This window comes from Hyperoodon ampullatus (assembly GCF_949752795.1).
Source record: "Hyperoodon ampullatus genome assembly, chromosome: 10".
Lineage (NCBI taxonomy): Eukaryota > Metazoa > Chordata > Mammalia > Artiodactyla > Ziphiidae > Hyperoodon > Hyperoodon ampullatus.
In genome coordinates this window covers 77,765,834-78,030,289 of record NC_136923.1, presented here as the reverse complement: position 1 = coordinate 78,030,289, position 264,456 = coordinate 77,765,834, and the positions used below count along the sequence as shown (strand labels likewise).

The 264,456-nt window shown below is 38.3% G+C and overlaps 2 protein-coding genes across 2 annotated transcripts; both read right to left on the bottom strand.

The window, feature by feature from the left end:
- Positions 1-26,948: 26,948 nt before the first annotated feature.
- Positions 26,949-42,892, bottom strand: ADGRF4 (adhesion G protein-coupled receptor F4; the record flags this gene model as incomplete). The annotated part of the gene is given in 15 exon segments (XM_079712653.1): positions 26,949-26,996; positions 28,169-28,228; positions 28,655-28,696; positions 31,114-31,472; positions 31,475-31,540; positions 31,543-31,726; positions 31,730-31,762; positions 31,766-32,371; positions 32,375-32,491; positions 33,393-33,644; positions 34,846-34,997; positions 37,449-37,503; positions 38,348-38,456; positions 41,604-41,660; positions 42,844-42,892. Coding segments are annotated over 13 exon segments (2,061 nt in total). The 5' UTR covers positions 38,435-38,456; positions 41,604-41,660; positions 42,844-42,892.
- Positions 42,893-60,890: 17,998 nt separating this feature from the next.
- Positions 60,891-176,286, bottom strand: CD2AP (CD2 associated protein; the record flags this gene model as incomplete). Its single annotated transcript, XM_079712652.1, is given in 22 exon segments — positions 60,891-61,183; positions 67,198-67,261; positions 69,816-69,985; positions 71,081-71,182; positions 71,919-72,031; positions 78,717-78,859; positions 79,445-79,610; positions 89,064-89,126; positions 90,277-90,313; positions 91,735-91,839; positions 94,433-94,527; positions 94,924-95,002; positions 97,163-97,350; positions 114,942-115,062; positions 118,348-118,448; positions 125,805-125,958; positions 134,027-134,187; positions 169,439-169,466; positions 169,468-169,539; positions 169,541-169,579; positions 169,644-170,345; positions 176,104-176,286. Coding segments are annotated over 22 exon segments (2,928 nt in total). The 3' UTR covers positions 60,891-61,141.
- Positions 176,287-264,456: the final 88,170 nt, after the last annotated feature.

The following is a 264,456-nucleotide window of genomic DNA, read 5'->3' as shown; positions in this document are numbered from 1 at the left end:
AAATTCTCCCGTTCTCTCTCATGTCAATCAGAGGCATAAATAGGACAGCTTGTCAGCTAGTAGCAGTGGGTGTCAAGAACCTCTACATAATGATATCTGAACAATAGATATCATTTACAAATTTTATATAAACTGTTATTGCTGTTCATTACACATTTTCAATCCCATGCAGTTTATGCAAACATTTTTTTGCTTATTCCTGTTTCCTAGTTATATTCTTTATATTGACTGCAATCATGTAATAATGTATATCATGAATAATAAAAATAGAAAACGGGAATAATCAAGAAAAGTCTCTAAGCACATACATATAGATGTGGGTGTGTGCATCACAGAATTTATTTGATCAGATTCACATATCTATTTACTCTTACTTTAGACACAATTCTAGCAAGCTTAGTGACTTGGCTTCCCTGACTACAGAGTGTTGAAAAGAAGAGATTAAAAGTACAGAGGTAGTGGGAGTTCCCTGGCGGTCCAGTGGTTAGGACTTGGCACTTTCACTGCTGTGGCCCAGGTTGGGGAGCTAAGATCCCCGCAAGCCACGTGGTGTGACCAAAAAACCCCCAAAAACCCCCCCAAGACAGATATCAACCACAGCAGGCTTCCTGTGTACATAGTTAAAAAAAAATACAGAGGTAGCATAATTTCCTCAAAGTTCATACATGTTGTAACATAAGACAGAATTTCCTTCTTTTTTAAGGTTGAATAATATCCCCCTGTATGTATATACCACGTTCTCTTTACTCATTCATCCACTAATGGGCAGTTAGGTTGTTTCCACCTCTTGGTTGTTGTGAATAATGCTGCAATAAACATGGGAGTGCAAATACCTCTTTGAGATCCTACTGTAAATTCTTTTAGATAAATACTAAAAAGTGGGATTGCTGGATAATATAGTTTTAAGAACAAATATGGCGTGATCACTCTTATGAGGATCTAAAGTAGTCAAACTCAAAAAAAGCAGAAAGGACAATGGTGGTTGCCAGGGGCTGGGGGAGGGGAAAGTGAGAAGTTGCTGTTCAATGGATATAGACTGTCAATCATGTGAGATGAAAAGCTCTAGAGATTTTCTGTACAACAATGCACATAGTTAACAGTACTGCTCTGTACACTTAAAATATTGTTAAGAGGGTAATCTCATGTTATGTGTTTTTTACCACAATAAAAAAAAGTACGGAGGAAAACTAGAGATGCCAGGGATAAAAGCAAGAAGTGATTGCAAGAGCCACTTGGGAAGACAGCTTGGCAGTTTCTTACAAAACTAAAGATAGTCTTAGCATATGATCCAGCATTCACGCTTTTTGGTATTTACCCAAATGAGTTAAAACTTATGTCCACACAAAAGCCTGCACACAGATGTTTATAGCAGCTTCATTCACAAATGCTGAAACTTAGAAGCAGCCAAGATATTCCTCAGTAGGTGAATGGATAAATCCAGATAATGGAATATTACTCAGCGCTAAAAAGAAATGAGCTATCTAGCCATGAAAAGACATGGAGGACATTTAAATGCATATTACAGAGTGAAATAAGCCCTTCTTAAAGAAAAATACATACTGAATGATTCCAAATATAGGGCATTCTGGAAAAGACAAAGCTATGGAGATAGGAAAAAGATTAGCGGTGGTCAGGGGCTAGAGGGGAAGGAGGGGTGAGTAGGCAAAGCACAGAGGACTAAAACTATTCTGTAGAGTACTAAAATGGTGGATAGGTGTCATTATACATTTGTCAAAACCCATAGAATGTACAACAGCAAGAGTGAACCCTAATGTAAACTATGGGTTTTAGCTGTTGCTGATGTGTTAAGGTAGGTTCATCGATTTTAACAAATGGACCTCTCTGGTGAGGGATGTGAATAGTGCTGGAGGTTGGGCACATGTAGGGACAGAAGGTATATAAGAACTAACTCTGTGGGCTTCCCTGGTGGAGCAGTGGTTGAGAGTCCGCCTGCCGATGCAGGGGACACGGGTTCGTGCCCCGGTCCGGGAAGATCCCACATGCCGCGGAGTGGCTGGGCCTGTGAGCCATGGCCACTGAGCCTGCGTGTCCGGAGCCTGTGCTCTGCAACGGGAGAGGCCACAACAGTGAGAGGCCCACGTACCGCAAAAAAAAAAAAAAAAAAAAAAAAAGAACTAACTGTGATTTCTGCTCAATTTTGCTGTGAACCTGAAACTTCTGTAAAAAATAAAGTTTATGAATTAAAGAAAGAGGTGATTGCAGGCCACCAGCCAGCAAGGGAAAGTCAAATATATATATATATATATATATATATATATATATATATATATATATATATATACACACACATATATATATGTAAATATAAATATATATATGAAAATAAAGAATTCATTAAAAAATTAAAATCTAGAGGGCCAAGATAATCAGCTCTGCATATGGTGACAGCACTGGGGGGCATCAATGTTTTCTATCACAATGTAATAATGAATAATCAATATTCATAATTATGACCTTAGTCAATACACAAATATTTATTAAGCTTTTTCCAGGTGACAAACATTGAAGGGAGAGGAGATGTGGTTTATGATGATGTTGGCCATAGATGCTTATGTAACTCTGGGCTTTTCTTCTGGTAGGAGTAGAAAAATTAAGATGTGCAGTGCAGTCATGCACAAAAAGTTAGAAAATTCCAGTGCCATAAGTTAGGTGTATATGGAGCTTGGGAGCTCAGCCTGAAACAGAGACAGTCTGTCTCAAGTGTGGGAAGTTGAAGGGTAACTAAGATTGAAATTAAGTGTACTATAGTAATTATGAGCATAGCTTCTGGAGTTCTAATTCCTGGGCTCAAATCCCAGCTCCACTACTTGCTAGTTGTATGCCTTTGGGCAAGTTACTAAAGATTAAATGAGTGAAAACAGGCAAAGTGTTGAGAACAGTGCAAGAAAGGTTTGCTGTCAGAAATTAAATAGGAGAGGAATGAGTGGTAATGAGTCCAAAAGATGTGCAGAAAATGAGCAACGTGATCCATGTGGTCAGGCAATAATAAACAACTGCAGTATATATGTGCATCCACCCACCCATGTCAGTAGGCTAAAAATAAGTCTAAGAGTACAGGGGAAAGCTCACAAACTGAATGGTTAGAAACCAAATAGCAGTTGAGAGAATGTTCTTACAGACAAACACATGGGTTCAAGCACCAGGTGTGGCCGAGCCATCTTAAGACACTGAAACTCTCTAAATCTCATTTTTCCAGAAGCAAAATGGAGATGCAAATATAATGCTTATGTTAAAGAATTGTTGTGAAAAATAAATGAGATATGGCCTGTAACACACACTTCTTGACAAAATTATTAAGAATTTTCTGGCTAACTAAAGGAAGAAAACTTCTTTGATTGCAACCACTTTATTAAAAAGACTTTTGAACTATATTTATCTGCTTTCAAGTCTTCATAGACTTGTAACCCTCATGGCTTGTTGTCTAGCTAGAAGATGACCTTTGTCAAAGAGATGGTCTTTCTCTGCCTCTTCATATGCTGCCCTGCTTTCTGGAACACTTATCCTCTGTCCTCCAAGATCAGCTAAATGTCACCTCTATGTATCACTCCATTCTCACCATCACACTCCAATACAGAGAACCACTTATTCCTCAGTCACTTCAGTTCCCATATGTCCTTATACTGACCACTATTATACTGCCTATTATAGCACACATCTCATTGTACCTTAGTTAATCCCCTGTGCCCTTGCCGATCCCCTCTGTGTAATTCTTAAATACAGACTGTGTTTTGTTCATCATCCTTGTACACCTCACACCTTCATCTTGCCTGTCTCATTGTAAACATATCAAAATGTTTATTACATCCTCAACATGTTGTTTTGGAATGTTTACTACAAGGCAGGCTAGGTGAAGGTGTGAGTTATACAAAGATGATGAGGAAAGCACAGTCTTTGTATTTAAGAATTACACAGAGGGGATCGGCAAAATAGACACTTCTCCAAAGAAGACATACAGATGGTCAAGAGGCACATGAAAAGATGCTCAACATCACTAATTATAAGAGAAATACAAATCAAAACTACAGTGAGGTATCACCTCACACCAGTCAGAATGGCCATCATCAAAAAACCTACAAACAATAAATGCTGGAGAGGGTGTGGAGAAAAGGGAACCTTCTCACACTGTTGGAGGGAATGTAAATTGATACAGCCACTATGGAGAACAGTATGGAGGTTCCTTAAAAAACTAAAAATAGAACTACCGTATGATCCAGCAATCCCACTGCTGGGCATATACCCTCAGAAAACGATAATTCAAAAAGACACATGCATCCCAATATTCACTGCAGCACTATTTATAATAGCCAGGACATGGAAGCAACCTGAATGTCCATTGACAGATGAATGGATAAAGAAGATGTGGTACAGACATACAGTGGAATATTACTCAGCCATAAAAAGGAACAAAACTGGGTCATTTGTAGAGACATGGATGGACCTGGAGACTGTCATACAGAGTGAAGTAAGTCAGAAAGAGAAAAAAAAATATCGTATATTAGCTCATATATGTGGAATCTAGAAAAATGGTACAGATGAACCTATTTGCAAAGCAGAAATAGAGACATAGAACATAGAGAACAAATGTATGGACACCAAGGGGGGAAAGGAGGGGTGAGATGAGTTGGGAGATTGGGACTGACATATATCCATTACTATGTATACAATAGGTAACTAATGAGAACCTCCTGTACAGCACAGGGAACTCTACTCAGTGCTCTGTGGTGACCTAAATGGGAAGGAAATCCAAAAAAGGAGGATATATATATACATATAGCTGATTCACTTTGCTGTACAGCAGAAACTAACACAACATTGTAAAGCAACTATACCCCAATTTTAAAAAAAGCGCATAGTAAAACAGTAATTGGAACTGAACCTTTCATACTACGTAAAACACCAGGGTCTTTATTTCTATTTCACCCAATCTGTGAGTCTTCATTACTGACATCTACATATTGTATGTATATTAGAAATACATGGTCAGAATAAAAACTTCAAGGGCTGGATTGGTTAAGTTTCATTTAAAGAGTTTTACTCTGATTCATTTTTCTGATTCATCAAATGTGCAAAACTGGAAGTTAGCATTTGTTGTCCAACAGCATCTTTAATTTAAAATGCTTAGACCCCTGAGTTAACTATTAGCATGATGTCACGGAGGAAACATTTCTGGAAAGTAATATTACTCATTCTCATCACCGATCTGCATTTAAGGGTTGAAATCTGAAGCTCGTTATTATGTATGTGGGCAATCACCTTGGGAAGTATTGACTGCACTGTCCTCATTCATTCTCAAATAATTCTTTTTTCCTAAAGAAACTTATCAGGGTTTAGAGGGACTTTACACTAAAAACCTAAGATCACATTAGTGACAAATTCCAGTGTGCACATACATGCATGTGGGGTGTGTGTGTGTGTGTGTAGGGGGAGGATTTTCCCCTCAACACCAGCAGCAATTCTCCAGACACCAAAAGGGTGTCCTGCAATTCAACTCAAGTCTGACACTATCCATCTGGAGATGGCATCAGATTGCACAGGTCAAGGATAAGACTCTTTATCCTCCACCCACCACTACAAACACCAGCCAGCTGCAAGCCCAGGTTGTTATCTGTTTCTGATCAATAAGCTACAAACTGCAGGCTCTGGACCCCCTCCAGTTCAGAATGCCAACTGCAAGCCCAGGTTGTTACCTGTACTTCTGACCAACTGCCTATAAATTAAGATTCCAATTACCCCCCTTTCAGGTTGGATTAATTTGCTAGAGCAGCACTCAGAGCTCAGAGGAACATTTTACTTACTAAATCATGGAAGTGGAAGAGATGCATAGGGTAAGCTTGCCACTCTCCCCAAATCTCCACGTGGTCACCAAACCGAAGCTCTCCAAACCCTGTCCTTTTGGGGGATTTTTATGGAGCCTTCATTACACAGGCATGATTGATTGAATCATTGGCCACTGGCAAGTGATTCAACCTCTAGCCCATCTCCCCTACCCAGAGGTTGGGGGGTGGGACTGAAAGGACCAACCATCTAATCACAGGTTGGCTCCACTGGCAACTAGCCCCCATCCTTAGGTGTTTTCCCAAAGTCACTCATTAACGTAACAAAAGGCACTTTTATTGCTCTTACCACTTAGGAAATTCCAAGGGTTTTAGGAGTACTGTACCAGAAATGGGGAAAAAGACCAAATACATATTTCTTAGTATAAATCACAATATCACAAGTCACAACTATCATTTTAATGAGAGTCAAGTTAAATTAAGTGTCTGAGTCTTTTTTAACATCAGCTCTCCTGGTATCTTATTGGCAGTTTTTATTCTTTTGAAACTAAAATATAAATTATTAAAAAGACTATAATATATCCTTACTAAATTTTCTTTGTTTCTAGTTGTTATTCTAAACTATAAAGATCCTTTTTAAATCATTGTTTTGCAAGCTCAGTACCCTACCAAAAAAAGGGGTAACATAAATTCAACAGGAGGTGAATTATTTGTTAAACAATGGTACACCAACATCACGGAAATGCAATACTTCTCTTTAGCTTTAGATGAGTCGTACAGTATAACAGACTCTGCCCAATTAATATTTTGGGTATGTATTGTCTCAAAAGAGTTACCAATTACCTAAAAATATTGGAAATTCACAGCCTAAAAATTTGAACTGATGGCATAGATATTCTCAAATCTTTTATATCTGTCAAAGAAAAATTTCTACCAGATAGGAAAAAATTAGTTTTTTGCCACAGCAGATGGTGCTCTGGTTGCTTTAGATCAAAATCCATATTTATTAGACTTTAAACAAGATACTCATGCTTTCCTCATTACTTCATTCCAGTGTGTGATACATATTGAAAATATTTTTGCTCACCTTTCAGAAAGAGTCTCTATGAAAAGTGTCATGCATACAGTTATTAAAATTGTTATATGTATAAAATATATATATATATATTGCATATATATATGTGCAAATGCTAGAATTCATCACCAATTCATGGACTTCCTGAAAGAAATAATAAACAGTGAGTTTAATTATCTTGTGTTCTTTGCCAATGTTCATTGGCTGAATTGTGGAAGATTCTTACAAGTATTTATTGTATTGTTAACTCCAATTCAAGACTTTCTTGAAACAAAAGAAATGCCTTTCTAATATCCAATAATCAAAGAAAAACCTGAGGAGTTTGATTTATGTTTCCTCACTGGTATCAGACTGCATATGAACGAGCTAAATTTTCAAGTTCCAAGGAAAGAAAAAGCTTATTGTAACCTAGCTAGACAGGTAAGATAACTTATATTAACATCAAAACTTACAAGTTTTGTAATACTTATTTTTACACATTTTTCTAACATGAATCAACATAAAAAAGATTTTAATTGTAATTGACAATATTATATGAATTGGCTGCAAACACTACAGGAAAATTTGAACGATGCTTTCTTAACGTTGATAAATTTAAAATTGCTTTTCAACTTCAACAATATGCCCTTGAAATTGATATTAATAGTACTGAGTTGGCACAAAAATTAGTCAATTTATTAAACTTGAAAGACATATTTTTGAAAATTATATGCTTTTGCTTCAAAAGTTAGATCAAGTATTCTAAAACAGATAAAACAATTTTGTCAATGTGAATATAAATATTAAAGGAAAATGATTTTTTGGCACTGATCTAAGTATTGAAAACTTTCAAATTTAGTTGGAACAGTCTGGATATGTGAGTCTGTGTTTACTTTTTCAGTAGTAAATTTTATGAAATTTAAGTAGGGATCAAATAGAGCACTTGCATTGAGATGTGCTGTTAAGTATAAAACATACATCATATGTTAAAGGCTAAATTTTAAAAACTCATTAATAATTTTATGCTAATTACACATTGAAATAATATATGACTAAAATAAATATCACCTGCTCTTTTACTTTGTAATGAGGCTGCTAGAAAACTTAAAATGAGAATTACATATGTGGATAGCGTTATATTTCTATTGGGCTATGCTGATATTGAAGATAATTTGAACAGCAAGAATGATCAACATTCTAATTAACATGTATAGAATGCTGCATTTAACAACTGTGGAACACACATATTTTCATGTGCACATGGAATATTTACCAAAATTGATCACATGCTGGGCCCTAAAGGTAGTATCAATAATTTTCAAACAATTTAAATTATCAAAAGAATGTTCTAAAGCTTATGAGTACATTTGCCATACATTTATAATAGTGAAAACAGGAGAAATACAAATATCCAATGTTAATATAATACTCAAAGAAACAAAAATATCCCAGATGTACATATTATGTAGTCATTAAAATGGAAAGTATAAAGAACAAAAGCTACATGTGAGAAATAAATGTTGCATAAAAACGTAGAACTCAAAGAAATATACGTACTCACACACATGTAAAAGGTATGTATTTTAAAAATAAACATATGCAAAAGGAACTTCAGGGGTATTTTAGACACTATTTGCAGTAGAATTGTTAAAGACTATATTTTTAACATTTTTTAAACATGTTTTTTATTATCTTGGAAGAATGAGATCTTACTTAATGGTATTTCTGAAGTACAAAAAAAAAAAAAAAAAGTAAAGAATTGAAAGACCTATACCATGATGAATAGCACTATAATTTGAACTTTACAGTTAGATTTTTTTTAAGGCTCAACTTAATTGCTAATTTACACAGGTAGGATTTCTGAAATGATCATTCAGTATTTGCTTGCAAAAAAACAGAATTTTTACCACTGGAATCTAATAATGGGATTTGCTTTATAAGAAATCCATTAAGTAACTGTTATGATTCATAAAATGATAAAATATATTTTCTTTAATTTCTGGGCCAATTGGTGGAGAGTTGAAAGGGATTTTTTCTTCCTTTTTTATTTCTTTGTTTCTTTTTTAGAAAATAAAATAGGAGCTACTTTTAGAAAAAGAAAAATGAACCATTCCGGTTCATTTGGGTTCATTACATGCAGAAATAGGATAGGAAACAAGCCATTTTAGAAAATGACACTTTCCTTTATATTTGCACGTTCAGTACTTGTTTCACAAAGACCAAGAATGTGTGAATATTGTCCACCAGTTGGCTGATTTAGAAGAGCTGTACTCTACAAAGTCCCTAGTAGCCTAGACTTTTAATTGGACGCTAAAAAAAATAACCTTTGCAGTAATCAGGAAGTTCAGTATTATAAGTAAAAAGGATAATAAGCAAGGAGCCATCAAAAAGCTATATTTATTTAAAGAGCAAAGATTAAATTGGCTTACTATGGAGAGTAAAGTGAATTACAGTAAACTTCCCCAGATCACCTGGCTCCCATTAACGCATTGGAAGAGACTTTGAAGCAACAACCAAAGAACACTTTTCTTCTCTCCCTGTAACTTCAGAATGATGAAGATCACAGATTGCTCTATTTTCTAAATTCTCCTCTGTCTGGCCTTGCTTTTTTATCAATATTTTACCTAGCCTTATTTTTTAATTTATATTTTTATTTTGTTGTCTTCTTCCTTTAAGCTAACCTCAAATCCTTTGTGAAATAGCATGATCACTGGTGAAGAAAAAATTCAAAATAAATAGGTCAAATTATTGAATTTGCCTACGTGATTGTCAAGATCCTGTAACATAACTTATTAATGCTGCTTCTCACTAAACTCTTCTTCATTTTCTCTCTTCTTAACTTGTAATTTACAGTACAAATTAATGAATATGGTGATCTTCACTATAATGGTTGACGTCTCCTCCTGAATTCATTCATTCATATTTATTCACAAATGTAGGAGGCTTAGTTGAAAGCCATGAAGAGTACCGTCCTGGCCACTGGCCTCCTGTACTGGGAGGGTACCAGCGCTATGACCTCTGGGCTCTATGCATCCCTTATTGATTCTTCACTGCTCTTGGGGTCTGAGCATTAGGTGAGGAGGGGAGAGTCAGGCTGGAGCTCACTGAATAAGCAGTCATCACGTGTAGACTGGTGAGATTGGACACCTTATGTAGCAGAGTTAACAAAGAGTAGAACGAAGGTATGCTTACAGCACGTCACAAGATCAGCTGAACCAGATTTCCAGTGAAATAACAGAAAAAAAAAATCAAAGTGGAGACGAGACTCATTGATTTTGACTTTGAATCGGAAGATAATGACTGGAAATTAGTATTCTAATAAAGAATAGGGGAATGTCATATGAGTGCCTGAATAATTTTTAGATATCCCTGACTTGCACAACACCATCAAGAAAGTGATAAATAATAATAGTGTTTCTATTTATAAGATGGCAAGCTCAGTGCTGCCTGGCATGGTAAAAAGGTCTAAAGGGCAATTCTGAACATCTCTCTGCTAGTGACACGTACACAGTTTCACTAATTACTGTCTATTCTGCAGCCAAGACGTTTGTATATTTGTAATGAGGTGGATAGACCTAGAGTCTGTCATACAGAGTGAAGTAAGTCAGAAAGAGAAAGACAAATACCGTATGCTAACACATATATATGGAATTAAAAAAAAAAAAAAAAATGTCATGAAGAACCTAGGGGTAAAACGGGAATAAAGACACAGACCTACTAGAGAATGGACTTGAGGATATGGGGAAGGGGAAGGGTAAGCTGTGACAAAGGGAAAGAGAGGCATGGACATATATACACTACCAAACGTAAGGTAGATAGATAGTGGGAAGCAGCCGCAGAGCACAGGGAGATCAGCTCGGTGCTTTGTGACCGCCTGGAGGGGTGGGATGGGGAGGGTGGGAGGGAGGGAGATGCATGAGGGAGGGGATGTGGGAACAGATGTATATGTATGACTGATTCACTTTGTTATAAAGCAGAAACTAATAAAAAAATAATAATAATAAAAAAAAAAAAAAAAAAAAAAAAAAGACGTTTGTAGACTTCTCTTCTCGTGATTCCAGGCAGAGTATAGAAGCAAGGACATCTTTTTGCAGTGTGCTGTGCCTTTCTTTATGGCCTCAAGGTTGACTAAGTTTCAAAAGCCAACTTTTTAACCTCTCTTCAAAGGCATTTGTGAGTCTACAGTTAGAACAGTAATCTTGCATTCCTGAATCAGCAGATACCGGATCCACTTTATCATAGTGTCAATACTCTCATCTTTGCCTTCTTGGATTTCCATAAAACTTTGTATGAAGGCAAACAAATCAAGTGGACTGCTCCCTGAAGAAAGCCAAGCACATAAAAGTATTGATAACAGTGTCAAGTAAATTGACAAGATGCTCCAACATATGCTCATTCATTGAAAGGCACCAACACTTCTCTTACATCTTTGGTTATCATCTTCATAGTTAGTAACCTGGCTAAAAACTGTCATACTTGGGAGGAGATCAGAAGTTGCCTTTTAGTGCTCCAGACATATATACTGAACACTAGCTGGATTTTTTTCTAAAGTGTAATATAAATCCTTACACAAAGTAAAATACCAAAATTAATATAAATAGTATGAATTATATTAGCAAGAACAGCTTAATGCAAAGATGCATAATTATACCAAATCACAGACCCAGAAGATATAAAACAATAATTTCATCTGGTCCAAAATGCTAAAGATAATTATTCATGTTTTTTTTCTCTGAAACATGCTTACTAAAGTCATGGCCAACTATTAATTTTTGTCTTTAATACTTCAAAGGAAAAACATATTTTGAAGGAATAGGAGTGGATTGATTGTCCTTATAAGGCCTCTATAAGGTTTTCAAAGGATGCTCCATGGTTTATATACTTAGATGGACTTACACCTTCCCAGAAGTAGCTAAAGCCATGGAAAGGATTTATAAAACACTCTCTTGTTCCTGACACATGAAGTCCACTAAAATCTGCTTTCCTCTAACTAACACATATTTCTTCTTGAAGTTTAAATGTATAAAAATCCTGAAAGGTATATGATTTCTAAAGATAAATGGGCCAAAATATATATCAACTCTGGCAGCCACAGATGGTGCCACTGACACCCTTCTACAGAGAAGCAGCAAGCCTGGACACCCTCCCACAATTGTTTCTGTACTGTGCCAATATTGCTGACATGAAAATAGGCCACTTTTATAACAGTAATGATATTATAGAATTGGTAACTAACTTTTTATAGGCAGAAACTTGCTATACATTTTGGTATTGATATTGTTAGGGGTTTTTTCACCTTTATTGAGATATAACTGTATATAACATCGTGTAAGTTTAAGATGTACAACATGATGATTTGATACACACATCTTTAGTTTTTTTAACTGAAGATAATATAATCAAAAAGAAATAAACAACCAAAAAAAGGTAATGTAGATCTTTCACCTTCTAGCCATTTGACTTTGGAGAGGTTTCATGACCTCACTGAATCTCAGTTTCCTCATTAGGGACTTAAATACATTCCTTTATGTTTTATTTCTTCAACCATGCAAAAATCCTGATGAAAAGTTTTCTGAACTATCAGGACATGAAGACCAGTATACTCATTAGCAGTTCTGCAAACTGCATGTTGGAATAGTAAGTCAAATTTTGTTTTACCTTTTGTGTTAGACTGAATAATGGCTTCCCAAAGATGCCCATGTCCTAAAGCCAAGAACCTGAGAATATATTACCTTACATGGCAAAAGACATTTTGCAGATGTCATTAAGTTAAGGGTCTTGAGCTGGAAACAGTATCCTGGATTATCCAGGAAGAACCAATGTAATCACAAGGCTTCTTATAGAGGGAGGCAGGAGGATCATAGACAGAGAAGATATGCTGTTAGAAGCAGAGATCAAAGAGAAGAAAATGTGAAGATTCTTCACTCCTGGCTTTGAAGACGGAGGAAAGGAGCTAAGGAATGCAGGCAGTCTCTATATGCTTGAAAAGGCAAGGAAACAATCCTCCTGTAGAGCATCCAGAAGGAATACATCTCTGCTAACACCTTGATTTTAGGACTTCTGCCATCCAAACTGTAAGATAATACATTTGTGTTCTTCTAAACCACTAAGTTTGTGGCATTGTTACAGCAGCAATATATTTTTCAACACTAATTCCACTCAAATAATCTCACATTGGGTGATGCAGCATTCTACACAGCTGGTAGTTAAATTTTTTGGAAAGCAATTGGCAATATATGTCAACAGACTGAAAGTGTTCGCATAATTTGATCCAGCGGTACCTCTTCTAAGACTCTATTCCAAAGAAATAACCACAAATTTAGACAATGTTCATCCTGGTATTATTCATAATTACAAAACAAAATTTGAAATAGCATAAATGTCCAGTGATAAGGGTGTGGTTACATAAATTATGTAGCATGTGAATTATCTATGAAACATTACACAGCAATTTAAAATATATTCGAAGAAATGTTAATGACATAGGAAAATCATTATGGAATAATAAGAAAAATAGTAATAATACACAACTTACATGTGCAGTACATCCTCACTGCATTGTTTTAAAAATGTCTCTATTGGAGTAAAATGACAATCAATAGAAAATAAAGTAAAACTTAGAGAATGATTATTCTCTAGATGAGTAATTTAACTTTTCAAACTCATATCTTTGTATGTTTCCCAAATTTTCCATAATGAGCATGTATTACCTTTACAATTAGTAAAAAAAAAAAAAAATACACTATGTTGTTAACCCACACCGCAATTCGATATGGAAACAGATTACTAATGAGAAAGGGACCCTCTAACATATAAGAGGAAACAGTCACTCTAAAAGGAATCAAAGGGGTTCACTCCAACAATAAAACCAGGTCCCCAACATCTCTCTGGAAGGAGGGTACACATGCTTGATACCCCAGCTTCTGCAGCTGCTGCTTGATGGATGGGTCTCTGGACTGCCTGGCCCTGATAGCCAATGGGGCTGGTATTCACAAGTCCCACAGGACTGAAACATAGTAAGCAAACATAGTAAGTAAACATAGAAACAGTTCTTAATTGGTGCACATACAAGCACTTGCAGAGGCTATGCCCCTGGGGCTCAGCGTAATGGGAACAGGCAAAAACACAGATCTCTCAGTTTTTCCCTGAAAGGGGCTTGATTGCACACTTTACATGCTGCTGACTGAGAGTCCGACTTCTAATTAGCATACATCGAAGGGCTGGCTGTGATCCTCTCTGGAGCCCAGGGGAGCCAATGGGCACTTCCATCACCTTCTCCCTCCTGCTTGCTCCAACAATAAACCCAAGTTGCCAGTATCTCCCTAGAAGGAGCTTGTCTACACATCTAGCACAGCAACTTTTATGCTGCTGCCCCAGGACAGATCATCAAATCACCCAGCTCTAACAGCAAATAAGGCTTCCATTCATGAGTCCCACAAGACTATAACAAACAAAGAAGCAGTTTTTAAACAGGAGCAGAAGCACCCCCTGTGGCTATACACCTGGGTCGAGCAAGCAAGCAGCAAGCATAAATGCCCATCTCCCAGTTACTCCCTGAAAGGAACTCCCTGAAGCACAAGGAATACCAAATAAAATTAACATGAAGACCAAGACACATTATAATTAATTTGTCAAAAGTTAAAACAAAGAGAGATCTTAAAAGCAGCAAGAGAAAAACAATTTGTTACAAGAGAACCTCTATAAGACTATCATCAGATTTTTCAGCAGAAATTCTGCAGACTAGAAGGGGGTGGGATGATATATGAAAAGTGCTAAAAAGGAAAAAACTGCCAACCAAGAATAATCTACTTGACCAAAGATGTCCTTCAGAATTGAAGGAGAGAGAAAGAATTTTCCAGAAAAACAAAAGCTGAATGAGTTTATTACCATTAGACATGCCATACAAGAAATGTTAAAGGGATGTCTTCAAACTGAAACAAGACGATGCTTATTAATAACATGAAAACCTATGAAAGTATAAAACTCACTAGTAGAGACAAATATATAGTTAAATTTAGAACATCTAATATTGCAATGGTGGTACATTATACTTATAACTCTAGTATAAAAGTTAAAATAGAGAAGTACTAAAATTAACTATAACTACACTAATTTGTTAATGGCAATGCAATATTAAAAGATTTAAATTGTGACATCAAAAACAAAATGTGGAAGGGAGAGTATAAAAGCGTAGAGCATTTGTGTGCATTCAGTGTTAAGTTGTTATCAGCTTAAAATAAACTATTATAATTATAAGGTGTTTTATGTAAGTCTCATGGTGACCACAAAGCAAAACCTGTAGTAAGTACATAAAAAAGAAAGAGAAAGGAATCTAAGCACGTAACTACAGAAAATCATCGAATCACAAAGGAAGAGAGCAAGAGAGGAGCAAAGGAACAAAGGAATTATTCAATATAAAACAGCCAGAAAACAATTGACAAAATGGCAATAGTGAATTCATATCTATCAATAATTATTTTAAAGGTAAATGGACAAAATTTCCCAATCAAAAGTTAGAATGACTATGAGGATAATATACAAGACCCAATTATATGCTACAAAAGACTTGCTTCAGTTTTAAGGATACATGTAGGTTCAAAGTGAAGGGATGCAAATGGAAACCAACAAAGTAGAGATAGCTATATTTATATCAGACAAAGTAGACTTTAAGCCAAAAACTGTAACAGGAGACAAAGGAGGTCATTATATAATGATAAGGGGTCAATTCATCAACAGGATATAACAATTGTAAAACTTTATGCACCCAACATTGGAGCACCTCAATATATAAAGCAAACATTAACAGTTCTGAAGGGAGAAATAGACAGCAATACAATAATAATAGAGGACTTTAGCACCCACTTTCAACAATGGTTAGAACATCCAGACAGAAAAATTAGTTAAAAAAAAAATTGGACTTAAACTGCATGTTAGATCAGATTGCTTTCATAGGTATACACAGAACATTCCATCAACTGCAGCAGAATGTACATTCTTCTCAAGCACAAGTGGAGCATTCTCCAGGATAGGTCAAATATTAGTCTACAAAACAAGTATTAGTAAGTTTAAGAAGACTGGAATCATATGAAGCATCTTTTCTGATCACAATGATACAAAGATAAAGAAGACAATCACAATCACAAGAAGAAAACTGGAAAATTCCCAAATATGTGGAGATTAAATAACATGCTCCTGAACAACCAATGGGCCAAAGAATAAATCAAAAGAGAAATCAAAAAATATCTTGAGACAAATGAAAATGGAAACAAAACATACCAAAACTTATGCAATACAGCAAAAGTAGTTCTAAGAGAAAAGTTTAAAGTGACAAATGCCTACATTAAGAAAAAAGATCTCAACAACAAAAAAAGGAAGATCTCAAATAAACAACCTAACTTTACTAATAAAATAAAATGAAATAAAAGGAATCAAGGAATAATCATCTGCACATTAGGAATTACAACATATTTTCAAAATATAGTGATACCTAATCAGTCAGGGGAAATGGTATGTTTCACATATGTAATGTTTCCAAGTAATTGAAGCCGTTCATTTTATACCCTCGCTATTTCAGAGATCTTCATTTTTTATGGTGGAAATTTGTGGATCATGTATTATATAGTTCTACCCATCATTAGATTAGAAGTCAATATGCATGATTTGTAGGATAATTTGACATTAGGCACATCACTGGAGCCTTTTTTTTTTTTTTTTTTTGCGGTACGCGGGCCTCTCACTGTTATGGCCTTTCCCGTTGCGGAGCACAGGCTCCGGAAGCGCAGGCTCAGCAGCCATGGCTCACGGGCCCAGCCGCTCCGCGGCATGTGGGATCTTCCCAGACTGGGGCCCGAACCCATGTCCCCTGCATCAGCAGGCGGACTCTCAACCACTGCGCCACCAGGGAAGCCCCTACTGGAGCTTTTTGTATTTCTGATCCTTACCTATAAACTGGAAATAAAGATTTATACTCTCGCTGCACACAAGGTATTTGTGAGGGTCAAATGAGATATATATGTTAAAGCATCTTCAAAACTGGAAAGTACTGTACAAAAATAAGAAATGTTAGCTACTATATTCTAGGTGATTCAGGGCTATTGTCGTAAACATCAATATTTGTTGGATGCTGGAATAAGTGATACCTTGTGAATCGTCCAACTCCTCAGTGCTACATATTCCTCACTTTGTAGGGCAATATACCATGCTTTTGTGAGTTCTGGAGTCTTCCTTTTAGAGTCTAGGCTGTGATTATTAAATAAATATAAAAGGAGCAAAATATACACACACACATAGATATATGTATATATACACACACACACACCCTCTATTTTTGTTTATTATCAACGTTTTAATTATATTAAAAAGGCAGCAATTCTCCTTTTAAAGAATCAGTACTCTATTTTTTGTATAATTAAAACTTTGATCATAAACTGTAAAACTGCCTACCCTGTATCCTCTTGTCAGGGAAAAAATGTAGGTTCCGATTTATTGTCCTGTGAGACTTTTCTTCTTCCCTTGGCCACCCAAATTCAATTCTCTAGTACTTGTGTTTCTTCTGTACACATGGACTCAGTTCTAAGCTATGAGAGAAATAAAATGAATATTTTATTTGCACTTTCTGAGTCATTTTGATTCATACAGGTAAGAGTCAGGGTTTAAATTAGGCAATTTCGGGCTGGACAAGTTATGCTGTTTCTAAAATGAAACCTGGAGAATGGAGGCGTGACAATAGTGTAAAATGACTGATCATCAGCCACAATTAGACTTTCTCAATCGCCTGCCAAGTGCTTGACAGGCCTGGGCACAGGGCTGCATGGCCCCTGATAAAGACTTCCTTGACTTCTGGTAATCTTCCTCAGTTACTGAAAACTATTGATCCTGTTTCCACACATCTCAATGTTAATTGGCTTCTCCTCAAGCATCCCTAGGACACCACAGACCAACCTGACCTGTTAAATAAGCAGAGTTGATTCCTATTAATATTTTCTCTCATCTAAGTTAAAGAGTCAAGACACCACCAACTGAGACAACTTTTAATTTGTTCTTAAAATAGGACAAACGTTTCCAGATGACCCACACATATGAGTCCCTATTTCTGAGAGTGATTCAGCAGTATAATTGGAATCCAGAGAGATGGTGGTACAGGGCAAGACCTAGATGAAAAAAAGAAAAAAAATCATAGAAGAAACCAAATAGGCCATATGGGTTTTGAAATCAATCAATATAAATCCCTAATCTATCACTTTTTAGCTATCTGTGATTATCTATAAAAATGGAAATATAAAATACAGACACTAAATTCTCAATATCTGAATCTTAAGAATGCAGGAAAGAACTTCCATTATTGGCCATTGGCATTTCTGACTGCCATGTTTATATAATCTGCATAAAAACAGTAAGAATACATTTTAAAATCCAGAATGCCTATAGGAAAACAATACAAGGCAACAGAAATCAATCTCTGTTTTTGGCTTCTGATTTGCTGATACTTTATGAAAGTCAAACTCAAGAAGAATAACAGAAGATAAATTTCAACAATCTCCATCAAAGCCTATATCCCTCAGGACAGCGCTGGCTTTATGTATAATGATATTTTCCACGGTTTTCTTATTGAGTCAGCTTCGAGGGCAGACTGTGTTTCATTCCTTTGTTGCGTGTCCTGTAGCTCCTGAACAGAGCTAGGCCATAGTAAACAGCCAATATCAACTGAGAAGAAAGAACTCGGGATCCTATTTTTCTCAGTGTCACTGAATGCTTCCCTATGACAGTAATGTGAACTTTAGTACTTTGGCAAATATAACCAGTTCGCTTTGCCCTCTGCTTTTTGAACTTCATGCTTTACTGTTGTAGAAACAAGGGAATGTCTTCAGCCCTCATCATTACGGGTGAAGACAGGTGCAATTGACATCACACCTGCTTCTCCAGAAATCTTCCAGGACATCAGTAAGGGGTCCAGATGGAACCCACACCCTTGGGGTAATGCCTAGTCCCCAGTGGAGTAAGGAAGAACTGACACACTTGGTTTAAGAACGTACCTCCCTTAGCCTTCTACCTACCTATTCCCATCTTCGGAGGCAAAGAGAAGAGTGCTTAAGAATGCGGCCATCTTGGGCTTCCCTGGTGGTGCAGTGGTTGAGAGTCTGCCTGCCAATGCAGGGGACACAGGTTCGTGCCCCGGTCCGGGAAGATCCCACATGCCGCGGAGCGGCTGGGCCCGTGAGCCATGGCCGCTGAGCCTGCGAGTCTCGGAGCCTGTGCTCTGCAATGGGAGAAGCCACGACAGTGAGAGGCCCGTGTACTGCAAACAAAAAAAACAAAACAAAAAAGAATGTGGGAACCTTGAGGACACTAGAAAAAGTAAGGAAATGTATTCTTCCTTAGGCTTCCAAAAAGGGACCCCGTCCTGCTGACATTTGACTTTAGCTCCGTGGCATTCATTTGAGACTTCTGACTTCCAGAACTACAATATATAAAATTCTGTTGTTTTAAGCCACTAAATTTGTGGCAACTTGTTATAGTAGCCACAGATAACTGATATCCATGCCTATCAAGTCCAGCCCATCTTTCATCCCTACCCTGCCCTGCTGCTATCAGTGAGCATATTTCTTAATTTCTGCTTCGTGTGTATATGTTTTTAACAAATACATATATGTCTAATTTTTCTTTCTTGTTTATGCAAGAGATTCCTTACTATATACAATCTCTACCCCTGGCTTTTTTTTTTTTTTTACTTAACAGCTTACATTCTTGTTCCTTGTTACCCCTGCACAGGACTCCATGGTGAGAATGTTCCATAACTCATTCAACCAGTTTTTTTTTTGGTTTTCTTTTTGCGGTACACAGGCCTCTCACTGTTGTGGCCTCTCCCGTTGCGGAGCATAGGCTCCGGACGTGCAGGCTCAGCGGCCATGGCTCACGGGCCCAGCCGCTCCACAGCATGTGGGATCTTCCCAGACCGGGGCACGAACCCATGTCCCCTGCATCGGTAGGCAGACTCTCAACCACTGCGCCACCAGGGAAGCCCAACCAGTTCTTAATGGTCAACATTTGGGTGGATTCCAAACTTTGCTAATAAGAATAGAGCTTCAGTGAGTAACTTTATGAATATGGCGTCTATTATTTAGGGAGGTGCTTTATCACACTAGAGTCCTAGAAATATTTCCCTACAGGGAAAATAGTAAAAGCATGTGTCCTTTTGTTAAATAGTGCCAAATCCCCTCCATAGAGGTCACACTACTTTTCACTGCAACCAGCAATATACACTAGTACCTATTTCTTCACAGCCTCTCCAAAAACCTGTGTTGTCAAACATTTGTATTTTTGCCAATCTAATAGCTGGGAAATGGTTTCTTAGTGTGGTTTTTAATTTTCATTTCCCTTATTATGAGTGACAGTAAGCCTATTTTTCATATGTTTAAGGACTGTAAATGTTTTTATCTGTGAGCATTTTTATATCTTTATATAGTTAAAAATTTTTTTTCTTAATTTTTAAAAATTCTTTTATGTAAGGGAGTCTTGAACAGAGCTATCTTCTACTGCTTCAGTGAAGTGCCATTTTAAAAATAAACCACACCCTTTTTATCTTCTTCTGATTCTGTTATGCTCGCTTGTTTCAGTAGGGACTTTTGTTCAACTGATTCCTTTTTTCCTTTACTTTCAGGTCTCCAAGAGACTTTTCTCCCTCTATAGATCTCTCTCTCCCCAGAGCCAGGGCTTTCCCAAGACCGTCGTCTCTGCTCCAGCACACCTCATAGGCCCTTGCCTTGACTGATACCCAAAGGACCAGTTCTCTGTTTCACTGGGCTTCAGGCTGATCCCCATCCTTTTGGGGTTAAGTCCTAGTTGATGTGATCTGTGCCCTTCGGCTACTGGGATCCCACCGCTCTCCTCTGTCTTCTGTGCAAATCGCTCCTCACTGTTTACCCTAAGGCAGGCTCTGGAGGACACTTTGATAGACTTGAATGAATATTTCCTTACTGATAGGTAAACTGAGGTTTGCAGTACTGTCTCTAAACATAATTGTTAGCTAGGGGTGATTATATTTGGTCTCCTTGTTGATCTGTATGATTTGGGAGAGACTGTATGAAGACATTCATGTTTACGTCAGTGCTTACAAGATCCTGGTATGTATTAAGCTCTAAGTAAATGTTAGCAGTTATCATTAATTTTATTAACTAGAGGGTACATGGACATTGAAGAATAAGTATTGGAAAAATTAGATTGCTGTGGGCAAAAACTCATAAAACTGGATGTCTGCCTAATACCACAGTGTCCAAGAAGGGGTTATAGATCAGGGTTTCTCAACCTTAGTACTCTTGACATTTGGGGCCAGATTATTCTTTGTTCTGGGGGCTGGCCTGTACTACTCACTAGATGCCAGAAGAAACCCATTCCTGCAAGTCATGACGATCAAAATGTTTCTAAGTCATTGCAAATGTCCCTCAGAGACAAAGTTACCCTCCAGTTGAGAATCATTTCTACAAATTGAATAAATACCTGAATGTAAGGGAATATCTTTGTGACCAGGGGTACAAAAGAATTTCTTTAAACAAAACTTCAAAAACAAAAACATAAAGCAAAACATTGATGAATTTCATTACCTCACTCAGGTTACTTTGTTGACAATTGGACTGAAATGGGACAAGAACCAAATCAGAAGAACTGATTAGGTAGTTCTTTAACTGAGGTGCCCAAGGTCACACAGCAGGGGACCAGAATTCAGATCTGTGTTGTCTTATTTTATACACATGTTCTTTACCTCTACTTGCTATGTTTCTGGAGAGTTAACGTAAGAAAGGTTGTAGGCTGGTGAAAGGCCTAAGAGAATTAAGTTAGCTCAGGCCCCTGTCAACTTCCCTCGAAATAGGTAATGAGATTAAGTTGAGCCTCTAGACTCAGAGGTTTTTTTTTTTGTTTTGCGGTACGCGGGCCTCTCACTGTTGTAGCCTCTCCCGTTGCGGAGCACAGGCTCCGGACGCGCAGGCCCAGCGGCCATGGCTCACGGGCCCAGCCACTCCGCGGCATGTGGGATCTTCCCAGACCGGGGCACGAACCCGTGTCCCCTGCATCGGCAGGCAGACTCTCAACCACTGCGCCACCAGGGAAGCCCGACTCAGAGGTATTTTAAAGTTACAAATAATGTGGACGGAAATATGGATGGAAAAATCTGAGCACAATGTGGTCACATTTTTATGCCAAGAGGAAGTGACCCGTGGCTGATGAGAGAATTGGACTTCCTCAATGACCAGCAGAAAATCAGGTTAGAGAATGAGAAAGTTGAAGCTGTGCTTTTGTAGTTGAGTCATATAACAACAGCAAGAGAGAGGCAGCTCTTGGGACCATCTGAACAGGACCCACTATCTGAGATGCGGCCCCTGTTCAAATGCCATAGCAACCAACCTGCCCCTCCAGTGTCCAGGGACTTCTGTGGAGCCTCAGCCAGAGAACTACATGAACTGTGGAGGGTGGCCTTGCCATCCTTTTTTCTATACTGTGCATGCTTCATTACCTTGCCAATTTTTTTTATTGTAGTAAAATCCACATAGCATAAAATATATCATCTTAACCTTTTTAAGTATACAGTTCGGTAAGGTTAAGCATATTTACATTGTTGTGAAACAACAATGCTTTCATCTTGCAGCTGAACCTCTATGCCCATTAAATAACAACTCGCCTTTCCCCTTCCCCAGCCCCTGAGAGCCATCTCTCTACTTTCTATTTCTATGAATTTTACTACTTTAAATACCTCATATAAGTGGAATCATACAGTGTTCGATTTTTGCAACTGGTTTACTTCATTTAGCATAATGTCCTCAAGATTCATCCATGTTTTCACATGTGACAGGATTTCCTTCCATTTCAAGGCTGTATAGTATTCCTTTGTGTGTATCTATCACATTTTGCTTACCCATTTATCTATCAATGAATATCTGGGTTGTTTCCATCTCTTGGCTACTGTGAATACTACTGTTATAAACATGGGTGTACGAATATCTCTTTGAGATCCTGTTTTTGATTCTTTAGGATATATACCCAGAAGAGGGATTGCTGTTCATATGGAACTTTTATTTTTAATTTTTGATGAACCTTCATACTGTTTTCCATAGCCATTGCACCATTTTACAATTCCAGCAACAGTGCACAGGGTTCCAGTTTCTCCACATTCCCAGCAACATTTGTTACATTCTGTTTTCTTTTGATAGCAGCCATCCTAATGGGTGTGAGGTACCTTGCACTTTTGACTAGATCATGTATGTCCAGACAGGTTCAGATTTTCTCTGTAGAAAGGTCTAGCAGTGCTATCTGGTTAAAGCAATGCTACTATACTTAATATGAGGTTGGGAAATGTTACTTGTCCATAGTTAACATGGGGAGAGTAGAGGTACGATAAATTTGACGGGGTAAGGCTTGAATGCAGTGAAGGTTCCCCCAGCCACCTGTTGCACCATCCCTGGCTAATGATTCCTAGGCAGGTCTTACTGGTTACCTGTTTTCTATCATATGTCCGTGTAATAAAATGCTGTATTCCTGAATGTTTATTCGTGGAGTTCTTTTTCCACTGTATTATTTGGTAATCCCTATGAACAATTTCAACCTTTGTTTAGTCATTTGATCACAATTAGCCTCATGCCATGTTTGGAGGATAGTACTTCTCTTTTTAGGGACTAGCTAGAGGTTTATGTCATTTCAAGTCATTCGCTGTAAGATTTCAGCCACCAGGTGGCACTGAAGTGTTTAATTTATACAAATCAATCATTTTTCACTGTTGGTTTGCCAAGTTTTAAACTAATTTGCTTGTGAATTATTTATGATTATGTAGCTACAGCTACTCTATTAGCTTCCTATCAGTGCTGTAACAAATTACTATAGATTCATTGGCTTAAAACAATACAATATATTATCTTACAGTTCTGCCTGTCAGAGGTCCAAAGTGGGTCTCACTACATTCAAATCAAAGCATCAGCAGGGCTACATTCCTCCTGGAAGCTCTAAGGGAGAATTCGTTTCCTTGTCTTTTCCAGCTTTTAGAGCCTGCCTGTATCTTTTTAAATTTATTTATTTTTGGCTGCGTTGGGTCTTCGTTGCTGCACGTAGGCTTTCTCTAGTTGCGGCGAGCAGGGGATACTCTTCGTTATGGTGCGCGGGCTTCTCATTGCAGTGGCTTCTCTTGCTGCGGAGCACGGGCTCTAGGCGCGCGGGCTTCAGTAGTTGTGGCTCGCGGGCTTAGTTGCTCCACGGCATGTGGGATCTTCCCCGGACAAGGGCTCAAGCCTAAACTTGCAATGCCCTTTCTCCCCCTCCTCTAAGCTTGGTCTCTAGAATGACTCAGCGGCTCTGAATTTGCAGCTTTACTAGGAAAACCGTGTTGCTTCTCTCCGGGTATCTATTCTATCTGTCCCATTTCTCATTGTGGAATGAGGAGCTCTTTTAAGTGAATTTTAGGCATGAAGAAATAAGTGGAAGAGATTTCAGAGGAATGGAGAAGCCGTCCTGGTGACCCTGAAATCACACTGGGTAACACAAACTCTGCTGGGTCATATAAAGGTCCGCCCTTCATATGAACAGCAGAGGGCGCTGTGCAGCCGTGGCCTCGTATTAAGAATGCTGTTCCCCTCCCTCCCGTGCTTCCCAGGATGGGAATCCCCAGTTAGGATCTATACATGGAGAAAACTGCCCAGTTTTCTCACCTCTGCTCTCCTTCCATGGTTCCGGGACCTCCCTGTGCACCTGTCCCGACCTTGTTCCTAAAAATAATCTGACCTGAGGTCACTGGAACATGTGGAGTTTCCAACCACAAGGGCCCCAAATCTGGGCAAGTCCAATTCTGGTCTCCTGCCCCCTTTCTGGCTCTTGGAATTCGACCTCCCTCCCCAGACCCCGTCAGTCTAAGATTCTGTGTTCTGGTTTAAGGTCTGAAATACTGCCTGTGCTCTGTGGTTGACCCCTAGCCTGGGCCGTGACCCGGCCTTGTGCTTTCCAGACACTTGTGTCCTTGAGCTGTAATTCTGCTCTCAACCGTGTGGTTGGAGCCCTGCTTTCTGCTGAAAGACCTTCCCGGTGCTGCCAGCTCTCCATTCTGGACTTGGGAGGATCACTGATCATGAATTTCCAGTCCTGTCCTCTGAGTTTGTTGCACCCCCAACATGGTGCCAGCTGCTGCTTCTGAGACCTTCTGATTCCTCCTGGGTACCGATGTAAAAAGAGGAGGACCCCAATTACTGAGAAAATTCAACAGGGTCAGGGCCACCCGCGGAAGATATGCTGAAAGAATGCAATCCTCATCCGTCCCCCACTTCACAGGTTCAAAAGTAGAAGTTGAAAGTTGAAGAAATAGGTGGTGAGGATTTCTCTGGGGAGAGTTGTTAGTGTGTTTCCACCTCCTTCCTCCACTTCCTCCTGATACTGGTCAAACTTTGAGCACCCCCCTGATTCTAGTAAGTGGTGTAGTCCCTGATCTTGGCTTCTACTGGTTGTCACCAACTTTTCATACAGCCAACCAGGTATGCCCAGCTAGCTAGAGAGAAGACTTTAGCCACGCCTCTCTTCTCTAGAATGGGTAGACAGTATCCCCAGGATGAAGGGCCTCCTCCACCCAGCTTAGTCTAATAAGCTTCCCCAAACAGGTCAAATTAGAACATTAATGGAAAGATCAGCTTTACTAAATCATCTGAACTACCTCTCCTTAGTGACTAATCAAGAAATGCTATAGTGATGCTCCACCATGGAAGATCCCTGTGGAGTAGGAAATGGGCAGAAGTTGGGAGGGTTAATTTTTTAAAGTTCTACTATTTCCTCCGCTTTAATGTTCTAATATAAAAATCCAAACGTGAAGGTGATTAATTAAGAATAATATGCCAGGGCTTCCCTGGTGGCGCAGTGGTTGAGAGTCCGCCTGCCGATGCCAGGGCCACAGGTTCGTGCCCTGGTCCAGGAAGATCCCACATGCCGCGGAGCGGCTGGGCCCGTGAGCCATGGCCGCTGAGCCTGCGCGTCCGGAGCCTGTGCTCCGCAACGGGAGAGGCCACAACAGTGAGAGGCCCACGTACCGCAAAAAAAAAAAAAAAAAAAAAAAAAGAAAAATGAATGATATGCCAGTGTTTTCTTCTCTGTTTTCACAGCACCCCATACATGCTGGTCAATGTATATGACAGAGCCCCCTCTCCCTCCCCTCCCGCTTCCTGGGACCATGAGCCCATGTCCACAGCGCCACAGTATCAGGTTTATATAATCTGTAACCCAGGAGGTCCCTTAAAGTTTCTTCAAACTCAGAGCGTCTTTGATTCCATGACATTGTTTCAACCCTTTGCTTTGCCCCATTGCTCAATATATGGGCCATGACTCAGAAATGAGAGGAATGTAAAAGAGGATGTGCCTGTTGCCAGGTGGTGTTGAAACATAAAATCTGAGACTCATCTATATCCATGCAGAAAGGCCACAAAAGCTCTCCAAGACAAAAGTATACCAAGATTGATTGCCCTGCCCACATGCCCCTGCTACCTCTCAGGCTTCTGGCTGCCACTTTGTGACTTATTCTCCCCTTCACGGCTGCCTAATATTTGTTTTCCCCTGATTTCACCTGTGTAGAAGTATGTGTCAGAGGTTGGCTGTGAGTAGGCAGCTAATTTACCACAACCCCACACATACCCCCTTAAGAATGATTCTGAGCCCCAACTTCATTAGGGAGAGATGGACTTGTTGCTTTGTGATTCCAATCAATTGTCTTCCTTCTCAACAATGGGGCTCTTCTAAGTGTCAACACTCAGTGGCAAAATGGAATTAAGGTGTGTGTAAACAGCAAGATGTCTCCTGTATCAGAGCAGGTATGATGACAGCATCCTCTCACTGAGGACAGAAAGAAAAAGTACTCTTAAGATTTGGTCATGTAAACTGAGATGACGTAGGTTTTAAAGATGTGCGGATTTTCATCTAGGTGCTGGGCAATAAAGACGTTTCCATTCTCTGAAAGATATCCCCCTGTTTCCTTCCTACCTCCCTCCAGCATCACATAGTAGGCAATAGTGTGCTCCCAGGGGGCATTGAGGAGTTTGTCACAGCTTACAAGTGAAGCTTCTCCTTGAGTTTTTAATACTCACATCTTATCCTCAACAATTCATTAATTTAGATCCATACGTTGGGCTTAACGATGCATTCTAAATGGGGAAAAAATAACAGTGATGTCAATGATGAATGGCATTGACCAAAATGCACATAGATTTATATTTATGTCTGTGCCTGACTAGAGATAAACATGTAAAAATGGAAACATGAGGTACCCAAGTTGACACAGCTACACAGAATTAAATTTTCATATTTCACTGAATCTAACATTGTAAGCAACATCATTATTTTTACATTATTTTTACAAGGAAGAAAAGGAAAAAAATAACTTGCCAATTAAATCATGACTTGTCACTGACTGTACAAAACATTTCAATTTCAGAAATGTTCAGAGGTGAATAAAAAATGTCTATCATAGAGCTGATGAACTGTGGCATTAAAGTCAGACTCAGTACTAGCTGACCATAAATTCTGACTCTCAGTGTGTCCAGAAAGCTTTTTATTTGTTTATTTTAAAAGTAGCTCTTATTGAGAAACTGTTGGTTGAATAAATGACTTCTTTCTAATTAATATAACAATGATGGCAATTTCAGTTGGTGCTTGAAAAGACAGATAGCTAGGTCAAAAGTCATCTTCAAGATCTATAAATACACAAACACTTCAATTCAAGGCAGTGTGGCTCACTGGAAAAGCCCAAAGCAAGGAGAATGCTAATTCTCACAATCAGTTGGGTGGCTTTGGGCAAATCTCACAAGTACTCTGGGCCTTACTTTCCTTACCTATGGCATGACTAGGTTGGACTAAAATCTCATTTCTAACTCTTGTCTTATTTCCCAGCTTTAGCATTTTTTTAGAATTTAAGGTTCTGGGTTCATGTTGTCTCATCTCAATGGTCTAAATGTATTTAGTTGAAATGCAACCGGTATGGAAACTTTTCTTTCTTTCTCTTTTTTTTTTTTGGCTGCTCTGTGGGGCTTGCAGGATTTTAGTTCCCTGACCAGGGATTGAACCCAGGACCTGGGACTGAAAGCACCGAATCCTAACCACTGGACTGCCAGGGGATTCCCTGGAAACTTTTCTTGAGGTCTGTATTCCATTGACCTTAAGCTCTAGTAGGATAGTCCAAATTTCTTGAATGAAGGAAAGTATGCCCTCATGATTCTGTTTGCTAACAAATCCTGAACACTAAGCAATAATATGTCTCATCATGACTCTGCTGAGGACACTGATCCTCCAACATTGAGACTGAAAAGGAGAGGCTTACCTCTGCTGCCTTTGACAGCCCCTTCAGTGAAGACATCCTCATCCTCAAAGCATCTCTAATCTAAAGAAGCAATGACAGTGAAGAAATGACAACATCCCCAGGGCCCAGACCTGTGTCGTGAAACTCTGAGGCCAGCAACCCTGCTAGAAGCGGCACCAAATGGTTTAGCACAGTGCTTGGAAAATAATAAGACTTGGATAAAAGTTCAGGTTTAGTTACAACTGAATTTAGGATTAAGATTAAAATTCTGGTCATGGTTTCTATTCTTTGCACCAGCTATGTTCAAACATAGCCTCCAGTTGACTTGATAAAGAACAGGACATGAAAGAGTATAGTTCGTTCCTTTCCCCCTCAAAGCTGATGTCTTGAACTACCCCACAGACTCAACTCTTCCGGACTGTACTCTCCGATCAAAGCTGCTTCATCCACCTGCTCCCGTCAACTACATGGAGGTCATTTACAACGAGTGAAACAAACTCAAATTACCTTGTGATCAGTAACGGTTCCAAACAGCAAGATGAAGAACCCCTGTGGCAAAATTCAACGAAGTATGAGGGACAGTTGTGCAGACTGTATCCCAGCTGTTATTTTAATACCACTCTTCTAGATTCCTTCAAAGATACTTATCAGACATTAGAAACTTCAATTTCCACTGATTCCGATAAACATGCGTTAATGAGTATTTTCTTTGAGTGTATCACAAAGAGAGAGGACCACCTTCATGTTTGTGCATGAGAGTTATTGATATGTATTGAATGGCTTCAGATGTAGGATAGAGTTTGCAACCTTATTAAATCTCTTTACTTTCTTCCCCAATATTAAGATAGCTGTTCTTACTTATGATGACAGTAACATGTGACATAAAATCTTGTCATTTGAAGTCGCAATCAGGGAAGGTGTCTTGAGAAAAAGAAACGTATTCTAGTCTACTTTGGAAGAAATAGGCAGCTAGAGCCTCTGAGGTGGTGGAAGAAGTTTCTGCATAAAAGAAAGAGAAGGTTACAGAGACCTGTAAGGCCAGGGTCTCTTCAAGTTTAAATTATCTGGTCACCTATAAAGTCACAATAATTGACAGTCAGCCCTTTTATGTGGTGGGAGTTGAGGTCCAAGAAAAATCTGGATCCTGCCATGAGAGTGAAGGGAAGCCTGGTTTCTAAGGATGGTTTCATGAAGAAGAAACACTGATCAGAAGACTGAAATTTTTAAATGTGAGTCACAGGAAAAGCTTGCTTAGAAAAATGGAGTGTGTGTAACTAAAGGGGGTTTAGAATTTTTCTTTCCATCAAGAAAATAGAAAGAGAGGGGCTTCCCTGGTGGCACAGTGGTTGAGAGTCCGTCTGCCGATGCAGGGGACATGGGTTCGTGCCCCGGTCCGGGAGGATCCCACATGCCACGGAGCGGCTGGGCCCGTGAGCCATGGCCGCTGAGCCTGCGCGTCCGGAGCCTGTGCTCCGCAACGGGAGAGGCCACAACAGTGAGAGGCCCGTGTATCACCAAAAAAAAAAAAAAAAAGAAAATAGAAAGAGAAATGATCTGAAAAAGAAATGCAGGACAAAATTTCCTGGGGTTTAATTAAGTTGCAAAGTAAAAATAGGATGGGATCATTAGTAACCAGAGTAACTTCAAGAGTTGGGGAGATTTATGTGAGTCCAAGAGCTTTTGATTTCCTGCCCCCTGCCCCAAGAAATCCTTAAGTAAAAGGCTTCTCTTTAAAGCAATGCAAAGGAAAAAGTGAAATAAATATTCTCCATAGTTACTAAAGAATTATGAGTAAGATATATAATTGAACTGAGTTGGCATTTCTTTAAAGTTGGCTTTATTATTTTGTATCAAGTTTTGAAACAGAGTAGCAGTGACATGGAATACTTTGTGGCTTTATTTAAACAGTTATATTTGTTTTATTTAAAACAGTGGTCAAACTTTTTTTGAAAATATTTTTCTGCAAAGAAGCAGATAATAAATATTTTAGGCTTTACAAGCTCTACAGCCTCTGTAGCAACTGTCTCATCTTTGCCATTGTGACACTAAAGCAGCCATAGGCAAAATGTAAGCCAATGAATAACGCTGTATTTCGGTAAAACTATTTACAAAAACAGGCAGCAGGCCATAGTTTGCCAGCCCCTGATTTAAAACATTTTAAAAATATAAGTTTGTCAAATTTTCTATTACTCATGGATATGGAAAACAGCCTGACTAATGACAGCTTCCTGAAAATGGCTTAGTAGCCAAGATGAAGTGAAACAACTTTTCGATGGATAATCTTGTCAAACCAAGCATGTTAAGCAAGAAAAGAAAATAGAGATCATTTTAGGTCTATCCTTATCTTATAGAGGAGAAGTCTGAGGACCAGAGAAAGTGACATTCCTGGGATCAAGTAACATGTGTCAAGATCCATTTCTATGAATAACAACCTACATTTATTTCACAGAGAACAGCAGGGAAGAGGTATGAGGACCCCTGACTGGTTAACACACAAAGTGAGTGGCAAGGGCCATCCCTTCATACTGTGAAAAATGACTATTATTTTATGGAGCACCCAAACTACTTGAGAAACGATAAAAATTGTGCTTGTTTTGAGGTATAACATATTAAGTATAGCCTCACACATCCCTGACCAAAGACTGGTCCTCCATAAGTGAAGGTCAACTTCTTTTGACATTGAAACTTTAGAAGGGATACAGGTAAACCAGTGAGGAGAGGAAAAAGGAGATTCCTACCCAACCAGCCTGATCATCTAAATCCAACTGGGCAATCAATAGAGTGAGAGATGCCACAGATAAATGTCTCTAAGATATAGAAGGAAATGGGAGGAATATGCGGTGTTCTATATTTTTAAACCATAGCCATGTTTTATTGTAAAGCCAGAATAACAAATTATAAGATAATAATAATGTTTTATAAATAAAATATTCATTAATAAAATACATCTCTCTTCTGGAACTTACCTGGAAAGCATTGAGCAGGGCAAAGATTCTATGAAATATCAAGGAAGTGCCTTCTATGAGGGTAGCTATTCCAAAACCCCAGGTCAGTCCCAGCAATGGGGTGAGGATGGTGACATTTTTGCTGATCCTCATAATAATGGCCACACCCTGAGACCTGGAACTGCCAATAGAGGGCCTCTGAGTGTTGACAGCAACAACCAAAACCACAACAAGATTCACAGCCACAATAAGCAAGGCTGGGATGGCAGATGCTAAAAGGGCTTTGGTATTGTCCCAGTTAAGCCAACAGGCACCATGTCTCATGTAGCCTTTCCCTGGCACTGTGATAGCAACTGTGGTGACAGCAATGACCAACGGCCCCCATAGCCAATGGCAAAGCCAATGGCCATCATGCAGGACTTCATCATCCTCTGGAAAACGACCAATATCCATAAATGATGAGCAGTGCTTTGAAGAGCATCCAGAAAAACAGAGAGAGGTAGAAAAAGTGGCTGAAAAATGTCACCGCAACACACCAGTTGTAGTTCTGGGCCTTTTTGTTAAAGTTAGAGCCTAGGATGAACCACACATTGGTGGTCAGGAGAGACATAGCTATGTTCACAATGCATACATGTCACATGTATGATATCTCTGTCATGACCACTCGGGACTAAACTGTGACTTCAATGATCAGGCAAAAGATCAAGCTAAGGATGGAGACACTGAGCCCAGTGCAGGTGATATAGTCCAGGACCTTGTTGTCTACAGGTATGGGGGACATGAGAATGGAAAAAGACATCACCACATTGGTGTAGTTACACCAGCATTTCACTTTGCTGGCTGTATCCAATGTTGTTTCACAGACATTCTCATCCCACCTCCTTTTCCTGGAGTGCCAACCAACACACTGGGCCCTGGCATTCCGGGATTTATTGATCTTCTCAAAGGTGAATAAGATTTGCTTCAATCTTTCTGGTAAAATCACCGAAACGACCAGCCCATTTACCTGCCTGGGAAGACTGGTATTTTGCAAGTGGGCTTCTTTAAGAACAGCCCCCAAGGTGGGAAAAGCTATGCCGATGGTTTCGGATGCATTTGGTGGCAGCTTCCACAGCTCTCGCCTGGGAACTTCTATCATTCCTAGGATATCCTCCATTGTATTGCTCACGTTCATGGAGAAACTGAAACTTCTCTCTGAGGTATTGTGGTTGATGTGACGCCCTTTCGTCTGAATGAAGAGTTCATCCGCAATGTGCTCCGGTTCGTTCTGGATGCGGAATCACCTCCCAAACCAACTCACTGACTGCAACAAATCCGAGCTGGCATTTTTGTCAGGAATGAAAGCCCAATTTGGAATGACTGCTTTGTCGAGGATGTGGTTGGCCACTTTGCAGTAGCTCTGCAGTGGAGAAAAGTGGATATTATACTGGGGATTTACACAGTGTTGTACAAAGTTGATTTCTAAAGCCTGAAATATCTAAAGATCAAATGATTTGAAATTATTTGACATATTTCTCTTCAAATGCACTGTTTATTAGAATCTCATACTAGTAGGCCTGCAGAGAGGGGAGAAAAGTAAAAGAATTAAAAATAAAACAAAATAAAATAAGGTAAAATGAAATAAGATGAAATGAAATAAAGTAAATAAAATAAAATAAAACGAATCACAGATCAGAGTTACCTGCTTTATTATATGCCCAGGGCAGCATTTCCACACTGCAACTTGTATAACCCAAGTTTCCCATGAGATATTAATGACTATTTAAGAAGGAGATTGGAAGTAGATTCTATGGCAATCCAAGTTTGAGAAGTACAGCATACCATATCCTTATACCCCTCACTCTTATAAAGAGTGTCAAGGTTCATTAACACATGAAAAGCTCTAAAAAGTCATGCCATAAGGAGACCTACTTGGCTTTGTTTAACCCAGAGTTCCTATATCTGCTGTGCTACAGATCTCTCTTTTAAAAATGGAAGCTCTGCTAAGATTTCTCAGGACAATTACATTCTACAAGAATAAAATTTAGCAAACACTAGAGTAGGAACAGTCTTCCCCACAGCCATCACTATGTGATAGTTTCTTGAAAATAGTCAGTCTGTACAAAAACATGTATAAAAAATGTTCTAACTCTTGAAAATTTCCATAAACTGGGATAAATCAATATGCAAAACTGAACTGAACTGTTCTGATAGCTGCGGTTATCGTAGTTTTTACCCTGAAAATACATTTGAAACTATTAAAATGCAAGATTTTGAAAAAAAATATTGTCAGTTTTTAAAATGAAATTAACAAAGAATACCTTCATTTTCCCTTGGGTAACATTATCAGACAAGTGTGTAGAAATATTTTTTAGTAACTTCACTATAAGTGCAATATTTCCAGATGTGGCTTCTGATGATTTCACAACATCAATTATGCAGGCATAATCAAGTGAGCAGTTCCTTTGGATGACTTGAGCTACACTCTCAATTGGCTCTGGGGCTTGGTAGTCAACAATGTGCAGAAGTATAAATGGTGCTGCCATGGAAAAGCGTGATGCGTTATTTAAGTCCTGTTTAAAAAAAAATGTTTCATTCAAAAATGATTAAGTACCTAACGTGTCAGACTAAAGGAGTTAAAGGCACAAATAATCCACATGGGAAAAACAGACAGAGAAGTAAGTGGTCCTGAAGAGTGGTTTAGATGCTGAAAAGTATGGAGAAGGTAAGTGGGCTCACAAATGGACATGAGATTCCATCAGAATTCCCACAGAGATCAGGATGCTAATCTTTCTTTTTAGAATCTGCTTTCAGGACAGTGATTTTTAACTCAAGTATTATAACAAGACAGTTTTCTCCAGAGATATGGAGAAATCCTAGAAACAAAATTTGTCTAATTATTTTAATTTTTTTTTTAAAGAGGAGCCACATGGAACTTCAGAGGGGAGTGGTTTTTGGAGATTGGCAGTTAAACAAAGAATGCTAAGGCACTGTAATTTTTTGAAGTTTAGAGTTCACTAAATAGAAGAGGTTATTTGCTCATTTCCTCATATTTTTTACCTAGAATTTCCCAGAATATGACTTAGGATAGGCCAAAGCAATCGCTTACTTCATTTAACTCTCTTTTGAATGCCACTGTACTTGCAGGGACATCTATGTGATTACCTATGCTAAGTGACACTGCATTGATACTCCCTTTATAGAAACACTGTTGACATTTTAGGAGATGCAGAGATCAATGTGCTTCTACAGGATTGGGGGTGGGGTGCAGAAGGAAACAGTCACTAAGTGAAAGGATATAAGATAAAATATTTTAATTGAGAATTGTTGTACTCATTGGATTTCTATTCCTTCTGGGACACACGTCTCTCTCTTCTTTTGGTCAAGTGATTGAAAGTATTTGAAAAAGATATCAAACTTATTTTGATTCTAGACACATTTAGTTGCTTAACTGATTAGCATAAGAGGTATGCAAATCCACCTTTATAGCTAAAATTTTAATCTCTAAGTGTTTATCATTGTATAGATAAATTTCAGATCTTTTTTGAGAAAAGATTTTGAGAGGGAGAAATAGAGTAGGGAGAGGAGAGAGTAGCTGAGAGTTTGGGTGAGAAAGGAATAGACAAACTTGAATCTGCTCTGTAGAATTTCTCAAGTCCAGATCTGAGACTTATAGTCATGCTGAACAGAAAACATTAAAAATGTCTCTACCCCCTCCGGGGGATTGGTTCCTGTAGAATATGCAAATAAGATGCAAATATGCAAATTCATCACCATAAAGAGTGTTTCCACAGAAAGGCTTGTACATGTTTCAGTTGATTTTTGGCACTTGTTTCCATTACAGATAAATCCTATTTCTCCACAAAAGTGCTGAACACAAGGCTGACTGCAGTTGGAAGAAGTGGTGCAAGGTCCATGGCATTTTTCTTAAAAGGAGAAGAGAGAGAGAGAAGCCTAATTAGCATTTCTGCATGCTGACTGGGGCATCTAACTCATTCTGGGGCCTTGGGTCTTGCTTCCCAGGGGAGGTGACATTGAACTGGGTTCTTAACAACAAGAGCTGCCAGGCAGGTTGTGAAGCTGATGTCTAGGCAGAGTGAAGAGCATGTGGAAAGGAGGGATCACAGGTAAAGGCTGTATTATCATAAAGGCTGATTCAGAGCGTCTGAAGGGAGAGTGGCAAGAGATGAGGGTGGGGAAGAAAACATCTCAAGTCATGAAGGATCTTGGATCCTGTGCTAATATGGGGGTTACCAGAAAACATGATTGGATTTGTGTTTGAAAGATGATTAACCATAGCACGGAGCAGGTGTCAGTAAACTTTTCTGTAAAGGACCAGGTAAATAGAGTTGCCAGATAAAATACAGGTTAAGTGCCAGTTAACTATTAATTTTATTTTCCGATACAGCCAATTCCCATGATTTGCAGCAGTTAAATTCTATAAAGTCACTGCCACAAACACTGAATTAGCAAAAACATAACCATCGCTCCTAGGAGAAATCCAAGGTTAGGTTCCTGCAAGCTTCTGCTCACAACATTTTCATCAATCAATCAATATATCAATATATAAGCTTGTTTTGTGTTTCCATTTAACATATGTTGTTGATTCGCTGACATTGAATTCACGACCAATAGCACTATAACCCATGACAGCATATGAGCAAAGCTTATCTCACATATGTATTCTCTCCACAAGGCACATCATAACCTTCCTAGGAACGCTAAACAGCATTTCAGAGCTCTACCTGGGGACCATTTTAAGCAGCGAAATCATCAACAAAAAGCACAAAAAGAAAAACATGTGGCACTGCATAGACCACAAAAAGAGCACTTGTTTATAGTAGGAGAGAGCTGAAACAAGAAGGCCAAGAGCCACCTCGTTCAGCTGTGAACAGGCACCTTGGCCAACTCAATTTTTCTGCTATTCTGTGCATGTCTGTGAATGACTCAGAAAGCAGTGTGAGTATTGATTTGGGGGTTGGAAATAAATTTCTATGAGTAGGAGAAGTGGCAGATGCAGAATCCATAAATAAAGAAGATCGACTAAAAATGTTCAGTAAAACAATGGATAATTTTTTCGTATATGTATGATCCATGAAATATTAATCATGGTTTACCTGAAATTTAAATTTCACCACACTTCCTATGTTTTTATTTGCTAAATATGTCAAGGCTAGCCAGAGAGTAAATAGTTTCAGCTTTGTGGGCCATATGGTCTGTCATAATGACTCAGCTCTGCTTTTGTAGCATAAAAGCAGTCAAAGACAATATGTAAATAATTGGGCATGGCTGTGTTTCAACAAAACTTTATTTATAAAAACTGGTGGTGGCCTAATTTGAGGCATGAATAGAGTGCATCGACTTGATGAAGCTGTTGAAGTATTCCCAGGAAGAATTGCCTTTGGATAGTGGCAGTGCAATGGAAAGACGCAGATGATGCTGAGAGCTAATAAGGTATTGAAATAAATGCGATGAAGGGCCCTATCAACTGTGAGTCAGAGGCTGCTCTGGTATTTATGGTTTGGACAGCTCTGTGGATGACTCCATTTATGGAGAAAGGAAACAAGTGGTTTTGCATCCTTCTTTGACATCTACCCAAGTGTATCAATTTTGCAATTTATTTAAGCTGAGTGCTTCTCAATTTCTTCATTCATAAATATAGTTTGGAGGTAATGCCATAGTCTTGTTACAAACATTGAGTGAGACAGCACCTTGTACAGCACTTAGATCAGTGTTGTCATAAATGCTCAATGAATACTAGCTACCTTTCTCTCCTCTTTCCTTTCTTAACTCCACATCTGTGTAGAGATGTATTTGCCACCAGAAATGTACTTGGCCATGACTGTGCAGAATCCAGTTATCACTACTATGTGGGTGAGAACCACATGATTTCACTATCTTACTACTCATGATGCCTCCATAGTTTGTTTTTCACTTCTCAAGAGTGACCAGTCTTGCCAACACAATACCTCTTATATCGCTTCAGTAGACCTCTTGGCCTCAGAGTGTTATATACATTTAAGCATCCTGCAAATATCTTTGAATGAAGGAATGAATGACTCCTGTCACCTTCCCTCTTATGCCTCTTATTAGCTCATTAGTTCACACAGATTTCCCTTTTGAGTTTTGAAAGGGACTCTTGTCTACTATTCTAGAACAACTGTGAATATTTGCCAACTTGCTTCATTGACTATGGCATGAATAATAGTATAATTATTTTTTAAAAAATCTATCAATGCTGGTAAACATTAAGAATTTATTAAAGATTGTTATTCTATGTGAAAGCTCGTGGTCTGGGGACAGGCTTGCAATATCCATGCCCTTCCTTTATTCTGCCCAGTCTTCAAATGGAAGAAAACTATTCTATAGCCACACACCATGCATCCTTCCAGTCTTGGGTTTTCCTTCAGGACCTTGAAGTTTATCTCCATCCTGTAAAACATAAATTCCCAAACATCTTCTTTACTGTGGGCCTCTTGTCTCTCATCTCAACTTAGAGGCTCCATGTGGATATGAAAAGAAAATGTGTTGAAGACTAGGAAGAAGACTGCAGCTGATAAGGCAGGAACTGCTGAAGGAAACAGGCATGTGAGCACCGACTGAGAACATGCTGCCCCCTGATGAAGGTTAGATACTTGACAGTGCTCACTTGAGCTCTGAAGACCAGTGGATTGGATGCAACTTTTGGAAAGTTTAAGTATCATTGGAGAACACAGTGATGACAGTTATAGCACTAAGCTGTTCTCTGCCTGGATTAACTGAAACTGTGAAATGAAACTAATATGGTCCACCCGATACTGTGTATCCTCAGAGAGGAAGAAGTGAGCGGGTACTAGGAATGAGTGCTACGTTGCAATAATAGAATCACAAACTCTCTGTAGCTATGAAAGACTGTAAAGATCTAAAAGAAAAAAAACACTCTTCATGTTATAGGTAAGGAAATTAAGGACTCAGAGAAGTGAAGCAACTTGTACAACTAACAAGCAAAGTTAAGGTTTGAACCTAAATTGCTCAGCTGCCAGGCTAGTGGTTCCTCCTCTCATCAGCTGCCTGTCTACATACCCCGTGGCTTTTTCTGTAATACTGTCGCACCCTGTCACAACAATACTGTACTGTCTTTTCTTTATTCCTTTCTTTAGAAAGCTGCCATCAGTAAGGGTAAAATCGTAGTCATCTGAAAATTTCTTTTAAATGACATGTTATTTATCATAACCCTAGTCATCTCAAAGAACTGACTGATTTCTAATGGGACCACCTAAGAATGGATCAGACTTACTTTTATGTGGGTCTTGGATCTAGGATGAGAACATTCTGTGCCCAGAAATAACATTAAACAGTAAATCGTGATTGCCTGGGACTTCATTTTCACACATGAGGCTCTTCACCTGCAATATATAACAAAGTTGGATCCAGCTGAAGGTGACGACAGCACATAGCTAGTACAATACTTAGCCAACTAACCAACCACTTAGTCCTCAGCAAACATAAATTTCCTTATGCTGTAATGGAGATGAACTCACTCTGATCCACTTAGGCTCATGGGACAAACTGTGACCAGGGAGCAGACAAAACTCACTGATCTTGGCTCAAAGCCTTCCTGGTTGGAGTCAAGACTAAGAGGGACTTTCACAGCTCCACTGAGTCTTCTGCTGAGATGACAATCCACGGGCAGTTACAGGAAGGCTTCCAAATTGTCTTTGAGTTTAAAATTGTCTTTGAGTTCCTAAGTATGGAGGTTCCTTAAAAAACTAAAAATAGAACTACCATATGACCCAGCAATCCCACTACTGGGCATATACCCTGAGAAAACCATAATTCAAAAAGAGTCATGTACCACAATATTCATTGCAGCACTATTTACAATAGCCAGGACATGGAAGCAACCTAAGTGTCCATTGAAAGATGAATGGATAAAGAAGATGTGGCACATATATACAATGGAATATTACTAAGCCATAAAAAGAAACGAAATTGAGTTATTTGTAGTGAGGTGGATGGACCTAGAGTCTGTCATACAGAGTGAAGTAAGTCAGAAAGAGAAAAACAAATACCTTATGCTAACACATATATATGGAATCTAAAAAAAGGTCATGAAGAACCTAGGGGCAAGATGGGAATAAAGACACAGACCTACGAGAGAACGGACTTGAGGACAAGGGGAGGGGGAAGGGTAAGCTGGGACAAAGTGAGAGAGTGGCATGGACATATATACACTACCAAATGTAAAATAGATAGCTAGTGGGAGGGAGATCAGGGAGATCAGCTCGGTGCTTTGTGACCAGCTAGAAGAGTGGGATAGGGAGGGTGGGAGGGAGGGAGACGAAAGAAGGAAGAGATATGGGAACATATGTATATGTATAACTGATTCACTTTGTTATAAAGCAGAAACTAACACATCATTGTAAAGCAATTATACTCCAATAAAAATGTTAAGAAAAAAATAAATTAATAAACAAAGCACCCATGAAGAAAAAGTTAAAAAAAAATTGTCTTTGAGTTCCTAACCAATGAACAGAAGGAAAGTATTTTGACTTATACCATCATCTTGTAAACCAAATCTGAGCAAGGGAAAGGGAGCATGGCAGAATGACAGGCAAAGTGTGGTAATGGATTTGCATAGGTGTTGAGATATACGTGCGGAATTCACGATCTGACAGTGTGGGTAGAAAGGAGTTCTCACATATGCAGCCACATGGTGGATGGGCACACTAGGAAATTTGCAATATTACTGTTTAGGATATATATTTTATTTATTTATTTATTTATTTATTTATTTGGCTGCGCCGGGTCTTAGTTGCAGCACATGGGATCTAGTTTCCTGACCAGGGATCGAACCTGGGTCCCCTGCATTGGGAGGTTGGAGTCTTAACCACTGGACCACCAAGGAAGTTCCCTAGGATATATTTTTAACTGATCCTTATAAAGGGAAATAACAGAAGAACCAGTGTGAGCTGCCTTAAAAGTATCCTTATGTTTCACATATACATGTAGCTTTCAATAATTTTTGACCCTGACACAGTAAGAAACAGATCTTACATTGTGACTCAGTGTGTACAGACAAAAATATGTATGTATATAGTGATCCACATATAAAACTAAAAAAGCACATAATTTTTATATTTTAAAAACTTATATGTTAAAATACTATTCTTCCTACCTGCAAGCAGGACACTCTGGTAAATCCATGATTTTTATCTTGTATTCCACTTTATTCTATCTGACATTCTCTCAAAAATTGGTTGCCACCAACTAAACTAAATTCACAACCCTCTAATGGATGGTAACCTGCAATTTGAAAAACAGAAATATAGAGTATGATTCATTACCATTGTCAAGTTGAAAATTATTCACTTCTTCTGCTAAATTGGTCCTATTGATCCTTTCTCTTTGCTGTTCTTCACAATTCTATTGCAGTCCCCTTGGCCAGGTACATGTATCAGGGAGAAAAGATGCCTACATTCAGGACCAAATAATAGGACTGATGGGTAAGTGCAATCCTCCTCCACCTGGAGGACATCACATTTATAAATAATAATGCCTGCGATCTAAGGCTTCAGGAGAAGGGCCACTCTTATTCTCCATTGTTTTCATTATAGGAACTTTGCTTAAAGCTAATCTCGCTGGAAGAAAGTCAAGTGTTTGGCATAGTGATGTGATGTGATGTGATTTATGGAGTCCAAAAATGTTCTGCAACCAATGCTAGGGCCTCTAAGTCCACAGTCCCTAAAAATGTTCAGAGCGTATTTAATCCAATAGCCATGGCATTTTCTGTAGATCATTATGCTCTTTGTGGAACATTATGAAATAATGATACATTTCATGTATTCATATAAACTAAGAACAATTTTACTAGCAGAAATATATATATGCAATATGAAATCATAAGCGTGAGCATAAGAAACACAAACGTTGAACTAAACACAACTGGCTAGTTTGGGGTCAATTTGCTACTTGATCATTCACGTTATTATAGTCTGGTGTATGTAACCCACATACCACTTGGCATGATAATTATATGGTAAATTTCCTTCAGTTAACACAAATGCTGGGGAGAGACTATTTAATAATATAACCCAAGAGGAGTCATAGCATTCTTATTTTTGCCCAGTTTGACTGGTGGGGATTAGTCAGATGGATAGATGTTTTCAATTGGGCTGTTTTTCTTCTCACCAGAAGGAGTTGAATGGGATCCCTCCCATACCAGAGTTCAGATGTTGGCTGAGGCCAAAAGCCAGAGTGATCTGCAGAGCAGAGAATGAGGAAAGCTTAAGAGCGTGGAGAATGAGGAATTTAAAAAATAAAAAGAAGCATTGCCGGCATAATCCTTAAACAGAAGTTGATATTATGTAGAACAGAATGGAGGAAGCATGCTTTCTTAGATGAACCGCTGATAAAGACAATAACTAGAGTGAACTTCGAGTTTTGCATAATTCCAAACTGAAAAATTTCTGCAAGTACAAATAAAATGCCTCTTCAAGATGTAGCACAATGTCTATATACAGTAAGGTTCTCCTTGAGCTTTTAATACTCACATCTTATCCTCAACGATTCATCAATGTAGATCCTTTGGCTGGGCTTAACGATGCATTCTAAATGGGGAAAAAATAACAGTGAAGTCAATGAGGAATGACATCGACCAAAATGCACATAGATTTATATTCATGTCTATGCCTGACTAGAGATAAATGTGTAAAAATGAAAACATGAAGGAAAGTACCCAAATTGACACCGTTACACAGAATTAAATTACCATATTTCACTGAACCCAACATTGTAAGCAACATTATTATTTTTATGTCCACTAAGAAAGAAAAAGAAAAGAACTTGCCAATGAAACCATGACATGCCACTAACTGTACAATACATTCCAATTTCAAAAATGTTCAGAGGTGAATAAAAATTGCTTATCATAGAGCTGATGAACTGTGGCACTAAATGTCACACTCAGTACTAGCTGACCATAAATTCTGACTCTCAATGTGTCCAGAAAACGTTTTGTTTATTTTAAAAGTAGCTCTTATTGAGAAACTGTTGGTTGAATAAATGACTTCTTTCTAATTAATATAACAATGATGGCAATTTCAGTTGGTGCTTGAAAAAACAGATAGCTAGGTCAAAAGTCATCTTCAAGATCTATAAATACACAGATACTTGAATTCAAGGGAGTGTGGTTTGCTGAAAAATTCCAAAGCAAGGAGAAGGCTAATTTTCATGATTAGTTGGGTGGCTTTGGGCAAATCTCACATGTACTCTGGGTCTCCTTACTTATGAAAATGACTAGGTTGGACTAGAATCTCATTTCTAATGCATGTCTTATTTCCTAGTTCTGGCATTTTATGAATCTATGGTTCTGGGTTCATACTGTTTCATCTCAATGGTCAAAATGTCAAGTTGAAATACAACTGATATGGAAAATTCTTTCGAAGGGTATATTTATATAATTTAATTCCTGAAAATATAACAGTCAGCTCTCTTGAGCCAGTACAAGCCAGCTCCAGCACAGCACTGCCTCATGCCTGCCCCAGGGTCTCGCCTTCACCCAGACCCTGCTCTCAGCTTCTCACTGTCCCATCGGCACTGGCATTTAGATGGCAGTACCGATGAACGAGGAAAAGAAACCTAGGTTTCGAATGAGGAAAAGAGAAGAACAAAGACACAAAATCTAAACATAAACTAAATTGTCTAGAAGAGCATCAGCAACACACAGGCAGTACTGAAAGGAAAAGCTTTCAGATGTGAACGTAACCAAAGCCAGCTCACCTGGACACTCACCTGGATGAGGGGTTTACTAGTTCCTCGCGAAGAGTGGCCGGAGTCCATGCCAGGTCCAGGATGGAGAATCCATCCTACATGGAGAATCCAGAGTTTCTCTCTGTCCAGGACGCTTAAATTACCTTTATACCATGTACTGACTTCTGGTTCTACAGAGTGTTCAGTTTATCAATGAAATCGTGTGTCTTTATAAAATCCCTAGTTCTACAAACCCCCCTGGAGATGGTGGCAGAAAAACACTTTGGTGGGAAGAACTGTCACTGGCTATTTATGGTTTTTTTTTTTTCGGTACGCGGGCCTCTCACTGTTGTGGCCTCTCCCGTTGTGGAGCACAGGCTCCGGATGTGCAGGCTCAGCAGCCATGGCTCACGGGCCCAGCCACTCTGTGGCATGTGGGATCTTCCCGGACCGGGGCACGAACCCGCGACCCCTGCATCGGCAGGCGGACTCTCAACCACTGCGCTACCAGGGAAGCCCCATCACTGGCTATTTAAATCAAGATCCTAATACCCAGCTGGGGGGAAATGAAGAGTAAGCAGTAATCCTGACAGAATAACGCTGCAAAAATGCATATTTATCCTGGGATACGCACATTAACCACCACCTGTTTGGCAACAATTTGTCCCAGGCACCAAAAGGTAAAGAAAAAAAGGGTGGAAGAAAAACAACACTGAAGACATTTGTATAAATGTTCTGTGAATTCAGGAAATCTGCCTGCTTTACTCTTAGCGGGCAAACAATTTGGTGTCTATTGGATTTGGCCAAGGCATCATGTCCTGACGTGGTTTTCTGTGGATCACTGGTCTTATGAAAGACTAAGGGGTTCCATGGTCAGATCGGTTTGGGAAACATTGTGTACCAGTATCACCACCCCCCCTCCGCCCTCCCCCCACACACATACATTTGCATAGCAAAGTTCTGAGAGTTGTTGAAGTGACAAGACTGTCACACAGATTTTACCAAATTTACTTGATCATCAAAAGTGCTTTGGGAGAGTTGAAGGCTGCTATCCAAAGACAGTATACTATTTTGGAACACATTAATCTCTCCAGATTCAAGCTTCACATGCCTTTGTTGGACCCTACGCCATGCCAGTCCTGTGCTAACACCTTCCTGGGAGCTCCTTTCATTCACTCACATCGTGATCCAAAGTGGCCCAGCAGAGAATAATAGTCCTGGCCTTAGTGCATCCTGAAAGAAGGCGGCAGTGGGCAGGCAATCTTTAATCCATGAAACACGTAAGAATTATCCTGAAACTTGACATGATGCTCAGAGTAAAGCTGGAGGGAAGACAGGCACCTATGCATGGCAGTCAGAAGTATGGGATGATCACAAGGGAGGGCAAGACAGACTCAGAAGTGGAGAATAAAAAATAGGAAAAGAAACAAGATGCAAAAGAACTCTCACCTGAAGCTCTCTATGGTAAAATTAGGTAAATAAATAGCTACCTGACATTTACAAAGAAACTCTCTCCAACTTGTACACTAGTCATCCAATAAAGTCACGCTGCATCTTATTCCCAAAGTATCTGAAAGAAGCCTTATTTCAGAGATAAAAGCAACAAGCAATCTGGAACGGCAGCTTCTCAGGAACTAAAGAAGTGCCAATCACTCCTTCTTATTTCCACAACCCGCCTCTGTTTGAGCATCCTCACAAAGGTGTGAATTACCTCCTACCATACACTTCTGTTTTTCATTTAATAATAAGCAGCTATTCTAGGTAGCTAAATGGAAGCCAGTCTCCCTCCTCTAACATGGTGATTATGTCAAAGAGAGAGAGAGAAAATAGTGTTTTCTGGCTTCAGAGGCTTAAAGGAAAATATAGCTACACCCAAAAGTCCCAGAGGGGTTGCATCTCAGGTTTTAGCTCTGTGGAGAATTCACAGCAATGAGTACCTTCCATACCACTGCCTGTGCTCTGAGACCTAATGACAAGGGGTCAACAGAGCACTGGGCTTAGTGCTTTCAGTCCTAGAGCCCCAGAGAAAGTAGGCTGCACCTAGTGGAAAAATCAGGTTATCATTAACTAGGAGGTGGACACAGAAGGACATTTCTCTGTCCCCAGCATCCAGCAGAGCATAAGACGTATAATAGACACTCAGCAAACATTTGTTGGATAAAGGAATAAAGGTGTGAATGATGTCAGCTTCTGAACTTTTTGTTTTAAAATCACAAGGCAACTTTCTTTTTTTTTTTTTTTTTTTTTTTTGCGGTACACGAGTCTCTCACTGTTGTGGCCTCTCCCGTTGCGGAGCACAGGCTCTGGACTCACAGGCTCAGCGGCCTTGGCTCACAGGCCCATCCACTCTGCGGCATGTGGGATCTTCCCGGACCGGGGCAGGAACCCGTGTCCCCTGCATCAACAGGCGGACTCTCAACCACTGCGCCACCAGGGAAGCCCACAAGGCAACTTTCTTAATTTAGGAGAGCACATGAGCATATTTGCAATGCTAGATCATTCTGGAACCTGGTAAATTAAGTAGAAATGCACCCAGCCTAATGGACCTCCTCTTTGTTATACTACATCCTTATGTAAAAAAGGATTGTGAGGTCTCATCTAGATTCAGCAGGAAACAGCCTACTGCCAGATGAGTGATGTCTGCCACAGACATGACAGTGCAAGTGTCTTTCCACGCTGTCTCCACAAAGTCGGAAATCACAAAACACTGCTTCCCTGGACAGACCCAGAAGATGCTGGCTGTTCTTAAACACCATCTTCTAGTTGTCCCATCTTTGTACCTGGAGCTGAGTTTCTGAGTTGGAATTCAAAAATACGGTTAGGCTTCCTGGGTCCTGGAACATACTTCTGATACTAGATGCTAGGTGGAGTTAGGGCAGATGACTCCCGCAGACTGAGGCCCTCCCCACCTGTCTGAACACGCTGAGTAAGGGCTCGTATCAGGACTCTCAAATAAAATAATAGGAAATACAGCCTGGGAACTGTAGCCACAGTCAGGCAGAAAGAAATGCATGGAGAAGTATGACTTCTCAAACCTCTTCATGCAAAACACTCTGAGGTGAGCTGGATGCGAATGCCTGTAAACAAGGTGGATACTTTCCCCGTGTTCCGTCTCACTGAACTTCACCCCAAGGTGAGAGGGAGGACCTATTCTCACTTGTTTGCTAATCTTTTTTTTTTTTAATGTATTTTATTTTTTATTTATACTTACTTGTTTACCATTAATTCTTTTTTTTCTTTTTTTTTACATCTTTATTGGAGTATAATTGCTTTACAACGGTGTGTTAGTTTCTGCTTTATAACAAAGTGAATCAGTTATACATATTTAGACAGCACCTCACGGCATACTCCTTGGCCAGTCCCACTGATGGGAAGGACCAATTCAGAAAGGTTAACTGCAGGGTGAGGAACTTAAGGACCCACATTTTGGAGGGGGGTTGTGTGTCTTTTGCTCCCCTCAGCCTAATTTCCTGTCTACCCCACTAGTGTAATTAGGACAGATTATACAGCCAGATGGCCGAACAAGTTGTTTGTGTGTTTCTGGCCTCCATAATAGAATGTATTCAGTCTCTCTTACGGGTTCTCCCTTGCCATGGATGAGCTGTTTCATAAAGAGCCTTGGGGGAAAAGAAAGGTATGAAAGATCTTCTATAATCAGAAACATCTCATCCTCGGTTATTTTAAATGGCATCCAGCCAGTGTCTTTGTAGCTCAATATCTTCTCTGAGAATTGCAGTCTGGATTCAAATTCTAAGTCTGAATCATCACATCACCTCAGAGTTGAAAAGCTTCCAGCATGTCACCAACTATCCTGATACTTATATGAAGTTAAAGAAATTGATACGACAGGCAATCGCCCTGCTCCATGAAGAAAGCCCTCTGGAGGGCTGACACTAAAAAAAATAGCATCTTAAGATGCACATTTTAGGGCTCCCACAATTGTCCTCAGAGTTTAAGGAGCATAGACCATCAAATGGCATAATATTGGCTACTCAAAATGAGGGGAGAGAGGTTTCAGCAGTCAGTGGAGGAAATGTTTCCCTTTAAGTTGATATAAGGACAGCTTTGTCAACCCCACTAAAAGAAGAGACTTTTTTTTTTTTTTTTTGCGGTACGTGGGCCTCTCACTGTTGTGGCCTCTCCCGTGTGGAGCACAGGCTCCGGACGCGCAGGCCCAGCAGTCATGGCTCAGGGGCCCAGCTGCTCCGCGGCATGTGGGATCTTCCCGGACTGGGGCACGAACCCGTGTCCCCTGCATCGGCAGGCGGACTCTCAACCACTGCGCCACCAGGGAAGCCCAAGAAGAGACTATTAAAGCATGCTTCATAAAAAAAAATCTAGCTTTACACTCAGCCTAAAGGAAGGGATTGAAAACTAGTTTGCTCATGCAATTTATCAAGTAAGTGGGGCTATTGGAGAACAGAGAATCTAATTGCCTAACAAAGTGCTTTGCATTTTCAACCCTAGAAGCGAGCAATTTAGAGCCTGACAAATGACTTTTTAAAGAAAAACAAATGTAAAAGAGACTGAGGAAATACTCCAAACTTGAGTTAGCCAATCTAAATAATGGTAGGGAAGGTTCCTGCAGAAGCAAGCATTCCAGAAAATAACATCATAAATCACACATTTTCCCCATTCTGGAATATGTCTAACAACAATCCTGCCTTCAGTAGGAAAAGGTGTTGGCATGGCGTGTGTACTCACAGCATTCAGGAGATCCAGCAGCCCTGCAGGAGGGTCGGCGCTGGGCTCCCCACCACTATGCCCCACCATCACTGTGCTGGCTCTGGAACCTCCCAAGGTCCCCATCAGTGGCTGGGATCTGTCTTCTCCATATTTGAAAGGAAGTCCAGGAGGCCCCAGTGTAAACCAGCCGCCGCGGTGAGAAGCCGATGGGAGAACTGTAAACCTGCCCTGAGTTTCAAGGCTTGTGTAAGTCTGTGATTCACTGCACAGTGGGTCCGTCAAACAAGTCTAAGAGAAATTACAGGTTTCTCTCATCTGAAGCAAATTCATTAAAATGAGTCACTTGTTTGTCTTTTCATTCCTCCTCTTTATCTCAGATGATCACATGAGACTCCGCTGCACCTACTGCACTGGGGTAATTAGAACGCAGTGGGTAAAATGCCAGGTTGTGTCCATATTATCTACAATTATAATTATCTAAATCTATCTATTCATTGATTTGGAGGTTGTCTGTTCCTCCTCCTCCAGGAAAACAAGCGCTGTGCTTGTTTTCAACAACAATACGCAGTAAATGTTTGGTTTTGAATGTGTTTAATAGCCATAGGTACTTCAACCATCCTTGAAGGTGCATGGCCTCAAATTCAAATCGGTCCCTGGTCACCTTCTTCTGCCTTCTGGGGGTGGGAGGAGAGGGAAGAAGGAAGGAGGGTAAGAGTTGCCACAGGACTGATACGGGAAATAAAGCTTCTGAGCTTTTTGAATTTTCAAGGGTGAAAAGAATTCAAGTATTACTAGATCCAAAATTTTTAGAAGGATCCAAAGAAATCTTGACAATTAACACAAGATTCAAAATGTAAAGGCAATTTGGTATGACACAGTGGCCTCATTTCTGACAAGTTACAATAAAACTTTTGTTTCGTAGCTTAGAGCAACATTTCATTTTTGACAACTGCCCAAAAGACCACCAGAAAACTCCATTGATCAAGCAGCACTAAGACAATTGCACCCATTATACATAGTAAGAGAACACCACTTTGATGGTCTTCATAGGTGTCAAAAGAAGGAAGTCAGGGGAGGATATTTATAGGGTTGTTAGGTCTTTAAAAAATTTAGGAACTGGTTGAGAGTGGGCAGAGTTTGTAGTCTAATGGCTTGGCTTGGCTAGGTGGACAAGACCAAAGTCTTCAGCAAGTCTTGAAGAGCAAGAGGTTACTCTTGATAATAAGCTCTTTTACATGGTTCAGGTCTTATCTTCCAGGAATAAATATTTCCGGGAGAGCAAGGTCTTAATCTATTTTTGGGTATTTTCTGAGTTATTTCACATCAGGACAGGAAGGAATGCTCAGTTCCAGTATTGTTTAACATGGGAAAGTATGTTGCTTTGAATTCTCAGCCATCTGGGAACTCCCTGGCAGTCCAGTGGTTAGGATTCCACATTTTCATTGCAGTGGACCAGGTTCAATCCCCGGTCGGAGAACTAAAGTCCTACAAGCCGCACAGTGTGGCCAAAACCAAAAACAACGACAAAAAACTTACTTGTAAAGTTCTAAATCTCACCCTCCCAGTTTTCACTTACATCCCCTCTTCCTTGCCCACCCCTCACCTTTGCTCAATTCTGTCATTTAAGTAGTCAACAACTTCATTTCCCATCTTAATCACTAAATAGGCTTTTAGGCTCAAATTTGATCTGCAGGCGATCTTGTTATCTTTCTCTTCCAGTGTTATTCTCCATCCCAGAATAAGCCAGCTGGCTAACTCTAAGAGTCTGATTGCTGGAACAGACTGTGATTGTAAATTACTCCCAGGAGCAAAGTATTTCCTTTTCATTGTATTCATCAATTTACCTCAAGCCACTTCCTGCTTTCTTTTTTAAAGGACTAGTCCTTTCAGCTCAGTTCCTGTGGTTGACAGGAAATAATCAATAAACAATCTATAATAGGAATAGAAAAGAATTTTATTCAAGCCAAACTGGGGACTATAGCCCAGGAGACACAGATTCAAGAAGCACTTGAATTGTGTTCCGCTGGACTACAAAATAGGGGAGGCATATATATGCAAAAACCACGAAGTTACATACACTGTTTGTCAAGAATTAGCACTGGAACTGACAAGATGCTTGCTAAGTAAGGATTGGTTGGAGTCCAAAATAGTTGTGTAGTTATAAGGGGAGACCTTGAGACCATAAGGTTGTAGCTGAAAGCTGCTAGCAGACATTGTTTCCAGAATGGCTGGTGGTGTCCTTGATTCTGAAAGAGTTCAGAAAATTCAAGTTCTCAGTGATGCAGGAATGTGTCTGAAATCACATGAACAAAGGCCATCTGGCTCCATTTTGAATGCCTGAACCATAGTTAGTCCATTTTGATTTTCAGTGTATTCTCTTCTTGAATGGTTAAAGCAGATGTACAATGCATATGGTTTAACAGGCCATAAGACAGGCTGTTCTAATTTGCATAAAATTCAAGTCAAATCATGTGTAAGCCAGAATGACTTCTCCATATCTCAATATGTGAACATTTCTTCCATCACTGTGTGGGTTAATATTTATTGGCCCCTCCTGTGGAGAAAAAGGGAACCTCCTACACTGTTGGTGGGAATGTAAATTGGTAGAGCCACTATGGAGAACAGTATGGAGGTTGCTTAAAAAAATAAAAAAAGAACTACCACATAACTCAGCAATCCCACTCCTGGACATGTATCTGGAAGAAAACCATAATTCGAAAAGATACATGCACCCCAATGTTCATTGCATCACTATTTACAGTAGCCAGGTCATGGAAGCAACCTAAATGCCCATCAACAGAGGAATGGTTAAGGAAGATGTGGTACATATATACAATGGAATATTACTTGGCCATAAAAAAGAATGAAATAATGCCATTTGCAGCAACATGGATGGACCTGGAGATTGTCATACTGAGTGAAGTAAGTCAGACAAAGACAAATATCATATGATATTGTTTATATGTGGAGTCTAAAAAATGGTACAAAAGAACTTATTTACAAAACAGAAATAGAGTCACAGATGTAGAAAACAAACTTATGGTTATCAAGGGGGCAAGGGGAGAGGGATAAATTGGGAGATTGGGATTGACATATATACACTCCTGTATATAAAATAGGTAACTAATAAGAACCTACTGTGTAGCCCAGGGAACTCTACTCAATACTCTGTAATGACCTATATGGGAAAAGAATCTAAAAAAGAGTGGATATATGTATGTGGATAACTGATCCACTTTGCGGTACACCAGAAACTAACACAACATTGAAAATCAACTATACTCCAATAAAATTAATTTTAAAAAATTTACTGGCCGCTCCAATTCTATTTCACTTCCAGATGTATGTCCCAGCACCTTTATTCAGTGTGGATGCTATCGTTCTCCTGGAGCCCTGTGGTTTTTGGTCTCAGGTGAAGGGCTCTAGACGCACCTACTTCCCTGCCTTTGCAAGAGCTGGTGGCCTCATAGGTAGACATCACTGACTGTGGAAGCCCTCTCCAAGCTTAGACAACAGTAACCCCGTAAAGAGGAGAAACTACCAACTGTTCATGTACGTGGCACCAAGGACAATAAGGTGTAACACTAAACACACTGCTTTTGTCATCTGTGTCTAGAACGTTAGAACTGCTATTAAAGTTCAAGATCCTAATTTTTCAGTTGAAAAAACAGACCCAGAGATGTGATGAAATTTACCCAAGTTTCCTGAGAGGGGGAATGCAAGCCCAGGTTAGAATCCAAATCTCAGCTCTTTCCCCCTAGTTCAAGAGTGGAAAAAACTACTCAATAGTGAATAAAAATACTGAAATGCAACTTTCCTTTGCCCTTGGCATTGTCTATAGACCCTCTGTTACAAAAATTTATTTTATAAGAAAAAGAAGACTTAATTCTTATTAATTCAATTTACTGCTATTCAGGCCCCCAGGGGGTTGTTTTGTCTCATAATCCAGGACCTTTGTTGCCATTAAGAATCATAGATAATCACTAGTTCTCACCTGCTCAAAATAAGCCCTGAGCCTTTCCCGGCTGATATCAGCCGATGTGGAACGTTTTGCTTCTCCCGAAAGTGCACTGCAGGGGGCTGGCTGTTCTGTGACTGGTTGGTGGGAAGAGCTGTGTGATGCTGTCCCACCCTGGCCTCCTACACCGCATGTTCTACATCTTCAAGTCCTTCAGATGACTGTGCCCTTTCTGGGGTAGTACTGTTCCCTGCTTCTGTGACCCTGTAGTCATGTCATCAACCACAAGATGGACATTTTGACTCCCTTTTGGAGAGAAAAGTCATTTTCTGCTTAGAATTTGAGCTGAATCTGGATTTGCTTTTTCAGTCAGGGTCATGGCACCATGGACTCCCCACTGACCACCTGCTCTGGGCTGTCGTGTCGGACCCCAACTCTATGTGAATTGTATGAGACCCTTGGGGAGAAGACAGGTGGCAAAATGAGAGAGATTGTACCATAATGTCTTTAAGAAGCCCAGAGCACAAGCTCACTATTTTATGAGCTTGTTACATAAGTGACCCTGGAGGGAATATGATCAGGTAGATATCAGAACACATTGCAGGAAAAAATGGAGAAACAGGAGCAGTTCCCAGAGAATCAAGGGCAGAAAATGGCAAATCAGGTTTGAGGAAGGGCCAAGGATATGGCAGCAACCTGGGGTCAAAGGAGCATCACCACCCAACAAGGAATGACAAACAGAGCAGGATGGTTTTGTTGCTGCTCTTGTGATGTGATTATTCTCTTAGAGGAAAAAAATGTGAAGCACCTGGTGCCTCCTTTCTCTCTCTTCTCTCAGTACACGATCAGAGGGAAAGGCTTTATTTATTTATTTATTTGGTTGTGCCGGGGCTTAGTTGTGGCAGGCGGGCTCCTTAGTTGCAGCACGTGGGCTCCTTAGTTGCAGCAGGTGGGCTCCTTAGTCATGGTGTGCGAACTCTTAGTTGCGGCATACATGTGGGATCTATTTCCCTGACCAGGGATCGAACCTGGGTCCCCTGTGTTGGGAGCATGGAGTCTTATCCACTGCGCCACCAGGGAAGTCACGGGAAAGGCTTTAAATTGTAGCAATGATTTTTTTCTTTTTTAGATCTCTTATAGATAAGGGAAGTGACAAGATTTGAGTGACTTGCCAAGTTCACATGGCTACTAACTTTAAGAGCCAGTTTTCAAAGCCAGATCTGTCGGATTCCAAAGCTTCAACTCTTTTCAGTCTGTCATGTGGAACTTAGCGGGGAGGGAGCTAGGAGAGTGCCATGGCTGTGTTCCAGTTCTGGGTTAATTCAGTGGGTTGGAACCTTCTGCAATTGTTATTTGCCGCTTCTACCTGTATTTGAGGTTTACTCCAGCTGCTCCTGAGAAGCTGAGCTTCATTTGACTGCCATCTAGTGGTCATTTAATCTCTGTAGGGAAGCTAAGTAGAGTTTGTTTCTCATGTCTGCTGAAGAGCCATGAAAATCATTTAAATTTGCAAAGACGTACATCAAGAAACAAAGAATGTTCCCTGAAATCTTAACTTATGTCACACAGAGAAATCTAAACAGACTATGAGATCACTGAAAATGAACTTTGTAAATTATTTAGTCTAACTCTTTTACTGATAGGAAAATTTGATACTCAAAAGAAATATAAAGGATTACAAAGAATGTTCTCTACACATTATCTATGTAAAGAGAGCATATGATCAAGAGCACAGGCTTCAGAATTGGCCTGCCTAGGTTTAGCTCCATCCCTTATTAGCTGGGTGGCCTTGGCCAAGTTGCTTAACCTCTCTGAGCCTGTTTCCTCATATGTGAAAGGGTAACAGAGAAGAACAGACCTGACTCCATACTGGATCTATCCCTTTAGCTCTAACCCTTGTGCTCTGTAGCCTGTGCTTACTCATGTTGGCTTTGCACCTTTTGTAAAAGAATGTTGCCTATAGCCTGAAATATACAGGATAGCTTAGTCTCAGGGCTCTGACCTTTAAAGGTATAACACTTTTCCATTAAACATTTGCAGAACAGAGAATAATATTTGTCTTGTTGGAGGTTTATAGGAACATTGTGACCAGACCTAAGTGCACAGCTGCTAGAACAAAGGATTCCAGGACCAAGAAGTTTGCAGCTAACAGCCACACCCCCTCCCCTTTTAGTATAAAAGAAGCCTGAATTCTAACTCAGGTAAGATGGTTCTTTGGGACACTAGTCCACCATCTTCTCTGTCTGCTGGCTTTCTGAATAAAGTCTCTATTCCTTGTCCCAACACCTCATCTCTCCTGATTTATTGGCCTGTTTTGTGGGGAGCAGTACAAGCTTGGACTCAGTAACAAAATAATAGTATCTATGACATCAAATTGTTGAGATAGTTAGATATATAGATACACAGGTAGATTTAGATGGAGATTACTTGCAACAGTGCTTGGTACATGGTAAGCCCAATACAAACATGCCTATTTTTAGACTAAAGATAAGTTTATTATAAACCTTAGGGTAATTAAACTGACTACTTAAAGCCCAGTATAACAAATGTGTTAAACGTATTTTAAGAGCATAATACAGAGCCTCTGGAAGCATGGCTATTTTATAATAATTGACATGATAGTGGTTAGTCCTGGGAAGCTATTTCAACTTGAATCCTTAAATAGTTGAAGAAGAAAGAAAAGGCAGAGGAGAGGGTAAAGACAAGGGGTAATGAAGAGGGACCACAACCTCTTTGTCATGCATTTATTGATTCATCCACTCAACATTCACTGTCTATTATATCCTAGGGACCATACCAGGTTATTTCAGGTCAGTGGTTCTTAAATGTGTTCCACAAGGTCAAAACCACTCTCATAATACTACTAAGATGTCAGCTACTTTTTTTCACTGTTGACATTTGTACTGATGGTATGTGAGTAGAACTGTTGGTGTGTCCCATGGATCAAGGCAGTGGTACTAAACTATCTTTGTGTTCCCTGCACCGCACTCCCAGCAAAGGACATGCTTGGCCCTACCCTGCCCTGCTCTGTCAGTATGACCATTTAAAAAAAAAATTAGTTTATTTTATTTTGTTGCGTTGGCTCCCTAGCTGCGGCATGCATGTGGGATCTTCCCTGACCAGGACCCCCTGCATTGGGAGCACGGAGTTCCAACCACTGCGCCACCAGGGAGGTCCCAGTATGACCATTTTTAACTCATCATTTCATGTAATGCATTAAGGTTGATAAATCTCCTCACACCAAATCTTTACAAGTGAGATTGGTCTGTAGTGATCAGGTTTAGATATTAAAGTTACACTAGATTCATAAAATAGATTGGGAAAGTTTCCACCTACAGTTTTGACTAGTTTAAATCAAGCAGTTAAAACACAGCTATGATCCCCTCTGGCCTTGCTGTCTATTTTCGTGGTAGAGGCTTAATGACATTTCCTATTTATGGTGGAATTAGTCATTTAAATTTTCTATCTCTTTTTGGGCAAATATTCATTCTTTATCCTAAAGTTTCATAACTTAACAAACATGTGTCTTGGTGTCATAAATCTTGTCAATCCTCCCCCCCCACTCCCAGGACATAGGGATTTCTATTTGCAAAATCAAGCCTTTATTTCAGGACAATTTTTGTGTGTGTGTGTGTGTGGTACGCGGGCCTTTCACTGTTGTGGCCTCTCCCGTTGTGGAGCACAGGCTCCAGACGCGCAGGCTCAGTGGCCATGGCTCACGGGCCCAGCCGCTCCGTGGCATGTGGGATCTTCCCGGACCCGGGCACGAACCCGTGTCTCCTGCATCGGCAGGCGGACTCTCAACCACTGCACCACCAGGGAAGCCCCAGGACAATTTTTTAAAAATACATTTAACTATAACACATGCACCTATAAAGATGCTTGTGTGTGGTGCCTGATTGCTCACCTTTGACTGGTGTCAGTTATTTGCTGACTAGAGCAGAGAGGAGAGGAGATAACGATAGCTTTAATTCAGGACTGTTACCTAAAACACCCTCTCATCAAACCTGTTATCTTTCCTGGGAGCCCCTCGGTTTTCAGCCTTCAAGTTGGTAGGGCTTACAGCTGCTGTGGCTTCCCTTTCAGTTCCACAGCTCCAGCCATTCTGTTGTAGAGGATTCGGGTCTAAGACCATCAGATGGACATTTCAGAGAATCAGCATCTGGAATGAGGTCTGGGGAGCCTTATGTCAGACTTCAGGCTGTCCTCATTCTGTTCCAAATCTCAAAGCATCTGGGAGGTATTTTTATTATAAATTGTTTTTGTTTCCTTATTTGAGAAACAGATTTCCTTAAATCTCTTTCAATCTATCAAGTCGATTTTTCATTCTATTTATTGTCTTTAATCAGTTTCAAGGGAGAGGATAAGAGTAAAAATGTCGTGTCAGATTGTATTTGCATCCTGTTAATGTTTAGTAATATTTCTAAAAATGCACTATACCATGAAATGTTAACAATTGCCCTTATTAAAGAATTAAGTTACTCAGTGCACTTAAAATATAGTTTTACTTTTCATAACTTTGTTCACACAATTTTCTAGGAACTGAAATGTAGCTAATAAAGACCACTTATAAGCTGATAGGAAAGAATACCACCCAATAGTCGCAAACTGAAAACCACAACACCTTCTGTGATAAAAAAAAATTATTGGCTCTATACAAAAAATATTGTTGCCTATTTCTAAATTTATTTTCCTTCTATACAAGCATATTCACAATAAAGGTGTTAGTGGCAAAAATAAAAGCAATAATTTTTAGGATTCAGAAAAAAATTTTCACACCCCAACACAGTCTAGTCTCTTGAACCTTGATTGGCAAGTAATAAAGTCAAATAGACCCATGTGAATTCAGCTTTTACCTCCTACAGTGGGGCTAAATCTGAAAATTGTTCCTTCAGACAAAACCATCTGCACGGGCATTAGACAATCTCTAACGTCCCTTCAAACACTAAAACTCTACAACCCAAAACTTTACCATCATTTGCCTGCAAGGCTTAATTCATGCCCAGTGTTTGTAAAAGCCAATAAAAGGCAAGTAGAAATTTTCAAACTACATTTTTTTAAACGACTTGCCACACTTATTTCCCATATTGCTTCATAGTGTTGTCTTATTCCTTTCCATGATTCAAATCTTCCAGATTTCTAGAAAGCCTGGAGTCATGTATGTGCTCAGCAAGAGTACATGGGCCTTGATGTTTTCCAGACTCTACAGTGGTGCCCCCTTATGCGCAGTTTTGCTTTCTGCAGTTTCAGTTACGCGCAGTCAATTGCAGTCCAAAAGTATTAAATGAAAATTTCCAGAAATAAACAACTCATAACCTTTACAGTGTACGCCGTTTGGAGTAGCATGATGATCCCACGCCGTCCAGCTCTGGAACGTGAATCACCCCTTTGTCCAGCGTGTCCCGCCCATTAGTCACTTAGGAGACTAGCAGAATCACAGTGCTTGTGTTAAGTAACCCTTGTTTTACTTAATAATGGTCCCAGAGCACAAGAGTAGTGATGTTGGCAATTCAGGTATGACAAACAGTGCTTCCTTTAAGTGAAAAGTGAAAGCTCTCGACAATAAGAAAAAAAAATCACATGCTGAGGTTGCTAAGACCTATGGCAAGAATCTTCTATCCACGAAATTGGGAAGAAAACAAATTTGGGCTAGTTGTGCCATCGCACCTCAAGCTGCAAAAGTTAGGGCCACGGTGTGTGGCAAGTGCTTAGTTAGGATGGAAAAGGCATTATATTTGTAAAATACTTTGAGAAAAACCACATTCACGTAACTTTTACTAGAGTATATTGTTATAATTGTTCTATTTTATTATTAGTTGTTAATCTCTGTGTCTTATTTATAAACTTCATCACAGGTATGTATAGGAGAAAACATAGTATTACGTGAGGCTCAGTACTGCCTGCGGTTCCGGGCATCCTCTGGGGGTCTTGGAATGTACCTTAGAATGTGCCGTGGATAAGGGGGGGATGACTGCATCTTGTTTTTTGTATTATATTTACCAGGACATCCAGTCGCGAGTTCAGAAACCAAAAAGTTTACGTGCAAGTTTATGCTTAAGGAAGCAAGCAATGGGTGGGTAGTGGGGCTTCGGGAATGACTGTAATCAGTCTTAAAATCCTTCTGAATTCTGTCTCCATATCTTTATACTCTATTTAGTTCTTCCAAATCAGCTTTTTCCAGATGACAGAAAAATGTAACTGTGGAGAGCTCCCATGCTGAGACTAGCTCTTTGTTTCAAATGTTTAAAATCTCAGTGTCTGAGTCAATAATTCAATTTGGGCAAAGTACTCTCAGCTCCATTTCGAATATCATACAAATGAAAGCAGTATCTCCTCCAAAGAAAGGGATGATGTATTCAAAAACAAGGGGAGAGGACATACTATGTCTTTTCTCTTAATCTTATCTGCCTAATTTACATCATATCCAACACCGCAAGATGCTTTTGAGAAGAGTAAATCAGCAGCTTCCATTTAAAAAAAATCTCTACGGCAAGATAAGGTACTTTATATAAATCATTTCAAATTCTCCCAATAATCCTGTGAGGTAGGAATTATCATCTCACAGTTCCAGGTAGAAAGAAAAGACTCACAGAGGTTCAGTAAATGTCACATAGGTCTAGAACTTTGAATGCTTTTATTTTACTATTTACATTGTTTCTTTCATTTGGAAAACTCGAAGTAATATAAAATAATTTTCATCATACTCTGCAATCAGCATATGCTGAAGTTAATGAAAAATAACCAATAAAGACTGACACAACTGGCAACACTATTCTTTATTTTCTTTTTGAGGGAGAAGCATGCTTTACAGCACCTGTAAACAAGTCAGTGAAGTATACTGTTTTGAGTTTCTCCATAAATATATATTATTATTTTTTTGGAATGTTAGAATACCACAACACCAACTGCATTACATAACAGTTACTGAAGGCAAGTCAGGCTACAGCAAGGATAAAATTTTATGGCTAAAAATATTCATAGCAGCAACTTTTAAAAGATGATTTTATTAAATCAAGTCATTGCACTTGGTCATTTTATTGCTACAGCAAAACAAGGCCATTAAATTTTAACACTTCTCATTTCTGATTTGAACTGATTGTCTCATTCTGTTCATACATTTCAAGTTTAAATGCAAGCATAAAATGTTTACCAACACATCTAGAGAGCACTTGGGTTTATTTTTTTCTGTGATCACAGTAAGAAGCATAAAAAGAGAATCCTCTGTTACACCAGGCCCATTCTCTCTTCCTATCTTCAGACTTAGATTTTGTAAAGAGGTAACAGCTTTATAGTATGACCAAAGCTTGGTGGTCGCACACACACACACAATCCTCCTAATATTGAAATATAATTAGGAAAATTAGTAATATTATGTTTTTTAAAGAATAGCAAGCATTCACTACCAATTTGGCAATGACAGATGCCATGCTGTTCACCTCTACTCTGTAATTTATACTCACTCACTAAAAAAAAAAAAAAAAAAAAAAAAAAAGATTTACTCCAAGTAAAAGCTATATAATTACATAGCATTTTATGATATGAACTTTATAAACAGGAATTAATAAAATTCCTATATCAAGAGCAAATACTGGTAAATTGCTAGATTAAAGTAATCGTTTTTCCCTTTGATTTTGGTTTTCTTTTCTTTACTATTTGGTCAAGGGCAAGAAAATAGAGACACAGTACTTGAATTACTTTTCAATTCTGACTGAGGAGTATACAAGCAAACACTTTAAATGTCTCTCAGTACTCATGACCATCTTGATTTTATGCACTGGTGAGAAAATGACCAACAAAAACTTTAAGAACAGCCTGAAATCTGCTGGTAACTTCCCCTACCCCATTATTAGGGTGGGGAGGGAGCACTTAATCAGATCTTCCAGTCATAAAGCTGGAGGGTGATTTCCAGGGTACATTGTTTTTATTTCTACCTGAAGACTTTCATATTAAAAGAAAATAAGACCTAATTTATTTAAAAAGAAGGAAATCATTCATTTGACAAGTCATTTAAAAACACTAGAACAAGAATAAACAATTTTGTTCAGCAGTGACCTCATCAGAAGAGCCCAAGGACTTTAAGAAGTTAGAACATACATACTTAATGCACAGATTTCCCCAAAAGCACTAATTTAAGTTGTGAATTTAACATTAAGTAATTATGTATTGGAGTTTCTATTATTTTCTATTTCACTTTTATTTGAAACAATATGACAAAATTTCATTAACACAAGATTTCAGTATTATAAAACTAAAACTTAAAGGAAAAATATTGGTTTGGGGGTTTAAAGAACACAAAATAGAAGCATGATAGATGGTACTCAAAATCTGAAAGTCATTTGCTACAATAAAGCTTAAAATCTATTTTTTTTTGCAAAAAAAGATCAAATTTTCTTTCAATATAAACCCACATATTTTGAGACATATTATCTGTAGATAACATTTTTAAAAGTTCAGGTGTTCATAAGTGACCGTAAAGAAACTGCTATTCACCCACTTTGTGAAAATGCATTTTGAATATGGCCAACTATTTGGTTTTAAATAAGCTGTGATGTTACGTTTTACGACCTACTAAACACTCTTTATAAAGCTGGTTACCTAAACGACAGCCCCAAATATCTCCACCAGTTAGTTTAGTCTAGTAGGTAAATTACACAATGTAAAACCTGAGTATTTACATAATGATAACTTGTCAAAGTATGAAACTGCATACTGAAGTTCTGAAAGTTCTGGAGTTTTGTTTTTCTAACATTACCATTATTAAAAATCAAATGGAGGGGCATGAAGAATTAAGTCACAAGATTATGAAATGAGTAATATTTGAGCCTGTAAAATAAGCAGAAAAGTACAGCAATAAGGCTGGTGTTTGCATATTATATGTGCTGTAGTTTCTAGGCACAACAAGTTAAGGGTTAAATTGACATTTTTAGTTCCTTAGACCTAATGAATTTAAAATATAGCTGATATTTTCCCCAATATATTTAACAATCCAATACATTTTAACTAAATTCCTTTATGAATCCTATAGTGCAAGCAATAAAAAAATATTCCAAAAGTTGAAGAAATTATCTTGGTTAGTTCATTATAGTTATTACTATATGCACGGGTGAGTAATCTGGTTTGTAGCTAGGAAACTCCTATTTCATCACCCAGAGTATCACAAACTGCAAACAAACAGGCACAACAGTGTAATCCTGGGTAAGAAGCTAAACATAAAAAATATATATATACAAAGTTTATATCCCTTATGTTTTATGGGAAAAGTAGTGACTATAGTTACTATAAAGCTAAACTGTCCCTCTCAAATGGTATATTTTACAGATTATTCGTAAAGATATCACCATATTTATAGTATAGATCTCTTTAAAAATAATACTACAAGTTTCAATAAAAAAAACTATTGTGAATTTTCTTTCCTTTTTATACAGATTCAGTAGTATTTTCAAGCAAACTAAACAAAAGAGTTTGCAATCCCAGCACATAAGAAATAAGGCCTCTTTTTTTTCATATTGGCAAAACAAAATATATAGAAAAAAAATTCACCCTCCCCCTACATTTTTCTATAGATATAATAGCTCATATACGCATATTTCTTTATCATGACATCAGCATTTGTTATTTTAAAGTAACAAGTCAGTTGAAGTTCATAGTGTTGCTTCTGAATCCCTGGAACACTGAGAACACTGGGTGCACGTCACTTCAAGAAGACATGACTGCTTTTTTCAGCTTCTCTATTTCCACCTAAATGGCAACAGATAAAATATCTTTACTTTAGAAAAGTTTATTTATTTTATCCTATGTCATGAAGATCTGATCATAATTTCAAGTCTCCAGATTTTGATTTCCATTCTAAAATCCAATTTCCAATGGTGTAATAAATATTTTAAAAGTTCAACAGATGAAAATGTCACAATGCAAGTTCCTAAATGACAGGTGACAACAACAAAAAAGCAGCTACAGTTGTTTCACCCAGAACAATGTTAAATAATGTGAGCATCTGAAAGATCTGTAAGAAAATCAGCCCTACAAAAAACAAAAGTATCCTTGAAACCAAACTAAGAAACGTACCCGTACCTATAATTAAAAAAAGGGGGCAATACAGAATGTTGTTTTTTTTTTTAAAAGGACCAGTTTAGTTCTATGTTTTTCACTTACTGCTTAGGTGATATCAGTAAACCACTTAACCTCACTTAGTATCAACTTCCTCAACTATAAACAGTATGTCCTAGATTAAATTGCCTTTAAAGCCCAGGAATATATATAAAATGCAGTCAATGTGTTAAAAATAGTTCCACTGTTAGATAAAAGACTTAACTTCTTCACTTAACAGAAGTTCACAATTTAAGAAACGTTAGAAGAAAATTAGAAAAAATCATTAAATTTTCACAATAACTACAGAGTTATTTAATTTTGACATATTACAAATAACTAAGTTGAGGATCAAAGAGATTAAACATCATGCCAGTGGTTCCATGCAGAACTTGTACTGGTAAGGTCTAAGGCTTTAAAGGCCACAGTTTTTGTACTTTCTTCCCAATTATATGGTATTTTGATCATCTCTGACCTTGCATTACATGTAGAAACATTTAGGCCTTACCTTCTCCTGATAGCATCATCCCTCTCCCTAACAATGCATACAAATAATACATGTTATGGCTAACTTCTGACAAATAGATCACTACTAAATGATGAGCATTTTGCTACACAGTCAAAAAGTATAATTTCAATAAGACCACAATCTCCTAAGGGATCCTAACCATTCAAGAATGGTTTGCTAATTCCAGGATCTTTCCTGATATTATTCTTTGACTAATATGATTATTAGCCAAACATGTTAGTAGCATTGGATTGAGACAAAATACCTTCAATCTTCAGCCTGATGAGCTATTACCATCTCTATTCCAAAGATACATTAACCACTGCATGAATTTTAATGCGCGAGGATGCACAGAAAACAGAAAGAAAAAAAATTGGTAGAAGAGGGAGTGCGGGTGGGGTGAGGGTCAGAGTGGAGAAAAACCCTGCACGCAGTCAGTAATACTCCTCACAGACTGCTGCTGGCCACATAAATTTAGGTATCTGGCAAATACTTGCATTGCTGGAGTTTCTCTTCTAGCACGTTTATGTTCATTGTTCATCATTAGTCCTTTGTACCACTCCTCAGTATAATTTAATACTATATAATGTTAAGTTACAGTAGTTCAAAGTATTACTTTTAATTTGGGGGGAAATATAATTTCTCTTTTAAACATATGATCCTAAGACTCTAATGCCTTATTAAGTGTATTAAGTATCGAACTTTTCCCACCAAAAAAAAAAAAAATTTATAATACAGGTCAGTGAGAGGATAAGTAACAGCTGATTTTGCTGGGAAAATATAATCAAATGAAATTCTTCAAAAAAAGAAACAAATAATTCATTTGACTCTTTCCATGATTTTTATGATAAATTAAGTCATATATACAAATTTAGTATTGTATTAGTTCCTCTTGCTAACCTTATTATTTTCATATATGAATATGTGTTATGTATAAAATATAAGGAATGAAAGTCAAGAAACATTTGTTTTTAATTCTTCAATTTCTACCATGTTGCACACTGGGAATTTATCATTTATTTAGAAGATATATTTTTAATATCTATCTTCTAACATTTATTAGTTTGACAAAAATTTGTTAGCAATCTAATATGTATATAGCACTGTGCTAGGAGCTATGGGCAAAGATGAAACAGAAAAAGATCTCACCTCCAACAGTATAGAAGATGGGCAAAATAAGTACATAATGTGAATAGTGATACGACAGAAAATTATTACTTATTCATCTCTTACAAAACTAAACAACATGAATTTGAAATAAGAAAAACTGCTTTTAATCAGAAGACTGGTGGCCAACTCAGTGAATGTGATTGAGCAGGGCCTTGAGAATCTACAGAACTTGGGCATGATAAGTGAGACAAAAGGAAAATCCGTGAAAACACAGTAAGAGTAAAAATTCAGACAAATTAACTGTAAGGGACAATTGAGGACTAGCAAGTGAGGAAAGAAAGATAAACTAGGACCAGGACATAAGAGACCTCATTTGCCAAGTCAAGAAATTTGAACTTCATTCAGCAAGTAATAGAAAGTTTTCGAAAATACTGAGCAAGGGAAGACAAGATAAGAATGAGAGAAACAAACAAGCTAAACAGAAGATAAGAGCATGAGAAAAGGACAGAAACAGTGAGAATAAAGAGAAAAAGGTTAGGGAGCACAGCCAGTAGGCCCAGAAGTTAGTGGAATTAGAAGAGACAGAAGTCCCACATCTGCATGACTAGAAGCGCAACAAACTTTCAACACAGACAGAAAATCAGAATCTGAAAAGAAGGTGCTACGTGTGACAGGGGACATGCTAAGTCTAAGTTCACAGTGGAACATCCAGGGAGTCTAAGGGCTGGAAACTCAGGACAGAAGCTGGGAAAAGAAGAGCTGGATTTCAATGGCAAATGCACCAGAGCTAATTATGATACTCCTGGACACAGGCAAGCAAAGAGTGGATGCACAGAGAAGAGGGCTAAGCACAACACTGAAGAAACACCTCACTTAGGTGAGGAGAGATGGAGAAGTCAGACAGAAGAACGCAGGGTCACATAAACCAAGACATACTTTGGAAAGGTGGTGATGGTAAAAATGTGAAGTGCTGTAGAAACCGAAGAGACATAGGAGTTGCCATCAGTAAACCCAAAATGCAAGGGGTTAAGGACTGAACTAAAAGTGAAGAATTAGTGACTGTAAATGTATGCTTTTCTTGTTTTCTGTTTGTTTTGTTTTATTTTTTGCAACAAATGAACTGCAAATGAAAAGAGAATACAGATCAAGAGGGCAGCTAGACCTAAAAGGGGGCTTTTTATTTTTTGAATAAAGGGGAAAATTGAGTATTTTCAGGGAAAGAAAGGAGAGTGCCAATAAAGGTTATGTGTCAGATATAAAAGGAAAAATGGAGTTTTGATAATCTGCCAAATACCTTTACATATATTATCTCAACAACTAAAGTTAAATGAGGTTAAGTGACTTCCTCCTTCAAACTGGCGTAACTTAATCCCTAAGAGCAAAGGTTCTGGATGGAGTCTGGCTGCTTCTATTAAAAATGTTAGCCCCACTGCTGACTTAATCATTCTAAACCCTAGTTTCCTCACTCTTAAAATAGGAACAATAATGCTTACAAGTTGTTATGTATCCAATGAGACAGTGTTCAGAAAGTGCTAAGCCTGACAAATATGTAGTTCTGAACTGAAAGTTACGAGGGTAAGTCAGAAGAGGAGCTCAAGCTTTTTAAGGGCAAGTCCCACGTTCTCTGTTTCACAGTGCTAACAAAAGAAACAGGGTAAGTAATGAAGCAAGGTAAAAATAGGGAGGAGGATGCAATACTTAAACACAGAATGGGAAGAGTCTCTTAAAAGAGGCAGGAAACACTTTCTCTGAGGTATGCAGAAAAAAATACAAATAAAAAAAAATACAAATGAAGACCAAAGTCAGTGAGGATGGAAAAAAGTAGGGAAGATAAAGAAAATAAATGAAACTGTCAGTCATCAGCAGAGAGTGAAGATGATGACATTAGCTACAAAGTAAACTCAATTCAGTGAGAAATTAAAGTCAGTAAATCTATAGCCATCCCATTACCATCACCACCCCTGCCCCCAGGCAAAAAAAAGAAAAAAAAAGTTTAACTGTGAAGAAAAGAGAACTATAGCTCAAGAAAGAAGGAGAGTTGAGTGCAAAAGATCTAAAACTAGACACTTTTAAGAGGCAACAACCATGTTTGCTTTATTCATGAGTGCATACCTTGTGCCCCGTGTCTATGAGAGTGAGTGCTCAAAAAACATCTGCTGAGATTCAATGCAATCCCTATCAAACTACCACTGGCATTTTTCACAGAACTAGAACAAAAAATTTCAAAATTAGTTTGGAAAAACAAAAGACCCCGAATAGCCAAAGCAATCTTGAGAACGAAAAACGGAGCTGGAGGAATCAGGCTCCCTGACTTCAGACTATACTACAAAGCTACAGTAATCAAGACAGTGTGGTACTGGCACAAAAACAGAAAGATAGATCAGTGGAACAGGATAGAAAGCTCAGAGATAAACCCACGCACATATGGTCAACTTATCTTTGATAAAGGAGGCAGGAATGTACAGTGGAGAAAGGACAGCCTCTTCAATAAGTGGTGCTGGGAAAACTGGACAGGGACATGTAAAAGTATGAGATTAGATCATTCCCTGACACCATACACAAAAATAAGCTCAAAATGGATTAAAGACCTAAATGTAAGGCCAGAAACTATCAAACTCTTAGAGGAAAACATAGGCATAACACTCTATGACATAAATCACAGCAAGATTCTTTTTGACACACCTCCTAGAGAAATGGAAATAAAAACAAAGATAAACAAATGGGACCTAATGAAACTTCAAAGCTTTTGCACAGCAAAGGAAACCATAAACAAGACCAAAAGACAACCCTCAGAATGGGAGAAAATATTTGCAAATGAAGCAACTGACAAAGGATTAATCTCCAAAATTTATAAGCAGCTCATGCAGCTCAATAGCAAAAAAACAAACAACCCAATCCAAAAATGGGCAGAAGACTTAAATAGGCATTTCTCCAAAGAAGATATACAGACTGCCAACAAACACATGAAAGAATGCTCAACATCATTAATCATTAGAGAAATGCAAATCAAAACTACAATGAGATATCATCTCACACCAGTCAGAATGGCCATCATCAAGAAATCTATAAACAGTAAATGCTGGAGAGGGTGTGGAGAAAAGGGAACACTCTTGCACTGCTGGTGGGAATGTGAATTGGTACAGCCACTACGGAGAACAGTATGGAGGTTCCTTAAAAAACTAAAAATAGAACTACCATATGACCCAGCAATCCCACTACTAGGCATATACCCTGAGAAAACCATAATTCAAAAAGAGTCATGTACCAAAATGTTCATAGCAGCTCTATTCACAATAGCCCGGAGATGGAAACAACCTAAGTGTCCATCATCGGATGAATGGATAAAGAAGATGTGGCACATATATACAATGGAATATTACTCAGCCATAAAAAGGAACGAAACTGAGCTATTTGTAATGAGGTGGATAGACCTAGAGTCTGTCATACAGAGTGAAGTAAGCCAGAAAGAGAAAGACAAATACCGTATGCTAACACATATATATGGAATTTAAGAAAAAAAATGTCATGAAGAACCTAGGGGTAAAACAGGAATAAAGACACAGACCTACTTGAGAATGGACTTGAGGATATGGGGAGGGGGAAGGGTAAGCTGTGACAAAGCGAAAGAGAGGCATGGACATATATACAGTACCAAACGTAAGGTAGATAGATAGTGGGAAGCAGCCGCATAGCACAGGGAGATCGGCTCGGTGCTTTGGGACCGCCTGGAGGGGTGGGATGGGGAGGGTGGGAGGGAGGGAGACGCAGGAGGGAAGGGATGTGGGAACAGATGTATATGTATGACTGATTCACTTCGTTATAAAGCAGAAACTAATAAAAAAACAAACAAACAAACATTTGCTGAATGAATGAATGGAATGTGGCAGGGAATCAACAGGAGATTAATTAAATGGCGACCAAGCTGTAGGGAGTGTCCAACTAAAGCACGATAGCATAATTTGTGGCAGAACCAATTACCCAGTTGGGTTGGAAAAAACATGTCTAGTTTATGCTGACTACAATCTCAAAGCTGGAAGAGATGAATTACCTCTAGATTACTTCTCATTGTCTTCTCTTCTTCCAAATCTTTTCGTAGTTTTTCCAGTTCTTTGCTAAAAACAAAGTATTTATTACTGTTAAGTCTTTTGATTAAACAATATATATTTGACTAAGGTTAATAGCATCTGTTGTCTGATATCCCAGAACACAGGGAAAACTTTGAAAGGAAACAGCCGTATTGACTGAGAAAAAATTCAAATTCTCTACTTGAAATGATTCAATACAACAGTTAAAAAACACAGCAAAATCATGGCAAACCTGAGATAAAGAAATTTTTAAGTGAATACAGGTAATTTTCCATATTCAGTTATGATCCATTTCCAAGGCAGGACACACAGCCCAAATAATTTGGGAAAATGAATGTGAAAATATGTCACAGTGCAAGGTAAATTATAATTTTTAATACAATAACCTGGACTTTACATACCTCTTTCTCTGTTTTTGTTTTAAATTAACTATGACATTAAAATCCAAAATCCAAACCAATAAACAAAAAACTGCAGCCAACAATCCCTCTTCTGTAACTCATGTTTTCATTTTTCTAGGTTCCCTTGTATATTTTTATATAGTCATTTTCCCCTCCATTTCATTTTCCAAGAGGAACTCCAGACTTTTAAAATACTCTTTGGAAAGACTTCTAAAATATCTGATAAATAATATATGTAAGTCATTAATATTTTTATTCATTCTACAGCTTATTTAAGAGAACCTATGGGCAATTTGTACGTGGATTTATTATTTCATATGTCAAAATTAACAAATCAGATTGCTCTCTAACTGGTACCTGAGAGGTGCCCAATAAATATTTACTAGATAAATCAACTTATAGTTTATAATGTGCTTATTGCAGAAACTGTGGATAAACCTGCCAAACTTAAACCAAGATAAACTGAAGAATTCAAGAAATATCATGTATCAAATTTTCTCTCTCTATATGATATAAATGTGCACAATATATGTTTTTCAGTAGGCATTCAAGATAACTTTATGTTTCTATCTTAGAGATGTCTGTAGAAGTGCTCTGCAAACTACAAATACATCATGTTGTTAATCTCAATATTTTTTAAAATAAATAATCCAATGTCAACAAAGAACTTGGAGGAGAAACAGTGAATTCAAAATCAGTGGTAACACGGTCTCTGGTGATGACTATTATACCAGATTCCATATTCCATGATATACTCTTAGAGGCCAGAGAAGAAGCTGGAATAGGGGAGGAGCACCGGAACTCTCACCCTCAGTTTAGTTAGATTAGCTGATCTTTGATCTATTTTACCTACTGGGCTTTTGCAGAAGTATGTTTAAAATGTTAACACATTTTAAAATTCAAATAATAATGTTTATAAGAAAAGATCTCTAAATCAATAGAAGATCCAAGTTTGAGTTCTAGCTCTGCCACTTAAGAGCTGTGTGATCTTACATAGTTAGCTTTACCTCTCTAAACCTTTATTCCTTCATTTAAAAGAAGGGAGGGGACTATAGCAGGTGATCTTTTAAATTTATTTTAGCTCTAAAAAGTCCCTAACTTTTACTTAGGCATGCCTCACCATATACCATTATCAAAAACTTTCAGAGTTAAGAGAAAGGCCTTACAAATCACCTATCCCGACCCATTTGTTTTATAAACATCCAACTCAATCCCAGCAGAAACAGTGATCAAAGTCCTCTGAGAAGAAAACCAAATGTATATACAGATACACCACAGATCCAAAATCAAATGGCTTTTCCTAATACTTTTAAGACTAATTAACCCATGTTTGACATTTCTAGCCTCAAATTATGTGTTTAAGGTTCATCTATGATATAACATGTATTAGTACTTCATTTCTTTTTACGGCTGAATAACATTCCACTGTATGGATGTACCACATCTTGTTTATCTATTCATCAGTTGATGGACAGTTGGGTTGTTTGCACTTTTTAGCTATTATGAATAATACGATAAACATCTGTGCACAAGTTTTTGTTTGAACACTTGCTTTCAATTCTCTTGGGCAGTACTATACCTTGGCGAGGAATTGCTGGGTCATATGGGAACATGAAATTTAACTTTTGGAGTAACTGCCAGACTGTTTTCCAGAGTAGCTGTACCATTTTACATGCCCACCAGCAAGGCACGAGGGTTCCAATTTCTCACATCCTTGCCAACACTTGTATTGTTCAATTTTTTATTATAGCCATCCTAGTGGGTGCGAAGTAGTATTTCATTGTGGTTTTGATTTGCATGTGCTAATGACTAATGATGTTGAACATCTTTTCATGTGCCTATTGGCCATTTTTCTATAATCAAGCTACTAGAACCAATTCTATAATCAAGCTACTACTTTCTGATTCACCTGGTTTGCCTTTTTCATAATTGGGCTGGGTTTTCTTATGCAAGCTTTCCAATTCCTAATTAGAATAACTAGAATTAATAGAGTTTCTAATTATTATGTTTTCTAATTCAAGCTTTTTTGCCTAGAGAGACACTATCAATAAAAATTTCTTTGAAAACAAACTTGCTCATTCTAGAAACTTGGCAGATTACTTCTTTACTTGATATAATTTGAAAGAATTCTTTACATATGAGTTAAGTAGTTCTCAAAGAAGAAAGTAAGGGCTACTTACCCATGATCCTTTTTTAGTGCTTCCACAACACACAGCAATTCAACAATCTGAGCTTTAAGTTCATCCAAGGAATTTTCTGTTTCTAGCTTAGCTTTGATTTCTAACGGAGTTAGAAAAGCAGCTGTATTTGGTTTAGAAGCACTTGAAGGGGTTGAAAGGTAAACAGACGGCTGAAAACATATAATAAACAGAAAATTTTTATTTGTACTTACATTTAATATTACATTATAAATTCAAAAGATTTTTACTGCAAGGAGATAAATAACTGAAGTAATACTTCCAAGATAAATAAAAAACCTGAAAATCCAAAAAGCAGTTTGATGTTCATAACTGGAAAAACCACTAAATGACCAAAGAATAAACTTGTAATTACTAAGCGTTTTTGTGAGAAATGTCAAGGGCTTTATTTAAAAAAAAAAAAGAGAAAAGAAGATCCATTAGATTTATCTTATGGTTTACCTAGTGGAACATCTAGAAGAATATAAAAGCATTATTAAGGTACTGCTTTGATCCTTCATATTAAATAGTTATTATTTAGAATATCCAGAGAGCTCCAATTAAAAGCAATTATGAAGGACTTAGTAAGTCCATAGAAGAGGCATTAAAATGGATCCACGGCCTGACATTCTTTTACCATTTCACTTAGGTAACAGCAAGTAAAATTTCAATAGACTGCTAACAGCTGAGAGAATTCAGATTAAGTGTATCTGATAAACTGAATAGCAGTCAAATGCCTTGAAATGAATTTGAGGAACAGGCATGATCTTCTCAAATATAAGATGTGTGTCAGTTGTGGTAATACTATCTTAAATTAAAATGGCAAGGGTTTAGCAAAGACTTAACACCACGTAATAGACGGTAGAATCCATGTATTCTACCATTCATTCCAGCGTGTATTCAGTGCTTATTATGGTGCCAAGCACCAAGTTACATAAGGAGTAAAAGAGTGATGGCTTCTGCCTAAGGAGTGCATGTTTAACGGCAAATGAAACAAATGTATATAGATCTATGCCTTAAAAAATATGAAACATGTAACATTTGTATTACTCACTTAAAATAATGTGACTCTCCTAAAAAAGATCTACAGAGAATAATGTAACTTAAGTTTAACAATAATTATTTTATTTTATTTAGTTTTAGTAGGAATTATTTTATTTCCTGGCAGAAGAAATAATTCTTCCTGAAGGACACGTTAAATTCCACAGTTTTGATGTTCACAAAGAACCCTACACATGATACAAATCTTAGACCACAATGCACCTTACCTTTGGAGAGTAGCATGAATCCTTCTTAAATTCAGATGGCTTTAGGTTGGCACTATCATCTTCTTTTGGTAACTTCAGGATTTTTTCTGGGCTTTGAGTTGGCTGAATGATTTTTTTTTTTAAATCAAGAAACAGAAAACACCAAAGAAAGAAAAGGCAGTAAGCATCTGGATAATAAAGTAAGTAACTTTTATCACTGTTTTCAGCAGATACTGTTCCAGATATTCCATTATTGTTAACAGGATTTTACATAATTTCATGCTGAATAACACACTTGCATATCTTGAGGGTGGAAAAACAGCTTGCCTATTAGCAACAAAATTTTTCCCTACTTAGGTAATTTAAAAGCACAATAGTACTTAAGAGCTAGTGTATTAACACTAAAGTACTACCAGTATCCCAGGCAACATACTGAGAGCATAAAAAGAAGTTACACATTTAGAGACCAGGATTAGTCCTACAAAAAACACTGACTATTTCAGGGGGAAAAAAAATGTTCTCATTCTTTCCTGAAGTGAATATGTACCACTCAATTCTAATTACTGCTTTTGGACAAGTATATCGCACAGGTCCCCTGTCCCCTCTCGACACTGTGCTCTGTGGTTACGGTCTTAGGACAACTCTGCTTCTGATTCTGTAACCTTCCATTCCACGTCCTGTGGAAATGAACAGACCTCTTCCCCCATATCTCTTAAATACAACCCTTGGCCACTTGAGTATAGCTATCTTCCTGATTTTTAAACTTCAGTGGAGCTATAAATCCTCCCTCATTCTTATCTTCAGAAGGACTCTGGATTTACTAAATCCTCTGTGTTTTATAATACTAAATGTAACTCACAGAATGTCCACCATTGAAGCGGCCAGGCAATCTTCTTCCAGGCATCTTCGGTCTATTTGCAGTGAGATGTAGCAAGTTTTCTGAGGAAGCTATGTCGTCAAAATTTACAAGATCTGGAGAATAAAAGTAAACATATCTATTAAGAGATAACTGCACATTTTAAAAGGCAAAAAAGAACGTCTCTGATTTTTAACAAACTATAAAATTAAAAAGAACACCACCAAGACTCACAAGTTGACCTGTGCTTTTCATATGCATTTGGAAAACAACACTCACCCTCAAAAACTAACATCCTCTTTACCTGATACATTTTATATATTAACAATATAAAGTTCATGTTTTTAACAGAGACTTAGACCTCAACAAAAGTTCTTACTGAAAGATATAAATCTGTACCACAAGTTGTAGTAGTCTGAAAAAGCAGTCATCTTAAGTTCTTGCTTATAAAAAAAAAGATCTACTTCTTCAACTCAGAATTAATTACAGCATATCAAAAAACTAACTTATGAAATGTGTTTTAAAGTTCAAGTAATATCCTAATATTAAAATTTTTTAAACTCAATTTTATCTGGGACCCTGCTGCTTTCCAACTGCATTTCTTAATGTAAAGTGAAAGTGTAATTTAATGTGTCTTCATATATGTATGTGCATAGTATACTGTAGCTGGGACTCGACCTGTTTATAGTTCACTGTACTTCTGCTTAGACATTATCATGTGTAGGAATCAGAGGATAGTTATACATCTAAGGCAAATCAGATACCAAGGGAAAATGCTACATAAATCATCCATTTGCTTCCCCACCATCAAAGGCTGGTTGACCTCTGATCCAATAACTTGAGTTGAAGGACATATCTAGGTAATTTCTATCTCTGAAACAATGGTATATAATACCTTCCCTTTTTCTAGGTGGTCCAGAAAACCTTGCTGAAGGAGATGGTCTTTAATTTTGAAGCCCAGATATCTATAAGTGATAATAAGAACCCTAAGGTTAATTCCTGGCACTTCCACTATCATTATAATTTTCCTTTGGCCCAGATTCCAAACTAAGAATATTAATCACAGTCAATACGCCGTCACTCATTATGGCAGCAGGTATCTTTTGCCTTGTCTTCCAGGTACGGAATCATTCTTCATGTTGCCATTGCCTGGAAGTTTATAATGCTTTCTGTCAAATATTTAGATGTCCAAACTCAGAGAACTGTTATTTCTTAAAAGAAATCTAAAGATACTTATTACTGCCCTTAAAGCGTACTCATCAAATTTCATATTCAAAGTAATTTATTTAGAGAATATTCTTTAAAGGGATGGAGGACACAAAGGTAAAACAGGAAGAGGTTACCACTAACTGGCAATATACATTTTGTAACAACTGTAAGTATTTGTTGACTTCTGTTAATTCTTTTCCATCTTCACATTCTGGGGTTACTTTGTATGTTCTATCTTGGATCTAGTCACTAGGCTAATATACCACAACAGGCAATCTAATGGGCTTGGATTAATTTTTGTGTTGAGTTGTTCAATAATTGTCTATCAATAATTATAATATACAACAAACCACAGTAAGAAACACAGTGGCTTTAATGGAGAATGCATTATATAATGTAAAAGACCTTGAGCTTAAACATATATTTAAATATCTCATTTGTTAATTTCATAAACAAAGAAAACAATATTTTAAAAGATGTTAAAAATATGCTGTAGTTTGAAGGGTTAAAAATTGTTTTTGCATCGATAAGTATGTACTGACAACCTACAAAAAAACCCCTGAAAAGTACAATCCATTTTGGCCTGTGGAGATTATTTTCAAATGCATATTTAAGCAACTTTTAAAAAGAAAAAGAAACAAACAAAAACAAAGGAAGAGATGAATATAAATTAAAAGTGTAAATGAAAGGAAGATTTACAAAATTATACACCATGCTCATGTAAAAATGTCTTCTGTATGTCCAGTTTTGGGCCACAACACCAAGACAAGTAACTTTACTATTCTAAAACTCTCTCAGGTCCTCCATTTAAGTCATTAGGTTAGTAAAATGAAATAGTGCACATTTCTGACTCATGATATACTTGAATGCTTTTCAATTTACCTAAGAGTGGTATCAGTGGATTTATATCTTACACACGGCATAAAAGGCATGACAGTCACTTAACTCTTGCCGTCACACTGTCACTCTGCCAGCCATTTACATGTCTACACATTGCCTAAGACATGGAATTTTAAAATATCAAAATAAACATAAAATTTTGGGAGAGAAAAAAACGGACTTTTATGGTTGTCAACTAAAAAAACCTTTTATCAAAAGAATATTTTAAACTATCAAGAAAAAATTTCCAATATGAATTTCATTTTATTTTAAAATGGAAAACCAAAAGGGTTAGAATAGACAGACAAACACGTACACTTTAGTAAAATTACAAAGAAAAATCAATGTGCACCACCTATTCATATTGACTATATTATTTTTATTTCTTTTATAAATTGTCATCTTACCAAAATGGAGAAAGGTAGGATAATTTCCTGACACGTAAGAAGGGAAACATGGCAAACAGGCTAGGAAACAAAATCTGGAAAGAAAAGTCAAGGATAGGAATGTCTAGAAAAAAGACTAAACCAAAAAAATTATTTTACAAAGCAGGAAAAAGGAACAGTTGTAGAATGAATAGAACCATTTTAATGTTTAGCAGATATTGCAGTTTATCTAAACTTACATTAAGATGTGTATTAGATTTTAGATTTATTCTTTTGTCTTTCAAAGGGAAAAATTATGATTAGTATTAATTTCAATATACATTAAACTAGAAAGAAGTTTTTTTTAAATTACTCACTGAACACCAAGACAACTTCTAAAAGAATGTTTTAGTACTAAAATTAGAGGTCAGAGTAATAAATCAACATATTAACAACTCATTGATATAGTTATAACTGAAATTAAACCACCTTTTAGTCAAAGTTTTGGTCCTCAGCACATGATAGTAGTTACAATAAAAGAGGCAATTTTTAAATTCTGGTATGGTATAATAGGAAAAAAAATATGCCAAATATTATTTTTAAATATCCCACTATAAAAATACAGTAGTGCCTTAAGTGATACTCTCTATATCTATATCTATATAGATATATCTCTATATCTATAATATCTATAATGATATTATCAAGGAAATTATTATTAGAAAATAAAAATTTTAATTACTGCTCTTATTTCTCAGGTAAATTCTACCTTTTGGGGTATGGTGTTTTGTTTTGTTTTAATACTAGATTAGATACAGGTTCGCTTTTTATAGTGTCTACCACTCAACAGGTATTCAAAAAATCTCACCATAAATTCTTTCTGGAAGAAATAAATGAATAAATATTGGGAAATTAATTCAAACAAAATAGATCAATTATTAAATAGAACTGAAGAGAAAGAATGTCGCCCTATTTAACAATGAAGGTTTTCAGATCAAATAATGTATCTCTAAAATTTCCTTTAATCCAAGAAGAATTTATCACAAAAGATAATGAAAAAGGGTAAGATACTACACTCTAAGAATACTTCATCAACTGTGCTTTCTTAATGAAACAGCTATGTTTCCACTATGTTTTCTATCTTGTAGTTTAAAACTAATTGTAAACCAATTTTACTTCCTGGAAAATTTACTATTTTAGAAATACTTAGACTATGTGAACTTTACAATTAACCTGTAGTAGCAATGAGACTATCCTAAACCAATTTTTGATGAAGTGTTGGAAAAAGAGAAAAAAATTAAAACATGGTCTGATAGCTCTGCAATTTGTAGTACTATCTTGTATCATATATGAGAATATTTATGAAAAATCTTTAAAAAAATGAAACAAATTGAGTATTCTAGGAATGTTTTTCTTATATGAACAAAAAGACTGCATTTATATACATGAATATATACGTTTATATATGGGTTTGTATAAAATCATATCAGAGAGTAACGAAAGGAATTTACATCCTTAATAGATAAGAGTAGAAACAGAGTAAGAAATGATTAACAGTGGAGGAGGGGAAGAAGGGAAATTACATTTTATAACAACTTCCATGTCAGGTTTTCTAATAGGTATCATAGATATAATGGATCATTCAACTGTTAGTTAAGTGAGAAAATAAGAGAAGAAACATGCCAATGACCAATTAGCTAATAATTTAAAACTCACATTTTTTTAACAGCAAATTCTGCTATATCATTTCACCTCAGATTATTCTTTTACAAAATAATTAAACTCTAAGGAGATTTTCATGTATGTTTTAAACTTTCTGAAACTCACATTAAAGGGCTAGTTTCATATGTCATTTAAAAAATTTAAAACCTCAAACTGAGCCATATATGTAAATTAAAACATGCCTCAATCTAATGCCAAATTTGAGGCTGTATCTAATACAGAACAGTTTTTTTTATAAGGTGCCAACAACTCAAAGAAGAGGTAAAACACTTTTATACTACAAGTACTAAGGACATGATATTCTAATTTAAAAAAAAGGAAATACGGAATAGTCTGAGTTGAGGTTGGAGACATAAGCTACTTGCTGTCAGCAGCTATGCCTTTTATCTTAGCATACTATTTGTGCCCAAAACACTACTGCAAATACACAGCTGCTCAGTAAATATTTGCTACTTAATATGAACTCAATTTCCAAAATTTATATTTTCTGAACTTTAAAGGGTGTAAGTGCAGTACACCAAAGGCAGTGTGATAGTGGAAGATATAAAGACTGAAACTTGGAAGTCAGCTGTTAGTTTTTTGACCATATATGTGTCTTGGCACCTCTAAATTACTTCCTTATTTATTTCAACAAAAAAGCAAACTAGAAGTTAGAAATTTTCAAACTCTGTTCCACAAAGCCTCTCATTTCTAATGAAGAATAAATAATAGCTATGGATATAAGACAAGAAATGGGACTAAAATACAAAGGAAAAAGAACTTTTCAACCACCAATAGTCTGACATTGTTACATGGTATTTAGAAATGTACCAAAGGAAATAAAGCTTGCTGGTAATCATATATAGATAAAGTTTGGGAAAAAAGTGAAAATTTGTTTTAACTGACTTAAATTTTTTTGGTAATTTCCACGACTTTGAGAAAACTAAATAAAGCAAATGTTGAAGAATGATAAAAGTAACAGAAAATACAGAAAAAAAAGCTCTAAATATTACCCTTTCAGCTCCCAAAGAGACTCATCAAAATTTAAGACTTCTGATAAAGAAAGATTGCAGAAAATTGTGGAAATTCAAAAGATAATACCTATGGATTTTTGATATCCAGAGTTAAAAGTGTGTGCTTAAAATTTTTTTCTCTATTACTTTTGAAAACACGTCTAGCTACATTTTAAATCAAACAAGAAAACAGTAAGAAATAATAGAATTATTTTTTACCACTAAACTCAATTTAAAAAAAATTAAAGGATATTTTTAAAAAACACGAAGTTTTGTTTTTTATTTAACTAACAGTAAATCAGAACAATTTTCACCAAAAACATATTGAATATATTTGAGTGACTGTCTCTAAAATACAATCAACATCTCAATTTCCAGAAATTATTGATGACTATGGCTTCATCCAGATCAGGTAGGCTCCAAATACATGATGAAAGATCTATAAGACATTCCAATTAAAAAACTGAAGGAGACTATGCTTAGGTTAGAGCTTTTGTACTGACAAACTAAAGAGAATGAAGAAAAATAAAATCACCTAAAAAATTTGAAAGGTAATACGTAGCACATTTTACAATAGAGTGACAAAAAAAATCTTAGGGTAACTGGCCTTCAAGTTTAAATGTAAAGAACTGTTAACCTGAAGCTAAAAAGTATGTTGTCATTAACTTTTTTTTAAAAGAAAATCACAGAGAACTTTATATAAAGGGGATTTAAAGAGTTCTCTTCTGGTTTACATGATCTTGAACACTGGCTGTGTCTTTAGCTTACTTTGTTTAGATGCAAAATAGGGGAAAATGGCATCTACCTCTTAGAGTCAGTGTTAAGATAAAATAAGAATATATATGAGAAAACGTTTTTAAAATGTTAAAAAACTAAAAACAAATGCAAAGTGCTATAAAATAACCATTACCACAAAGTAATGATGGTGCAATGCCTTTAACAGTGAGACCTTGTATCAAGACTTCTCTGAAGCAAAAAAAAAAAAAAAAAAAAAAAAGACTTTTCTGTTTCAAGTATTCCATTTTACAACTGAGAAGTATAAAAAACCAGGAGACAAAGATGATTAATGGGCTGAAAAATCAGTCCTAAAACTTAAGGAATAATATTTAGCTAAAGAAGTAAAGCCTGCTGAGATAGACAGATACACACACAGAGAGAGAGAGAAAGAGTCATAATAGACATATATACAGAGATAGAGAGTCATAAGAAAGCCTATTTTCCAGAATTGGAAACAAAAGTATCTTGAGATTTAAGTGGAAAAATAAAAATAGTCTTCTTAAGTATACTTTAGTGTGGGCACTGAAAGTCTATGTCACTCACTCTCATCTGCTTAAGTTAGATGGTATGGTCATTCCATTATAAAGGGATAGAATGATAAATGACTGATCTGTTAATATCCATCTCAGTTCTCTGACCAGTGAGAAAGTTTATGTGAACCATAAATACCCTGCCCATTTATATTCTTTCAGTTTCATTTTTCTATTTCGACTTCAGAGATTTTTAAAAATTTTAATAAATTTCCACTGTATCTATCCACACACAAATTACATACGCAAGTTTCTTATTTTAAATAGTTTCTGAAAACTACATTTGCAACTTCTTTTTATGCACCACCTTTCCACATGTTAACTTACCTGTTTCTTTAGAGCTTCTAACTGTAAATGTATCTAGGTCTACTGATTTTGGTCTAAGTGGTAACTGTTCAGAATCTAGCTTTGGTTTTGATACTGGCTCAGTTTCAAATTTTGATAAAATGGTAGAAACGTCTCCATTAATCCTAAAATGAGAAAAATCAAACATATGCAAAAATCATTTGTATGTAAAGCATGACCATCTTTTAACACTGTGATTTAATGACACTAAAGAGGGACTTCCCTGGTGGTCCAGTGGTTTAGACTCCACACTCCCAATGCAGGGGGCCTGGGTTCGATTCCCTGGTCAGGGAGCTAGATCCCGCATGCTGCAACTAAGAGCCCGCATGCCGCCACTAAAAGATCCCATATGTTGCAACTAAGACCTGGCACAGCCAAATAAATAAATAATTAAAAAAAAAAATAATAATGATACTAAAGATGTTATACCATAATACTGATTTTCTTTCTTGTCTATAAAATTATTTCCATAAACATAAACGTTTACCCTAAGACCAATCATAATAAAATAAGAAATGTAAAACAGCTTAACATGAGTATATTCACCTAGTATGAATATAAGGTTAACATTTAACACAGATTACAGTCTCTACAAAAAATATGAAAAGCAAATACTTTAAAAATTACTTTAACATTTAGAAAGGCAGTAGGGCCAATTATGTCAAAGGCAGGTAAATCAATAAACTAACTTCAAATTAGATAAAACTTACTTGGCTACAGGAGGTGGTGGAGGAACCGGTTTTTCAGGTCGCTTTGGGTACACTGTTCCAGGAGATCGCAGTAAATTATTGGCTTTGGCAGGTGGAGTAGGCTTCTTGGGTGGGACTTGCGGAGCAGCTGGTTTAGAAGGCTTCTGTTCCAGCACTGACTTTTCATCTGATTATTTAAAAATATTTAGTAGGTTACTAACAATCAGAACTGTTTAGGTTTTCCTATTTCTTAAAGCTAATGTCAGGATGGAAAGGTGTGAAACAGAAAGAGACACTATTCGTGTATATGTGCACTGTTTTAAAATTATAATTTAATAATCCTAACTATCCTTTTAAAAAAACTCTACTTTGGTGGGAAGGAGGACCACTAATAAGCTTCTGATCAACAAATAATGCCTGCTTCTTACTGTCTTCCCACCACCCTTTGCTTTTAGGGCTGGTATTCTACTCAAATATAATCATGTATGATTTTACTCTAAGCAGAGAACAATATTATCTAGACTTATATCTAGATCACTTTCTGAAACTGAAGTATAGAGAACTAAAAATGAGTAGGAACTCTAGTGTCATTTAATGTACTTATTTAAAAATAATCATGATGACAAAAAAAATTTTTAAGAGAAACTGAGGCTAGATTGATTAGTCACAGATGAAAAAATTACAGGCTTATATTTATAACTTTTATCATTGTATTAGGAATTTTATTAGTACCATTTCATTTAATAATTCTATGAAATAGATTAAGAAAATATGCTGGGAAAAAAACATTAAGGACAATGTCATGCCATGTTAATAAAAACAATTTTATCACCAAAAAGGCATAGTTCTATACATAATGACATACTTAGTTCCTGATCTTTCAGGTACTAAGAATGGGTATTAAATTTGACACATGTGCACACATACGAGATATTCATGATACAGCAGTCAACAAAAATATATTATAAGGCATATATGCAAAAATAAGAAAGCTCCCAAGAGCAATACTGAGTACTTTTCAAGATTTAGTAGGTCTTTGAAAAGAATGTCTATCACAGGACCACAAATAATTTCATGAGATTTTTTATCAATCAGAAACCAGTAATTATGAATCTTGAACAAACACTGAAGGCCAGGGGCTTCCCTGGTCGCACAGTGGTTAAGAATCCGCCTGTCAATGCAGGGGACACGGGTTCGAGCCCTGGTCTGGGAAGATCTCACATGCCACGGAGCAACTAAGCCTGTGCGCCACAACTACTGAGTCTGTGCTCTAGAGCCCGTGAGCCACAACTAACTGAGCCTGCGTGCAACTAATGAAGCCCACGCGTCTAGAGCCCGTGCTCCACAACAAGAGAAGCCACCACAATGAGAAGCCTGAGCACCGCAACAAAGAGTAGCCCCTGCTTGCTGCAACTAGAGAAAGCCCGCGTGCAGCAACCAAGACCCAACAGCAGCCAAACAAACAAACAAACAAATAAATAAAATAAATTTAAAAAAAAAGAAAGTACCTGGCAAAAACCGAACAGCAGTCAAAACTGATAAAAGGCCAAATTTAAAAAAACAAAAAACAAAAAAAACCCACTGAAGGCCAGGGGTAAACCCCTTGTTAAAAATATCTGATTTCGGGCTTCCCTGGTGGCGCAGCGGTTGAGAGTCTGCCTGTCAATGCAGGGGACACGGGTTCGTGCCCCAGTCCGGGAGGATCCCACGTGCCGCGGAGCGGCTGGGCCCGTGAGCCATGGCCGCTGAGCCTGCGCGTCCGGAGCCTGTGCTCCGCAACGGGAGAGGCCACAACAGTGAGAGGCCCGCGTACCGCAAAAAAAAAAAAAAAAAAAAAAAAAAATCTGATTTCATCTAACAATAATGAAAATACAAAATGCTGTTGTTTCAGTTTTGCCATTTATGTACAAGATCCTTGGATCGTTTGAAAATATAGCTTAGTCTTTTAAACCCTCGTCATCAGTTGGTACAAAAACCCATCTCTATATGGCTTCAAACTGTACAAGCACATCATGTAATTACACCACCAGAAGTGAAAGCCAACTCCCCAATTCTAACTATAAGCCGATAGAGCCATCATTATCAGAGTTATAACAGTCAGCCAAAATTATTTCTAGAAAATATTAAAAGAAAGATATTTTTAGATAAAACATCAGGGAAAATGTTAAATGATAAATTAAAAAGAAGTTCACTGATTAAATGAATATACTTCTTTTAACAGATATGTAAATAACAGCTTGTGGAATTCCCTGGTGGGCCAATGGTTAGGACTCTGTTTCCCACTGCAGAGGGCAAGGGTTCGATCCCCGGTCTGGGAACTAAGATCCAGCATACTGTGAGTCGCAGCCAAATAAATAAATAAATAACAGCTTGAAATCAATTCAATTCCTATAGGTTAGTCTAAAACAAAAGAACACATTCAATATTGCTGGAAATCAAAGGTGACAAAAATAAGATTCACCATTCCAGGTATATCCATAACTAAACCAACTACTACTATATGTTGATTTATTATATAACTAATATATGATGGCAATATGTTTGAATACTAGATTTATTTATTTTTATTGAGGTTACATTTACCTAACATAAAATTAACCATTTTAAAGTGAACAACTCAGTGCCATTTAGTACATTCACAATGTTATGCAACCACCACCTCTATCTAGTTCCAAAACCCTTTCATCACCCCGAAAGAAAATTCTGTTCCCATTAATCAGCTACTCCCCATTCCCTCCTCTACCAGGGCCACAAGGGGTCCAATTTCTCCACATCTTTGCCAATACCTGTTATTTTCAGTTTTTATTATTATTACAGCCATCCTAGTGGGTGTGAAGTGGTAGCTCAATGTGGTCCTGGTTTGCATTTCTAATGACTAATGATGAACATCTTGCCATATGCTTGTTAGTCATTTGTATATCTCATTTAGAAAAATTCTATTTCAGTTCTTTGCACATTTTTTGATTGGATTGTTTATCTTTCTGTTGGTGAGCTATAATAGTTCTTTATATATTCCAGATACTGGACCCTTTTCATACTTCAGATATTGGATATAGAGCATGTAAATATTTTCTCCCATTCTGTAGTTTGTCTTTTTACTTCCTTGATAATATCCTTTGCTGCACAAAAGTTTTTTATTTTTAATAAAATCTAATTTACCTATTTTTTCTTTTGTTTCTGTGCTTTTGGTGTCATAGCTAAGAACCCACTGCCAAACCCAAGACCATGAAGAATTACCCCTATATTTTCTCCTAAAAGTCTTAGTTTTATACCTCTTATATTTAGGTGGATGATCCATTTTTAGTCAAATTTTGTATATGGTATGAGGCAGGGGTTCAACTTTTTTCTTTTTCTTTTTTTTTTGTGGTACATGGGCCTCTCACTGCTGTGGCCTCTCCCGTTGTGGAGCACAGACTCCGGACACGCAGGCCCAGCAGCCATGGCTCACGGGCCCAGCCGCTCCGCGGCATGTGGGATCCTCCCGGACTGGGGCACGAACCCGTGTCCCCTGCATCGGCAGGCGGACTCCCAACCACTGCGCCACCAGGGAAGCCCCAACTTTTTTCTTTTGCATGTGGATATCCACTGTGCATAGAATTTAAGTTTAGCTAGAGATTGGCCAAAAAAACAAAAGGAAATTTGGATTTAAGGAAAACGTTCTTATGTTAGCTATCCAAATGCCCAAAAGAAGACATATGTAAGATACAGATGTTATGATAACTTAACATACAGAAAATTATAAGCATATAAAGAAATTTTTTATTAAAACAACTAAAATATATGACAGTTAACAAAATACAGCAAAATAACAAATATGCCCTATCTTATTTACTACAGAATATAGCAATACATTACTAACACTATACATACTAGGTTAATCCATTCATTAATTCAGATTAGGGTTAGTTCCTTGCTGCATGAATAAGAATTTAAAAATAAGTAATAATACTGGTATTAAAGCATGAATGATTACAAGTCCATAAATTCTGACTAAAAAGTCAAATATTCCATTCTTTATCACTGGTCGTTTGGAGATGCATTAGAGAAAAACACAGTACTATGCAAAAAGTAGCAAGTATGTTCTTAACTGAATCTATTTTCCTAATATTTTAGAAAAATTCAGGACAAAAAAAAATCTACCCATATTTATCTCACTGAAGTGACTTAAACTGGAATATAATGTATTTTCAAAAGCTAAGTACAAAGTTCAAGAAGTTACCATCACAGGAACACACCTGAGTAACCACCACTCCGGTAAAGAACTGAACCTTAGCCACATTAAGTTCCTTCCCCTCATGCCTCTTCCCAGTCACTACCTCAATGCTCCCATCCAAAGGTATCTTCTAACACCATAGATCACTTTTGAATATTTTAATTTTACACCACTGAAATCATAATATGCTGCTGTGTGAAACTCTGTCTCATTCATTTGTTGCTATGCTACATATATAGTATCCTGGCATATGAATATACTTCAATTTTTTTATCCATTCAACTACTGATGGACGTTTGTGTTGTTTCCAATTGACAGTCAGTATAAATAATGCTATGATAAACTTTCTTATTTGAGTCTTTTGGTGTACATATGGAACACACATTTCTTGTGAGTATATAATTAGGGGTAAAAGTGCTGGGTAACAGGGTATATAGATTTATTCAACTTTAGTTCTCAAGAGTAGATGTAACGGTTTACATTCCCACCTACAGTGTATAAGAGTTTTGAGAATCTATCCTCACCAACATTTCGTACTGTCAGTCTTTTTAAAAATTTCACCCATTTTGGTGAGAATCTTACTTTGGTTTAAAATTATATTCCCTTGCTGAGTAATGAATCTGAAAATCTTTTTCATACATTGATAAGAATGAAGCAGGCTACTAAAAGGTATGTCCAAGAAAGTCTTCCCCAAAAGCAGGAGAAAAACTTGTGCTCCAAACTGTTGCTCTCATTACTCTCCTGAGGGGCAACGTGCATGGCAAGCACTCGAGGTACCTCTGAGGAAACAGTGAGAACGACACTGCTAAGTAGATTTGAGAAAACCCATGTGGTGGTTTGGGCAGCGAGTAGACAGTGAGGATTTAAACTCCATTCTTATGATTTGGGAAAGTATCCCATGAAATAATGGGGCGTCACCTAAGAATCAAGGGCAATAGGGTGATTCGTTTCATGTTTTCTACTAGCTCTTTTTTAATCCTCCTCAATATGGCAGGGCTTTTCAAAGGACATACTCTGTGAAACTGAGGTCAAAAGAGAGATAAAAGTAATGAACGCACACACTGGTGGCATACACCATTTCTCCTGTAAGAAGGCTTAAGGCTCCTCAAAGTGGCCCTAGCCATGGTTTGAAAAAGCTCTCTCTGTTGACTCTGGAACAAGAGAGAGATAAACTTATGTTTATTTTTAAAGAAATAATTTAATCTATGTCAATAATATTCAGACCCTCTGAACTGACAGTGGCTCTCTCCCCCGATGCCCGTTAATAGGCAATGCCTGACACTTTTCTTATTTCTTGCACCAGATCTATTAAAGCCATGTCAGGCTAATGAGAACATTTTGACAATATTAAGAATTGCTTCCCTTGTTATATTTGTCTTGTTTCACTTATTTAAAAAATGCTTACACTTGCACCCCTGAACTTCGAAATCAACACTTTATAGTAAATTTTAAGATCTTTCCAGTGAAGAGTTTTGGTGGTGGTGTTAAGATTTAGAAATAAGGGGAAAAAGGTCTTTTCTATTTACTCACATATTTACCACTTCTGGCATTCTTCATTACTTTGTGTACATCCAAATGCCAAAACAGCATCATTTTCCTTCTGCCAAAAAGAACCTCTGTTAACATTCCCTGGGTAGTACATACAGGTCTACTAGCAAAGAATTCTCTCAGATTGTATCTGAAAGTTTTGGTTTTGCCTCCATTGCCTGAAAAGTACTTTTGCCAGGTATAGAATTCAAGGTTGACAATTATTTTCTTGCAGACTTTATGTTTTTCTCTTTATCACATAGAATTTATGATGATGTGCCTTAAGGTGATTTCCTTTACGTTTTTCCTGCTTGGAGTTCACTGAGCTCCTTGGATCTGTGAGCTTAAAATTTGCACCAAATCTAAAGATTTTTCAACCATTATTTCTTCACATATTTTTTCTGTCCCCTCTCTTCATTTCCTCAGGGACTCCATTTACACATAAGTAAGACCGCTTGATATTGTCACTGAGGTCACTGATGCGTTGTTCATTTTTTTCTAGTCTTTTTTCTATATATTTTAGATAGCTTCTACTGCTATGTCTTCCAGTTCACTAATATTTCCTTCTGTAGTCTCCAAACTGCTGGTAATTCCATCCAGTGTCTTTCATTTCAGATGCTGTATTCTTCTTCTGCAAAATTTCAATTTGGGTCTTTTTTATATTTTCCATTTCTCTCACCATCATGTTTGTGTTTTCTTCTCCTTTACTGAAAACATGGGCTACATTTATAATAGCTATTTTAATGTTCTTTCTGCTATTTCCATCATCTCTTGATATTTCTGGGTCTGTTTAAATTGACTGACTTCTCTTTTGGTTGCCATTTTCTTGCTTCTTTCCATGTCTGATAATTTTTCTTTTTTTAAAGAAGATGTTGGGGGTAGGAGTTAATTAATTAATTAATTAATTAATGTTTGCTGTGTTGGGTCTTTGTTCCTGTGTCTGGGATTTCTCTAGTTGTGGCAAGCAGGGGCCACTCTTCATCGCGGTGTGCAGACCTCTCACTATCGCGGCCTCTCTTGTTGCGGAGCACAGGCTCCAGATGTGCAGGCTCAGTAGTTGTGGCTCACAGGCCTAGTTGGTCCACGGCATGTGGGATCTTCCCAGACCAGGGCTTGAACCCGTGTTCCCTACATTAGCAGGCAGATTCTCAACCACTGTGCCACCAGGGAAGCCCCCATGTCTGGTAATTTTTGATCAGATAATGGGCATTGTGAATTCTATCCTCTTGGGTGCTAGATTTTGTTAGATTATAATGTAAAGCATTCTGAAATTAGATTGATCTGTTTCCAAGGTAGGGCTTTAGTCTAAGTTGATACACCCTTTTATGGACTTCAATGCATTATGAGGTCTTGTGGCTCATGGGAACATGAACTATTTGTGAGTTCCAGAAACTGTTTCATCAAATGTCTTCCAGCAGTTATTTCTCCAGCTATGGAAATTTTCCTTTCACATGTATGTAATTCAGTACGTGGCCAAAGCCTCATGGTAAGCTAAGCCCTGTACTCTATGCAGTTCCTTCCATTCTGGCACTCTGCCCCAAAAACTATGGCTGCCTTGGCCTCCCTAAACTCCTATTACCTCAACTCTCCATGAATACTGGGCTCTGTATGGCTTTCTCCTTTCTGCTGCCTGAAAACTGCTTCTAGACAATAAGCTAGGGGTAATTTTAGGGTTTGCCTCATTGGTTTCAGTGATAACAGTCCTATGCTACCTGTTGTCCGATGTCTAAAACCACTGTTGTATGTATTTTGTCCAGTTTTCTAGTTGTCTAACTCAGGGGGACAAATTCAGTCCCTGACACTTCATCATGGCCAGGATTTTGAGCAAATAAATGTAATACAAATGCATTACCTTCCATTTTATTTATAAGATCAACTGACTGATTTCAGGGAATATAAGAAGTCATATTCTTCATTTTAACAAAACCCTTACCTACTTGATGAAGGGGACTATAAAAGAAATATCATAATGAAGATAATAAAGCCAGTAACATACTTCTTACATTTGGTTCTATGTATCTTTGTATGATGAGTTTTTCATGTAGGAGATATTATAACCAAGTACCAAAATAAACTGATCCAAGACTTGGACCTAACAACAGCTATATCACAAAGGACTAATCTGAGATTAAGAAATACCATTATTAAATATAAATTGTTTTTGCATCTAAATTTAAAAATCTCAAATGCAAAAACAAGGGGAGTTGGGGATATAAAAACTTTCCATGCTGAGCACAGATCATGAGAGAGATAAAGCTATGAAGGTGTATGATATTCAGAGTCAAGAGTGTAGTTGCTACATTTAGTGAATGAAAAGAGTAGAAGATGATACCAAAAATGTACTGAATAATTTGGGATCAGTTCCCGACAACACCAAATGCTGACCAGGACATGGAGCAACAAGAACTCTCATTCATTGCTGGTGGGAATGAAAAATGGTGCAGCCACCTTGGAAGACAATTTAGCAATTTCTTACAAAACTAAACATACCCTTAACATATGAACAAGCAATTACATTCCTTGGTATTTACCCAAGTGAACTGAAAACTTATGTACACACAAAAAGTATGCAAGGTTTATAGCAGCATTATTCGTAACTGCCAAAGCCTGAAAGCAACCAAGATGTCCTTCAGTAAGTGAATGGATAAACTGTGATACATCTGGACACTGGAATATTAATCAACACTGAAAAGAAATGAGCTATTAAGCCATGAAAATACATGGATAAACCTTAAATGCATATTACAAAGTGAAAGAAGACAATGTGTAAAAGCTACATAGTGTATGACTCCAACTCTATGACATTCTGAAAAAGCAAAACTATGGAGAAAATAAAAAGATCAGTGGCTGTCAGGGGTTGGGGGAAGAGAGGGATGAAAGCACAGAACCTAGAGGAATTTTAAAGAGATGAGACTATTCTGTATGATATTACAATTATACATTTGTCCAAACTCATGAAATGTACAACCCCAGAAGTGACCCCTAATGTACACTATGGACTCTGAATGGTAATGATGTGTCAATGGAGGTGCGCTGACTGTAATAAGTGCACCACTATCGTGCAGGATGCTGACGGTGGGGGAGGCTGTGCATGTGTGGGGCAGCAAGAATATGGGAACTCTGTACTTTCTGCTCAGTTTTGCTGTGAATCTGAAACTTCTGAAAAACAGACTTTAAAAAATGAATCTGAAATAGAAGCCAGACAAGGAACTAAAATGAGAGAAATCAGTTAAGAGAATACAGTAACACTTTACGCAAGAGACAAGGATAGGAAGTAGAAACAACACAGGCAGTAGAAACAAAAGTATTCTGCAACAGTATTCAAGTTTTTGCAAGAATATATACCCCAATCTACTAGATACAGCCACTGCAGATCTTTGTGTACAAAGAGAAGGAGGTGTTAACAATAACAAGTAATGTTTTTAAACAAAATACATATGGTGTGTTGGAATACGTTTCCAAGTTTATATGACAAATATATGCAGTGAAAATTAAATAATACATAAATAATAAATCACTTACATGTTTTAAGTAAGAACTCACTCTTATACCTAAGAAAAAATTTTAAATGTATTTCAACTTGGACACTATGAAAATAATAAGAGTATAACTGTTTAATGCTTAGTTTTCTTATACATTATTTGAAATAACATTAATACTACATCCTTACTGAGCTGATGGTGTAACTTTTTCATGAATGTAAACTGTTATCAGTTTGAGTAAAAATCTTAATTTCCTATTGATCTTGACAAACTCCCTCTTCAAAATCCCCAAGCATTACATAGTAAATAATGAACACTTGTTAAAAATCAGTGTGAATGACTCAGTGTGGAGATATGTTTTTCTTTACACTGACAATGAAAGGAATTATTTTTCTGAAAGTAGAAGAATCTGCCTCACCTTTTTCTTCAGGCTTTGTAGGAAAATACTTCTTCTCTGCACCTGTCAGCTCAGGCTTTGGAGCTGAGGGAAAAAAAAGGTTAATACATTAAAAAAAAAAAAAAAAAGTTTTAGAGCACAAAGATAATTATACTCCTAAAAAGCAAAGGTTTAAAAAATAACATCAGATGAAAATATGGTTTAAAAGAATGAACAATATACCAGAATCACTGAGCTCAATATATAATCCTGCACCTGCCACGATCACCTCAGTAAGTGATAGCTCTGTGGTCTCAGTTCCTTCCTGATCAAACAAAGGAGTTCACATCCCCTACAATACTGCTGTCCAGTAGAACTTTCTGTGATGATGGAAATATTCTGTTTTTGTGTGGTTCAATACTGTCCATTGAGACTTGAAATGCTGCTACTGCAACTACAGAATTAACTTTTTTATTTTATTTAATTTTAATTAATTTTAAAAGCCCAGTATGACTAGTGGCTAAAAAGGCTCCAATACCAACTTCCATAAAAATTACTTTTAACTTATCCTTGCTCTCAGATAAGGTTAGCAAACACAAAGCTGAAACTATGGAGGAGGGAAGGACTTGCATTATTCTAAAAAAGGAGTAAATCTTTCAAGGAAAAAAAAATTGGACAGCACATTTAAAAATCAGAAATTAAGGGCTAAAACTTATAGAAATAGAGTCAGATTACAAAACTCTACCTCTGGAAAACTCTTCTAGGTACTCCATCATTTATTCCACTGCTTAAAAAGGAAAAACTAAACTCTTCTAGTTTGTTTAAGCCTTATCACACTCTCTGAAGGAAGAGTATATAAAAAAATCAGTATTTGTTTGCGGCATTAAAAAATGGATTGCATCTGAAAAGGTAGAATAACTTATTAACCAGGTAAATTATTGTCTTCTTTTTTAATATATTGTTTTCTATAGATTTAAGTTTAGTCAATTTTCTTAACTCAAAATGCCATATAACAAAAATATCCAAATTATTTTCAAGATTCCTATTTTATACAGTTTGTACTTTAAAAAAAATACTGACAGATATTAATACACGTGAACATTCAATTTTTATATATTTTTAAAAATTATATATAGCACCATAATATTTAATTTTTGCTAAAAGAAAATAAATGATTTACAGGAGACCCAATTTCACCATTTTAGAACTTAAAAATATGAAAAATAGCCATCTGAATAATCTGTTTTGTACTTACCTGGACCCTTCGCAGGTGGTGGTGGTTTCTTTGGTTTCTATTAAAATAATAATTGTGAAAACAGTAAAACACTTACATATTAAATATTTATAGTTAAAGTAAACTCTGATCGTAAATGATCTAAGTTACATAAACATCTCTCCTCATCCCATCCCTGTCAAAAATTATAAAATTATAAGATTCAAACAACTCCACAAAAGGTCACAGATGAAAAATATATTCTATTAGAACAAATGCCTCTTTGATCAAAATTCAAATATTTCAAAAATATCACTGAGTTAGATAAATTAAAAAACATCTTAATGATGAGCAAAAATATTCTCTCCTGCCTCCCCTATTTTAAAATTCCTATGCACCATTTTACCACTCTTTAACAGCTGAGGTTTTTTTTTGGGGGGGAGGAGGGGTGGCAGGGAAAGGGAGAGAGAAAGAGACTTCGTTTAAAAAGAATAGGAGTAGCTAATAAATATATCTAGCTTTCACCCTTGGTTATTCAGAACTCTCAAAAAGAAGATTAAAGGCAAAGGTCTGTTTTTCAGTTTATTAAAATTCTCTTGGGTTTATAAACATTCACTCATTTTTGCCTTAAGAAACTTGAGACACATTTCTAAGTAAGTGAATTTGGTTTTTCCAAATTAAAAAATAACTGATAATCAATATTGCATAAACACCTAATAAAAACCAAAAAAAGAAAATGTGTTCATTAACAAGAGTATAAAAATAAAGTATACCCAAAGGTTGTTGAATTAATACTGAATGAAATCTAGCAAAGGAAGAATCTCAGACAGTGTAAGCCTTCATACATTATCCTCTTGTAATTTACTTTAAATGAAAGACTGCAAAGGTTAGAGATTTCTACACTGACTTAAATCAAATACAGTAGACTGTCTTGCTGGGGTGTGTCTGTTCTCTGTATAACTCTTTCCCTCTAATTTAAAAACTCAATTAGATTCATCTCTCCATAGGTGATCAAGCTGTAGAAAAGCAAAAGATCACTGATGAATGACTCAGTCTCACTTTATTCACTGTGAGACGTGAGATAGATACATTAAATCCTGTAAGGAGGCAAAGCCTTCTTCTCACTCTCCCAAAAATGCAGTGACAGAGTAATAGTAATCAATAGTACCTTAAAATAAAAATTTTCAACAAAATTAAATAAAAATATAATTTTTCTTACAGTCAAGTGCTAATTTGTCTAAATAGTATGGGCAGCCTTTTTTCTTTTAATTATAATAAAGTCTAAGTTAATTTTTAGTTAGGGGGAAAGGAAAACAGGAATAAAGCACAGAAGTGATACATTGTTTTCTTTTACCATAATTCAGATAACTTTCACCTGATTATATAAATCTGAAATCCCCTCAGAAAATTATTCAGTTACTATGTAAAAAACTTGTTTTTTAAGAAATATTGGCAAAAGGTTTTTTAAATTATTATCATCACTGAAAAAGAAAAGCTTACAGGAAAGTCCTTATCCAGTTCATTTATCTGAACAGCAAAATTGTCTGGAAATACTCCTTCTTTACCATTAAGTTCACCCTTCCACCAGCCAGCTTCTCCAGTCTCCTAAACCGCAAAATGAAGAATAAAGATAATAGGGGTTATCTCTAAATAAGAAAAAAGTTAGCAACAAAATAGGAAAATACTGAATTCCATTGTGCTACAAGGAAAAATAAAGACCTAACAGACTTTGAGGTCCTCCTAAAAAAATATATTGCCCACACATTACTTTAAGTAGCAGTTATAAAATTAAGTTTAATTTCTTAATTAGTCAAATAATTTAAAAATTCAGGTGACTTCCCCAGTGGTTCAGTCGGTAAGATTCCATGCTTCCAATGCAGGGGGCCTGGGTTCAATCCTTGGTCAGGGAACTAGATCCCACAAGCATGCTGCAACTAAGAGTCTGCATGCCACAACTAAAGATCCCATGTGCCGCAATGAAGATCCTGCATGCTGCAACGAAGATCCCGTGTGCCACAACTAAGACCCAGGGCAGCCATAAATAAATAAATAAACAAACAAACAAATAATTTTTTTAAAAATTCAGTTTACAAGGGTAAAAAAGAGAGGGAAGAGAAAGGAAAAAGGAAAGGAAGTAGAAGAGGAGAGTGGTGACAGAATATAAATTTCCAAACTGTATCTTAACATTCTTTTCAACACTTTATACACCAAAAATTAATCACATTATTCATTTGCTTTAGAAGTTTACAGAATCTTCTACAATTCCTTCCAAATACCCTTCCATGAGAAATCAGTTGTTATCAATCCAATCTCCATGTGTATTAAAAATTACATGCACTGGGGGGGGACTGGTCAAGATGACAGAGTAAGCAGACCCTGAGCTCACCCTCTCCAAAATTAGAACTACTTACAGTAGAGCAACTATCAATGTGAATGACCAGCAGAAAACAATTTCCACAATTAAAGATATAAAGAAGGAACCACAATGAAACAGGCTGGAGGGGTAGAGAGACAGTATAATCAAGACCCACACCCCTGGGGAGGTCCTGCACAAAGGTCAGGATAATCACAACTGCAACACATAACAAGTGTTGGGGAAGATGTGGAGAAAAGAGAACCCTCGTGCATGATCCAGCAACTCTAATTCTTGGTATTTTTCCAAAAACAAAAACACTAATTCAAAAAGATATGCACCTTTATGTTCACGGCAGCATTCTTTACAATAGTCCAGATATGTAAGCAACTTAAATATCCATCAGCATCTTAAATAAAAATGTGTTTCATATATATATATATATATATATAAATATATATATAATGTACATTACCATGTATATATATATATGCATATATATGTTATATATATATATAATGTATATTACAATGTAATATGACTCTGCCACAAAAAAGAATAAAATGTTGCCATTTGTGGCAACATGCATGGACCTCAAGGGTATTATGCTAAGTGAAATAAGACAGAAAGACAAATACCATCTCACTTATACGTGGAATCTATAAAACAAAAGGAATGAGCAAACATAATAAAACAGAAACAGGCTCACAGATACAGAAAACATACCGGTGGTTGGCAGAGGAGAAGAGATTGGGAGGGATGAGTAAAAAAGGTGAGGGAGCTTAAGAGGTACAAATTTCCAGTTACAAAATAAATGAGTCACAGGGATGAAATGTACAACATTGGGAGCATAGTCAATAATATTGCAATAACTTTGGTGACAGATGGTAACTAGAAATAACAGATGTATAGAAATATCAAAACCACTATGTTGTACACTTGGAACTAACATAGTGTGGTAGGTCAATTATACTTCAGTGAAAAAACTTTTTTTTTTTTTGCAGTACACGGGCCTCTCACTGTTGTGGCCTCTCCCATTGCGGAGCACAGGCTCCAGACGCGCAGGCTCAGCGGCCATGGCTCACGCGCCCAGCCGCTCCACGGCATGTGGGATCTTCCCAGACCGGGGCACGAACTCGCGTCCCCTGCATCGGCAGGTGGACTCTCAACCACTGCGTCACCAGGGAAGCCCAAAAAACTTCTTTTAATTACATACACTAAACAATCTGTTAAGTCAATTTAAAACAATGGGAGAAATTTCAAAAATTACTTTAAAGGGATATAGCAAAAACAAATACTTTAATATTTCTCTATTACAGGACTCTGCCCACACCCCAATACTGTAGGGTTTTCTTTTTCCTTAATTCATTCCAAGTTATAAAACTACCTCATTCTTTGCAATAGCTGCATCATTTTCCATAGCATGACACTTCATAACCATTTATATATTGATGGACATTTAAGCTGTTTCCCTATTTTTCTTCTTTTTCTTTTTATATTACAAACACTACAACAGACATTAGATGGGGCAAAAAATGCAATGAGGTAAAATAGGAAATGAGAACAGAACCCTGGGGGAGCGGGGGGTGGTGTGGTTAGAGAAAAAACACAACTTGATGGTAAAAATAATTTCCAATACATCAATTATAACAAAGACAGACAATAAACATTTGCTTAAAAAACCTTTCTGATCACTTACTACGTGCCAGGTTCTCGGGTCACAGAAATAAACAAGACAAAGTCACAGCCCTTCCAGAGCTTACATTCTAGTGGGAATGCAAGACTACTGAAAAATATTTCTATGAATAAATTAAGTGATTCACTGAAAGCTGAGAAAAGTCTTACCTTACTTATCAACTGTATTATCTCCCCTTCTTTAAAAGTAAGTTCATCTTCATTAGTACCTGCATAGGCAAACAACGTTCTACAATATTCTTTAGCTAAAATGAAAAATGTAAATAATGAAGCTTCTATAAATTGGTTCTTTCAGCAAATACTTATTAAGCCTCTATTTTGTCTAAAGAAATGTACACTAGAAGCTTCTAGAGATGATTTCAATAATTTTGGCCAATACTATATGTTGAATTAAGCAACAATTTCATTAATCATTCATTCAAATAGTTACTACATGCCTATTATGTTCTAGGCACAGTTCTAACTGTATCAGATACATCAGTGTACAAAGCATACAAAAATCCTTGACCTCATGGTGCTTACATCTAGGAGGATTTAACACTCTGATGAAGTAGTACAATGTAACAAATGTCTTCAACAAATCTAATAATATATTTGAGCATGCTTCATTCCTAATATGAAAATTTCATTCAAACACTTACCTTTAATTTTACTTTCAGTGTCTGTTTTTGTTATCTCCACACTCTGAGTTTTGGATCCTAGTGACTGTGTGATTAAGGGCTAGAATAAAAAGGATGGTGTCAATTACTTTAAGTTAGAACAAAGCTAATAATGGTAAACAAAATTTCCATTAACAGTTATCTAGCTCCCCCTAATGGTACTTATAGCCAGGTTAGTAATGTGACTGGAAACTGCCATGAAAAAGATAAATATCTGAAAAGCTACTTAAATGATAGCCTAGAACATATAGTTTTTGAAACTCCCTATCTTAAGGATAATAAACATACTCTGATACCCATAATACTGTGATTTATTTTAGAACCTCTAAAATAAATAAAAATAGCATTTGAAAATTTACCATGTACCAATCTCTGAGCTAATAAGCACTTTAGATACATTGTAACTTAATCCTTAGAACAATCTGCATAAAGTAGGCACTATCATCCACTTCTTTCATGGGTTAGGAGGCAGTTAGGTAACTTGCCCACAATAAAAATAGTTTAGTAGTGGAGCCCAGATTTGAACCTAGAAAGTCTGACTCCAGAAGGTGGGCTCTTAAAACAACTGCATTAAACTTCCTTACAATGAGACAGAGTATAAAATAAAGTCTTTATACTTACTGCTGCTATCAGAATGAAAACATTTAGGTAATGTTACAACCCTTTGTAACAATATATAGTCTAGTAGGCAATTTTCCATTGTAATTGACTACAGTAAGTCCTTCATCTTGTACTAGTGTTTCCTTGAGTTCTGTCCTCAGAAGTAATACTACATTTGACCCTGGATTTCATTAGTTAAAAATCTGAACATACTGCTAATTTACCTATCATTGTGTGTTCTAGTTATCTTTTAAGATGCTCACTTTAATTTCTCCTAATTTTAACCATCATATCTTCCAATCTGGTCCTACAAACATAGCAAATGTGCTCCCTACTTTATCAATTCCTAGATCAGTGATCAAAGAAAGCCTTCCAAGGCCACCCTATACGGTAACCCTGAGACTACTCTCATTAACAACAACTCTTTAGTGGACATTAAAAATGGCAAATGAAAGATTACCGGTGTAATCATTAATCAAATAAAGTTATTCAATATAATCATAAGCTTCAGAGTTAGAAAGCGACCCCAGATCATGTAGCTTAATGGCCCTCATAATGCAGACATTGCTTCTAGACATTCCTAGCTATTACATGACTATACAGCACTATTCCAACAACAAGAACTCTAATCTTTACCTTTAAAACCAAGAATTAATTAATAATCTTAATGCCAGACAGTCACAGAGCTAGGAGAGGGCAGGACAGAAAGTACAAGTTCTCTTTCCTGAACCCAAATTATTATTACATGAGAAAATATGTAACAAGCTGGGAAAGGAAAAAAAATGTTGAAACTAACCATTTTAGGAGAAAACATCAGAATATATTTCACCAACCAAAACAGTCTTCTAAGTGAAATGTAACTAAAAAAGGCAAGTTAATACTAAAATATTTTAAAATCTTACGAGTTAAATAAGACATACAAATGAGCACTACAAGGGAAACAATGCTTTAAAAGTCAAGGGACAAGCCACCTATGTGAAGTACTCAATCTAATCTCTAAGGTGTTAACACTAGGAAGACTATATTCTAAAGATTGTAGCTATTTCCCCCACAAAATAGAAACTTAACAGTTTATTTTAAAATCTCTTATTAGTATGGTACATTCACTTTAATTTACTTCACAATGCCAGTGAAACACTAATAAAAAATAAAGTTCTCCATACATCTAGGGCTAGCAATTAGATTTCACCATTGCTGACAATCCAGAGTAAAGTTAAGCAGTGCCTAATTAACTTAATATCTCACTGAGAATTCACCTTAAAATGGCCCATTTTAAGCCTACTTCAAATTGAAAAGAAAAACATATAATTTTAGCTTTAAAAGGAAAACAAAAACTTGCCTTTTCTATTTTTACACTATGATAACTAAAAACTCTAAAGTTTCCACTAAGAAAAGTTTGTGTTAAATTTACCCCCCAAAATCCAATTTTATAAGAATCAAACATAAACATTAAAGTAAGTCATTTAAACTTGAAAACAGTTTCTCACAGTCTTTTCATTCATAATCTATTATTAGCAATCTCAAAAAAGAAAAGGTAACAGAGTTGCGAACTTTTACATTTTAAAAAATGGTTAATGAGAGAATGAATGGGGTTAATCTAAGGAAAGCTCATCATTACTACCTTCTCTGTTTTTTTCTCTTCTGTTTCACTACTGGATGTTCTTGTCCTAAGTTTCACAGAGCCTTCTTTAAATATATCTCCAAATCCAACTCCTCGGATTTTCTTTGGCTGTGTAACTGATCCAGGTGCAGTTTCGTTCCCATTTCCCGGAGAAGGTAAAGGTGAGGTAGACCCAGTCAAAACAGTTTCTGAAAGGATAATTTGTTTTTAAAGAATGACACCTAAAATCACAAAAACCTTGACATTCCCCTTCCACAGTATTTATATTCTATACCTCCTAATAAAAAATGGTATAAAAATAATAAAATGACTGAGTATTAAAATATCCCAAAGAATAGATGCACTTTATACATCTTATTCTTTGGGATATTTTTTTAAAATGTTGTTTAATACAATCTTAGGTATTCCTAATTAGTAAAATGCTAATCGGAAATCCAGGAGAGCATAGTATACCAGGTCCTTAAGAAGAGCATATCAAAATTTACAGCTCTTGCACAAACATGAAATAATGTAAGACAGAAACATTAAAGAGATAAAGTTAATCATTTTAAAAAGTTACATGACCCAAACTGATCAAAATTAGGGTGATTTTCTGAATATAAAAACTGGTAATATTAGCAAGTTTTTATTTTAAAAAGTCCACAGTTCAAGGCCTGTCATTTTAACTCAGGGATGAAGTAATTAATAATCGAAGAAAAAAGTTCTAGAGTAATCATCCAAGAAGATTCCAGAAACATTTCAGAATGAGGGCTGAGGGGTAGGGAAAAATACATGATTTCAGTTCATTTAATTAAGCAGTCTGTTGAAGTTTAATAGTTAAGAACAACAGAGGTAATAATAAAAATGGTAGTTACCATTTATTCAGGGCTTAATTTGTGCCAGCTATTTGTTGAGCACTATAAATGAATTATATCTAATTTACATAATCACCTACAGGCTTAACATTAAGCACTATTATTCTTCATTTTCAAAATAAGTAAAATGGGCAGTTATTCAGAACTTTCCCAAGGCCATACAAGTAGTAACAAAGCCAACATTTGAACTGAATTCCAGATGACCCCAAAACCAGTCCTAAATATTTTAACATAATGACTCAGACAACAAAAGCCTCTAATCACACATTTGAAACTATCTGAGAAGAAGTTAACAGAACAATTTTTATGAACTTAAGAAATGTAATGCTAACGAGTACAGTGATCTACCCTAACCACTTGCAACGTTAGCCCAAGCCACATATATTTTTGGTGATATATTTTTAAATAAATTTTACTCAAAGAAAGTTTACATACAATAAAACAAACCCATTTTAAATGGATATTACAATAATTTTTGACAAATGTATGCACCATGTAACCACAATAATCCAGATATAGAATATCCCTGTCACCCTGAAAAGGACACTTACACACGATCCCAGTCAATTCTTCCTACCCTCAAGTCTCAAGAAACTTCTGATCTTCATTCTGTCAGTATAGATATGTCCTTTATAAAAGTTTCATATAAATTAAACATATAGCACATAAGTCTTTTGTGTCTCCTTCTTTTGCTAAATATGTGTTCTATGCATCCACATGTCATTCCTTTTTATCACTAATAGGTATTCCATCAGACAGGTATATCACTATTTACCTACCATTAAGAACGTTAGCTGGTTCTTCATAGATGAACTTTATCCAATTTAGAAAGTTCCCTTCTGTTGCTGTTATGAAGAGTTTTTATTGTAAGTGTTGAATACGTAAAAATCCTTCTGCATCTACTGAGATGACCATATGGTTTTTCTCCTTTAAACTTTTTAATATGTTAGATTATATCAACTTTTGAATGCACAGAATAAACCGCATTAGTCATAATGTATTAACATTTACATATTTTGCTAGATTTGATGTGCTAATATTTTGTTGAGGATGTCTGTGTTTATCTTCATGAGATAAAAGTGTTATAATTCCTAAAGTCATACAGACCTAAGAAATCTGAAAGAATTTGTGGAAGATTAAATGCTTGACAGAATTCACGAGTGAAACCACATAGGGAATTTTCTTTGTGTGAAGATTTTTTTTAACATCTTTATTGGAGTATAATTTCTTTACAGTGTTGTGTTAGTTTCTGCTGTATAACAAAATGAATCAGCCATATGCATACGTATACCCCCATATCCCCTCCCTCAAATCCTCCTTATCCTACCCCTCTAGGTGGTCGCAAAGCACCGAGCTGATCTCCCTGTGCCATGCAGCTGCTTCCCGCTAGCTACCTATTTTACATTTGGTAGTGTGTATGTGTCACTGCTACTCTCTCACTTCATCCCAGCTTACCCTTCCGCCTCCCTGTGTCCTCAAGTTCATTCTCTACGTCTGTGTCTTTATTCCTATCCTGCCCCTAGATTCATCAGAACCATTTTTTTTAAGATTCCATATATATATTAGCATACGGTATTTGTTTTTCTCTTTCTGGACTTACTTCACTCTATATGACAGACTCTAGGTCCATCTACCTCCCTACAAATAACTAAATTTCGTTTCTTTTTATGGCTGAGTATATTCCATTGTATATATGTATCACATATTCTTTATCCATTCATCTGTTGATAGACACTTAGGTTGCTTCCATGTGCTGGCTATTGTAAATAGTGCTGCAAAGAACATTGTGGTACATGACTCTTTTTGAATTATGGTTTTCTCAGCGTATATGCACAGTAGTGGGATTGCGGGGTCATATGGTAGTTCTATTTTTAGTTTTTTAAGGAACCTCCATGTTGTTCTCCATAGTGGCTTTATCAATTTACATTCCCACCAACAGTACAAGAGGGTTCCCTTTTCTCCACACCTTCTCCAACATTTATTGTTTGTACATTTTTTGATGATAGCCATTCTGACCACTATGAGGTGATACCTCATTGTAGTTTTGATTTGCATTTCTCTAATGATTAGTGATGTTGACCATCTTTCCATGTGTTTATCGGCAATCTGTATATCTTCTTTAGAGAAATGTCTCTTTAGGTATTCTGCCCATTTTTGCATTGTATTGTTTGTTTTTTTGATATTGAGTTGCATGAGCTGCTTGTATATTTGAGATTAATCCTTTGTCAGTTGCTTTGTTTGCAAATATTTCCTCCCATTCTGAGGGGTTTTTTTCTGTCTTTTTATGGTGCCCTTTGCTGTGTAAAAGCTTTTAAGTTTCATTAGGTCCCATTTGCTTATTTTTGTTTTTATTTCCATTTCTCTAGGAGGTGGGTCAAAAAGGATCTTGCTGTGATTTATGTCATAGTGTGTTCTGCCTATGCTTTCCTCTCACAGTTTGACAGTGTCTGGCCTTACATTTAGGTCTTTAATCCATTTTGAGTTTATTTTTGTGTGTGGTGTTAGGGAGTGTTCCAATTTCATTCTTTTACATGTAGCTGTCCAGTTTTCTCAGCACCACTTACTGAAGAGGCTGCCTTTTCTCCGTTGTATATTCTTGCCTCCTTTATCAAAAATAAGGTGACCATATGTACATGGAGTTATCTCTGGGCTTTCTATCCTGTTCCACTGATCTATATTTCTGTTTCTGTGTCTTGATTACTGTAGCTTTGTAGTATAGTCTGAAGTCCAGGAGCCCGATTCCTCCAGTTCTATTTTTCTTTCTCAAGATTGTTTTGGCTATTAGGTGTCTTTTGTGTTTCCATACAAATTGTGAAATTTTTTGTTCTAATTCTGTGAAAAATGCCATTGGTAGTTTGATAGGGATTGCACTGAATCTGTAGATTGCTTTGGTTAGTACAGTCATTTTTACAATGTTGATTCTTCCAATCCAAGAACATGGTATATCTCTCCATCTGTTTGTATCATCTTCAATTTCTTTCATCAGTGTCTTATAGTTTTCTGCATACAGGTCTTTTGTCTCCTTAGGTAGGTTTATTCCTAGGTATTTTATTCTTTTTGTTGCAATGGTAAATGGGAGTGTTTCCTTAATTTCTCTTTCAGATTTTTCATCATTAGTGTATAGGAATGCAAGAGATTTCTGTGCAATAATTTTGTACCCTGCTACTTTACCAAATTCATTGATTAGCTCTAGTAGTTACCTGGTAGCATCTTTAGGATTCTCTATGAATAGTATCATGTCATCTGCAAACAGTGACAGCTTTACTTCTTTTCCGATTTGGTTTCCTATTATTTCTTTTTCTTCTCTGAGTGCTGTGGCTGAAACGTCCAAAACTATGTTGAATAATAGCGGTGAAAGTGGACAACCTTGTCTTGTTCCTGATCTTAGAGGAAATGGTTTCAGTTTTTCACCATTGAGAATGACGTTGGCTGTGGGTGTGTCATATAAGGCCTTTATTATGTTGAGGTAAGTTTTCTCTATGCCTACTTTCTGGAGAGTTTTTTATCATAAATGGGTATTGAATTTTGTCAAAAGCTTTTACTGCATCTATAGAGATTATCATATGATTTTTCTCTTTCAATTTGTTTATATGGTGTATCACATCGATTGATTTGCCTATATTGAAGAATCCTTGCATTCTTGGGATAAACCCCACTTGATCATGGTGTATGATCCTTTTAATGTGCTGTTGGATTCTGTTTGCTAGTATTTTGTTGAGGATTTTTGCATCTATGTTCATCAGAGATATTGGCCTGTAGTCTTCTTTTTATGTGACATCTTTGTCTGGTTTTGGTATCAGGGTGATGGTGGCCTCATAGAATGAGTTTGGGAGTGTTCCTCCCTCTGCTATATGTTGGAAGAGTTTGAGAAGGATAGGTGTTAGCTCTTCTCTAAATGCTTGATAGAATTCGCCTGTGAAGCCATCTGGTCCTGGGCTTTTGTTTGTTGGAAGATTTTTAATCACAGTTTCAATTTCAGTGCTTGTGATTGGTCTGTTTATATTTTCTATTTCTTCCTGGTTCAGTCTTGGAAGGTTGTGCTTTTCTAAGACTTTGTCCATTTCTTCCATGTTGTCCACTTTATTGGCATATTGGCTTGTAGTAATCTCTCATTATCCTTTGTATTTCTTCAGTGTCAGTTGTTACTTCTCCTTTTTCATTTCTAATTCTATTGCTTTGACTCTTCTCGCTTTTTTTCTTGGTGAATCTGGCTAATGGTTTATCAATTTTGTTTATCTTCTCAAAGAACCAGCTTTTAGTTTTATTGATCTTTGCTACTGTTTCCTTCATTTCTTTTTCATTTATTTCTGATCTGATCTTTATGATTTCTTTCCTTCTGCAACTTTGGGGTTTTTTGGTTCTTCTTTCTCTAATTGCTTTAGGTGTAAGGTTAGGTTATTTATTTGAGATGTTTCTTGTTTCTTGAGGTAGGATTGTATTGCTATAAACTTCCCTCTTAGAACTGCTTTTGCTGCATCCTACGGGTTTTGGGTCTTCGTGTTTTCATTGTCATTTGTTTCTAGGTATTTTTTAATTTCTTCTTTGATTTCTTCAGTGATCTCTTGGTTATTTAGTAGTGCATTGTTTAGCCTCCATGTGTTTGTATTTTTTTACAGATTTTTGCCTGTAATTGATATGTAGTCTCATATCATTGTGGTCAGAAAGGATACTTGATACAATTTCAATTTTCTTAAATTTACCAAGGCTTGATTAGTGACCCAAGATATAATCTATCCTGGAGAATGTTCCATGAGCACTTGAGAAGCAAGTGTATTCTGTTGTTTTTGGATGGAATGTCCTATAAACATCAATTAAGTCCATTTGTTTAATGTGTCTTTTAAAGCTTGTGTTTCCTTATTTATTTTCATTTTGGCTGATCTGTCCATTGGTGAAAGTGGGATGTTAAAGTCCCCTACTATTATTGTGTTACTGTCGATTTCCCCTTTTATGGCTGTTAGCATTTGCCTTATGTATGGAGGTGCTCCTATGTTGGGTGCGTAAGTATTTACAATTGTTATATCTTCTTCTTGGACTGACCCCTTGATCATCATGTAGTGTCCTTTTTTGTCTCTTGTAATATTCTTTATTTTAAAGTCTATTTTTTCTGATATGAGAATTGCTACTCCAGCTTTCTTTTGATTTCCATTTGCATGGAATATCTTTTTCCATCCCCTCACTTTCAGTCTGTATGTGTCCCTAGGTCTGAAGTGGGTCTCTTGTAGACAGCATTTGTACGGGTCTTGTTTTTGTATCCATTCAGCCAGTCTATGTCTCTTGGCTGGAGCATTTGATCCATTTACATTTAAGGTAATTATCAATATGTATGTTCCTATGACCATTTTCTTAATTTTGGGGGTTTGTTTTTGTAGGTCTTTTCCTTCTCTTGTGTTTCCTGCCTAGAGAAGTTCCTTTACCATTTGTTGTAAAGCTAGTTTGGTGGTACTGAATTCTCTTAACTTTTGCTTATCTGTAAATTTCTCCATTGAATCTTAACGAGATCTTTGCTGGGTAGAGTAATCTTGGTTGTAGGTTTTTCCCTTTCATCACTTTAAATATGTCCTGCCACTCCCTTCTGGTTTGCAGAGTTTCTGCTGAAAAATGAGCTGTTAACCTATGGGGTTTCCCTTGTTGCTTTTCCCTTGCTGCGTTTAAATTTTTTCTTTGTAATTAATTTTTGATAGTTTGATTACTGTGTGTCTCGGCATGTTTCTCTTTGGGTTTATCCTGTATGGTACTCTCTGTGCTTCCTGGACTTGATTATTTCCCTTCCCACGTTAGGGAAGTTTTCAACTATAATCTCTTCACATATTTTCTCAGACCCTTTTTTTTTCTCTTATTCTTCTGAGACCCCTATAATTTGAATGTTGGTGCATTTAGTTTTCCCAGAGGTCTCTGAAACTATCCTCAATTCTTTTCATTCTTTTTTTCTTTATTGTGCTCCCTGGTAGTTATTTCTACCATTTTATCTTCCAGCTCACTTATCCTTTCTTCTGCTTCAGTTATTCTGTTATTCATTCCTTCTAGAGTATTTTTAACTTCAGTAATTGTGTTGTTCACCACTGTTTGTTTGCTCTTTAGTTCTTCTAGATCCTTGTTAAATGTTTCTTGTATTTTCTCCATTCTCTTTCTGAGATTTTGGGTCATCTTTACTATCATTACTCTGAATTCTTTTTCAGGTAGGTTGCCTATTTTGTCTTCGTTTACTTGGTCTTGCAGGTTTTTACCTTGCTCCTTCGTCTGTAACATATTTTTCTGTCGTTTCATTTTTTTTTTGGATGGGTGGTGCTGTATTCCTATCTTACTGGTTGTTTGGCCTGAGACGTCCAGCACTGGAGTTTGCAGGCAGTTAGATAGAGATGGATCTTGGTGCTGAGATGAGGACCTCTGGGAGACCTCACTCCAATTGGTATTCCCTGGGATCTGAGGTTCTCTGTTAGTCCAGTGGTTTGGACTTGGAGCTCCCACCACAGGAGCTCGGGCCTGACCTCTGGCCTGGGAACCAAGATACTGCAAGCTTCGTTGTGCCGTTAAAAAAAAAAAAAAAAGGAAGAAAGTAAAAAAGGAGCAGTACAGTATCAAAGAATAAAAAACAATAAAATTAGAAAGATAAAAAATATATTAGGAAAAATAAAACTATAATTGAAACAACTGCAACAAGGTAAAATAAAACCACAGCAGAAAAAAGAAAAAAAGGTGGAAGGGGGGAGGGGAGAACAAGCCAAAAGGAGAGATCACCAGTCGCTGGGGTTTCCTCCCATACCCTTAGGTGTCTGTGGTCTACCACGGGTGCCTGGTAGGTGCCCTAGTTGTGAGGAGACGCGAATTCCACGTCCTCCTAGTATGCCATCTTGACTACACCTCCTGTGTGAAGATTTTTGATAATGAATTCAATTATGAATCAGCAGATGATTCTAAGGGGCAATTATCAGTTTGAGTATTTGATTATAGCCATAAAATAAAGTTTCTTTTAGATTTAGTGATTCTAAACTTTACTACAGTCATTAAAGCATATATCATTAAAATAAATGCATAGATATTTCAATTATCTAGTACTAATGGATAGGCTAATTGCTTTTGAACCCTAGAGTTAAAGCTTCTCCATCCATATCTCACCTCTTCCACTGTATATGCCCAGTTTCTTCACCTGTAAAATGGGATACTTCATAGGATTGTTATGAGAATTAAATCAGTTGATTCCTGTAAAGCACTTACAACAGTGCCTGGCTCAGGGCCTATTACTTTTAATAAATTTAAAGATGTATTATTGAAAACTATTCAAGTAGGAAAGAGCATGATCACATAGAAGGAGCAAAAAATAAAAGGGCAATGCAGACACTAGAAGGAAGAAAGCAGCTGGTCGGGGGAGAAGGCAGGGACAAAGGAGGAGAAAAGAACAAAAGAATGGAGAGAAAGGGTAAACAGAAGGTCTCATAATCAGACAAAACAGAAATCTTACCCTATATGGTATTTCTAATATTTTTATGCCAATGTTTTATCCATCAGAGATTGTCCTTATATTGCTAAGCTTTAAAAAAAATTATATTTGGATTTTATGTATGGCACTGTCAGTCATAAAACCTAACAGCAAATCTTCCTATTAAACCTAAAACTCTCCCTTCCTCCCTTTCTCATGAAATCTCTACAGCAAAAACTACTTGATGACTTGCACCTCCATATAAAATGACTTAAAACCATCAAGAGCCCCAAAATACAACTACTTTTTGAAAAAACAAACAAGAATCATTATGTGAACTGCACTGAGTGCTAAAGAAAAATAATATAAAGTAAGAAACCTGATGAAAATACAAAGCACTTAATGGAAGAAATCCAAGTTCACTATTAAAGTGAATGGGTCTTACATTAAGGTAAAACATGTAAACCAAGGAGAAGAACTTGGAATCTACTTTAGTTGCTGGCATAAATTCCCCCTCTTTTTACTCCAGAGAATATCTTTCACCATCATTCAAAGATTTTTATAATACTCCTACATTTCCTAAGAAAATGTTGTGTTTGTGTGTTATGGACTTAAAATCTGTATTCCTTAGTTCCTAAAAAGAATCATTTAGAAAGAGCATCTGGCTCTAACAACAACTTGTAAAGACTCATATAACATATTACCAGTAAAAGCACTGAAGCCCCAGTACATTCTTCCTTACAAAGCTGCTCACCAGGAGAAGGAGTTCAAGGTGAAAGCTAATGTGAGATTAGACACCAAAGTAAATTGTGTACCATTTTAACTCCTGGAGACTAGGCTGCAGGTCACCAAATTTCTATCCACCACCTTTGGCGCACCCAGGGTCCATCACCATTCTACAAGGATCCTGTGCCCCACTAGCAATAAGCATCATCTTCCTTTTCAGAGCCTGAATAATGAAATAAAACCTCAGATTGACTCCTCCGAATAGAATGAACATAAGACACGAGAACTCCTGAAGAACAATCTATCAGAGTTTCTTAAACATTTTGTGCAATGTATCCCTCTAGTAGCCCGGTAAAGCCCAGAGGGATACATGGCTCAAAACATTTAACAATCCCTGTTGGGACCTTTTAATCTCCTCAAAATTCTGACCTCTTCACTCTGCACCTCATTCTTCGCTTCTCTCCTTTCTTATAGAAGAAATTAAAAGTCAGATTATCTCACCCTCAGCTTCTGGACACTAACTCTGAAGTACCTCCAGTAAATTGAAACTAATCATGATACCTATAATGTAAATCTCATTTCCTCCCACCTCCTGGGTAAATCCTGTTCTGCTGATAAATCCCATTCTTCTGAATTTGCATCTTCAGCTTCTCCCTCTCTACTTGTCCTCTGCCATTAGCATTTGAAAATGATCAAGACTTTTCCTTCTTAGGAAAAGAAGGAAAACATTCTGGAGTATATGTTGCTACACTGCTTCACACTTACCAACCACCTCTCTTCACTGCTTTTGTCCAGGTCATTAGTGATTTCTTCAACCCTAAATCAGGATTACATTTTATTTCTTACCTTACTTATCTTATTTAACCTTGCAGCAGCATCTGACACTACTGTCCATGTCCTCCCTGAAACACTCCCTTCCCATGATGACCACTCACTCACAGGTTGCCTCCTGGCTCTCTCTGTGCCTTCTTGGTCTTCTTTTTAGTTACTCTGTCTTGGCCTAGACCATAAATGTTGCTACGTAGGATTCTATCTTAGGCTGTATTCCTTTTTCACCCTAGACATTCTCCCTAGGTAATCTCATCCAACTCCATGGTTTCTTGTACCACCTAACATATTTTCAAGCCTCAATTTTGGACATCCACCCCAAATTTCTTTTCAAGGTTTCAGACACACACATACAACTGACTACAAATATCTTCACTTGTATGCCCTGACACCCCCACAGGACTCAAAGTCAACATCTCCAAAAGTGAATTCATCATCTTCTCCCAAAACTTATCCCTTCTCTGCAAATGACATCATCTACCCAGCCTACTGACCAAAGATCTGGTAGCCATTGACTTTTCTTTCTCAGTCATTCCCCATCATCCCATCATCACAAGGTGCAGTTCTTTATACCGCCTATTTAGCACAGGAATGCTACCCATGTTTCTCCATTCCCATGATCACTCCTCTAGTTTAGGTTAATACTATTTTTACCTAAATTATCAAAACATTCTCAACTGGTCTTGCTACCCCAATCTTATTCTCCTCCAATCCACTCTTGACACTGCAACGAAACCACTCTATCTAAAAGGTAATCTGGGGCTTCCCTGGTGGCACAGTGGTTGAGAATCTGTCTGCCAATGCAGGGGACATGGGTTCGAGCCCTGGTCCAGGAAGATGCCACAAGCCCCAGAGCAACTAAGCCTGAGTGCCACAACTACTGAGCCTGCACTCCAGAGCCCATGAGCCACAACTACTGAGCCCACATGTCTAGAGCCCATGCGCCACAAAAAAAGAAGCCACCGCAATGAGAAGCCTGCCCACTGAAACGAAGAATAGCCCCCGCTCGCCACAACTAGAGAAAAGCCCATGCACAGCAACAAAGACCCAAAGCAGCCAAAAAATAAATAAATAAAATAAATTTATATAAATAAATAAATAAATAAATAAAGTAATCTGATCATTTCTCTCCCCTCTAAGGCTTCTCTGTGACTTGACTACCAGTCCTGTAATGCCTTCTTAAGCCTGACCCAACAATTTCTCTAGCCTCAAAACTTACCATATCCAACTATACACTCTATAATCCCTCTGAATTGAATCTCTTTCAGGATCTTGAAACTGCTCTGCTCATTCTTTACCCTGTGCCACAAACCTGCCTAGGGATTTCCTACCCATTCTGAGATCTCAATCTTTAACTTCCTATGGGGCGCATTCCCTTACATCCTTCCCAGTCTGAGTTAGCTCTTTACACATCTATAGCACCCTGAATCTTCCTGCCACAAATATTTCTCATGCTGAATTATAATCACTTGTCTAATATTCTTTTCTTTCTCCATGGACCAAAAGCTTCAAACATGGGGAATAATCATGACTATGTTGCTCATCACTGTATTCCCATAAACATGCACAATATGCTCAAAAATAAGCACTCAACATACTGAATGAACAAACATATGAATGTTGAATTCACTAAGTAATAGTATTTATACTTAGAATTTCCCTTCACTCACTTCAACTTTTAAATTTCAGATCTGGGAATGCACTGAGTCCATGGGAAATGCCATCGAACCCACATATTACTGCTCATATTTCTCACAGGGGTGAAAGTACATGAAAAGACAGTTCTACAGCCATGACTGACATGCAAACAAATGAGCTAAAACAGTGAAACTGCCTAACAGCCTCACCCCCATATGTTAAATAAAATAGTAAAGTAAAAAGATCAGAAAAAGAGAATTCCAGTTGTGATTTTACCACTCAGTGGTTAAATAATCTGAGTTATAATTTCTTCACCTTTAAAGTGGACGTGACACTAACTTCAAAAATTATGAGGATTTAACATGACAAAGTATTTGAAAAGTTCTCTGTACACCTAAAACCACTATGCATTCATTCATCCACTGAGCAACACTGTGACACTGTTTTAGAAACTAGGTATGCAGCAGTGAACAAAATATATATTCTAATGTGGGGGTAGACAGACAATAAGAAAATAAATAAGAAATAGTAACAAATGTATCAAAGAAGATAAGGGAATTAAAGAACGGAAGATAGAAGCTTTTTGCTGTTTTATTTACAGAGCTATTAGGAAAGGCCTCACTGAAAAAGTGATTTCTGAGGAGAATCCTGAAATCAAACTGAAAACCATTAAGGATATCTCAAAGAACATTCAGGGCAAATGTATACAGCAAGTACAAAGGCTGTGAGACAGAAATGTTCCTGACATCTTTAAAAACAGTAAGAAGACTAATGAGAACAAAGGGGATGGTTGAGTAGGAGATAAAGTCAGAGAGGCGGGGGTAGACATTTGGTGGTGCCAGATCTTGGAGGGTTCTATAGCCAATTTAAGAAGACTTTGGCTTTTACTCTAAGTAAAATGGACAGCTACTGGAGGGTAAGCACTTTAACATTCAGTAGGGAGGTAATGGCAAATAACAGACTATTGCAATTATACCAGAAAAGATAACTTACACCAGGGTAGCAGCTGTTGAGGTGGTAAAAGAAAACAGATTCTGTACACTTATTTAGTAGGTGACAAAGTCTGTTACTGAATCAAGTATAGAGTGTGGTATTATAAAGAAGAGTAAAGGTGAATCCAATTCTTTGGTCTAAGTAAAAGAAGGATGGAGTTGCCATTAGCTCAGATGAAGAAGACTGTACAGAGCAAATTTGGGTACAGAGAAAAAAAGATCAGTTTTTTGGGTTTTTTTTCCGGTACGCGGGCCTCTCACTGTTGTGGCCTCTCCCACTGCGGAGCACAGGCTCCGGACGCACAGGCTCAGCAGCCATGGCTCATGGGCCCAGCCGCCCCGCGGCATGTGGGATCTTCCCAGACCGGGGCACAAACCCGTGGCCCCTGCATCGGCAGGCGGACTCTCAACCACTGTGCCACCAGGGAAGCCCAAGAAGATCAGTTTTGACCATCTTAGTTCAAGATGCCTATTTAGACATCAAAATGGAAATTAAAAAAAAAAAATTATTTATTTATTTTTGGCTGTGTTGGGTCTTCGTTGCTGCGAGCAGGTTTCTCTGTTTGCGGTGAGCAGGGGCTACTCTTCGATGCGGTGCACGGGCTTCTCATTGTGGTGGCTTCTCTTTGTTGCAGAGCACGGGCTCTGGCACACAGGCTTTAGTAGTTGTGGTGCGCGGGCTCAGTAGTTGTGGCGCACCGGCTTAGTTGCTCCATGGCATGTGGGATCTTCCCGGATCAGGGCTTGAACCCGTGTCCCCCACATTGGCAGGCGGATTCTTAACCACTGCACCACCAGCGAAGTCCCAAAATGGAGATTTTTATAGGCTTAATGTGGGGAGAAGACTTAACAAGGGATAAAATACAAGTAGATATAGTCACTGGCTTTATTAAAAAGAAGGAAAATTGAAAGCAAGTCCTACTTAGGAAATAAGTGGAATCTGAAAGGTGACAAAAAGACACCCTAAACAAGAAAGGCTAAGAATATTTGACAAAATGAAAGGGTAGTCATTTCATTATAAAAACAGAAACATCACACTTCCCTAGAGAAGCAAAGCTTTTCCTGAAATTGACTACTAAAAAGATACTAATCTTGAGATTTTATATAGAAACCACTGAGTAATAGAATAGATTATAAGTTTACCACATTCCTAAATATAATAGGGGCTTTTTAAAATAGCTTTTATAGCACCGTTCTTCAATGAAAACTGAGGGCATAAAAATAAATTACCCTAAGGCTCAGGTAATACTGTCAATCTACTGTCTAGAGTCAGAACTATCTTCTTAGCAGTAATAGCTAGAATTTAACTGGTCAAACCATGAACATCATCCTATATACTTCAGTTTATTTATTAAAAAAAGAGAAGAGCTCTACTAAATGTAAAGGAGTGTAAGAAGAAACTATGTAAAATAAACAAATGCATAGCATTCTAATACTATAAGCAAAAAACAAATTAAAAAATTTATTATGTACAGTTGGTAATTCTTATAACAGTTACCAGAAACATACACCATTTTACTGAGTAAAAAAAGACTATCAAAACACCAGTTATACGTAGAAGATGTTATATTTTGTTAGGACACAGGAATAGTGGACATGAATTCTCTAAGTCATAATGCATAAGATATCAAACTCTTAAATTAAAACTTAAAGGACTCTATGCCTTTATCACTAAAGTTCTAAAGACCTTATAAAGCACTCACTTCATCAATATGCAAAAACTTTCTGCCTAAAAATTAGAGTTAAAAAAAAAAAGGAATTACAGTGTACTTCAACCACTGACTTCCCACCCCATAATTACAAAGCTCCACATTTAGAATGCACTGCTATTGGAAAGGGGTTAAGCAAGTAAAGAAGTACATTTTTAACAGATATGATTCTGTAAGGTTACTAAAATTAAAAGAAGGCTGAATACTGCAAGGAATGCCCAAAGTATTTATAATTATGAAAGTAATGAACTACATCCAAATTTAAATGTCTTTTGCTAGTGGCTCCATATGGACTTTAAATTTTGTACATATTTTAAGGGCTCAGTTTACAAGGCATCATAAAGATGATAGAAATGTCCTGTACATTTATTGTGGTAGTGGTTTTCATGGATGTATACAGTTGCCAAAATCATCAAATTGTGTATTTTACATATACACAGTTTACTGTATGTAAATTATATTTCAATAAGGTTAATTTTTTTTAATGTCACAGAAACTAGTTTGAAGGCTCTCTCACTGGCCAAACCTGGCAGTATCAAAATAAATAATAATGGCAATAATAGATTAATACCTAGTGAATAAAAAAGAAACAACTGATGAGTCCACGCTGATTTAAAAAAAAAAAACAAAACTAGGGAGAAAGCAAAATTCTTCTCTATAGAAGAATGTCAAATAATAAACAGATGGGATGATGGAATTAGAAAATCATCATTTTGCAACTATCACAGTAATAACTGATTCAGGCAAAATTTAGCTGTGGATGCTTTAACTGCTGAGTGAAAGTCTGATGAGGAATAAGATACTTACATAGTCTCAAAGTACCTCCCCACATGACACTTATCAATTAGAAGGAAAAAAACAGTAAACTTACAGTAGCAGCACAGCTTTAACCAAGTAATCAAATTTAATATCACCAATAATAAAAGACACAAAGCACATGTGTCCTCCATACAATACAATGAGACATCATCATTCTGTAGCCCTATCAGTAAAATATAACCTGAAACTATTCATGAAGAATCAGAAGAAAAATCCAAACTGGGATCCATTATACAAAATAACCAGCCTGAACTCTTTAAAAATGTCAAGGTCAAGAAAAACAGAGAAAGGTTGGGGATCTATTCTAAACAAAAGAAGCTTAAACAAATTCTCTGCATGGTCTTGTCTAGGAGAAAAAAATAGCTATGTAAAGTATACTAGAACAATTAAGAATTCTGTATATGGACTGTGAATTAAACAGTATTGGTAATATTAAATATCTTGATTTTGATAACTGTACTGTAGTTATAAGAGACTGCCCTTGTTCTTAGGAAATACACACTGAAGTACTTAAAGGTAAAGGAAAAAAAGACCCCCAGATTTTTAAATAGAAATTGAGTAATAAATTAGCAAATGAGGCAAAATGTTAACAATTGGTGGTGAATCTGGATGAAGGGTATATGGGACCTCTCTATTTTTGCAATGTTGCTCCAAGTTAAAAAAAAAAGAGTTTCAAAAAAAAAAAATCACTGTACTGCAGTTTAAAGGATGGACCCATAAAGTGAGAGGTAGTGAGCAAAAGTACACAGGAATGAGATCAGAAACAGAAAATTCTTAGCAGTCTTGAGTCTTCTAAGAATATGTATGTAGAATAATATTAAGTGGTAATTTCTAAAAGTTTTAGGTTTCTCTGTTACAGAATGAGGGGGTGGTACTAGGACTTCGTAGCTCTAAACCTAGATGTCTGTGAGCTTGCTCTATCATTTCATGCCCTATTCTACCATTTCATTACTTGACTTTTTTCAAAGCTCAACACTTTCTTGAGAAGAAGGAGAAAAAAACTGCATAAATCTTTCATGTGCAAACAAACCATAATTATGGATGAGGATAAAAATTTCAGAGAACGTTGTTAATAAGGTTTAAAATGGAAGAACTAAAACTGCATCACAGAAACTTTAGGAATTACCTCAACAATGATTTCTAGATACCTTTTATAAATTACGTTTAATATTACCATCTATTAAATGTAAAATTATTTAATTTTTTTCTCTAAAATTTATTCCCTCACCATTGAGGACAGTGAGGCTTACAAATGCATTTCCTACACATAACAACCTTATAATGCTTTCCTACTTAATTTTAAAATACTGAAGGTACTGAAAAAAAGAAGCAAAAGAAACTAGGTTCAAAACAATCTGCAATGTTGCAAGCATTATGCTTAGAAACTATCTTGCTAGTTCACAGAACAGTCCTCTTAGGTAAAAATTATTATTCCCATTTTGCACACTAAGAAACTACAGTTAAGCAAAGATGACCAAACCACACTCCCTCATGGAGCCCAACATCCTAGATAGATTAAAAACCAGAAGTGTCCACTGGAATGCAATATGAAGTACTAGGTACAGAAGCAGTCTGGACAACCTTAAGACTTCATCTCATTGTTTTGAATGACATATAGTTGCTATGGTCTGCAAATTTGTGTCCCTGCGAAATTCCTATGTTGAAATCCTAACCCCACAAATTAAGAGGTGGGGCTTTTGAGAGGTGATTAGGTCATGAGGGCAGAACCCTCAGGGATGGGATTAGTGCCTTACAAAAGAGGCTCCAGAGAGATCCCTTGCCTCTTCCACCATGTGAGAACAAAGTGAGAAGTCACCAACCATGCATCAGGAAGAGGGCCTCACTAGAACTCAACTATGCTGGCTCGCCTTGATCTTGGACTTCCCAGCCTCCAGAACTGTGAGAAATAAATTTCTGTTGTTTATGCTACCCAGTCTGTGGTGTTTTGTTATAGCTGCCCTAATGGACTAAAACAATAGTCTTCATATCTTGACATTACACTGTCTTTGAAAAAAACGGCGATACTGGCAACCTTAAGGTTGTATGTCTATACCTCAATATCTGAATCTATCTAACCATTATAAAACTGCCAAATAATACTAGTTAGTGCAAGCACAAAACCCGGAACATTCTCATTATACATACTTTTCCATAAAGAAAAAGATCTACTTATCCCTACACTACCACTTATGAATTTAGTTTCTCTTATAAAAAAAAAATTCTTCTAAATCCCACAGCAATTCACAGACGTAAAAAAATTAAATCTAGCTTTGGGATAAAATCTTTTTCAATCGTACTTTTGAATAGTGAACAAATTTAAGATTAATTTACAGGTGAGTCTCTAAATGACAGAGATCACAAAATAATTAAATGACATTCTGGCTGCACATGGAAAACAAAATCTATTATGTGAATATAGAAAACAACCAAAGGAAGATTTTTTTAAAACTTCTACTATTTCTGAAGTAGTTCAGCCATTTGCAAACTCTGGGCAAAATTGTATATAAGTAGGTCTTAAGTGGAAAGAAATCAGATAACATAAGTAGTATTATTTCATAATAAGGGTACTATACATTTACTTCAGGTTAAAGCAGACATTGGAAGGAAAAATAGTAAATTATTTGCTTAGATATTTAGGCAAATATTCACTTAAAGTCCCTGTCATAAAGTGCTTTTTTAAGGTAGATAAGATAAAGCTCTTAGTTCAAAAGTAAGACTAGAGTTTTGAAAAATACAAAATAAACACTAGATCAAATATAAAGTTTATTTAAATCTATTCAAATTTTTTAAATAGTCTACCTGAATCATCCTGGGCTTCATGAGCTTCACCATCATCTGTTACCTCTAATTCTTTCACAAAATTTGAGGGAAACAGTCCCAACTTGTTGTTCAGGGTTCCACTCCACCAGCCTTCTTCTACCTGAAAGAGTTCACAACTCAAAGATAATAAAAACTTCTCTTAAGATTTCACTTCCCCCACAGAAAAACTGAGCTATAGAAGTGAATGAGCACAAAGTTAGTGATGCAAAATAATCCCTTTAGGGCTTCCCTGGTGGCGCAGTGGTTGAGAATCCGCCTGCCGATGCAGGGGACACGGGTTCGTGCCCCAGTCCGGGAGGATCCCACATGCCGCAGAGCGGCTGGGCCCGTGAGCCATGGCCACTGAGCCTGCGCGTCCGGAGCCTGTGCTCCACAACGGGAGAGGCCACAACAGTGAGAGGCCTGCATACCGCAAAAAAAAAAAATAATAATAATAATCCCTTTAAATCTACAAGAAAACACAAAGGGAAAAAGTATATTTTGAGTAGATTAAATCTGTGTGGATGGGATTAATCATATATCAATAGCACTTTGCAACACTTAACAACGAGAATTTATGATCAACTGTAATCTATGAAGCAAGTAATTTTCATGAAAGTATCAGATAACCAAGAATAATGTATTAACAGAAACAAGGAGATAGCTCTCTTCAGGAATGTCACTGTTTTAAATACTATGGAGCCTCTGTCTGTAGTTATGGCATACATTATTTAAGCATTTGGAAATTTCTGATTTGGAAAAAGTTTTATGAATATAAGAATATAACTTCCTAAATGGCACAAAAAATTACTAGGTAATTTATCTATTTTACTTGAACAGTGAGTCTTAACCCAAGTATGAAAAAGAATCACTTATTTTTAAAAGTCCAGATGCCAGGCTCAACTGAACACTCCCTCCCAACCCCAACCAGAAATATTCTCAGGAACCAAACTCCTTAGAAAAATGTTTACATTCACAAATAATGAGGCTTATTATTATTTAATAATAATAAGTTTTAAAGTTATTTAATAATATTAATAATAACTGTTTAAAAATGTATAATTTCTTCTAAGGATGCTAAGAGGTCTTAATAAGAAACAATAATTTTTTAAAGAGTAAACTATTTACTATCAAAATTCACTTGACAGCAGTACATTCAATATCATAGCTAGAAAAGGCTCTATTTTCTGTTTAAAATATTTTTAAAAACTTTTTCAGTTACAAAGGAAACTTTAATAAGTTATTCATCTTACAGGCACTATGTACAAGTCATGGTGTTAACTGATAGGAAAATATTCAAATTTGCACATGAGAAATCTCTGTCCTTGAATAAAACAATCTAAAGAAGAAAACAAACAATAAGCAGATAGTTACAATACAATGTGAGAGGTGTTATAACAAAAGTGTGAACAAAATGCTGTAGGAGCACAAAGGAAAGGCATATACGAATCAAAAAAACGCTCCCCTAAAAGGAAATGACAAAAGAGCTGGACAGTTAAGGCTAAATGAGAGTTTACCAGACACAAAGCATGTGAAAAATACGGTACCATAAAAATAAAGGACTTATTAATGGAATATATAGCTGAAATACAAGGTGCCTAGAATACATGCTATTTAAGAGAGAAATACAAGGTGGTAAATATGAAGAGTTTAGAATTTTTAGCAGACTGAAGGAGGCACCAAAGGATTGAGAGTTCTTCAAACCAGGTGTGATGGAAATACGTAGACCAAACTGGAACAGGTACAACAAAGAGAAGATCATCAAACTGTTAACTACATCTGAAATCCCAAATTGACAGCAATTGGGTAGTTAGGGTAAATAAGTCTATAAAATTCCTATTAATTAAGGAATTCTTAAAAGGCAGGGTAGTATAGTGGTAAAGAGCACCGACTCAAAAACAAATTGTGTGGGTTCAGATTCTGGTGCTCTGCCCGCCAAGCATATGAACTTGCACAAAAATACCTGAAACAAGATCACCTAACCCACATGCTCATCTACACGTAATCTTGACAGGCCTCCCACCGATTAAGTGGCAGGCTTTGTCCCCACCCCCTTCAATCTTGCTGGCTTATGACTTTTGTGTAACCAACAGAATGTGGTGAAAGTGATACTATCACTTCCCAGGTTGGATTATAAAAGGCTATCACTGTGTTCACTGAAATGCTTACTTACACTTACAGCCCCGAACTGCCATGTAATAAGTCCTACTATCCTGAGACACCTGAGAGCCCAATACAGTGAGAAGGCCAAGCCAAATGGAGAGGCTACATAATGGCTTTCCATAGGGAGTCCTGGTCTTTGAGGCTTCTAGACACTAGACATGTCAGTGAAGGAGCCTTCCTATGATTCTACCAGTACCCAACTTTGAACCTTTCCAGTTGAGGCCCCCAGACATCACAGAACAGAGACAAGCCATCCCTCTGTGCCCTATCTGAATTCTGGACCCACATATCCAACAAACCTAATGAAACAGTTGTTTTTTGCCACAAAATTTGGAATGGCGTGTCATGTAGCAACAGTAGATACGCCAAACACTTATCTCTGTGATTCAATCTCTTGCTTGTAAAATAGGGGTAAAAATTCCTATCTCCTTAGGTTGTTTAGAAACTTAAAGGAAATAATAAGTGTGAAACACTTAGAATGGTGCTTCAGACATAATATAGGCTCGCTAAACACTATTATTATTGCCACCTGGTAGAAATAAACCAGAACTGCCTTTTGTCTAAACACATTGGAGTTTAACATAACAAGTGATAAATTACATATTGGCACACAAAATCAATCTCAGTGGCAATACATGATATCAAAACATATACTTTGAAAATGGCATCTTTAGCTGCTAAATAAAACTTTAATATTTCTTTAATGGTAAAAGCAGAGATATGAAAAGTTATTTTTTTTTAATATTTTAAAATCTCATTCTAAGATATTAAGATGAGGGAAAGTGCTTTTGGGTTAATATTTGAATGTGATAATTCAAACAAGACAAAGCCTTTTAAAACATTCTGCTTTCGTATACCTTTGCTATGCAAAAGGTAAAAATCCTTCTATTTTTATGGCTTGTACCTAAAGTGAATTAAGAATCAAAGAAAAGGTTTAAATTCTTAGCTACTTAGATTATATTAATTTGAGCTAAAAAAAACCTTATTTTATTCTTAAAGTCAACAGATACAAATTCAGTACACAAATACAGGCATAGCAAGGATGAATAAAGCTTTATTTCTACAGATAAGACAGCCTTACAAGTCATTAAAGATCCATTTTAAAGTCTGTATCTTAAAATTAAAAAAAAAAGAAACTGGAAAAATAAATTTAACAAATTAATATTCTTACAAAGCATTTTTCTAATCCCCAGAGCATCAATTCCAATTGCTGCTTTATCTCTAAAACACGTTTTTGCCTTACCTCTTCGCTAATATCAATAGTATCTCCCACTTTCAGCTCCAGTTCATCCTCATTTTGTGGAATGTATTCAAAGAGAACTTTACACTGACGCTTCTTGGTCTCTAAAGGAGGTAACATAAAAAAATTAAGAAAAATCATGAAAATAAACAGTAGCACCTTTATTTACATACTCTGCTTATCATCATAGGATTTGCATGTATGAATAAAAACAGTACGTGGAAGCACTCTCAACAGCTAACCACAATCTGCTCTGGCTGGCTTTCCACCTTGTCCCCACGCTACAATCTCTTCATCCTAAAATAAATTCACACCAACTACAAATAAGGTGGGCTCCCAGCAGTGAAATCTATTTATGTATCTGATCCCACTGATTATACAAAAGTAAAATATCCACTGCTAATTTTGAGACTGGAAACAGAGACAATAAAAGACACTGTTGGCACAAGAAATTTATCACAGTCAAGTCCTCCAAGCCAGTGATTTTCAGACTACTTCCTGATCAAAGCTACGGATACTTTAAATGCACTAATTTAAGAGTAGCTGTGTCAAAAAAAAAAAAAAAAAAAAGACAAAATGCACAAATCTAAAATGTATTTTATCTTCTTTAAGCTCTATTTTCTGACATAAAAATCCAACTCAGGTGAAGGTAAAAATAATTTTACTTTAGCTTTTCAAACAAGCTTTATTTATTCAGACAAGTAATGTTTAGGAAATGTAGGCCTTTAAAAAATGTAACGATTCTTTTTAATGAGTATGAGTATTTTTTTAAATGATTTAAAGTGAAGAAAGAGTATTAATTAGCCCTCCCGCCCCCAAGCATATATATCAATTAGCTTTGAGCAACCTAGTTATATTTTTTTCTGTGAAAACACTGAAATTTTACTGATATACTGCAAAAGACATTCACACCAAAATTTACTAAGTATGTGAGCAATTTTAGAAGCATAGAGACGAAGGTACTTTTACCATGCATTTCAGAAATTTCCCCAAAATGTGAAATAAGTACATATTAATAGTACAGAACAAGAAAAGTAATTCGTAATTGGTTCCATTTCACAAGCCAGTGTCCTATGTCTTACAAAATGCTATTCAGAACTTCAAATAATAGTAAATGTAAATGTCTGAAAAAAGAAATTGAAATTTAAACATGTACCCTCCTCTGCCCAATACTTTCATTTAAGCTGTTAGTGAACCACACAAGAGAATCAGTATTATATCTTCTCTGAGAGCAGGTCCCCCACCATTTGTACGTGGGCAACACACATTTGTGCAGCTCTTTTACTTGCTATTATTATGTGCTATGTTTTACGAAAGAGACAATACAACTGAGCACACACTGCAGGTGGCCAACAATCTCAGGGAAAGCCAGTGCAGCTCAGGAGGCCTGGCCGCCGAGCCAAAGCCCCCCCACCAGTGGAAGCAAAAGCTGTATCTACAGAAATGGACACCAGATGAGGACATTAAAAGAGCTTTGCAGAATCAGAACCTTTGCCAGCAAAGACACCAGAACTTCACACTTCCCAAAGAGCCTGCCCTATTTAGCCAAGAAAAAGGAAAATCACTCCCCGTACACTTTATGTGCCAATCGGACACCTGCCAGTTAACCCACGGGAGTCACAGCAGCAGCAAGGACGTGCTCCTGGCAGCTGTCCAGGCTGGATGCTGCATCCTCCCACCAGAGGACAGCGGCCTGACCCCGCCCAGCAGCGCTCTGGGCCCCTGAGGTCAGGTAAGGCCCCACAAGGAGCCGAACGTCTTATTTTACAGAGGAGGAAATTGAGAGCCAGAGGGTGATCCACGCCTGCTCACGGGACACAACAGTTGACAACAGAGTTTACCTCTCATTTAGGTGGCAGTTTATACCTGGGACATACACAAACTTGGGCACCTGTGCTTTCTGATGTATAAAAAGAATAAAGATCTTGGGGGCAGTCCCAACAGTCATGTCCTATCAATGCTCTTTTCCACTTAAAACTTAGTTACAGTTTAATCAAAAGCTTTGTTTTTGTTGTTTTTCCTTTCACACTAGCATAATTCTCCAGAGTGTCTTCTTCTAGAAGAGTGTGCAAAATTATCTGTAAAGGAATTTTTCATTTTTCAAAGGAAAATCCACATTGGATAAAAACATCTAAACAGCCCCTACTATTGCTACAAAATGTGAGTATTTATTTAAAAGAGAAAAAGTTTTCATATGATTCCATATTTTTATATGGTTCACTCATAAGTTAAGGTGAGTGCCTATATTAAACTTATCTATGAATTGGCAGCACAATTAAAGGAATTTGGGGATTCTTCACATTTCAAATGGCACATACAATGTCTACCCATACATATTGGTCAATAAATATTTACTGAATTTCTAAAATGTATCAGAACCTTTACTAAGCAGAAAAGAAAATGCATGTAAGAGTAGAACTGTCAATAAAAGGATAGGCAAAATTCAATTTTTTAAAATAACTATAATGAGTATTTTCTTAAGTAACCTCTATAAGCTTTTCGGATCTACAAAGAAAATAATGATAAAGTTTTTTGTTTTGTTTTTTGCGGTACGTGGGCCTCTCACTGTTGTGGCCTCTCCCGTTGCAGAGCACAGGCTCCGGACGCACAGCCTCAGCGGCCATGGCTCACGGGCCCAGCCGCTCCGCGGCATGTGGGATCTTCCCGGACCGGGGCATGAACCTGCGACCCCTGCATCGGCAGGCGGACTCTCAACCACTGTGCCACCAGGGAAGCCCTAAAGTTTTTTTTTTTTAATCAGTATTTTATAAATAAACCCATTAACAAGGAAGAGGATAAACAAAGTACAACAAAGACAGGGACAGGGCTTCCCTGGTGGCGCAGTGGTTGAGAGTGGTTAGATCTATTTTTTAGAACCATGAAATATTTGCCATTTTTGATGACCTACATTTGAAAATACAGGATTTTCTGTTTTAGTAGAAACAACAAGGAAGGTCACTTTACTGTGTAATTTCACACAATTTGGTTTTGTTTTTCAAAAAATATAAAATATTTCTAAAAGGTTTTTCTGAAGTTATTTGACATTTATGTGTTGAATACCATAATACCTGTGGGTATGAAGACCATAGAGCAATGTTACTGTGGACAGTCAAATCTGCCAAATAAAGCTGGGTATGGATAATGATTCAAAACTCACAGTTTAACAGAGGAAAACATCAAGTTACTGTAACACAGGGGTGATAGTAATGATTATACCTCATAGGGTTTTAGAGGTATTAACACGTTAAGTGAATATTATAAGAAGTGCTCAATAAATGTTTATAATTATTATTACAGTGTTTTATACTATTAAGAACCATACTAGATATATATATATATATATATATATATATATATATATAATGTGCAGTTAAGATTCAAATGAAAGGGCAGTTCTATACTGGAGTCATTGAGCAAGGTATATTTAAGCTCTTCTTTAGGTAGGACATATCATTTACGTAAAGATTAGGGAATATGGCATTCTATTGTAGTTAGAATTGCAGCCCTTGGAAGACCCATGGAGATAAGTAAGTCCATGGTATTTTCAGAGAGTAAGGATCCAACGTGACTAGAGTGCATGAGCTTTGTTAAAGCACTCTAATCTGTAAAGGAGACAGCCTGATACAGTGGGAAGATAAAAGGCTTAGGAGTCAGAAGTGGGTGTCTTCTAGTTTTGCCTCTTTCTTACAGTCTTGGACAATTACTGCTGAGTTCCTGTTTCTCATTGGTAAAATGATATGTATAACAAGTTTTTATGACCTTTTGTGTGGGAGATGTTTGTGAAGGACTTGGAGTGGTACTGGTACATAAAAGACGAAAATATGTCCCTGTCTTTTTTGTTTTCTGGGTTTTTTAAAATTCAGATCAAACAGAGTCCTTAAATTGTGGAACTATTTCTTATTGAAGAATATTGTTTTAATTTTTCCAGCAAATGCTAAAATAAAAAGCATACCACACTCAGAAGCTGGGAGGTTGAATGCTAAAATTTCAGAGATAGCAACAAAAAGATTTCTGATCCATTTTTGGTTCCATTTGGTTCTGGAAAGTATATCTTCAGATTTTATTATAGCATTTAAAATGTTCTAATATAAAAAAAAATTTTTATCAATTTTGTTCTCCAGTAAGCAAAGATAATCATCAAGAGTTAGGAAACACTAAGACTGAGCCATTTGCTACATGGCTAAATCTTCTTTAAAATTTTTTTCTTATCCTCAGCAATAAAAAAATCATATTACTTAGGCCATTAAGTGAAAAATTCAAGCTATTCAAGATTCTAGCTATACTGCTGAGATATACCACTTAAGATAATCAAAATCTTAGAAAACATTATCATCACAGTCACGAATAAAAAAAACTCATGTGCTTAGGGATGAAGTATCAGGTCTACAACATACTTTCAACTGATTTAGTTTAAAAATGTATTTATACATGTATATAGAGATAGAGCCAATGTAACGAAATGTTAACAGCAAGCTTAGGTGAAGAATATACCATGTTTAGTGTACAATTATTATTTCAACTTTTCTGTAAAATTTAAAGTTTTTCAAAATAAAATACAAAATCAAAACACCCTACCCCGTTCATTTGAGAGGCCACAGCTGGAGAGGAGTCATTTGAGTGAGTCATTTCCCCATATAAGTCAGAATATTTTAATGTCAAAGAGCAGAGCCTGAAATAATATGCCCCTCCCTTTTTTAATGTATGCTGTAAAGATGTATAGTCAGTGACCACATTTTGATGATATTCAGAACTTTCATTATCTTCTTCAAAAATAACGCAAAATTGGGAGGCATGCTACCAATTGTTCTCTGAGAATGAAACACTGTGTAGATTAGCATTTTAGTCAACTAATCTTTCATGTATCATTTCTTTCTGTATAACTACTAGTGATCTATCAGTATCAATCTAAATGTATCTTTTACATTCAAAATAATTATTAACTAGGTGAAAAATCACTTCTGTAGCATGAGTTCCCACAATAAGGAATACAAAGTTACAAGCACTGATGTCTTCCCTCACACATGTCTTAAGTAGATTCATATCTGGCATCAATTTTTTTCCAAATGTAAAGTGAAATATCTACTAATATTCCACACTGTATGTTATATGCTGAAAGATGTCATTTCTTTAGTGCAAGTAAACTACTCTACACCATTATCTTTGTGCCTGATTTTACAAGGGTCTCAGCAGTAATGTCATTTGTACATGTTTTTGCTATGAGAAGTGTAAATTGGTTCTTTTCTGTAACTTTAGCAACTTATTGCAATCAACTTTATCCTGGAAAATTTTCTGTGCTCACTCTAGAAAACACCTGTCTTACTAAAGAAGATATCATGCTTAACTTACACGCAATAGCAAAAGTTTCAATGGTTTTGTGACTAGACTTTGCAAAAAGGCCAACACTTTTTGGCTTTGGAGACTAGAGAAAAATAGCTAACAACTCCAGTCTCCATATATCATACTATCTATTTGAACTTCTCCTTTTAGTTGCTTAGACAAAATTCAACACACATGCAGATTCACCTGCCTTGGCACACAAAGATTTGAAGTGAACCTTCACAATGCAGGCTTTATCATTACCAACCTTTAAAATGGTTTTTTTTTAATATTAATGGTATTAATTAAAAGGGTATATACTACTATTTAACATTACAATGAACGGCTTTTGAATAACTGATCTATTCCATAAATTAAGGATATGATTCAAACTAACAGTAACAAAAAAAAAATCTGATAAAGAAAAAAAAAAAAACATTAGCTGCTTTTCCTGGAAAAGTAATCTGAAAGCAAAAACAACCTGCATCCTGTTTTAAATGCTAGCTAGCACCAAATGACCAATTTAGTCTTTGCAGCACATGTACTTAAAAACAAATTTGGAGGATCCTTAGGAAAAAGCCTAAGCCTCCTGGCACCAACTACATAATGGTTTCTCCTTCTTACAGGAAAATGAATTATGACCAGGGTTCTCAAGGAAGGTAAAATTTAGAGTCCTTTCCCATTAGGAGACAAAATAACCTTGATGTCGTTTGTCCAGCCTCTACTTAAGATGAAATTTGTCCCTTTATAGCTCAGTAAAGCTAAAGAAAGTAGTAAATAAGTTTTACAACAGAGGTCACAAATAACCCTTTTGTGGGTCTAAAATTCTCCTTGTGCATAGAAATTCTATATAGAGATTCACCTGTAGGATGTGGAAATACTCTGTTATCTATCCCTCAATCCCCAAACAGAGTTAAAGAGTCGAGGACAACTAGAACTAGTAAACTGTCCACCCTCAGGCAGTAGGGTGAAAGCAGTATGGGTAATATCTAAATATTGTTTGTACAATGCATTTACTCGGAAACAAAGAACATGTATAACCCTTTATTGGTCTGTCTCAGTGTCATGAAATCTGTTTTTTATGAAAATCTGTTTCCATTTTATGAAAATAATCAAAGGGTGATATAACCCAGAAAGTGGACGTTTCCCCAAATTCATAGACAGTAGCATAGAAAGTAACAGGTTGAGATATGAGGAGACTATAAAAATCATAAATAGTCTTACATTTGTGAAATGTATGTAAACAAAATTTCTTTATATTATAGACTACTTGGTACATAAGGCATTTTAGTACCAACGTCAAGCACAAGGGACCACAACATCAAAGACACCGATCGAAGATAAATGTGGTTAAATACTCATTTATAACTTATTAAATCAAACTGAACATAGTAGTCAGTATTCAGTCTCTCAAGGGGCTTCAGGTTTACTATGTTAAAACACTATCCGCTCCCATAAATGTAGTACTTCTTTGTATATATTTAATGCTTTTTTGAGTAAGTCTTTCCAAGACTAAGTTTTTGAGAACAGCCATATTACCAGTCTTTTTTTCTTACAACTTTCTCACCAGCAGTAAAATAAAACTCAAGAGTTTACGTGATCTAAGGTTGTAAGACAGACTCAAGCTCATGCCTGATTTTAAACATGGTGCTCTCTCTCTATGCTGAACTGTTCTCTTAACATATTTACACTGAATACTTAAAAAGCACTCTGCTGGGCCAACTACCTTGGAAAACTGAATGTACATGTTCAGATGGCTAGCCACTAAAGAAAACGTTTTATCAAATGCTTACATCTATACTGCTTAAGGATGAGCAGACATTTTAGCATCCCATTAAATAAATGATATTAAAGTAAATTTAAGGCAAAGTGTTAACTATTTAATAGAGTGTGTAAGACTAATAAGAAAACAATGCCTTATATCTGAATTTACAATCCCTACAGACGGTTGTCAGCAGCTCATGCTGGATTACCAGATGAAGACTGAATACATGGGCCAATAAGTAGTAACATGAGAATAAGCAGGAAGTTTTTGTAATCTGCTACAAAAGGTTGAGCTAATTTTTCTTACTATAACTTATGGACTGTTATAAAACAACATTCTATTTTGATTGAAATAAACAGGAAAAAAATTATTTACATACTCTTCTTAATGTTTTTGGTTTGTGGATGTGGTTGAATTCCTCCGGCTGGAAGTCCGTAGGTGCTTATTCGTTGTACAAGACTTGCTACATTCCCTTGCCTTTCCCGTTTGATGGGCAAATTGTCATCCTTGGATTCTGTCTCTCTCTTAATTTCCTACAAAAGGGGAAATCAGCAAATAGGCAAATTAAGTTGTATTTTATTAAATTCTCAAATGTAAAATACCAAAACCAGGTACAGTGATTATTATATAAAACATAATATCAACAGTTTTCAACGTTTTTCTCTGCCCACACATATCTAAAGAATATAACACACTTTGGTAACAATGATTTATTAGGAGTTTAAGTCTTATCAGAACTAGAAATAGAGGTAAACAAAGTGAGGCTGAAACACCATCTCTATCCCAACACACAAAGAAACCCTGCAATCATAAACAAACAATAAGACAAACAGTAATTCTAAGTCAGGGTGGGCAAACTTTTTCTATAATGGGCTAGATAGTAAAATATTTTAGAATTTGCAAGCCATACAATCTCTGTTGCAACAATGAACTCTGCCATTTGTAGTGCAAAAGCAGTCATATGCTTAAATGAATGAACAGAGCTATGCTCCAACAAAATTTTATTTATGAACACTAAAATTTCAATTTCATATAATTTTTCACATGTCATTAAATACTGTTCTTCATTCGAATTTTTCCAACTATTTGTATAATTCTTAGCTAGCATTCTCAGCTCATGGACACTATAAAAACAGGTGGTGTTTAGATTTGGCCCATGGGCTATAGTTTGATAAACCCTAAGTCATAGGTCTAACAGAAGATAGGTGAATCTTCATGAAAAGAAGTATGAAGTTTTATTGGAAGACGTAAAAGAAGACATATGAAAGAGAAGTCATGCCATGTTCAGTGATTGAAAACTCATTATCATAAAGATAGCATTTTCTCCTAAAACTGATGCAATGATGCAATGCAACTAAATAAATATATATCACAGATTTGGGAGAGCAATTAAATAAACTGGTTCTAAATTTGTAGAGAACAAAAGACCAAGAACAGCCAAAATACTTCAGTGAAAAGCAAGTGAGGGGACTTTTTTTTTAAACCAAGATATAAAGAAAACCTGTATGATACTATAAATTAGTGTGTACTGGCATAAAAACAGACATACTGATAATGAAACAAAATAAAGAGTCCATAAACAGACAAACTTGATTTACAACAGGCAAAAAGTGAGGGGGAAAAAACTGAATCTTAAAATACATGGTGCTTATAATGCTCCACATTTAGGGAGTAGGGAATGAAACTGGATTCTTACTTCACACATTTGATATTAAAATTAAGTTTCTGTTCATTAAAAGTAACCATTGAAAATAAAGCAAATCACTAACCAGGAGGTATTTTTCACATATAAAGTTAACAAAGAATCTGTATCTCCAGGTGATTATGTCTACTGCAATGTTAACTAGTTGTTACTCTCTAGCTGGTAGGATTTCAGATTACTTTGACTTCTTTATACTGTTCAGAAGTGTTTGATGCTTGCTTTGTTTGTGTTTTTTAACAAGGCATGTCATTTTGCAAACAGAAAAAAAGTTTTCCATTTTGGGAAAACTGTTAAGTTGGTAAAAAATTCTGAAAATTATTAAAGTGCAAATCATAGAAGACACACAAAACATTTCACACTATAGTGACTGCTTCATTTTTATTGGTAATGTACTTAAGGAAAAACACTTCAATTTGCTATTAATACATGACACACCACATGAAAACCTCACGGTTTTCAGACTGCACTAAATATTTTTCAATCTAATGAAAATATGAAATCTATGTAAAAACTGGTACTTACAACCTCAACATGCCAAGGAGTATTCATTTTGGATTCTCCTGAACATCTCATGAACCACCTACATTTTATTTATTTATTTATTTTTAACATCTTTATTGGAGTATAATTGCTTTACAATGTTGTGTTAGTTTCTGCCGTACAGCAAAGTGAATCAGCTATATGTACATATATATCCCCAAATCCCTTCCCTCTTGTGTCTCCCACCCTCCCTATCCCACCCCTCTAGGTGGTCACAAAGCACAGAGCTGATCTCCCTGTGCTATGTGGCTGCTTTCCACTAGCTATCTGTTCTATATTTGGTAGTGTATATATGTCCATGCCACTCTCTCACTTCGTCCCAGCTTACCCTTCCCCCTCCCCTTGTCCTCAAGTCCATTCTCTATGTCTGCATCTTTATTCCTGTCCTGCCCCTAGGTTCTTCAGAAACTTTTTTTTTTAGATTCCATATATATGTGTTAGTACACAGTATTTGTTTTCCTCTTTCTGACTTACTTCACTCTGATGACAGACTCTAGGTCCATCCACCTCACTACAAATGACTCAATTCCGTTTCTTTTTATGGCTGAGTAATATTCCATTGTATATATGTGCCACATCTTCTTTATCCATTCATCTGTCGATGGACGCTTAGGTTGCTTCCATGTCCTGGCTATTGTAAATAGAGCTGCAATGAACACTGTGATACTTGACTCTTTTTGAATTATGGTTTTTCTCAGGGTATATGCCCTCTTGCACTGTTGGTGGGAATGTAAAGTGATACAGCCACCATGGAGAACAGTATGGAGGTTCCTTAAAAAACTAAAAATAGAACTACCATATGGCCCAGCAATCCCACTACTGGGCTACCTACATTTTAAAAAGATTAAATAAAAACTAAAAAAGCTGAAAGCTATTGTTGGTACAGGAGACCAAGAACTTGGCTTGATATTCAAATCTTATTCCTCTAGGAAAAGAATTCCAATCTGACCAAATGTGAGACAGCAGACAGGTTCAAGAGACAAGATAACCTGGGTATAAATCTTGGTTCTATCCTGTTTGCTAGCTAAATAACTAGATATTTGTTATCTTTTAATAAAAATTAACCACATAAACAAGTATGATATACTAAGACAATGACAATGTCTCCCGCTTCTAAAAATATTAATATACAACATATTGCTCAAGATCTAGAAACATTTTGAGGACCTTCAATATTCACTGAGACATAACCAAATCCATGAATATTAGGTATAATAAATCTTCTGGGGACAAAAAACACAAAAGGGGAAGGAAAACAAAATTAAAATATATACAGTCTACACTGAATAGGGAAAACTCAGGTTTACAGCCTTCCAGATACATAGTGCCAACTAAGATGTTATCAAAAGCATCAAGCGACTTTCAGCTCTAAGCAAAATTACAAATAAGGTAAAGTCTGCTTTAGGCTCCACCCCCTCCGCCTCTGGAAACTCTCCCTGCTACAATCTACTACCACCAGATACACACACACACACACACACACACACACACACACACACACACGAACTCTCTCTCTGTCTCTCTCTCTCTCTCTCTGTCTCATCAACCTATTCTCTTCCCTCGTTCCTGGACCCATATTACCTCTAAATTACTCTTTGGCTATCATCTTAAATAGCAATTATATTGAGTATCTATGAGGTGTTACTAAGGCTTCCAGTGTTTCTTCCTTCTTCTGCCCTTTGTTTCCTTTTACCTAATCAGCCAGTAAATAAAATACATATTAACATTATAGCATCTCTTTCCTATAAACTTTGCTTCCTTTACTGACTTCAGGAGATGCAGTAAAAGAGGTGTCTTCACTTGAGAAAGTATCATGTATTGAGAAAGCAAACTCAAAAAAACTAAATCTCATTCTACAAATGAGGGAAGCCTCCTACGCAACAGGTAATGTCAATACAAAATTGGCAAAGAAAAAAATACAATGTGGATAATCTCCATATAGATAAGAATGTACTATATTGATTTGCTTGGTTTCATAAGGATAAGAAAGTAGGATAAGGAGTATGAAGTAACAAATTAAAGGAAAAGATGAGAAATATAAGCAAATGAGGGGTAGCTTTAAAAAGGTTGGAGAAGATATAGTTACTCTCCATCCACTAAGGTAATCAAATATACATAATTCTGATTACACTAACCAAAAACAGATTAAAAAAACCAATCAACAAGATTCACAAACCACTCCTTCATGTTGAAATATATCTATTTTACAATTTGGTTATCTGATCATGGCCAGTACATGACCATGATCAGAAAATAGAAAGCAATTACCCTCTACAACATAGAAGCAAAGGTCACAAAAATAATAAAAACCAGATTAGATGGCAAAAGCTTCCTTTTACTTCTCAAATGGAATAGACAGATATCTTAATCACCAAATCCCTAAACAGAGTTACAGTCCTGCTTATGCTAATTAAAATCTGAGGAACACAGTAGTCCCTCCTTATCCACAGAGTCCCAAGACCCCCAGTGGATGCCTGGAAATGCAGACAGTACTAAGTCTTACATATACTATGGTTTTCCCTATATATACATACCTAAGATAAAGTTTAATTTATAAATTAGACACAGTAAGAGATTAACAACTGATAATAAAATAGAACAATTATAACAATATACTCTAATAAAAGTTATGTGAATGTCATTTCTGTCTCTCTTTCGAAAAATCTTACAAATATAATGCCTTTTCCATCTTAACTAAGCATCTATCACACACCGTGACCATAACTTTTCCAGTTTGAGGTGAGACAGCAAAACTAGTATGAATTCCTTTTTTCTTCTTCACATTTTCACAGACAGAAGATTCATTCTTACCATAGATTGTAGCAACCTCAGCACATGATATTTTTTTTCTTTCCTTATTAAGCTTTCATCTTTTCACTTAAAGGAAGCACTTTACGGCTTCCGTTCACATATCTGAAAGGTCAGCATCACTACTCTTAAGCTTTGGGGCCATTATTAAGTAAAATAAGGGTTACCTGAATGTAAGCACTGCAATACTGTGACAGTTGATCTGATAATCAAGAGGGCTATACTACTAAGTGATGGGTAGGATATGCTGGACAAAGGGATGATTCACACCCTAGGCAGAAGGGCACGCAATTTAAAACTTATGAATTATTTCTGGAATTTTCTGTTGTGATATTTTCGGGCCACAGTTGACTGTGGGTAAGGCTTTGGGAAGCAAAACCATGGATGGATGAGGGGGACTGCACTTATTTTTAACTTAACAGTCAGGATTTCTAGACGTGTTATATAAAACTAGTGCTTCCACCTTACAGAAGCATAACTCAGAAGATATGGAAGAGTGATATTGCTAAAGAAAAGAAAAATAAGCAGGATTAAATATTTATTGGATACATGCCCACTGTTTTAGCTTTGACTGAGTCAATATTAGACCCACAATTGAAAAATTAGGTTTCCAACATAACAAAGTGGTTTATCTCATTCCTAAAATTTTCATTTTGCTTTTCAGAATATAAGTGATAGTATATAAGGTATGATCCAGAGGAACTACCTTGAGTCATTAGATTTTCATTTTTATTACAGTTAAATTAAATAGCTATCCACAAAAGACCCTTAAGTCTAAAGAGAAATGACCAACAGGAGAAAATCTCCATAATATGAAATCAATATGTACCTTCTGAGTGCCAACATATCAAAATTTGCAAGGAAAACAATGACAGATATAATATACCAGGGCTATTTTGCAAGTTTCTCAACTTATTCTCTCCCTCAAATATGCTATTCTCCACATAATTGCTGTCTCTCTAATTTTAACAAAGGGCCTCCCTATTTCAGCAGCCCCTCCCCAATTTGGAAAAGGCAAAAATAGGAAAGGAGGGGGGAGTTATGCACATTCATTGTCAATGGCATCCTACTCCTTTCCTTTTTCTGTCACAAGAATGTTAATGAGAGCCAAGTGAAGTAGAGTGGGAAAAACACTAAATAAAGAACCCTTCTCTTAACCATATTCTTTCAGACACACAACACTTACTGAAGTGGACTGAAAATGCCCCCAAAGTTTATGATGGTCATACTTTTCATACTAGTTTTGGTAATTCAAGAATGTTATTTGAGCTTTCAGCCCTAGGATGAAAGAGTTTTAGGATAAGAACTGCAGGGAATGAGGGCTAGAGTATCTATGACTCAAAAGACATCAGGCCTACATGGAGACCCTTCTCTCAAAGCTGCTAGGCTCCTTGAGGTCACAGATGACACTGACAAGCAGGTAATGAGTACTGATCCACAAAGCAAAACCAGGAGATATCCCAGAAGTCTAACTTCTGACACTCAAGGTTTCCTGGCTTAAATTATTTCTACAACTTAAAATATCTTAGCAGAAAGAAATTTATTAACTCTTTAAGGGCAAAAATTAAAATTTAACTTTCCAGGTAAGTCCAAGGTAAACATTAACATGATGTATATAATAATGCCTCGAATTTAAATTTGTGGTATGAAAAACAGGATGTAAAGGGAGGAGGGGGTACAAATAATTCAGTTTAAATCATTTTCTATAGAAAACAGTCTTTAAAATATCTACCAAATCCCTAAAAGTGGAAGGCAGTTAGGAAAGAGTTATAGGAAAGAAATGTACTTCTCACAGTAGATACTTTCTATACTGTTTGAATTTAGTTTCAACCTGTATTACTTCACTGATTTTTTTTTAATAAAGAATTTGATGCGCCCACAAATTGTCCTAGGGCATTTAGAGAAAGGTGTTAGTTGTGTGAGTACACACTAAATCTAAATCCTTACATGTCTTTTTTAGCATTACCTGTATTGAACTATTTCTCTAACTCAATCAATATAGTCTACATGGGATTCAAAATATTATCAAAAATAACCCAAACCTCAGAACAAATTGCTGTTAATCAGTGTGTACAGTTAATGTCTGACAGTATGTAATAAAAAAGGTACTAAGATGTATCACAAATAACTATAGACAACTTCGATGTTTCATATATTGTTTTTGTTGTAATTCCCAATAAGTTATCTTCCATTTAGTATTCTGATATCAGCAAGAGTTGTTTCTCCTCTAACGTGTTTCCAATTAATGAAAGTAAATCAAGCACCAAACGTTCTTCTGATATAAAGCTAGCTTCCTGAACTGTTCTACTAGAGTCACCAATACATCTCCTAATACTTGAAAACATCACTGAGGTTTATCTAAGCAAACTAACAGTTTTCATAAAGTAAGGAATTTACATAAAATCAAATTGTCATTTCCTTCATTCAAATAATATCCTTTATACGGAGATAGTGGAATAAGATTTTAAAACTAATCAGAATGTGATATTTAAAAAACAAACAAAAAAGAATCACTGAGACCATTCCAAGGTAGCCATCTCATCATCATCTTATTCCCCATATTACTACTTAAGTTTTCTTTAAAAGTACCTTTTAAAAGATGTTAAATAAGTTTAAAGATTTAATGTCTACTTAACCATTTAACCTATGAAATCTAGAAATAAAATGAAAACAAACATTTTGAATGCAAGATAAGTTGTCAAACTGCGTAATATTTAAGAAAAAAGAGGTGCAATGATTTAAATTTTTTTCTAAACGAGTAAAAAAACTGCTAGAAATTTAAGTCAAAACAAAGAAAAAACAACCAAATGATTTTTATTCACTTATCAGATTAAGTGTGAATAACTTTTGTTTCCTTGTTCCTTATTATATCAAAAAGCCTAAAACACATTATCAAGCTCCGAGGACTCTTCAAAAGGGACCAAAATTCCACTTTAAATTTAAAAATATAAGGAACAGCAATTCACTTACCAGCACCTGAGACATCTTCTGTAAACATACTCACTTATTTTTTAAAGCACTAAAGTAAGAACACTGTAACAATAACAGATCATATAATAACCTGTAGCACCTCCAGAATCAGTATAAAGCTCATAAAAAAGCTGCTTCAAAGCCCAAACATTGGGCTTCCCTGGTGGCACAGTGGTTAAGAATCTGCCTGCCAATGCAGGGGGACACAGGTTCAAGCCCTGGTCCAGGAAGATTCCACATGCCGGGGAATAACTAAGCCCGTGCACCACAACTACTGAGCCTGTGCTCTACAGCCTGCAAGCCACAACTACTGAGCCCACATGCTGCAACTACTGAAGCCCCTGCGCCTAGAGCCCGTGCTCTGCAACAAGAGAGGCCACCACAATGAGAAGCCCGCACACCGCAGTGAAGAGTAGCCCCCGCTCGCCGCAACTAGAGAAAGCCCGTGCACAGCAACGAAGACCCAACGACCCAACACAGGCATAAATAAATAAATAGATAGATAGATAGATAAATGAATGAATGAATGAATGAATGAATCCTGTGAAGCAACAGCTAGGAATTTAACTGAGAATGCTTACCTTAACAAAATTATCAGGAAACATTCCTCTTCTCCCATTTAGTTCTCCTTCTAGCCATCCTTCCTCCTGTAGTTTTCTCACATTCCTGATGATTTCCCCAACTCGAATAGTTAACTCATCATCATGTATAGCATCATAGTCATACTCCACAATATAGTCAACTAAAAAAAAAAGAAATAAACATCTAAAGCTTAATTCATGAAATACTATTAACCATGTTAATAAACTTAAAACTAAGGAAACTGTTTAGCAATGATAATATTACAAAGGTACCATCAAAGCTTACCTCAGTTTTAAATATTTGGCTATGTCAGCAGATTTCTTGATTGCCTGAGTATAACGCACAGTACCAGTTTTAAGCAGGAACCTCAACACAACGTGCAATTTACATCGTCACTTATTTTTCCAGTCAGCTAGAGATCCTTTGTGACAAACTCTAAGGTGGTTCCCACGATCCCCATCTCTTCTTTTTTTTTTTTTTTTGCATTACGTGGGCCTCTCACTGCTGTGGCCTCTCCCGTTGCGGAGCACAGGCTCCGGACGCACATGCCCAGCGGCCATGGCTCATGGGCCTAGCCGCTCCGTGGCATGTGGGATCTTCCCGGACCGGGGCACAAACCCGTGTCCCCTGCATCGGCAGGCGGACTTTCAACCACCGTGCCACCAGGGAAGCCCCCCATCTCTTGATATTCATGTCCTTATGTAATTCTCTCTTCTTAAGTGTGGACATGACCTATGACTGACTTCTAACCAACAGAATATGACAAAGAGGATGGATCTGTATGTGATTACATAAGATTGTAACATCCACCTTGCTAGGAAACTCTGTCACTTGCTGGCTCTGAAGATGCAAGATGCTTTATTGAGCTGGCCTACGGAGAGGGCCGCATGCAAGCAACTGAGGAGGTCTCTGCCTGACAGCCAGCAAAAAACTGAGGCCCTCAGTCCAGCAGCCCACAGGGAACTGAATGATGCCAACAACCACGTGAGCTTGGAAGCAGATCCTTCCCCAGTTGAGAACCCAGCCCTGATCAATACACTGACTGCAGCCTTGTGAAGGACTCAGCCATGCCCAGACTGGTGAATCACAAAAACTGTGAGATGATAAATGTATATTGCTTTAAGTTACTAAGTTTGTGGCAATATTTTTCACAGAACAGTAGAAAATGAATACGCCCTGAAATGAAGACTCTTAAGGATCCATTTCACCTCTTTTAAGTATAAGATTTTAGGTTACAGGACATCATATACACATAGCATTAACATTTTCACTAGCCATACCTCCATTCATCTTTTCTTCCTCCTATAAAAATGATAAGAAAAAAGAACACTCACACACTCACACTCACACACACACACACACACACACACACACACTACAACCAAAAAAAAGGAAAGGGAGCATGGGCAGACACTGCTGGCTGCCAAACCAACAGCCATTCCCACACTGACTCCTCTCCCTTCTTCCTTTATTACTGAACCTTGATTTTGTTCAGGTATATGGAGACCCTGTACTTTTACAAATGAGGCTTCTCTCTCAGTCCTAGGGGGTTAAATCTTAACTATTCTAGACCAGCACTTCTCAAATACTAATGTACAATCAAGTCATCCTGCTGACTTGGGAATCTTGCTTAAATGCAGACTGACTGAGTAGGTCCCAGGATACCTAACGCTGCAGGTCAAAGAGGCAAAGGTCTAAAGATAGTTGAAATAGTTAGTTAATAGACAGTTAATTCCATTCATATTCTCTCTCTCTCTCTCTCTCTCTCACACACACACACACACACACACACACATACACAGAGACTGGTTTTCAAATACACATGTGATGGATCGACTGACCAATACAATGTAACCAGGGGTTCTGGGAAGGTTTCATTTGACCTTATAAACAAAACACAAGGAAGGAATGTACTCCTGCAGACTCTGGATGTTCTTCAGTGAGAATGTAATGGACAAAACTGCTACAACTAGTTGAGACAAGAAAAACAGCAGATCTGATTAGAAGAGAAGAAAGATGAAAATGGCCTGAATCTTTGCTAGATTCATTAAACTGCTAAGTTAACCAACCCTATATCTCCAATACCTTTAGATTTCTTGTTATAGAAGTAGTTTTTTCTTAACTTTTAAATAAATTCTAGATGGGATTGTATTTGCAGCTGAAAACATCCCAACCTGAGAAGGGAACTAGTGAGAAATTTTTTAAATTTGTGAAAATGGATCCATAACTGATAAAGCCAGAAGCCCAGAGAACTTAAGGAAACTATAACTGAGACATCAAACTGCTCTCCAGAACCCCAGAAAGGCTAGAAATACAGAAAAGGAGTGCTCATAGGAAATGTAGAACTGAAAACAGGGAAATTAATACCTGTATGGAAGAGCTGACACTCATTATCAATCACAATAACTCTGAGACAATAATGCTATACAGGCAGGTATTTTTTTCAAAGGTAAAAAACTAAAGGGTTCATCTCAGACAAACACACACACACACACACACACACACACACACACACACAAAATAGTTTGGGGAAACTAGTATGGTTTCTTAGAAAATGTGATGGTTTCTTAGAAAAATGACTACTGATTTCCAGAATTTAGAGGTCTCCAGAGCAATGGGCAGCTCCCAACTTACTAATTCTGAAATAAAACTTAAGTCCTACCTACATAAACAGAGTTCCCAATTGGCTTTTTATTTATTGTTTATTCATAAATATGAATAGTACACAATAGTTAATCATGAAAGACCATGATAAATTGAAAAATTACTCCTGGATGAAATATACACCCACCTCTCCCCTTCCAGAATTATTCAGTCTTAAAGTTATTAGGTGTAGAAAAGCATAGTGCGGGGAGAGGAGGCCAAGGTTGGGAAGGAGTCTGAGAAGGTGTGAGAAGACGGGGCCAAAAAGAGCAAAGAAGGTATCCAAAGCTGGGGGAGGGGTGGTAGTGATGCTATCAGAGCTAAAGTAGGGTGAGAAGGGTGTCCATCTATGGAGCCTCCCCTAGTGCAGCCTATCAGAACTCTAAGATAGGGTGAGGAAGGCATTCATGCAGAGGCAACATGATATGGTGTGCCAGCACCCAATCACAGTGGTGAGGGCATCCAAGCTGATGGCAGCTTAATGAGAAATATCAGAGGCCAAATGGTGTTGGGGGTAGGGCCAGATTTCCATGCAGAGATGTGGGAGTGTGGAGGCAACCTAGAGTGGGGACTAACAGCCCACACAGAAGAAAAGAGTGTCCATATAAGGGTGGGGTGACAGCAGAGATGGAAGACTGATTACATCCAGGGGAATTAATCAAATAAGTAAATATATTAAGGATAATGGAAGCCAAGTTTCTCTATGAAAGGGAGTTACAAATATAAAGGGAAAAGGCTTCATTTGATCCTGTGATATTAAACGGGAATGAGAAGTATCATCATGAACTCATGGTTTTCAATACGTAGACATTCACATATATATAAAACACACACACACACACACCACAAACACACAAGCTCTGTCCACTGAAAGGGCCTGAAACTACAACATTTCAATGGCAATGAGCAAACCTAATGCCGAGATCTTCTAAAAACCATTTTCTACTGAAAGGAACCAGGAATCCTTGGGAAGATAGGCAATTCCAGAGCTAAGGCAGGAAAAGTACAAAATAAGCCTGAAACATGGTGTTGTGGCAGAAAGCAAACAAGTTCTCAAAAAAGATAAGGTGATGCCAAAGGACACAGAGAAGTGATATCAGAATGGCTCCTACTCACCAAATCAGGACAATCTGAGCATCAAAGTAAATAATGACTGTAATAGAATATACCCCACTGAATAAAGTAAGAAGCCAAAAATAAATGTTAACTTCTTGAATTTTATAACTGAATTGTGATTAAGTAGGAGAAGATCCTGATGTGTAGAAAATACTAAAATATTCAGGAGAAAGGCACAAGTCAGGAAAAAATTCTTTGTACTGTACTTTAAACATTTCTACACCTTAATGTTTAAAAATTAAAAAGGATTTAAACACGTATAAATTTTTATCTTCAAGAGATGTAATAAAGTTCATAAAATCAGAACAGAATGCTATGAAAAAAGAAATGAGAAAACAAAAAGCATTTGGAAATGCATCTTCCAAAATGTCTTTTTTTTTTTTTTTTTTGCAGAGGTGGAGACAAACCCAAAAACCTTTACAAAAAAAGGTAAAGGAAAGAGACATAAAGAAAATATGAAAGCAAATATGACACAGATGATCAATCCAGACAATCCAACATCCAATTAACAGTTCTAGGGGGGAAAAAAGAGAAAAATAGAGAATAGACAATGAAATAATATAAGAAAATATTCCAAAGCTATATGAAACATAACTTCAAATAGAAAGAGGTCTGTGAGAGTCCAGTACAATGAGCAAGTAAAAAAGTAAGTACTCACATCTAGGTGAAATTTCACAACAAAGATAAACATATCCTAGAAAGCTCTCTGAGAGAGTTCCATCTACAAAAGAATGAGAATCATATTAGGAGACTTCTCATTGGCAATACCAGATTCTAGAAGAAGAAAAATAAAAAGGCAAAGCCACTTAAGTACTGAAGGAAAATGAATTCCATACTCAGTCAAATCAACAGACAAGTATAGGTTATAACATTTTCACACAGACAAGGACAAAGAAAATTAACTCCTACATATGCAATTACATGATGTTATCTAGTAAGAACCAAAACAGAGGAGGATACAAAATTCAAGAAATAGTGGAGCCAGGCTTGGAGTGAGAAAAGTTCTAAGATAGCAATTGTGCAACAAATCTAAGGAACAAACAGTCTAGATTAAGCAGGAGACAGAAAGTTCTAGGAGGTATTTGGTGGCAAAAAGAAATGAGAGACAGACTGTGAAATTTTACACTATCCTGAAGAATCTAGAACTCAAAGAGACAATACAGCTAGATAAGGAGAGGAAAAACTAAAGATGATTACTAACTCCTGTAAAGGCAAAGAGCTATACAATGTTGAAAATATAATCATCATATATACTACTCGGCTGCACAGTGAAAAATATTTCCACGGTCATAATAAAAATAATAACTAGTTTCTGAGTTAACATTGAAAATCAATCTCTAACAAAACAAAAAGACTAAACGATGGTTACAGAAGAAAATATAAATGTTAACAAGCCTTCACATTATAGTATAAAGTAAAGATTAGGAAGGTTGATAAAGAGAAGGATAGAGGTACTAATATCTTCACCATACAAAGTGCTAAGTCCAGAAATACTATCTTACTTGCTGAAAAGAAAAATAAGAGTATAACTATATACTCAGAATTTAGAAAGGTAACCAAGAGAGAAATAAAACCATATTGAGATAAATGGAAAACAGATATGAGATTACAATAAGCTAAATCGTTACCTATCATATCAGAAGGTTAAAAAATGAAATTATCAAATCAAAAAACAGCTATAGAAACTTGGGAAACTTGTTATTTAGAAATACAAAAGCCAAAAAAATTAAAACTGAAAGATAAGATAGTTCAAAGTTGTTTCCCTCTAAAGAATGGGAATAGAAGTAGAGAACAGTGAGGCAAGGAAATGCTGTTTTTTCATTTTAAGTCTTTTAATACTTTTGTATTTTTATAGCATATGCAGATATTATTTGGATAAGATTTTATTTTTTTAAAAAAGCACTAAGTATTAAAGTGGCTTGTCCAATATTATTGCAAATATGTTTATAACTCATGATTCTATGTGTTATGATTAAAAAGTTTACTGAGTCAAAGATAATTTATTTCTCCTAAAGAAAACACCATATGGTAAATAAGGTTAAATTCTTGCCCTTTTAAACATTCATAATTAGGCTTGCAATACAATGTTAAATAAGAAAGGTTATAAAACATAGGTATAGTAACAACGTATTTTTGTAAAAAAGGAAGAAACAAAAATATGCATAGAAAAATATAAAGAGTTACATTCCAAAATGTTAATGGATGCCTGAAGGGATCTAAGATGCTGTTTGTTATCTCCTTTCTTTCATCTTTAGTAAAGAATTAAAAGGGGTGGGTAAGTTGGGAGTTTGGGATTGACATGTATACACTGCTATATTTAAAATAGATAACCAACAAGGACCTACTGCACAGAGGAATCTGCTCGGTATTCTGTAATAACCTAAATGAGATAAGTATCTGAAAAAGAACAGATACTGAATCACTTTGCAGTATACCTGAAACTAACACAACACTGTTAATCAACTATACTCCAATATTTAAAACAAAAAAGAATTAATCTCAGCCAAAAGAGAGGGTAGGAATTGGCCTCATCCTGATCTCTAGGAAGAGTGTTTTTGTTTATTTAAGGACTCTGGAGTTCCTTAGGCACCTCTGTTTACCTGAGGACTTTACCAAACAAGGTCATTATCTTGGGGGCTTCACACCATGCAGCATCTGTTCTACCTCTGGAAGGGCTAGACACTAAAGGTCAGTCACATGGGCAGTCAACTACATCTTCTCTATAAAACTCTGGACACCAAGACTCAAGTGAGCTTCTCCGGTTGGCAATACTCTGCATGTTGTCATACATCATCACCAGGAGTTAATGCTGTTCAAGACTTCAGAGAGAGAGAATGACATCACACCTGGAACCTTCCTGGACTCTGTCTCATGCTTCTCTCCCCTTGGCCAATTTCTTGCGGTACGCGGGCCTCTCACTGTTGTGGCCTCTCCCGTTGCGGAGCACAGGCTCCGGACGCGCAGGCTCAGCGGCCATGGCTCACGGGCCCAGCCACTCTGCAGTATGTGGGATCCTCCCGGACCGGGGCACGAACCCATGTCCCCTGCATCGGCAGGCGGACCCTCAACCACTGCGCCACCAGGGAAGCCCACTTTGGCCAATTTTAATCTGTATCCTTTTACTATAATAAACCATACCCAAGAGTATAACAGTTTTCAATGAGTTCTGCAAGCCCTTCCAGCAAATTGCCAAACATGAGGGCAGTCGTGGGAACCCCCCAAATCTGCAGTTGTCAGAAGCGAGGGCATTCTTATAAACAATAACCCACACCTTGGCATTTTTCTACAATAAACATATAATAATTGGGTAAAAATAAGTTACTAAAAACACTGATGCTCACTAGACAGTATGTAACAATTGTATTTACAGAAAAGTTAAAACTGTTTAAATAAAAACTCATTTAATTCATGAGTTTGCTATACAAACTAGCATGCAGGCCATCATTCCAAGAATCATCACCCTCCATATTGTGCAAACTCAAAAAACTCATTCTTTCATTGAAAACTGGTACATTGCAAAGCAAATTAAACGTTTATATTTCAAACTAAACAAAACTCTTCCACTATTTAAAACAATTGTGTTTGACTAATTCTCTTCACTTTAAGTGCTTGCTTAAAGTGAAGAAATAAATGTTGACAAAAAACATTTGGGAGGAAAAAAGAAAAAAAGAAGATAATGTGTACATCCTGAAAAACACTCTAGGATGTATAAGGTATACAGACCCTTGTCTATCACTAATGGCTCTTTCTACCTGACCTACTCTCTATGAAACCGATCATTTAAGATTACACATTTTGTTTGTGGATTATTCATCTTTCATTTCAAATGTGACTACCAATGAAAGAGAAAGTAAAATTTAAATTACTTTAGCTACTTAACAGTTTATTTTTATAGTGTGAAGAAAGCAACCCAAATTAATCACATATCACATTTTAGGATTTATGTGATCTGCAGGGTAATAAAGATTTTAAAATATGGCATGAAAAAAGACTCAAAATAAAAGAACACTAGATAATTTGGACCAACCCTCACAGGAAGACAACTAAAAAAGCAGGACGAAATATAAAAATCACCTTCTTAGACAGACTAAATTACTAAAAATATATGTTATCAGGTGAAACTGAAGTGAGAACTGGAACCCAGAGAAGTAACTACGATACTGGGGCTACTTTCACTCTGGAAAGTATTTGCCAATTCTAAAGACATGACAGAGGCTAAGCGGCACTTTCAGCAGCTTTGCCGTTCTAGGATTTGAGAGTGGAGTTCAGGAACTATCGAGGGTGGTAACTCTGAGAATCTACATGAACACTTTGGGAAAGGACCCTAAATAACTGCACCCAAGCACCGCAGCCCAGTTTAATGTTATGTGGATGACTCAGGAAACCTCATACCATTCAAGTGGTTCAAGACAAAAGAGAAGTAACCAGAATCCTCTCTGGGAGAAGATAACCTAGACATAAAATTATGTCAAGATATATTTTTAGTCTACAACATCCAGAGACAAGGAAACATAACCAGGCATGTAAAATGCAAAAACATCATAAATAAGTACCTAGAGAAACAAGAAACAACAGAAACATTTCAATGAACTCCATATACTGAACTTATCAGACACAGACTTTAAAACAATAACATTTACCATGTTCAAAGATATAAATTACAGATTGAAAAACTGACACAAAGCTCAGTACTGCAGATAGTGAGAAAACAAACTTGAACCACATAGGTATTCTAGAACTGAGAAAGACAATAACCAAAAAAAGAAACTCAGTGGATGAGTTTAAAAGTATATTACATACAGCTTCAGAAAACTAGCTAAAGGGCAGACAGGTAAATATCAACAAAAACTAACCAAAATGCAGTCAAGAGGGACAAAAATATAGAAAATATAGATGAGAATGTAACAGACATAGAAGATATACTAAAACAGTCTACCATGTTTAATTGGAGTCCCAGAAGGAGAAAATAAAAACTATCTGAAAAGTTAATAGCTATGAACTCACCAAACTGATAAAAGACATCAATCCATGAAGTCAAGAAGTCTAAGCAATTCCAAACGGAATAAATAAAAAGAAATCTGCCACTCAACATAGTAAAATCACAAAATATCAAAGAGGGAAAAAAATATATCTTAGAAGAGACACATTTTTAAAAGGTTACCAAAGAAGCAACACTTAAATAGGCTTCTCAGCAGAAACAGCAGGAGCCAGAAAGCAGCAGTTTTGTATTTTCAAAATGCAGAAAGAAAATAACTGCAAATCGTAAAGTCTGTACCAGAGAAAATATTCTTCAAAACAAAAGCAAAAAGATAAGCATGGGCATCATCAGAAAATCTACAAACAACAAATGCTGGAGAGGGTGTGGAGAAAAGGGAACCCTCTTGCACTGTTGATGGGAATGTAAATTGACAGCCACTATGGAGAACAGTATGGAAGTTCCTTAAAAAACTAAAAATGGAATTACCATATGACCCAGATATCCCAATACTGGGCATATACCCAGAGAAAACCATAATTCAAAAAGACACATGCACCACAATGTTCACTGCAGCACTATTTACAATAGCCAGGTCATGGAAGCAAACTAAATGCCCATTGACAGACAAATGGATAAAGAAGATGTGGTACATATATAAAATGGAATATTACTCAGCTGTAAGAAAGAACGAAATTGGTTCATTTGTAGAGACGTGGATGGATCTAGAGACTGTCATACAGAGTGAAGTAAGTCAGAAAGAGAAAAACAAATATAGTATATTAATGTATATATGTGCAATCTAGAAAAATGGTACAGATGAACCAGTTTGCAAGGCAGAAATAGAGACACAGATGTAGAACAAACATATGGGCACCAAGTGGGGAAAGTGACGGCGGCGGGGGGTGGTGGTGAGATGAACTGAGCGATTGGGACTGACATGTATACACTAACATGTATAAAATAGACAACTAATAAGAACCTGCTGTATTAAAAAAAAAAAAAAAGAAGCAAAAAGCAGAGTTTGCCACACTGAAAGAAACTCTGAAGGTGTTTTCTGAGCACAGCAGGAAAAGGGGAACACATCCAATATCCAGAAAGAGATGCACAAAGGAAAGAAAAGCAAAAGAGTGGTAAATATATAGGTATATAAACACTGAGTAAAATAAGAAAAAATTAACTCAAAATGGATTAAAGACTTAAACTTAAAACTTGAAACCACAAAACTCCTAGAAGAAAACATAGGCAGTAAGCTCCTTGTCATTGGTCCTGGGGATGATTTTTTGGATTTGACATCAAAAGGAAAGGCAACAAAAGGAAAAATAAACAAGTGGAACTACATCAAACTAAAAACTTCTGCACAGAAAGGAACCCATCAACAAAATGAAAAGATGACCTACAGAATGGGAGAATATATTTGCAAATCATATATCTTATAAGGGGTTCGTAAGAACTCATACAACTTAATAGCAAAAGAAAAAAAAGAAAAAAACCAGTCTGATTTAAAAATAGAGAATCAGAATAAACATTTTTCCAGAGAATCCATATGCATAGTCAACTGGTACATGAAAAGATACTTAACATCACTAATCATCAGGGAAATGAAAATCAAAACTTCCAGCTATAAAATAAATAAGTCCTGGGGATGTAATGTACAGCATGGCGACTATAGTTAATAAAACTATATTGCATACTGCAAAGTTGCTAAGAGAGTAAATCTTTTAAAAGTTCTCATCAAAAGAAAAAAAATTTGTAACTATGTATGGTGACGGATGCTAACTAGACTTACTGTGGTGATCATTTCTCAAAACATATAAATTTCAAATCATTATGTTGTACACCTGAAACTAATATACTGTTATATGACAGTTACACCCCAACAACAACAACAAAAACATAAATAAGATGAAAAAGGAGGAGGAGGAAGAGGGAGGGGGAGGATGTGGAAATTTTAAATATTAGGAAGATTAAAATAACAACAGCTATATAAATCAGGAGTTAAAGTATTCTAAGATCCCTGCATGGTACAGAAGGAGAGTAAAGGTAGCAATTAATATTAGATTTTTAAAAGTGAAAAAGGCATGTGGTAATCACTAAAATAATACAGTATAAAAATGCTAGACACAAACAAACAAACAAACAAACAAACAAACCTGACTTGCAGTTTCAGCTCCAACATGGAAGAAGCTTGGAAACTGTCACTCCCACCCTTACAAGAAGAAAGTTAAACAAATGGAAAATCAGTGACTTTCCTTGGACGCATCAGAGAATTGAGGACACAGGGCAAACCACCACCTCAAGATACGGAGAGACAGGGATATCCAGAGAGTCACAGCTAAGATCTACTAGATCATCTCAAGTAGAAACCACTGGAGTCATAAACTGGTAAGAACACTGTACTAGCTTCCCAGGGCTGTCATAACAAACTATCACAAACTAGGTGACTTAAAACAATAAAACTATTTTATTCTCTCATAGTTATAGCTTTGGTGGCCAGAGTGCAAAATCAAGGTATCATCAGGGTTGGATCTTTCCAAAGACGGATATAGAATTGCTCCACACCTCTATCTTGGCTTCTAGGGGCTGCCAGCAACCTCTGGCATTCCTTGGCTTGCATAATTCCAACCTCTGCCTCCATGGCCCTCCCCTTCTGTGTCTTTCTCAAACCTCCTTCTCCTTACTCTTCATAAGTACACCAGTCACTGGATTTATGGCCAATCCTAAATCTAGGATATCATCTTAAGATCCTTAGCTACATCTGCAAAGACTCTTATTTCCAAATAACATCACATTCATACATACCAGGACTTAGGACTTAGACATAACATTTTGGGGGCAAAAAGTCAATCTACTACAAAAACTGAAAACAAAACCTTTGATGAATTGCTGGAGGCTAAATATGGACTAGCATGAGAGTAGAAAAATTCTGGGGACCACAGTCTCAGGGGAGCCCCCACCCTTTTGTGGGTTTTACTTCCAGGAACCCCACCAGGTTCTCACAATGAAGAGCCTATAAAGATCTCCTTGTGGTTCTGGCAGAGAGGTAAGGGAAAGTAATTCATTGTGAAATAACCAGTACCCAAAACACAGACCTACTCTCCAGGAAAAAGACTCCACCAGGTCCTGATCCCACCTGCGGAAAGGGTATAAGGGCATTTCTCTGATTCCAGTCCCCTCTTACCTTTCTGTCTCACATGGAGAGGTGGGGGGTGGGGAAATAAGAAAGACATCACAGTCCCAGGACACAGACCCACCAGTAGTTTGAGATTTAATTGTAAGATTATAGGATGCTTCCTCTTCCCAGCACCTTACAACCATACCCATGGGGCTCCATTATAATAAGTTAACTACCACTGAAAGAGTTACATGATGCAGATTCTATCTGAGAAGGAGTTCTTAGGTAAACCCAAAGACGGCAGGGGAGACAAAAACAAGGACACTAAAGGAGTTTGATGCCTCTGTCACCTACAGCTAGAACAAATATTAAAAACAGTACACTCCTAGCCAGATTAATATAAAACCTTATACTAGGGACTTCCCTGGTGGTCCAGTGGCTAAGAATCTGCCTTCCAATGCAGGGGACGCAGGTTCTATCCCTGGTCAGGGAACTAAGACCTCACATGCTGCAGGGCAACAAAGCCCGCAGGCTCTAGAGCCCGTGTGCCACAACTAGAGGGCCTACGCGCCGCAACTACTGAGCCCGCATGCCACAACTAGAGAGAAGCCTGCGTGCCACACAGAGATCCTGCATGCTGCAACTAAGACCCAATGCAGCCAAATAAAAAAATTTTTAAAAAAACCCTCACACTAAAGACCTATTGATCTCAGCTCCTTTTATCTAATACATCATGTCCAATTTTCAACAAAAAATTACATGTCACGCTTTTAGAAGGCAAGAAAAACACAGAGCCAGACTCAAGTATACATGCATTTTGAAATCAAACAGGGAATTGTAAATAACTATAATATATGTTATGGGTGATAATGGAAAAAAACAGATAACATGCAAGAACAGATGTATAAGGTAAGCAGATAGAGACTCTAAGATAAACAATCAAGAGGAAATGCTAGAAATCAAAAAACACTGTAACAGAAATAAAGGATGCCATTGGTGGGCTCATCTACCAACTAGACACCACAAAGGACAGATTCAAGAAGCTTGAAGATAGGTCAACAGAAACTTCTCGAACTAAAATACAAAAATAATAATTTTTGAAAAAACAAAACAGAACATCCAAGAACTGTCGAACAATTTCAGAAGATATAGGGACTCCCCTGGTGGTGCAGTGGATAACACTCTGCGCTCTCAATGCAGGGGGCCCGGGTTCAATCCCTGGTCAGGGAACTAGATCCCACATTCATGCCACAACTAAGAGTTCACATGCCACAACTAAGGAGACTGTGTGCCACAACTAAGGAGCTGGCAAGCCACAACTAAGGATCCCGCAAGTCGCAACTAAGGAGCCCGCCTGCTGCAACTAAGGAGCCCACATGCTGCAACTAAGGAGCCAGCGAGCCACAACTAAGACCCAGTGCAACCAGATAAATAGATATTTTTTAAAAAGATATAACATATGCATAATTGGAATATCAGATAAGGAAGAAGGAAGAAACAAGACAGAAGAAATAAATGAATATTGGTGGAGAATTTTCCAAAATTAGTAACATATACCAAACCACACATTCAGGAAGCTCAAACACAAAGAATGCGGGAAAGTCTACACCTATGCATACCATATTCAAATCAAAGACAGAGAAAAATCTTGAAAGAAGCCATAAGAAAAAAACACCTTACCAACAGAGGAACAGGGATAAGCATTACAGCAGGTTTCTCTTCAGAAACAATCGAGCAAGAAAGAAATAGAGTAAACTACTTAAAGTATTGAAAGAAAAAAACTACCAACTTAAAGTTCTATATTCAGTGAAGTTATCCTTCAAAAGTAAAGGATAAAGACTTTCTCACACAAACAAAAAACAAAAATTCATTGCCAATGGACCTGCCATGAAAGAAATGATAACAGAAGTTCTTCAAATAGAAGGAAAATTATACAGGTCAAAAACTCAACCCTATATAAAGAGTGAAGGCAAAGGAATAAATGAAGATAGAACAAAATCTTTCACTTTTCTTATTCCTAATTGATCAAAAAGATCACTGTTTAAAATAATAATAGTAACAATGTATTGGGTGATTTTTAGCATATAGATAAGTGAATGAATGACAGCAATATCATAAAGGACAAAGGGGGAGTTGGGAATACTCTATGGTACCTGCCTTACACATGAAGTGGGACAGTGTTATTTAAAGGTGAACTTAGATTAGTAATAAATGTATATAGCAAACTCTAGGGCAACTACTAAAAAAACTTTTAAGTATAAAAAGAGAGGACATAAAATGGAATCATATAAAATGTTCAACTGGAACCAGAGAAAACAGAAAAATAGGGAAAAAACAATGAAATCAAAATTGGTTATTTGAAAAGATCAATAAAATTTATAAATCTCTAGGAAGACTGATCAAGAAGAAGAAAAAAAAAAAGACCCAGATTACCAATATGAAGAACAAAAAAAGGAATATCACCAGAGACTTCACATTAATTTTAAAAATAATAAGGGAAAACTATAAACAAGATACACATGAAGAGGACTTCCCTGGTGGCGCAGTGGATGAGACTCCACCCTCCCAATGCAGGGGGCCTGGGTTCGATCCCTGGTCAGGGAACTAGATCCCATATGCATGATGCGACTAAGAGTTCACATGCCACAACTAAGGAGCCCACGTGCCGCAACTAAGACCTGGTGCAACCAAATAAATAAATATTAAAAAAAAAAAGATATACATGAAGAAAACCTCAAAGTTTTGGTAGTTTGGTAGTTTGATATAATCTGAATAACTATTTTTTAAATTGAGTTTGTAGCTTAAAAACCTTCCAAAAAAAGAAATCCCAAGGCCCAGATGTTTTCCCTGGCAAATTCTACCAAACATTTAAAGAAAAAATCTGCCAATTCTACACGGTGAGATACTACTATACACCTATTAGAATGACTAAAATACCACGAAGATGTGAAGCAACTGACACTCTAATATATTGCTAGTGACAAAAAAAAAAAAAAGGTATAGACACTCAGGAAAAGAGTTTGGCAGTTTCACATAAAGTTAAACATACACTATGACTCCTAGCTACACATACTCTGGAGAAGTAAAACTTACGCTGACATAAAAACCTATGCACAAATGTTTACAGCGGCTCTGTTCTCAACTGCCACAAACTAGAAAAATCCCAATGCCCTTCAATGGACAAACGGACTAAAAAAAAAAAAAAAAAAACTGGTACAGTCATACAATGCAATACTACCCATAGGAAGTGCCTCTGGTAATGCTGGAAATGCTCCCAAGAAACAGAGAAAAGGCTGAATTGCTTGATAGGTATCAATACCACTGATTGAGGTCTGCAGCTGCAGTTGACAGCCATTTCAAGATAACTGAATCCAGGGTAAGAACTATTGTTAAATTAATAAAGAAAAAAGAAAGAAAGAAAAAAAGGAAATTTGTGAAGCTGTCACTGCAGCTGTGCCAGCATAGCAAAAACCATGAACTTTTTATTTCATACTGAAAATACAAGTTTTAATTCAGGATTGCTATAAGACTATAGACTCTAATAAGATTCAAGAAAAAAAAGCAAAGTCATTACATGACAATTTAAAGCAAGAGGAAGGTGAAGGATAGAAAGCTGGGGAATTTAATGCCAGCAAAGGATGGTTTGTTAATTTTAGAAAGAGGTTTGGCTTTAAAAATGCCAAGATAACAGGAGAAACAGCTTCTGCTGACCAAGAGACAGCAGAAGAGTTCCCAAATGCCATTAAGAAAATAATTTAGGAGAAAGGATATCTGTCTGAAAAGGTTTTTAATGCAGACAAAGATGCCCTATTCTGGGGAAAAAAAAAGTCACAAAGGACATTTATTAGTGAAAAAAAAGAGAGAGAGAGAAGCGACCACCAAGATTTAAGGCAGGAAGGGACAGGCTAACACTACTGTTTTGTGCAAATGCAGTCGGGTTTATGGTCAGGATTGCTCTCATCTATAAAGCTGCTAACTCCTGAGCCTTGAGGAAAAAGATTAAACACAAGCTGCCAATCTTTTGGTTATAAAACAAGAAGGCCTGGATAAGAGTGCAATCCAGAGAAAGGACTGGGGACTTCCCTGGTGGCGCAGTGGTTAAGGATCCACCTGCCAATGCAGAGGACATGGGTTTGAGCCCTAATCCGGGAAGATCCCACATACCGCGGAGCAACTAAGTCCATGTGCCACAACTACTGAGCCTGCACTCTAGAGTCCGCAAGCCACGACTACTGAAGCCCGCGTGCCTAGAGCCCATGCTCCGCAACGAGAGAAGCCACCACAATGAGAAGCCTGTGCACCGCCATGAAGAGTAGCCCCCGCTCGCTGCAACTAGAGAAAGCCGGGGCGCAGCAACAAAGAGGAAAGAAAGGAAGGAAGAGAGGGAGGGAAGGAGGGAAGGAGCGAGGGAGGGAGGGAGGGAGGAAGCAAAAAAGCAAGCAAGCAAGCAAGAAATCTTGCCAGTAAAGGACTACTTTTTTTTTTTAACATCTTTATTGGAGTATAATTGCTTTACAGTGTTGCGTTAGTTAATAACGTATATACTAACATATGTATATATGCATACGTATATCCCCTCCCCCTCATGCGTCTCCCTCCCACCCTCCTTATCCCACCCCTCTAGGTGGTGGCAAAGCACTGAGCTGATCTCCCTGTGCCAAGCAAGGACTACTTTTTAAAGTTCTTTTGATATTGGACAATGTCCCCTGGCCACCCAGAACCCCATGAGTTCAACAACAAAGGCATCAGAGTTACCTACTTGTCCCTGAACACAATGGCTCCAATTCAGCCTCTAGATCAGGGGGTCAAAGGACCTTTAAGGCTCATCGCACATAGTACTCTACAGAAAAGATTGTCAATACTTATCGAAGAGGACCTCCACAGAGAGATCATGAAAGTCTGTCATGGCACCAATGAAGATGCCATTGTTGTTATTTAAAAAAAAAAAAAAAAAGCCGTGAAAGCCATCAAGCCCAAAACAATAAATTCCCACTGGAGAAAACTGTGTCCAGTTGTTGTACATGACTTCACAGCATTTACAACAGAGCCAGTCAAGGAAATGATGAAAGAGTATAGATATGGCAAAAAAAAAAGGTGGAGGGTGAAGGGTTTCAAGGTACAAATCTTGCAGAAATTCAAGAACTAACAGACACCACACCAGAGGAATTAACAGAAGACGACGTGAAGGAGATGAACGCTTCCAAAGAAAACAATGAGAAAGATGACATAAAAACAGCAGTGCCAGAAAACAAACTTACAAATTTGTTTATTGATAATCTGGCAGAAGGGTTCTGATTATTCAAGACTGCTTTTGACTTCTTTTACAAGATGGATCCTTCTATGATACAGGCAATGAAACTAAAGCAAACTGTGGAAGGATTGGTACCTACAGAAACATTTTTAGAAAAATGAAAAAGCAAAAAAAGTCACACAAAAATTATATTTCTGGGGCTTCCCTGGTGGTGCAGTAGTTGAGAGCCCGCCTGTCGATGCAGGGGATGCGGGTTCTTGCCCCAGTCCGGGAAGATCCCACATGCCGCGGAGCGGCTGGGCCCGTGAGCCATGGCCGCTGAGCCTGTGCGTCAGGAGCCTGTGCCCCGCAATGGGAGAGGCCACAACAGTGAGAGGCCCGCGTACCGCAAAAAAAAAAAATTATATTTCCGTAATGTTATACCAAGCATTCCTGCCTCTCCTGCATCCCCTTCTAACTCTTCCGTCTCTGCCACCCAAGCCAGCAAGACCAACTGCTCTTCCTCCACCTCCTCACAGCCTACCCAACGTGAAAAGAAGGGTGAGGACCTTTATGATTATCCACTTTCACTTAATGAACAGTAAATAATCATCATGCCTTACAGTTAATAAACTTGCCTGTTGTGTGTGTCTTCATGTGAAAAATCTCGTAACTGTACAGCAAGAAATGTATGAGACGTTTCTGTGTCACCATCATCATCATCACCTAAGTATTCATCATGTAGAACATCGTGTGCAAGACTTGTATTGAAGTAGAGAGCCAGTCCTTACATAGGCATGGGTGATATTTAATATAAAGTTAATGTCTTAGTTTTCTTACTGTTTTATAACTTGGCTTTCAAAGAATTACATTACCATACAGTACACCTATCTCTCTCATAATTGGAGAAACTGTATATTAGCTTATCATCACAGGTTTTTTTTTTAATGTAACAATATTTACATACTATATTGTGAATATGACTGCAATATTGTATGCCATAATTTTATAACAATTTTATAACAATTTATTCACTAGTGTAAAGGCAAGGCTACCATGAAGCAACCATATCAATTATACTAGGCTACCATAAAGCATTAATATTGCTGCTTCTTTATTATCAATGTATGAATCATTATACCTATAAATAAATACGAATTTATTTTTCACATTATCTTTTCATTTTTGATGTCTAGTGTTAGTAATACATATAACATCTACAGTGTTATGTATCATATAAGATAATATTGATGTAGCTACTGATAGACAATTCATCTTGCAAGCCAATGACATAAATTTATATCAATAAATACAGTACAGTACTAATAAATGTATTTTCTTTTCTTTATGATTTTCTTAATAACATTTTCTTTTCCCTAGCTTACTTTATTATAAAAATGCAGTATGTAGCACATATAACATCCAAAATATGCGAAAATAAACTTTATGTTATTTGTAGAGCTCCCAGTCAACAGCAAACTATTAGTAAAGTTTGGGGGGAGTCAAAAGTTATATGCAGATTTTCAACTTTGCAGGGGGTCAGCGCCCCTAACCCCCACACTGTTCAAGAGTCAACTGTATATGTGAAGTATGAGCCAAATCTGTAAAATATACTTATTTTTTAAGACCTAAAACACATCAAAATAACTGTTCACTCTGTAGAAGTTTATGGGTCACTTTTGTCATTCTTTATCCTCCCTGTATTTTCTAAACTTCCTAAGATGAACAGTTTTATAATGAGAAAGATGTCACTAACGTTAGTATCCCATAGTGGACTGAATATACAGAATGTTACTGTGGCAGAAGCCCAAATATGCAAAACAGTGTTCCTTATTGTAATGTCACTCTTTCCCAGTGAGGGTTTCATTCCAAGGTGATACAGGAGGGTATCTGATGTTTTGTCCCACAATATACACCAAAACATTTCACCTAGTTGTAGAGTCAGTTAGAGCCATGTGGGATATGTTTCAACCATAAAGGAATCATTAAAAAGTCATAAATCCCACCCGCCCTACTCTCTGATAGAATTCTATAATTCTGTTACCAAACCAAACTCAATACAAAAAAGTTAACACCAATTTTCCAATATCACATTATCTTAGAAACCACGGATTCCATAAAACAAGTCATACGCAACAAGAAATCCTGACTTACAAATGCACTGTTTTTCAAGTTCCTGACTACGTGCTCAATTTAAAAGTGCTATCTGCCCCTAGCCATCTATTTAATTATAATGTCTATATTCAGATGTAAGAATTGTTAAGTACTTCAGTGTATTTTATAATATCTTCACATACAATATGCATATATACAATATATACTACAAAAATTATACAAAATGTTCCTCAAAATATTAGAGTAAGTTATAAAGGTTTTGGCAAAAAATATGTTCCAGCAGTAAATGTCAGTTCAGTACAATGAATTCCTCCTTAAACAACATTAAATTACTCTTTATTTTGCTCATCTTGCAGAATTATACTGAGTTAACTTTCATAAATTTTATCCACTTTATTTTAACAAAACCTTTATTTGGAAGTCCAACTTTCATTTCAACACAGTCCATGTTTTTTCCAGTAAAATTAACTTATTCATTAAAAATCAGTTTGTTTTAAGAGCTAATTTTATATATATGTTAGAGTAGCATTCTATTTTTAATTTTTCTTAGATAATCAAACTATATTAAAAAACACTAACATGTCATTTATTAGAGCTAAATAAACCAGATCCTTCTGAAGTCAGTAAACTTCAAAATAAATTCATCCTAGATATTTGGGGCTATTTTTGCCAATATATGAATAACCATCCTAATACCAAAGACTGAAATTATATATATTTAACTGATCAGTTCTACCAAGTGATCTCAAAGGGCACTAGCACTTGCATGGTTAACTCATCCAGCAATCCATTTCCAAAGCATCTCAAAAGATTTAATACTTCAAAGAAGCCTCATCAGGATGAGCAATGAAAAATCAACTGGAGCCACAAGAGATTAGAGAATACACAAAGAGATCTGCCAATTCAACATTCTAAAAAGAGATGCTGCAGAGTTGGGTCAGACTCAGCAGCCCAGAGGCATGTGAGAACTTATGAAACTAGGCTGGTTCTTGGAGAGGCTATAAAGTTCCAAGCCTAAAAATCTCAATGAAATGGATAAATTTCTATTTTAAAGAAAAACTAATTACTCAAGAGATTTTTTAAAATCAACAGATCAATAACGCAGGAATAAAATCAGAAAGTGGTCTAAAAAAAATGACCTCAAAAAAAGTTACCAAAAATAGTTTGTTTTAAAGGTTAATTCTTTGTAAACTACTATAGAACACAAAACAAGCCCACAAAGCTTCACTATTTTAAAATAATCAGTATTTGAAACAATTTGAATGTTATCAAGACCAAAGATTGCACCCAGAAATGTACTCTCAAATAGATAAGGTTCTAAATAAAATGTCAACAAATGGAATTCAAATGCATAGTTAGATAATTAGCTACCACAACTAAGCAAGGTCTATCATGGGATAGGTTTAATCTTGGAAAATCTAATTTATCATATAAATAGATGTAATACGAAAAACCACATGATCCACAGATTTTAAAATAAGCATTCAATAAAAATTAGCCTTTGTGTGTATGTACCTGATCCCTCTCGTCACAGTGAAAAGCCTACAGCATGAGGTCTTAACCTCAAGCTTTGCCCTAGAAAACATAAGCTTTGAGGCTAAAATAGCAATTCAGTTTCTCTCAGGATAACTAGATTTACAACATGTAAATTCAGAACTAATTTATATTAGGGTAATGGTTCTCAACCAAGATAATTCTGCCCCATAGGGGACACTCTGGAATGTCTGGAGACATTTTTGCTTGTTACAACTCAGGGAATTCTACCGGCATCTACTGGGTAGAGTCTAGGGATGCTGCTAAGTACCGATGAAAACACAGGACAGCCCCTCAACAACAAGTAATTTCTGGCCCAAAATGTCAACACAAAACTGCCAGTGTTGAAAAGCTGTGTAAAAGGGGAACATGTTACATACAGATTTTCAATTCATACCATATCCCACAAATTCTAATTGAATAAAAAAGAACACAATACACACACACACAAACACACACACACTTTCAAACAAAAGGAACGAAGTGGACAGGAGGGAGGGAAGGAAATGGAAGTGAATATCAAAATTATGGAGAAAAAAGAAATTTCTAAACTAAAGCAAACGAAATTTCAAAGCAAACAAGTTGAAAACTGGGAATAAACATTTGTAGCAAACAAGACAAAGAATTAAGAGTATTTGTTAGAACCGAAAAGAAAAACATGAAAACCTAGAATGAAAAACAAGTAAAAGAGGGCTTCCCTGGTGGCACAGTGGTTGAGAGTCTGCCTGCCGATGCAGGGGACACGGGTTCGTGCCCTGGTCCTGGAGGATCCCAAATGCCACGGAGCGGCTGGGCCCGTGGGCCATGGCCGCTGAGCCTGCACATCCGGAGCCTGTGCTCCGCGACGGGAGAGGCCACAACAGTGAGAGGCCCACGTACAGCAAAAAAAAAAAAAAAAAAAAAAAAAAACAAGTAAAAGAAAGTGAAGTATTTAAAAAGTACACTAAGCCACTCTAAGAACTTAACCCTCACTTTAAAACAAAACAAAACAAAAAAACATTTTTACTTAACAACTTGGCTGCAGGAAGGGATGGGGGGTAGTGCCGGTGGAGTATTTTTTTTAAACACAATTTTTTTTCAACATCTTTATTGGAATATAATTGCTTTACAATGGTGTGTTAGTTGCTGCTGTATAACAAAGTGAATCAGCTATACGTATACATATATCCCCATATCCTCTCCCTCTTGCATCTCCCTCTCACCCTCCCTATCCCACCCCTGTGGGTGGTCACAAAGCATGGAGCTGATCTCCCTGTGCTATGCAGCTGCTTCCCACTAGCTGTTTATTTTACATTTGGTAGTGTACATATGTCAGTGCTACTCTCTCACTTTGTCCCAGCTTACCCTTCCCCGTCCCCATGCCCTCAAGTCCATTCTCTATGTCTGCATCTTTATTCCTGTCCTGCCCCTAGGTTCATCAGAACCTTTTTTTTTTTATTCCATATATATGTGTTAGCATACGGTATCTGTTTTTCTCTTTCTGACTTACTTCATTCTGTATGACAGACTCTAGGTCCATCCACCTCACTACAAATAACTCAACTTCATTTCTTTTTATGGCTGAGTAATATTCCATTGTATATATGTGCCACATCTTCTTTATCCATTCATCTGTCGATGGACACTTAGGTTGCTTCCATGTGCTGGCTATTGTAAATAGTGCTGCAACGAACATTGTGGTATGTGACTCTTTTTGAATTATGGTTAAACACTTAATTTAAAAATAGTGATCTTTTTAAAAATAAAAATGTCTGAATACCAGGATTAAAAATCTTAAAATTTAGAATTTTTTAAAAAGATTATGCACAAAAATATTAATGGCAGTACAATAAAAGTTTTGACTGTTCTGCCCTCATAAACTTATTTTTTGGATAATGAAATATCACCTAATGAAAAAATAATGTAAACAATTTACACAAATTCCAAATAGGTTTGAGTTGTATGAGCAGTCACTAGGGAATGTTTACTTTGGTTTGGATCAATACAATACAGATAAATAGCACAATGGCATCTAATTGGGTGTGTCAAATTCACCTTATTTCTATTATAGCACTGGTTACATTAGACCACTGAGAATTAACCGTTGTTTATTATAGCAAAGGTCAAAATATAAAAATTTATACAAAAATTAACAAAAATATACTCTAATATAAGCTTTATTGCCAAAGAAGTAGTTATATGATAAAAAACACTTTAATGCTTCCACCTCTTATTTCCTATGTTAAAAAAGGTTTTTTTTATATTTTTATTTTTTATTTTCAGGATTAAATATTTTTTTTACCATAAACCAAAAATTTTTACCAGAAATTTATTTCCAGGACTACCTTTACCATAAATGGAGAAATGAAAAACTGATGAGCATTGCTTAATGTCATTAACCAATGACATTTCATTATTTAGGTCCCCTATAGTTACCCAGAGCTATTAGTCAAAACACTAATTACAAGCACAGTATCATCCCTGAAGTTCTTTTAGCTATATGTATAATATTAGAATTTCTGTCATTTACTTCCTCAAGCTTGTGAAACACAGAACTGATAAGCATAACATTTCTTATGTTTTTCAGCAGAGATAAGTAAATCCAGTCACTCTTAAGATATCATATAGAAAACACACCCCTCCTTTCTGTGTTTCAAATAGAGTGTGAAAGTTTGCAAAGTACCATATACTCTTACCACATATTCAAAAAGAAGAAAAGGAAATGTGGTATGAGGAAGTTTTTACACAGTATTACATTCCTTTAAACATTACTAAATCAGATCAATAGGTGACAGATATCCACAAAAATACCTTAAGCAAAGTTCAAAAATGAAAAAGGATTTAATCTCACAAAAACTGATTAAGAATTAGCCAAAACAAAGAAATTACCATATACATGTGATTAATGTCTCCTCCCAAAATAATAAATCCTAAAAACAACAAACATACAAAATCTACCTAAAAAGCAAATAAGTTGGAAAACTTAAATATTCCTCAGATTTTTAATCCACTACTAACTCTGAAAAAACACTAGAAATTAGTTTTAAGCACATTTCAAGCCAGATTTTTTTAAAATACCAATGAATATTTGTCATGAAGTTTTTTATAGAACTCACCAAAAAAAGAAAAAAGAAAAAATCCTATGATACCCTACAAGATAAACGAGTAAAAGACCAATGTGTAACACACAGTTAAAATTTGTTGTCTTTTAAGAGAAAATAGTTACCCAGATACATGAACAATGTGTAACACCAGCTCACAATTTTCAGGTAATAAATATTTTAAGGTTCATTTAAACCACACTAGGACATAATCATTTCAATTTGTGTTACTTGCTCTGTCTAGCTCAACATTTTTCTCCTTTCCCAAAATGTTTTAAAAAATAATTAAGAGGAAATGCTTTGATCAATGCAAGTTTGATTCTGCCTTCTCCATATCCTGTCTGACCTTGGGTGAGTAACAATCTCTTTAACTTTAATTGCTGAATCTGAAGAATGGGAACAATGGTATTTTACCCCAGAATGCTCTTGTGGGATTAAATGTTTAATAAAACGTCTAGCATTGGAAGCATTTCCTAAATGATAATAATTAGCAAAATATCAGCTAAAAAGAAATTTTAAGCTTACCAAAAAGTGGGAAGTTGCTATAAAAGACAATTTTACTCACTTTCTAAGCAGACTTTAAAAACATAATGAAGTTATACAGACAACTGCAAGAACCTATAAGAATAATCAGAATCAAGAAAAAATCTGAAGTAATTATTTGAATTTCTCTAAGCATCCACCAAAATCTCTAAGCATCTTATGTTTCTAAGCATTCACCAAAAATAAATGCATGCATACAAAAAACAATAATTTAAATTCTTAGAATCAAAGAAGTGCTAAATGCAAATGATCCCCAAACACTATTTGGCCAGGACTGAGAGCAGGGGACTATGTTTCACTCATCTTTGTATTCCCAAACCCCATCACAATGCCTGACATACAGTATGTACTCAACAGCTATTTGGAGCATTGAAATGAAAGATATTACATTGTCTAAAATTTTAAACTCTTATTTGGGGACTTCCCTGGTGGTCCAGTGGTTAAGACTCTGCGCTCCCAATGCAGGGGGCCCGGGTTCAATCCCTGGTCAGGGAACTAGATCCTGCATGCTGCAACTAAGATCTGGTACACCCAAATAAATAAATAAATATTCAAAAAACAACCTCTTATTTAGGCACAAGTATAATCATACTCAACATTCATTCAGGACTTCCCCGGTGGTGCAGTGGTTAAGAATCCATCTGCCAATGCAGGGGATACAGGTTCGAGCCCTGGTCCGGGAAGATCCCACATGCCGCGGAGCAACTAAACCCCTGTGCCACAACTACTGAGCCTGCACTCTGAAGCCTGCGAGCCACAACTACTGAGCCCACGTGCTGCAACTACGGAAGCCCACGCGCCTGGCGCCCATGCTCCGCAACAAGAGAAGCCACTACAATGAGAAGCCCGCCCACCGCAATGAAGAGTAGCCCCCGCTCACCGCAACTAGAGAAAGCCCACGCGCAGCAACAAAGACCCAACGCTGCCAAAAAAAAAAAAAAAAAAAAAAAAAAGAATTCATTCAGCAAATATTGGAGTGGCTGCTACTAAAAGGCACTTGTTCTAGGACCTGGATACATCCAGCAGGGCAGGATAAGGAGGGTCAGAAATACCTATTTTCCATAACCCAAAGGACATCTCTCAGAGGAACAGTTAGGAATTCATTCTACATTTTATAGTGATTAAGAGTACCTGGATTCAGTATTTATTACTTTCTACTTCTGTGCTTGCTTCCTAATCTGTAAAATGAGAAAAATAACAGTACACAAAAATGTATATAGATTTGTTGTGAGAATTAAATGAGATGATGCTTATAAAGTGCCTAAAACTGTGCCTTAAACAGAAGTACCTAATAAATATTCACTACTACAATCTCCCCACTAACGATTAAGCAACAGGAGTGCGAGGGTCTTGCCCACCTTCTTATTGAGTGCGTCTGTCTGTGCTGATAGATACAAACATCACAAGAAACACTGTCAAATTTAAACCAAAGTATTTACTGACAAGATAGAATTTTATTATTATTATTATGGAAAAACAATTAGTGTGGAATATGATTAAAAAACTAGAAATGTTAGAACATAGTGGGGTAAAAAAATCACATAATAGCTATTTAACAGTCCTTCAGAACTTTTTTCTGATCACAGACCTCACTGAAAATCCAACAAAAGATACAGACACTTTACCCAGAACAACGCCATCACACAGGTCCATGCAAAATTTTACATGTTTAAAACTGACAGGCTTCTGAAATATTTTTCCCCTGTCATTTCTGAGAACTCATTCCCCAATAATTATGTCTGTGTTTTTCTTTTGAGCTCTTACCAACAGCATTCATGTCTTTGTGAAATATCACACTTAAATCTTACTTATCTCTGAAGTTAAGCATTATAAACCGAAAGAACAGCTCTCTTATTACTAAGGCCAAATTATACGCTCAAGTCATTCAAACGTCAAACCAAATGTCATTCAAAAGCTTCAAATTTTCCAATACACCAACAGGCCGACTGCCAAAAAATCAGTTTATTTAGAAGAAGAACTAAACTTCAAGCTTACTACATGCAATCTATTAAACTGAGCATTTTTTTCCATGAGAAAATTACTTGTTATTTAATTACAATAAATTATCGCTAATTAAATATCTAATACAAAACTAATCAGATAAGGCCAAAAATAGTTTATTTACCATTAACAAACCCTAAAACAGTTCAATTCCTTACATAACAATTTTAACTGCATAATACTTTAAAAATATTTTCATATATACTCTCATCAGATTCACAAAAACCCTTAAGATTTACATTCTAAAATTGCATTTCCCAGCTGGTAACCACCAGCCACAGGTGACTACAGAGCATGTGAATTATGGCTAGTCCAAACTAAGATGTTTTATATATATGTAAAACACACATCAGATTCCAAAAACAGAAAAAAATGTATACTAATTAATAAGTTTTTATACTGAACATGTTGAAATAATGTATTTTCTTTAAAACAACATACCCATAATATTTGAATTAATTTCACCTTTGCTGTATTTTTAACATGGCTATAGAAAAATTTTATTTATATATGTAATTTATCAATTTAGTATGCCTCAGAGACCATATGTATACTTGTTTCATGATACCCATTTAATATCATATAATTTTACAGTTCAACAACATTGTTCAAGTTATTTTAAACAAACTTTCTGGAGCAAATTAAGCATTTATGCCTAAATTTATTTAACAGGATAAATTGGAGAATCATAAAGAACTGTCTCATATGCAAAATAAGTAATTTCCCCTTTATTTATTAGAAGTATGTAACATCAATGTAACATACATGGAGTAGGCAATCTGCAGATCCCCCTGACAAGACGTTTAATATCCCAGATTACTGATTCTCTACTAAAGGGACTTAAGAGTCTCAGTGAGTCATACAGAAAGAGTTCACAGTTGACCCTTGAACAACGTGGGAGTTAGGGGCACCAACCCTCCTCACAGTTGAAAATTCAAATATAATTTACAGTCGGCCCTTCGGACGGGCGGTTCTGCATTCACAAATTCAACCAACCACAGATCCTATAGTACTATGGTATTTACTACTGAAAAAAATCCACATATAGGTGGAGCTGTGAAGTTCAAACCTGTGTTATCCAATGGTCAACTGTACTTGTAAAAAGAAAGTTAGACCGCATCCACCCCAATTACTCCAAATTAAAACATTATTGAATCACAGACTTAGTGGACACACAGCAAGCTCCCAATTTTCTGCTAGTTACTAAGTGTTAAATTTTTTAGAATAAAATAAGTGATGGGGTCTCTGGCATCCATAAGCTCAGGGCAAGTAAGGTTATTACATATAAAAAAAAGAATAACAAAGGAATTTTTATTTAGGCTTTAAACTGTGAGATTTAATCATAAGTTCAGTTGGGTTGTATAGAATATAAAGAATACAAGAAATTTAGGAAATTTTTGTGGGAAAGAGGTTATCTTGAAATTTAAAGTATAGCCTTTAGGTTTCCATTTGACATTCATTCTGAAAATTCTGAACTCTCAACAGATTTATTTTCATCATTTAAGGTTTGGAGTATAGTTGATTTACAAAGTTGTGTTAGTTTCTGCTGTACTAAGGTAATTTTTTTAACTGCTTCATAAAGTGTGTTTGACAAGAATGGTCTAATTAGTAAGTAAGTAAAAATACAGTCTTCATCTTAAATAGCTTGCACACACACACATATGCACACACATACACACACCCCAAAAGAGCAAGGCAAAATACTCATCAGGGTACATTCTGCTGCAGCAGAGCAGGAGTTTTAATTAAAGTCTAATAAAAAAACTTTAATAGTAAAACACATTTCTAACTACTTAAAAGTGTAACAAAGAATTAGGGAAAAAAACATGCAGAAGAATATACATTTGAAAGACCAACTTTAAATATGTTTCCGAAAAACTACATGCTACTTTAGCCAAGACTGTATGGTCTCAATTTTACAAATATATGAACTTCTGTACTTATAATCCAAAACAAACAATTTGGCACCTGATTATTACGATAATCATGATAAATACAAGTACTCTAGAAATGGCACTCTTATAGTTAATAAAGTCAGTCTAGATGTTAGGTAAAGTTCTGGCCTCCTCAGTACTGGGGCACTGATAGACACTAAGAAGGTTAGGACACTTTGAATACTTCAGGTAAAAGGATCTTGAAGATACCAGTTCAAATGAAGGTGTGCTTCACTCTAAAGACAGTACCAGGAGTAGAGAAAAAAATATCTTGGCTACTGCCAAGTACTCACTATGTCATTGGTCAAACTTAGAGATGAACAAATCCTATTTGCCTTCCAATGCAGGAATCTATATCCTGATCTTCCTTATACTTCTCTTATTACATTTTAACATTTCTGACACTGGAATATATTTTCTTAATGTACTATGTTCCGTTTTCTTATTTGGATTTCTGATGATTCACATGTTAAGTTTTATTCCTACCCTGTTAATTCTTATTCCTGTCACAACACTCTTAGCCATCCCAACACCCTAATGACACTCATCAACAACTGTAGGTACGGAGACATGGGAGCATTTACATCAGAATCTCCCGTGTGAAATTTTTAAACATCCAGATGATTCTAATAATATGCCCAACCCGCAACACTGTTGTAAACTACCTGAGGCACCAAAACTTGTATTTGCCCGAATTCTCCTAGCACCTAGCATGGCATTAATCACATTCCTCACATTAAGGCAAATACTTCTTGATTAATCTCTCATCTGAAGCTCCTTGCCTTGACAATGTGACCTTGTGATAGAACCTTTCTCTTAACGTTGGTGGTAACTGTTATTGTTACCATTTTTCTCCTATAAACTCCTAGTGATTAGATGCCACAGTCACCCTCTGAGAATTACCTGGACACTGAATCATTAAAAACAACCTGAGGGACTTCCCTGGTGGCGCAGTGGTTAAGAATACACCTGCCAATTCAGGGGATACGGGTTTGAGCCCTGGTGCAGGAAGATCCCACATGGCACAGAGCAACTAAGCCCGTGCGCCACAACTACTGAAGCCCGCGTGCCTAGAGCCTGTGCTCTGTGACAAGAGAAGCCACCGCAATGAGAAGCCCGCGCAGGGCAACAAAGAGTAGCCCCTGCTCGCCGTAACTAGAGAAAACCTGCGCGCAGCAATGAAGACCCAACGCAGCCAGAAATAAATAAAATTAAAAAGAACCTGAGCTATGTGGCACTAAAATAGATATGGGAATTCAGGATCCCATGTTAGTCGTCTCTGGTTTGCAAATTAGTGGAGAAACAGTATGTGATCATGATGGAAAGTTGAATAAAGTATACAAAATTTTAAAGATTAAAAATGCAAGTCTACTGGAGGCACTGGAAAGGAATGATGTGGTATAAAGAGGTTCTAGGAAAAAAAGAGTCCATAACATGGCCATATCTGACACTAGATCAACATTTTAGGCTAGATATCCATTTAGAATAATGAATTTTTAAAAAGCAGAGTTTCTTATTAGAATAAAAGCTCCTTTAAGTACAAACAACCAATAAATACACTTTAATACACTTTCAGTTGAAAGAAAAGAGTAAGTATGAGGATAGAACATCCAGGCAACTGAGGTCTTCAGAAACTATCAAACAAAAACCAAAAAACAAAAAAGAGGTAAAGTTAAATTTAGTCCAAAGGAGGAAACATTTAGGAGCCCAGAAAGAAAATACCTAACTCACGTGGGGCTAAAACCAAGGTTAGAACTGAAAATTGAAAGTACAACACAGGGACTTCCCTGGTGGCACAGTGGTTAAGAATCCACCTGCCAATGCAGGGGACACGGGTTCGAGCCCTGGTCCGGGAAGATCCCACATGGCAGAGCAACTAAGCCCGTGCACCCGTGCACCACAGCTACTGAAGCCCACGCACTCTAGAGCCTGTGCTCCTAAACAAGAGAAGCCACCGCAAAGAGAAGCCTGCGCACTGCAACAAAGCATGCAGCAACGAAGACCCGAGGGAGGGAGGGAGGGAAGCACAATCTTGGGTCAGAAAAGCCCTAGTAAGATTATGAAGGGAATTCTATCTGCTTAATAGTAGCAACAAATGACCCTGTGAACTAGTCTGAACATCTATCTAATATAAATCTAAAAGAAAGCTGTGGGTAGTATGGTGTAGGGGGAGTATGCGGGAGGACTGAAAAGGGCTGGTATACTCTACAAAAAACAAACAAACAAAAAAACAACTAAGAAAGCTCTCTCTAATAACCAGCCTAATAACTAGCCTAACACCACTTCAGTGAAATTGTTCAGGGATCAACAATTAGTAGTACTTTCAAGTTTCTTATGCCTTACTTGCCCATTTATTATTATATTGGCAGTTATGACTATTTAACACTGTTAAGGATTGTGCGCTTGTTCCTGAAACAGAAGGGTATGCTGAAACTTTGTAATCTGCTTTGCCTTGGGTGTGAAAGGAGAAGAACAGGTGAAAAAGAAATAGCTGCAAAGAGCAGATGTATCAAATCCCTGAGACCAAATAAACAGAGGGAGCGCTAGGCTGTGAGCAAGAAATATCCTCAAGCATTGAGATAGAGAATCTCCTTTCACCCCAGTTACCCAGGACCACTTGTAACACACATATAGATCCAGCTACCGATGCAGTGCCAAGCAGAAAATATGTAAGATCTACAGCTTAGGAGCTCAGTATCTTGTCAAAATTACTGCTTGCCACATCCTAAACAATTCCAATAACTAAGCTCACTTTTGTTCCTGGGAACAAATAGCTACCTTGTATCTGTCATAAGAAATCTGGACCCTGTCTGGTTCTGCTTCCCTGTTCCTAGGTCTTCAAGGCCTACTGCTAAAACCCATTTCCTCCCTTTTCCAAGATGCCAGCCTGAAACTCTACCTAGTACCTGCTACCCACCACCATCCCACTCCCACACCAACCTGGCCAACTCCACCTGTCTGCACACTGTCTTTTGCTACTCTTATCCCTCATGCTGAGAGGCTAACTATAGCACCTCCAACCAGATTTCCAGGCCAGTGTTCTGGCCTCTCCATCTAGAAAGAACTAATCCTGCTTGAGGTAAACCTGCCTAGTAGTTGGATATCAAATTCTACCAAGTCACAGATCCATCATGATGATTACCAATTTACCTAAATTTCAATCGCATCATATTAGGTTTTATTCCCTCTTTCTTTTCTGAACAGAAACTCTGATAACTTTCAGATCTTTCACAACTTGCACCAGTTTACCTAGGAACTGCTTCTGCAGCTGTCCTATTCTCACACAAATCAAGAATCATTACACCTTTCTTTGTCTATCTTCAACCTCTTGACATGACACCACTTTTTAAATACATTAGAAAATGGTATCATACTTAAAATACACTTAATGGAGGAAAATATTCCATGACACAGGAGAGGAGGGAAAAAAAATCACAGATTGGATTACTCCTAAATAAAAATTTTAAGGTGTTTTCAATTGGCAATATGGAATGAACAGAAGGCACTTCATGCTTTTTTTTAACTTTCTTATCTTAAATGCCTTAAAATTTAGATCATCTTATTAAGTGAATAAGACATCATTTTACTTTGCTAACCCCTCATTTAAGAGAGATATATGGCAAACTTCAGGCTAATTTCTATAGGAAAATATAAAATATTATGAATGTGAATTTTCACCCTAAATGTGATTTTATGGAATTATAACTATTCAAAATTTGAACCCTTAGAAATATCTGATCACGAGTACTTACTAATTAAGGAACACAACTGATTATTAGATTTGCTAGTGATCCAACTTTGTTTCTTTTTTAAATTAATTAATTTTTTGGCTGCGTTGGGTCTTCGTTGCTGCGCATGGACTTTCTCTAGTTGCAGCAAGCGGGGGCTTCCCACTGCGGTGTATTCTCTTCTTGCGAAGACACGGACTCTAGGCTCGTGGGCTTCGGAAGTCGTGGCACGCAGGCTCGGTAGTTGTGGCGCACGGGCTTAGTTGCTCCGTGGCATGTGGGATCTTTCTGGACCAGGGCTCAAACCCGTGTCCCCTGCATTGGCAGATGGATTCTTAACCACGGCGCCACCAGGGAAGTCCATTCCAACTTTGAAACAAAAATTTCCTAATATTCCTCTTTCATGCTCAGGATTAGTTTAATTGAAGTAAATCCTGAAATTGAAAGGTGAGCCGCCAGGAGGCAATTTCCAGTTGCCACTACTTATTTGTATGAATCAAGATTTTATCCAAAGAGTGTATCAAAGAAAAGAAATAAATCACTGTATTGCAGAAGTACACATATTATCTCTAAACCAAGTATATATTTCTGCCCAATACTGCCTCATAATTTAAACATGTTGACTTATTATATGTGAGGTGGTAAAAAATAATTTAAACTAAAAAGTTCATAACCTTATCTAAAATTAAGAGAAATTCAATCCTTAAAATCTGCTTTTTCAGAAATAAAAATTTATATATAGTAACACTTCGTGCCATTTGCTTTCTGTCTTATTCTACCCCAAAATGTAGATCTGTACTTTGGAATAAGAAATATAAGTATTGCCTTTCCATCTTTTTCAAGCTCTCCCCAATTCTTCCACACGGAAGGCCTCAAATTTCCTTATGATAAGCATTCTTCCACATTTAATAAATGCAGAAACTAAAAACAGTGCTTTAGCTTAAGATAAAATTCAAATAAGTCTCTACTAACACTCATCCCACTTAGTTTTTCCTCAACTACTAAACTTACTACCAATAATGAACTTTCTCACAGTATATCGAACTTTGAAAGTTATCTTCCTGTTTCTGCATTGATACAAAATCATCTCATCCCGCTGGTCCCTCAAAGACAATATCATGCTTCTAACAAAGGTCAAACATTGAGAATTGTTTTTTCAAGTTCATGCAAGATTTAGGGAAATTTATTTGAAAATGAAAATAATAGCAACCAACATTGGCTGTTCTAAGCACTTTACAAGTATTAACTCATTCAATCCTCCTAACAACCTATAAGGTTGATAGTTTCATCCCATTTATAGATTAAGAAACTGAAGCTCAGTCACAACAGCTAGTAGGTAGAAGAGCCAGGATTTGACCTTAAACTGTCCCAGTTCAGAGCCCAAGCACGCTCTAACTCTCTAGCTGTACCACCTAAATGTTAAGAACCATCACTTAATAGGTATCCAAGTTATTTCGAAATGAAGAAATTAAAGATTTTTCATTTCGTGGTGAACCAGATAAAATACCATGTAAATATTTTAAGCTATCGTCTTAAGTCATAAGAAATAAAGACTTCTGACAGCAAAACCAAGTATGTTAGATTAATATTAAAGAAAAAACTCCCTTTAAATGATTTTGATAATTTTATTATGAATACATGACCAATAAATTTAAAGTACACATTCATATGACAATATCTGACAAATACCTTTCAAAAATTAACTGCAAATGCACCCAAGTAATCAACCTTTAAAACACATTCTGGGTAGTCAAGTTGAGAGTGTACAAACATCACACTTGACCAAGGTAACCTGGTAACTCACCTAACCAGAACACAGCAAAGGCACTGAGAAAAGGCCTCCGAACAATCAAGATAAATACTCCAGTGTCCAAGTATTGATACTCACTCTTCTCAAAAGAGGATCTCACAACTAAATAAGGGTCAACTCATTTTTACCCTTATGCAGAATTACAAATTTGATTTCCGGAGGAAAAAATGGCGTAGAAAAATTACCAGTGGGAAGGTGAAGGGGGACACTGATCACAGTGACAAGCACGTCCAACAGAGAAGCAGAAAAATGCTTACTTAATAACTTCAAAATGCAAAGAAATCTGATCTACAGTCCTATATACAATCCAACAGATCCTCATGGCACCACAGCAACTGATGGTCACAAATGAGGACCCTAGGTCATCAAAAGATTTAATTATATTCTGCATCCTACTTAAAACAGAAAAGAATACCATATTTAATTTTAGTATGATTTTCACTCAAAGTCGTTTTATAATTTGAAGCTTAGAGGATAAACCCTCAATTACCCAGTAAGCTCAACTAATGTATTAGAAAGAAATTCCTTGGAAAGTTCCAAGTAGCAAAGGTTTCACTGTTTCTAAGTTTAAGAGCACTATGTGTACAAAAGGTACCTGAAAGCAAAAGGGAAACAGGAGAGCACAGAAGTAGAAAGTCTAAGAAAACAAAGAAGAGCTAGGCGACTGTCTATAAACGCGCTATCCTTAAGGCATTTCCCACAAAACAGTGTGTGGGCAGTAGGTGCCACATCAGCAGTACTCTGTATTTGTCCTGCTCCTAAATCATTTGTTAGTTTCATGAATTATTAATTTCAGTTAATAGTTTGTTGAGATGAAGCAGTACCAACGCTTTCCTCAACTGCAAGAAGGGATAGCGTCCTTCTGATTGCTCTACAAAACCAACACTGGGATTACTCTTACAGAGCATGCATATGCCTTACCGTGGCACACATTTGATTAAAAAAAAAAAAAGTTCTTTTAAACTGCTTTTCATTTTTAAAGGATTCAGGGAGATAGTGCCTAGCCCACACCGAACTTTGTTATCAGAAAAATTGTTACACTACTCAACAAAACTCCCTTTCAAACCAGGCTGCAACACACTCTTTCTCTAGCTCCAAACAAAAACTTTAAAGCACATAGTAAATAACATATAAGGCCTTGTACTTTTCTCCCCTTCTAGCGAGGAAGTCTAACTCCAAACAGGAAACTGCTTCTCAAAGGATTCAACGCAGAAATCCTACCAAACGCCAGTCCAGTTCTCAGGAAGAGATTTAATATTTAAGTGCCAACACACTTGCCCAGGTAGAAACGGAGTAAATACTCAAGCTTCCCTGCCCCCGAGGCACCCCTTGGAAGTTTTAGCAGGGAAAAAAAAAAATTGCCTTTTCTAACGAACAAACTACAAAATGCTTTAAAAGGCCAATCTATACAAAGGTTCACAGTAGATAAAGAAGTTGAAAGTGCTAGTTTGTCAAGTTTTTCGATCACCCTCCCCCATCCCACCAGGATCGGGGAGGAAAGAAGGGGCTAGAGAAGAAGGGAGGTTCGGGGCTGAGCGGAGCTAGGCGCGGGGCGAGGTGATCGGGCGCCCCCCCCCCATCCCCTCACCTTTCCCGGGACCAGGAAAAGAGGCAGAGAGAAAAGCACGAGATGGAGCACTTCTCCGCCAGAAGAGCAAGGTGGAAGGCAGGACGAGGAGGGGCGGCGGGGAGCGAGCCGTGCGGCCGCGCAGGGACCGACTCCCGCCCCCTCCCCGCCGAGATCGAGAAGGGGAACCGCCTCCCCGAATCGGGAGCGTCCTCGAGTCCCTTACCCATGCTGGGGGCTCCCGCGGGGAGCAGCCCGGTGCCCGCCGCTCCTCCTCCGGCTGCTCGCGCGGCCGCTCCGGCGGCAGGAGGCGGGCCCTCCGCTCGGCTCTAGCCCGGCTGAGCTCAGGCGGGGCAAGAAGGCGCCTCCATCCGCCCGCGGCGTTCCCCGGCCAGTCCCGTCCGCGCAGCCCGTGAGGAACAGGCGGCGGCCGCTCCTCACTCGCGCCGGCTGGAGCGCCCTCCCCCGCCCGCCCAGCCGGCGGCTTCCCCACCCCCGGTCGCTCCCGCCACGGGGTGGGACCTGCCGGTTTGTCGTGGCCGCCGGCTCCAACCCGGAGCGCCAGCCCAGCCCCGGAGCCCGCCCCCCGCCGCTCCCTCAGCGCCTGCAGTCCTCTAACGCGACGCCAGAGACTGAGGTGGAGACCGGGACAGAGGCCGGGAAGGTGCCGGGAGCTGGGCCGGGAGCTGGGCCGGGAGGAGGAAAATCTCGCGAGAATCCCCAGTCCTCCCTGCCCCGCCCCCGCCGCGTTCCGGCTCACCGCCTGCCCCCCGGCGGCTGCCAGGTGTGGTGACGTCATGGCCAGGGGTCGCTCGCCGCACGCGTCCAGGTGCGCGGAGCGGATGGGGGAGCCGTGCGGCACAGCTGCGACCAGTCCTCCGCCCTGAAGTTCGAAGCTGCTGGGACAGGCGTGTTTTGTGGTTTGTCGCTTCAGATGGATACAAAGAGTTTTTGCTGATAGGCAAATTGAGCCTGGGTTGCCCCACTTTGCAGTGTTGCTGCAGCAGGCTTTGGGGGACCTAAAAGAAAAGAGGCCGCGCGAGAGAGATGCAAGAGGACAGAAGTAGAGAGAAAAACCGTTTGCTTTCGAACTTTAGAGGTCCAGCTGCAATCAGAACCCGCGGTTTACCTTGCAAAGTTCCGCATGAATCAGAAGCATTTCTTAGTCGGAAAAAAATCCTAGGCACAGAGTAAATTCTATTTTACAGGATTAAATTATTGGGTTCCTTTAGTCTCTGTCCGCTGAAGACCACTTTCTAAATCCCTTTTCTCCTTCGAAAGTATAGTTTAAATTGTTACCTGATGGGGTGGGGGGAGCAGGTCGGGATAGTCATGATTTGAGAGATTGCCTGGCATTTTTTTCTAGCCTGAATATGAAAAAGAGCATAGGATTATTGTAATCAGACATGACACTTTCTTAGAGTTAGAAATATATATAATTAAGTCAGCCAGGGACTTCCCTGGCGGTCCAGTGGTTAAGACTCTGTGCTTCCATTGCAGGGGGCATGGGTTCCATCCCCGGTAGGGGAACTAATAACCCACATGCCAAACAGCTCAAAAAGAAAAAAAAAAAAAAAAAAAAGTTCAGCCAACTTTTTTCCTCTACTGTTGAAGCAAACCCAGTTCCCGGACAGATGTGTGTGAGAGCAACATTTGTTGGTGCTTTTTAAAGCAATCTTGTCATTTAATTCTCACAATCATCCAGGCAAACCCGGGTTTCTGAAACTCAGCACAGCCATTTATTTTTTGTGGGACTTTGGATAAATTAACCTCGCTGGATTTCAGTTTCTTGAGTCTGTCGAAAGAAATCTTTATAGTGCAAAGCACAGTGTCTGGCACATAGTAGCAACTTTATAAATATCCATTTCCACTATCTCCTATAGGCCTGCATTTGCCATCCTTTAATCTTTTATTTCTAAAAAGATTACATAGGGTACCTTTTTAACAAGAATTGTCAGTTACAATCAGAGACCAAAAAGGAAAAAAATTAAATATGCACACCCAAAAAGATGTACATATTGGCTGTGTTGTACTGAAACCATGAAACATATTGTAACTTTTTTCAGTCAACAAATGTTTATTGAGTATTATGTTAATTGTCCCCTTCCAAGCAAACAAATAAACAAACCAAAAAAGCTGAAGTCCAGCCCCTACCCTCAAAGATTTTGAATTCTAACCAGGAAGTGAGACATGAACAGATAGTTTATTAAGAGTATGAGGTAGAGAGAGTCAAATTCCTGAAAATTTAAAGGAAAATTACTATGGGCAAGGCAAGCTTCAGGGGGAAGGCATAAATTGAACTAAAGTGTGGAGGAAGGCAATATTTTCAACCTGGAGGAGTCCTAGAAGTAAGGAGTGAAAGTGGAAATGCAAATGGAATATCCCTGAAATCTGTGTGTCTCCTGCAACCCATAAGAAAGCAAACGATTTAAACTTTGAAAGAATGAGGCTGATGGGAGGCAAAAAAGGATTCATGGAAGGATATAAAGAAAAATATAAGATATTGGAAAAGAACTAAATACCTTGGTCTCTAGGATCCTAGATATTTTAAGAAGAAAGGCCAATGAATAGAAATGAAGAAAGGGTAAGGAAAACAAACAGAAGGAGGGAAAAAAGAACTCTGGATTTGACAATAAGGTTACCTTTGAAAGTATAACTTCAGAATATACGTGACAGAATGTATAATATATATAGCTGCATATATTCAGAATATATAGAATAGAAAAGTTAAAAGTTAGTTAAAGGTTTCAGTGACTAAATGAGCGATTAAGAAGTGAGGCCACAAGTAGATAAGGTGAACATATTATTTTAACCAGAAGTCAGGTCACATAATCTGACAAGATAAAGTATCTATCAGTACAATCAGTTATAGCCTAGAAATCTCAGGATCTGTATTATTTCCACCATAAACCATGTATTTTAGAAGTTTGAAAATTAAAATAAGCAAAATCACTTTGCAAATTCAGAGGGCAATACCCCATTGAGGTGACGTTGACATATTGGATCATAAAAGAAATTGGAAAGATCAGGGAATAGGACAATAAGAAAGGTTGAGAAAACTGAACTAAAGCTAGGAAGTAATCACAATCCCGGAGCTAATGCTGTCTTCCAGAGGTGAAGACAAAGGACATCCCAATGGAAGAATGAAATCTAGAAATGTATTTTTTAAACTTACAAAACGGTACGTGAAACTATGTTCTAAATTTGTGAGTACTGAGCAAATGTTAGCTATTAATTACTCCATGGAGCTCCTTTCATCTTATAAGTCTTACCCCCTCAATGAGGCCTTCAAAGTGTGGCACTATGTTTTATACATTTTTATGGAACTAGCACATTGCTCAGCTCAAAACACTGCTTTCCTCAGTAGTAACTATTAGTTGGATGATAAAAAATATGGTGAGATGATAATCTCATCATATATTTAGATTTAACCTCAAATTCCTTTCAGCTAAGAATAAATTACCTTTTCTTTTAGTCTTTATTTCCTTTACCTTATAATGAATTAGGTTTCATTTATCCATCTAGCCTCACCCTTCTTTGTATTCTAAGAAAAATGAACTAATACCATTCTTTTTTTCTTTTATTTTTTTTTGGCCGTGCCATGAGGCTTGTGGGATCTTAGTTCCCTGACCAGGGATCAAACCCAGGCCCTTGGCAGTGAGAGTGCTGAGTCCTAACCACTGGACTGTCAGGGAAGTCCTGAACTAATACCATTCTAATCACTCACTTTCTTTTTTTTTTGCTGAATATGAAAGAGAATATTACAATTTCTGTGAGAATGACATAATTTCCACCAATCTAATTCATTCTAAACTGCCATCACGTCTTCCTAATGTTTTCTTAGGAATTTATCAGAAGATATCTATATTGAAAAAACCATCTATCTTCTTTCCTTCTGGTGAAAACTATTCTAACCAGGAAGATTATTCTAAAGAAAATTAAATATTAACTTGATTGTGTTGTTTTTAAAACACTGATTTAGCTCAAATCTTAGAGGCAACTAATTCTTTTCTTTATTCTCAGTTCCACAGAGCTAGATTTCCTAGCCAGCATTCTTACTGTTATTTTGTTTTGCCTTGGCTAGTTTACTGTATACTTAAGCACAAATTACATCAATGTATAACCTGAATTTTTAAAAATCATTCTTTAGAAAATAATTGAAGGAAATAATACTCTCAAACACAATGCCTATACTGTGAGGTTAGTGAAGCTAGAAAATGTCCCTGCTCAAACTGGACCCATCAGCTTCTAACAAAATCCTGCTACTCTGTTAGCAATTTGGGGCATGTGCTCAAACATATGGTCTCTCTAAGCACTTTTCATTATTGCACATAAGAAAAAATTTAGTTAAAATCATGATGAGGGACTTCCTTGGTGGCAGTGGTTAAGAATCCGCCTGCCAGTGCAGGGAGGGGACATGGGTTCAAGCCCTGGTCCAGGAAGATCTCACATGCCACGGAGGAACTAAGCCCATGCACCGCAACTACTGAGCCCGCGCTCTAGAGCCCGTGAGCCACAACTGCTGAGCCCGTCTGCCACAACTACTGAAGCCCACATGCCTAGAGCCCGTGCTCCACAACAAGAGAAGCCACTGCAATGAGAAGCCCACACCCCGCAACGAAGAGTAGCCCCCTCTCGCCGCAACTAGAAAAAGCCCGCGCGCAGCAACAAAGACCCAATGCAGCCAAAAATTAATTAATTAATTATTTTAAAAAATAGGCACTATTACCAATAAATAAATAAATAATAAAAACATGATGAGCCCATCCAAATGAATCACTACTTTGCAAACTGAAAGGACCTTTTCAATAATGTTATTTGTACTTTATTCGAATGGTAGTGTCATTACAGAGCTGGTGGTTGGTAGGTAAGTCATAGAGCCTTGTTCTAAGTCCTCAAAGAGAGTCTGTTTCAAGAAGCATTACTTTTTCAAAATGTTAAAGCTAGTCTCCTTTGAAGGGTCAGATATTTTACGCAATTCCAAATGACAAATACATTTGCATCTTTCAAATATCAGGCAATTCAATTATACAAACAATATCATGTGAAGAATTTCTGGCTGTGAGTACACATTCATTCAACTCAACGGACATTTACTGACCACCCATTATAGATCAGCACCTGCTCTGTCATAAATATAGAGATAGAAAATATAGGGACTTCCCTGGTGGGCCAGTGGGTAAGAATCCATGCTCTCAATTCAGGGGGCCCAGGTTCAATCCCTGGTGGGGAAACTAGATTCCCACATGCATGCTGCAACTAAGAGCCTGCATACTGCAACTAAAAAAATTTTTTTTTAAATTAAAGAAAACATGCCACAGCAAAGATCCCACATGCAGCAACTAAGACCCAGTACAGCCTAAATAAATAAATAAATACTTTAAAAAAATATAGTCCTTGCTTTTTTTTTTTTTTACACTTAGGTTGCTTCCATAACTTTTTTAAAATTTAATTTTATTTATTTTTTATACAGCAGGTTCTTATTAGTTATCTATTTTATACATATTAGTGTACATATGTCAATCCCAATCTCCCAATTCATCCCACCACCCCCACCCCACAATAGTCCCTGCTCTGAAAAGAGCAAGTATTGGGGAGTTTTGGGGGGTACATTGGAGTTGCTCAATAGGGACAAGGAAGTGTATTTAGACAGCCAGAACAACAGGCAGGTATACTATTGAAAGCCTGGGATACCTCTGGCGGGGGGCCAGGCTGGGAGAACCATAGTCAAACACAGAGAGTTCATGTGTTGTGGAAATGATTTGAGGTCTTATCCTAGAAGTTATAGGTAGTTAATGAAGGATTTTAAGTAGGCAATTGCTTTGCTCTTTCAGCCACAGAAAAAAATTCACATGTCTCAAAAAATTAGGTACAAAAAATTTGGTTCTATAAGCATTGATTAAGCCTCACTACCCTCAACCAATTAATAAATATGTTTTTCACTAATATGAAAAAACAAACATTTAAACTAACATAATAGACAAGACACTATGTATGCTGGGCACTGTGAAAACAGCAGCTCTGCCTTTAAGGACTGTGATTTCCACCTAAGAGATGCTTAACTGTTTTGAACTTACATTTATTTAAATAAAATTTGCCTTTTTTGCAGACATGGCACAAATTAATAAACTGGGCACATTCTCATTTTAGTATGATTTAGTAATGAATTAGTATTCTTATTTAGATCTCTTTGCAAATTCTAAGCAAATGCAAGTAAGTAAATGCAAATAACTTGTTTCCCCCAAATCAGAAGATATTTATACGTATCACAAGTTACTGTACCACAAGTTTCAAAGAAGAGTAGATTTTTGAAAACAAAAATATTAGTGATCTATGTTTTCTTCACTTGTGAGCTTTTATAAATGACAAAGAAGGAATTATTATTTTTTTAAATAACCCAAAGGAACATCCAGAAGAAGACTCCATCTATAATCATTATCCCTTGGGCAATACCATTTCTGTGTCTGCCTAAGGTGACACTAAAAGTCACTCATCAAACTGTTATATGTCTATGCTTCTGCTTATCTAACCATGAATTGTTTCTGAAACAAGAAGTGGAAATTTTATTTCAAATCCCTACTTAACTTCCTTAAGGGCACAGATGACAACGAGGGTTATGTCCCATCTGAGACTGGAGTGTTTAAACTGCCTGCTCTGACATTCTTTGGAAACCCAGGATTAAATACCTGCCAAAGCAAAAGAAGCTCATAAACCAATACGTTCCTCTCTGCATATTCCTGAGAATTCACATACCATTCTGCCGGTTTCTGAGCCATGTCACCACCCCCACATTTGCACCACATGCTGTATGTGGCTCCTAAGCGGATCTCCTCCATCTCCTGGTCAGTCCACTCCTCCTCACCCAGCATTTGCCTTTTCTCACATCTGCTTAAATATCTGAGGGTAAATTCCAGTGACACATACTACACCTCAACCTCCTTACTCCTGAGGCTTATATCAATACCTCCAGTTTATAAGCAGGGAACCCGAGTCTTTCTAAAATGATCTCCTGCACACCATGCCTACCTTCTTCATTCTAGGACTGATGCTTTAACAGGACTCTGTCCCCTTTTTTTCTCTCATCAGTCATATCTCTGATGTGGCCTCTCATAATTTTATATTTGAGCTACCTTTTCTTTACCCTTAATTTCCTAGACGAAATCCCCCTCCATTTTCACTCTTCCTTCCCCGCCCTTTCTATCTTATACCATATCTCTCTTAACACTGACCTTTGATTGCCAATCCAGTTTGTCCGGTCTAGTAAACTCTACATACGTAGCCTTTCTGATCTCCTAACCCTCCCTGGCCACCAAATACCTTTTCACAGAGTAATCTTAGACCTTATTGAGACCTTATTGTTACAGTTTTAAGGTAACAAAGTTTTTACACATTAATAGCACATAATCTCAATGTATTCCTTAAAATAAATCAGTGAACTAGGTGATGCTATTTCTTGTTTTGCAGTATTAGCAACAAAAGTAGCATTAATAACAGCTAACAGCATCTGACCATTTTTAAGTCTCGGGCACTGACCTACCTACACACTTCATATCCCTCACCTCGTACGGTTCTCACTACAATGCTATGAATCATAGTATTATCATCCCTATTTTAAAGAGCAGGAAACTGAGACCAGTAATTACCTTGCCTAAGATCACATAACTATTAAATGGCAGAGCCTATGCTTGAATGCAGAGCTAACTCCACAGCTAATGTTTCAGTTTATCTCAAGTCAATTTGCTCCTTAAGCCATGATTTCCTTTTTTGCTTAAAGAGAGGAGAAAAAAAAAAAAGAAAGAAAGAAAAGAAAGAGGAGGAGGGCTTCCCTGGTGGCGCAGTGGTTGAGAGTCCGCCTGCCGATGCAGGGGACGCGGGTTCGTGCCCCGGTCCGGGAGGATCCCACATGCCGCGGAGCGGCTGGGCCCGTGAGCCATGGCCGCTGAGCCTGCGCGTCCAGAGCCTGTGCTCCGCAACGGGAGAGGCCACAACGGTGAGAGGCCGCGTACCGCAAAAAAAAAAAAAAAAAAAAAAGAAAGAGGAGGAAAGAGAGAAAGGGGTAGGAAGAGGATACAAAGGAATCCTTCTTCCATGGTTTGTTATAAAGATCAACCAGGAAAGGGCCTGGGACAGAGTAGGCACTTGATGCTAATCTCTTTTCCCATCTTTATGCATTCATTGAGGACCTACTCTGTGCCAGGTGGTATACAAGGTGCTTATGTAGATGGATGTAGAGAAGTGATAAAGGAGAGGTGGGCCCTACCCTCATGGAACTTGTGGTCTAAGGGAAGAAGTTGCATTTCCCAAGTACACAATGTAAATCATCTATATTATTTCTCACGTGCCACCTCCCACATGATCCCTTCTTTCTTAAATGTGTTCTCTCCTTCCTCAGAAACACGGTGCTTATACCTCTCCTGGAACATTTGGTATATTTTCTTTTGTAGTACAGCTATTATCCTACAACTTGCATTTCCTGTTATGATGGTGATGGCCTTGAGACTGCAACTCTGTCCTTCCTTTCTTTGCATTCTTTTTTTTTTTTTTTTTTTTTTTTTTTTTTTTTTTTTTTTTTTTTTGTGGTACGCGGGCCTCTCACTGTTGTGGCCTCTCCCGTTGCGGAGCACAGGCTCCGGATGCGCAGGCTCAGCAGCCATGGCTCACGGGCCCAGCCGCTCCGCGGCATATGGGATCCTCCCAGACCGGGGCACGAACCCGTATCCCCTGCATCGGCAGGCGGACTCTCAACCACTGCGCCACCAGGGAGGCCCTCTTTGCATTCTTGCCAACCACTAACACAAAGGAGGCTCTCAGTAACTGTGTACTAAAGTCAACAATAGAAAGGACACCATAAAATTATGTATCTACATCCTGAAGATTTCAAATCAAGGAGTTATGACTTCACTGATTTGGTCAGATTCTTCTTATGAATGCTGTCTTATAAATGGATTATTTGCCATTCTGTGGCAAACTTTTCCTGGAGATGATTAGCCAAGATGTGATTACTTAGGTATATGCTTGACTAAGTGGTCCCTTATCTTTGTAGTGAAGACAGTTCCTGTTAAACACTTGTCATAATTTTCAGTTAATTTCTACATACCAGAATTTTGGTAGAAATATTATTTCAAAAAAGCTGAAGATGTATATTCAGAATAAAGGCATTCTATTTATTACGAGGTCATAGTTTTTTCTAAGAATTATGGGAGGGAGGAAGGAGTGAAATAAATGCTGGTAATGTGAGAGAAATGCTGGAAAAATCTTATCTACCCTGTGGTCTGCATCAGCGCAGCCACTCCTTGCAGGTGAAGTCTGGGTTTCATCAGCCCCGCCTCTGAGCAAACGCATATTTGTGTTTACACACGTGCCGTATTCCCTTTCCTATGTGGAATCATCACCTTCTTCTTCAAACCTTACCTCTCACCCCTAAAATGTATACAAAGGATGAAGAAATCTGAGCTATTACGACACTACAAGGTTGTGCTCCAAACATGTTAAAGAGTCATGCCTTGCTGATTAAGAAATTAGTCACCACCCGTGTGCAATGTCACCTCACATCAGGTGGAAACGAGAACCCAGGATTGGGAGACATGCTCAATGTTTCAGAATCCGATTAAACAATTCAATAAAACATTTACAAAACAGAAAGATGTTGCGATCACCACACAGCAGAGCTTTCTTAAAAGACCATCAGTTTTTTAAGGCCCAGGGAAATGATATGCCAAGAGAAACAGCCTCAGAGGAATTTCCATTTCTGATTAAGTTCACTTAAGGATCTCTCTTCCCCAAATGAAAGTGTTAGTTAGTGGGTCTATTTGAATATTACTTAAACCATAATGAAAGGGAAAGGATCTTAATGGCAGACACCTTGTAGAGACAGGAATTAAAAGCCAGTGAGGACAGTTTCATTTGTAGGGGAAGAAGCCTGAGAAAGAGGAACTCTTTAAACAAATTTCTTGAGAGACAGAGACAGAGACAGAAATATCAGACGACGAAAGGCCTGAGAGAAAATCTCTCTTAATGATTCATTCCTTCATTCATTCATCCATTCATTTTCGGAGGAGAATGTTTTAATCATGACTCAGGATGAGCTTTTTTTTTTTATGAAATGATAAATTGAAATCAAATTTATCCAGTACAAATGAAAACTTGGCCTATTCTTAAATCCATATATTAATCACATGCACATTTTTATGCTTTTCTTCTGATTATGTAAAAAATGCTTGCTGTACAAAATTCACACAATACAGAAATGTGTAAAGTAAAAGGGGAAAGTCCCAAAGAAGCCCATGTCTCAGAACAACCTCTATTAACAGTTCGGTTTATATTAACCAGTAGTTTTATTCATGTTCTTACATGTAAATTGCTTATAATTACACTATACATATTGCTCTGCAACTGTGCTTTTGCTATCTAATCAGTGGACGCATCTCCATGCCAATGCATTTATTTCCATATCAAGTCATTGCTTCAAATGGTGCATTCCATTGTTTTACTGATTCATGACCAATTTTATATTAATGAGTATTTGAATTACTTCCAGGTTTTTGTATTTTTTGGTACCATAAATCTGCCTCAGTGAATATCTTTGTATATAAATCTTTGCACACTAGTGTGAAATTTTTCATAGAAGTGCAATTGCTAGATCAAAAGTCATCCAAAACTGTTGTGCCAATGATTCATTTTCAACAGTTTACACTATCACCAAAACTGAGTATTTAACGATCTTTTGAATTTAGTCCATATGGTAGGAGAAATATTATAGCTCGTTGTTTCAACTTGTATTTGGGAGGCTGAGAATCTTTGTAGATTGACTACTTTTATTTCTTTGTCTAAAATTGCTAGCCCGGGGACTTCCCTGGTGGTCCAGTGGTTAGGACTCCAGGCTTCCACTGCAGCGGCCATGGGTTCGATCCCTGGTCGGGGAACTAAGATCCCTCAAGCTGAGCGGCACAGCCAAAACTAAATAAATAAAATAAAATTGCCAGCCCTCCAGCCCATATTCTTGGCTCATCTTCCTATTTTTATTTATTATTTTCTCAATGCTTTATAAAAGCTCTTTATTCTAGAGATGTTTGTCATTTTTCTGGGTATCCATTTGCTCTTAGATCTACTTCTCTTTTTCCCCTAGGTGTGTGTGGGCTAAAGAAAGGTATGGAGTGTTGATCCCTGCATACTGCTTTCCCAGTCAACTGTCTTCCAGCTGAGTTTGGACAATGAGAGGCACTGATGGGTGGTTGGATGGTGTGGAAGGCAGAATAATGGCCCCTCGAAGATGCCTAGGTCCTAATCCCTGGAGCCTACGAACATGTGATGTTACATGGCAAGAGGGAATTGAGTTGCAGATAGCATTATGTGTGCAAAATCAGCTGACCCTAAAATAAGGCGAGCATCCTGCATTATCCACGTGGGTTCAATGTAGTCATAAGGATCCTTAAAAGTGGAAGAGGGAGCCAGAGCAGGAGAACCAGAGAGACGGTAGTATAAGGACTTGAGGAGTCATTGCTGGCTTTGAAGATGAGGAAGGGGCCATACCCAAGGCTTCTAGCCTCTAGAAGGTAGAAAAGCCAAGGAAACAGATTCTCTTCTGGAGCCTCCAGAAAGAAATACAGCCCTGCTGACAGTTGTTTTTAGCCCACTGAGGACTGTTTCAGACTTCTGAACACCAGAACTGTAAAATTATAAGTTTGTGCTATTTTAAGCCACATAATTTGCAGTGATTTGTTATAGCAGCAATGGGAAACTAATACAGAGGGCCAGAGAAAGGGATAATCCACCCCCACCACCTACTTCAAGCAGCATCTCCAGCATCCACTACTGTCCGCTGACATGGTTTTGGCTTCAGCTAGTTGATCTTGGCTCCTGAGCTCTGGGAACACCACATCTTCCCTTTCCCTCTCCAGTTTAGGAGCTGGAAGGCTACCTGCTGTTGATAACTACCAAGGTGTTTACCATCCTCTTTTTTTTTCCCTTTAACTTTTAAAAATAGAAGTATAGGGCTTCCCTGATGGCGCAGTGGTTGAGAGTCCGCCTGCCGATGCAGGGGACACGGGTTTGTGCCCCGGTCCGGGAAGATCCCACATGCCGCGGAGCGGCTGGGCCCGTGAGCCATGGCCACTGAGCCTGCGCATCCGGAGCCTGTGCTCCGCAACGGGAGAGGCCACAACAGTGAGAGGCCCGCGTACCGCAAAAAATAAATAAATAAATAAAAATAGAAGTATAGTTGATTTATAATGTTTTGTTAATTTCTGTTGTACATAAAAGTGATTCAGTTATACATGTATATACATTTTAAAATTTTTATTTATTTATATATTTTTTGGCTGCGTTGGGTCTTCTTTGCTGCATGTGGGCTTTCTCTAGCTGCGGTGAGAGGGGGTTACTCTTCGTTGTGGTGGACGGGTTTCTCATTGCCGTGGCTTCTCTTGTTGCGGAGCATGGGCTCTAGGCATGTGGGCTTTAGTAGTTGTGGCACGAGGGCTCAGTAGTTGTGGCTTGCAGGTTCTAGAGAGCAGGCTCAGTAGTTGTGGCACACGAGGTTAGTTGCTCCACGGCATGTGGGATCTTCCTGGACCAGGGCTCGAACCCGTGTCCCCTGCGTTGGCAGGCAGATTCTTAACCACTGTGCCACCAGAGAAGTCCCTATATACATTTTTAATATTCTTTTCCACTATGGTTTATTATAGGATATTGAATATAGTTCTCTGTGCTATACAGTAGGACCTTATTGTATATATATGCACATTCTATATATAAAAACTTACATCTGTTAATCCCAACCTCTCACTCCATTCCCCTCCCAACCCCTTCTCCCTTGGCAACCACAAGTCTGTTCTCTATGTCTGTGAGTCTGTTTCTGTTTTGTAGATAGGTTCATTTGTGTCATATTTTAGATTCCACCTATAAGTGATATCATATGGCATTTGTCTTTCCCTTTCTGATTTACTTCACTTAGTATGATCATCTCTAGCTGCATCCATGTTGCTACAAATGGCATTTTTTCATTCTTTTTTATGGCTGAGTAGTATTCCATTGTATATATATATATATATATATATATATATATATATATCACACCTTCTTTACCCATTCATCTGTTTCATGGACATTTAGGTTGTTTCCATGCCTTGGTTATTGTGAATAGTGCTGCTACGAACACAGGGGTGCATGTATCTTTTTGAATTAAAGTTTTGTCTGGATATGTGCCCAGGACTGGGATTGCTGGATCATACGGTAATTCTATTTTTAGTTTTCTGAGGCACTTCCACACTGTTTTCCATAGTGACTGCACCACTTTACATTCCCACCCACAGTGTAGGAGGGTTCCCTTTTCTCCACATCTTCCCCAGCATTTATTCTTGCCAACCTCTTTTTGGTTTTTCACCCCTTCCATAACCAATGACGACAAGTCCTGTATTAATTTCTGTTTACAATGTTTAGGGATATCTTTTCCTGCGTGGACCCTGCCTGATAGAGTCTGTCCAAAGTGTTGCAAATATGTTTTCCCAATCTGATGTTTGTTTTTTACTTTTGATAGTGTTTATTTCATGTCTGATAATGTTTTAATAGTGTTTAAACTTGCATGCAGTTAAACATCAATCTTTTGTAATGACATTTGAGTTTTATGTTACCATTGAAAGGCCTTTTCTCCTCCAAAATTTAAAAAATAAATAACCTATCTGGGACTTCCCTGGTGGCACAGTGGTTAAGAATCCACCTGCCAATACAGGGGACACCGGTTCCATCCCTGGTCCAGGAAGATCCCACATGCCACGAAGCACCTAAGCCCGTGCTCCACAACTACTGAGCCTGTGCTCTAGAGCCCACGAGCCACAACTACTGAGCCCTCCTGCCACAACTACTGAAGTCCATGCGCCTAGAGCCTGTGCTCCGCAACAAGAGAAGTCACTGTAATGAGAAGCACGTGCACCAAAACGAAGAGTAGCCCTTGCTTGCAGCAGCCTCTGCACAGCAACGAAGACCCAATGCAGCCAAAAATAAAAATAATAATAATTTAAAAAAAGCTCTAGGCCAGAAAACATAGTCAAAAAATTGTCTTGTGTAAGCATGAGTAGATATTTATCTTTCTGCTGCCAGGTTAGCCAGGACCTGGCACATGTAATATTCAGTAAATAAGTGGTTCCTGACTGAGCATTAAAAGTATGTCAAGCACACATTTTGACTAAATTCCAACTGATTGAGTATTAAAAATTAATCTCCATCAGAACTCATGATCAGAGACTTCCCTTGTGGTGCAGTGGTTAAGAATCGGCCTGCCAATGCAGGGGACACTGGTTCGATCCCTTGTCCGGGAAGATCCCATGTGCCAAGGGACAACTAAGCCCATGTGCCACAACTACTGAAGCCCACGTGCCTAGAGCCTGTGCTCCACAATGAGAGAAGCCACCACAATGAGAAGCCCGCACACAGCAAGGAAGAGTAGCCGCCGCTTGCCACAGCTAGAGAAAGCCCACACGCAGCAACAAAGACCCAACACAGCCAAAAATAAATAAATAAAAAATAAATTCATTAAAAACAAACAAACAAAAAAAGAACTCATGATCAGAGCTAGATATCGTCATCGTGGGTTGAAATTCTGGCATATAAGAATAAATCTGAACTTTTCATTAAAAAGTATTATTCCAATTTTATTTAAATTTTTAAAAGTTGAATTTTTGTTTGGTATTACAGAGCAGGAACAAAAATTTCTTAGCACTCTTATCTGTTCGGTTGCTCCTATGGTCATTGTTATGCATATTTTGTAAATCTTAAACAGTAGACAGTGGGTGAGCAATATACTTTTAGACTGGCCTTGTCCACATAGGATGCTGCTGTAATATTGCCACCAAATTTTCACACCTCCCTACTTCTCCATTGGTAATTGACTAGAGAAATGTCTCCGTGGATTCACAATTATATGGAATTATCACAGCATTCTTTTTAAATCCTGCCTTGTTCTTTGATTGGTGAGAAAATTGGTTGTTGTTTCTCATTTTTTTCTTTTTTCTGTTTTTCATTTCTTCAAAGTCTTTACTCTGTCTGAATGAAGATGATTTAATATGGATATCATTGTGTGTGATTTTGAAGTTTTTCCTCTCTATGAAATATTGAAATGGAATTGACATCCTGCCTTTAATTTCTCATCACACAATGGAAAGAATTCCCATACAAGATGTTTTTTCTTTTTTTTTTTTTTTTAATTTATTTTTCGTTGTACCGGGTCTTAGTTGCAGTTCGCCAGCTCCATTAGTTGCAGCATGTGTGCTCCTTAGTTGCAACTAGCAGGCTCCTTAGTTGTGGCATGCATGTGGGCTCTAGTTCCCTAAGGGATCAAACCCATGTCCCCTGCATTGGGAGGTGGATTCTTAATCACAGTGCCACCAGGGAAGTCCCTAAGATGTTTATTCTGGAAGATCAATTGTTTAATTGGAAAGAAATAACTACAAATGAAATAAACTTCATAAACATCATTTTCTTTAATGCAATGAATGCCAACATTACCAAGGGTTCTATCGATATAAAAAATGCAATGAGAGAAAAAATGTCTATTTTTCTTCGTTGTATTATTTTAAATTTTATAAACATTTACAGCACAAAAATGATACAATGTCCTTCCCAAACTCTTTCTCAATGTTTACTTTTACACTCAATGTAGTTCACTGCATTTTCCAGCTTCTAGAAGCCACTCAGATTCCTTGCCTCCTGGCTCTTTTTTCTCCCCTCAAAGCCAGCCACTTTGCATCTCTCTGATCAGAAGTCACAGCTTCCTCTGACTGACTCCTTTCTTCTTCTCTCTTCCACTTTTAAAGAGCTTTATAATTACATTGAATAATCTAAGATACTCTCCCTATTTTAAAAACAGTTGATCAGCAACATTAATTTCGTCTTAATTTCCTTTGGAATTAAGCCTATTCATAGGTTCCAAGGATTAAGACATGGACATTTTGGAGGGCCATTATTCTGCCTACTGCCATATATGTACTTACATACATTTTATAAATCAAGATTCAGTTGCAGAAGATATAATCTACTCCAGCTAGTTTAAGCAGAATCTGTTTCAATAGCCTCAGAACAGTTGGCTGATTAACTAACTAGACTTCAGCTAAGCTTCTAGAAGTCATTTCCAAAGAATACAGTGCAGACTGAGGCCACCAGAGAGCTGACAATTCTGATATAATCAGGTATGTGCCTATGGAATCTGGAAGCCGTGGGTAGGGCTGTTGTCTGTAAAGCTACCTCACCTCCACTACAATCAGAAAGCTGCCTCTGCTAAATTGGGAATCCAGTACTACACTGCTGAATCATGCAGCCTCTGCCCGGATCCACACAGCAAAATGAATGCCCTGCCCTGTCTCTCTCCTCACTTAGCTCAGTTTCAAAATCAAGTGTCATACAAGTGCATCTGATTAGAGGAACGTAAATCACATCAAGAACTCTGGTTATAATGGAGGCTGGGAGATTTTATTTTTAGCTTTCTAGCCTCTGCAACACAGGAAGGATTACTAGCAGGAGGTTGAGAATGGATATTAAACAAATTAAGCAAGATGTCTGCTAGAAACACACATGGTATGGTTCTGGAGGGAAATACAAGAAACTGGTACAGTGGAGGCAGCTGGGGAAGGGACCTGAATGGTTGGAGGATGGGATGGGAAGGACAGTTTATTTTCATTGCACTATCCTCTGTAACTATTTAAATTGGTACTTTGCACACATATTGGTTATTCACAGCTAAATAATTTTTTAAATAGGATAGGGCAAAACAAAACCAAGTAAACTAAAATCAATATAAAAAGATCTCCAATGATTCTGATACAGCTGGCCCACAGACCAAGGTAAACTTGTCAATTAATACTCGTTGAAATAAATGTGTTTTCTATCTGGTCTAGGTGAGGAAAAGCATAGTTAGGTGAAACTTAATTGATAATGTTGGAATTTAATTTCATATTACTTTTATTATTTTTGACATCATTTATGTGTAAAAAATAATATTAACTATTACTTAGATATTGTCTTAATCTTGCATTTTGCTCTCATTTGCTACTTTCCCATTTCCTGGTGTGACTAGTTAGCTAGTATATACACAAAAGACTGACTTTCACTTATCCATAACTTGGGTCAGGCTAACCACTTGGACTGAATTCCATAGCCAGAAGCCACAATTCCACTGTTGGCACCTGCAAATTATAGGCATGATTCCAAAAAGGGAACAGTTCTGTAAGATAGTCTTGCAAAAGTCAAACCCATGAAAATATTTTGATGAGTAAATTAAATATAATGCTGAGCTCGAGAGACTAGAAAAAGGATTTGTTTAAAGAAATGGGGACAGAAACAGGGAATCCAGAGGAAGTGGTATTGTGGCTGGGGAAGATAAGAAGTTGATTTACACAGCATTTGGTTAGTAGTTGGACAAGTCCTTTCAAATAGCAGAGTCTGAGCAGTCAGTTGAAATTTAAGAGAAGGCAAGTCTGCTGGATATACGCATTTAATAATCATCAAACACATCTAAAACCTTGATTATAAATATAGGTCTTGACAGAATCTGCTTTACCTCAGGCTAAAACCATGATGCTTCCACTGTACATAATGAATGAGTCTCACTCTTAGTAATATAAAATGAAACCTATCAATCAGTAGGGATTGAGTAGAAGTGGTAACCTGAGGCTTTCTCTCTGAGAAATGTGTATACAGCTCTCACAGCAATCAGGTTGTTGATTCCTCTGGGCATACCACTGAATTGGCCTGTGGACTCCCAGACACTAAAGGACTTAAATGGAAAAGAGTTTAGTCAGCCAGTAGATGACCACAGAGCAGCATCTGGGAGAAAGCATGCTGATTTTCCTTCTATGGTAGTTGAGAGATTTCTAAGAGAATAGGACTTTATTCTTTTTTCCCCCCAGCTTTATGGAGGTATAATTGGTATGCAAAAAACTGGACTTAACACATGTACACTATTTGGTGATTTTGGACATATGATTATATTCCTGTTACCATCACTATAGTCCAGGTAATAAACATATCCATCACCTCCAAAAGCTTCCTTACATGGCCCCTCCCCACCTTTTTTTCTTGTGGTCACATGAGATCTACCCTCTCAACAAATTTTTAAGTACATACCTTATTGTTAACTATTGGCACTGTGTTATACAGCAGATCTCTGGAACATACTCATGTTCATTACAACAGACTCAATAAAGGTGACAACCCTTAGGAATTAGGCTGTTACTTGATCAGGAAAAGCAGCATGTAACTTTGTGTGGAATCACTCAAAACAGGTCCTCTGTGTCACACACACACACACACACACACAGGCACACACAGGCACACACACACAATCAAACTAGCTGTAGAAGAATTACCTTCAAAAGTTAATCACTAACTAGAACCAGGAGGACCATTCTCGACTGCTTCCAATACTACCAACAAGTGCCTGTAGAAATCTGCATAAACCCGCACGATTCCCTGGAGAATTCACTGGGTGGGGAGGAAGAAACTGCTTCAAGCAGTGATCTGACCCGTGACCAGAAATCTGACTTCATCAAAGGACAACGCTGCAGACACTCAGTCAGATGCAATCTTAGCCGTGTAGCAGGAAGAACTGCGGGAGGATGAAGGGCCACCTTGCCTGGGGCTGAGAGAGGTGTCCAGGCCCACAGAGGTCTCAGGCCTTTGCTAAGGGGAACCGGAGGAAAGCTGCTGTGGGATTAGGCACAGAAGTGGCTGGTGACTTTCCTGTTCTGGTAATGCCCAGCATAAAAGTTTCGCTTTGTCAACAATCTTTGAAGCCAAGACACGGGGCATGTGGCTGTTGGGACCAGGTATCAAATAGAATAATCCTGGGACTTCCCTGGCGGTCCAGTGGTTAGGACTCAGGGCTTTCACTGCCGGGCTGGGCTTGATCCCTGGTCGGGGAACTAAGATCCCCCAAGCCACACAGCGTGGCCTGAAAAAAAAAAGTATCCTAGTGCAAAGAATGATCCAGTGTATCTAGTTGCCAAAATGAAGGAAAACTTTAAGTCAGATGCTCTGGAAATAGAAAATGATTTTACAAATAAACTTCAGAGTATTGTGCCAGTGATTGGGAAAGCGGCCTAAGATTCAGAGATGCTGTGCAAACTCACTACTTCTGATTATTTTATTTGCAGGCCAGCCGTGGGGGCAGCAGCCCAGAGCCCTCCCATGGAGGTGGGCAGTGGGGCAGCCTCCCCTGGGGCTATATTTATTTATTGAGTTTTATTTATTTTTTTAAATATTTATTTTTTATTTTTTTTTTTAAATTTTATTTATTTTTTTGAATATTTTTTAAATATTTTAAAATTTATTTATTTTTTTATTACTCATCAATTTTATACACATCAGCGTATACATGTCAATTCCAATCTCCCAATTCACCACACGCCCACCCCCACCCCCACCGCTTTCCTCCCTTGGTGTCCCTACGTTTGTTCTCTACAACTCTGTCTCAATTTCTGCCCTGAAAACTGGTTCATCTGTACCATTTTCTAGGTTCCACATATATGCATTAATATACGATATTTGTTTTTCTCTTTCTGACTTACTTCACTCTGTATGACAGTCTCTAGATGCATCCACGTCTCTACAAATGACCCAATTTCGTTCCTTTTTATGGCTGAGTAATATTCCATTGTATATACGTACCACATCTTCTTTATCCGGTCATCTGTCAATGGGCATTTAGGTTGCTTCCATGGCCTGGCTATTGTAAACAGTGCTGCAATGAACATTGGGGTGCATGTGTCTTTTTGAATTGTGGTTTTCTCTGTGTATATGCCCGGTAGTGGAATTGCTGGGTCATATGGTAATTCTATTTTTAGTTTTCTAAGGAACCTCCATACTGTTCTCCATAGTGGCTGTATCAATTTACATTCCCACCAGCAGTGCAAGAGGGTCCCCTTTTCTCCACAACCTCTCCAGCATTTGTTGTTTGTAGATTTTCTGATGATGCCCATTCTAACTGGTGTGAGGTGATACCTCATTGTAGTTTTGATTTGCATTTCTCTAATGATTAGTGATGTTGAGCAGCTTTTCATGTGCTTCTTGGCCATCTGTATGTCTTCTTTGGAGAAATGTCTATTTAGGTCTTCTGCCCATTTTTGGATTGGGTTGTTTGTTTTTTTAATATTGAGCTGAATGAGCTGTTTATATATTTTGGAGATTAATCCTTTGTCCATTGATTCGTTTGCAAATATTTTCTCCCATTCTGAGGGTTGTCTTTTCGTCTTGTTTATGGTTTCCTTTGCTGTGCAAAAGCTTTGAAGTTTCATTAGGTCCCATTTGTTTATTTTCGTTTTTATTTCCATTACTCTAGGAGGTGAATCAAAAAAGATCTTGCTGTGATTTATGTCAAAGAGTGTTCTTCCAATGTTTTCCCATAAGAGTTTTATAGTGTCCGGTCCTACATTTAGGTCTTTAATCCATTTTGAGTTTATTTTTGTGTATGGTGTTAGGGAGTGTTCTAATTGCATTCTTTTACATGTAGCTGTCCAGTTTTCCCAGCACCACTTATTGAAGACACTGTCTTTTCTCCATTGTATATCCTTGCCTCCTTTGTCATAGATTAGCTGACCATAGGTACGTGGGTTTATCTCTGGGCTTTCCATCTTGTTCCATTGATCTACGTATCTGTTTTTGTGCCAGTACCATATTGTTTTGATTACTGTAGCTTTGTAGTATAGTCTGAAGTCAGGGGGTCTGATTCCTCCAACTCCGGTTTTTTCCCTCAAGACTGCTTTGGCTATTTGGAGTCTTTTGTGTCTCCATACAAATTTTAAGATTTTTTGTTCTAGTTCTGTAAAAAATGCCATTGGTAATTAGATAGGGATTACACTGAATCTGTAGATTGCTTTGGGTAGTATAGTCATTTTCACAATATTGATTCTTCCAATCCAAGGACATAGTATATCTCTCCATCTGCTGGTATCATCTTTAATTTCTTTCATCAGTGTCTTATAGTTCTCTGCATACAGGTCTTTTGTCTCCCTAGGTAGGTTTATTCCTAGGTATTTTATTCTTTTTGTTGCAATGGTAAATGGGAGTGTTTCCTTAATTTCTCTTTCAGATTTTTCATCATTAGTGTATAGGAATGCAAGAAATTTCTGTGCATTAATTTTGTATCCTGCAACTTTATCAAATTCATTGACTAGCTCTAGTAGTTTTCTGGTGGCATCTTTAGGATTCTCTATGTATAGTGTCATGTCGTCGGCAAACAGTGACGGTTTTACTTCTTTATTTCCAAATTGTATTCCTTTTATTTCTTTTTCTTCTCTGATTGCTGTGGATAGGACTTCAAAACTATGTTGAATAATAGTGGTGAGAGTGGACATCCTTGTCTTGTTCCTGATCTTAGAGGAAATGCTTTCAGTTTTTCACCATTGAGAATGATGTTTCCTGTGGGTTTGTCGTATATGCCCTTTATTATGTTGAGGTAGGTTCCCTCTCTGCCCACTTTCTGGAGAGTTTTTATTATAAATTGGTGCTAACTTTTGTCAATACCTTTTTCTGCATCTATAGAGATGATCATATGGTTTTTATTCTTCAATTTGTTAATATGGTGTATCACATTGATTGATTTGTGCATATTGAAGAATCCTTGCATCCCTGGGATAAATCCCACTTGATCATGGTGTATTATCCTTTTAATGTGTTGCTGGATTCTGTTTGCTAGTATTTTGTTGAGGATTTTTGCATCTATATTCATTAGTGATATTGGTCTGTAATTTTCTTTTTTTTGTAGTATCTTTGTCTGGTTTTGGTATCAGGGTGATGGTGGCCTCATAGAATGAGTTTGGGAGTGTTCCTTCCTTTGAAATTTTTTGGAGGAGTTTGAGAAGGATGGGTGTTAGCTTTTCTCTAAATGTTTGATAGAATTCACCTGTGAAGCCATCTGGTCCTGGGCTTTTGTTTGTTGGAAGATTTTTAATCACAGTTTCAATTTCATTACTTGTGATTGGTCTGTTCATATTTCCTATTTCTTCCTGGTTCAGTCTTGGAAGGTTATACCTTTCTAAGAATTTGTTCATTTCTTCCAGGTTGTCCATTTTATTGGCATAGAGTTGCTTGTAGTAGTCTCTTAGGATGCTTTGTATTTCTGCGGTGTCTGTTGTAACTTCTCCTTTTTCATTTCTAATTTTTTTTTTTTTTTTTTTTTTACGTGGGCCTCTCACTGTTGTGGCCTCTCCCCTTGCGGAGCACAGGCTCCGGACGCACAGGCTCAGTGGCCATGGCTCACGGGCCCAGCCGCTCCGCGGCATGTGGGATCTTCCCGGACCGGGGCACGAACTCGTGTCCCCTGCATCAGCAGGCGGACTCTCAACCACTGCGCCACCAGGGAAGCCCTCATTTCTAATTTTATTGATTTGAGTCCTCTCCTTCTTTTTCTTGATGAGTCTGGCTAATGGTTTATCAATTTTGTTTAACTTCTCATAGAACCAGCTTTTAGTTTTATTGATCTTTGCTATTGTTTTCTTTGTTTCTATTTCATTTATTTCTGCTCTGATCTTTATGATTTCTTTCCTTCTGCTAACTTTAGGTTTTGTTTGTTCTTCTTTCTCTAGTTCCTTTAGGTGTAACATTAGATTGTTTACTTGAGATGTTTCTTGTTCCTTGAGGTAGGCTTGTATAGCTACAAACTTCCCTCTTAGAACTGCTTTTGCTGCATCCCATAGGTTTTGGATCATCGTGTTTTCATTGTCATTTGTCTCTAGGTATTTTTTGATATCCTCTTTGATTTCTTCAGTGATCTCTTGGTTATTTAGTAATGTATTGTTTAGCCTCCATGTGTTTGTGTTTTTTACGTTTTTTCCCCTGTAATTCATTTCTACTCTCATAGCATTGTGGTCAGAAAAGATGCTTGATGTGATTTCAGTTTTCTTAAATTTACTGAGGCTTGATTTGTGACCCATGATGTGATGTATCCTGGAGAATGTTCCATGCGCACTTGAGAAGAAAGTGTAATCTGCTGTTTTTGGATGGAATGTCCTATAAATATCAATTAAATCTATCTGGTCTATTGTGTCATTTAAAGCTTCTGTTTCCTTATTTATTTTCATTTTGGATGATCTGTCCTCTGTTATAAGCGAGGTGTTGAAGTTCCCCACTATTATTGTGTTACTGTCGATTTCCTGTTTTATAGCTGTTAGCAGTTGCCTTATGTATTGAGGTGCTCCTATGTTGGGTGCATATATATTTATAATTGTTATATCTTCTTCTTGGATTGATCCCTTGATCATCATGTAGTGTCCTTCCTTGTCTCTTGTAACATTCTTTATTTTAAAGTCTATCTTTTCTGATATGAGTATTGCTACTCCAGCTTTGTTTTGATTTCCATTTGCATGGAATATCTTTTTCCATCCCCTCACTTTCAGTCTGTATGTGTCCCTAGGTCTGAAGTGGGTCTCTTGTTGACAGCATATATATGGGTCTTGTTTTTGTATCCATTCAGCAAGCCTGTGTCTTTTGGTTGGAGCATTTAATCCATTCACGTTTAAGGTAATTATCGATGTGTATGTTCCTATGACCATTTTCTTAATAGTTTTGGGTTTGTTTTTGTAGGTTCTTTTCTTCTCTTGTGTTTGCCTCTTAGAGAAGTTCCTTTAGCATTTGTTATGTAGCTGGTTTGGTGGTGCTGAATTCTTTTAGCTTTTGCTTGTCTGTAAAGCTTTTGATTTCTCCATCGAATCTGAATGAGATCTTTGCTGGGTAGAGTAATCTTGGTTGTAGGTTATTCCCTTTCATCACTTTAAGTATATCATGCCACTCCTTTCTGGCTTGGAGAGTTTCTGCTGAGAAATCAGCTGTTAACCTTATGGGAGTTCCCTTGTATATTATTTGTCATTTTCCCTTGCTACTTTCAATAATTTTTCTTTGTCTTTAATTTTTGCCAATTTGATTACTCTGTGTCTTGGTGTGTTTCTCCTTGGGTTTATCCTGTATGGGACTCTCTGAGCCTCCTGGACTTGGGTGGCTATTTCCTTTCCCATGTTAGGGAAGTTTTCGACTATAATCTCTTCAAATATTTTCTCGGGTCCTTTCTCTCTCTCTTCTCCTTCTGGGACCCCTATAATGCGAATGTTGCTGAGTTTAATGTCGTCCCAGAGGTCTCTTAGGCTGTCTTCATTTCTTTTCAATCTCTTTTCTTTATTGTGTTCTGCAGCAGTGAATTCCACCATTCTGTGTTCCAGGCCACTTATCCATTCTTCTGCCTCAGCTATTGATTTCTTCTAGTGTAGTTTTCATTTCAGTTATTGTATTGTTCATCTATGTTTGCTTGTTCATTCTTTAATTCTTCTAGGTCTTTGTTAAACATTTCTTGCATCTTCTCGATCTTTGCCTCCATTCTTTTTCCGAGGTCCTGGGTCATCTTCACTATCATTATTCTGAATTCTTTTTCTGGAAGGTTGCCTATCTCCACTTCATTTAGTTGTTTTTCTGGGCTTTTATCTTGTTCCTTCATCTGGTACGTAGCCCTCTGCCTTTTCATCTTGTCTATCTTTCTGTGAAAGTGGTGTTTGTTCCACAGGCTGCAGGATTGTAGTTCTTCTTGCTTCTGCTGTCTGCCCTCTACTTCTGATTTTTTTTAACTACTGCTAGTATTTTAACTATCCCTGTGATTCTGTAATAGAAGAGTGTAAGTACAGAGTTTTACTGCTAAAAGAGGCCATAAAAGGCAGTGTGTCCAATTGCCTATCTGGTCCTTGAGGTATCCTTGCCAAGTAGAATTCGGTCTATGATTCAACCCTACCTTTTCGACTGAGAATCAGCTGCTAGGTAACTAACATGGTACACCACCAAGAAGATGCAGTAAACCTATTCTGAATGTTGTGGTCTTCACTTCCATCTCAATTAAATTGAGACATCTCAAGAGAGAGACAGGTGTCCTAGGCAACTGATGAGTTAAAGACTTATGTGCTTCCTAGGTCACAGCTTCTCAAACTGTACTGTACGCCCAAATCACATATGGGTGTTATTGAAGATGCAGATTCTGATTCAGTATTTGGGGAGGGGGCAGCTGAGATTCTGGATTTCTAACAAGTTTCCAGGTGATGCTGATGCTGCTGGTCCAGCCACAAGGGACTCCAAGACCCTCTCCAGAGCTGGCAGGAGAAAGCTAGATAACAATGTTATTGAACTTTGTTCAGTGAGGTAAGATATATGGGAAAACTGGAAAGCCCCAAACACAGGCCACACACTATATTAATATAATCTATCTGGCTCCTTGTCTCATTTCAGTCCCCAGAGTGTGTATCTACCTGGCAAGCATGAAATGCAATCATCAACAACAATAAAGACTCATGCCTACCCCCAATCCATCTGTCTCCTATCTAAAAACACACCTCTCTCTGAAACGTCATTTGAGTTTTGTGAAGCTGTGAAAGTTGTGGCTATATATAAACAAACACCAATGAAGAAAGATGGGTATACAAATGGCAGGTGATAAAGAAAAGCTCTCAGAAAAGAATCAGAGAACACCTGCTAACCAAAAAAAATTTCTGTATAATAACTACTGTTTGCCTTTGGGTTCAGCTCAGGAAGTGATCATATATTTTCTACATTTGTAAATGAATGACTCACGTATTTGCATGAAAAGATGATATGAATAAATGAATTAAACATACTGTAAACTACCCCTTATGTCAGGGCAGGAATGGGGGTTAGGGTAGATAATGCATACAAACCATTATTGAACACCTGCTATATAAAAATTGCTTTATGTGGATATCATTTAATTTCCACTCAACCTCAAGAAACTAGTATAGGGTTAACATATCCATTTCACAGTTGAAGAATCTGAGACTCAGAGAAGTAATAGACCTTGCCTAAATTTATGCATTGGCAGAACCAGAGTTTCCAATCCATTTTTTATCATAAAATTTCATAATATTGGTCCAATACACTAAAATCTATACATAGATTTCTGTTTTGATTTGGGGTTGGTATTTTGAATACCTAGAAGAACTATAATCACTAGCAAGTGGGGTGCACTTAGGAAAGGCCATATTAAGGGCATATGCTTTTCAGGTTAATTTATTTTTTAACATCTTTATTGGAGTATAATTGCTTTCCATTGTTGTGTTAGTTTCTGCTGTATAACAAAGTGAATCAGCTATACGTGTACATATATCCCCATATCCCCTCCCTCTTGCATCTCCCTCTCACCCTCCCTATCCCACCCCTCTAAGTGGTCACAAAGCACCGAACTGATTTCCCTGTGCTATGCAGCTGCTTCCCACTAGCTATCTATTTTACATTTGGTAGTGTATATATGTCTATGCTACTCTCTCACTTCATCCCAGCTTACCCTTCCCCCTCCCTGTATCCTTAACTCCAATCTCTACATCTGCGTCTTTATTCCTGTCAAGTTAATTTTTAAAAATAAAAGACATATAAAACATGGAAAATTCAAACAGGATATACATTTTACAAGATAAAAAGTAAAATATCTTCTGCTTCCCTTCTGGAAATGGAATTGTTCGGTCAACAATTCAGGATCTCTAGGGATGGAGCTCAGGCACTAGGATGTTGTAGGGAACTTCCCGGTGATTTGGAGGCACAAAGAGGGTGAGAACTCTCACCTAGATCACCCCTAAAAGCAAATCCTTCACACTGAAGCTGCTGCCACACAACCTATTTGATTTGAATGTTCATTTTCTTTCCTTTTTCAAAGTGATCTTGAGTCTATAAGCGTTTGTTGAAATAATGCAAATGACATTATTTCTCACCAACTCGTGGGTGATACATTTGAAATCCCAGAACAAAGTTGGTGAAAAGATCAGGTCTGTATCCACCTGTCCGTGCTCCCAGCAGAAGCATCATTTGTCTGTGAGTCATAAGACCTGGCCAGCTGCTTCTGGCATGTTCAACTGAATCTCAAATCTGCTGCCAATAGGAAGGTTAAATGAAGAGCTGTAGTTTTTTTTTTTTTAATTTGTTTTCATTTTTGTTGTTATTGTGTTGTTTGTTTTTTTAATGATCCTGGATAGAAGTTTTATTTGATGTTCTATTTCCTAGAATCTGTGGGCAGGTTTATGCACTTTCAGGGATTTCTAATGGCTTCTTGTTGGATGCCAAAATGACATTGAAACTGTTCTCATCTCGATTAAGTTCTTAGAGCTCAGTGATTGGAAATGACAGCGGTGGTTTGAGCAGAAAACACTGGTCCCGGGAAAACAAATGGAAATGCATAGCACTTTGTCAAAGTCTCCTTGATAGCCTAAAACTAAAAATAACCTGTTTGCCATGTAATTTAATATGGCAATTATTCAATGACAATAGTTCTTAGGATGGTGGAGATCAGAGAGAGCCTTCTCCTGACAGAGTAACAGTTGGCAAAACTTGGTTAGAGGATCAAATTCACCTTGTTGTTATGTGAACACTGAGAGTGAAGGGAAAAAAAAATTATGGTTGACTGGCCGCCAAGTGGCACACTTTTTAGTCCTTGCTGGAGACACAAAAAACGGGACACATTCTTTTTACTCTGTCTTGTCTTCAAAACTGGGTGAAAAAGTGGCACTAGATACACAAAATGAGGGAAAGAAAGCTGAACTAGGGGCAGTGAAGCATGAATGTTGTTAATGAAACTTAAATGCATTTTCCTTTTCAGTCTTTGAGCAAGTAGGCAACAGTTTTTAAAAGAATTGTTTTGTTTCTGGCAAGAAGAAAGGAGACATAGAGTGTATTAACATACAAAATCAACCCGGGCATCAGCGAGTGCTCTTGGCTAACTTCAAAGGTTGGTGTTCTGGATATTGAAGATCTTAAATCAAGAATGCAGAAATTCTGGACTGCAGTTTCTAGAATATTCATATCCAATTTCTAGACTATGGTTTCTAGAAAAATAGAGTGGTCAAGTAGATTGACACTAATAACATGATAATTCTCCCATTTCAAGCTCCTGACTATAATGAGGGGATGGTCGTACATTTTGATGTAATACTAAATGCACTTTAAGGTAATAAGCAACTTAAATCCCCAAACAATTCAAAGTTTGAAATCATGAAAACAAGGACAATGACAAAAAGAGCGCTAACTGTGAGAAGATTATGAGCTATCAAAACAAAAAGAGCAGCAGTATTTTGACTATGCCTAATTTATTAAAAAACAAACTTGCTTAGAATTTTGTAGCACAGACTGTACAGGTCTTTCAACTTCTGTTTTGCTTAACTCCTTAGTATGGCTCCCCCAGCAAACTTGGAGACATTCAGAAGACATAGGTGTGGTACTCTATCCTGTAAAAACCCAGATTGGTTTTATTGATTTGAGCCACAGCATACAAAAGGGAGACCAGAAAAGTGATGTGCCCATGTGAAAAGCGGACAGTGTAGCAATTTAGGTCAATTGTAACTCTAATTGCTTCTCCTACTCCCAGGAAGAAAAGGATACCTTCTATGGATTCCTTGCATAATGGTATCCCCCAAAAGTTAAGGCTTTGCCTGACATTTGTCCAACTCTGTCAATAATTGGTAGGTTCAAATAATAGCATCCCATGTACAGCCCCGTCAACTTGATAGCACAGCTTATTATTTTCTATCATATATATTATTTTGAAATTTTGAAGATTTGATATTAAACTGACCCGAGAGGTCATTCTTTAAAAAATAAAATAATTCAACAACTAGCAATGCACAAATATATCACAGAGTTGTGTCAGAAAGCATTCATTTGTGGGAAAAGGGCAAAAAAAAAAAAAAAGAAACAGAATTATTCATTAAAGTATTTATTTAATGAATATTTATTTATCATGTACTATATGCCAGGCACAGTACTAAGCTCTGAGGAGATTTTCCTGCTTTCATTATAGTTATAGAATTTTTTAATAAACGAAATTTAAATTTGATTGATAATCTCTAGTCATAGCTGAGCTCGCCAAGATTTAAAAGAAGGAATTCATTACAAAAGCATGGCCTAGAATGTATAAAATGAGAATAACTCAGTGTGACATTTTCCACTTTCTGGAACAAAAATGTTAATGTAAATGAGATAGAGTGGTTTGAAGCTGTCAAGAAGTTTTAAATTGGCCAAATGTGGTAAAATTCCCACTTCCCCAAATAGTTAATATGATTTTTCTATGTAGGGGATCAACAACATTCTCATAAAACATGTGTCTTAACCACTTAACAAATACGGACTCTGTTTTGAAAATGTAGTCATGCTTTGCAGATCATGGGAGAGAGCATACCTAACAGAGCTCAGGTATTCAAAACTGGGCAGAGGTGCAAGCGGGCTACTCCCAGGTGGAAGGATGTTTGGAGCAGCACATAAGCAGGAAGGCAATGAAAGAAATAAAGGGGAAGAATGTTCTGGAGGGGAGAGTCCCTTCTAAAGAGACTAAAGATGAGGCTACAGGAAAGGACAAAAAAAATTGACTTATTGACATAAAAAGCTAGGTTTGGATCCTTCTTTTCCTTTTTTTTGGCCGCATGGCACAGCATGTGGGATATTATTTCCCCTGCGAGGGGTGGAAACCACGTCCCCTCCAGTGCAGCGTCTTAACCACTGGACCACCAGGAAAGTCCCTCCTTTTTCTTCTTTTCTAATACTTCCAATTCTCTCTTTAGCCTTCCTGGATTTTTCAGAGAAGAGTGAATATTTTCTTCATTGTGTTCATAAATCCCTTCACTTGTACTTTTCTTAATATTCCTACCAATTATGTATGCACTCTCAATCTTTTTTTTATGGTTCTAATTCTTTTTTATTTATTCACATTTAAAAATATTGCTGATTGAGTAGAGTGGGCAACTCTATCACCAACAAAGGAGAGGGATGGATTCTGTTTCCTAGGTATACCACTAATATTCTTTTTTTTTTTTAAGTTTTTGCTATTTTTAAAAAAAATATTGAAACATAGTTGAATATAACATTATGTTAGTTTCAGGTGTACTGCATAGAGATTTGTCATTTGCATACATTATAAAATGATCACTATGATACATCTAGTAACCATCTGTCCCCATACAGTTATTACAATATTATTGACCATATTTCTTGTGCTGTATATTACATTCCCATGGCTTATGTGTACCCTTAGTCTTGCACCTAGATGTGTTAAGGAAGGAGCATTTGTTTGAGTTATTTAATCTATGTTCTGATACATCAGACAAGTCATTTAAATTTGAAGAGGCCTGAGCATCTCTATGTGAAGTGAATGAATAGGTAATATAACCAAATACAATAGAGACTGTGAGTAACAGAAAACTTGGCCTTAGCTGGCTTAAACAACTGAGGTTTATTGGCTCTCTTAACTGGAAGTCCAGAGATTGATCAGGGTTTGAGGTTGCTTTAATTAAGTAACTCCAGCTCCAGCTCCAGCTCCAGAATGAGTATTGGCTCATTCTCAGGGTAGCATCCCTTTTGATGACAAAACCATGGCAGAATTTACAAGCTTCACATCCCTATCACACAATGTTGAGAAGAAAAAAGAGTATCTCTTCTGGTATTCTCTTTTAAACAAGGGAGTGTTTTCCTAGTGGTTTCCAAAAAGGGTCTCTCCTTTTAGGCTCAAATTTGGTTCCATTCCAAAGCCCAGTCCCGTTGTATTATTTTGCTAGGGCTGCCTAGCAAACTGGGTGGCTTAAACAACAGAAATTATTTTCTCACAGTTCTGGAAACTGGAAGTCTGAGATCAAGGTGTCAGCAGGGTTGGTTTCTTCTGAGCTCTCTCCTCGGCTTGCAAATGGTCATCTTCTCCCTGTGTCTTCACACTGTCTTCCTTGTGTACATGTCTGTGTCCAAATTTTCTCTTATTAAGACAGCACTCATGGACTTCCGTGGTGGTGCAGTGGTTAAGAATCCACCTGCCAATGCAGGGGACAAGGGTTCGATCCCTGGTCCGGGAAGATCCCACATGCCGTGGAGCAACTAAGCCCGTGCGCCACGACTACTGAGCCTGCGCTCTAGAGCCTGCAAGCCACAACTACTGAGCCTGCGTGCTGCAACTACTGAAGTCTGCGAGCCTAGAGCCCGCGCTCCGCAACAAGAGAAGCCACCGCAGTGAGAAGCCCGCGCACCACAATGAAGAGTAGCCCCTGCTCACCGCAACCAGAGAAAGCCCGCACGCAGCAACGACGACCAAATGCACCCAAAAATAAAATAAATAAATTTACATATTTAAAAAAAAGACACCAGTCATACTGAATTAAGGCCAACTCTAATGACCTGATTTGAACTTAATGACCTCATTACAGGCCCTATCTCCAAGTACAGTCACGTTTTGAGTTACTGGGGGTTAGGACTTCAATGTATAAATTTTGGGAGGACACAATTCAGCCCATAACACCCATCCTAATAGCAGGGACTTGGGTGAGCAGATTGCCTTAGGCCGAGATTCCAAACCAGTGCGATCATCCCCACTGGGAAGTCAAGCCCATGGCCAAAACACATTGGCAGCATCAGGGAGGGTGAAAAACTAGGTGGAAATTGGGCTGACAAAGGGAATTGGCAATCAGCAGTGTTAACTAGAGGAGGGTTAGGCTAAGTGATTGCTGAGATCTCTTCTAACTCTGAAACTCAATGACTGAAAATTTCAAGTAGTTTTCATCACAATGTACTAAAAGCTAATAGAAAACAATAGGTGGAGATTTGATGACAGCAGGCCAGAACTACCGGGTCCAAAGTTATTTTGCCAGAGAGGCCAGCAGGGCAAGATGACATTCTCTTAGAGATATAGCTCTCTTGTCTGTGGATAATGGCAATGGAGAACAAGACCATGACTCCAGGGGTTGTATACGGGGGAGGGGAAGAGATGGCCCAGCATAGCCTATATTTCATCATATTGGATATGGTAAGAGTTCTGTAAATATCAAAGGATGCTGATAAAGACAGTTGACAGAAAAGTTCTACAGCTTTAGACTCAATCTTTGATTATGTTAGGTTAAAGCAAGAGAAACTGATGTTTTATAGGTTAAAAATAATTAAATATCAACAATTTCATGGTTCAACTTAATAAAGACCTTTCCTGTAGGCCTTAAAGATATGTGTTCTAAAACAAATCAACAAATATAAAGGATTTGTGAAAGAAAAGATATTTCAGAACATGAATTCCCTTTCAGTGTGATAACTCTCCCCAAATAGACTCCATTTACAAAACAATATAAAATGTTGATAATGACAATCTTAACTGATAGAGAAAAAGCATAAGTATATTTCACATGGTCTGTTTCCTATATCTAGGGAATACAGAATACATCTAAAAGCATTTGAACAACTAAAAAAATTGTAGCACTTTTTAGTCTTGGTTATCTTAGATATCTTTCCTTATTTATATTAAGTAACTGAATCCCCAGCTATAACTGGGAAAATATGATTTTCTGAGTTCTATATAAATAGTAGAAGAATGATTCCGGCCCCTAACCTTACCTTCCACCTTCCCTCTCTTCTAACGGTATTGGCACTGAAATCTCAACTTATTTGGTGGCTCATTTGTTTTGTTTGGATCTCAGACAGTCCTTAATGGAAAAGAAAGAATGGTCCCAGACTAGGTAAATCCCACTGACTTATTATAATATTATTTTTTGGTTTAGACCTTATTTCTTATTCTCTTTCCCCTAAGTGTGGGCAGATATTTAGACATTTTTTAGAAAGAATATTTCTTCTTTACTAAAGTTCTTTTACTTTTATAGAAATTTTAGGCTGAAGAAGTTTCTCCTTATTATTTAATATCCCTCTCTTTAAAATGATGTTTGATATGTTTAGGACTTACATTGATAAGGAAAAATTGGAAAGCTCCCCAAAACATTTCCTATAAATTTCCAATAATGAAAAAAATATCACTGGGCTTCCCTGGTGGCGCAGTGTTTAAGAGTCCGCCTGCCGATGCAGCGGACACGGGTTCGTGCCCCGGTCCGGGAGGATCCCACATGCCGCGGAGTGGCTGGGCCCGTGAGCCATGTCCGCTGAGCCTGCGTGTCCGGAGCCTGTGCTCCGCGATGGGAGAGGCCACAGCAGTGAGAGGCCCGTTGTTTGCAAAACAAACAAACAAACAAACAAACAAAAAAACCCCATCACTTATGGCTCCTCTATGAAGAAGTTATTCAGAAGACTCTCAGTAAAAGGTTTTACATTTAGATTGCTCTGTTTATTTTACATGTTATCAAAGAAAAGCATAATTTTATTTGAGAAGAAAATTTCTGAGATTTTTTGCAATAGAGCATTGCTAATCAAAGTTTTGGGGCCATGCTGTTGGTAGAACAACACAGCGTTTAATTAGAACACAGGAGAATCCTTTCTATTTGAGAAATTAAAGAATGCCACCTTTTTCTTCTTCATTCTCCTTAAGGTGATCTCTAAAAAATGCATTTCTGTTATTCAGTTACTAAGTTTGTTGAAGTTTAATTGCTTATGTGGCTCTTATTGTCAGAGCCAAAGGGCAAAAGTCATCTTTTTCCTCCACACAGACACAAATGCTGGCCTGCATTACAGCTCACCGTGGGAGGTATTTATTCTGCAATTAAATGAGAGTAAGAAGAATGTTCTGAAGTTATTGCTTAGTGCCTCTCCCACCAACCTCCCCCCACACCTTTTTAAAGATGATTAAAATCAAGGCTGAATGTGATTTTGGTAAAGTAAAATTCTGGGCTTATATAAATTAGTTGAAACTTACCAGAAATAAGGGTAAGCGTTTGCATTTAGGTTCAAGTATGAAACGAACATGTGACCTGGAGGTAGGTTGTTCCAAAAAAATCTGTAGATTTTAGTTAATCTAAAGCTTAAGATTAGGGACTTCCCTGGTGGTCCAGTGGTTAAGACTCCAAGTTCTCAATGCAGGGAGCCAGGGTTCAATCCCTGGTCAGGGAACTAGATCCTGCAACTAGGTGCCGCAACTAAGAGCCTGCATGCCACAACTAAAGATCCGGCACAGCCAAATACATAAATATGAAAAAAAAAGCGAAAAAAAAAGCTTAAAATTAATCAAAGTATGATATGACTATCTTGTATTGCAAAAATAGAATGTTAGACCATGACAAGTAACATCCCCACTGTTCTATGAATGAATCAGGTCCCACTTAGGGCATCTTTTTTTTTTTTTTTTAATACATTTTGATTTATTTATTTATTTATTTTTGGCTGCGTTGGGTCTTCATTGCTGCAGGTATGTTTTCTCTAGTTACAACGAGCGGGGGTTTCTCGTTGCAGTGAGCGGGCTTCTCATTGCAGTGGCTTCTCTCGTTATGGAACATGGGCTCTGGGTGCGCAGGCTTCAGTAGTTGTGGCACGCGGGCTCAGTAGCTGTGGCTCGTGGGCTCTAGAGCAGAGGCTCAGTAGTTGGGGTGCTCAGGCTTAGTTGCTCTGCGGCATGTGGGATCTTCTCAGACCAGGGATCAAACCCGTGTCCCTTGCATTGGCAGGCGCATTCTTAACCACTGTGCCACCAGGGAAGTCCCAACACTTGGGACATCTTAATAGTCAAAGTTTTAAGAGCAATACTGATGAAATGAAGTGGATGAGCAGGCCAGAAAACTGAGTTGTGTGAGGAACAGTGTATGGAATGAGAGATGCTAAGGCTGAAAAAGAAAAGACTAAGGGGTAGAAAACCACTAACATCCAAACAGCAACTCTTTTGTGCCAGGAATTGTATTAGGTGCCTTCCAGCACCTTGCTCAATTCTTAAAATAATCGTATGCCATAGGGTGTATTATCTCCATCTTCCCACTGGCTTCTTGTGATTAGGCAACTTGTCCCAAGATTCTTCATTATTCAGTGACAAAGTTGTGACTCCATTTGCTGCTTTTCTGATATCAAAACCTGCATTTTTCCTTTCATGTCTTAGGCCACCATCACCGTCACTTAGGCTTTAGATTCTGGAGAAAATTACAGGTCAAGAGTTACTTCATTCAAACCCTTTGTTCAACACTATTTGGGCCCCTCAGTATATGAGGCATCGTGCCAAGAATTCTGCCCAAAGTGAGCTTCTGGCTTCTTAGAGGAAAGAAAATACTTGCCTCAATAACAATAATGGAAGGTGGAAAAAGTAACATGAGCAATGCAGTCAATGTGCTTCAGGGGAAGAAATATTGCTGCTGAAGAAGAGATATGGCATTTGAACTGGGCTTTGGAAGACAGAGGGATTTGGATGTGCTGAGATAAGGTGGGGAGGGCACCCCAGGCAGAAAGAATAACATGACCGTGGGAAAATGCAATGCATGTCTAGGAAACATTAAATAGTTTCGTGTGCCTCTAATATTAGGTATGAGAAGATAAACGAGGAATGAGTTGGAGGGATGGATTGACCTAGATGAGAGAGTGTAAGAAATGCCAGGCTAATGAGTTCCGTAATGTTCTGTAGGCAACGGGGAGACACAATTGATTTTTTTTTTAAAATTAGGGCAATTACAATGGCCTCAACAGTTTTTTTGCATAGAGAACATACTGCAGGGTAGAAAAGAAGGTGGGAAGAGGTTGGAAGGCTTTTATTTCCCAATGCAAGCTAATGAGAGCCTGAGTGATTGTACTGTGCAGGCTTCTTCCATTTCTTTTTTTTTTTTAATGATATCTTGAAGACAAAATTTTATTTTTTTCACTTAGTTATGATATTTAATTTTTATTAGAAATTTTAAAATTTTATGCAAGTTTAAAATTTTTATTTTTAATTAATTTTTATTGACATACAGTTGACTTACAATGTTGTGTTAGTTTCTGCTGTACAGCAAAGTGAATCAGTTATCCATATACATATATCCACTCCTTTTTTAGATTTCTTTTCCCATATAGGCCATTACAGAGTATTGAGTAGAGTTCCCTGTGCTATGCAGTTAATTTTTATACAATTTTTAAAGGCTCCTTTCCATTTACAGTTATTACAAAATATTGGCTATATTCCCCCTGTTGTACAATTCATCCTTGACCTATCTTATACCCAATAGTTTGTATCTCCCATTCCCCTGCCCCTTATATTTCCCCATCCCCCTCTCTCCCCACTGGTAACTACTAGTTTGTTCTCTATATCTGTGAGTCTGCTTCCATTTCTTTTTAAGCCCACCCAACCTTCATTCACACCACCCAACTGCTGTCCCATCAGATGGACTCTTGACCTACGCTTCTTTGCCTTTTCTCAATCTCCTTTGCCTTCACCTCCTTCCACTAATCAAGAATCTTGGCTCCCTGGCTTCTGCCTTCAACTCTGGGCCCCATGTGTTTGATCTTCATTCTTACTTTCCTGGTATTTGGACACTAGTTTTCACCCATGTGCTATGCTTTGATTCACTTTTCCATCCTTGGATCACGCCATCTCCTTGGGCAGGTTCACGCTGCCTCAGCCTTGTCCTTAGCCCTCCCTTGCACACGAGTCAGGATTCAAGACTGCAAATGGAAACTACTCTAGTGAGTTTAGGACAAAAGGTTTTTTTTTAATTTAATAAAGGATGTTTGGTACCTCATGGAATTTCTGAGTGCTGGCCCATCGGCCATGCAGCCAGGATCCATAGCCACATGCCACATCATGCTGTGAGGGCTGCTGAAGGGGAACGGGCTTCACTGCTGCTGGGCACAGGGACTACGGAGCCAGTGATTCTGGGGACTCAACACAACAAGTTTCACCAAGGACGTTCTGGAAGAGTTGATGCCTCTATTGTCATTTTTGTGAAATGGTAGATTGCAAGGACTCCGGCTTCCTAAGGTTGTTCACTTCCGGAGTGAAATCTTTACGATTATGTCTGATGGGTGAAACCTAACCGTCTCCAGAGATGGATGCACCACAGAGCTAATGAAGCTTCAGCCTCAGGACCTCTCATCTGCACAGACCCCTTCCAAGGCCCTGGGAGAGTCTTAGGATGGTCATAGGTTTTGGAAAATTTACACAAGAAAGATACTGTAACTGCAGCCCTGCCTTCCCGGTCCCACTTACTAAATTTACACAACATGATCAGCTATGTGTTGTGAAGCGTAAAGAAACTTCTCTAAACTATCGACAATATTAAAAAAAACTTTGACCAACCTTACTAAAGGACAGTCTCAAGTATCTTTCTATTCTTTATTAAAAATATATTATAAAGCCACTGCATGTGAAGAGGCAATCAAAGACTATGCAGCTAAAATAATAATAAATATATAAAAGAATAATAAAGAAAAATATTGAAGAGGTGCATTAGGCAATTAGTTTAAAATTACATTCTTTTTCTGGATTTGTGATGTTTATGGTACTGGTCAGTTTTTTTAATTTTTAATTTTTTTTCTCATTCTAAATAAGTACTTAATTTTTAAACCGAATTTTAAATTCAAAATTTGGCTGCTTTTTATATGAAAGAAATTTCCCCCAAATTGCAATAGCTTCAAGCCCTATGAAACCAAGATCTGCCCCTGGGTAAATCCCTGAACCCTAACTAAGCAGGTTAAGAAAACTATGGGGAATTCCCCAGACACAGGAAGCATATTTAAACATGCCAGATGGCCCTAAACATGATGAATGTCCTTTCCATTGTGCTTGAGCATGTGTATGGAATGTGGGAAGAGCACCTCTTTTGAGGAAATAGGTTTTGGAAAAGGAATGGAGAGTCACGAACTCATAACAGATATATTACATAGACATGGTGAGACGTTAGATTGTGCATGACACCAGAGGACCCTGAGGATTAGCATAGATAGTGATCAGGATGGTGATGCTAATAGCCAGGATAGAGAGCTCAGAGCTGATTCAGATTCAGGGAGGAATTGGGAAGACAGAGTTTGTTTTGGAATATTCTAGGACTCAGATTGTGTAAGCCTCCATAAAGACTAAAGTTAGTAGATCTGCTAGTATTAACCCTCTCATTCATAGCCCTGAATGAAGGGTAGTAACAAGGACAGTTATAAACTGTAACTTGGCAGCCAAAAGAAAATAAAGTAACAGATTAGTTTAGAAAAATACCAACAAAGGTAACTGAAGGGCAAGGGTAACTAAAAGGCAGATCAGGCAAAGTGCTACTCGTGATTAAATACTAGAGATTAAATACTAGAGATCCTGCTTTGATGTTAAGCAAATTTTAATCTTGTTATGCTAAAAAATAGCAAAACCAGGTAGGATTACCAAAACAAAACATGGTTGTCTTGCAGAAACAGTTGTAATAGCAGCAGGTATTTATAGAGGGCTTTCTATGCTCCATGTATTATACTAAATAACAAACAAACAAACAAATAAATAAATAAATATATGTAAAACTTACATTATTTCTTATAACAACCCATTATGGTAGTGTCATTATTCTCATTTTACACATGGATAAACTGAGTTTTAGAGTGGTTAAATTACCTGCTAATTTGCAAACAGTGGTCTGGACTCTAAAACCTGTACCAGAGTATATAACCAGAGCACTATATTGTTCTGCAGCGTTCAGCTACCTTGTCTTCATTATTTTGCTGGAATACACCTATGTGGAGAGCATTATGCAAATATACATGCTTTGTTCCACCACAGACATATCAAATTAAAAGTATCTTTGATAGTCTCACACCCATACTAAGGAACAGTGGTCCATTCAGAGCTGCACAGAAACAAATGACCAGGTAGACTGGGTTCCCCGAATGACTGGCTTTTGGCAGCCTTGCTGTTTAGGGTGTGTAGGTGGTTTAAGAGAGGCAGCATGACAATGTGAGTCTGTTTGAAAAACAGGAAGAGAGAAATTATTTGTACATTGTGGATTACAGTCAGCCTTTCTTTTCCTTTTCAGTTTCTGATGGGGGATTTAAACCCTGGACTTCAGGGAAAATGGGACCAGGAAGTTACGAGCATCCCTACCCACGGCTTACACAGACAGGGCTAATGAAACAGTCCTATCTTCCCAGTACAACTGAGGTAGAGAAGAAAGAAAGATAAGCAGAGGCTGCAGCTTGTTTCCTTTCCCTCTTTCAGTCAGTGCAAGCAACTGGTTATCTCTATGCAAAGTAACACACCCCAATTTTTGGTCCCTTTAGTTTCTTTCATTTTATTCATCACAATTATTTTTCTTATTTATTTTCTGATTTCTGTCTTTCCCCTACAGTATGCATTTTTCACAGGGATAATATCACCCCAAAGGGTAAAATTTGGTTCTTTGAGGGACAAAAAAACTTAATCTTTCTATGTTTAAAGCACAGATATACACAATACATAAACAGATATACAATATATCCATAGTATTAAACACAATACATAAACAGATATACAGTATATCTGTAGTATTAAAATTTCATAGTGGAGCCAGTTAGAAAAAAACATTTCTAATAAATTTCCTTTGGTAGGGGGCAAGCATGAGAAAAGGTAGAGAAAGACTATTCTAGGGAATGAGCTTCAGAAGGGCAGGAGCTGCAGAATCCTTGTAGATTGTAGCCCCAAAGTTTAGAAATGTCTTGCACAGAGTAAGGGTGTAATAAATATTCTGAGGCATCAACCCTTCATTTGCCTTGCTAATGACAGACCATGTTCCACATGGAGCCATTCCTTTAAAGGAGGGGAAAGGAGAGTGGGGAAAAGGGAATTATGTAGAGGAACTTTTTTTTTTTCCCCTGAAGGAAGCTAGGCAAAGTACATGTATAAAAATTATCAAGGTGTCAACTCAGACGTGAAGTTACTTCTCCATTTCTTTCAGAAAGCTACTTTGTCACCATTAGCTAGTGTGGACTTTTAGATATCTCCATGCAAAATGCTTAATTTAAAAATGGGCACACAGAGTTTCCATCAGAACTTTGCTGTCATTCTCATGCTTTGCCCAAAGTCCTTGCTAGGTATCGTTATATCTTCCACGTTAGCCCAGACTTGAATCTGGTGAGCTCAAAGCCCAGACTGCCAAGCAGTGCAGGTGAGTGGGCATAAAGTGTTGGGGAAGGGAGGTCCAATGGCTCCAGCCATCACACAGTATCCATTCTTGACCAGACAGACTCCATGCTCTGCCTCCTAACAGACTAATATTGGGTTCATTTTAGATCAGGGTTGGGACAGCTGAAGATAATTGAGACAGTGGGGCATTTCTTGTGGTCTCTTTCTAATTCCCCAGTCCAAGACTTCCTCCTACAGCTTCCTCTCAAGAAGTAAAAATCACAACCTTAAAGGGTTCTGCAGAAACAGAAGAAATGCCACAGTCATGATCTGGTGCTAAATGATTTCTCCTCAGCCCTATGTTTTAAAGGCCCATGACGGGCTTCCCTTGTGGTGCAGTGGTTAAGAATCTGCCTGCCAATGCAGGGGACACAGGTTCGATCCCTGGCCCGGGAAGATCCCACATGCCGTGGAGCAACTAAGCCCGTGTGCCACAAATACTGAGCCTGCGGTCTCGAGCCAGCATGCCACAACTACTGAAGCCTGTGTGCCTAGAGCCTGTGCTCCGCAACAAGAGAAGCCACGACAATGAGAAGCCTGGGCACCGCAATGAAGAGTAGCCCCCGCTCGCCGCAACTAGAGAAAGTCCGCGCACAGCAACGAAGACCCAACACAGCCCAAAATAAAAACAAATAAATAGGGCTTCCCTGGTGGCGCAGTGGTTGAGAGTCTGCCTGCCAATGCAGGAAACGCGGGTTCATGCCCCGGTCCGGGAGGATCCCACGTGCCGTGGAGCGGCTGGGCCCATGAGCCATGGCCGCTGAGCCTGCGCGTCCGGAGCCTGTGCTCCGCAATGGGAGAGACCACAACAGTGAGAGGCCCGCGTACTGCAAAAAAACAAAAAAAAAAAAACACAAAAAAAAACCCCAATAAATAAATTAATTAAAAAAATAAAATAAAATAAAAAAATTAAAAAAAATAAATGCCCATGGTCATACTGGGAAACTTTCAATACAAGGGTCTTCAAGGACACTCCATTCTTTAGTGTTGCTTCTGTATACCTCAAATGGCATGAGATTCCATACGTTGACTTAACTAGACAGAAATACTCTTTACAACATATCATACCTAGATGGAATTTCTACATATTGAGTAGAAAAGCTCCTGAGTAAGGCAATAATAGTAAGAGATAGGAAATAAATCTCTTTGGAAAAGATAAAATTATTTGTTTCTTCTGAAAGAGGTAGCTGAAGAATGTTTTAACAAACAGATGAGGTGTGAAAATATGTCCGCATAGTTCTTTGTCCATTTGAAAATGATCTAAAGGTTCACAGAAATGATTACACAAGGGTAAAGGAAAATTGGAGCATAGGAAAATGGGTTCCGTCAGACAAGAGGAGATTTTGACTTTGAGAAGTTGGTAGAATTCAGAACACAGGAGGATTGTTAGCCTTTGAGAAGGGTCCACTCTTCTCTGAGACTTTTGGAGAAAGAAAAGATGATGGAAACAGGGAAATAGGAAGGTGGTATGTTAGCCAGAGTTTCCATGGTGGGTGTCTCGTGATCTCAAAAGGAACTTTCTCAAGATCTGGCCTCAGTAGAGCCCATATTCAAAATGATTTTCCCAGTGCAAGTAAATAGCCCTATGAGGCTCAGAATCCACTCCATCATCTGTCGTGCATTTTGTGAAATCAGTGAGCTCCTGAAACAGTGAAGGTCAGAGCTGGCAGCTTGCTTCCAGTCAGTGGAGAGCTTAGCCACCCTAGCACTCTGTAAGCTATCCTCCACCCCATTCCCCTACAGGAGGGTAACAGAGGTCATCACCTTTAAGTGAGGGCAGTGTGAAGGAATCGAGAACTTTGAGTTGGGTAAGAGTTGGAAACAGCCCATGTGGGAAGTGTATCTGTGAGTTCATGTGCCCTGAAAAAGTGTTACTGATCTTCAGTAATCAAAGATGAAAGACATTTATACAGAGATTTTTTTTTAAATCTAGAGAATGCAAACAATCAGAATGAAGTTTTTGAAAAAGAGTAAAATTTTGAAAGTATAGTAGAAGCTCTCTTAACAGACCTCCATTTAATCGAATCTCCAGATTATCCAGTCCTCTCCCTTCTCTCTGTAACGTTCTGGCAGATGCCCATGGCGTGCTGTCATGAAAATTGCTCATAGCTAGTTCACTATTTTCTAGCTCTCTTCTACTCCCATCTATTGAATTGCTTGTGCTAAGAGCACTTGGTTTGGTTTTTGGGTTTTATTTTGGTTTGATCATCTTTAATATTTATTTATTTATTTGGTTATGTCGGGTCTTAGTTGCAGCAGGTGGGCTCCTTAGTTGTGGCATGCGAACTCTTAGTTGTGATATGCATGTGGGATCTAGTTCCCTGACCAGGGATCGAACCTGGGCCCCCTGCATTGGGAGCACAGAGTCTTAATGACTGGACCACCAGGGAAGTCCCAAGAGCACTTGTTATTTTAATTATACATTTTTTCCTTTTCAAATGATCATATATTAAAATTTAGTTTTTTGGGGGATTCCCTGGTGGCGCAGTGGTTGAGAGTCCGCCTGCCGATGCAGGGGACACGGGTTCGTGCCCTGGTCTGGGAAGATCCCACATGCCGCGGAGCGGCTGGGCCCGTGAGCCATGGCAGCTGAGCCTGTGCATCCGGAGCCTGTGCTCTGCAACGGGAGAGGCCACAACAGTGAGAGGCCAGCGTACCGAAAAAAAAAAAATTACTTTTTGGGGGTACAGTTGTATGAATTTTGACATATTATATTTTATGTATGATGTACTGTATAGATTAGTATACCACAATCAGGATACAAAAAACTTCCATGGCCCCCTCGCAAAAGTCCCTCACACTATTTTTTCATTTCATGACCACAGTGTCTCTCCATCCTTACACTGGCAATTACTGATCTGTTCTTCAACCCTACAGTTTTGTCCTCTTGGGAATGATATAAATTAATTTATATAGTACCATAAGCTTTTGAGACTGGCTCCTTTCATTCAGCATAATGCTTTTGAGATTCATACAAATTGCTGCTCATATCAATAGTTTATTCCTCTATATTGCTGTGTAGGATTTTATTGTACAGATGTACCACAACTTGTTTAGCCATTCACCCACTGAAGGACATTTGGATTGTTTCCAGTTTGTGGTTACCATGAATAGAGCTACTAAAAACATTCAGGTACATATTTTTGCGTGAAGATAAGCTTCCATTTTTGGAGGGTACATACAGCAGAAGTGGATTTCTGTGTCATGTTGTAAGGGTATGTTTAACTTTATAAATAACTGCCAAATAGTTTTCCAGAATGGCTGTCCCATTTTGTATTCCCATCAGCAATGTATGAGAGTTCTAACTGCACTGCATTCTTACCAACACTTGCTACTGTAAGAATTTTTTTTTTTTTTTTTTTTTTTTTTTTTTGCGGTACGTGGGCCTCTCACTGCTGTGGCCTCTCCCATTGTGGAGCACAGGCTCCGGATGCGCAGGCTCAGCGGCCATGGCCCACGGGCCCAGCTGCTCTGCGGCACGTGGGATCTTCCCGGACCGGGGCACGAACCCGCGTCCCCTGCATCGGCAGGTGGACTCTCAACCACTGTGCCACCAGGGAAGCCCTGTCAGTATTTTTTTAAGCCATTTTAATGGATTTGAGGTGTTATCCCATCATAGTTTAGTTTTCATCTCACTAATGGCTAAAGATATTGAATATCTTTTCATGTGCTCATTTGCCATCTACATAACTTTTTTGGTTAAGTGTCAACCATTATTCATTCAAAACTATTTTTAGCACCACACTCACACTTCTTTCCTTCTTGGACTCCAGTGAATCAAAGGTTAAACCTTTTGTTAATATCCCACAGTTTCCTGAGGCTAAGTTCATTTTTTTTCAATTCTTTTTCTCTGTTGTTCAAATTGGATATTTCTATTGATCTATCTTTGAGTCCATTGGCTCCTGCTCTATTATCTCCATTCTGCTCTTGAGCCCAGCACGTGAGTTTATTTCGGTTATTGTATTTTTCAGTTCTAAAATTCCCTTTTGGTTCTTCATGGTATCTTCTCTGTCCTTGCAGAGACTTTCTAGTTTTCTGTTTGATTCAAGTGTGTTTGTGATTGCTTTTGGAGCATTTTATAATAGCTTCTTTAAAGTCTTTACCAGGTAATTCTAACATCCATGTCACTCATCTTTGGCATCTATTCATTGTCTTTTCCTATTCAGATTGAGATTTTCCTGGTTCTTTGATAGCAAATAATTTTGGATTGTATCCTGGACTTTTTGAATATTACGTTATAAGATTCTGGGTCTTGTTTAAATTCTATGGAGAATGAATGTTGCTATTTTTGTTTTAGTAGGCAATCAGTCTGGTTGGGTTCAGGTCACAATCTCTAACCCACCTCCAGTGGGCTATGTTTTTAATGCCAGTTTAGTTTTCATGCCTTTGCAGTGCTGTTTGGACCTGTCCCATGTGTACACTCCCCATTGGCCAACCTGAGACGTGAGCAGGTAGTCTGTCTGTTAAATTTAAATGCTTACTTGAGTCAGATCCATGTATGTGCTACTTTGGAGTGAGCTCAGGATTCATAAATAACTTTATGGGGTCACTTTCCTGAGCTGTACTCTCTCCCAGACATCCTAGTACTTTCCAGTTTCCTGAACTCCCATTTTGGTTCTCACATCTGAAAGGTGGGGCTCTTTTTAACCATTCTGCTGCCAACTAGTACAACTTTTCCCACTTTGGGAGGACCAGAGAAAAAAATGCAGTAAATTCAACGCTGCTTCAGTCAGAGGTACTTCAAATTCTGGGCTTTTCCCTTCAATTTTCCATTATTCCAAAACTTCCCTTCAGTTTGCCATTATTTACTTTTCAGACAAATAGCTTCTCCATGCGTTCTGTCCAGATTTTATAGCTGCTATCAATGAAAGAGACAGGGAGAAGTGTGCTTATTCTTATTTGGAACTTGAACCTCTAGAGTCTAATTAAACATTGTGTGAACCAAAATCATATGAGTACAGAAACAAAAGTGGTTGAAGTTTTTCATAGTTTTTTGAATGTTTTGAAGGGACTCCATAGAGGTAAGTCGGTAAAAACAAAACAAAATGAAATAAAACAACAACTTATCAAATCTGTAAACAACAGTAAAAGGTTAAGGGAAAGTAATTGAAATCTAGATGGGTTCTATACTTGTTTCACAACTGTGTATAAGTTCTTACTCCACTTTACAAAAATCATATCCAAGAAACCACAGATGATGCTTCATGGGTATGTTTGTGCTAGAAAGAGAATTTAGAACCCCAGTTAGCAGATCCATGTTCAATTGAAAGGTCTTGGTTCTCCAAGAAAAAGAAGCCCCATGCACTGTGGATAGGAATGTAAATTGGTACAGCCACTATGAAAAACAGAGTGAAGGTTCCTCAAAAAATTAAAAATAGAACTACCATATGATCCAGCAATTCCACTTCTGGATATTTATCCAAAGAAATCAAAAACACTAAATTTGAAAGTTATCTGCACCTCCATGTTCACCGCAGCATTATTTATGATAGTCAAGGTATGGAAACAACGTAAGTGTCCATGTGGTATGTATACATCCAGTGGATTATTACTCAGCCATGAAAAAGAAGGAAATCTGCTATTTGTATCCACATGAATGGACCTTGAGGGCATTGTGCTAAATGAAATAAGGCAACCAAGAAAGACAAATGCCATATAATCTCTCTTATATGTGGAATCTAAATATATATATAAAACCAAGCTCTTAAATGCAAGAGAACAGGGTTGGTGGTTGCCAGAGTGAGGTGGTGGAGGGTTGGAGAAATGGCTGAATTGTTTCTGATTTTGTTTTTAGGTGTAAGTTTTAAAGAGGGAGCAACAAATTGGGTGCGCCTGCCCTGTGTGGTAGCAAAGGGAATGGAAAGATAAAAGAGACGTTAAAAAAGAAGAACCAGCCAGACCGTATACCTTTTGGCTTCGGGAAGGATATGATGGAGAAATGGCCAAGATGACTCTCAGCTTTGGGGACTGAGTGACTGAATAGTGGCAGTAACAAAATTAGGAAAACCAGATGAGGGAAACATGTGTGAGGGCAAACAAGTAATAAGAATACGGATTTATTCTTAAGGCAATAATAAGAGGGACTTCGCTGGCGGTCCAGTGGTTAAGACTTTGCCTTCCAGTGCAGGGGGTATGGGTTCAATCCCTTGTTGGGGAGCTAAGATCCCACATGCCTTGTGGCTAAAAAAAGCCAAAAACAGAAGCAATATTGTAACAAATTCAATAAAGACTTTTTTAAAAAAAATAATAATATAAGCACTTAAGCTTTACCCCTGTTGAGTTTGATGAGATGACTATGTATCCAAATGAAAATATTAAGCATGGAAGAGTCATTCTACTTCCAATCTCTTCCTCTTCTGGTAGAGTATGACATCTACTGAGACTAAAGGGATAGCAAGTGACATTTTTTACTGTAGCTTAGGCTGAAAAGGCAACACACACATTTTTAGCATAATAAAGAACAGCAGAAATGCTAGGAAGAGGTAAATCTTCACAGGGGGAATTTTGAGCATTTCTTAGAAGTTCTGTTCTGAGGCCTGATCACCTCAAGGGTTCTTTTCAAGTCTTAATCAGAAGCAGCCCTTCCACGTCCCAAAAACATGGTTGGGACGTGTCTAATATGCAGATGTGCATATTAGACACGTCCAACCCATCCAACTATAGTTGCAGACGTGTCTAATAATGACTGACAACTCATGCAGAGGAAAAATAAAGGGGATGTAGGACTTTGGAGCTAGAATCTGTGGCAGGGGCACACTCACCACCCATTCCAGCCCCCTTCTACCTAGTCTTTCCTTTACCAAAGCCTTGCCGTCCCAGATTCCCTTGTAGTTAAGGATGGCCACTTGACTAAATTTGGCCAATGAGACATAGATAAACAGAAATCATCTCCTTCCTGCTTCTTTTTACTTGGAATGCATAGAATGCTTGGGACTGAAGCCATCAATAAGGAGTGAAGAAATAGGAGAATAAAAGATGCCTGTTTCCTTAGAGCAAGCCTTGGATTGCTTACCTCTTGGATTCTTATTGCTTTAGGTAACCATTTCCCCAATCAACTCTAGTTGGGCTTTTGTTTTATACATTTGAGCACATCCCCTAACTTACGTAGGAGCTAACAGGTTAAAAAGAACTGTGAGACTATGTGTGAGAAGGGAGAAATGGTACACGAGGAAAAGAAGGGATGCTATCTATTGAGATAGGGAATACCCTTGGGGTACACCCTGAGATTCAAGCCTCACACTTGTGGACAGACAGGGGAGAATGGTTAGAACAATAGGCTGACCAGCTAACAGTCATGCTGATTTCTGATTTCTTTTTTAATTAATTAATTAATTAACTTTTGACTGCTTTGCGTCTCCGTTGCTGCACACGGCGAGCGGGGGTTACTCTTCATTGTGGTGCGCAGGCTTCCCATTGCGGTGGCTTTTCTTGTTGTGGAGCACGGGCTCTAGGTGCACAGGCTTCATTAATTGTGGCTCACGGGCTCTAGAGCACAGGCTCAGTAGCTGTGGCACATGGGCTTAGTTGCTCTGCGGCATGTGGGATCTTCCCACACCAGGGCTCGAACCTGTGTCCCCTGCATTGGCAGGCGGATTCTTAACCACTGTGCCACGAGGGAAGTCTACATGTTGATTTCTGGAAGACTGAACTTAAAGATTTCCTTCCATGATAAAGTGGCACAACAACGGGTGATAAGAGATGATAAGAATGGAGTTAGAAAAAGAGGGTATGTATTTGGAATTCATCATCATAGAAATGATATTTACAGCTAGGTACATAATATCAAGCCCAAAGAACGTTACATAGTAGACACAGTGTTTACTGTATGAGTAAATGAATGAGAGTTAATAGACATCAAACATTGAAAGGCAATTCTATGATCTTTTCTAAATTGAATTACCTATTTATTCTTTGCTGTCTCAGAGCCATACACACACCATCACTCTGTTCAAAAAGATTTCCTCTTTCTCACCCCAAGCAGCTGTAGTTACCCCACTAACCACACACAGCCACATAGTGTTAACTTTGTACAGTGTCACTAACTACTATGCTTAGTTGTGAATTTCAACAGTTTAGAGAAAACAGAAGTATTTATCTCTATTCTTTATATGAGATTGAAAGCTACCCAGAAAGGACATAAATTTTAAAAAGAATTTTTTTGAAGTATAGTTGATTTACAATGTTGTGTTAGTTTCTGATGTACAGCAAAGTGAATTAGTTAAAGATATACATATATCCACTCTTTTTTAGATTCTTTCACATTTAGGTCAATACAGAGTATTGAGAAGAGTTCCCAGTGCTATACAGTAGGTCTTTATTATCTTTTTTTTTATACAGTAGTATGTATACTTCAATCCTAATCTCCCAATTTATCTGCCCATCCCGCCCCCCTTCCACAGCTTTCCCTCCTGGTAACCATAAGTTTGTTTTCTACATCTGTAACTCTATTTCTGTTTTGTAAGTTCATTTGTACCATTTTTTTTTTTTAGATTCCACATATAAGTGATATCATATGATATTTGTCTTTCTCTGGGTGATATACATTTTTTTTTTTTTTTGCCGTACGTGGACCTCTCACTGTTGGGGCCCCTCCCACTGCGGAGCACAGGCTCCGGACGCGCAGCCTCAGCAGCCATGGCTCACGGGCCCAGCCGCTCCGCGGCATGTGGGATCCTCCCGGACCGGGGCTTGAACCCGCGTCCCCTGCATCGGCAGGCGGACTCTCAACCACTGCGCCACCAGGGAAGCCCGGTGATATACATTTTTAATTTCCATTATATTTCCTCATACTCCTTTTGAAAGTGTAGCTATTTTTCACTCAGTAAACATCATTAGACTGACTCATGCTGGGACACAATTCTTGCATTTTCATTTAACAAGAAATAGAAACAGCCAGGCAGATCTAGTTCTCTATTCACTAAGTAAAGGAAGGAGAATGATCACCTGAGCCACGTTATTTCCAAATAAAGACAATATTTAACATCGCACTTGGAAACTTATTGTAAATTTGGACTGTAACTCTGACTCTTTTAGAATCTCCTCAAAAGAGATTTAACTTCTGGACCTGGGTTCTTGTTCTATTTTATAAGAAATGAGCTGTTCCATGGATTATTATATATATGTATAAAGCCATCTCTAACTACCCTGGGTAAAAAGGTAGGGATGTGGAACATTAGAAGCCTCTTCTGAAAGGGAGAAATCTCATTAGAATCAAGTGTGGAAGTAAATCTCTAAAGATGGGTCCCATCTCTGTGGCTGTAAGTTCTTAAAACATTACAGAAAGTAAAAATCAGCATTCACAGAGCCCCAAATTGTCTTAGGTCATTGAGCCCAGCTTCCTAATGTGACAAATAAGGGAACTTCAACCTAGAAAAGTTTTGCTTCCCTTTCCATGATGATATTAGATGAGGTTTGGGGTAGTTCATATTCAGCTCTCAAAATGAGTTTATAGGGTAGTACAGGGAAACTCTCTTTCATACTGTCTTTAGGCAAACGCTGGAGAGTGTTATTGGTGAAACTGAGTCACCGGTCATGAGATTTCTGACAATGAGAACTTTGTAGAGAACACAAGATGGACAGACTTAACATCAGATTCAGCTCCCCCTTGCAGTAAGCTAGAGGGTAGTTTAATAGCAATAACAATAAGAAGATTTTTCAGCAGGCTGCCACTGTGTAGACATGAAAAGGAAACCATCCCTGTGCAAAGCTAATTAGACTCAGCTCTCAAGTGCAAAGAAATGCTGTATTATTGACAGAGGACGATGTTGAATTCTGGGGAAAAAAATCAGCAGTGGTGAATAATAAATGCTCCTTGAATGGAGAGTTTGGTTTTATTTTACTTTGGGTAATGGGTTACTTTGATTAGTGTGTGTCAAGGAGCAAACTGAGGGAAGAAAATGCACTCCAGTCATGTTTCTACTATTGATTATCCATATAATGTCATTGATCTGTTCAACCGCTCCCCACTCCACACACACACACATTTTTTTTTCCTTCAAATACCTCTTAGGACTGAGATAGTCATGCTAAACTGAGGATAATAACCAATAAAAATGTTTGCTAAGTATGTGTATGCGTGTGTATATATATATATATACACACACATACATATATATATATATTTACATTGACAGGCAATCAACTCAGTGGAGGAAACAAATTAACAATAATGATAGGTATGCAAATATCTTATTTTAATATAATTTTTACTATTTATGTGATTTTACTCACTCATATTAACATTGTAATGTGTTTTATTCCTGGAGCACAAGTTAAGTTATGCTATAAGGAGTGAGTCCAGAAATATAATGGTAGAGGGATGGCACCACAAGAGGAAAGTGGCTATGGAAAGTTTAGAGTTGATTTATGTGCATAAATAATGGAGTAGTATTAGCTATCAGTGCCAGCTGCCAGTATTTAAATTCCTTATTAAGAAACACGTCTTGGGGCTTAACTGGTGGTGCAGTCATTAAGAATCTGCCTGCCAATGCAGGGGACACGGGTTCGAGCCCTGGTCCAGGAAGATCCCACATGCCGTGGAGCAACTAAACCCGTGTGCCACAACTACTAGAGTCTGCGCTCTAGAGCCCATGAACCACAACTACTGAGCCCTCATGCCACAACTACTGAAGCTCACGCGTCTAGAGTCCGTGCTCGAAGCCGCTGCAATGAGAAGCCTGTGCACCTCAATGAAGAGTAGCCCCCGCTCGCCGCAACTAGAGAAAGCCCGCGTGCAGCAACAAAGACCCAACGCAGCCAAAAAAATAAACAAATAAAATAAAATATGTAAATTAAAGAGAAAAAAAGAAACATGTCTTACATTTTGCAATACAGATGAACAGGTTGAAGACTCTAAGTTAGCGCTTTAGCAAAACCTTCCTTAGGATCAAAGGATGGTCTACAGAAGCACAAACCTTTCTTCAAAGCTTCCTGGTGGTTCAGAGTTCTTAGCAAATATGTCTGATTCTTCCCACAGAGAAAGGTTTGTTTCCAGGAGGGCAAGCCCGAGGGCCAATGCAGTGAAATCCCTGCTTGGTTCAAGATAATTTCCAGAGGTTGAGATAAATTGGGTGGGCGTGAACATATTTACACTGTATTCCATTCCAAGGAGATGACTCAGAATTCAGAAGGTTGGTGCTTCAGCCACCCACAGCTGTTTTCTGGGCAATTCCAAATATTTTAATCCTGATGTGACAATTAATTTAGCATCTGATACAACACCTGAACACATACTGCTTCCTAACTGCCCACCAGCTATAGAGCCGGTGGAGTTTGGGGAAGGAGCAGGTCAAGAATCTGGGCTGCTTGCTTTTTAACAGGACTGAGAATAACAAACAAAACACAAAGGAGAAAGAGGGGGCTGGAGGCAGAGGATGCTGTTTGTTTTCTCAGCATGTTGATAAAATATTTGCCAAGATCAAAAGCAGGAGATATTGAAGTTGAACTCCATGGCAGGAAGCTTAGAGCCAAATTCAGCTAACAAAATATAAAATTTTGGCATCATTGCTAAACATATAAGTACTGCATCTAATAAATGCGTGTTGGTTTATTGTTGACTTTTTGTTTCATTTTCCTACCTTTCATCAATTTGTTATTAATTGGGGACTTAGGATCTCTAAGGGAAGCTTATTGTTGTTTAAAAATAATATGATAACTAATTGTACAATCGTTTGGGCTATTTCTTGGGAAAAATGAGGAAAGAAAGCCCAAGTTATCCAGTTACAGAAAATTGTAAGAAATTAAATTTGCTTTTTAATTGCTCCGCCCTTCTTTTGTCTTGCTGTAGTTCTGGGAATGGAGAGTCAATATGATCTAATTGTAAATGATGGGGATTTGACATGCTGGATAATGATTATCCATGGGCAAGGAGAGTTTGCCAGTCTTATTCAGATCCAAAGTATTTCTTGACAAGAAGGAGTAATAGACAGAGCCCAGGAGCCTGATAATTGGGGGAAATTCCTCTTCTTTAATTGGATGCAAGGCATAACAGTACTTAATGTAGGAAAGACATTTAAAAAGTGAATTGCCTCTGTGTACCTGTCCCTTTGCTTAGTTCCTTTTCAGGAAACATTACTGTTTTTAAACTTTAGAGAGGAGAGAAAAGCCAGTGTGGGGATGGCTTTAGTTAAACTAGAAATGTGTGGTTCTGGAATGTTTACTCCTATTCATTTTTTTTTTTAACGTTATCTCTCTCCTATCGACTCATTGCAATACTAATTTTTCGTAAGGTACCTTCAGGCTTAGAGAACGCATTTCAGTGTTTCCTATTAAAGCTGAAAGGCAGAGTTTTCTTTTCATTTCCTTCCTTAGGAGTTTTAAAAACCAAACTGTTTTTCTAAAGCTCCAGTTCCAAAGTTCTAAACAATTAAATGTGTTTTATAGGTTTTTCTCAAAACCTAAGAATGATTTGAGGTTAAAAAATAAAATATCTTGAGCACAGGGAACTATACTCAATATTTTGTAATAAAATATAATGGGAAAGAATCTGAAAAAGAATATATATATATATATATATATACACACATACATATATATATAACTGAGTCACTTTGCTGTGCACTTGAAACTAATACAACATTGTGAATTAACTATATTTCAATAAAAATAAAATAAATCAAAAAATAATAAAATGCCTTGAGTTTTATTGCTACTCAGACCTCAGTGCAAGACTTTGACCAGCATGATTTAGAAAAACATTTTCCCCCTATTTTGATTACATTTTTAAACAATATTTTGCTTTTCGACATAGTAAAGACATTTAGGTATTTGAAAATGATTTTTTTGGTAGCCAGCAATAGTTGTATTGGGGGTAAAGTTGGATAAATTTTTGTGTGTAATGGGATGAAACAGGTTCTGTCCATGGATGATTATGTTTTAATTGATCTCAAGCTATTGTTATGTATGTTTGAACTAGGAATGAATGTCATCTAATTTGTGGCTTCTTCATATTCTTTATGAGGGGTATCCTTATCTCTTAAATATTACAAGTCAGTTTGCCCCTCCAAAGTCAGGAAAGAGATACTTGAGTTAAAACCACTCATTTGTGTACCAGTCAGACCTCATTTTTCAGATCCCACAGATTTCAGAAGTATCATTCTTTACCTGCCATTGAATTAACTCTCTTATAAAGGCATGGATAATTGACCAGAACTCCACAATGTACATAAGAATTTCGGAGGACTATTAAAGACAATAAACTATTCCCCCTTGTCTTTAGCAAAACAACTCATATTAATTCATAATAACCGAGGCTTTATTTTAAAAATTAATTTACCACATTATTTACCAAAAAAATGAAGTTGGACACTTACCTTACACCATAAACAAAAATTAACACAAAATGGATCAAAGACCTAAACATAAGACTTAAAACTATAAAACTCTTAGAAGAAAACATAGAGGAAAAGCTTTCTGGCATTAGATTTGATGTTGATTTCTTGGATATGACACCCAAAGCACAGGGAACAAAAGAAAAATGGATAAGTTAGACTTTATAAAAATTTAAAATTATCAAGAGAGTGAAATGGCAACCCAGAGAATGGAAGAGAATATTTTCAAATCATATATCTGATAAGGGGTTAATATCCAGAATATATAAAGAATTTACTCCTAACCACTCAATAACAAAAATACAGATTACCTGACTACAAAAATGGGTAAAGGATTTGAAGTGACATTTCTTCAAACATGATATAAAAATGGCCAGTAAGCACATGAAAAAATGCTCAAAATCACTAATCATTAGAGAAATGCAAATTAAACCCACAATGAGATCCCACCCCATGTCCATTAGGATGGCTATTATAAACAACAATAACAATAGAAAATAACAAGTGTTGACAAGGAGGTGGAAAACTTGGACCCCTGTGCATAGCTGGTGGGAATGTAAAATGGTGCTATCACTGTGGAAACCAGTATGGTGGTTCCTCAAAAAATTAAACATGGAATTACCATGTGATCCAGCAAATTCACTTCTGAGTATATACCCAAGAGAATTGATAGCAGACACTGGAAGAGGTTCCTGTACACCAGTGTTCATAAGAGCATTTTTCACAAGAGCCAAAAGATGGAAATGAATGTCCATCAATGGATGGATGCATAAACAAAATGTGGTCTATACATACAATGAAATATTCAGCTTTAAAAAGGGATGAAATTCTAATACACGCTACAACATGAATGAACCTTGGAGACATTCTGTTAAGTGAAATAAGCCAGATACAAAATAACACATAGTGTATGATGCTACTTATATAAGGTATACTTATATATACCTTGAATAGTCAAATTTATAGAAGAGAAAGTAGAATAGTGGTTACCAGGGGCTGGAAAGTCCGGGGATGGTGGCAGGGGCAGGCGATGGGGAATTGTTAATGGGTACAGAGTTTCAGTTTGGGAGTATGAAAAAGTGCTGGTGATGGATGGTTTGTGATGGTTGCACAACGATGTAATGCCATGGAACTGCACACTTTAAAATGGTTGAAGTGGTAAATATTGCGTTATGTATATTTTACCACAATTAAAAAATCCATTTGTTTATATACTCTTAATTTGGATTTCCCCCAAAAACAGACCTTGTGGGACAAGGATTTAAGAGGAAGCGGTTTCTGTGGGATCCCAAGTAATACTGGTGAGTGGGGAGGAGAGGCAAGGAAGAGAAAGCAACCAAGATGTGTGTCATCAAGCCAGTTACCACTATGAACAACTGAGACTTAATCCAGCTGGGAACTCTGGGATCCAGTGCAGCACAGACCTCAGAGCTAACGCCCTGCAGATGAAGGAAATGGGATACTGCTCCACTAGTTCCCATCTGTCATTTTTTTTCACTCAAACTATAAACTTTCTTCAAATTTCACCAGTTTTTTTCACTTATGTCTTTTTTCTGTTCCAGAATTCAATCCAAGATCCCACATTGCATTTAGTCATCATGTCTTCTTAATCTCTTCTAATCGGTGACAGTTCCTTAGTCTTTCCTTGTTTTTCATAACCTTGAAAGATTTGAACAGTACTGGTAAGTTATTTTGTAGAATGTCCCTCAGTTTGCATTTGTCTGGTGTCTCCTCCGGTTAGACTGGGGTTAATGGTTTTGGAGAAGAGGTGAAGTGCCCTTCATATCACATCACATCACATCACATCACAGCACATCACATCACAGGGCGCATGATAGCAACATGGCAATGCTGGTGATGTTGCCCTTAGTGACCTGGTTCATGTGGTATCTGCCAGGCTTCTTGAACACTGTAAAGTTCCTTTTTTCCCCTTTCTATACTCTTTGGAAGTTCTTTCTGTGTTCTTTGGAAGTTGAGTCACTAAGACCAGTCTACAACAAAGGAGAGGGAACGAAGCTCCACCTCCTAGAGAGGAGAGTATCCTCATATGTTATTTGGAATTCTCCATCAGTCATTTTTTTAAGGGGTACTACCCAGATGTCTAAGTCCTTTAAGCCAGGTGCAGCAGAGTGGACTCCAGTGTCCAGAGAAAGTCATTGGGCAAAGGGACCCTAATGCTGGCAGCAAACTGGATGACATTATTTAAAATTGAAAGAGATTTCTTTTTTTTTTTATATCTTTATTGGAGTATAATTGCTTTACAATGGTGTGTTAGTTTCTGCTTTACAACAAAGTCAATCAGTTATACATATACATATGTTCCCATATCCTCTCCCTCTTGCGTCTCCCTCCCACCCTCCCTATCCCACCCCTCTAGGTGGTCACAAAGCACTGAGCTGATCTCCCTGTGTTATGCAGCTGCTTCCCACTAGCTATCTATTTTACATTTGGTAGTGTATATATATGTCCATGCCACTCTCTCACTTTGTCCCAGCTTACCCTTCCCCCTCCCCGTGTCCTCAAGTCCATTCTCTAGTAGGTCTGTGTCTTTATTCCTGTCTTGCCCCTAGGTTCTTCATGACATTTTTTTTCTTAAATTCCATATATATGTGTTAGCATATGGTATTTGTCTTTCTCTGAAAGAGATTTCTTGATTAGGCAGATCCTGAATAAAGTACTGTAGGACTTACTGGAGGTGAAGTATACATTAGGCATCACATCACCCCTTTCTTGTGACTGTCTGTTTTTGAACTGTGTGCTCTGCAGCATCCTCAGCTTGGGTCCAAGTCTTCGCTTCCCAATCTGCTCCTGAACCCCTGCTCTAGTAAGAAAAAACACACAACAACCTTCTTTTCCAAAGAAGGAAAACTTGGACAAAAACGTTTGTTTTCTTCAAATATACCCAATATCTTGTAATAATCTATAATGGGATATAATCTGCAATAACACTGAATCACTATGCTGTATACCTGAAACTAACACAATGTTGTAAATCAACCATACTTCGTTTTAAAAAAGAAAGAAAGAAAAATGTTTTCTTCTGAATGTAATTAAATTTTGTTATTTTTGTATTCCCAAACTGCTATATATATCTACAGCTTTTCCTGTAAGTATTGAATAAATGAAGGAGGAAGGGGAGGCAAAGATGACAGAGAAATGTCTTGGAGGACAAGAGCTGGGCAAGGCTCTCAAGAACGAAACTAAGGAATTCCCTGGTGGCGCAGTGGTTAAGTGTAATAACACTGAATCACTATGCAAGGGACAAGGGTTCAAGACCTGGTCTGGGAAGATCCCACATGCCGCGGAGCAACTAAACCCACTAAGCCCGTGTACCACAACTACTGAGCCCACATGCTGCAACTACTGAAGCCTGTGTGCCTAAAGCCCATGCTCCGCAACAAGAGAAGCCACCGCAATGAGAAGCAGGCGCACCGCAACGAAGATTAGCCCCCGCTCTCTGCAACTAGAGAAAGCCCGTGCGCAACAAAGAAGACCCAAGACAGCCAAAAATAAAATATAAATAAATTAATTAAAAAAAGAAAAAAAAGAACTAAACTAAACTGTAGAGTAGTGAGAACCATCAAAGCTTAATTTCACTTTCGTTTCAATGAATACCAGGGACAACTCTCATTGGGAGACTATTTATTGAGGAATTGTTTGAAACTTTGTAGCTTTCTCTTTGGTGTTTTGACCCCTTTTGGGTTTCCTATTATAATTAAACAGTAAAACCAAATCTAACCAAACAAAAAGTCCTTGGAAAATCTTAAAAAGGTTCTGTGGTTTCAAGGCAGTCATGGGGTCACATCGAATTCTTTGATGCGTGGCACACTGGGAGGGCTAACGTCCCCATGGAAACACCATTGAAAATGAAGCTGATGACCCCACCCTGATGAGACAGGAAGAAAAAAAGAGCCCAGCAAACTTTTTATCTTTGACCTCCAGCTACAACTTGACACTCTGGCTTGGAGCTGAAGAAATCCCCACTACCTGGGGGAGTGGGAAGACTGGAAGACAGTCTTTTGGCATACTAAGTTGAATCAAAACACTCCCCATGGAAACATTTTTAGATGTGATGGTTAGGTTCTGAAGTGCTGACAGCAAAATTACAGCTTAAATAAGTTTTGTGGTTTTAAGACAATAATGAGTTACCATTTCTCACTTTTGGGACCAAACCCATTTTCATGTCAGGAAATTCCTCAACTGGAAGATTTAGTAAAAAGAAAAGTTAATGTTAACCATTGAGGAGATTTTGCTTTCACTTACCTGCCTGGCTTGTATTTTTAGATATATACACGTATAGGTTTACACATGCCCTTTCTGAGGTAGGGATATTTGAGTTAAAAGTGTACTATATGACAAGGACCTACTGTATAACACAAGGAACTCTACTCAGTATTCTGTAATAACCTATATGGGAAAAGAACTTGATATAGAATGGATATATGTATATGTATAACTGTATCACTTTGCTGTACACCTGAAACTAATGCAGTATTTTAAGTCAACTATACCCCAATATAAAATAAAAATTAAATTTAAAAAAGTGTACTATATGAGCTATCAAGCCATGAACAGACATGGAGAAAACTTAAATGCATATTACTAAGTAAAAAACGCCTATCTGAAAAGGCGACAAATTGCATGATTCCAACTATATGACATTCTGGAAAAGGAAAAATTATGGCGATGGTAAAAATATTACTGGCTGCCAGGGACAGAGAATTTTCTTTTTTTTGCGGTATGCGGGCCTCTCACTGTTGTAGCCTCTCCCGTTGCGGAGCACAGGCTCCGGACGTGCAGACTCAACAGCCGTGGCTCATGGGCCCAGCCGCTCCGCGGCATGTGGAATCTTCCCGGACCGGGGCACGAACCTGTGTCCCCTGCATCGGCAGGCGGACTCTCAACCACTGCGCCACCAGGGAAGCCCAGGACAAAGAATTTTGAGGGCAGCAAAATTACCCTGTCTGGTACTCTAATGGTGGGTACATGTCATTATACATTTGTCTAAACCCATAGAATGTACAACACCAAGAGTGAACCCTAATGTAAAATTAGGACTTTGGGTGATAATGTTGTGGCCATGTAGGTTCATCAGCTGCAACAAATGTACCACGCTGGTGGGAGATGTTGAGGATAGAGGAGGGATGCATGTGTGGAGCCACAGAGTACATGGGAAATCTCTGTACCTTCTGCTCACAATCGCCGTGAACCTAAAACTGCTGTAAAAAAATAATAAAGTCTATTTTTTAAAATGAACTGTATGTTCAGCTATTGTGTATATACACCTACCTATACCCCTGCTTTCCTTTCTCCTTTCTTAGAAGAGCAGCATTGTCTTGGGTGGATGCTGCCACCTAGTGGTCGATATGAGAAACTGTCAAAAGCAAGACTTTCTGCCCGGTGAACTTAAAGCAGGCTTTCTTTCAGATATTCACTAACAGCTCAGCAAATCCCACCAAAGTGCCTGAAATATAATAAACACTGAGTACTCATAAATACAGAGAACAGATGGTTGGTTGCCAGAGGCGGGGGTTGGAGGTGGGCAAAATGGGTGTGAAGGGGGTCAAAAGGCACAAAATCTCAGTTATAAAATAAATACATCATGGGAATGTAACGTACAGCATGGTGACTATAGTTAATAATATTGTATTGCATATTTGAAAGTTGCTAAGAGTGTAGGTCTTACAAGTTCTTGTTAAAATTTTTTGTAACTGTGCGTGGTGATGGATGTTAACTGTGGTGATCATTTACAATATACACAAATAATGAATCATCATGTTGTACACTTGAAGTTAGTATAATGTTATATGTCAATTATATCTCAATAAAAAATATTCAATGACAACACAGAGCTTCATTTTAATTAGAATATTCCACTACAAAGGAAATTAAAAGTGATGGATTTTTATTTACAAAATCATCTTGGGCCAACGTATATTCAGATTCCTGTTAAAGTTCAAATAGCTTAAAACTTTGAGAGGCTTTTAAGCAGTATATACGATTCCATTTTGGGTACCCTATTATCTGCCACTAATCCACAAGTCTATTTTTACCAAGAGGTCTAATCTTAGGGATTCATTATATTCTTAGAACTGGGGCGCTGGCAGAAAGTTAGCTTTTTAAAACATGAAGTTTGTAGCAGATGCATGATTAAGAAGTAACTAAATCTCTTAAGATAACAATTTTTGGATGGTTCCACATCCTCCAGAATCTCTTATCTGATTTAAGCTCCTAAGTAAATCAAAACATTTGTTCTAAGATTGACAACAAGCTTGGAAGCTTTCAACAGATGGGATCTCAAACAGCTCTGGATTATGTGAAACAAAACAAAACAAAATAAAAAATCACTACAATCTTCCCAGGGTTTTATAAAATTATAAAAGAAACTATGATTTGCTTAGTTACGGATTTCTGCCTAACCCTGTTTGCAGAAATACTTCTGAGACCAGCCTCTGTGATCGCCCAGATATCATATGTCTGTGACTCAAGTCTTGGGCCCAAAGCTCTTGCTTTCAGTTTGGTATCAGGGGTAAAAGTGTTCTTTGTAGTTGTAGCTCTTTACAGGCTTCATTCTGTGGATACCTTCACGGCTGCCATCTTCTCCAGGTTGTGTCTGTGATTTGGGAAGATGGCGAAAGCAGAGAACTGTGCCGCCCCTGCCCTGGCCCCAGTAACGGCTTAGAGACAAACACAAGACACATCCCTCCTAGATGGATTTTTATGATATTGTATCTTATGCCCGTAGTGCTCAGGGCAATCTATGAAAACATGCTTGCGTTCATCTCAGGAGCATACCTTTGCACCCACATACTTTACAATAATTTTCCTCCACTCCACACCCATATGACCAAGGAATATTTGCCCATTCTTTTGGCTGAGTAATTAATCATTTATGTGAGACATCCTTAAGTGCCTCGGGCCTGGCTCTGTTCTCCAGGGAGTTCCCGGTTGGGACGAGAAAGTACCTCGTCAGATTCTTTACCACCTAGAGTGAATCTGGTCCTTAGCAATGGAGACTGAGCAGGTGACCTCAATCAGGAAGCTAAGTATTTTTCTTATTGAAGTATAGTTGATTTTCAATGTTGTGTGAATTCCTGCAGTAGAGCAAAGTGATTCAGTTATACATACATATACATTCTTTTTTATATATTCTTTCCCATTATCCTTTACCACAGGACACTGAACATAGTTCCCTGTGCTGTACAGTAGGACCTTGTTGTTTATCCATTCCATATCTAATAGCTTACATCTGCTAACACCAACCTCCCACTTAGGAAGCTGAGTATTATGAATGATGTGGGCTTTTTTTTGTTGTTTGTTTGTTTGTTTGTTTTGCCACGCTGCGCAGTTTGTGGGATCTTAGCTCCCTGACCAGGGATCAAACCTGGATGCTTAGCAGTGAAAGCGCAGAGTCAGAACCACTGGACTGCCGGGGGATTCCCTTAAATGACCTTTAAGGACTGGTATTTCCTAGGTTTCCTCAGTTTTCTTCTCCTCCCCAGGATATGCATTCTAATAGCTTCAGTTTCTATTTATATGTTGATGACTATCAATTCTATCATTTTAACCCCAAACTGTCTCCTGAGATCCAGATCCGTGTAATCATCTGGCTATCGGACATCTCATCTTGGATGTCTCTTGGCTACCCTATGGAATTCGTCATCACTTCCCTCCCCTCCCAAAATATTGCTGCTTTGGAGGGTGATTCTTATCTCGGTGAGTGACACACCATCCATCCAATTTCTCCAAGGAAACATCACACTTCACTTCTTCCTTCCAGCATCTCCAACATGCACACATATACACTCATTGTCTCTCTTCCTCCGTGTATCCAGAATCCATCTAATTCCCTTCACGTCTGCTGCTACTATCTTCATCTTCGCTGCCCCTCTAAAAGCCTGCCTACACTTCTGGCCTCTAATCTTGTCCTTTTCCAATTTTCCAACTGCAACTAGAAAGATCTTTCTAAAACACAATTTAGATCGTTATCACTCCCCTGCTTAAACTCTTTCTAGAATCTTCTTTTGCCCTTTAAATAAACACCAATGCAGCAATCTTAGTTCTCATTGCCTTCAATGCTGTTTACCTCCTCCTCACTTTCACTTGGCTAAATCCTATCTAATTCTAAGGGTTGAATTTTAAAATTATTTCCTTTGGGGCTTCCCTGGTGGCGCAGTGGTTGAGAGTCCACCTGCCGATGCAGGGGACACGGGTTCGTGCCTCGGTCCGGGAAGATCCCATAAGACGCGGAGCAGCTGGGCCTGTGAGCCATGGCCGCTGAGCCTGCATATCTGGAGCCTGAGCTCCGCAACGGGAGAGGCCGCAGCAGTGAGAGGCCCGCGTACCGCAAAAAAAAAAAAAAAAAAAAAAAAATTATTTCCTTTGGGAAACCTTCCCTGAATTCTTCAGACCAGGTCAGCTACTCCTCCATTTTCACAGCCCCTTGTGTTTACCCTTCATAGTAGCTATGTTATTTTATATTAACTTGTCTGTCTCCTTCATGCACTGTAAGTTCCTTGCTAGAGGGAAGTGTGTCTAGTTCAGCACTGTAATACCTACCAGTGCCTAGGAGGCACTCTGCAAATATTTACTGAATGAATTAAGGACCTCAAGCAAAAATCATCAGCACTGAGAAGTAGTTAGTGACTGTGTATGTGCCCTACAGCAACAGAACAAAACATAAAATGGGAAAATTTAAGATTCTGTGATCCTGAAGAACAGAATTGTGAGCCATTAATGGCAATGTATGATTCTTGCTATATTCAGAAGGTATTGGAATTGTGGATGAAAAACGTCACCTGCCATATCAGGATGTTGTGGCCATCAAACCATCAGCCACCACGCCACCTCCTGACTGTTCACCCTGAGGGGATTCAGGATGGGGGAAAAAAAAATACCAACCCCCAAAAACAAAAAAACGGGATCCTGGCCTTAGATAGTTAAGGTGCACATCAAAGGAATGATTTCAATGAACACAGACTCTTGCATCTTCCCATATAGAGAAAAGCACTAAATTATTCATTAACTTGAGCTGTATGATTTTCTTTTATTAGCAGTAATCTTTTGAGGTTCTGACTACCTGGAAAAACTCCTCATATATCCTGGCTCCCCCCCACCTCTTTGGAGCAGTCCCCCAGAGCCATCTGAGAGGCTGTCTCCTGGGCTTAAGTCCTCACAAGTCCACTGAATAAAACATAATCCTCAAATTTTATGTTGTGCATTTTTTCAGTCGACAGAATGAAGCATTAAAAAAAGCAAGATGATTAATTCATTTATTAACAAACCAGTAATGGGGGCCTCCTGTGGGCCAGGCCCTGTGAGGGGCTTTGGACATCCTGAGATGATTGTTCCCCAGGAGTTCAAAGCTGAGTGTGTGACAGACTCACAGAATGCTCAAACCGGGAGGAGATACCAAGGAAATTCAATTCAGCCCCTTGCATTTTACAGAGGAGACTTAGATGATCTCTACAATGTCTTCCAAATTACTCACTAACTGTATAAAAAGAGAATATTTTCCTTTCACACAACCAACTTTTCCCCACCTTCAATTAGGGAACCTCCTTAAAAAGGGAACACTGTATCAGTAATACTCTGAAATCCAGCCAACATAAGCTCACCTGGGAAGGGAAAAAAAATGAATAGTCTGCCAAAGCTCCCTGGAAGGATACATTTCTATTTAAAATCTTGGCATCGTGAATGCTTTAGGGGAAAAAGAAAAACCTGTCTGCATGAAATAGTTAAAAATGATCATGAATTTAAATCATCAAGCTATGTTAGCTGGATATGGGAAGAATTTGATCACATAATCGTTTGACTCAATGACCAGAAACTGGTTTTCAAAGAGAGACTGTCATTATTAAATTAAGATAGAATTCATTTTTAGTGGACCTTTTAGACGTTTTGGTAAAGTGACCATTTGTGCACATTTCAAGGTGTTGATGTCACGCAAAGATAGGCCAACTGCTTTGCATCAGGTGAGAGATGAAGAAGCGTCCTGTCAAAGGCTGTTTTTCTTGGATGAAACAGGCCTTATTTGTAGGGTGTGTGCCCCACCATAGGAGACAAGAATAAGGCAGCCTAGAATTAAGAGGTTGAAAATATCTACATCTTCAAGTCAGAAAACCAGAAATGCTCACTTCTGGAGGACAGTCAATGCCTTAAATATCTGTTTGACTCACATGTCACCTGTTTCCTGAAGCTCTGAACACCCATAGGTGGGGTTTCACACGTTCTGTTTTTATACTTAGAGGGTCACTGACCTTAAAAGATCTCACATGTGCAAAAAGTTATAGCCTCTGTAGAGGTTATAGATTGGCCATTGATGATAATTGTTATGTTATTATAACATCACATACACATATATGAATTATACTATTACATATACCTACGTGAACGTACACATCATTACCTATACACATCACTATTACATATACATACATACACATTATTACAATATGTTTTATTATTACATGCACATATATCCATTATTATAACTATTGGGAGCAATTTTATTAATAAATCAGACTCTTTCTCAGTCAAACTTTGGGCATGATTTTCCCTGTCTTTTTTATTTATTTATTTTTTTGTGGTACGCGGGCCTCTCACTGTTGTGGCCTCTCGTGTTGTGGAGCACAGGCTCTGGATGCGCAGGCTCAGCGGCCATGGCTCACGGGCCTAGCCGCTCCATGGCATGTGGGATTTTCCCGGACTGGGGCACGAACCCGTGTCCCCTGCATTGGCAGGCGGACTCTCAACCACTGCGCCACCAGGGAAGCCCCTTCCCTGTCGTTTTGATTTTATAGTCCATGAGGGTGAGGGGAGAAAAAAAAGCTTTTCTTTTTTCGGTTATTTAGTAGAGTGGCAATGGTACTGTTCCTTCAAGCAGAAAAGTCAAAAGTTGCATTTCATCTCAGAGAGTCAAACAGCTTTTAATTTATACGTTGATCCGGACTGGAATGCAATGGAATTTAAATTAGGCACACTCACCACAGCGAGAGCAAAACACCCTGCATTTTCTAATTACATAAGCACTGAGGCTTGGATGATAGACGATGGGGGAAAAAAATCCCTAAGCAGGAATTGTGATGTGCTTCCTTATTGCTCACGGCACTTATTTCCTCCAATGTACATTTTGTAACGTGTGCCTACTTTGGCTGTTCCCAGTATCAGCGATGTGAATCTGGTCTCTTGCCGTCTGTGATTCTCTGTACTTGTTTTGAGTGTGTGAGGCCTATTTCCCTTTCTCAGTTGCCCACTTCTAGAGATTAGGGACTAATGATACACTGAAAAGAATATAATACGTGGTTTTATTATTACGTGTTGTATGTATGTGTGTGTGTTTATGTATTATGCTATTTTAGAGATATATATGATTTGAATTTGTTTGCAAATACAATTTCCTCAAATTTGGGATTATGACCCCATTTTGCAGTGGAGGGGATGTGGTGTGTGTACGACTTGCCCAAGTTCTCCCTGCTGGTCTGTAGCGGAGCCAGGGTTAGAAGCCAGAGTCTGACTCCAGAGCTGTATTCTTTCCTCCATCAATTTCTCTGTAAACCGTACTTCTCCTCCAGGCCAACCACCCCAGCATTTAACAGGTATCCAACCTTATGGTGATTACTCAACAAATATTTGTGAAATTGATGTGAACCCTAATTGTAGACTTGCTCACCATATTACTTGAACAAAACTTTGCAGGAAGTGGAAAACAAAGCAGACACACACACCCAGAGGTTAACGTGAGTCCGGAATGCCACGTGCTGCTTCCCTCCCCACTTCCCAGCCCAAAGGAGAAAGACTTCAAAATGACCCCAAATTAATTCTGCATAAGTAGGACAAAGAATGCAAAGCAAGTATTGCCAACTCACTTGAGAGATGGCTAGGAATGAATTTGGTTCCAACTGAGCAGAAATTCAATTTTGGCATCCACTCAGCTCAGAAATAAGGCCAGTTGTTTAAAACTGTGTCCCAAGGAAAGCCTGAGTGTCACAGGTGATTATCTTCAAAGTTCCGCAGCATCCTGGGGGACCCAACATCAGTCGTAGCATTCTCTCCTGAGAGCATTTGCGTAAGTGCTGATGAGAGCCTTGTTCCCAGCTTGGTTTTTATATTCACAGGGTTTACTCCAGGGCACCATACCACCGGGTTTTCCCAGGTCATTTAAAAATCTCATGTCCCTACAGCAACGACCTTTTGTTTGTGTCCATCTTGCATATCCTTCTCGGGGCAGACAAGCCATCAGTCTCTTTGTTCTTAAAGAGGCAGCCGATGATGGATTTTTATACTTAGGACTCTGAAATATGACATTTGGGACAGGCTTACTTTCATCTACTGATCCCTAGGGCATCATCTAATTACCAACAAGGTACACAATGCCCACAGTCTTGTAGAGAACTCTAGAGTAAATGCTCTATATTGACCAGAGACAGAAATAATAGATAATTAATTCATGAGCCAGCATTTATTGAGCACATTGAACATTACTGAGTGTTAGATACACCACATGATGGTAACTAAGTGGTGAAACTTCTCAAGGGATTCCCCCAGTGGCTTGGTGGGGTCCATTTCCCATCCAGTAGTGATGACGCCATAAGGATTAGCTCACATTTCAGTGAAGACAAATAGGTCTTATCTACCCTTCCACTGGAGGGACAGCAGCACGTTCCCTGAGTTGAGAGGATGCTGGTTGCCAGGTATGGAAGAGAAGGGAAAAGAGTGGGTATGGGAGTTCTTGGATGGGCAGCTTAAAGACCAGCTATGTGCATGGGGAGCTAAGCCATAAACAGTGTCCAGTTCGTCCTCCAACAGGTCTCCATTGAGTAGCTGGAGGCAGCTTCTCCGTCCTGAGAGTCACACAGCTTAAAGTTCTGGAGTGATTTTCCAACATATATGTGTGTGTTCATGGGGGGGCAGGGGGATCCCGTACATCCAAGTAATTCTCTGACTCCAGCTGCATGTCCTACAATTCAACCCAATTCTAACGGTGCAGTTGGTCCTTTCTGTCTTCGGTTTCTGCATCCGTGGATGTGGAGGGCCTGCTATACTATGCCATTTTATACAGGGGACTTGAATATCCTTAGATTTTGGTATCCGAGGGGGTCCTGGAACCAATCCCCCTGCAGATACAGAGGGATGACTTGGAGAGAGCATCAGATCCCACAGGCTAAGGACTCAGTCCTACAAGACTGTCTCCCCTCCTACTTCAGATGCCAATTACAAGTCCAGGCAGTCACTTGGGCTACTGACCAACAGGCTATAGATCAGAGATTCCCACAACCCCCTACTTGGGGGGTTGATTAATTTGCCAGCGCACAGAACTCAGAACGTTTTACTTACTAGATTACCAATTTTTGAAAAAAAAATGATATAACTCAAGAACAACCAGGTGGAAGAGAGGCATAGGGCAAGATATGGGGAAAGGGCACAGAGCTTCCATGTGCACCAGTGGTTCCCAAGTACACAATTTTCCCTGAATCTCCACATGTTCACCAGCCTGGAAGTTCTCCAAACCCTGTCTTTTTAGGGTTTTATGGAGACTTCATTACACAGGTATGACTGATTAAACCATTGGCCATTGGTCATTGATTAAACTTCCAGCCCCTCCCCCTTTCCAGAGGTTGGAGGGGGGTGTGAATTGGGACTGAATGTTCCAACCCTCTAATTAAGTGGTTGGTTCTCCTGGCAAGTTAGCCTCCTTAGGTTCCTTCCAAAAGTCACCCACCAACATAACAAGACACCTTTGTTGCTCTCTTCACTTGGGAAATTCCAAGGGTTTTAGGAGCTCTGTGCCAGGAAGAAGTTTGAATATATATACATATTCTTATTATATATATTTCTTCTTATAAATCACAGCATCACAACAGCCCTTCATCTAGACAGCTCCCAGTGCAAGGGCTTTGTCTATGCTGACCTTGGCTCCCCTGGTAGTCTTTGGCTTGCTTCGTATCTCAATCCTGGATCCTGACTATCCCTGATACAGGAAATGCACAGTGAGTTTGACCTGTCCTAGATTAAGCCCAGGTTTAACTATGTCTTTATGGTTCTGATGTGACCTCTTGAAATGCTAAACAGTGTGAAATAGCTGATCATTTTGTCAAGTAAGTTGTCAATCATTCGTTCATTCAGCAAGTATTTATTGAGTGCCTACCAGGTTGCTTGGCTCTGTCCTGGGTGCTGGCAATACAACAGTGAGAACCCCCCCAAAAACCCCTCCCCCCAAATCAAGCCCCCTCAAATCCTTGACCTCATGGACACACAAGAAAATTAGATAAGACCTTAGACTATAGTGTGTTAGCTGATGTTAAACCCTAAGGAGAAAATAAGGCAGGGAGGAGGGATAAGGAATTTGTTTGTGGGGTGAGACTGAAATTGTAGAAAGGCTAGTCAAGAAAGGACGCACGAGGAGGCAGCATGTGGGTCAGGAGCAGGGAGCGGTGAGGGAGTGATTCATAAAAGCCATGTGGGTGGAGAGCATCCTGGCCAAATGAAAAAGCAAGTACCAAAGTCCTGAAGCTGAAGTATGACTGGAAAGTTCCAAGGCCACGAAGGAGGCCACAGTGACTGAATTGAGGGAGGGAGAGGCACAGTAGTAGGAAATAGGGTCCGAAAGGGAATTGGAGAGGGGAGGGAGAAGGTTACAGGCAGGGCAGAGTAGGTGGAACTTTGGGGCCATGGATGATACTTTGACACTTAGCTCTGAAGGAGATGGAGGGTCCATGGCATCTGTTAGATAGGCATTTTTATTTAATAAAAAATTTGATGAGCAGATAGGAAGGGTACAGTGGTAGAGCTAAATGTCTAGGAAGTGAAAATACTTTGTGCTCATTTACGTAGAAGAACATTTCTATAAGGAGGTCACTGAGGTAGTGATATTTATCTGCGATGTATTCAAATCCTGCCTTTCCTTCTGCCCTAACATATCCACCATCTCACTCCCTCACTTGATTCAGGCTTAGTTCCAAAGTCATCTACCAGCGAGGCCTTCTTTGACAATTCTACCTGAAATGCCACCTCCCTCTGCTCTCTTGTCCCCATCCTAGTTTTGTTTTTCTTCGAAGTACTTAACGTTACCAGCATTATACAGAGGTCCTCAGTATCCCCTGGGGGATTGGAGACCCTGTGGGTACCAAAATCTGAGGATGCTCAAGTCCCTTATATCAAATGGTGTAGTGCCATGAATACCATCTCAATTGTTACAGTATAATATTTGACAGTTCATTTAGAAGAGCTTGTATACACATTAATATCATTTATCCATTTACTGTTATGTACCTGGAGTTTGTTACACGTATACACATTCTCTATTCTTAAACAATCCCCAAAAATACGATGTAATATCTGACAATTGTCCCCGGAATTTTATATCTAAATAACACAGAATAACAAAGCAAAGACACTTAGAAAACACTCCCCTAAACTGAGAAACGGCATTGTGCCAAGAAGAGATAAATTTATTGTCCTCATAATGAAACAAAGCTGCCATCTTCCACCAAGATAAATATATATTAGATACAAACAGACTTTGTGACAAGGATTAGAGGGGACAGAATTTTTAGTGTTGACCTCTCTGTGTCACTTATTTACTCTGCCTCTAGGGCATCTGCCACTTTCAGGCCCAGGGGACCCTCCCTGGGACTTGTCTCTTTATTAGACAGGAACAAAAAGGAAGACTCGCCTAGTCAGATGCTTCAGCTCTGCAGGATCTGGAATGAATTGCACTTCTGTAGAGGAGCAGAAATTGTGCAGCTTTGCGCCAGCAAAGGGTCTTGCATCTACCAATCCCATCTCAGGCAAGGTCTGTGTTTCTTTGAGGGTAGCATCGAGATCAGGCAGTGTAGGGGATGAAGACATAAAGATTTCAATTCTGTTCAGTCACTAAATGGTTCCTAGTCCTGGACTGTAATCATTTAACCTTTCTGGCCCTCAATTTCCTCAACTTTAATCACGGAATTAAAATAAAAAACAAAAAACAAGTTGCAGAATAATGTGTCTAGTAAGATTTCATTTCCTTTTCTGTTTTGATACTAAAAAACCCTTTATGGGAATTCCTTGGTGGTCCAATAGTTAGGAATCAGTGCTTTCACTGCAGTGGCCCGGGTTCAATCCCTGGTCAGGGAACTAAGATCCCACAAGCTGCACGATGCGGCCAAAAAACAAACAAACAAAACCTAACCAAAAAATCCCCCTTTATTTATTTATTTTTTTAAGGAGGGTTTTCTTTTTTTATTTTATTAAAAAAAATTTTTTTTATTAGTTTCTGCTTTATAACAAAATCCCCCTTTATATATGTATTATGTGTCACATACATAACATACATATACTGTATAGATATACATGGAGGATGCATATATATACATACATTGATACATACAATATATATGTCTACATCTACATAGAGATATAGCTATGCACACATGGATAAACACAAAGAAAGCTTTTAACATAAGTTATTCTAAAGAGATAAGCAGAATGCTTGGATATTTGGCCCCTGAGTCTCATTTAGCGTCAGAAGCAGTAAGTGGGCTGGGTCAGGGACTGCTCCTCCCTGGGGTTGGGGAGGTGAGACTCTAACTCAGTTTCTCACAAGGCTATCAGGTGCTAGCAGATAATGGTCCTAGAAGCCTGGGAACAGCTGGCACCCATGTTCACCCTTTTGGTACTCAAGCGCAAAGCTCTTTTTCCCTACTTGCAAGCACATCCCAATACATGCCCCATAAAAAGGAAGAGTCACAGAGAGGTGGGATCCTTCTTCTGGAGCACAGCCCCATGGTGTGTCTGGTGGCATCTATAGCCCAATCTTTCCATCCACAGAAGAGAAGGGACCGCTGTGATTGCTTCCTTTCTTCCCTGAGTTGCAGCCTGCACTAAAGGATGCTTGCAGGTACTCATGAGCCCTTGACTTGATTGGCATTCAAAGGGTTCACTTGAAAGTGGGGAGTGTAGTTTGGAGAGAGGGGATGAGGTGATGAGGGGAGAGATTATTAACGTTTACTATACTTTTTTTTTTTTTTTTTACGCGGGCCTCTCACTGTTGTGGCCTCTCCCGTTGCGGAGCACAGGCTCCGGATGCGCAGGCTCAGCGGCCATGGCTCACGGGCCCAGCCGCTCCGCGGCATGTGGGATCCTCCCGGACCGGGGCACGAACCCGTGTCCCCTGCATCGGCAGGCGGACTCCCAACCACCGCGCCACCAGGGAAGCCCTTTACTATACTTTTATAGCGTATTTTCACTATGCTTTTACTTGTTAAAATGAGAGCACATTTGTAATTAAAAATCTAGTTAATAAAAGCAGGCACTAAGGATACTAAGTACACTTTCCAAGTGCAAAGTATGAGCGACTTTACACACTGACTCGCTGTCCTGTGACATTTCATGTTATTAGGAACACTTAGTCAAGCATTTGGGTTTTGCTTCTGCTGACCACATTGATCATTGTAAGATCAGAGCCATTGGTCGAGACTCATTGTTACTAGATTTGCAAAATAGAAATAGAGACATTTCGATGTTCATGCTGATCTTTTAAAGACATTGAGATTTTAAAGACACTCTTAAAGCATGAGGTAATTTTAGAAAGAAATTAAAGCTTGTGGCTACCCTAGTCAAGAGTAAATTTGGGGACGTCCCTGGTGGCGCAGTGGTTAAGAATCCACCTGCCAATGCAGGGGACACGGGTTCGATCCCTGGTCAGGGAACTAAGATCCCACATGCCGTGAAGCAACTAAGCCCATGTGCCATAACTACTGAGCCCGTACGCCACAACTACTGAAGCCCGCGCTCCTAGAGCCCGTGCTCCACAGCCAGGGAAGCCACCGCGATGAGAAACCCGTGGACTGCAATGAAGAGTAGCCCCCACCCGCCTCAACTAGAGAAAGCCCACGCTCAGCAACGAAGACCCAATAGCCAAAAAAAAAAAAAAAAAAAAAAAAGAGTAAATTTGAACAAGGAAAGAAGGAATTGGATTAAAACTGGTTAAAAAAAACTGACTTTGAGAGCTAAGGGTATCACAGGGAAAGAAAAGCATCTCTGGAGCATCCCAGACAAAGTCTGACCCTTCGGACCCTTCAGCATCTTGTTCTTCTGCATAGATTCTTCAGGATTACACCCCTTACAACCAGTTCTGACACTGCAGCTCTACATGAGTTAAAAGGGCAAGAAAAAATATACCCTTCTAATGTGCCACATGGACCAATCCCAGAGGAGAAGGATGCACGCGGCTTTCATATCCCTTACATTTGATTCAAGCAAGACATTTCTTATTCTCAGTGGTTTCTTGAGCTATTAGGATAATATTTTGGAAACGGATAGACTGCTTAATAGAAGGCCATTTGATTACCATGTTTCATTTTCTCATAAAGCAGTATGGACAGCAGTGTAAGGACACTGCTGATTTTCCAGATGGATTTGGAATAAATTGAATTCCATTCTTCCCTCAAATTGGTTAATTGCTCTAGGTTTCAATGACAGGGAACTTCCTGGTACTTTACATGAAAACAATTAAAAGCTTGCCTGAACTTTACAAACAGGGAATTTGTGAGATGGAAAGAAGGAGAAGGGGAGGAAGGAGGAGGGAAGACGGGAAGGAAGGAAAGAAGGAAGAAAACGTCACCTGACCTGTACCCCTTTAGAACCAAAAGTTAATACGGTCCTCTTAGCTTCCGTGGATACTCCTCTCCTGCATTCAGGTTCCTACTTTTCTATTTCTCTCCCAAACTGGAAAACACGGCAATGATCTCACTTTTAAATCATAGATATGATATCCATGTTACTCCATTTCTGAGGCTGCTGTTAAAGGCAGTCAGCTCGTTAAATACTATCACCTAGGCTGCGTTTCAGATTTTGTGTACAGAACTGCATCAATGCCATTGCAACCAAAGTTGAGGGCATGACTCCAGAAATATGACTGCACTAAAAGGTTGAGTGTTTTGCATGATTTCTGTTGCTTGGATGAAGTAATCCAATAATGAATGTTGTTTTCCATAGAGTAAGTCTTGTCAAGAGGATATTTTAAAAAGACCTGGCCTGAAAAAATTGTGTGTGTGTGTGTGTGTGTGTGTGTGCGTGTGTGAATTTTAATGGCAGGCAAATAATCAACATGGATTGTGTTTACCACAGGCTGTCTGTGGTAAATATTCAGAAATTTCAAATAATGTACTTAAATGGTTACTAAGGCCTCTTAAAACCATCCAATCTATTATTTATCCCTTCGTCCTCCCTCTTATTGTTTGAGAGGCATTTTGGCAAAAGTAATTTCTTCATTTTCCTATCTCCTTTTGTATTTTTTTTTCAAGTTACAGTTTTAAAGATGATTTGTTTATACTGGCTGTTGTGGTTCCCAAACATATCAGAAGGCTTATGTTTATGCATTTATACCCCCTGGGACTCCACAAAGCGACTCCTTTCATGGCATTCAATATCTGTCCTTTCCATACCAATGAGTTTCTTTTTCTTTTTAATAAATTTATTTATCTATTTATTTTTATTTTGGGCTGCGTTGGGTCTTTGTTGCTGTGTGTGGACTTCCTCTAGTTGCGGTGAGTGGGGACTACTCTTGCGTTGCGGTGCACGAGCTTCTCATTGCGGTGGCTTCTCTTGTGGCAGAGCTCGGGCTCTAGGCGTGCGGACTTCAGTAGTTGTGGTGCGCGGACTCAGTAGTTGTGGCTCGCGGGCTCTAGAGCGCAGGCGCACGGGCTTAGTTGTTCCGCAGCATGTGGGATCTTCCCGGACCAGGGCTCGAACCCAGGTCCCCTGCATTGGCAGGCAGATTCTTAACTACTGCGCCATCAGGGAAGTTTCCAGTGAGTTTCTAGGAGACTTTTTCACAAGGTTCTTGGAGCCAGTGCATTTTCCTGCAATTTTAGCTTGGAATGATTTGGAGCTTGAGAATAGTCATCAAAAGAAAAGAGAAAGAGAGCTATCCATCTATGGTATGATTAAAATAATGAAAAATTAGACTGCTTTAAAAGATAATTTTGTCCAGTGTTTTGTAATTTTTAAAAAATTCAGAAAATATAATATTAATATTTGAAGTTTTGTTGTTAGTTGGGTAGGTATACAGAGGCACAAATCTGCAGTGAGACAAGGATTGGCTTTTCCAAGTCGTATCTCTTGCAGAAGTGGTTGGGGTAATCCATCTTCGAGAGCTACATGTGAAAATATTAACTATGATGTCATTCACGTATTCAAAAATTGTCTATTGAGTGCCTTCATTGAGGCAGTTGAAAGATTCAAAGATGAACTGAGACACGACATCCCTCTGGCCTAAGTGACATCTCTCTTTTAGGTTACATAACCTGCTTATCCCTCTCCTTAGGAGCTTATGTTGCTCTCTGCCTGATATCATCTGCTTTTAGTGGTTGCTTTCTGTTCTCAGAAATGTTTAGTATTATTTGTAGCCAAAGAGAGCTGTGCATGAAGATTTGGGTACATCCTTCCCTGCATCACTGTCAACACTCCCTCTTCCTGGGTACCTCCTGCTCTCAGACCATCTAGGGCCCCTTGGGAGGCTGGTGACAGCTATTGATTGTTTTATCTGCTTGTCATACTTTCTCATCCCTCTTCTTTAGGTTACAGCACCCTTTTTCTTTGAGTAATTGTTCTCTTTTTTTCTTGTTATTCTGGTGGGGCTCCCCTCCCCCCAGATGCAGTAATGGTCACATGACCCACGCAGAGCCAACCAGAGTCCTATTTAAAATTCATATAAGGAGCACGGAAAAGAAGTCCTTTTTGTGTCTGGGCCCGAGGTTAGGGGTCCCCTAAGCCAGCTTCTCTACTAAGTGGAGCAAGCCTGTTTGTGGGATGAAACCAAGGAGAAACAAGCAGGGATGGGTGATGGGTGATGTAAGGACAGATAATGAGTCCTGATGTCTGGGAGTCCCTCTGTCCTAAGAGCTGATTCCTGTAGCTCCCTTCTCAGTCATGTGAATTGCCCCAGTATCCTTCCCAGATAACTGAGCCAATACATTACCTTTTTATTTCCCCTCTTAAACTACTTTGATTTGGGTGTCTGTTTCTTGAGACCTAAAGAGCCTCGACTAATAAAGTCATCCCTTACTGAGCCGCTTCATCATTGCCTATCTTTCCTGTGAAGAGTTTAATTTTCAGATAATTCTATATCACTCTCTTCCAATCCTTTCATCCTTCCACAATCGACCCTGTCTCTCTCTCTTTTTTTTTTTTTTGGCTGTGCTGTGTGGCATGCAGGGTCTTAGTTCCCCAACCAGGGATCAAACTCATGTCCCCTGCAGTGGAAGCGTAGGGTCTTAACGACTGGACTGTCAAGGAAGTCCCGACCCTGTCTCTTCTGGTGCCCTTTCTCAGCCTCTGCTCCCCTTTTTCCAAAGGGGCAGCTAAGATAATCTGTACCAATGGTTGTTGGAAATCTGTATGTCTTCTTTGGAGAAATGTCTATTTAGGTCTTCTGCCCGTTTTTGGATTGGGTTGTTTGTTTTTATGATATTGAGCTGCATGAGCTGTTTGTAAATTATGGATATTAATCCTTTGTCAGTTGCTTTGTTTGCAAATATTTTCTCCCATTGTGAGGGTTGTCTTTTTGTCTTTTTATAGTTTCCTTTGCTGTGCAAAAGCTTTTAAGTTTCATTAGGTCCCATTTGTTTATTTTTATTTTTATTTCCATTTCTCTAGGAGGTGGGTCAAAAAGGATCTTGCTGTGATTTATGGCATAGAGTGTTCTGCCTATGTTTTCCTCTAAGAGTTTGATAGTGTCTGGCCTTACATGTAGGTCTTTAATCCATTTTGAGTTTATTTTAGTGTATGGTGTTAGGGAGTGTTCTAATTTCATTCTTTTGCCTGTAGCTGTCCAGTTTTCCCAGCACCACTTATTGAAGAGGTTGTCTTTTCTCCATTGTATATTCTTGCCTCCTTTATCAAACATAGGTGACCACATGTGTGTGGGTTTTTCTCTGGGCTTTCTATCCTGTTCCATTGACCTATATTTCTGTTTTTGTGCCAGTACCATATTGTCTTGATTACTGTAGCTTTGTAATATAGTCTGAAGTCTGGGAGCCTGATTCCTCCAGCTCCATTTTTCTTTCTCAAGATTGCTTTGGCTATTCGGGGTCTTTTGTGTTTCCATACAAATTGTGAAATTTTTTGTTCTAGTTCTGTGTAAAATGCCATTGGTAGTTTGATAGGGATTGCATTGAATCAGTAGATTGCTTTGGTTAGCATAGTCATTTTTACAATGTTTATTCTTCCAATCGAAGAACATGGTATATCTCTCCATCTATTTGTATCATCTTTAATTTCTTTCATCAGTGTCTTATAGTTTTCTGCATACAGGTCTTTTTTTCTCCTTAGGTAGGCTTATTCCCAGGTATTTTATTCTTTTTGTTGCAATAGTAAATGGGAGTGTTTCCTTAATTTCTCTTTCGGATTTTTCATCATTAGTGTATAGGAATGCAAGGGAGTTCTGTGCATAAATTTTGTATCCTGCTACTTTACCAAATTCATTGATTAGCTCTAGTAGTATTCTGGTAGCATCTTTAGGATTCTCTGTGTATAGTATCATGTCATCTGCAAACAGTGACAGTTTTACTTCTTTTCTGATTTGGATTCCTTTTATTTCTTTTTCTTCTCTGATTGCTGTGGCTAAAACTTCCAAAACTATGTTGAATAATAGTGGTGAGAGTAGGCAACCTTGTCTTGTTCCTGATCTTTGTGGAAATGGTTTCAGTTTTTCAACATTGAGAACGATGCTGGCTGTGGGTTTGTCATATATGGCCTTTATTATTTTGAGGTAAGTTCCCTCTATGCCTACTTTCTGGAGGGTTTTTTAATCATAAATGGGTGTTGAATTTGTCAGATGCCTTTTCTTCATCTACTGAAATGATCATATGATTTTTATCCTTCAGTTTGTAAATATGGTGTATCACATTGATTGATTTGCATATATTGAAGAATCCTTGCATTCCTGGGATAAACCCCACTTGATCATGGTGTATGATCCCTTTAATGTGCTGTTGGATTCTGTTTGCTAGTATTTTGTTGAGGATTTTTGCATCTATGTTCATCACTGATATTGGTCTGTAGTTTTCTTTTTTGTGACATTTTTGTCTGGTTTTGGTATCAGGGTGATGGTGACCTCAGAGAATGAGTTTGGGAGTGTTCCTCCCTCTGCTATATGTTGGAAGAGTTTGAGAAGGATAGGTGTTAGCTCTTCTGTAAATGTTTGATAGAATTCGCCTGTGAAGCCATCTTGTCCTGGGCTTTTGTTTGTTGGAAGATTTAAAATCACAGTTTCAATTTCAGTTCTTTTTTTTTTTTTTGCGGTACACGGGCCTCTCACTGTTGTGGCCTCTCCCATTGTGGAGCACAGACTCCGGACACGCAGCCTCAGCGGCCATGGCTCACGGGCCCAGCCGCTCCATGGCATGTGGGATCTTCCTGGACCGGGGCACGAACCCGTGTCCCCTGCATCGGCAGGTGGACTCTCAACCACTGCGCCACCAGGGAAGCCCGAGAGAGTCTATTCTTAATTCTTCATAATAGGGCACAGGTGAGAGCAGAATCAGAATAGCATTTTTTTTTTTTTTTTTTTTTTTTTTTGTGGTATGCGGGCCTCTCACTGTTGTGGCCTCTCCCGTTGCGGAGCACAGGCTCCGGATGCGCAGGCTCAGCAGCCATGGCTCACGGGCCCAGCCGCTCCGCGGCATATGGGATCCTCCCAGACCGGGGCACGAACCCGTATCCCCTGCATCGGCAGGCGGACTCTCAACCACTGCGCCACCAGGGAGGCCCCCAGAATAGCATTTTAAGACAAGTTGATGGAGGATGGAAATTGATGGAGAGGAGATAAATTGTTAGGTCAATCAGGAACAAGATGGGAGATACTAGGGATCCCAAGTTAGAGCCGTGAACACAGAGAAGGGAATGTGGGGACAGATGGTACAGCAAACACACAGTTACGTTTTTTCCACTGTGTTCTTTTTTTATTAATACCACATCAATTTGAAGTTTTACAGGAACCAAGATTTGAGCTCCTTAGGTGCTGCTATACTTTCATGTTGCATGCACATATATGCACACAGTTTCACTAGTAATTTTTCACCTACAGATTTTTCTTAAAAAAAAAAAAATTTCCCGTGTGGCACAAAGATCTGTAGGTGTGGAGGCTTCCAGTGCAGAAAAAGTCCTTTGGAGAGAAGCCCAAAAAGATGATCAGTGATCAGTTAGTTATTAAGTCCACCAACACTGGGCAGGAGGACTTATAGAGGGAAAGGGCATGAGGGCTCAAGGTGGAACCTCTAATTACTCCTTGATTCAGTGGGGAATTTTGTTGACCCAGAGAAAAGGAAGAGAATCCTAAAGTTCTCATGCATAAAACCTTCCCTCCCTTTTCCCACACACACAGCTCCTTCCTTTAGAGGTCTTTTGGGGTTAGAAAGTTGTCCTCTGGCAGTGCAAATGCTTTTGGGAAAGCACCTGACATCTGGGACGAAATGGATGAGAGGTTAAGACAAATGTTCTCCCATTTTTAATTTTGCTAAAGACTCTGCTGACAGTTTGTGAGAGAAAATTCTAATTTTGAGTAGCTCTTATTATTACAAGGGTACTATCTTCATTTCCATATTTGCGCTAAATAATCAAGACCCAGTTCTTCTCTTTGCCATCCTTCCTCTTCCCTGGCAGCCGCAGACAAGAGGGTCGAGCTCTGCAGTTTTGGTGGGTATACAATCTACCCTGGACACTGGAGGGTCTACACCAGGACCTACTGGAAGGTTTTCCAACTTCATAATGCAAATTTCAAGTTGGCGTTCCTTTCCAAGAGGAATCCTTGGCAGGTAAACTGGACTGTTCTCTCCAGAAGAAAGCACAAAAAGGGAGAGCTGAAGAAATTTTAAAAAGAACCCACAGTATAGTCAAATTCCAGAGGCCACCACGGGTGGTGGTGGTCTTGCTGATATAAGGGCTAAGAGGAATCAGAAAGGCTCAACTAGAACAACCTAACAGGGCTGCCAAGGAAGCAAAAGAGGGCTAAGGAAGCATCTAAAAATATAGCAAAGGCTGCTGCTAAGCCTGCCTCAAAGGCAGCACCTAAGAGAAATATTGTGAAGCCCGTGAAGGTTTCTGCTTCCTGAGTTGGTGGAAAATGTCAAATTGCCAGATCAGATTTTTAAAATTAATTAATTATTATTTTTTAGATAAGATTTTAAAATAAAGATCTGACTCTAAAAAAGGGATTCCGGTCTTAAAACAAGGCAAACATATTTGCATCTTTCCCTTTCCTCTATACTCATTTCCTCTCATCCCTGCTTTTTTTTTTCCCCCCAACAAATTTGTGCAGAGCCTTCTAGAAGTTAGCCATCAGCTGGATCTTCCCTGGTCCCAAATATCTAGACATGATTGTCTTGAACTCCATTCTATGCCCCATGGGAGCGCAAAGCCCACCCTGAGATAACCACGTTCCCAGGAAGCTTAGAGTTTGTTGTGATCTGAGCTCCTGTTTGTCCTGAGTTCACAGGTTGATGAATCACCTGGCAAAATTCTAGTTGCTGCCCCTTTCTTCCTGCTGAAACTTTCACTCCAAGCAGGACTTTCTGAAGACTTAAGGGGACAGAGGGAGGGTTTACAATGCAGTAAGGCAATATCTTCAAATCTACTGTCATCCAGCCTTATCACTAACAGTGACTTTCCACTGTCCCAGCACAGACACCCAGTGACGCCATCTTCCTGCTCTCTTCCTCATGCCTCTTAAATTCTTCTCTTTGCTTTCTGAGAAGGTACCCAGGTCCCAGGTCCCAGGCTAATGGGGTATTTGAGAGCTCAACAGCACGGTAGGGGATCTCTATTTAACAGAATCCAGCCTTGGTAAATGGAAATTTGTGGTTGTAAATAGCAGGTTTCCTCCTCCCCCGACTCCCATTACTCTCTGCCTCTACTACTGCATGTTATCTTCCCTTTAGGAGATTTTAATCACTTGGGAATAACACCTAATAAAGATATGTACAAAGTGCTGAAAGGACATCAAGAAAGGAAAGACTTGCATGCAAAGGGACCTGTGGGGATTAAGGGAAAGCTTTATGAATAGTCCATGCATGCCTGCCTGCATGAATGCATGCATGCATCCTCCCACCCATCCATCCATCCATCCATCCATCTATCCATCTAACATTGACTGAGTGCCAGCTTAAGTGCCAGATACTGCTCTAGCCGTTGGAGATATAGTCATGAACAAGACAGCAAGGGCTCTGCCCTATCAGGGTTTATATTCTAGTTGGGGGCTATGAATTTTGATTCATGTTTTGCAGGAAGAAGCAGCATTCACTGCGTAGGTAAGGGAGTCAAGACTTTTCCAGCAGAGAGAACAGGATACATAAAGCCATAAAGGCAAGAAAGAAAATGAAATATAATTAAAGCACTAGGAAACTTAATATGCTTGGCTCATAGGATATGCAGTGGGAAGGCAAAGATGGAGGCAGGGCCAGGCATGCATATAGCTAGGAGTTTGGATATTATCCTGTGGCAAAGGGAAGGTTTGATCAATTGTACAACGTCCCTGTCTTTCTTTTTCCTGCTGCTGTGCCCTCTCCTCATCTCTATTCCAGTCAGCATGTGTGCTTGTCATTCCCACCAAATGAGTCCACAGAGATCGGGGCACTGATTTACTTGAGCAGACATGTGTCAACATTATTTTGAAGAAAAGGCACCAGACCCATTATATACACTCAAATAATGTAATTAGGACTAGTTTGAAAGCAGCAAACCTCAAGCTTTCTTAATTCAGTCCTGACTGCTTCAGCCCACTCTGCTTCTCAGCCTGTCTTCCGAACTAATTTCTACTTCTCCATCTCTCCACTCGTCAGCTCCTTTTCCCCAACACACACACACACACACACACACACACACACACACACACACACACTTCAGTCATCTCAGGCTCTCCCCTGTTGTCTTGACTCTTGTCATGGCAAGCCATGATAGTCACTGGATTTCCACAGCAAGGAAGGGGTAAATTCTTAGACACCATCTCCCTTAATGTGGGCGAAGGTACTATAATAAAAACATGTTTCAATCCTAATCTCTTCACATCTTTGTTGGATTCATGCACTTCTAAAGGCAAGATCCGGATGGGACCTTAGAGACCGTCTAGTGAAATCTAGCTCCTTCATTTTAGAAAAAAACAGATCAGGGGAATTCATCTCAAGCTAACAAGACTCTGGAGCTGAAAGCAACAGAGGCACATCTTGGTTCCCTACTCTGAAGGGGGATATGCATGTGTGTGCGTGTGTGTGTGTATGTACGTGTGTGTGTGTTGGAGAAGAGTGTGTGGTAGGAGACCCTGGTCCATGCAGGCAAGTGGAAAATGTAAGACGCAATCCCAGCAGCCATACAGCCAGGCTTTATGGATGTTGGAACATTCTAAGGTTCTGCAGGGGTTGATACAGCACAGAAACCAGGCATCGGGCCTCATACCCAGAATTAAGGAATTCTTAGTTCCACCCAAGTGTTACACCTGGTGACAACCTCACTCCTCTTATCTCTGCCTCTGCTACTCCTGCTACTTCTGCTGCCACAGGTTAATAACTTGAGAAGAAAAAAACCAACTCATCTGTCTTCTTTATAGCTCATGCTGACTCTTGGCCTCTCCTGATTGTGGTTTCTGCTTGCTGGGTCTCTGTGGATCATTGGCTTTTGCCCATTGCTAAGTCCTTCTCTTAGTCTAGCCTTTAAAGTTCCCAAGAGGGAGTTCCCTGGTGGCCAAGTTGTTAGGATTCTGGGCTTTCACTACCGTGGCCTGGGTTCAGTCCCTGGTCAGGAACTGAGATCTTGTAAGCTGCATGGCGCTGCCAAAAAAAAAAAAAAGTTCCCGAGAGAGGGGCTGATTGGTTCGTTTAGTTTCCTCCTCCTTTATCTCCTTCCTTCCTGCTTTCCTCCCTCCCTCCCTCCCTTCCTTTATTTTTGGCTGCATTGGGTCTTTGTTGCTGAGTGTGTGGGCTTTCTCTAGTTGCGGCGAGTGGGGGCTACTCTCCGTTGCTGTGCGCAGACTTCTCACTGTGGTGGTTTCTCTTGTTGCGGAGCATGGGCTCTAGGCATGCGGGCTTCCGTAGTTGTGGCACAAGGGCTCAGTAGTTGTGGCTCGTGGGCTCTAGAGTGCAGGCTCAGTAGTTGTGGCACATGGGCTTAGCTGCTCCTCAGCATGTGGGATCTTCCTGGACCAGGGATGGGACCCGTGTCCCCTGCATTGGCAGGCAGATTCTTAACCACTGCATTACCAGGGAAGTCCCCCTTTAGTTTCATAGTTACTCTTCGTGGACAATATTCTTGTGCCAGATCTTCTCGAAGACTGCCACCTGGCCTGGGGGTCAGCTGTCCTGGGACTCATCGCCTGTGCCCAGGGTGACAGTAATTTGCTTTTGTTAGACAGGACTGTGCTGGTGGCAGTGTTGAACCCCCTCCCCAAGCAGCCTCTCCCATAACCATTAGTGGCTGAGGTAGGGCTCAAATCCAGGTGTTCAGACTCCTTGCTCCGTGCCCTTCTCATCATGCCAAACTCACCTGGTTCTCACTGGTCCTGTGTATTTCTTCCTCACCAGCTCCCACCCCTCGTGGCATCCACTCTCCCAAAGAGCAGCACCCAGGGTCAGATCCTGGAATTATAGAAAAAGACGTGATAAACTAATTATAACTGAGAATGGCTTAGTCTATATCCTGGGTATTTACATTTTAATGATGCCTTAAGCCGAACAAATGACCCTCTAATGCGGCATTTCATACTGTGCTAGAAGGAAAGAAAGATTTGGGAGGGAGCACATTTCCCAGGGCTACTCCAATTACCATACAAACAACAACTTATTCTGTGTGCCAGTAAATATAGCTTCCAGCCTCTTTTACATATATTATCTCCCCGGTCACCACTTTTATTTCACTGATGAAGATTAAGAAATGAATAACTTTTCTGGGCATAAGCCAGATTAAGGATGTTGAGATGGGCACAAATAAGCACATTTTATGCTCTAAAAGAGGCTCAGAAGTCACAAGGTGAAGGATGGGAAGGTCCTTTTATGAGGGAAAAAGTTTCTAATTTAAGAATTCTCAAGCTTTCCATTACCCATTGCACTCTCCTGCAGGGGAGAGGTAAGTTGTCATTCACGGACCTGAAGTTAATTCTCTCGTATTCCTGTAGAGTTATTGAAATGGAGCAGGATCCTGTGCAGCTCCCGGGTACAAATCCTTTCTGTGTCTCCTGTTTTTTGTTTGTAGGAAATAGGCTTCATTCAGTCTCCATGACCTTCCCTGAGTTCCAAAGGGCAGATTTGAACAGTTGCTGATCAGAGAAGAGGGGGAATGCAGAAACAAGGGAGGAGCAGTCAAGAAACAACAGTGCAGCCTTGGGGCAGGGTCCTGGTTCCTCCTCAAGGAATAGACATAACAATATCTTTGAGCCCCTCTGCAGAACCAAGGCCCCCACCCAGATGGAGGATGGCAACTTCAGGCTGAGCGCAAGATTCCTGCAGCACCTCCCCACTACCTCACCACCAACCCATCAGAAGAAAGCCACACACCCTGCAGCCCTCACCCCAAATGTTGCCTATAAAAACCTCTCCCCCCAGACCAGTGGGGAGTTTGGGGTTTTTGAGCATGAGCCACTCATTCTCCTTGCTTGGCCCTGCACTAAACCTTTCTCTGCTCCAGACTCTGACTTTTGGTTTGTTTGGCCTCACTGTGTGTCGGGGACATGAACTTTGTTTGGTTACATTATTTTTTAATCAACAAATATATTATAGTGCCTATTAGGGACTGGGTGATATTTTTTAAATGCCAGTTACATATCCACTGTAAATATTTTTATTTTTACATTCATTTTACCTTATTGTTATCAAACCCAAGTCCATGTGCCCGATACATGATAAGGCCGAACAAACAGAAACGGAGTTTTGGGGCAGAGAAAGGTTTTTTGCTGGGCCAAGCAGAAGAACAGGTGGCTCATATTCAAAAGGCACAAACTCCCCAATGGCTTTTAGAGAATACTTTTTAAAAAAAATTTATTTATTTTTGGCTGTGTTGGGTCATCATTGCTGTGCACGGGCTTTCTCTAGTTGCGGCGAGTGGGGGCTACTCTTCGTTGCGGTACGTGGGCTTCTCATTGGGGTGGCTTCTCTTGTTGTGGAGCATGGGTTCTAGGTGCGCAGCCTTCATTAGTTGTGGCACATGGGCTCAGTAGTTGTGGCTCTCAGGGTCTAGAGCACAGGCTCAGTAGTTGTGGTGCATGGGCTTAGTTGCTCTGCAGCATGTGGGATCTTCCTGGACCAGGGCTCAAACCCATGTCCCCTGCATTGGCAGGCAGATTCTTAACCACTGCACCACCAAGGAAGCCCTGGGAATAGTTTTTAACGGAAACATTTGGGGTGAAGGCTGCAGGGGGCATGACTTTCTTCTGACTGGTTGGTGGGAGGTAATGGTGGTTACCGGGAATCTTAATCATCAACCTTCTGCTTCCAAACGGTCTGGGATCTTTGCAGGTAGTTAGTGTCCTTCACCCGGGTGGGGGCCTTAGTTCCTGCAGAACAACTCAAAGATACAGTATCAGATTGTTATGGATATCCCTTGAGGAGGAACTAGGACTCAGGTTTTATCGGTTTTATGTTACACTATTGTTTCTTGACTGCTTTTCCTCAGTCTCTGCATTCACTCCTTCTATAATTAACAATTGCTTGAATTTGTTCTTTGGAACCCAGGGAAGGCCTAGGGGAATAAAGCCTTTTTCCAGAAACAAGAACTGGGGGACATGGAAAGGCTTTTGTACCCAGGAGGGCTCCACAAGGTCTTGCTTGGTTTCAATACCTCAAATAAAACTGAGGATGTGTGTATGTATATGCATATATGTACAATATTCTTAACTAATATTTACATTAATTTCATGTTATATTACAAAGATTTTTACATAACTAAACATATGGAAACACATTATTCTCAAAACATGTTATTGTAATAACTACGTACTATTCCATTATTTTAATATATAGTATAATTTAAATATTTCCCTCCTGGTGGATATTTAGGTTGTTTTCAAATTTTCACTATTGCAATGATGCTATAAGTCTCCTACATAAATTCTTGTTTGCATTGATGATTATTCCTTAGGATAGATTCCCAGATTGGGAAATAGTGAAAGAGCATGATGATGTTTAAGGCAAAAAAAGCTATCTTTGAGGCTGAGTTGTAAAGAAGCTGCAGTGTCAGACAAGGGAACAAGGCCAGGAGCCCCTTTCCAAGTACAGAGAAACGCCTTTGAGTGAACATTCAGTTTCCTCCATCAAGGGAAGGGAGCCTGCTTTGAGGCGTGGCTTGCATTTTGTCCTCCATCTTCCTGTTGGAGAATTGTACAGCCCGAGCTTGGAGGGCAAGTAAGTCCTTTAATCATTGACAACCTCTCTCAGCTTAAACCGTACTCTCCTTTCAATGGACTTTGCTGAGAATAACATCCAGAGGACTGTCGGGGCTCACCCCACCCTGTTGGCCATCTTCGGCATTCTCCCCTTCCTTCCGTGCCTTGAAGGGGCCAAGTTCTTTAAAGGCTTTAGTCCATCCTTTTCTCTCTGTCTGGAATATTCTTCTCCACACTCTTTATGTGCTCTTGCTCTTTTTCTTCCTTTGGGACTCAGTTTTGTTTTGTTTTGCGGTACGCGGGCCTCTCACTGTTGTGGCCTCTCCCATTGTGGAGCGCAGGCTCCGGACGCGCAGGCTCAGCGGCCATGGCTCACGGGCCCAGCCGCTCCGCGGCATGTGGGATCTTCCCGGACCAGGGCACGAACCCATGTCCCCTGCATCGGCAGAAGGACTCTCAACCACTGCGCCACCAGGGAAGCCCTGGGACTCAGTTTTAAGCATACCTCCTCAGAGAGTTCTTGCCCATGTCACTCAGAATGTTGCTACTTTGTAGAACTTATTAAAACTTCTAATTATTTTACTTAATTCTCTTTTTACTTGTTTTTTACCCGCTGCTTCCCACCTGTGATGGGAGAGTAGGTTCTCTGGAATCCCATGAGCCTCTCGCAGTGACTGGCATGTAGTAGGCATTCTATAACTATTTGCTGTTGAATTTCTGGAGAGTTTGGCCGGTTGTGACAGGGGGACAAAGTGTACAGTAAGATGAGATGTGGACTCCAGAGCCACATTTGGACAGCAGGGACCTGGGCACCAGGTCCAAGGTTGAGTTGATCTGCGTTACCTGCCGTGGTAGCTGAATAATTTTCTTTTCTCCTTTTTTTTTTCGTTTTTATTGGGGTAGAGTTGTGTTACAATGTTGTGTTAGTTTCTACTGTACAGCAAAGTGGAATTCCCTGTGCTATACAGCAGGTTCTTATTAGTTATCCATTTGATGCATATTAGTGTATATATGTCAATCCCAGTCTCCCAATTCATCACCCCCCTCCCACCTTCCCTCCTTGGTGGTAGCTGAATAATTAATAAAAGATGTCCATGTCCGCATTCCTGGAACTTGTGACTATCTCAGAATGAAATACTGAGGTTTGCTTGGCCAAGCAGCCAGCCAAGCAACCAACCCCAAGGTTGGGGTAGTTATGATCTGGGTTCAAAAACTAGAACACCACCTATGCAGAGTCCAGCTCAGCAGAAATCTGAACTACAGTAGTCACAGCACCCACTGAGGCCCCAGGTAAACCAAGATAAGACCAGATACTGAAGCCAAAGGTGAGTGTAAGCCTGAATGGACCTCAAGATATACCCTGTTTGTGGGAGTTGAGTACAGAAAGTATGTAATTGAAACAACATGGACTGTGATATTACACTTTGGTTGGAATCTTGACTTAGCCCCTTCCTAAGTAAAATAGCCAGGTAACCTCGGGCAGTCCTTTAACCTAGCTGAGATTTAGTTTTCTCATCGATAAAATGTCAGTCAAAACACCTACTATACAGGATAGTTGTGAAGATTAGAAATTCCATTTATGGAGTGCCCAGGACATAGTAGGTTTGCAAATGGTGATTATCATTATTACTGGAGTGTCTTCCAGGGACCCATTGCCAGAGTCATGGATCAGGGACTAGGGCTCTATCTTAGCTTGGTTCTAATGGATGGGGTGTTTTTCCCCCACCCCAAATCCCCAAAAGGGAAGCAGATATAAGAAAGGGATATACTAAGGGATCAGATTCTTTTCCCCACTGGTTCCCCTACTTCCAATCTCAAACCCTGTTTAGCACAATTTGGCAAACCATGAGACAGGAAATATGTGCGTTTCTCTACCTGGTAGACAGCCTATAAAACCTCTGTCCAATAAGTTAACTTTCAATCTCATTTTCTTCATCTCTCAAATAAGGGTAATAATAGTATCTTCTGTGGAGGGTTATTATAGATAGGAAGCTTAAATAATGCATATAAAACACTTATCAAGGAACCCCGTATATGGCAAGAGCTCAGTAAATATTAACTGTTGCTGAGGTTGGTGGCAGTGAAGGTAAGCCTGAAGATGCTAATGGTGAGGATGGTGAGAAGAATGAGGATGAGGATGAGGATGATGATGCAATGATAGTGGCTTCCTGATTAAATTCAGGGGACACCCTGGGACTTGACAGTTCTCACACAGCCTTAGGGTAGAACTCTTTTTGGAGGGAGGATGCTTAAAACGACACAAATTTCTTCTCTTACAATGGTGCAGTCAGAATTTTTAAATCAGTCTCACTGATTTAAGGTGAGGTGTCAGCACGGTTGGTTCCTCCTAGAAGCTCTACGGGAGAATCCATTTCCTTGTGTTTTTTAGCATCTAGAAGCCACCTACACTCCTGCGCTCATGGCTTTCGTTCGTCTTCAGAGCGCATCACTCTAACCTCTGCTTCTGCCGTCACACTTCCTCCTCGATCCTTTGACCTTTTTACCCCCCTCTTCTAAAAACCCTTGTGACCACATTTATGACTCACCAGACAACCCCGAGTAATCTCCCCCCATCTCAAGATCCTTAACTTCATCACATCTGCAGAGTTTCTTTTGCCTTATGAGGTAACCATCACAGGTTCTGGGACTTAAGACGTGGCTTTGGGTGGGGCGGAGAGGCTCCTCCCACCTACCCCCAATCACCTGCCATCTGTCCCCATGTCCTCACTTCCTCAGCGTAGATTCCAGGACCCATCTCTGTGAGGCCCCCATGGCAGGCACCCTCCACACCCTGCCTTTCCCTTCTGTTGTAAGCTACAACTTTACCCAGGCCTCCATGTGCCTGCATCCAAGCAGCTCGACCAGTCTGGAGAAAAACACAACCGTGCTAGCGGGTCCCACCTTACGTTTTTTGCCCCAGATCTGAAGCAGGCCCTCAGCATTACAGCAGACAGCTTGCCACAGACCAGGGCACAGACAGGTAAGGGAGAGGTAGAATGTATCATTTTGAGATAATAAAGTCCAAGGGAAAAAAGATAGCAAAGGTTAAATGGGGATAAGGCAATCTCATTTGGATTCACAAATGAATTGTGAGGACCATTTGCCCTGAGTGGGAAGAGTTTTTATGCAGAGCCCTCTGGGTGATGGAATTCTAAGGCAGAGGGAAAGTTATGGGGCCAATGCAGAAAAGGGGAATCTTTCCAAGTCTGCTAAGAAGCTAGAGGAAAAGGTTGTGTAAGTACAGGGCTTAAATTCTTATCAGGGAGACAGAACACGATAACGTAAACACATAAAGATAAAATACGCCAGGTAGAGAAAAGTGCTGATAAAAATAAAGCAGGGAAGAGTACGGAAAATAACAAGGATTGTTATTTTAGAACGAGGAGTTGGAGTAATGACCTATATGGGGAAAGAAGCTAAAAAAAGAGGGGATATATGTATACATGTAACTGATTCACTTTGCTGTACAACACAAACTACATAACATTGTAAATCACCTATACTCCAATAAAAATAAAAAAAAAAAGAAAGAGGAGTTAAAGAGGGCTTCTCTGAGGATGGGCATGTGAGCAGTGAGGGAGGAGGAAAGAGATAGGCAGGGGAGGAGGGGAGGAAGTGCAAAAGCCCTGGGGCAGGATCTGGGTAGTGAGTTTGAGACCCTGCCGGGAGGTGGGTGTGGCTGGAGAGGAGTGAGCATGGAAAGGACTGGTAGGTGAAAGTGAACAGGTTTCCAGGGGTTGTACCCCGAAGGGTCTTAGAGGACCTTCTGTCTTTGCTTGGCTGCTCCTCTGGTGGGGGAGACGGATGCCCCTCTCCTCGTCTGAACGGCACAGCTAAGCTGCCTTCAGGAAAGCCCTCCTCATGTGTCATCTCTGCTGAGAAGCCCTCCTGTATCCCCTGAAGGTGTAACTGATCATGGCCGTTTGCATCCTTCCGTGGTCCTGAGAGTCCCCACCTGGGGCAAGTCTTTATTTCTCAAGATCCCAGCCTCTGTATTGGACCAGCTCAATCTTCCTGCCTTCCCAAGCCCTGATACCCAAGTCATCACCCCATGACAGCCTCTTTCAGAAGATTTGCTTCTTCCTCTTATATTTGGAAAGATATTTGGCTTTCTTCTCCATTGTCTGGCTTGGTTTACTTCTCCTACTGTTGCTTCTGTTCCATGATTAGCATCTTGGACATAGGGGATGAAGAAGGACTCCAAAGTGTAAGTGGGGTCAGGGGGAGGTGGGAGAAAGCTTGGAAGGTGAAGCTGAGGACATGTGATTCAAGGAAGGATAAAGAAACAAAACAGAGCAAAGAAGGAGAGTCCGACACCCCTGGGAATCAGCTTCCACACCACTGCTGCTCATACCTTCTGCCTGGTCCAGGAGCCAGAGGGGACGTCCTTGACTGTCCTTACCAGGTGGCTCAGCCCTGCCTGCTCTTGCAGCTGAAATGCCAGAGGGTTGGGGAGCTCATCTTTGAGGATGTGGAGGATGAAAAATGGGCCACAGGTTTTAAATCTGGTCATTACACTGGTCAAAATTGAGGACTGAAAAGGCAAAACCCAATATTAGCAACAACATAATTACAAAAACCAAATGTAATTTTTTTTTTTTTTTTTGGCCTTGCTGCGCAGCTTGTGGGATCTTAGTTCCCCAACAAGGGATTGAACCTGGGCACTGGCGGTGAAAGCACGGAGACCTAACTACTGGACCACCAGGGAACTCCCCGAATGTAACTTCTGAGACAAATCTCACCACTCTGGTTTATTGTACAAAATAATCCAAAGAGTAGGCCAGCTAGGCAAGCCTGGGTTCAAGTCTTGATTCTGAAACTTCACACCTGTGTAACTTAGGTATCTAAGTACATTGTAAGATGTAAGTACAGGGCTTAAATTCTTATCAGGGAGACAGAACATGATAACGTAAACACATAAAGATAAAATACAATGCCGGGTAAAGAAAAATGCTGATAAAAATAAAACAGGGAAGAGTACGGAAAATAGTAAGGATTGCTATTTTAGAAAGAGGAGTTGGAGTAATGACCTATATGGGGAAAGAAGATTTACTTCTTACAATGTAAGAAGTTACATTTCTTCACACTTGAGTTTTTCTTGCGTGTAAATGTGGATAAAATTATCCAGCTCACAAATGCACAAATTAACAAATGAGATCTACCTACCAAGTTGCCTAGCCTGTAGTTAGCACTCTTTCTCTTTCCTTTCTAGCTTTCCCTCCCTCGGTCCCTCCCTTCAGCCCTTCCTTCTGATTTTTTAAAGAGTGCTATGACAGTCTAAAGATATTTAGAAAGTACAGATATACCAAAAAGATTTTAATAAACATGTTGACATGTTTCTAAGGAAAAGTTTCAGTGTGTATAACCGGTGTCATACCAAATCAAAAACAATAAGGAGAGAGAGATGGAGAAAAACAAGAGAAGGAAAGTAAGAAGGAAGGAAAAAAGGAAGGAAGGAAAAGACTACATAATTCTCTTTCTCCCGTTCCTTTCTCTCTTGGAATATAAATTCCTGGGGGGTAAGTTTCCCAAACATATTCTTGTTTTTATATCAGCTCAAGTCAAGGTATCCCAGAAAAAAGTTTGGATTTACTGCTCATCTTGAATTAAGTAGGCAAATGTTTCTCAAGCCCCTGTTTGAAGAGTATTGTTCCAAGTGCTGTGAGGTAATACAAACACGAATAAGAAATAAGAAATAAGAACTACCAGCAATCCCACTTCTGGGTATTTATCCAAAGAAAATGAAAACACTAATCCAAAAAGATATCTGCACCCCCATGTTCACTGCAGTACTATTTACAATAGCCAAGGTATGGAAACAGCCTAAGTGTCCATCAATGGATGAATGGATAAAGAAATTCTAGTATGTGTGTAAAAATGAAGTAAAGCTTGCCGTTTGCAGTAACATGCATGGACCATAAAAAAGAAGGAAATCTTGCCATTTGCAATATAATAACATGGATGGAACTCGAGGGCATTATGCTAAGTGAAATAAGTCAGACAGAAAAAGACAAATACCGCATGACTCTCTTATACATGGAATCTAAAAAAAAAAACAGGGACTTCCCTGGTGGCGCAGTGGTTAAGAATCCGTCTGCCAATGCAAGGGACACAGGTTCAAGCCCTGGTCCGGGAAGATACCACATGCCGCAGAGCAACTAAGCTCCGTGGGCCACAACTACTGAGCCCGCATGCCACAACTACTGACGCCCGCGTGCCTAGATCCCGTGATCTGCAATAAGAGAAGCCACTACAATGAGAAGTCCGCGCACTGCAACCGAGAGTAGCCCCCGCTCACTGCAACTAGAGAAAGCCTGCGCGCGGCAACGAAGACCCAACGCAGCCAAAAATAAATTAAAAAACAAAACAAAACTCCCAAAAGACAAGCATATAGATACAGAGGACAGACTGGTAATTTCCAGAGGTGGAGGGTAGGGGTGCAAGAAATGGGTGAACGGGGTCAAAAGGTAGAAAAAAGCCAAACAAACACATTTGAAAAACTTTCAATAGTGTGAAAAACTTTCAATAGTGTGGATATATAATGGCTGGGGGCAGTGTACATAGTGAATTTAGAGGTCTGTCTTCAGCGAGGGTCGGAGGTAAATGGAGCATGGATCTCAGGTTCTTTCCTGATCTGAGCTGAATAAAGTTGCACTTCTCAAACTGGGTCTTAGTTTCTGCCACCAGCAGGAGTCATCGCCGAGCAGCTGGGTAGGATTCTAGCTTTACTGCTTGGCTGTGTGATCTTGGACCAGTCGCTTGCCTCTCTGAAAATTTGTCTCTTCATCTGTAAAATATGATTAAGGATTCTTGACTCATAAGATTAATGTAGGATGATATTTGTGAAAATGTCTGGCATATAGTAATCACTCAAACTAAGAGCTTATGACCTGTGAAATATCAAGTTATACCTTTCTCTGAGTTCCACAGAGATAACATTCAACCTTCTACCCTTGGCTTCCCCATCCTTAAATTTTGTTCTCTGCCTTGCAAATCCCTCTGTCTTCAGTCCACCTGACAGGAGAACTTGGAAAAAGAAGCAATAGGGAATTCCCTAGTGGTCCAGTGGTTAGGACTTGGCGCTTTCACTGCCAAGGGCTCGGGTTCAATTCCTGGTTGGGGAACTAAGATCCCACAAGCTGTGTGGCACAGCCAGAAAAAAAAAGCAATAGGAATTAGGGTGCAGTTACTTTTTTAAATTGCTTGTAAACAGATATACTTATTTTATTAGGGAAACAGGAATTTAATGCCTTAAAATGAAACTCATTTTTACACTTACTTCTAAGAGAAAAATTGCATAAAATACCATTTTAGCAGCCAATCATTTACAATCCTTAATTTTAAAAGCAGTAAATGTTTCTATATTAAAAACAGAGTCTAACTGATTTGGGAAAAGACATAAGAGGAGGATGGGTTTTCAAACAACCCCGTTCATAAACCAGTTCTAGAAAAGACTACATTAAGATACAAATATCCATTGTGTTCATCATTATGAATCTTTTATTTAATATTAGTTTTAGTGCTGTGAAGAGAGATGGCTGAAAATCTCACAAAGTGACAACCACATTGTCGTTTACTCTAAGGCTTTTGAATATTTCAGATAATTCCATAAAATGATTATTTTCCAAGCAAAGTTCATGCTGCTTTAAAAGTGACTTCAGATACAAGCAAGTTACTTCAATTGAGCCTAAGGCATAGTGTGAGCAGAATGTCCCCAAAATCCTGAAGTGGTTTCAAGCTTTCATTACTTCAACAGTATATATGTTACAAACAACAACAAAATCATTTGAAAGTGTTAGTATTTCAATTTCTTTACCTTTATGCATTTTGGTGCATTTGGAATGACTTTGTTTTTTGTTTGTTTTTTTGTTTTTTTGGCTGTACCACGTGGCTTGTAGGCGGCTTGTGGGATCTTAGTTCCAGGACCAGGGGTTGAACCTGGGCCATGGGAGTGAAAGTGCCAAGTCCTAACCACTGGACAGCCAGGGAATTCCCTTGAATGACTAATGTTTTAATTTTTGTTTGTTTGTTTGTTTGTTTTGGTCAATGTTTGCTAACTTCAATTAGAGGGACAAAAATTAAAATTAAATATGAATTATTCTAAAACATTAAAAAATGTAGTAATTGCGTGAAGAAGTAAAAAAACTGAACTTTCAAATGGTTTTTAAAGTTTGTAACGTATATGCTTCTGAAAGTATGAACATTTAAAATTGCACTAAGACCTTTGGGACATCTTTTGTCAAATACTATACATGGTAAGTGCTGTGGAGAATAAAAGTGAAAAAGATAGAATCAGAAGGGAAAATTCCCTCTAAAGAAAAAAAATCCCTTTTTCCTTAGATCAGTTGATGTAGGCAGGGCACCAAAGACCAATCATCAAAAAAACCCTAAAGGCCCTTGACGGGGTGAGGCAGGGTGTGTGTGGAATGGTGAATTGGGGGGTATGTGATTATACTGCCTAAATTTCCATTGCTTAAATGATTCTGGGTCCAATTCCAATTTTCTCTTGCTAATGAAGTTGTTTCTCTGTCCATTCCCCTGCATGGAAGAGCTTATGGTATAATGAGAACATTACAGGTGTGAACTCCTAAGGCATATGGATGATGGGCAATTCAAGGTCAGGGCCACTTTTCAGAGCACTGCAGGTGAAAAAGAAAAAGGAACTAATTTAATCACCTCACTGTTCCTGGGAGTGAGACAAAGATGTCATACCTTCAAATGATCGGCTATTTTATTTTTTCAAATCATCCCTCTTTTACTGTCCAAGAGAGAAGGAAGCTTCCAGAACCATGCCTGCCTTGCAATCCTATTCCCAATTGATCTTATCCAAGAATGCCTTCTTTGTAGAATGTCATCATGGAGACTTGATCAAACCATGCCCATGCACTTAATCTTGCAATCTGTTGCAGAATGGCTGATACTCCTTCTTAGGCCAGAGAACGGCAAGTTCTTAAATGAACTAGCTTAAGGAAACAAAGCTGTGGACAAAACACTTAACCGAAGTCCAGGACACAGCACTTTAGCAAAACACAAGATTAAACCTGTTATTATTTGTATAACACAACTCAGGATGTTTGACTTAAGGCTTGGAAAAGGAAAAGGTACCTCAGGTGTGTTAACTGTTCCATGGTTTGTTAAACTTTCCAAGTTTGTTTCACTCAACAAATATTTATTGAGCCAGGTCAATATCTTGAATCTTCACTATGGAGATAGAAGATGATTAAGACATAAACTTTGGACCCAAAGAGCTCAAGATCTGGCCAGCGACACAGAGAGGTAAACAAACTATAGTATAATGTCATACATGCTATAACAGAGACATGTAGGATAAAACTAGAGGAACAACTGTCTTTCCATATGAGGGTAGAGAAGGTGAGGAGAGGTCATTAGGAAAGGCTTCTGAGATGAGGTACCACTTGAGGTTGGTCTTAAAGGGTAGATTCATAGGGATTCAATAAGCAGAGGAGGGGAATTGAAAAGAAAACAACACCTAACAAAGGCTCAGAAGTATGACAAGGACAAGGTAGTTAAGAAACACAATGATCTAATGGGATTAGTATGTAGAACCTGGGGTTTGTAGGGACTGGCAGGTAGTGGGGATGAAACTAAGCCAGATGTAGGAAGTAAAGGCTCTATGTGCCATATTTGTACATGTTTACTCAACCTTGTAGCAGTGGGGAGGGTTGAACCATAGACAGAGATCAGAATGAATTGTCTTGTTAGGATTTTGAACTTCAAATTGAGAATAATGAGGAAACTTTGTTGGGGTTTTGGCGAGGAAAGAACATGACCAGATTTAGGTTCTAAAATGTTCATTATCCTTAGGGTGTGAAGAAGAGATTTATTGCAGGACTGGGAGGTCCAGGCAAAACTAGAGGCAGGGATGCCAGTCATGAGGTTTGTGTAATCGTCTAGACAAGAGGCCTTGACCAGAGCAGAAGGGATCTAGAGGAGGAGCAAAGGGGAAAAAATGACAGAGACAAAATTAGATTAGAATTAATTGAGATAGAATTAGCAGGTCTTCATGACCTTGGATGAGAGGGATGATGAATAACTAAGGTCTAGCCAATGGGAATGCTTCCCAGAAGACACACATGGCAATTCTACTTGGCCAGAATTTTAGTCATATGGCCATACCTAGGAGCACTGGAGGCTGGGAAAAGTAGTCTTTTATTCTGGGCAGCCACATGATTGGTTGAAATAAGTATGCACCTATAATGGGGCACAATAGCCATCTCTAACACCCAGACCTGCTGTACTATTTTAGTCATCTTTTAACCTTTCTCTTCCCTGAGACTGTGAATTCCTCAAAGACAGGATCAGTTCTTAGTATTGTTTCTGCTGTACCCAACAGTGCCAGACACACAGGAGATACTCAGTAAGTGTTGAAATGAAACAATCTTGTTGTTGCTTAGATGAATTTCATGCTCTTTTTCCCTTTGAGTGTGGCTTTAAGCTGATTCTTGTACCTTTTGTATGCTCACGCCTCTTCCCATCAAATTCCTGTCATTCATTCCTTCATGGATCAGCTCAGGATGTTGACCATAAAGCAGGCACTACTAAGAATGTGAACTGTTATTTTCATTGTAAAAAGTGGGTACTT